General features: G+C 44.8%; 2 protein-coding genes across 3 annotated transcripts; both read left to right on the top strand.

Annotated features, from left to right (window-relative positions):
* Positions 1 to 16561: 16561 nt before the first annotated feature.
* On the top strand, positions 16562 to 19071 carry LOC140483262 (small integral membrane protein 26-like). Of its 2 annotated transcripts, none has more exons than XM_072581402.1 (3): positions 16562 to 16738; positions 17210 to 17361; positions 17812 to 19071. In XM_072581402.1, exons 2-3 carry the CDS (start codon positions 17211 to 17213, stop codon positions 17979 to 17981), a joined length of 321 nt encoding a protein of 106 aa, XP_072437503.1. In that variant the 5' UTR covers positions 16562 to 16738; position 17210; the 3' UTR covers positions 17982 to 19071. The 2 variants fall into 2 exon arrangements, with proteins under 2 accessions (XP_072437503.1, XP_072437504.1); XM_072581403.1 differs by having other exon boundaries at positions 17815 to 19071.
* Positions 19072 to 31636: 12565 nt separating this feature from the next.
* On the top strand, positions 31637 to 220939 carry dtd1 (D-aminoacyl-tRNA deacylase 1). The gene is made up of 6 exons (XM_072581404.1): positions 31637 to 31814; positions 46893 to 46983; positions 49530 to 49765; positions 53914 to 54011; positions 203159 to 203334; positions 220729 to 220939. The coding sequence occupies exons 1-5, from the start codon at positions 31772 to 31774 to the stop codon at positions 203312 to 203314; spliced, it is 624 nt and encodes a 207-aa protein (XP_072437505.1). The 5' UTR covers positions 31637 to 31771; the 3' UTR covers positions 203315 to 203334; positions 220729 to 220939.
* The last annotated feature ends 67419 nt before the right edge of the window (positions 220940 to 288358 follow it).

A 288358-nucleotide genomic window follows, 5' to 3' on the forward strand; every position in this document is an offset into this window, starting at 1 on the left:
CTTGAGAGGTGATAATTTATCTGTGCGGTTTCGTGTGTCATTTCAGAAAGCAGCTAAGAATCAGCCAGTTTGTAATGGGACTAAAATGCATATCATGGGCCAGACAGATGTAGGGCTTCTAGTTCATTTCTCTACAAGATATTGGTAAACCGAGAAGATTTTCACAAAATGCCAACAGCTTGAAGTTCACATTTAGAATATACCAGTGTTTTAAGTTTTTTTTAAAAAAAATCATGGTCTACTATGATCCCCATAGTGAACCTGTAAACCTAAATAGCCAAAGGTACACAAATGGAAAAAATTACCATTAAGATTTCACCTTTTTTTAACACCAGCATAAATTAAGTAATATATGGGTGACATTTCAAACAAAACGGTAAATTTTACTTTGTCGTTGGCATCATAATGTGTCTTAAGTAACTTACAGTAACTGCTAGCGGAAAAGTAAATTGGTTTTTGTGCTTGGAGTGGCTTTTATTGTCGAAGAGCAGAGAGCTCCTGAGCTACTGGAGGCCTGAAGGCTTCTCTATCTTGGTCATAGCCCCAAGTTGTTCAGCTGCCTGAGAATCACTCGTAACTCTCAGCAGGCAGAGAAGGCCTTTGTCATTGCTAACTCGTATCCAGTCTACAGACCAATCAACTGCTTGTCAATCGCTGAATCTCCGTTTGTACACCGTCTCAGTTGGCTCCAGCTCAACTCAAACTACACTTCAACCGCTGCACTTATGCGCGCAGCGCTTGTAATGAGTGGCAGGTTACCTGCATTTTTAAAAATTGCAGTAATCCTTCCTTCTGGCAGCTCTTGGTTTTTGAAACAATTCTTCTCCCTCCAGCCACAATTAAAAATTGAGAAAAATATAAAGATGGGATCCTTACAACTGGTGGATATATTGCATCTGAGGTTTTCTAGACTTGGAGAATACCAATAAGGCACACATCTAGAAGCTGTCAGGTGACACAAGTCCTAATAGGAACTCCAATTTCTAACAGTCACAGTCTGGCCGTTTGTTCTATACTCTTGGCTCTCTTCCTTGCCTATGGTATTTGTGTGGTTTTTAGCATTCCATTCAGCTTGGCCACGCATCTCATCTCCAAAAGCTTATGGAATTCTTTTATCCTTACCAAACAGGAAGTTGAGAGTTCTGCGTGCTCCCAACACCTTGCTGCAATTTAGTAACTGTGTCCTGTTTTTTAGATTAGATTAGATTAGATTACTTACAGTGTGGAAACAGGCCCAACAAGTCCACACCGCCCCGCCGAAGCGCAACCCACCCATACCCCTACATTTACCCCTTACCTAACACTACGGACAATTTAGCATGGCCAATTCACCTGACCTGCACATCTTTGGACTGTGGGAGGAAACCGGAGCACCCGGAGGAAACCCACGCAGACACGGGGAGAATGTGCAAACTCCACACAGTCAGTCGCCTGAGGCGGGAATTGAACACAGGTCTCTGGCGCTGTGAGGCAGCAGTGCTAACCACTGCAACACTTCCTTTTTTTTTCTGGGTCTAATTGCCCTCTGCCTCCAATGTGCTTGGTGCCTCTTGTTCCCCTTTGTATCTAACCATACAACTTTCCTCTAAATTTCCTATTGGCCATACTTCCAAGTCATGGGTTGCTAGGTCATGTGCACCAATATTTCTTAATATCTAATTACAATTGATCTCTCAATGTAAATTCCTATGTTCTTTCTAAAATATCCTTAAACTTAGATTTCACAGAGGTTAAAAAAATGAATTTTCCTTATTGTATTGTTTCTGCATCAAGGGTTGTTACAATTCAAATTTGTTAAACACACAGTGGGATTTTTAACTCCATTATTTTCTTTTTAATCCAGGTTCCTGGTTATTAGTCCAGTAACAACCACTAATGCTTCTACCTAGACAATTATTCCTGTTTGTTCTTGTAAAAGGAAGTTTCCTGGATATTGTTAGCTTCTAGCCATATTTCTCTGCATTGACAGTCTGAATCTATAACAATATTTCAAATCGCTGATGGAAACATACACTCGTCTGTCCTCAGACCTGTGTACGCCCCTATCTGAAAGCAATGCTATTATTGTCAATTTCTCATTCCTTTTCAGAAATGTTAATGCTTATAGCAGGATATCCTGTTATTTCCAGGTTTTGCAATCATTCCCCATTGTTCTGATCTGCTCTGATCATGAAGAAGCAGGGAAGGATGGTGTTATCTTGGTAACATTGTAACAACTGCATCCTCTATCGCAACCCGACTGCTTTTCTGAGTTCGAAACCTCAATGTAGGGAAGTCTCTTGAAGTATCACTAACGTTTCAGTTACTCTTGTTAATGGTCTATGACTTTTCTGTGAGTTAGATTTTTCAGAAGTGACCACCTCCTCTTTCTTGGTTTTTTGTCAAAGCGTAGAAAACGTGAATGTAGAACAGGAACTTAGCCACGTACAGAAGCGTGTGACCTAATGTAGTAGACAAAAGCAAGTGGTATGATCTAAGGTTGACTGCTGTAAATGGTTGGAGTTCAGAAGGCAAAGAAATTAAAATGGGACAAAGTTCTGCCCCTGCTCATTGTCCAAGGGTGCCCTACCCTGGCCAGAATTATGTTTGGCTATTTGATGATGGTCTTCCATAACCAAAGTATCTGTTGAGTAATGGTTTCCGGTAAAGTCCTGGAGGCATAACAATAATAAATTGTAAAGTATGAGTTGAAGCTAAATAACATGGATAGGATAAATAGGTAAGGTATTTTCCCTGCAGTGGGCGAGTCCAGGACTACAGGGCATAGGTTGAAGGTGAGAGGGAAACATTTTGAAGGGGCCTAAGGGGCAACATTTTTACACAGAGGGTGGTACGTGTATGGAATGAACTGCCAGAGGAAGTGGTGGAGGCTGGTACAATTACAGCATTTAAAAGGCATCTGGATGGGTATATGAAAAAGAAGGGTTTGGAGGGATATGAGCCAAGTGCTGGCAAATGGAACTAGATTAGGTTAGGATATCTGGTCGGAATGGATGAGTTGGACGGAAGGGTCTGTTTCCAAGCTGTACATTTCTATGACTGAGGTGGAAGGATGGTTTACAAAGGTACGAATAGTGGTGGTAGGCCATTTGGCCATTCAAGCTTGTTCCATCACTCAGTATGATGATGGTACATCCTCTATTTCAATCCTGCAGTCCTGCATTCTCTCCATACTCTCGGTTGCTTTCAGTATCTAAATATTTATCAAGCCTTTTCCTGCCATAGCAACGTGGCTCCATAACCTTCTGTGGTAGAGAATTCTACAGGTTGACCATCTTGAGTGAAAAAATGCTTCCCCTTCCCAGTCCTCAATGGCCTAGCTTATTCTGAGACTCTCAACCAGCAGCAAACATTATCTCTGCATCTCGTCTGTCCAGCCCTGTTAGAAGTTTACATCTTTCAATCAGACCCTATCACATTCTTCTCAACTGTAATGAATACAGTCAACACAGCAAAAGAGTTGACGTTTCAAGCATTTGCTCTTCATCAGACATTCCTGATGAAGAACTGATACTCAAAACTCTCATTCCCCTGCTCCTCGGATGCTGCCTGACTGGCTGTGTTTTTCTAGCACCACACTTTTTGACTCTGATCTCTAGTAGCTGCAGTCCTCACTTTCTCTCTGTAATGAATACAGGCCCAGTAAAACTAATCTTTTCTGATATCACACAGTTCTGCCATCCCAGTATCAGTCTAGTGGTCCTCTGCTGCACTCCCTCTTATGGCCACTATACCCTTTTTTTTAAATGAAGGCAAATCAAGCTGCAAAATGACCTACCTTTTACTTGTCTCCTTCTACTGAGTCAATCCCTGCAGAAATCCTTCTTGTTTATAGTTGGATTTTGATTTGGTTGACTGTTTGAAAAGAAGCAAGTTGTTGAAATGTCACTGTGTTGCCTTATTACGACCTGAATATGATCTATTTGGTTAAAGCTCCAGAGTAGTCATGTAAAAATGCAATTCCTACAGTGCTCAACACTTGCTACTCTGGAAGGGAATCCGGATTTTCAAAGTGCGGGTCAAGAAGGCTCTGGGGTGAGGCCAGGATTATGACCACATTTCAAAGGGTGTCTTGAAGCTTAGCCTTAAAGGGGCTGGACAGCTCACAAAATGAGCTGAAAAATGTGTTACTGGAAAAGCGCAGCAGGTCAGGGCAGCATCCAAGGAACAGGAGAATCAACGTTTTGGGCATAAGCCCTTCTTCAGGAAGAAGATTCCTTAAGAAGAGCTCATGCCCGAAACGTCGATTCTCCTGCTCCTTGGATGCTGCCCTGACCTGCTGCGCTTTTCCAGCAACACATTTTTCAGCTCTGATCTCCAGCATCTGCAGTCCTCACTTTCTCCTTGAAGCTCACAAAATGAGCCAACATCCCTGGTGACACAAATTAACTTGAATAAAATGTGGTCTGATCATTTTAACGCCCTTGGCGCAAATCACTAAAGGCAAAAGTGAATACTGGAGATCAGAGTCAAGATTAGAGTGGTGCTGGAAGAGCACAGCAGGTCAGGCAGCATCCGAGGAGCAAGAAAATCGCTGTTTTGCCTGAAAAACTGCTCCTCTGATGCTGCCTGATCTGTGCTTTTCCAGCACCACTCTAATCTTGACGCACATCATTAAAGGGCTGCAGTGAGGAGGAAATACAGAACCTAGCTTCTGCTATGAACTAAGGCATTCTATCTGGGCAGAGACTAAAAGCATTGAATGACATTATTTTTCACTGCCTTCACTATTTATTTTAATAAATGTTCTCAGCTGGATTTTGTTCCATAGGTTTTTTTTATCCCATTCTTTTGTATTACTGTATTCAACGTTAATTATAGAAAATCTCCATTCAGTCACCATGAGCCAGCACACAGTGGAGATTTGCAACAAATTGCAGCTTCTTCAAATCATGTTCCTGTGTCGTGTTCTAGTGCTAAAGCGATCAGAGGATTATCATGATCCAGGTCTTAATTTAAAATCCAGCACTTTGAATATCACTCGCAATCATATATACTTTAATCTGCCTGTTCAGATGTGCTTTGACAACCCTCTGGAGCAGGAGGAACTTGTACCTAAATCTCCTGGCTAAGGAGTAGGGACACTACAACACGAGCACATGAAGAATTGTTACTAGGTGTTTTTAATCAATTTGTTCAGAAATGCTGTGGTGTATCTCCTGGAGGTGACACATGGGATTTGAACCCAGGCCTCCTGGTTCTAAGTTAGGGACACCACCACTGCACCAATAAAGTCCTGATACATCCAAATCATATCCTGTCTTGAACAGTTTTCAAATTCATTGAACTCATCTAATTATTCCAAATTCAATGTAGCAGAGGAACAGTGCTGTCTGACTTTATAGTGAGGATCTACACGCTAACTAATCCCAGTATCAATGAGGCTTGGATTCTCAAATCTCTCCTCACCAAATTGATTATTTCCTTCGTTAATTTCTTTTTCCAATTGCTGTTAACCAGAGTTTATCAATTTGATTGAAAAGCAACAAGCTTTTCACTTGGGCTGGGGAGTAATGTTATTGTGTTTGGAGGCAGGGAGTGTACTGAGGGTGGTATTCAAGTTCCCTACTGCCTTTCTGTCTCCTTCAGATGTGGATGATATCCCCCAGCCTCTGCACCAGTTGAGGCCCTGAAGAGGCTGCTGATGGTCAGGCAACTCTTGATGGTTGATTGTCCATCCCCAATCCAGAAAAGGCCCACCAAAGGCCATTTAATACCAGCAGGAGGCACTGTAGGTTCTCTCACCAGCTCTCCAGACAGCAGGTGCACCTTCATAAGGTAGCTCGCTTCTCACAAACAAATTGGCTACAGCTATTTCAGCTGCCAGTACATTGAAAGCTCAGCAAACGGTTGGCAGGGTCATAGCCTGCTCCTTCATCCTGATGAACCACCTGATGAAGGAGCAGCGTTCCGAAAGCAAGTGCTTCCAAATAAACCTGTTGGACTATAACCTGGTGTTGTGTGATTTTTAACTTTGCATTTATGTAGAACCCTTCAAGTCATTGTCAATCTCTTTATGGCACTGAGACACAGTCTGGGCACTGTTTAGGATTTTAAAAAAAATTCAGTGTCATATACTTTAATTGTAATAAAGTCACAACACAGTCTAATTTGGTTGTAGTTTGATGTAGGCAGATTATTTGAGCCTTTTTTTAATTAGACATACATTCCGGGTTGACCTGTGACATTACTTGCTCAACTCGCCTGATCCAGGTGTTATACAACCCATGCCTTTTTGCTTATGTCTTGCCTCAAGTCAAAGATTACCCTCCTCACCCAATAAGAGTCTTATTTTCCTGTATTCTCTGCAAATCAATGAGATATGATCAGTATAGGATTGACACCAATGGCAGATTGAGTACAATGACTAGAATTAGTTAGCACAAACTGAGCTCTTTTGGTCAATCATATTATTGTCAACTCATCAAATCTGTCTCTTTCCCTACAGATCTATGAAGTTTTCCTTGTAGTGTCTATACTGCTACATTCAATAATAACTTTGTATGTTACTATTACACTGCCCCCTCAGCCAGTACATTTATCGATAACTCACTGTCTTTAAAAATTTCCCTTCTGCTCATCAATCAGATTAAACCAGTTTCCTCTCACTATTGATCTGCCTGTCCCTATCTGCTGTCTTCATTACACACACCAGTATTAAATCACCCCTTAGATTTCTCTGCTCCAACAGTTATCCGCGTTTTATTTACTCCCCTGTCCTTACTAAAATCACTCTTCCCTGGTACCATTCTAATAAATCTCTGCATCTTCTCCCATGCTTTGATATTGTTCCTAAGCTGTGATGTCCTGAGCATTAATCTGTGTTTATAGATTCACAGGATTGTTTTGGTGCAGAAGGAGGCCATTCAGCCCATTGTGCCTGCACTGGTACTGTGTGAAACGTCTGAAACCGAACCTTCCAGCTCAACGAGCAAACCTACATTCAGAACTTCAACCTGAGCTACAAATCTTCTCAAGACTCACTAACTGGTACTATCTCCTGGTCGCAATCTCCTGCTCCCACCCCATATTCCTGCACACCATAAGTAACCTTCCAATGAATGCCTCAATTGAATCTGTCTCAGCAACATTTCCACGCAGTGCATACCATAGACTTGTAACTTAGTGCGATTTTTTTTTTCCTCACGTCACCCTTGCTTCTTTTGAATGTCACTTTAAATCTCTGCCTGTCATTCTCGTACTTTTAACAAATAGGAACAGCTTCGGCCTAACGACTTCTTTCGGCCTGCTCGTGATTTTGAAAACCTCGATCAAATCTCAAACTTGAATACAATCTGACCGGCTGCTGGTGTATCATTGCCATAGAAACGCTCCATCCAGTCAAGTCAATGTTTGCAACGTTTGTAGGCCCGAGTTCACTTTAATGATAGTGTGGAGGAGTGGCACGATGGCTCAGTGGTTAGCACTGCTGCCTCACAGCACCAGGGACCCAGGTTCAATTCCAGCCTACGGCAGACTGTCTGTGTGGAGTTTTCACATTCTCCCCGTGTCTGCGTGGGTTTGCTCCAGTTTCCTCCCACAGTCCAAAGATGTGCAGGTCAGGTGAATTGGCCATGCTAAATTGCCCCATGCTAAATTGCCCATAGTATTAGGTGTATTAATCAGAGGGAAATGGGGTCTGGGTGGGTTACTCTTCAGAAGGTCGATGTGGACTTGTTAGGGCCTGTTTCCACACTGTTTTAGATTAGATTAGATTCCCTACAATGTTCCAAGATGTGTATTTTGTATTTACTTTCTTCTGAGAAGAACTATAATGCTGAACTTTTACCTTATCTCTTTATTTTTCTACTTTTTAATCTCTGATTTTGAGTCTAGGTACCTTGTACCTAAGATGGTACTGTGAATGGTGACATTGTACACTTTTCCCTGTATCCATGTACTTAAGTATACATGACAATAAAACCAAATGCTAATTCCACAGAGAAGGAAGCCAGCATCATCTTCAATAGTTGATGAGATGACTCTCCTTCACTGCAATCCTGAAACTGTGTTCTTCAATGATATCAGAGAATTTTTTTTCTCTATATACTGTACCCATCAGGGATTGGCTGATATCTGTAAGGAACAGGGGCTTCTCCTAATTGGATTGGATGAAACCAATGATGTGCAGGCCAGGTGAATTGGCCATTCTAAAATTGCCCATAGTGTTAGGTAAGGGGTAAATGTAGATGTAGATGTAGGGGTATGGGTGGGTTACGCTTCGGCGTGGCGGTGTGGACTTGTTGGGCCGAAGGGCCTGTTTCCACACTGTAAGTAATCTAATCTAATCTAATCTAATCAATGGGTGGTGATTCTCGTGGAGTAAAACATGAATTTACATGGTTTGTGAAGGTGTGTAGCTTAGGTTGAGGTTTAGGGTGTAGGTTTGCTCGCTGAGCTGTAGGTTTGATATCCAGACATTTCATTACCTGGCTAGGTAACATCATCAGTGGCAACCTCCAAGTGAAGCGAAGCTGTTGTCTCCTGCTTTCTATTTATATCTTTCTCCTGGATGGGGTTCCTGGGGTTTGTGGTGATGTCATTTTCTGAGGGGTTGATAGATGGCATCTAGATCTATGTGCTTGTTTATGGCGTTGTGGTTGGAGTGCCAGGTCTCTAGGAATTCTCTGGCATGTCTTTGCTTAGCCTGTCCCAGGAAAGATGTGTTGCCCCAGTCGAAATGGTGTTTTTTTTCATCCGTGTGTAGGGCTACGAGGGAGAGGGGGTTGTGTCTTTTTGTGGCTAGCTGGTGTTCGTGTATCCTGGTGGCTAACTTTCTTCCTGTTTGTCCTACGCAGTATTTGTGGCAGTTAATGAAACGTCTGGATCTCAAACCTACAACTCAGCGAGCAAACCTACACCCCATGAATTTATATAGTGCCTTTCACAATCTCTGGATGTTCCAAAGCAAGCTATACCATTTTTTAAAGCAAGGACACTATAGATTTTTGTTTTTAATTTCAAAATATTCTTTATTCATGTAAAGGAACTTTATAGTCACAAAAATAGTTTGGTTCTGTACAGTAGCATATCAAAGAAACAAACAGAGCAATTTTTAATATGTTCAAAATCAACTCATCAAGCCACCTTTGAAGACTTGTGTGTACCCAGGTATCTCTGTTCCCGCACCCTCTTTTCAATTGTATTGTTTAATTTATGTTGCCTCTCTTAAGTCACCAATCCAAAATAATTCAGCAGTATTTTGAACTCTGTAGTGGTTACTGGATTAAACAATCTGTGACCAGACCTATTTGTAACAGCGACAGATTGCACCTTACCTCCTGCAATTTTAAAATTAAAAAATTTGTAGCCTGCACATGCAGCCAATGGAATTATTTTAATATGCTGGTATTATCCCAGTTTCAATTAAATATAGGGAGGCTGGATGGAAAGCTCTCTGTGGAGGGGGGAGAACAGGTATTAAAATACAGCTGCAGTTCTCAGGGATTAATTTAGAAAATTGACAGCTGTTGCAAATTCAGGAGAGAACCAAGAGCTGCAAAACTCCTTCAGTTATGTTAAGAGTCTAGGTGTTGCCAAACCTTGTGTTGCCTTGTTACCAGGACTTGTAGGTTTTTTGGATACATGTCAGATTCTACTAGGAGCAAACAACCCTGTGGTTTACCTGGTTCAAGCCTTTCAGTTATCCTCAGAAAGCCTGAGTGTTTTCTGATGGTCCAATCAACCATAGCTCAGTGGGGAAATGACTGGCCTGTGTATGTAAGAATCTGGCTGTTTACATTGGCCAATATATTCTCTGTGGTTCAATTGCACTTTCAAACCTTTCTATCCCTCTGTTCATCCACCTTTTAGTCCTCTATCCTTGATCCATCTAGCCGCCTTTAGTTCACTGATGAGCATTTAGCCGTTAAGCCTGGCAGATGGCCTGATTTAGCCATTAAGCCTAGCGAGTTTTGAGAAGATTTGTAGCTCAGGTTGAGGTTCTGGATGTAGGTTTGCTCACTGAGGTGGAAGGCTAGCAGATGACCTGCTTTCTCCCAATGCATAGAGTACACAGCCACCATCTTTGAGTCCCAGGGTTAAACCTCTAGCTAATCTTAGGAAACGCCAATATTTCACTCTGATCAATGATGTAATGGAGAAAACCAGGATTAGTTTGAGATTGTTGTAATTAGAATCATGGCTCTTATGGAGGCAATCTTATCTATGCTAGCTTTTTAGTATCAAGCTAGATTCTGCCCACTGCAGTTAAATATCTTTTAAATTGTTATTGAATCTGTGTCCACCCATTCATTTCAAGTAGCATATTACAGATCATCACAACAACGAAATTGAAAATTCTCTCTTCCTGCACCTTCCCACCAAATTGTTTCAGATTAGTTTATATTGCTGACCTTATTCTTTCTACCGTAGTGAATCCCTTAACATTTCTTTGCCTTAAATTTCACCTGCCAGGTGTCTGAAAGACAGCATAGATAAAGGCTCTTTGGCCCATTGTGTCTGCACAAGTCAAAAATAACCACCTAAATATTCTAATCTCATTTTCCATCAATTGGTCCATAGCCTTCTGTGCCTTGGCATCACAAATGCACAGCTATTTCTTCTGTGTCCTCCTGAATGAAGTCTGTTATTTTGTTCCGTTTACTACCTTTGATTTTTGTGTTATCTTAAGTTATGCCTGAGGCGATCAATATATTTCAGTAATAACTTTTCATGTTTATAGATAAAGATGTAAATGCATTTCCGTTTAGTAGATTTAATCTGGGCTTGATACAGGGCGAGAAGGGGAGAGTGGAGTAATGAGGTTAGTCAGGGATTGAGTCAGGTGATGAAGAGAAAATGAGGCAGTGGGATTAGTGTGGGAATGATGATAAAGAACAATGGGGAGGGAGGAGAGCAGTATGATTAGTTTGGGATATATACAAGTCTATATGGAGACAGTGTATCAATGGAATTAGTTTGGGGATTGATATAGGGTGTAGGAAAGGCAAGAGTCAACAGAATTACTTTGGGTATTGCTACAAAGTTGTAAGGAGAGCAAGGCACTTGGATTATTTTTGCATTGATATAAGGCAATGGGAATATTCAGGATTGATCTGCAAAGCAAAATATAGGATGGGCTGAATGGCCATCTCTTGAGCTCTAAATTTCTGTGACTCTCTCTTGTGGATTTACACTACATCTAATGTTTAAGATAGGGTTTCCTCCCACAATCCAAAGGTGTGCAGGTCAGGTGAATTGGCCATGCTAAATTGCCCATTGGTGCATTAGTCAGGGGGAATGGGTCTGGATGGGTTACTGTTCGGAGGGTCAGTGTGGACTTGTTGGGCCGAAGGGCCTGTTTCCATACTGTAAGAAATCTAATCTAATCTAATCTAATCATGCTGTCAACCTATTCTGAAATTGGCGAAGAATAAAGTACAGAAGGAACCAGTTTGGTACTATCTGTTTTTTGTTGCTTATCCAATTAGTCCCACTCCCCTCCAAGTCTACATCTAAATCTCTTTTGAAAGTTGTCATTGAATTGGCTTCACCACCTTTTCCAAAAGTATAAGCCAGATCTTAATTCACATAATGACAGACTGGACAGCAAAAGTTTGACTTGAAATCCCTATTAACAGGCTTCAGCAAACATCTTTAAGAACAGTAACAGAAGTACAGGAAATAGCAAGTGATTGCATTTTCAAAGTAGGTGTTTATAAAATGTATATCGTCTGCAGAAAGAGAAGTTGGATCAGGCTTTAAAATTTCCCGGAGTAAAGGCAAATATATGTACATCCATCAACGTGCGTAACACAGGAATAGTAATGAAGGTTATACTCAAGGATAATAGAGACAAAAGAAGGAGTTTTGAAATAACACTATAAGAAATAGGAGTAGGCAGTTCAGCTCTTTGATCCTGCTCTGTCATTCAATAGGATCATGGTTGGTCCAACATTTCTCATGTCCACTTTGCTGCCCTTTCCCTGTAGCCCTTGATTTCCTGACTGATCAAGATATGATCTATCTCAGCTTTAAACATACGCAAGGACTCTACTGCCATAGAGACTCGAAGGCAAGGAATTCCAGAGACTCTCAACCCTCTGGGAGTAGAAATTCCTCTGAACTCATCTGTCACATTTGAAAGCATGAATACACAATTATGTTCCTATGGAACATAAGTGCCCATAAATCATTGCCTTGTAATTTATTGTAATGTTACACATGGTATAGATTGTAGATTCTCAGAGAAATATGGCAGGAAACCTTGCAGCCCATTGAGTCTGCATTGACTCTTTTGAAGATGAACCTTGTTAATCCCATTCACTTTTGCTCCTTTCTATATTCTGGCAATTATTTCCTTTTCAAGTATTTCCCAAAGCCCTGTTAAAGGCTTTATTGAATCTGCATCTAGCTTCCCATCAGGTAATGCACTCTAAATTTTGTTCCTTGTTGCATAATAAAACTTTTCCTCATGTCTCCTTTGGTTCTTTTGTCAACAGTTTTAATCTGTGACCTCCAATGATTGACCTCTCAGTTATTAGAAACAGAAACTCTTTTATTGACCCAATCTACATCCTTCGTGATGTTGAACATATCTATCCCATCTCTTTGTTTGTCCACTCATGGGATGTGGGCATCCGGCCAGCATTGTTTTTGTTGCCTGACCCTGATTGCCCTTGAGAAGGTGCTGGTGAACTGCTTTCTTGACCTGTTACAGTCCACCTGGTGAAGGTTGACTCACAATACTCTTAGGGAGGGAATCTGGGATTTTGACCCGGTGACAGTGAAGGGACAGCGATATATTTCCAAGTCAGGATAGTGAGTGGCTTGGAGGGGAACTTATCCATGGTGGTGTTCCCATGTATCTGCTGCCCTTGTCCTTCTAGATGGAAGCAGTTATGGGTTTGTCGAAGGATCTTTGATGAATTTCTGCAGTGGATGGTACATATTGTTGCTGCTAAGCATTGGAGGTGGAGGGAGTAGATGCTTGTGGAAGTGGTACCATTCAAACGGGCTACTTTATCCTGAATGGTGTCAAGCTTGTTGAGTGTTATTGGAGCTGCCCCCCATCCAGCCATCTCTGCCTACCTTTCTCTGTTTATGGAGAATAATCCTGGGGTCTGTACACACAATTCATCCTGAAATCATTAGAAGAGATTTATTCGAGAGATATATTCTTTCCAGAGTTTAGACATCCTCCCAGTGGCAACCAGAGTTAGATATAAAATTCCAGCTTGGGCCTTAACCCGTGTTTTGTAAGGTTCAGCGCAACTTCCCAGTTTTTTTCCATGTAACTCTTCATAAAACCTAGAATTGCTCTGTTAATCTGTCCAGCCAACTGCAGAGATTAGGAGTACAAACATTCCCAAGGTCTCTCACTGTCCTTGCATCCTCTTTATAATGATGTACATCTAAGGTTTCCTACCAAAATATCATTATCTCATTTTTTTTCTTTTGCACTGAATCTCATCTGCCATGTGTCCATTTAATTTAATAATTTTAAAAAATGTTTTGAATCTTGTTTCAAAATTTGACTTTACATACTGCTGTGGTGATGAATTCAGGTGCAGAGGACTGTTAATTCAGGTCATTGAATAAGGGAGTAATGTGGGCAGGGTCAGGGGCACTTGTTGACCGAGGGAGGGATCTCAACACCAAGGAATGAGAATCCAGGGATTTTCTCTTCCAATGTCTGCTCCACTCATTTCTGCTTTGACTCAATTCAAGAGTGGCATGATTGGGTTGCTCTACACAGGAGTCGAATACAGATATAGGAGGCCATTCAGCACCTTGAGCTGTCAAATTGGAACAGGAGGAGGCCATACAGCATCTCCAGTTGTTGCATAGGAGTAGAGGGCCATTCAGCCCAATTAGCAAATAAATCGGAGGCCATTCAGCCTTTTACACAAAAAAGAGGTAAGTTGTTGCCAGCATTCAGCCCTGGAATACAAATACAGGTTGCACAAAGAAGATACGGAATCCCTACAGTTTGTAAGCAGGCCATTCAGCCCATTGTGTCCATACTGACCCTCCGAAGAGCATCCCACCCAGACTCACCCCTCTTCCATATCACTATAACCTTGCATTTCTCAGGCTAATCTGTACATCCCTGGACACTGGGCAAATTAGCATAGCCAATCCACCTAACCTGCACATCTTTGGAGTGTGGGAGGAAACTGGAGCATCTGGAGGAAACCTGTGCAGACATGGGGAGAATGTGCAAACTCCACACAGACAGTCACCCAAGGCTGGAATTGTACCCAGGTCCTTGGTGCTATGAGGCAGCAGTGCTAACCACTGAGGCACCATGCTGCCCAAAAATAAGAAAAAGGCATGGAAAATAAGGTTTTGGTTTGGAAAGGAAATAAATAATGAAGCAATTAATTCCACAAATGCAGCAAATCCTTATTGGGGAAAATGTAATAATGGACAACAGGTGATTTATAAATGAAATTTGTTGGCCGTTGTGGGAAATACAACCCTCAACAAAAACAGAAATTGTTGGAAGAACTCTGAGGTCTCATAGCGTCTGTGGGGAGAAAGCAGAGTTAATGTTTCAAATCCATTTTCTCTGCATTAGAATTGGAAATAACTAGGACAAACTGGTATTTGTGCTGAAGCCCAAGTGGTGGGCAGGGGCTGGGGAAGGGAGAGGTGAGCAGATGGATGGAGATGAAGACCAGAGAGAAAGATATGAAATGGATAGGTTAGCAAGGAGATAATGGATAGCACATGAGGACAGAAGAAAAGCAGAATAAGAAATAGTAAGAGCAACGAGTGAGAAAGTGGATATGCTATGCTGAAGGCAATCTACATAGTATGAAAAACAAAAACAGAAATTGCTGGGAAAATTCAGTAGGTCTGGCAGCATCTGTGGAGCAAAAGCAAAATTAACATTTCAAGTCTAGTGACCCTTCTTCAGAATTGATTGTAGTTAGGAAAAGATTTATATATTAAAGAAGGGGTGGGAGGAGGGGGTCAAAGAGTAAAGGATAGGTAGACATGGAGTCCAGAGAGAGAGAAACACAATTAGACAGACAAAGGAATGGGTAAAGGACAGTTTGATAAAATGAATTGCTGCTAACAAAGACCATCATAGACTGACAATGGGTTGTATGTGGAAGCAGTCCATGTGATGGCAAGGCCTAGTTGGTGGAAGTTGAGATAAGGACATGGGCGAAGGTGCTCAAGCCCTGAAATTGTTGAATTCGACTTTGAGTCCAGGAGGCTGTAGAGTTTCCAGGCAGAAAATGAGGTGTTTGTAGAATCGCTTCAGCGTGGAAACAGGCCTTTCAGCCCAACAAATCCACAATGATCCTCCAAAGAGTGATCTACCTAGACCTATTCCTCTACCCTATTATCCTATATTTACCCCTGACTAATGCACCTAACTTACACATCCCTGAAAACTACAGGCAATTTAACACGACTAATTCACCTGACTTGCACATCTTTTGGATGCTGGGTGGAAACCGGAGCACCTGGAGGAAACCCACGCAGACATGGGGAGAATGTGTAAATCCCACACAGACTGTCACCCAAGGCTGGGGAAGGGACTGTGAATGGAGTTGGGGGTGGGAAGGGAGGTTATGTGAAATTGGAGAGCCCAATGTTGAGTCTGCCAGTTGGGGGGTTGGGGGGTTGGGGGGTTGGGGGGGGGGGAGGGTGTGGGGCGGCGATGATGCTGAAGGCTGCCCAGACAGAAGATGAGGTGTTGTTCCTCCAATTTGGGGCTTGGTTCGCTTGGCAATGGAGGAGGCCAAGGATGGTCATGTTGGAGAGGGAATGGGAAGGGGAATTAAAATGGACGGTGACTGGGGGGGCACTGCAGGCCCATCTGAGACACTCAGGGAAACATGCCAAGTTTACATTTGGTCTCCCCCATGTAGGGAAGACCCCTGCAGCAAGCCTGTGATGGAGATGTCGGCCAGGGAACAGGATGGTGTGTTGAAATGGCAGGCGACAGCCTATGACCCTATAATAGGAAGCTCAGGGTCACTCTTACAGACAGAAGGTAGGTGTTTTGCAAAGCAGTCACCAAGCCTTCACCATATCAAAAAGACGGGGCTAAACAGGTTGTTCTGCAAGCATGGATTCGACAGATCGGATGACCTGTTGCATCACTGCAAAACTTTACAAATTCGTTTGGTTTGCTTTGCAAATTCCACCTTAAGTCGTGATTTGGAGATGCCGGTGTTGGACTGGTTAAAAATCACTCAACACCAGATTATTGTCCAACAGGTTTAATTGGAAGCTTTCGGAGCACTGCTCCTTCATGAGGTGGTTGTGGTACAATAGTACTTCCAATTAAACATGTTGGACTATTACCTGGTGTTGTGATTTTTAATGTTGTCCACCTTAAATGTTGAAAAATGTGTTGCTCCTGCTCCTTGGATGCTGCCTGACCTGCTGCGCTTTTTCAGCATCACATTTTTAGCTCTAATCTCCAGCATCTGCAGTCCTCACTTTCTCCTACCTTAAATGTTCACCAGGAGACAGGGAGGGGGCGCTGCTGCGGGAGGACCGGGCGGGAGGGGGCGCTGCTGCGGGAGGACCGGGCAGCAGAGGGCGCTGCTGCGGGAGGACCGGGCGGGAGGGGGCGCTGCTGCGGGAGGATCGGGCTGAAGACGAGGGAGGGCGCTGCTACTGCTGCACGGGCAGAATGTCGGCGTCATCCGCAAATTAAATGAGGCAGCGCTTCCTGAAATAATAATATTTCCAATTGGAATCTGATTATCCGTGAGAGGGAAACCGAGTCCGTTCATTCGAGGGTATTGCCTGAAAATAAATCGAGGTAGGAGATTGCCCCGAAGGGAAGAAGAGGCAGGACCTGGGAGAGTGTAGGCGGGGACCGTTCGGAAAAGGGGAGGGTCTGTGACCGAATCCCAGGGGTGGGAATCAACCGGTGTCCAAGGGGCGGGGCGGGGCGGAGCCGGTATCCAAGGGGCGGGGCCTGTGTCCAAGGGGCGGGGCGGAGCGGAGCCGGTATCCAAGGGGCGGGGCAGAGCCGGTGTCCAAGGGGCGGGGCGGAGTCGGTATCCAAGGGGCGGGGCGGAGTCTATGTCCACGGGGCGGGGCCTGTGCCCAAGGGGCGGGGCGGAGCCGATGTCCAAGGGGCGGGGCGGAGCCAACGTCCAAGGGGCGGGGCGGAGCGGAGCCGGTATCCAAGGGGCGGGACCTATTGCCTGGACGGATACCGGAAGGGGCGGGGCCGAGGCCGAGCTCGGGGTCACATGTGACCAGCCTGTGTTTGTGTGGGCCGCAGGATGCAGCTGAAGGAGATTGTCCGCTGGAATGTCCGCGTGTCCCTTCTTTATGCCATTGGCATCTGGACCATGCTCGGCACCTATGGCTTCTTCCACCTGAAGAAGAAGCGGGAGCTGGCGGCGATCGAGAACAGCACCCAGGACTCGGCAGGTAAGGGCAAAGGTCACAACCTCCCACCCCGTGAAGGGCAAAGGTCACACCCTCCCACATCGTACAGGGCAAAGGTCACAACCTCCCACCCCGTGAAGGGCAAAGGTCACATCCTCCCACCCTGTACAGGGCAAAGGTCACAACCTCCCACCCTATGAAGGGCAAAGGTCACATCCTCCCATCCTGTGAAAGCCAAAGGTCACATCCTCCCACCCTGTGCACAGCAAAGGTCACTTTGTGCAGGGCAAAGGTCATCCCCTCACTCTGTGCAGGGTAAGGTCACTCCATGGAGGGTAAAGGTTACCTCCTCACCCCATGCAGGGTAAAGGTCACCAGCTGCCCTCCCCCCCCCATTATAGGCAAAAGGTGACGGATGAAGGCCCTGATATGTTTTAGCATTGTTGGTCTTGCTTTTACATTAAATAAAGGTTAACTTTGTTTTTTTTTCAGCAGTCACTTACCAAGGGGAGATCAGTTTGGAACCTCAAAAACAAGTTACCAAAGAATTTGTGGAGACAAAAGTTGTTACAAAGGAAGGTTTTGTTCCTTTTTCATCCAGAATCTACAAATATGGGAAGTCTCTCTTCGGTGTTTCATCTGATACTTCAATAGAGAAGTAGAGTTCAGAACAATAACTAACGCAGGTGATACTGCTAGGGAGCTCATGCTTCAGTTTTCTTGTGGACACTGAGGATTTTTCTACGTGCCCCCAATTTGTACAGTTGCTTTGGACGGTGTAGACTGTGCTTAAGTGCCGAGTGTTTATGATCTATTGAGCCTCATTTGATCTATTACCTTGAAGGCTATGTATCAGTTTCTAATGGACAGTGTCTGTACATCTACATTCTTTGCACAGTGGGACATCAGTAGCATTTTGAGAGAATTCAGCTATTTTTAAATTATGGGGGAAATTTGTTTCCAAACAACTGAAGGCTTTACCATGCCACATTTTTGCACTCACATAATCAACTCCAGAATACTTTTTTGCATGTGCAAACTCATAGTTTCTTCTTCCTTTCTTCCACAACTGCTCTGGAATCAATCAACAGTTTGGAGTGGTTAACATGATTGATCCTCTTTATCCAGCCGGCTTTAGCTTTTCAAAAATGTAATATTCTGGAAAGTGAACTGGTGAGGGATTGTGCTGGATCAAACCTTTCCTCAGACGTACCTTTTAATTACAGAGTGAAAAATTTACAAGCATTCATCTCCGAACACAAGCACATACCGCTTCAATAAGTCTCTTTATATGTGTTCAAGTGAAACTCCATTTTAATACCACTGATTGGGTAAAATTGACAATGAAGACCCAATCTAGAAGTAAGTTTAATGCATTATTTTCATGACTTGAGTTATGTATTATACAAATTCATTGTCACTATTTACATGCATGTTTTGTGTTGGACATGTGAATGAGCAGGTGGGGAGCAGATTAAAACTAAACTGATGTATTTTACTGCCATTGTAGTGAACCTTCACTTTGAAAGAAGGATTGGTATGATTATTGTGGCTTTGTAAGATGCATGGGAATTTTAAATGATTGCTGTTCATTAATTTAGGACTGTATAAAACTAACCCAGTTCCAGGGGTTTGAAGATTCACAATTGGGTTTAGATTCCACCTGATTGGGAATGAGACTTGATCTGATTATGTATTAGTTGTGTTGATATATTGTTAACTAATAAAATTGGAGTGATACTAAATTTGAAATGACAAGACAATCACTTACAATCTGTTCATTTGTTAGTGATACAACAGGTAGGAATTGGATGTGAAATTATGCCTCTGAAGGCTCCTGAAATACCTGGATTGCAGCAATTAATTATGCAATAGTTTCTATTTTGTGTTTTGATTCATGCAATGGCTGAAGCTGTGGAGGGACCACAAGCTGTTTGCTCTCTGTGGCTCACCTTGTGTGGACAATAGGCACTAAAATTTCCCATTGTGCTGGCCAGGCCTTCAAATTATATTGAGAGTCTGCCCTTGCGGATGTAAAGCTGGAGAAATCCGAGGATCTTGGGGCACAGTGGAAGTGTCCCTACCTCTGAGCCAGGAGGTCTGCAATGAAGGCTCACCTCACATGGTTATGTGTCATAACAGGTTCAGACAGGTTTTTTGTTTTAAATTATGGAGGGCTTTGGCGAGGCCAGAGAGGAACACCCCAGTTACTGGGGCTGGATTTGATCTGTGAGATTTTCTGCTTTGAAAAGTTATGTGCATTAGAATTAGAAGCTTATGTAGACCACTCAGCTCCTTAATCCTGCTGTGCAGTGCATTAATATTGTAGCTAATCTGATTACTCCATATTCCTGCCTACCCCTGTTAATCCTCCTTCGCCAACTCATCAAGGATGACCTGCTTCTGCCTTAAAAATATTCAAAAATTCTGCCCACGCCATCTTTTGAGGAAGAGGCTTTGGAATACTGTGTGCAGTTCTGGTCACCGTGCTATAGGGAGGACATTAATAAATTGGAGAGGCTGCAGGAAAGATTTACAAGGATGTTACCGGGACTGGAGGGTTTGAGTTATAAGGAGAGGCTGGATAGGCTGGGACTCTTTTCACTGGAACGTAGAAGGCTGAGGGGTGACCTTACAGAGGTTTATAAAATCATGAGGGGCATTGATAATGTGAATAGCATTGGTCTTTTCCCCAGGGTGGGGGGGGGGGAGTTCAGAACAAAGGCATTTTTTAAGTTGAGAGGAGAAGGGTTTGAGGAGCATTTTTTTTCCACGCAGAGGATGGTTCATATATGTAACGAACTGCCAGAGGAAGTGGTGGATGCAGGTACCATTGCAACATTTAAAAGACATTTGGACAGGTATATGAACAGGAAAGGTTTCGAGGGACATGGGCCAAATGCTGGTAAGAAGGACTGATTTGGTTTGGGAAATTTGGTCAGTGCAGATGTATTGGACCAAAGGGTCTGTTTCCATGCTTTATGACTGTATGCCCATATAAGAGAGTCCCAAAAACTCAACCATTTGTGAGAAAAAAAATCTTAACATAAGTTTTCAGATACAAACTATTATAAAAAGCCAAAAGCAAGATCTAGGAGTTATTTTGTACATTGAATGTTTTAGGAAACATTTTTGATGCGGGGTGCAAAAATTCAGCAGCTGTGTTACCCTGAAAATATGGTGAGACCAACCATGATGAAATATAGAGCTTTTCAGATCTAAAACCATTTACTTTCCAGTTGTGTATGATTGACTACACTGTTCACAATCCACCTTAGTGTGGCCCCTGTCTCTTCTGGATTGTGTTGCTGTTGTGCACCCAGCTGGATACAGATACCCACTCGATATGGGACTATCAAATGTTAACCAGGCAGGTACAAATGGCCCTTGAAGGAAAATACTGAATATCTGAGATGGAGACACATACCGAACATTATGGGTGTTAGAAATCAGAAAAACAAGAAATATGCAAAAGATGAAGTATCTGACAGCACCTGTGGAGAGACAATAGTGCTTTTTATAGTTTTGACAAGATTCACCTATTTTTACACTTCATTCCATTTGCTATAGAGGCCAACATAGTGTCTTACAGCATGGAAGCAGACCCATTGGTCCAAGCTGACAATGTTCCCAAACTAAACTAGTCCCACCTTCCTGTGCTTGGTCCACATCCCTCCAAACGTTTCCTCTTCATGAGGAAAATGTCCACTTGCCTTCCCCATTGCCTGCTGAAACATTGTTAGTCTTTTGTGACATCTGATACTCAGATGTTTCGGTTGGATGATCTTTCATTGGGACTGGGAAAAGTTAAAGTGCAAATTATTGTTAAAGCAAGTGGATGGATGTATTGAGATAAAGAAAGAAACAAAATATCTGTGACGGTGTGCAAGACTGAGGGATTCAAGGATGGAAGACTGGCTGATGCAGGGCTAAAGGGAGAGTTGATGGGAATGGTGTAGAGACAGAAGATGTGTCAGTCTGAACAGCTAAACATTGGGCAGCTGAGAGCAACAGTGAAGTAAAGCCAAAACTTGCAAAGGAAAAGTCAGGAGAATAGAGATTAAGGTGTCAGGTTGATGAACTCTCATTTCAGTTCCCAAACTGTTAACAGCCAAATCAAGAGAAAAACTGCTGTTCCCTGAGCTTGTGTTGATCAGTCTGAGAGCAAGATGGAGGATCACAATGACAGGCAGCTGGAAGCTTGGGACTATGTTTGCTGACTGAGTGAAGGTCCTTTACAAAGTAGTCTCTTAATCGGTGTTTGGTCTCCAGTGTAAAGGGAAAAGCAATGAGAATGCAGCTGTAAGGATCGTATCCTTTTTAGTTTTCTTTATTTTGGATTGTGACAATGGGTGTGGGGCGGGGCGGGGCGGGATGGGACGAGAAAAGAGACCGCTGTAAACCAAGCATTGAGAGAGGAGCTTCTGCACTTTTTAAAACCAGTTACTGGAACTAATTGTGAGTGGTGTTGACACTGTTGCTCTGTTCAGGCACTGAGGGAAGATGTCGTAAAATCCCCCAGCAATGGGAGCATGCGTGCAGAGTGAGCTTTGCCCAGAGACAGATTGGTTTGAGTAATTACAGCAAGCAGGGTGAGATGAGATTTAGTGAAAGTAGTTATGCAAGTCAGTGGGCCTGTTGTGAATGTTCATAAAAGCCGAGCCCCAGAAACAGAAACAAGAAAATTGAGGAAGAGTTACAGCAAGACCATTTGAAGCTGAGAACATTGTGAATATTGGAAGCAACATTGATTAAACTACTTGGTATGAGTGCAGAAAGTGACACAATAAACTCATCAATTTACTGGGGGAGAAAAAGAGGAGGGGACTGTTTGAATGTTTGAGTAATTGGGATTTGTCATTGAAGCCAGGAATCACAGCATTGCAACAACTGTCTAGTGGTCTCCTGGGTAAGTACACAGCTTGTGTGTGAGCAATATGGAGGCCGAAGGTCTCCAAACTGCAAGAGACAGCATCGCTCCTTTTCCCGCAGTGAAGTTACCTAAATCTGAAAGGAAGCTAGCTCTTCTCTCCCACCATTTACTGTAGGCTGTTTCCAGGCTGTACAACTCTATGGCTGTATGAGCTATCGCCTCTCAGCTGTGAGGCTGAGTATGTCAACCTCCTCATCCCCTGTCTTCAGCAAAGAACACAGGAACTAGGAGCGGGAGTAGGCCACCTGGCCCCTCGAGCCTGCTCCGCCATTCAATAAAATCATGGCTGATCTTTTTTTTGTGGACTCAGTTCCACTTATCCACGCTTTCACCATATCGTTTATTTCCTTTACTGTTCAAAAATCTATCTATCTTTGCCTTAAAAACATACACTTCCCTGGGCAGGGAATTCCACAGATTCACAACCCTTTGGGTGAAGAACTGCCTCCTCAGCTCAGTCCTAAACCTGCTCCCCACCCCCATTTTGAGGCTATGCCTCTTAGTTCTAGTTTGACCCGTCAGTGGAAGACAACCTCCCTTCATAATTGTATATATTTTTGTCGTCATAACTCACCCCCTCCTCATTCGTTTATATTCCAATGAGTGTAGTCCCAGTCTCCTCGATCTCTCATCAGAACTGAAAGCACTTGGATACGAAGATTGGAAATCAGAGGATTTGGAAGAAACAAGAGGGGCACCTATGGATTAAGGTGTTTTCTTTAATATTTCTTTTCCCCACCCATAATATCCATGCATGTTTGTTGTCTGTGAAGGAGTTTAAGAAGTGGGTAGAGTTTTGGTTGATCGCGTTTTATGTTGAGAATTCATATATTTGATTGCACATGGTGAGAATTGATTTATTTGGAATACGTGGAAGTTCACGTTAAGTTTAGAAAACCAGACCAGTGTTTTCTGTTAACCTGAATCCAAATGACAGATAAATTAGAGTATTTTGATTAAATGTTTCATTTTTGTGGTAACTCCAGAGTGAAACTTGATGATAGCACACCTTCCCAAGTTGCTCTTGGTACAGTATTATTATGTAGAAAGAAGCACAAATAAATTGTAGTGTATTTGGGGTCTGAGGCATTGAGAGTGAGGTGGTAAGGGATATTGCTTACACCTCCTAGGCTTGCATGTAAAGTTGCCATTAGGAGTGAATGGGACAATTGAAGAGTGAGCCAGGGTATCCCAGAGGGAATGATGAAAGGGGAAGGGAGGATGTGTTTGGTGGTGGCAGATTGCTGTAGCTTTAAACGAATTAGGTTATGAATATGGAGGCTGGAGGGTTAGGTGAAGTGAAGATGTGAGTAACAAGATTATGGTTTTGGTAGGGAGAGGAAAGGGGTTGGGGGATGTGGTGGTGGGCAGGTAGAGGAATGTAGACCGTGGAAGATCTTGTCAACAGGAACAGAAATGGAATAAGAAACTGGGAGAGTGAAATCACAGCAAGCAGGGTGTGAAGAGATTTAGTGAAAATAGTTGCAGAAGTCAGTGGGCCTGTTGTGAATATTCATGAAAGCTGACCCCCAAAAATGGAGACAAGAAAATTGAGGAAGAGTTACAGCAAGACCATTTGAAGCTGAGAACCGTGTGAATATTGGAAGCAACATTGATTAAACTACTCAGTATGAGTGCAGAAAGTGACACAATAAACTCAGCAGTTTATGGGGGGAAGGGGGATTAAAGAGGAGGGGGCTGGAAAAGAAAAGGAATGCTTCCCACATCCCACAGAAAGGCAAGCATAGTTAGTATTGATGTGGGTTCGCACAGTACAGCTTTTGAGCTGTTCCTTGTTTAGCACTCCAAATGCTTTCCTAAAAGCTGATGTGTTGAATGAACACATTCTAAGGAAAATAACTTTGCTATAATGAAAGTGTGTGTTAAATGGGGCTAATTCCTGACTTCTAATTTTTATCTTATGTACCTGTGTAAAAGTGAAATTTTTGAGTCACGCTTTTAAGGCCAAAAGTTACTTTTACACAGGTGATGTTTTTGAGACATTGATCTTGGGCTGGCCCATAGAAATCTGACACAATGGAATAAAGTAAGACAACAGAAAATTCTCTGACATTTATTTATTTTACAACAATATCAGACAATTTAAACTTTTCTTTGGTGCAAACATTGTGCTGAGCAGACAGGGGATCAGAATGGGTATAATCCAGTGCATGCAATCTCAATGTCAGGCTCTCATGAGGGTTCTCTTGACTGCATGTGTCTTGCTGTAGTCCTAAATCCTCTTTTGGTAACCATGTCACTGCTCAATGAGTCCCAAGGATCCTCTGGCAATGAATTAAGTTCCATCGTCACATTTTCAGCCAAACCTTCCGCTCTCCGGATCGTGGGAAAATGGACAAACGACCTGAGATGCATGCTGGGAGCCCATGGAAGTTCTTTGGTGGAATTTCGAGTGAAGGCCAACACTGAAACAAGTGCTTACTCAAACCTCACAGAAATTAGTGAAGGGTCTTGTTGCATCATACAAAATTAGTACAGTACAACCTCGATTATCCAAACATCAGTTATCCAAATTTCGGATTATCCAAACAAGATCTCAAGATCCAGTAAAAACGGCATTAGGCAATTCAGCGTTCAGTTATCAATTAATGATACTATGGTGTGCATTGCCAGATAACCGAGAAATGTTCGATGACCAGCGCTCATAAATTACATTTGAGAGTGTGGTGCTGGAAAAGCACAGCAGGTCAGGCTGCAGCGAGGAGTAGGAGAATCGCCATTTCGGGCAAAAGCCCTTCATCAGGAACTTATGCCTGAAATGTTGATTCTCCTGCTCCTCCTGCCTGACCTGCTGCACCACACTTCTCGACTCTGATCTCTAGCATCTGCAGTCCTCCATTTCCACTCATAGATTACCACTTGTTTATGATCAGATCAGTCATCCGAGCAATCAGTTATCCAAACAAAATACTCCCCGTCCATCTTGTTCGGATAATCAAGGTGGTTCTGTAAACTCATTGCTAAACCTGGAAATGCTCACAATATCGGTGAGTCACTGATCCTGCCTCCATTGTCCATGATAACACCTGATGTCATGAATTTGCCAAAGAAGCAGTTCAGGCAACTCCTTTGAGTAATCCTACTGTTGCCAGAAGAATCAATGAGATGGCACAGGACAAGTGGCAACAATATTCCAATGAAGAATATAATTGCTCATGAAACTGATGGTGCCGCTCCAGTGGCTGATCGTTAAAGACGATTCATTGCCCACTGAAAAAGAATGATACCTTCTGTCTTTGCTATTCATTGCATCATTCGGAAAGATGTTGTGAAACTTGAAAGTGTTCAGAAACGATTTACAAGGATGTTGCCAGGGTTGGAGGATCTGAGCTACAGGGAGAAGCTGAACAGGCTGGGGCTGTTTTCCCTGGAGCGTCGGAGCCTGAGGGGAGACCTTAAAGAGGTTTAAAAAATTATGAGGGGCATGGATAGGATAAATAGACAAAGTCTTTTCCCTGGGGTCGGGGAGTCCAGAACTAGAGGGCATAGGTTTAGGGTGAGAGGGGAAAGGTATAAAAGAGACCTAAGGGGCAACTTTTTCACGCAGAGGGTGGTACATGTATGGAATGAGCAGCCAGAGGGTGTGGTGGAGGCTGGTACAATTGCAACATTTAAGAGGCATTTGGATGGGTATATGAATAGGAAGGGTTCGGAGGGACATGGGCCGGGTGCTGGCAGGTGGGACTAGATTGGGTTGGGATATCTGGTCGGCATGGGCAGGTTGGACCGAAGGGTCTGTTTCCATGCTGTACATTTCTATGACTCTATGAGTGCATCTAGTAGCTAAAAACATAGGAGGATGTCTCAATCTTTCGCTTTCAGTTGTCATTAAAAACTGTAAACTTCATCAATTTCTATGCCCTTCAGGATCGTCTTTTCCAGAAAATGGAAAAGTGAAGAAAATGATGAAGAATTCCAGACGCTGTTGTCGCTGTATACCAAGGAGAGGTGGCTTTCCAAGGGAAACTGTCTTAAATATTTTGTTACACTCTGGGACACCATAGTGTCTGATAAAGAGCATGGAGAAAGACCTGTTGATGCTAAGGTTATCTGGCAGCTATCTTCAGAAACTTTACTTGTTAAACAAGATCTTACAGGGCAAAAGCAGTAACCTCATAGATTGTAAGGAAGCCATTGTTTCTTTCCTTAAGAAACTCGAAATCTATTGGCACAACATGGAATATTGAAAATTTTTACCATTTCCAAACCTGAAGACACCGGCAGAGACACTGAAGGCCGATGACCTTACTGCTTATGTGAAACATCTAAAGTATATGCAAAAGGATATACAAGAAAGCTTTAATGACCTCTTAAACCTTGGTATCCTGGGTTGGATTTTGAATCCCTTTGAAGTACACCCCACCCAGGTTGAGGCAGGAATTCCTGAGAGGTTGATTGATCTTCAGAGCGATATAACTGCATGTCGTCAGTTCAGCTTCAAAAAGATTTTTCAATCAAGAGTGATCTGCCGAATAAGTTTACAATACTGTGGGGAAAAGCCCAAATATTTTTTATTGCTTTTCCCTCAACATATTTGGTTGCAAGGTAGTTTCCTTGACAAAATCCAGGAACAGAATTGATATTGCAACAAGAGGTGTGACCTCTGACTGTCATTGTCTAATTTGGAGCCCGATATCATGCAATGTGCAGAAAAGCACCAGGCTCAAGGACTGCATTAGGCCTGATAGATGTTTAACTTCATACAGTCTTTTTTTAAGTTTTGTCCAGTATGTTGGAACGTTCAAGTTTTCTTGGTGTTCAGTAATAAATGATTTTTTGTCTATCCGTGTTGTTTCCCTGTTTGAAAGGGGGGGCCCTGGAACCTGAGAAGAGCTCCTGGGGGGACCATGGCCAAAATATGGTTGAGGATCACCGCATCAAGACATTCAAAGTGGCAAAAACAAATGATTGTCAAGAGAACTGGGTTTTTTAAGAATGAATAATTTTTTAAAAAATGACTAAAAAGCTAAGTAAAAAGCTAACTAAGGTGGAAGCCTGTGCTATTGAGGGCAAGTTATTGACATGGCTGGGAAATTGGTTGAGTGGCAGATAACAGAAAGTAGGGGTAATGGGTAGGTACTCAAATTCACAGGATGTGACCAACGGTGTCTCACAAGGATCTATGTTAGGGCCTCAATTATTCACATTATTTATTAACTTTCCGGATAATGGCATAGAAAGTCATATTTTCAAATTTGCTGATGAAACAATGTTAGATAGTTTTGAAGACAGTGTAGATAATAACGTAAAGATACAAAGGGACATTGATAGACCAGGTGAATGGGCAAAACTGCGGCAGATGGAGTTCAATGTAAGCAAGTGGGAGGTTATTCATTTTGGACCAAAAAAGGATGGATCAGGATACTTTCTATGTATCCTGTATGAAGTATGAAGTTAAATACAGTGAATGTCCAAAGAGACTTGGGGGTTCAAGAGTATGGGCCTTTAAAATGCTACAAACAGATGCAGAAAGTAATCAAAAAGGCTAATGGAATGTTGCCTCTTATGTCTAGAAAATTGAAGTATAAGGATGCAGAAGTTATGTTGCAGTTGGAATCAACTTGGAGTATTTTAAGCAGATCTGGGCACTATACCTTAGGAAGGATACACTGGTCTTAGAGAGAGAGTACAATGCAGATTTACAAGACTGATACCTGGGCCTCAGGGGTTAAGTTAAATGGGGAAATTAGATCTGTTTTCTGTTGAAATTAGATGTTAAAGGATGATCTGATTGAAGTTTTCAAGATATTAACAGGAGAAGATGGGCTGGATAAAGAAAAACTATTTCCACTGGTTGTGGATTCTAGAACTAGGGAGCATAGTCTGAGAATTAGGGTCAAACCATTCCTGAGAGGTGTTAGGAAGTAATTCTACACACAAAGGGTGCTAGGACTTTGGAACTCTCACAAATGGCAGCTGATGCTAGATCAATTGTTAATTTTAAATCTGAGCTTTTTTTTGTTAAACTGAAGTATTAAGGATTTGGAGTTAGACCACAAATCCATTATGATCTCATGGAATAGTGTAACAGGCTGGAGGGGCAGAATGGCCTACTCCTGTTCCTTCAGGAGGAAATCGATCATGAAAGTAAATTGGTAAGAAATGTGAAAACAGCAAAACCTTCTGGGGGAATATAAAAAGAAAGGGTGTGGCTAAAGTGAGTGTGATGGAGCATGCAGTAAGGGGAAATTGATAAAGGGGAGCGGGGAAATGGCAGATAATTTAAATCAATACATCATATTTTATGATGGTGGTGGATACTATAAAACATCCCAAAGATAAGCAAGGTGCTAATGGGAGGAAAGATCTCATAACAGTCTCTATCACAAGGGACAAAGTATTTGACAAACTAATAATCTAAAGATGTGCAGGCTAGGTAGATTGGCCATGCCAAATTGTCAGGTGCATTAGTCAGGGGAAATGTAGTGAAATAAGGGAATGGATCAGTGTGGGTTACTCTTTGGAGGGTTGGTGTGGACCTGCTAGGCCGAAGGCCCCACTGCAGGAATTCTAATAGGAGTATAGGCAGGCAACTCACCAAGACCTGCATTCAAACTCACCAGGACCTGCATTCAAACTCACCAGGACCCAAACTCACCATTCTGCCCCTCCAGCCTGTTACACTATTCCATGAGATCATAATGGATTTGTGGTCTAACTCCAAATCCTTAATACTTCAGTTTAACAAAAAAAAGCTCAAATTATTTTAAAATTAAGTGGCTGCAGAAATAGTGTTGGCATTGGCTGAAATATTCCAGAACTCACTGGATTCCGGGAGGGTTCCAGCAGTTTTGAAAACAATGTGATGTCCCCTTGTTCAAGATGGGAGGGAAACAGGAAAAATGTCAGAATCTATTATTAAGGAAGAAATTGCAGGGCATTTAGAAAATAAGTCAAGATGATTTTGTGAAAGGGAAATCATGTTCGACAAACTTTGCTTGAGTTCTCTAAGTTCTACATAACAAGGAGAACTGATAAAATGGAACTGGTAGGGTATAGGTAATTTGGATTTCCAAACAGCATTTGAAAAGATGCACATAAAAGTCTTGCATGAGGCAGGAACTCACAGTGTTGGGGGTAATGTATTAGCACAGAGTGAGGTTTGGTTAACACACAGAAGACAGAGAGTTGGCATTAATGATCTATTTTCAAGTTGGAAACATGTAATGACGGAGTGCCAAATGGATCAGTCCGAGCATTTTGATTAATCACCCTCTGTGTTAATAACTTGGAGAAGTGGCAGAGTATAAAGTATCCAAATTCAGTAACAATACATGGGCATACTGTCATGAGGATATAGAAATCTGTAAGGTGGCGAAGACAGGTTGAATGAGTGGGCAAAGGTTGGCTGGTGGAGTTTGGTGTAGTAAAGTGTGAGGTTGGAAGAATCAAAATGGCAACACTCCAAAAAAATTGTTGCAAGAGGGATTTGGGTTCCTGTTCATGAAACACAAATTGTTAGGATGCAGGAACCACATATAATTAAGAAGGCAAATGGAATTTTGGCTTTTATTGCTAAGGGGTTTGTGTTTAAAAATAGGGTAGTCTTGCTACAACTGTACAGGGTGTTGGGGAATCCCCCTCTGGAGTAGTGTGTATAGTTTTTGTCTCTGTATTTGAGAAAGGATATACTGGCACTGAAGGCTGTTCAAAAGAGATTCCCTTGGCTTCTTCCTGTGACGAAGCCATTGACTTATCAGGAAAAATTAAAGACAAAAAAACTGCAGATGCTGGAATCCGAGGTAGACAAGCAGGAGGCTGGGAGAACACAGCAAAACAGGCAGCATCAGGAGGTGGAGAAGTCGACGTTTCGGGTGTAACCCTTCTTCAGGACCTGAAACATTAACTTCTTCATCTCCTGATGCTGCCTGGTTTGCTGTGTTCTCCCAGCCTCTGACTTATCAAGAACGGCTAAACAGGTTAAGCCTTTATTGATTAGGTTTTAGAAGAATGAGGGATAATCATATTGAAGCATACAAAATTCTGAGGGAGTTTTACGGGTATATGTTGAGATGATGTTTCTTCTACTCTGGTAATCTCAAACTATGGAAGGTTAAATCTGAAATAGAGTCAAACAGCACAGAAACAGACCCTCTGGTGCAACCAGTCCATGCCGACCATGATCCCAAACTAAACTCGTCCCACTTGCCGGTGCTTGTCCCATATCACTCCAAACCTTTCCTATTCATGAAGTTATCCAAATGTCTTTTAACATTGTAACTGTACCTGCATCCACCACTTCCTCCAGCAGTTCATTCCAATTCCAACAAAACCAAACAAGTTATTTCACTGGTTTATGGATTCTTGCAACTGAACTATCAAACAAGAGTTACTGCTCTTGATATGAACATCTGTCATCGTAATGATTTTATAATACAGTTGAAGGTGTGCAAGGTGAATGCAAATTTCTTTCATTTAGAGATAAGGTTGGAGGCACTGAGGGAGGAACTTACAGGTAAGGGGTTCAGGTGATAGAGATAGATCTATGAGAATTTTGGAATATATGTGGAAAGACAGCAGTTGTTTCAAGGGTCTCAGATGTAAAGGCGAGATGTTCTTTGCATTTCGTTAAAAATCACACAAAACTGGTTATAGTCCAACAGGTTTAATTGGAAGCACTAGCTTTCCAAGTGCTGCATCAGGTTGTTGTAGAGCCGGACCATAAGACACAGAATTTACAACAAAAGGCATTAGTGAACCAGGTGGGGCCTCCCCCAAAGCAATCACTTTATGGCTACTATTAGACTTTAATTCCAGATGTTTATTGAAATCAAAGTGCACCATCCACCATAATGGGATTTGAACCCAGGTCCCCAGCACATTACCTACATCAATAGCCCAGCAACAATACCACTGGGCCATCACCTCCCCTTTCTGTTAAGGGGAAAAAAAACTGGGAATGTCTTTTACTTTTTTTCAGTTTGTTTTGGGGGTAACAGTAATATGTGGATTAGGGATGTGCCTGATGTGAAGAAATTTCTTCTCTGGGAAGGTAGTGACTATCTGGATTTCTGTACGCGTTGTGGAGGTTAGATCACCAAAAGTTATTTAAAGAGGAGGGAGACAGATTGCTTTGAAATATCAAGGATACCGTTCGAAAATTCTGAAGTCTGGGAGGAACTGGCACAGATGGGGAGTTGTGGCCTGGGACAGATGAGCCATGATCTTATAGAATGGGTTGAGGGGTACTCCTTGCTCCAATTTCTTTTGCTCTGTAAACATCCTTGCTCTTGTAGGTACATGTAGAAGGTGAGAGAGAGACAGAGAGAGGTGAGCCCTTGCTCCAGTATATCCCTGGGTTAATATTTTGTTAAATTGCACTCTTAAGTGTGCAGCTCTGCTTCTGTCCTGTAGGGGAATCACTGCGTTGCCTTTGAACAGTCTATTCCCCTCTCTGTCTGCCTGTGACTGCACCAAGACAGATATATTTATATATATATATAAATATAAAAACCTCCGGCTTCTAGTTACCGCCTGGAAACACTCTTGTTGAACACCATGAAGGCCATTATTCAGAGAGTGGCTAAGGCTAGTGTCACAGGTCAGTCTGCATTCGTGTGACTTTTATTTGGGGAGTAGAGGGAGGTGGCGGCGAGTGGGGTTTTTGTGTGTGTGTGTGTGTGTGTTAGCATTATTAATTCATCGGGTGCTGTCACAAAGCAGAGGCCGGGTCCGGATGCTGGGAGCTGGGAGGTGGATTCGGAATGGTCCGCTGTGGGTTACACTGAAGCGTTACATAGTAGCAACTGCACAAAGCAGACAGCTCCGCTACATGTCAAGCGCAGCGATGTCCCTTCCGCGTTCGAGAGGGGAGAGCCTCTGTCTCTTCCGGCTGAGCCTGTATTTACAAACTGCAGCCTACAAACACACACACACAGACAGAGGGAGAGAAACAGACACCTTGTGTCTGGCACCTATTGTTCATCAGCATCAGCTCCCACAACACACTCTCACAGACAGCACCGTCCCTCTCTCGCTGTGTGATCAGAAACGTGCTCCTTTAGCAATCATGGATGCATTTATATTCATTTCCCCACTCTGCCTGTTTCAGGAATGTTACTGCACACCACCTCCAGGATTTGGACCCAGGTCTTTTCCAGCACCACTCTAATCTAGACTCTCCTCGGTCAGAGACAGGGGACATTACCACTGCACCTACTTCTATGGTTGAATGGGGATGTCTGCTTTCTAGTAGCACCTTTCCCTCCCCCACCCCCCCAAAAAAAAACAAATTGGGGTGTGCAACAAGCTTTTCCAGACATTTTTTCTTAATATCTTGACCAATCCCACTCTGCTCTCTTCAGACATTATCAGATGAACCACAGCCAACACCTCACCCACATTTTAGTTTCCAGTTGCTGGAATTTATTTGGAAAAGATTAGCCACGTTGAGTCAGAAGAAAATGATCAGTGACAAAATTTCCAGGATACAATACTCAAGGCCTTTGGGTGGGGGTGTAGGGGCGGAAAACAAAGAGACTTGCATTTGTATAGCCACCTCTCATGCTCACAAGGTGTCCCAATGCTCCCTGCGGACAGTCAGGCACTTTTGCGACGGAGTCACTGTTGTAATGTAGCAAACGTGGCAGTCAGTTTGGGCACTGCAAGCTCCCACAGACAGCAGAATGGTACACTGTCCTGGCTGGCAACCACTTTGGCTGTCCGAGTTGGTTCTGTTTTCATCTCATGGCATTTAGAAAACAGAGGTTGATAGTTAACACTGTCTAGACTGCCAGTGTGTGCACAAGACAATTTGTGGGATCAAACCTTCCTCTGTTGGTGTGTGTGTGTGTGTGTATATAACAATAAGAATGACATGATTTTAAATCAAGATGCAATATGGGCCGGGTGCTGGCAGGTGGGACTAGATTGGGTTGGGATATCTGATTGGCATGGATGGGTCGGACTGAAGAGTCTGTTTCCCTGCTGGACATCTCTATGACTCTATCTGAATGATGGACCAACTGAGATAGGCCTTCCACAGAATTTATTAAGTACAAAGCATGATGTTGACCTTTATGGTGAATGAGAAATCTTGTCCTTAATAAGATTCCGCCCTTGAGGTTATTTGGTCTACAATGTAGATTTTACTGGACTGTTGGGATTTCGTGACAATCAAAGTATTCTGGATGCTGGAAATTTGAAATAAAATGTGACAGCTCTGGAGAGATGAACTGAGTTGAATTTTCGAATTGACCATGATACATTCAGAACTGAGATGTCACCACCTCACCAGTCTTTGCAGTGTCTGGTGTCAATCAGTTATTGGTCTTGCTGGGGATGAAAGTGTCCTGGTGAAAGAGAGATCCTGTGAGCGAGGTGGTAATGAGGGTGAGGTTTGTGGTCATGGGATTGCTGGTGATGTTTGGGTCTAGTGCATTTACCAGAGGAAGAGTTACAAAACATGACGATGAGGAATCTGGATGTTTTCCCAATTGGTTGCACTGGAGATGCTGTTAACCATAGAACTACTAGAGTGCAGAAGCAGACAGTTTTACCCATTGAGTCCACACCAACCCTCCGAAGACCACCCCAACTAGACCCACCTCCTCTTCCCTATAACCTTGCATTTCGAATTCACCCAGACTGCACATCCCTGGAACTGTAGGCAGTTTAGCATGGCCCATCTACCTAACCTGCACATCCTTCGATTGTGGGAGGAAACTGGAGCACCCGGAGGAAACCCACGCAGTCGTGGGGAGTGCTTTTTCCCTCCCATATTTTCTAATTGAGATGAAACTTGAACCCTAGCCTCCTACTTCAGAGGTAGGGACACTGCTACTGCACCACATGCACCCCTTTGATGGGGATAAGAAGTTAGAACAATGCAAGTTGGGATAAGTGCATATTTCAAAGGGAAAGAGGAGCAAGAGTATGAAAGATTTGTTGCTACACAAGAGGTCATCAAAGATGGGAGTCTTGCAAATATGAAAACGGTGCCAACGTTGTAACTTACTGAAGTTCCAGGATTCCTTTTTCTCATGCCTTATCTATGATGACAAATGTGAATTGAGAACAGAGATGAAATTGATCAGTGACAACTTGAATGCAAACAGTAAATCTAATTTTGCTAATGGTGTAGTCAACTTGGCCACAACATATTGTTATGCTGTTATAAGATAATGCGATGATAATACAATCTACTTAATTGACATTTATGCCGTAATGATTTACACTGTAGCATTCATCTGAATTTTTAATACACCACTCAATTTTTAGTCTTATGATATGAACCATGCTGAGGTGTTAATACAATTCTGAATTGTGGACCTTGATATATAAACTCATAGCTTTGTCCTTCACATCAACTATGGCCTGAGTTGATTTTGAAGCAACATCATTTGTCCTTCCCATCAATTCATAGTTGGGGCTCCCTCTGCACGGCATCATTCAGTCAACTGTGCTTGTGTTGGTGATTTGAAAGATCTGTCCAGTTAAAGCATTAGTGGCATTGTGGTAATGTTGTCAGTAATCCAGAGACCAGGATTAATGTTCTGGAGATGAGTTGAAAATCCCAATCCAGTAACTGGGTGTGGGGTTCAATTTGGTCAGCTAATAATTCTGACATAAATTGATAAGTGACCTTATTTACAGTGATCACACAACAACCAGATTATCATTAGCAATGGACCTGGTTCACTCATTTCCTCCCTTCAGGGAAGGAAATGTGCCTTTCTTACCTGGTCTCTCCTATACGTGACTCCATACTGACAGCAGTATGCTGACCCTTCAGTTGCCCTTTGAAATGGTCTACCAAGTCACTCGGTCCTAGGCAACCCACCATCCCCTACTCAAGGACAGTCAGGGAGGGACAGTAAATGCCAGCAACACTTGCGCTCTGACTGAGACAAATTTTTAAAATGTTCCATTCGTCGGTTCTTTTCCCTGTTTCCCCAAACCACCAACAACACTTCCTCTTCAAGAACTTACACCTCTTGGAAGTTATTATTAAATCAGCTCCCTCCCATTCTTTTATACTGGGCACCCCCTGGTCATTAGAAATCTGCATATTCCACCCATTCCTCCGAAAATAATCTGTGTGTCACTGTGGGCTCTTTTGCCAAGCTCTTTCAGTCTGTGTCAGCTTCCATACCTACTCTATCAAAATCCTTCATGACTCTGAACATCTTTCTCAACACTCTCTTTAATGTTCAGTGCTGTATGGACAGACAATGCCAGCTATTTCAGTCTCTCCACATAATTGAAAGCCTCCCCATACTGTCACAGGGTGATACAGCACAGAAACAGAACTTTTGATCCAACTGATCCAACTGGTCCATGCTGACCTAAATTAATCTAGTCCCATTTGCCAGCATTTGGCCCATATCCTTCCTATTCATACCACCCAGGCCTGGGTACCAATCCGGTAAACCTTGCCCATCCTCTCCAAGACCTTTGGAGTGTAGTTCTTATCCACCCTTTTACAGGACGTGGGTGTCGCTGGTAAGGCAAGGCCGGCCTTTGTTACAATCCATAGTCGCCCTGAAATTGGACTGACTTACCAGACCATTTTGGAGGGCTGTTAAGAACCAGCACATTGTTGAGGACCTACAGTCACATTGAGGCCAGACCTGGGGTAAAGGCAGCAGGTCTTTCTCCTTAAAGGAGAGGAGAGTCTTACAGCATGGAAACAGACCCTTCGATCCAACCAGCTCATGCCGACCATGTTCCTAAACTAAACTAGTCTCACCTGCCTGCGCTTTGGCCACATCCCTTCAAACCTTTCCTATCCATGTACTTATTCAAATGTCTTTTAAATATTGTAACTGTATCTGGATCCATTACTTCTCCTGGAGGCTTATTCCACATACGAAACACTTTGTGTAAAAATGTTGCCCTTCAAATCTTTCTCCTCTCACCTTAAAAATAGGTCCCCTAGTTTTTAACTCCCCATCCTATGGAAAAGACACCTGCCGTTCACCTTCTTTATATCCCTCATGATTTTCTAAACCTCTACAATGTCACCCCTCAGCCTCCGACGTTCCAGGAAAACAGCCCCAGCCTATTCATCCTCTCCCTGTAGCTTGTTTTACTAAATACAATATCCAAATTAAACTCCATCTGTCCAGAAATCATCCCCAATATACCAGCTACAGCCTAACCAGTATTTCTAATATATATTTATAATAATTTCATTGTTTTTGTGCTCTCTGCTCCTTTTGTATAAACCCAAGAGTCCCAAATACATGTTTAGCAGTCTCGATCAACAGTTTCTCTTATTTCTGCACTTTAAAATTGTGCTACACAAATTCAAGAATCACACAAAAAAACCTAGTCTAATTGCTGATTGTTGTTAAAATCTCATCTTGCTCACTAATGTTCTGTGGGGAAGGAAGTTTGCAATTCCCAGCTGGTCTGGCCTTCCTGTGACTTCAGACCTGCAGCGATGTGGTTGATTTTTTAACAATCAGGGATGGGTAATAAATGCTGGCCTAGTCAGTGAAGTCCACACCCCATCAATGAATAAAAAGGTTGCTTGTTTAGCAGTCCTCTCAAGGAACACTGACCCTACCTAAATCTATATCCACAGTCTCTCTTGTTCCTGCACCTCACTTAAAATGGTACTGTGCATGAAATAGATTGTTATTTTGATAACCAGAAATGTCAGGAAGAGAGACTTGTGAAGGAACAGAACACACTTAAAACAACCAGAAGGATTCCATTAGGATTTGCGGTCTGAATAATAGAGAAGCCAGGATTGTGGTGTGCAACGAAGGGGACAGGTATGTAAATGGTAGTCGGGGTGGGAGGTTCTCTGTTTAAGAGTGTAGCTAACTACCCCAATAAAATAGATTGAGTGATGGATTCCTAAAACACAACCATATGATAGTTGGGGCAGCATGACATGCTCGTCAGAAACTGGAGGTGGGGACAGTGGGTGTTCAGAATGGAAAATAAATGGGAATGTTGTTAACTTATTAATATTTATAGAGATGGATCTGAATTTAAATGAACTGTTTAATATGCGCAATCCACCAGCCAGCTGTTACTTTCTCTCTAACCAAACCTCACCACATCCCACCTAGCTTGTCAACACTATGGAAATATCTACACTACATTCTGCCCTGAGTCTGCGCTTTTTGTAAGATGTAACCAGCTATCCTGCTCAGTGTGTTAAAGTTTGATGAGAAAGATCTAGGCTTGGTTGCTGGTGATATGATGTTTGTGTCTAGCAGGCCTGATGCTGCAATGCTAATGATATCTGCCAGTTGCATAAACTGAGCATGGATTTTGTGGTACTGAAGAATCTGACAGACATTTATTACAGCTAACTATTATGGGTAAACGTTATTCTGCTTGGACACCTAAGTGTATGGCCTAATATTAAGCTATTATGTTACACAGAACAACATGCTTCCTGTATCCTGATAAGCTTCAAGTGATCCTGACGTATGATGGAGTCTGAGACCTTGATACACTCAAGTCAAGTACAATGATATAGTGATGAAATTGTCATGACTGTGACTGTGGTGAAGAGAGCAGTGTTAATTAACACCAGTATACCATGAGGCATCACAAATGTATAAAGGGCCAATTGAATTATTGGGAAGGTTAATTTATCTGACTTTGACCACTATCGAAGTTTAAAATAACTCACACCAGGTTTCATTAATAAGCAAGAAAATAAGAAATGTATTTATTGTAAACAAACTTATCCTTTAAAAGTGGCAAAGTAGATTATTAATTAGTAAGATGCAAACTTAAACTATATTCCCTATAACCCTAACACACACACATTCATTCAGAAATAGTATAAACAAGACAAAAAGGGGTTCAGATATTTAGTGGGTGGAAAACATGGGCAAAATTCTGTGAACCATGAGACCAAAACCACAAGGTTGGAATGAAGTATTTTCTCTCCTTTCTTTGGTGATGATTTTGATGGTGTTGACGATGATGCAGTTGTCAACAGCAGGAGATCATCGTTTTGGTAACTGATCAGTTAGACCCAGGTCTTTGCTTTAGTCAGAGATTCGTTGTCTCAGAATCCTTGCGTGCTGGTTTCATCCGACTCAGAGACAGAGACGCAGAGAGAGAGAGGTATATATTTGTTGGCAGGTATTCTGGAGGTTTGGATGCAACTACCTTCTCTCAGCCTTATGACAACCTGACATTTAACCATCCAAAAATTATTGCTAGGCGACAGTTTGATCTAAAGGTGCCTGGCAACTGCTTGTCTCACAAAAATATCAAGTCCACCTTCTACAAAAGTTGCTCGACCTTGGAACTATTCCGTGAACATCACCCAGTTCCACAGAGTCATAGTCATACCTGGCTCTTAAACATTGCAAAATGGAGACTAGAAGTTGGAGCCTTTCATCTTGCACTCAACAGAACTAGGATGCAAGAAGCAGAGTTGAAAAAAGAGCACCATTTTATGCAGAGTGAGAAGAGTGTGATGATTGGTTGGGCTATAATTGGCATGGAGATGCTGTAAGAGCAGTTAACTGTCAATTTTCATTGCTAGGTGAAAGTGAGGACTGCAGATGCTGGAGATTAGAGTCAAGAGTGTGGTGCTGGAAAAGCACAGCTGGTCAAACAGCATCTGAGGAGCAGGAAAATCGACATTTCAGGCAAAAGCCCTTCATCAGGATGTTTTCCTGCTCCTTGGATGCTGCCTGAACTGTGCTTTTCCAGCACCACAATCTTCATTGTCAGATCAGGCAGGTAGATTCTGATTGGTCAGGACATTGCCAAGGAGTTTGACTGTCTCCGTGACTCCTCTACTTGATTAAAAAAATGCAATCTATGCACAAATTGCTTTTGTCTTTATAAAACAGGATCCAGTGTGTAGCTTCCAGCACTTGCAAATGCATCAGAATGTGAGTGCAGCTGATGATCTTCAATTGGTCTTTGGTGTAGCTCTAAATAGAGTCTGGATTATTCAGTAAGTGATTCCCTTTGGCAGAATCACATCTAATGGTAGATATACTTTTCTGAGGCTTGAAAACATAGGCTGTTTGAGCACATGTGGCATGATGCCAGCTACGAATGGTCAACAGGATGAATTGTTTGTTATGGTCTGCCAGTCTTTGGGATGTACAGCCTACATACCTGGCATCACTCTGGCATTGAAACTCATATAACACATCACTCATTTGTGTGGAGGTCAAAATGTCTTTTTGGCTTACAACAGGATCCTGTTCTTAGAGGAAACCACTTGTGGATTTATTGCATAGTTGCAGTACGAACCAGCCAGCTTCAATGATTCAAAGTTTTGAGATACCTTGCCCTTTCAGGGAAAGCTGAGGTAGACTGGCTACAGCTCAGAGCCAACAGTGATGGACTTGGTCCCTTTCGTGAGTTTGCACAATGATATGAAGAGTAATGATTTGCTTAAGATCTCCATTATCATGTGGGATAGTTTCCGTGTGCCTTATCTCAGCATCAAGCTTGCACAGTGAGTGGATTGAGTCATAGAGTGATACAGCATGTAAACAGACCCTTCAGTCCAACCAGTCCAGGCCGACCAATAATCCCAAACTAAACTAGTCTCACCAGCCTGCGCTTGACCTATATCCCTCCAAACATTTCTTAATCATGTACCTATCTAAGTTTCTTTTAAATACTGTAACTGCACCCACTTCCACCATGCCCTCTGGAAGTTAATTGAATCACTCCCTATGTAAAAAAATGCATCTCCCGTCTTCTTTAAACCTTTCTCCTCTCACCTTAAAGATATGTCCCCAGTTGTGAAATTCGCCAGCCTAGGGAAAAGACAGTTACCATTCTCTTTATCTGTACCCCTCATGATTTTGCAAATCTCTATAAGGTCACCCCTCAACCTCCTATACACCATTGAAAAAAGTCCCAGCTCATCCCAGTCTCTGACCTGCTGTTGCTTGTATGCCCTGTCCATTTCAGTTTCTTATCAGTGGTAATAACTCCTGGGATGTTGATAGTCTGGGATTCACCAATGGACATGCCATTGAATGTGAAGAAGAGAGAGTTAGATTTTCTCTTGCTAGTTATGGTAATTGCCTGGCATCTGTGTGGTGTTACTTATCATTTATTACCTCAAGCTTAAAAGTCAAGCAGGATATGGATTCTAATTGCTTCAGTATTTGAGGAGTTGCAAATGGTGCTGATTACCAGTGAACATTCCCAGTTCTGACCTTATGATGGAGGGAATGTCATTGACCATGCAGCTGAAGATGGTTGGGTTTAGGACACTACCCTGAGGAACTAAGTTAAAAATCACACAACACCAGCTTATAGTCCAACAGGTTTAATTGGAAGCACTAGCTTTTGGAGCACTGCTCCTTCATCTGGTGGTTGTGGAGTACACGAATATAGGACACAGAATTTACAGCAAAAGTTTACAGTGTGATGTAACTGAAATTATACATTGAAAAATACCTTGATTGTTTGTTAAGTCTCTCATCTGTTAGATTGACCATGTTAGTTTCACTTCTTTCATATGTAAATCGCAAAATTTTTTTAAAAAGTACATTCTCAAGTGAACTTTAACAATTGGTGTCAGCCCAGATAATGTATTTGAAGGTGTTAGCCCCCTGTGTGCTACTGTCTGTGCACCTAACACCTTCAATACATTATCTGGGCTGACACCAATTGTTAAAGTTCACTTGAGAATGTAACTTTTTAAAAAGGTTTTGCGATTTACATATGAAAGAAGTGAAACTAGCATGGTCACTCTAACAGATGAGAGACTTAACAAACAATCAAGGTATTTTTCAATGTATAATTTCAGTTACATCACACTGTAAACTTTTGCTGTAAACTTTGTGTCCCCCAGTCATGTACTCCACAACCACCTGATGAAGGAGCAGTGCTTTGAAAGCTAGTGCTTCCAAATAAACCTGTTGGACTGTAACCTGGTGTTGTGTGGTTTTTAACTTTGTCCACCCCAGTCCAACACCAGCATCTCCAAGTCTTGTGGAACTAATGCAGTGAATGAGATGTTCTGGCGGGCTTATGCCTGAAATGTCAATTCTCCTGCTCCTTGGATGCTGCCTGACCTGCTGCGCTTTTCCATCAACACATTTTCAGCTTTTTTCTCATCCAAAAACCCCAGCCATCTTCCTATGAACTGGGAATGATCCCAAACAGCGAAGTGCTCTCCCTCACTTCGCTTTCGTTCGAGCTGTTGATACCATACTCAGTTAAATGCTTCAAATTGGAAATCGGGCCTGCTTTTCCTGTACTCATCCCAAAAGTGAAGTATTTTATAAACATAAGCAAAGTTCACCAATTTACATAGGTTTTAGACCCAGGATTGAAAAATGTGTTGCTGGAAAAGCACAGCAGGTCAGGCAGCATCCAAGGAGCAGGAGAATCGATGTTTCGGGCATAAGCCCTTCTTCAGGAATTAGACCCAGGATGACATATAGCAAAGACCAGGTTTCTGTACTTAATAACAATGACGATTTATTGTAAATCATAAGATCCTGGTTAAAAATCACACAACACCAGGTTATAGTCCAACAGGTTTAATTGGAAGCACTAACTTTCGGAGCGACCCTCCTTCATCAGGTGGTTGTCTTCATCAAACATACTCCACGACCACCTGATGAAGGAGCAGCACTCTGAAAGCTAGTGCTTCCAATTAAACCTGTTGAAGTATTGTGTGATTTTTAGCTTTGTATACCCCAGTCCAACACTGGCTCCTCCAAATCATAAGATTCTAGGTAGTGGTAAACATTTATGAGACATCAACACCTAACTGTACTAGTTATCATAGAGTCATAGTATTGTGCAGCATGGAAGCAAACATGCCGACCAGATACCCTAAGCTAATCCAGCCCCATTTGCCAGCATTTGGCCCATATCCCTTTAAACCCTTCCTATTCATATACCCATCCAGATGCCTTTTAAGTTTGGATGGGTATATGAATAGGAAGGGTTTGGAGGGATATGGTGGGACTAGATTGGGTTGGGATATCTGGTCGGCATGGACGGGTTGGACCGAAGGGTCTGTTTCCATGCTGTACATCTCTATGACTCTATGATTCTAAGTGTTATGATTGTACCAGCATCCACCACTTCCTCTGGCAGCTCATTCCATATGTGCACTATCCTTAGGTCCCTTTTGTATCTTTCCCCTCTCACCTTAAACCTATGCCCTCTAGTTTTGGACTCTGCTACCCTGGGAAAAACACTTGGCATTCACCCTATCCGTGCTCTTCATGGTTTTATAAACCTCAATAGCATCATCTAACCCTACCTCTTCCACACATCACACACAGATAGGCTCAGACAGGCGCAAAAATAAAATGGATGCTGTGAGCAGATGGAAAGACTGGGAGGGTGGTTCAATGGTCCCTGTCCACAGGGTTTTCTGAGATGATCCTTTTGACTTGTTAGAATGTTCTGTCCCTTGATTTTTCTTCTCTCGGTACTTTTGCTTGCAGGAGGCACGAGGTGACTGCTTCACACTTGTACAGTCTCTAACTTCTTAGTTAAAAGCCACAATTTATAGCAATGAATGAGGAAAGGTATGCTGGCTTTCTTCAGGCTTGAGGTGATTTTTAATGCAGAGAAAAGAGACTACTTCTTCCTTTTTCAGAGATCAGATAGCTTCTTACTAAACGGTCACCTCCAGAAACTACTTGGGAGCCAGTCACGTTGATATTAGCAGTCAGAGGCCATTGGCAATAAGTCACCATTCCACAGACCAATCAGCTACCTGTTGCAAAGCGAACCTCCATTTGTACACACATCCTGTAACTAGACTCATCTGTAACTAGACTCTTTCTGCCCCCCCACCTACACCTCCCTGTTTGAATAAACAGCACTTAAACTGAGTGTCACGTCACTTGTTTTTAAAAGTGGAGTAATCCTTTCCACACTAGTTACTTTTGAAAACAGTTCATTTTCCCTTTCAGTGCACAATCAGAAACAACATAAAAATAAAAAGACAAGGTCTTTACAATTCCCTGATATTTAAGGACCATACCTATCAAGTTTTAATAGAATCCCTACAGTGTGGAAACAGGCCATTTGTCCCAACAAGTCCACACCGACCCTCTGAAGAGTATCCCCAGACCCATTCCTCTACATTTCCCCTGACTAATGCAACTAACCTACACACCCCTGAAGACTATGGGCCATTTAGCATTGCCAATCCACCTCATCTTTTGGGTTGGGGGAGGAAACTGGAGCACTCAGAGGAAACCCACGCGGACGTGGGGAGAATGTGCAAACTCCCACACACAGTTGCCCAAGGCTGGAATCGAACCTGGGTCCCTGGCGCTGTGAGGCAGCAATGCTGACCACTGAGCCACTGTGCCTCTGGAAGGTCATGAGCCTGAATGACTGAGTAAATGTGGTCAGGATGAAGAGGTGATTAAATAATAGGTGACTCTCGCTCAAATTGTTGCCTTATATAGATCTGAAATAGTCAGGATGAGGAGCAACAGTTGGGTTAGTTGTCAATTTGAGAATTCTCCAGCATCAACTACAAGATATGCCATGTGACTGAATCCCTGATGATCACATCAGTACTAGTTACCCTGATTCTAGCCCCTTGTGTAAGCTCGTTTGTTGCAAGTTCTGCCATTCACCCTCATGCTGTCAGCATCCTCCTTCCTAATTGCTTTCGGGGAGAGTGGCTAACAAAGTGCAAAACAAACCGATCTGCTGTTACTGAAAGTCTGACGTTTGCCGTGCTAAAACTCTGCCAAGGACCAAGTGGAGACAGTGTGGTGTTACAGCGAGCTCAGTTACAGGGAGTTATATCAATTTGCACTTTTATTTATTAACAGATGGCAGTATGAAGTGGTAGTACAACTGAATAAGCAGTAAGCAAAAACTATTGTTGAATTATAAACAAACAAAGCAGATGAAATCGGAGGTTTGTCAAATTTAATATGGCAAAATAATCCCTGATCAGAAATTTGAAAATAAAACAGCAAATTCAACCACCACTAACATATTTGCTCAATGTTCAGAGATAATGATCTTCAAGCAATGAACTTCAAGCAACTTCTACTTCTTTAACAATGCTCTTTCAGATCTGTCTGTCTCACCAAGGTTTTGACCAGCTGCCCCAGCAGCTCTTTATGTGGCTTGTTAATAATAAGATAATGAGAGGATTAGATGGGGTGTTTCAGTGAGAGCCTTTTTCCTCAGATGGTGATGGCTAGCACGAGGGGGTATAGCTATAAATTGAAGGGTGTTAGGTATAGGACAGATGTCAGAGGTAGTTTCTTTACTCAGAGAGTAATAGGGGCATGGAACGCACTGCCTGCAACAGTTGTAGACTCGCCAACTTTAAGGGCATTTAAATGGTCATTGCGTACACATATGGATGAAAGGTGGCTCCGTGGTTGGCACTGCTGCCTCACAGCATCAGGATCCCAGGTTCGGTTCCAGCCTCGGGCAACTGTCTGTGTGGAGTTTGCATGTTCTCCCTGTGTCTGCGTGGGTTTCCTCCGGGTGCTCCGGTTTCCTCCCACAGACCAAAGATGTGCAGGTCAGGTGAATTGGCCATGCTAAATTGCCCATGGTGTTAGGTGCTTTAGTCAGATGGAATGGGTCTGGGTGGATTACTCGTCGGTGTGGACTGGTTGGGCCGAAGGGCCTGTTTCTGCACTGTAGGGAATCTAATCTAAAATGGAATAGTGTAGGTTAAATTGGCTTCAGATTGATTTCACAGGTTGATGCAACATCGAGGGCCAAAGGGTCTGTACTGCGCTGTTATGTTCTATGTAATCACACTGTGAGGGGCTTTGGGATATTTCACTAGCTTAGGGGTGTTATAGAAATGCAAATTGTTGTTCTCATAAATGGTGGGCCACAAATCGAATGCATGATTGAAAAGCCTGTTCCAAAGTCAGCCATAATTATTATATGACATTGAGATCCAAATGGGATCAGAATGTGCGGCTCCCTTTAATTTAAAGTCATCCATTAAATGGCAGGGCAGGCTCGATGGACCGAATGGCCAACTCCTGTTCCTATTTTCCTGTGTCAGCTGTCGCTTAGTTGCCTCGCAGTCCAAGGTCTTGGGTACAAGTCCCATTCTAGGGATAGGACACAGACCCTCCAATGCAGTACCAAGGGAGTTCTGCACTGCCTTTTTCCTGGCCAACACTTATCCCACAATGAACTTCATTGTCACATTTCATTTTTTAAATTCTCTTATGGGATGTGGGCATTGCCGGCTGGGTGATGTCATTGCCCTTGAGAAGGTGGTGGTGGTGGTGGTGGTGAGCTGCCTTCCCGAACCACTGCGGTCCACCAGGTGTGGGTTGACTCACAATGCCCTTTGGGAGGGAATTTCTAGGATTTTGACCCTTTGGCAATGAAGGAAGGGCGATATATTTCAAAGTCAGGATGATGAGTGGTGTGGAATGGAGCTTGCAGATGGTAGTGTTCCCATGTATCTGCTGCCCTTGTCCTTCAAGGTGGGTGCTTTTTAGGATTATGGGTGAAATTGTGCAGTGCATCTTGTAGATCATACACCATAGATCAGTGCTACGGAATGTCAGTGGTGGAGGGAGTGATGTTTGTAGGAGTACTGTTTCCTATTGTACAGGAGTAAATACAATTCAAAACATATTTCATTGCTTGGAAGGTGCTATGAAATGTCTGGTGGTCATGATAAGTGTGAAATAAATACAGGTTAAAAACAGGAAAGAACTGCGAATGCTGGAAATCAACGGGAAGTGACTGTCAATCCAGAGACCCATTTAATGTTCTAGGGACATGGGTTCAAATCATGCCATGGCAGATGGTGGAATTTGGATTCAATAAAAATGTGGACTTCAGGATCTAATGATGGCCATCAAACCATTGTTGGCTGTTGGGAAAAGCCCATCTGGTTCACTAACTTCCTTTGGGGAAGAAAATAGTCATTCTTACCTGGTCAGATTGACATGTGTCCAGCCCACAGCAATTTGATTGACTCTTAATTGCTCTCTGGGCAATTAGGGATGGACAATAAACACTGGCCCAGCCAGAGGTGCCCACATCCTCATGGGAGAATAAAGGAAATCAGAAACAAAAACAGAAATTGCTGGAAAATCTCAACAGGTCTGTCAACATAGAGTCATAGAGATGTAGAGCACGGCAGCAGACCCTTTGGTCCAACCCGTCCATGCCGACCAGATATCCCAACCCAATCTAGTTCCACCTGCCAGCACCCGGCCCATATCCCTCTAAACCCTTCCTATTCATATACCCATCCAAATGCCTCTTAAATGTTGCAATTGTACCATTTCCTCTGGCAGCTCATTCCATACCCGTACCAACCTCTGCGTGAAAACGTTGCCCCTTAGTTCTCATTTAGCAGCATCCAGTCATACAACACGGAAACAGACCTTTCAATCCAACCAGTCCATGCTGAATATAATCCCAAACTAAACTACTCCCACCTGCCTGCACTTGGCCCATATCCCTCCAAAAGTTAAAATTTCAGATCCTGTGACCCTTCTTCAGAACTGGAATAGGGTGGTTTTTATGCAAATAAATACCGGTCTTTTGTTTTAACAAAATGCTCTGAGATTATAGAAGTGGTAGAAACAACGGAATGTGGCATTCAGTACCAAGGAAATTCCAAAACGATATGACAGTGTGAACCGCATGTCCAGTTATAGTCAGGATTTTAAGGATGTAGTTTGCTCCATTTTACAAAAGTTTCCTTTTTATTTTCCAGTGGGTGAGGAACAAATCAGCTCAATAGGACGAGGTATCTGTGTGCTCCTCGGCATCTCGGTGGAAGACACCCAGAAAGACATGGAGTATATGTGAGTGCCCTTTTAAAAAGAAAATGCTCTTGTTCAAGATAGAGATGTGTTAATGGAGATCAGGGCTGACAATGTAATTATTGTTCATCGCGTTAATAGCTCATGATAGAAAGTCACCCTGTTACCGGAAAACCTCTTGATTGAAAATGTATTTGATAATAATTTATGCAACATATTGTAATTGCTGGACAAAGAGTAAGAAACTATATCCTTATACAGCTTTTGAATCACATTTTCTTCTGCACAGTGGGCATTATACATAGCTGATCTCCAGCCTGCAAAAAATCATTTCCTCCAGACAGCAAGGCTGTGGGGAATCTATCATTGACTCAATATTTTTTTCCTGCTGTCCCTTTCAGTGATAAAGCTAGAAAGAGGCACTTACAGCTACATCCTAACAATCCTCAGCAGAAGGGAGCAACTAATGGTGAATTTAACCATGAAACAAAGGACAAATGCATCGCGACTTGATACGGCAACTCGTTCTGCCCAGGACCGTACGAAACTACAGCGAGTTCTAAACAAAGCCCAGTCCAGCACACAAACCAACCTTCCATCCATTGGCTCAATGTACGCCTCTCGCTGCCTTGGGAAGGCAGCTGACATCATCAAAGTCCCCTCCCACTCCCGCTTCCAACCTCTTCCTTCAGGCAGAAGATACAAAAGCTTAAACACATGTACCGACAGATTCAAAAAACAGCTTCAGCCCTGCTGTTCTGAATGAACTTCTCAAATTTAATATTGATCTCACTCTTTCTGCACCATCTCTACAGCCGTAACATTGTATTCCTTGCTCCATTCTGTTACCCTAATGCACTTTGTATGGTGTGATCTGCCTGTACTGCATGCTGATGTGCCTCATCTTAATCATAGAATTCCTACAGTGTGGAAGCAGGCCATTTGGCCCATCGAGTCCACACTGATCCTCCAAAGAACATCCCACCAGACCCACCCTATCCTTGTAACCCTGTGCTTCCCATGGCTAATCCCCCGAGCCTGCCCATCCCTGGACATTATGGTCAATTTAGCATGACCAATCCACCTGACCCACACATCTTTGGATTGTGGGAGGAAACCTACAGAGATATGGGGAGAATGTGCAAACTCCACACAGACAGTCACCCGAGACTGGAATTGAATCCAGGTCCTCAGCGCTGTGAGGCAGCAGTGCTAACCACTGAGCCACTGTGCCATTATGTTACTTATACTACCAGCAATAAAGATACAGAGGGAAAGGCATTGATTGATTATTTTGAACAAATATAAAAAAAATTTGCTTTAATTTGGTGAGGTCCAGTTGGCGTTTTATTGGTTCCATTGCAACAATGCAAAGTACACCCAAAAATGCTGTTTATGTGTTTAATTATTTTCCATTCATTGGTTCCCTCCAAAAGAATATAAAGAAGGCATTGTGAGGATATTTTATGCTAATAGAAAGGAGGCAGACATAGGCAATATAGCATGCTATAAATTAACCAACTATCAAGAAGAAGATTTGCTATGATCTCGGACTAGATCACCAAGTTTACACTATAATCTGATGAGGGACTGATACCTTTATCTTTAAAGTAGACTAAAGGTGAGATGCTGGGGACCTACTTAGACATTAAAACTCCAAGATTTGAACAAACAACATTCTTGATGAAGGGCTTATGCCCGAAACGTCGATTCTCCTGCTCCTTGGATGCTGCCTGACCAGCTGTGCTTTTCCAGCAACACACTCTCGACTTTGATCTCCAGCATCTGCAGTCCTCACTTTCTCCTAATATCCTTCACTATACTAGTTAGAACAATACTGCAATCTACAATACATGTAGATTTATTTTTTTCGTCCAGACTTAACATGTGGCAAATATCGGTAATGTGTTGTGATCAAACGCCCCAAGAGGACATAAAAGTAGCAATTGTGCTCAGGGCAGATCCAATTAATCTTCCGGCAACTCCCCAAATCCCAGATTATATCAATATGATGGGGCATCAAGTCTCATTAACAATTCTTCATGTTTGCTGATCTGGCCTTGAAAGTCCTTATTCGAGTTGCTTAGTCATAGACCCCCTTAACTAGTCAATCCCTTTTCTAGTCAATCACTCTCCTGCTGTGGGTTCACACTCCCCTCCATTTTGAAACTGTACTCCGGCACTTTTTCACTGGCATAATGCCAGCTCTTCACAGACTGTTAACTTTACCAAGCTAAAATCTGCACTGGGTTTTCCCTGAGCTCTAACCTTGCTCAGGACAATTTCACTCTCAAACATTTGTCAATGCATCGGTAAAAACAACAGTGTTTCATTTACCAGTTGCCATAAGTTGCTGACAGTCAGCTAACCTTAAAGAGAGAGGCTGATTAATTAATAAAGTCAAGAGTTGATCATACTATCGTCTGAAAGAACACTGACTGCAGCCTTCATTCTCTCTTGAGATTGAATTGGTGTGTGTGTGTGTGAGAGAGAGAAAGTGACGTGTAAGACATTTATATGACAATGACATCAGTGTCAAGGTATGTAAACTGATGGATTGTTTTCTTAAATACTTGTTTTTACATTAGGGTTCGCAAGATCCTGAACTTAAGGTTATTTGAGGATGAAAATGGGAAGCACTGGTGTAAGAGCGTGATGGATAAGCAGTATGAAGTTCTTGTGGTCAGTCAGTTCACGCTGCAGTGCATCCTGAAGGGTAACAAGCCGGATTTCCACTTGGCAATGGGAGCCGAACAGTCGGAGACCTTCTACAACGGCTTGTTACAACACATCAGGAAGGCCTACAAACCTGAGTTGGTGAAAGGTATGAGGAAATTCTGCCTTTTGCCCCGAGGTGTGGGGAGGAGATGTTCAGCAGCACTAAGATTTAACTTCGTTGGTGGTGGGAGGTTACTGGATTAACTACCCTCCTTTATGACCAGTTTTCTTTCTCCTGAATGGCTGGACTGTAGGGAAATGGCTCATCTCCTCAATGTGAGATCATCATGGACATTGTGGGATAGTGCCACATAGGTCTTCCCTGGGTTCTCTCATTGACTCTGAATTATCCCCCTGTACCATGGTTGAAATATTCCACTGACTCCCTCCCCCCAATAGTACGACACAAGTATTTTTTTTCACAAGGCTTCAACAATTAAACATTCAGAAGTGTCATAAAAACAGAAGCTACTGGAAAAGCTCTGCAGGTGTGGAGAGAAATCAAAGTTAACAATTTGGGTTCAGTGAGCCTTTTTCAGAACTGATAGGGTGGAGAAAGAGGGGAACAATAGGTAGAAGGAGAGCCTAAAGAGAGAGAAGATCAGTTGGACAGACAAAGGAGTGGACAACAATCAGCCTGGGGAAATTAATAGCTACTCATGGGGACAGTTAGTGACAATAGGTTGTGTGTAGTAGCAGACCATGTGATAACAAGGCCCGGTATGGAGGGGTTGGGGTAAGGACTTGGGAGAAGGTGCTTCAAGTCCTAAAGTTGTTGAACTCTATTTTGAGTCCAGAAGGCTGTTGAGTTCCCCAGCGGAAAATGAGGTGCTGTTTTTCTAGCTTGTGTCTGAACTTCGCTGGAACAGTGCAGCCAGCCTGCGACGGACATGTTGGACAGGGGACGGACATGTTGGACAGGGGACGGACATGTTGGACAGGGGACGGGGTGGGGTGGGGGGGGAGATTTGCTGAAGTATTGCATAATGACTTTAAAAAGCTGAGGTTGACAGATATTTAATCGGTAAGGAAGTGGTGAAAGGACAAGAAAATGGATTTGAGGATTAGCAGATCAGCTATGATATCATTGAATGGATGAGCAGACTTGATGGGCTGAATGGCCTACTTCCGCTCCGACAGCTTAAGGTAAAGAGTTTACAGTAGTACAGACAGTGAGAGAGAGAGCCTAAATCTAGGATTAGGACAGAACTGTAATGGTCTCGTCAGACAGCACAGCCTTGAAGAGTACAAGTGCAGACATCCAACACTACAGAGAAACTGAATGAGTATAGAATCCATGAAAGGATGGCCAGCAGATGAGGTTCTGTGAGACTTGGGTTCGATTCCAGCCTCGGGCAACTGTCTGTGTGGAGTTTTCACATTCTCCCCGTGTCTGCGTGGGTTTCCTCTGGGTGCTCTGGTTTCCTCCCACAGTCCAAAGATGTGCAGGTTAGGTAAATTGGCCAAGCTAAATTGTCCGTAGTGTTAGGTGCATTGTTAGGGATCAATGTAGGGGAATGGATCTGAGAGGGTTGCTCTTCGGAGGGTCAGTGTGGACATGTTGGGCTGAAGGGCCTGCTTCCATACTGTAGGGAATCTAACCTAATTGTTTTTAATTTCCCGTGTAATAACTGCAATGATTGTTGAAACTTTCTCTCCAGGCAGCCCCATAGTGCCCTATATATTGGGGTGACCATTTCTCAAAGTTCAAAGCGGGGGCATGCTAGACTGGAGCACAGTAAAAGTAATGTGAACAGTTAAATGTATTGCTCGACCTGGCAAGGCAGAGGTTTTAGCAAGTTATTTTTCACCACATTTGGACAACCGTTGCGAAACAGATGAGTTGATAATTGAAGGTGGATCTGGCATGATGGTATTGAAATTCATTCAGATTTATCTCATTCATTAACATTCAGACCATTCAGGAATGTCAAGCTTTTGTACCCATTGTCTACATTGCTTAGTCTGTGAGAAAGGGAGGACTGCAGATGCTGGAGATTAGAGTCGAAGAGTGTGGTGCTGGAAAAGCACAGCGGATCAGGAAGCATCCGAGGAACAGGAGAGTCAACGTTTCTGGCATAAGCCCTTCATTAAGAATGAGGCTTGTGGGCCAAGGGGGCTGAGAGATAAATGGGAGGGGTGTGGGGGGAAGGTAGCTGGGAATGTGATAGGTGGATGAAGGTGGGGTAGAAGGTGATAGGTTGGAGAGGAGGGTGGAGTGAATAGGTGATGGACAGGTTAAGAGGGCAGTGCCAAGTTGGAAGGTTGGATTTGGGGTGAGGGGAGGGGAAATGAGGAAACTGGTCAAATCCACATTGATCCCGTATGGTTGGAGGGTCCCACGGTGGGCGATGAATGTTCCTTGATATTGCTTAGTCTGTGCCCACTGAACTCAGTGAAAGGAATTCGCCTCAGAGATACATTGCAGGTGCTGTAAGAGCATCAGTCTGTTTAGTCATATCTCTGTTCTCTTCTATCGATGTCCTACCTCCACTGGAATTGGAAAATAACGACTGACATTTTAACACTTTGCTTCATCAATGATTGGTCACAAATACGGAAAAAAACACCTTTGAAACTCATTGTTGATGTAGCACTTATGCTTTTTTGACAAACAACGATGTCACTTTAAAACCCAACTTGAGTTATAATACATTCAGTCAACTTGACAGCTGCAACAGCGTTGTATTATTAATGTGACTGTTAACAGGAATATCACAAATAATAAATGTGGGATGCAAATTGATTTGATCAGGCAATGACCTGATCAATCAGAATCAACGTGCCTGGTTTAAAACTTAGGTCATGGAAGTTAACTGTCAATCATCATCAATTGGTGCACTCTTCATGGCAACTCCTCGACAAATCACCCAGCAACAAATCAACACTCTCCTCTCATACTTTATAAATGTTGATTTACCCCTTGAACCTGTATTCTTGTGAATTGTCTAAACAAGTGTGAGATATTGGACAGAGATAATTTGTGTCCTTTTTCCAGCTTACCCAAGTTCTGTACTAGCATGTCACTGTTTGATTTATTATTATTATTAGTGTTTCGACAGTTAGATGGAAAGTGATACCGGTTAGTGTGTCCGAGACTTTATTTGACCGGGGCTACAGTCACCCATTCAGAAACAGTCCCTGGAAGCCAAAGGGAGTTTAATCATCCCGCTGCATCTATCAATCTTCCTCGCTCTTGAGAAAAGGAGAACAAGGCAAAGACTTCTGAGGCACGGTGGTTCAGTGGTTAGCACTGCTGCCTCACAGCGCCAGGGACCCAGGTTCAATTCCAGCCTCGAGTGACTGTCTGTCTGTGTGGAGTTTGCACGTTCTCCCCGTGTCTGCATGGGTTTCCTCCGGGTGCTCCGGTTTCCTCCCACAGTCCAAAGATGTGCAGGCCGGGTGAATTGGCCAAGCTAAATTGCCCATAGTGTTAAGTGCATTAGTCAGAGGGTCTGGGTGGATTACTCTTCGCAGGGTCAGACTTGTTGGGCTGAAGGGCCTGTTTCCACACAAGTGAATTTAATCTAAAGTGTCTAATTGAGTAAGGAGGTACTGTTCCTCATTATTGTTGAGATTCATCAAAGCAGTGTCGGAGGTGGAGGACACAGGGAGTGAGATGGAGGATAAAAATGACAAAGGGCTGTAAACACAGGTATACCTACAGACAGTATAGAAAGCCCAGGGCTGGTTACTTGAAGCTTGGCTGGTATGTTCCTCACTGAAAGACATGAGGGGAGCCATTGTCATCCTTATTAGCCAGGTAAAGGTGTGTTATGGTAAAGGGAGATGAGACCCTTCAGTGATGGAAAGGGGAGAGGGCACCCCACAGTTGCTCTCCACGTTTCCAGATGAGTGAGGATGGGAAATCGCCCATAATCCCAGTGAAAGTGCCCAGGGTGATGGCTGTTCTGTCAGAACCCGAACCCATGCGGAAACAAGTCCATCCTAGCATTGCAGAGAGAACAGACTCTCTGGAGTTCAGATTCTGGAGTTGTCACCTCATTCCTGAGGAAGGGCTTAAGCTCGAAACAGCGATTCTCCTGCTCCTCTGTTGCTGCCTGACCGGCTGTGTTTTTCCAGCACCACACTCTTGGACACTGTTCACATCCTGCTTTGCTTAAAAATAACATTACAAAAACGCCCAGTCAGTGGAAGCTGAAAGCTGTAAAGGTGGCGAGACTAAAAGTGATCATCTAAGAAGGGAGATGACTACAGTGAGCTGATTAACTTAAACAATCTATTCTATTCTAGATGGCAAATTTGGAGCCTACATGCAAGTTCATATACAGAATGATGGCCCAGTCACTATTGAATTAGAATCGCCCACCGGTCCCTCTGACCCTAAACAGGTAAGAGAATACTGGTCTGTTCCTGTGTTTAAGTGGTTAAGGTTTTGTTATGCTTGATTACACAAACTCATCTTGATCTACAAAATAAGGCTGCATGATTTCAGACTTCAAGTTAAAAATCACACAACACCAGGTTATAGTCCAACAGGTTTATTTGGAAGCACTTTTTTTTATTTTAAAAATATACTTTATTCATAAAAATATTTTGATGGTCTGTACAATTGGTCATGCCATACATACGTAAACATTCTATTTCTTTGCATACAGAGATCGAGTAAGCAAACATATATTTGGGTCTGTACGTTTACTATGCATATATTTAGCTGAGGCGTCAGAGGAGCCCACTTACTGCGTGGGCCCCCTGTTCTTAGGCAGGCAGACTTTACACGGTGGTCTTTCCCCACCGCGCCTTGGCGGCAGCTGCCCCAAGCTTCAGCGTGTTCCTCAACACGTAGTCCTGGACCTTGGAATGTGCCAGACTGCAACACTCAGTCAGGGTCAACTCCTTTAGCTGGAAGATCAACAGGTTTCGGACAGACCAAAGAGCGTCTTTCACCGAGTTGATGATCCTCCAGGCACATTTGATGTTTGTCTCGGTGTGCGTCCCGGGGAACACACCATAAAGCACGGAGTCCCGTGTCACAGAGCTGCTTGGGACAAACCTCGACATACACCACTGCATTCGTCTCCAGACTTCCTTTGCGTAGGCACATTCCAGAAGGAGGTGTGTGATAGTCTCGTCCCCTCCGCAGCCGCTTCGAGGGCAGCGTGTGGTGCGGCAGAGAGTGCGGGCATTCATAAAGGATCTCACCGGCAGAGCCCTTCTCACCAGTAGCCAAGCCATGTCTTGGTGCTTGTTGGCAAGTTCTGGCGATGAGGCATTCTGCCAAATGACTTTGACAGTCTGCCCAGGGAACCGCTCGACAGGATCCGCCCTCTCCTTTTCCCGAAGGGTCTCAAGGAAGCACTAGCTTCCGGAGCACTGCTCCTTCATCAGGCGGTTGTGGAGTATAAGATTGTAGGACACAGAACTTATAGCAAAATCTCACAGTGTGATGTAACTGAAATTATATATTGAAAAAGACCTAGATTGTTTGTTAAGTCTCTCATCTTTTTGAATGACCATGTTGGTTTTCGTTCTTTCATATGTAAATTCAAGAACTTTCTTAAAGTTACATTCTCAAGTGAACTTTAACAATAGGTACCATGTTGGCCTAGATAGTGCATTGAAGGTGTGAGGTGCCTGATTGTTCTGTATGTACACACTTGCCCTTAGAATGATTACAGCACAATGTTGTAATGATCCCAGGTCGTACTGACAGCACATTAAGTTAGACACTATTACTTTTAGATTAGATTAGTTTAGATTCCCTACAGTGTGGAAACAGGCCCTTCAGCCCAACAAGTCCACACTGACCCTCCGAAGAGTAACCCACCCAGACCCATTTCCCTTTGATTAATGCATCTAACACTATGGGCAATTCTCGACAATGCGTTTATTTACAGAATGCAGCACTATACTGTATATCGCCCACCAACCATCTCGTACCTCAGCGGTCACTCTTAACATAGTATTATTTTGATGAATCAATTAAAACAATGAACTCAAATTAAAATAATTGTACTTGATTAAACACTAGGCAGCTCCTGGAAGGGGCCAATACATGGGATGGTACAGCATAGAAACAGGCCCTTTGGCCCACCATATCTATGCTGACCAACAAATGCCAAACCACTAATCCCATTTACCAGTACTTGATCCATAGCCTATATTCTCTGGTGTTTGATGTATTCATCCAGATGCTTCCTAATTGTTGTGAGGGTATCTGCCACCACCACCCTCTCAGACAGCCACTCTCTGAGTGAAAAGAGTTTTCTTCAGATCTCTACTGAACCACTTGCTCCTCTCCTTAAACCTACACCTTCTGGTCTTAGACACATCTCAAATGGAGAAAACATTCTAACAATTGTCTCTGTCTTTGCCTGTCATTATTCTGTATACTTCCATCAGATTCCACCCCCAGCCTCCTCTGATCCAGTGAAACAAACCCAGCCAATCCATGACTTTACTCATAACTGAGACTTGCCATCCCAGGCAAACATCCTGGTGAATCTCCTCTGCACCCTCTCCAGTGCAATCATGTTCTGTGTGGCAACTGGAACTTGCACACAGTATTCCATTCCATCTGTGACCTCACCAATGTTTTATGAAGTCACACAAGACTTCCTTGCTCCTGTATTCTACCCCATATGCCGCCTTCACCACCCTGTCTATCTCTACAGACACGTTCAGGGATCTATGAGCTTGCACACCAATGTTTCTTAGTACGTCCGAGGGATTTATCATGCAGTGTGTAAATTGTTCTCTCATTCCACATGAAAACCTGTGAAGGGCGTGGCAAAGTGGCTCAGTGGTTAGCACAGCTGCCTCACAGCACCAGGGGCTGATTCCAGCCATAGGCGACTGTCTGAGTGGAGTTTGCACACATTCCCTGTGTCTCCATTTCCTCCGGGTGCTCCGGTTTCCTCCCACAATCCAAAGCTGTGCAGGTTAGGTGGATTGGCCGTGCTAAATTGCCCATAGTGTCCAGGGATGTGCAGGCTAGATGGGTTAACCACGGGAAACACAAAGATAGGGCGGATTCTGGGTGGGATGCTGTTTGGAGGGGCTATGTGGCATCGATGGGCTGAATGGCCTGCTTCCACATGGTAGGTTCCATGAAATTAAACCAATTTAACAATTGACTGCCCCTTAAAAGTGCATTGTTAGTAAAGGATAGGGGATAAAGAATCCAACAGGAATTGATGAATTCAAATTAAAAGTTGATTATATGGGGAGATAATACACTCCAGCCCCAGTGGTGTGGATTGGTCACAGAAAGTCTCAAGCAGACACTTGATCTCTACTGCACCATCTGAACATGAACTTTCACCTGTCTCTCTTTAATTGACTTCCATTTGGAGAGTATAATCAAAAATAACACAAATTAACAGTCCCTTAAAGAATCACGGCAGCTAAAGTTAAAGCTTGCTGTTGAAAATTAATTTGTAATTTGGCATTGCGGAGTAATGCCCTGTAATGCCCACCAGTGACAGAGGGCATTGACCAGATCAGTGAGCACCCAATATGGAGATCTTCAGGTCCTTCTGCAAGGCCACCCAGGGGACTGACATTACCATAAACAGTGTCTTGCCCAATTAACACAGGGCATTCAGAATGTTTTTTAGCTCCCTAAATTCTTAATTTCTTAAACCATTTCCCCTTCAAAGCAAGGGAATATTTTAATATGCAACTATAAATTTCTCTCTGAGTATAAGTTTCTTTTGTGTTGGGTTTTCTTTGGAATCCCTTATGCTTATCAAGGTAAGGGAAGTAATGTGTTGTGGAATTGAATAATCTGGCTGGACAACATGCTCCAACCTCCCCACAGCCTCAGTGCGGCCATTTTCTTCAATTTGACCAGTCATCTGGTGGTCTCTCCTAAGACTCCTAATGAGTATCCAAATCAGGGCAGCTTTGTCTAGTGGGCCCATGGATAGACACTGTTCAAATGCAGTGCATTTGACACCTTGTCAGGCAGTGGACAGAGCAGAATTATTTGAGCTTAATTTTAAATTTAGGTCCTAGGCCAGTCTCCAATTCAGTATGTTGAATAACCCACATAAAACACGTTCCCCTTATTGCTGAGGAAAGCTTACTGACAATGCACTGCCATATCAGAATCACCAACTTTCCAGTCAGGTGTTTGACTCGCGACCCTGTCTGCTTGAGTTAATGTCTAAGAGAATTTCTAGAAGCATGGCTTTCCAACCAGAACTCTATCAACAAACACGTCGTGTTAGACCCCATCTACCATCCCCTGAGAAAAGGAACAGGAAGTTACTTCACCACAGGAAATAACATCACTGAAGGAAATGACACCAACAACCCAAGCAGGAATTTTCAGCATTGCTTCGCCTGAGGCCCACTGAAGATGTTACCTAGAAGGGTAACGAAATGTCTGGAAATGAACCTTGCAGCTCAGCGAGCAAACCTACATCCAAAACCCCAACCTGAGCTACGAATCTTCTCAAACCTTGATGTCTGTGGCACTATTTTGAAGGAGAACAGAGGAGTTATCCCTGATTTACCCTTAATCGGGACCACCCTAAACAGGTTACCTACTCACATGGCTGTTTGCCTGCTGTACTGTAATGATTACACAAGTATTTCGTTGGTTGTAAAGCTCTTTGAAACGTCCATAGGTTGCTACATAAATGCAAGCTTTTGTTTTTTGTCTCTGCAGTTATTATTTGAATAAAACTATAGGCAAGTGTCCGTTACAATTCTGAGCATCAGCCCCTTTTCAGTGTTTCAGGGTTTTTGAATTGCACTGGTTATTAAATTTGTTTGCTGACTGTGAAGAATTATTTTGATAAAAGTGTTGAAGAAGTACTTATATCCTGATTATTAATATTCTCAATTAAAATAAATGCAGTTTAATAAGGGGGAGAATGTTCTAGAAATGTGACCACCATCCGTGGGCAGTTGGATTATGTTTTGGCTTTTTTTACTCAATGAGAATTAATTGTTTTGACAGAGATTGAAGGGATCTTATCTTCCAACTTTTCAAAATAACTCATAGAGTTCCCCAGTGTGGAAGCAGGCCATTTGGCCCATCAAGTAGGCACTAACTCTCCGAAGAACATCCCACCCTATTCCTGTCACCCTGCATTTCCTGTGGCTAACCTGCCTATCCCTGGACACAATGGGCAATCTATCATGGCCAATCCACCCTAACCTGCACATCTTTGGACTGTGGGAGGAAACCGGAGCACCCGGAGGAAACCCACGCAGACACTGGGAGAATGTGCAACCTCCACAAAGATGGTTGTCCGAGGCTGGAATCGAACCTGGGTCCCTGGCGCTGTGAGGTAGCAGTGCTAATCACAGCCATTTTGCTGCCGTAACGCACGTGACAGTTTCCTATTGAATGAGCCGTTGAGGCAAGATGAGTGTTGCCCTGCTCTTTGACGCCTCCTGCATTTACCCACTTTATCTCCCTGGCTCGACTTGGCCTCTCTTACTCCCTTCCCCTATGTGCACGACCTGGGTTGGCATCTGTTTTACCATCTAGTAGGGATAGGCACGGGGACCTGAGGCCAAATGGAACCGGGCACATGTCGATCTGATAATTAAGGGATAATTGGATGTGAATTATGGCTGGGTGTGTAAGTGGGGGATAGGGCTGTTGTGATGAAGGGGTAGTGTCCTTTCTTCTGGGCCTGGAGGTCCTGGTTCAGGTATCAGAGATGTGTCTTAACACGACTGAACATGCTAATTAAAAATATTGGACCCCACCCCCTTTGTGGCTCATGGATAGTGTCCCTGCCTGTAAAGCAGGAGGCCTCGAGTTCATGTCCCAACTACTCCAGAGATACATCATAACATCTCTGAACAGGTTGACTAGAAACTGTCGACCCACCGGTGATAAATAACCCATGATGCTGGAGTTTTGCGCTGCATGAATTGGAATAAAAGTCTGGACTTTTGTCTTTAATATCTGGGGTGTTTAACGTCTGCAGTGCTGGAAGAATGGAGTGGCTTTGCAAGTGAGAGTCATGTTTCTAAACTAATTGCAATAGAACTTCAGTGGTCTGCCTCTGTGCTGTTGAAAGGCTTGTTCAGTGGGAGTTGGTACAAGATTTAGTGCCTGGTACAGGTCAAGGGTGACCTTCTAAACACTGTCACGAGTGAAAACATATTTACTGGGCTGTAACCATGGAGAGTGAGCAAGCCAACATTTCGAGTCTAAGTCTCTGATGAAGAGTTATGTCAACTCACAACATTAGCTTGCTCTGTCTCCATGGATGCTCCCCAATCCGCTGTGATCTCTGGCATTTGTTGTTTTCAGTACGGATTCCAGCATCTGCAGTAATTTGCTTTTCCTTTAACAAGCTCTAACCTTGGGCCTCCATGGTGATTGACATGTTGGGTGTCCAATGGCAGTAGTCTGGAGGTGGGGTGGCTGAAGGCAGGAGATCATGTGGTGACATCTCCCAGACCCAATTGGTCACTATGGTTCAAAGTTTGGTAGAAGATTTGTAGCTCGGGTGCTCGTTGTTGTGGTTCTGTTCGCCGAGCTGGTAATTTGTGTTGCAGGTGGTTTTTGAAATTAACGATTTTTGGCGCGCAATTTCTTGTCTGTATTTGTGTAGTCTGTTGTGAGTGTCTGTAATCATTACCTGGATCATCCTGAATCCGTTCTGTCTGGCTGTGTCCCTGGCTTGTGGATTGTTGACTGGTGACCTGTATCTGACTATGGTCACTATGGTGTTCCAGAGATTATTTGCAATGTACAGTGTATATACCTCCCAGACTGAGCAAATTCATCGTGTCCTTCTCCTGCTCCATTCATAATGAAAGGTTACATGAAACAGAGGTTGTGGCAGGTTGAATTAATAAGCCTGGGGACGTACACCTTTATGACTACTGGGAGGGACGGAAGAGTGCTTCAAGATGTATTCCAAGCTAAATCTCTCCAAAGAACAGAAATAAAAGACTACAAACGTTCTGATAGGCTTGAAGGTATGCTTTAAACCCCAAGGAGAAAGTGAGGACTGCAGATACTGGAGATCAGAGTCAAGAGGGTGGTGCTGGAAAAGCACAGCAGATCAGGCAGCATCCGAGGAGCAGGAGAATCGACGTTTCGGGCATAAGCCCTTCATCAGGAATGATGAAGGGCTTATGCCCGAAACGTTGATTCTCCTGCTGCTCAGATAGTGCCTGACAAACTGTGCTTTTCCAGCACCACCCTCCCAACTTTTAACCCCAAGCGGAGATAACTCAATACATCTCACAGAACCATATGAATTCGAGCAGCTGAAATTGAAGATAGGTGTGAGAGGTGTGAGAGATCTCTTAGGTGTGAGAGATCTCCAAACAACAGTGCAACCACTGAAGGAAGTTAACCTGACTCTTGACGAAGTTCTAAACATTTGCAGAAGCTCTGATCTTGGAATGCATAAGCCATGGCCTGTAAATTGGTGAGCAGTTTGGACCTGGCCGCCATATTGAATTGTGGCCCTGATTGTTCAAATATAACGATGCGGAGAAACTTTGCGGAAGCGATGGTGTTGGATTGGGATAGAGATGGACAGAATTCACTTGTCAGGTGAAGTCAACCAGATGAAGGGGCAGCGCTTCGAGAGCTTGTGATTTCAAATAAACCTCTTGGACTGTAACCTGGTGTGACTTCTCTGACAGTGCAGAGAAAAAGCACCAATCGATCCACAGAAAGATCAAGGACGATAGACAAGGTGCAAGTATTCGTGGCGCTACACAAAAGAAAGAGTGTCCCGTATGGAGGAAATGTTTTAATTGCAAGAAAGTAAACCACTTTTCAGGTTGTGGATAGGGCTGTAAAAGCTAGAGTGGTGATTGCTCCTGAGAAAGTGGTGGATGTGCATACAGTTACAACATTGAAAAAACAATTGGGTAAGTACAGTGAATAGAAAAGGTTTCGAGGGATGTGGGGCTAGTATAGTTTGGGATTATGGTCAGCATAGACTGGTTGGACAGAAGGGTCTGCTTCTGTGTTGTATGACTCTCTGACTGTAGGTTGGATGATAATTTGGACAAGTCAAGTATGAGTACAGAGATGGCAGATGATTCAATCCAGACATTCCAACAGGTTGGCAATGTGTAGTCTAAAGGAGAAACATGACCATTGTAAGACAGTGGAATAGGAGCATCAAATTAGTCAATAAAAGGTAAAGCAGCCCATAGTCCCATTCTCTCAGTGTAAGAAATGATTGGCGGTGGGTTTAACCTGAGGGTCAGCACGCCTCAGGTGAAAGGAGAGGTAGAGAAGGAGAGTCCTTCATGGTAACCTTAGCCGCTTCAGGAATTGAAGCCATGCTGTTGGCATCACTCTGGATCACAAACCAGCCATCCGGACAACTGAGCTAACCGATTCCCATCAAGTGAATATACGTGACAAATAGGCACAGGTCCTCCTCTTGCTTTGCAAGCCTTTGTAAAGCACGACGTCATTGGCAAGGGTGACATCTTGGAATTCCACATTATTCAACACAGAGCTAAAGCTGCACACCTCAGCAGAAACAAGTTGGAAGCTCAGTCTGATGACCTGGATGTTCCAGGAGAGATTTCCAGTGTTTCAAGGGTCGCATCGAGTGGACAAACAGTGGGACACAGGGCACATCTGATTGCAGGGCCACAAACAAAGCTTGGTGCCAAAGGCAAGCAACTGAAAGCCTGCCTTACCAGATGGCTAGTGCAATGAAGACAAAACGTGTGGAAAGTGAACAGTGTGAGTCAATTGAGAAGATTTTGAAACAGGCCCAGAGAGCAGATTGTTCCAACCAGCAGATGTTGGAGGAGAAGCCAGTGACCTGAAGCCTTACTGAAGGCCTCGGCCCTTGGGAAGCCAAGCTCCAGCCAGCTGTGGCCTAGCCATTGGCTCATAGGTGAAAATTCCAGTTGACCTCTGATGACAGGCCCCTGGGTTGGCTTATTATAGGTGTCATTGGTTACCCAGAGGAGTATCCCTTCAGTTGCCCATCTATTCTCTGGGAAAATAGACCAGACTGAATGGTACTGTCTGGTAGCATGAATCTTTGTACGCACCCTCCTGCCAGCCTCTGTACTCAGAGTGAAAAATGGCAGTGGAAATTCTTCATCTGGTGTCCATGAGGGGGTTACATCTGACTGTGCAAGACTCACTAATGAAACATGGTACACACCTTCAGAGGAAGTGATGAAATATCACATGATCTTGCTCAAACATGCGGCCTCGTGGCAAAATGAAGTCACAGGAAGGTGTTTCTCAAATAAAGTTAATCTTTTCCTCACCTCAGCAGAGTATATCCAGCAGCACAACAAGACCAAGAATATAATAACACGGTCAGTGTGACCTTCCCCTGCTGAATTGGAACTTGTTTAATTCCAGATTGTTTCAATACATGGTGTATCTGACAAGAGGTTTTGTGAGAGCTGTGTTTCAGCATAGAATTAGCTAAAACTGACAATGTGGATGGATGTGATGATCAAGTCCGCATTACACCATCAGGGCACTATATATATCTCTCAAATCTAATGAACTGCTCCCAGACTTTGTTAAGCCCATGTCACTATATCAATCAAATTTCAATTGCAGCAATTACTAAGATGCACTCTGCTATTCTCCTGTCTTTGGAAAATTGCTTGAGAATGTTGTTATGTAGTTTGGGAGTACTTTGCCATTTTATTTCTTCTTCCTCTTTGAAATTTCTTTTGTTTTGTCCTCTTTGGGCGATGTCCTCAGCTTTGACCAGATGTTATGATCCCAGCTGAAGTGGGCACGTTAGATCTCAGGCTGAAGTCTGGTTTGACAGAGTCATAGAGTCACACAGCATGGAAGCAGACCATTCGGTCCAACTCATCCATGCCAACCACGTTTCCCAAACTGAATTAATCCCATTTGCCTGCACTTGGACCGTATCCCTTTTAAACTTCTCCAATTCATGTACCTGTCCAAATGTCTTTTAAATGTTGTGACTGCACCTACACCCACCACTTTCTCTGGCAGTCCATTCCACATATGAACCACCCTCTGTGTGAGAAAGGGCGGCACGGTGGCTCAGTGGGGTTAGCGCTGTTGCTTCACAGCACGAGGGTCCCAGGTTCGATTCCAGCCTCGGGCGTCTGTCTGTGTGGAGTTTGCACGTTCTCCCCATGTCTGCGTGGGTTTCCTCCAGGTGCTCCGGTTTCCTCCTACAGTCCAAAGATGTATAGGTCAGGTGAATTGGCCATGCTAAATTGCCCATAGTGTTAGGTACATTAGTCAGAGGGAAATGGGTCTGGGTGGGTTACTCTTCAGTGGGTCGGTGTGGACTTGTTGGGCCGAAGGGCCTGTTTCCACACTGTAGGGAATCTAATCTAAAAAAAGCTGCCCCTCAGGTTCCTTTTAAATCTTTCTCCTCGATAGATCATATTCTGTTACTTTTAAAAATATATACAATGACACGGATCTTCTCTGACAAATGGCCAAAGCTGCAGATTTGATGTTCACAATAAAGCAGAAGATCATAATTCAGAAGAAGCTGTGATAAAGTAGAAAAAGCCAAATAATTGTATATAACACGGGATTAAAGATCGTAAAATGCACGGTACTCCTTTACAGGCCTTACACCAGAGAGAGGCAAAACCTAGATCTCTATCACATCTACAGGTTTAATGTTTGTGGCTTTCTGTCAAAACTGGGAAAAGTTAGAGACATAAAAGTTTTAAGATGGGGTTGTGAGGGTGGGGAGGGTGGCGGGGTCGATGGAAATGGTGGTGGGAATAGGGACAAATGGAAGGTCTATGATAGGATGGAAAACAGGAGCGATGGAATGACAGAAGAGTTAGCCCACCAGGGTCAAAGGGAACAATGATGGGACAAGAGAAGAAACTAAGATGCCAAGAGTGAAAGCAAAAGATAAGATGAAAATCAAACCATGAAGAGAAATGGTAGAAAAGCAGGGCCAAAATTTACAGTCAGAAATTGTTGAATCCACTGCTGAGATAAGGAGGGCGTAAAGTGTCCAATTAAAATTCAAGATGCTTTTCCTGTACATTATGTTGAGCATTATTGGAACACTCCAAACATCGACAAAGTGCTGCTACTGCCAAAGGGTGAGAGGAGAGTGACTGCCCTTTATTTTATTCCTTTGTGGGACTCGGGCGATGCTGGCTGGTCAGCATTGATAGCCCATCCCTAATTGCCCTTGAGAAGGTGAGGTTGAGCTGCCTTCTTGAACCGCTGCAGTCCACCTGCTGTGGGTTGACCCACAATGCTGGTAGGGAGGGAATTCCAGGATTTTGATCCAATGGCTATGAAGGAACGGTGGTATATTTCCAAGTCAGGGTGGTGAGTGGCTTGGAGGGGAACTTGCAGGTGGTGGTGTTTCCAAGTACCTGCTGCCCTTGTCCTTCTAGGTGGAAGTGATCGTGGGTTTGGAAGGTGCTGTCTCAGGATCTTTGCTGAATTTCTGCAGTGCATCGTGTGGAAAGTACATATTGCTGCTACTGAGTGCTGGTGGTGGAGGGATTGAATGTAGATGTGGTGCCAATTAAGTGGATTGCTTTGGCCTGGATGGTGTCAAGCTTCTTGAGTATTGACATCAAGGCAGCATTTGGCAAAGTGTGGCATCAAGGAACCCAAGCAACACGGGAACTGGGGAGAACTCTCCACTGTTTGGACTCAAACGTAGCACAAAGGGAAGAGTTTGTGGTTGTTAGAAATTATTCATATCTGACAAGAGTAGGCCTCTGATTCTCCAACACCTTTCAATAAGATTATAACTGACTCTACATTTCCACCTACCCTGATAACCTTTCACTCCATTACTTATAGAATCATAGAATCCCTACAGTGTGGAAACAGGCCATTCAGCCCAACAAGTCCACACCGACCCTCAAGAGCGTCCCACCCAGCCTCACCCTCTCTTCTATCCCTGTAACCCTGCATGTCTTGGGCTAATTCACCAAACCGACATATCCCTGGACACCATGCGCAATTTAGCATGGCCACTTATGAAGACGTTATCTACATCTGCCTTGCAAGTGCTCAAAGACTCAGTTTCCACTGACTCAGTACCAGCATCCCAAGCAAGTACTGATAGGCAAATAAATGTTGGCCTGCCCGCAACACCCATATCCATGAATGAATCAATAAAACAATGTCAGGTTGTTGTGCATCTATGTGCGAGACAGCTCTCCCAAGCTTGGTGTAAATCCTCAGAGGAGGACTTTGTAGAATTGATTGGGTGCACTGGGTCTTCATTGTTTCTGTTGATAGGTCCAAACTATGGAGTCATCTTGTGCTTATCTTCCTGAGTTGTCTGGAGGGGTTTGCTATAACAGAGTGGCTTCCTCAGCCTGTTGGGAGGACAGCAGAGAGACAGTCTCATTACTTTGGGTCTGGAGTCAGACTGGTTCAGGACAACTTACGGGAAATGTCAGATGCTGACTACAGGAGAGAGCCAACGTGAATTCAGAAAGCATAGAGAAGAATCGAGAAGTGAACAACGAGGGTCAAAGAGTGTGCTCAAGAATGGATGAGCAGGTGACATAAAAGGGACATGACATAAAAGTTCACGTGCAATCAGACACACGGTAAAACAAATTAAAGAAATATTCCGGGCCAATTCGGGAGAAAAAGCAAATCTTCTTCTGGACATGAAGGGTGTGGCTGAGATACTAAATGAATACCAAAGAGGACACTGTCAATGTCACAGTAACAGAAATGGTTAAGGAGGAAGCACATTGTGAGCAGTGAATGCAGCAGACTTAATTTGAAAAAGCGCATGTGAATTGCAGCTTAACCTGGAAATGCATGGGGCCTGGGATTGCCTGGAGTGAGAAGGAAAACGTGTAGTCATTCAGGGCTTTTGAGGGAAGTGTCGGTGGAAAGGACATGGGTGTTGAGGGTATTTGACGAGTGGACTGTGTCTCTCAGAGGAATGTTTCCTTTGGGATGCTGAAAAGGGAATTGAGGGGAATGATATAGGTTTTGCCTCTAGGGTATGTTTACCTGATACGGCAATGCTTATGTTACCCATTGTTGTATAAGAAACTAGGGTAGAGATAACATGGTATTGAAAGATCTGACTGACGTTTACTACAGCATGCTGATATTTAGAAATACTGCATTTGCAGGCTGTGTCTGGACTAGCCTTAAACAAATTGGTTACAAAGAGTAATAGGTTCATTTAAGAGGCATTTGGAAGGGTATATGAATAGGAAGGGTTTGGAGGGATATGGGCCAGGTGCTGGCAGGTGGGACTAGTATGGGTTGGGATATCTGGTTGGCATGGACGGGTTGGACCGAAGAGTCTGTTCCCATGCTGTACATCTCTATGACTATGACTTATCTCATGATCCGAATTATGATGGAGTCTGAGACCTTCAGTTCAAGTGCTATAATGAGTTACTTGTCCAATTTCCTATTGTTTGTGACTTGACTGAATGATTACAACCGTTGCTGATATGACGACCACTACTTTTCAGTTTATTTGTGAAATGAATGGTGTCTGATTACAGACTGTAGTTCATTGGCAAACCATTCATAGACGTGTATCAAGTGGAGAGTGAACCATAGCAGTTCGTTACCTCAGCATCAAAGTTCAAATGGTCTAGCAGAACAGATGCAACATAACATCAGTTCAATGGTCATCACGTGTCAAGCAACAAAGGAAGAATTTTGTATTGCCTTGCAACATTTTCGTGCTACATCAATGGAGAAGGGATTATCATCCAGGCACAACATATGCTCGGAAGACTTTTGTTAAAAACCTCGCCCGGCAACTAATTGCCTGATACCCCAGGACACTGAGCAGTCAAAGACAGGGGAGAATGGAAGCAATGGTGAACGAATAGGTAGAGAACTACCAAAACTGAGTGCTGGACAAATCTAGAAATATAAATGCAAAAACTTGAATGCAAACAGAAGTTTTGAGAATATGAAACCAGTGCAGATTATGTGATGTCAAGCAGAGAGACCTAAGGGTTCAGGTACATAGTTCCTTGAACAGGTAGACAGGATGGTTAAGAAGGTGATTAGCACACTTGCCTTAATTGCTCAGAACATTGAGTATAGTGGTTGGGGCGTCATTGTTGAGATTGTATAGGACGTTGGTGAGGTCTCTTCAGGAGTACTGTGTGCACTTCTGGCATCCCTGTTCTAGGAAGGATATTATTAAATTGGAGAGGATTCAGAAAAAAAATTACCAGAGTGTTGCCGGGACTGGAGAGGCTAGGGCCTTTTTTTATTTGAGGGCGGGAGGTTGAGAAGTGACCTTCTAGAATTATGACGGGTGTAGATAAGGTGAATAGCAAAGATCTTTTTCCTAGGGTGGGTGAGTTCAAAACTAGGGGGTATATTTTTAAGATGAGAGGAGAAAGATTTAAAAGGGATCTGAGGGGAACCCTTTCACACACATGATGGGTTATGTATGGAATGAACTGCCAGTGGAAGTGGAAGTTGCAGGTACAGTTCCAATGTTTAAAAGACATTTGGACAGGTACATGAATAGGAAAAGTTTGGATGGATATTGGGCCAAATGCAGGCAAGTGGGACTAGATTATTTTGGGAACGTGGTCAGCATGGACTATTTGGGCCGAAGGGTCTGTTAACTTGCTGTATGACTCTATGAGTCTCAGTCATTCCTAATCATGGTGAAGGAACAAAAGCCCGCTCAGGTCAATATACAACACACCAATCTCGCACGAAGAGAGGGAAGAAGAACACTCTGGTGATGGTATTATGTGATGATGTTAAGTGACTGCACCCAGTGATAAGACAACTTAGGTTGTCAAACAAGTGTAACATAGAACAGAATGTCCCACTCCAGTCTGGAATATGCTAAACGGATCAGAGCAAGTTGTCAAAACTCCAAAGCATTACATTAACATTTGAAATGTTAATCTTGTAAACTCTGTTTTACCCATTTGTACAATTATCAAACTTGACAGCATGTGTCTCTGTTACAACCATGTATATCTGTCTTGGGATAATGTTTTATTTCTGGGAAAGGGGTGTGGGAATGTTGTCTTATGCCTCATGGTCTGTATATCAATATGTATTCAAGAGCCATGTTGATGGTAACATCACAGTATTGTAGCATATAACTGGAGGTGTCAGACTCTATTTAAACTCAGGCCATTTGCAGTATGACAGGGGCTGGTGATGACCTAGTGGTATTATCACTAGACACCCAGGTAATGTTCTGAGGACCCAGGTTCAAGTCCTGCCGTGGCAGATGGTGGAATTCGAATGCAATAAAAATCTGGAATTACGAATTTAATGATCATGGTTACCCATGGTTAGGGGTAGACAAACCCATCTGATTCAGTAATGTCCTTTTGGAAGGAAATCTTCCATCCTTACTCAGCCTGGCTTACATGCGACTCACAGGAATGTAGTTTGCTCTGAACTGTCCTTTTGACAATGAGAGGTGGACAGTAAATGCTGGCCTAACCAGTAATATCCCCATCACCTGAATTAATAAAAGAAAATAATGTTGAAAGCATGTTACTCTTTGCAGCCGAATAGATCGATGTTGGCTTAGACATAGATGTGCTGGTGAATGCAGTATTGGTGTATATTAGTTCACAGTTTATCATAGCTCACTGTGTTGGACCTTGCAATAGTTTCTTTTGTCATGAGGGACAATATAAAAGTTGCTGCATTCGGAAAAGATACAGTACTGAAGAGAAAATGTACTGTGCTTGAGTAGTTCCAGCATTTGTTGATTTTATTTTCAGATTTCAAGCATCCACAATATTTACTTTCTAAAAAATCTGTGTATACTCAGATTATCACAACATCAGTCTTGCTATTTTAAATAGATTTCTCTAATTTAAAACTACAATAAATTGCCTGTAGTGTTAGGTAAGGGGTAAATGTAGGGGTATGGGTGGGTTGCGCTTCGGCGGGGCGGTGTGGACTTGTTGGGCCGAAGGGCCTGTTTCCACACTGTAGGTAATTGTGAATTGAGAGAAATATTTGCATTGCTGTTATGACAGGTCATTTTCACTAGGGGGTAGCATGACTGCATCAAATTTCCTCTAAACCTGAGCTTTCCACTAAAACCTCTGTGAAGTATGATGTATAAAAATTCAACCATGCATAGCCCCAACCATTGCTCTCCTAGCAGAATCTTCGATTAAAATGTATTCTCACATCTTAGGACTTCATGATTTGTTAAAAAGATTTGTCTTAATAGGTCCCTTTTCTGATGCTGCGTTTGATAAATCCTCATCTAGCCAACCATTAATGTAACAAATAAGCTGCTTGTCTGAGTTATACTTCCACTATATTTTGAAAGCTTAAATAATCAAAGTTTGAAAATAATCCTTTTTGTCCTTGTCATTGCCTGTTACATGACGTTTCTCACTGTTTGTCTGTCTCCAGTCTAGATGTCACACCTAAATTGGAAAGAAATCTTTGCAGTTGTACAAAGTTAAACACTGTGGTGGGGGGAACTATTGATCTGCTTGAGTCTCATAGAGTAGGAAGTTTGCTGATGTGCCTAATGATCTGAGAATTGTGTCTTTTTTGGAGACCGGTGTCCATTCCTGACAAAGAAATGCAGAGTCCTACAGCACAAAGACAGACCCTTTGGTCCAACTAGTCCACGCCAACCATGTTGCCAAACTAAACTAGTCTCACCTGCCTGCGCTTGGCCTATATCCCTCCAAACCTTTCCTCTTCATGTACTTATCCAAATGTCTTTTAATTATTGTGACTGTACCACTAAATCCTTCAGTAGTTTATTCCATCCATGAACCACTCTCTGTGTAAGTATGTTGCCCCTCATGTCCTTCAAATCTTTCTCCTTTCACCTTAAAACTATGCACTCCCCCACCCTAGGGAAAAGACTCTTGCCATTCACCTTATCCATGCCCCTCATGATTTTAGAAAGCTCCGTAAGGTCACCCCTCAACCTGACATATTGTTAACGTAGTGGAGAGAGTGTGGTGCTGGAAAAAGCACAGCAGGTCAGGCAGCATCCGAGGAGCAGGAGAATCATTGTTTCAGACAAGAGCCCTTCAACGGGAATGAGGATGAAGGGCTCTTGCCTGAAACGTTGATTCTCCTGCTCCTCAGATACTGCCTGACCTGCTGTGCTTTTCCAGCACCACACACTTGACTCTGATCTCCAGCATCTGCAATCCTCACTTCTTTCATACAGTTATTGTAGACTGTACAGATATTCATACTAAGCTGCTGATATAGGCATTCTTGGTATATTGCCAAATGTTGGCATAAAATATTCCTGCTTTATATTTCAGTACAGTCATATACCAATTCCAATGCAATGTCAATGCATCTATCCTGTTGTAGTCTCAATACATGTAATCCTGGTCCATTACCAATGCAGGAAGTACACCAGTAGATTGACAATGAAGCCTGGTAGATCTTGCCTGAGGGAGACTGGTCAAGGCACCTGATTGACAACTCCTTGAGATTTTGACACCGAAGCTGACTATAATTAATACTTGGCACACTAGCTGAAATTTGTAGCAATGATTTTTATTTTAAATGAATTAAGTGTCGTCTACGTTTCAGTGAGCAGCAAATACATTCTGAAGGAACAGCAAATACCGAATAATTTGTACTTCTTTTGGCTTAAGTCAAATCAGTATTTGGAGAAAGCGAGGACCGCAGATGCTGGGATCACAGTCAAAATGTGTGGTGCTGGAAAAGCCCAGCTGGTCATCTGAGGAGCAGGAGAGTCTGTGTTTTGAGCATAAGCCCTTCATCAAGAATCCCCCCCATTCCTGATGAAGAGCTTATGCCCGAAACGTTGATTCTCCTGCTCCTTTGATGTTGCCTGACAGGCTGTGCTTTTCCAGTACCACACTTTTTAACACAAATCAGTATTTGTTTGACGTATCAGTTTACCTCCTAACAAAGCAATCACCGTCTATGTTTGCCACCTGATTCATTGTCACATCAACAGTCTGTGTTCTGTACTGTCAAAAGATGCCTCTGAATCCATACATCCCAGGCATTGAGAGCTGGTCCGAAACACACAAAAACAACAAATTGCCTCTACCCCAGCACAATGTCCCAAAGCACTTTAATTGTGTACTAATTGTTCAATTGGACGTAGGTTGTAGCTGTAAGGGGGTATCAGTTGCATTCCTATTCTCTGAAAGTGGAGCGCCAACCCTTTATGGGGTGCACTTCAAGTCTGGATTCCTGGTCTTTGACCTCCTGATGTGGACAGCTGGGGAGTGGGCAGACCTGAAGGCCTCATTATGGGTCCTGATGATGAACATCTGAGGTGGCCATATAGCCAGACTGCCTGCCTCCCTTCTGTCATTACTCCTGCGCCCAGGTGTCCCCAGAGACAAAGCTTGCTGGGCCCACTTTTTTGAGTCTAGTGGGCACTGACGGAGGGGGTGCAGGTGGCTGCAGGGCACCATCAACAGAGGGATATTTTAATGGACAATTACGATTGGTTCTGCAGAAACAATGTCCTGAAGTAAAGAGGTTAATTGCAGGACAGGCTTTTTCAAACAGTTAGCTAACCCGAATGTATCAATGAACAGGGGAGTACTTTTGATAAGAAGGCATATTTTAACTTGATGAATTTTATTTCAAAGTTCTTGTTTTGGTTACTGTGAGTTAATTCACCTGGGGAATTTAACTGATTCTCTGATATTAAAAGTGGTACAAATAGAATCATAGCATCCCTAAAGTACAGCTACAGGCCATTCAGCCCATTGAGTCTGCACCGATCCTCTCAAGAGCATCCTACCCAGAAGTAGAGTTGGAACTGTAATCCTCATGTGTAGCTTTGTAAACAAAAGCTCATAAAAGTGTGTAAAGATTGGCTCAGCTCTATCTTTCACTTCCTAGCTTCCTGGAATATAACACTTCTCAGCATGTCAGCAGATAAACATTGCCACCGAATCTTAAAAAGAGATGTTGGCGTGGGTAAACGATACTTCAGTCAGAGTGCCCTTGAAGGAGGAGGGACAGAAAGCTTCAGGCAAGACAGATGCTTTAAACATCTTCTGACTTTGGCCACCTTGTTTTAGGTTCAGCCTGGGAGAAGGACTGACTCACTTGTGATTGTCTGACGTTGTTGAAGTCTAGCTTCTGTTCACCTGTGAGGAAGCAGCCAATAAATGGCATGGATGTATTGGTTCTCATTTGGCTGTGTGTAAGTCCTAGTACACTGTATTCTCTTCCCAGGCCTGGTCCAGCTGCAGTGCCGATTCCAATCCAGATCCCTGAAATGTGGAGTTAGATAACTCCGGTATTTAAGGACAGGATACCCCCTCCCCCACCTCTGCTCAGCTTCCCCGCTTCCACCTCCCCCCAGGCCTTCTCCCAAAGAGTTTGGTATTATTGTTCCCGTTATGGGTAAGTCACCACAAGTTACCTTTAATTCGGCTACTTATTAAGAAATCTCACAATCAAGTACTGAAACAGGGATTTAAACTTTACTGCATGTAGCAACCAAAACAAGGCAACAAGTTAAGCCTCACAACCCAACTTGGCTATTATCTGATTTAGCTATGATTCCAACCAACAGTGTCTGTCCAGGGTTCGATCCTTACACAGCATTGCCCTTCGAACTTCTGCTGGTGAATTGTTCTGGTGTTGGATTCTTATACAATTTTCTCTCTATCAAGTTTGTTGTGTGACATTACTGATGATCCTATAGATTCTTTCACCTCCAACACTGATTATACATCTGGGGACTTCAAGTCTGTAGCTTGCCCTTTCTTCCTCGCTACATTCAATGTTAGCTGTCTCTTTAAAACACTGTCTGTCCTGCAATTTATCCCTTTACATCAGGGCATCCCTTCTGCACATGCTGTTAATTGCTCATTTGTCACAAAGCAGCAAGTTATCAAACAATGTTACCTCCTACATCCCAGGAAACAGCTTGTCTCTGTTGGTTTGACTCCTTCTTTCCAGAATGGTTAATTAGCATCTTGCCTTTCATTCCTTTATAACTGTTTATCCTTGTCCTTTTCATCCTTTAACTGATTCCAGAAAAAAGTTATTGCTGATTATTTAATTCCCAAAGTTATTAAAGTTTACTTTGTCATAGTTCCTTCTAGTTATAGAATCCCTACAGTGTAGAGACAGGTCATTTGGCCCAACAAGTCCACACCAACCCTCTGAAAAATATCTCACCCAGAACCATGCCTCTACATTTCCCATGACTAATGCACCTAACCTACACATCCCTGAATGCTATGGGGCAATTTCCCATGGCCAACTCACTTAACCTGCACATCCTTGGACTGTGGGTGGAAACCAGAGCACCCGGAGGAAACCCACGCAGCCACAGGGAAGAATGTGCAAACTCCATATGGTCACCTGAGGCTGGAATTGAACCCAGGTCCCTGGTGCTGTGAGGCAGCAGTGCTAACCACGGAGCCACTATACGGCTATTGTGATCCATGCAAACACTGACTGGACAGGAAAAGATCGTCTGGTTAATCCATTCAGTTCCATGTGCTCCAGGGAGAAAATCCAGTTAAAAACCAAATTCAGTGATAGCTGCAAATGAACGTAATGCTACACTGTTCTGAGATGCACTCGCCAAGTTGGAATCAGCATGCATCATTTGCACATTTTATTGATCTAACCTTCTGACGTAAACAATTAGGATCTTTGAGTGTTGCACTAAAATCAATCGCCCCATTGAGTTCTGCTGGGAGAGGTAACAAACCGCTTAAAACTCAGACTGATATAATATGTCTTTGAAATTCCTCTCTGACACCACTGCCTGATCAGAACTAGTCCGGCTGATCACTAAGTGCTTGTGTCTCAAGTGCCGCTGTATTTAATCAGCAGCAGGTATCAGCTGTTGAGAGTGTGATGCTGGAAAAGCACAGCTGGTCCTGCAGCGTCCGGAGAGCAGGAGAGTCAACGTTTTGGGCGTAAGCCCCTCATCTGCAGTCCTCACTTTCTCCTAGAGGATATCAGCTGTCGACCTGACCCTGCCTGTCATGGGATAGGCCACTTCTTAACGTGTTTCAACTGGGCTCCTGCAGGCCATTTCAATGGAAATAAATTTCCATTGGGGTGCTGACCTCGTCCAAACTCTACTCAGCTGGAAAATATGCTTCCTTTCTCATATTTTCGTGAGTCCTCTCGCCAAAGTTTGCAAGTGTTCTCCAGGGAAGGTAATCTGACATCCTCAACTGGTTTGGCCTACGTCTGACTCTCTGCCCACGCCAATGTGGATGCCTCTCAATTGCCCTTTGGCAACTAGGGCTTAGGCCGGTCTAGCCAGCGGCACACACAGCCATTGAGTGAATAAAGTCAAAAGAGCCCATGCTGATGTTGCGCTCCACATGAGCTGACCCTATAACAGTTCATCTCGCCCTCCTCTATGTATCCTCCCACCTTCCCCAATGCATTTATCTGATCTATCCTGAAAGAGTGGGATTGCATGGGTGTTGAAAGCTCTGTAGAGCCAGAGGGGTGTTTGCATCAGTCTCAAAACCCTCACATTTGATCTATTTTGCAGCCACTTCTCACCAAATGCTGTAAAACACCGTGACCATTTTGATGGGCAAACCACAGCCTGCCCTTCCCCACAAATAACAGTAACCGTGGGTAGGTTTAACAAGACCTCACAGGATAGACCTCGTAGAAGTTTATAAAAATAATGAGAGGTTTAGATAGAATTAATGTAGGTGTCTTTTCCCTCGGGTGGGGGATTTCAAGGTTGAGAGTGTGTTGCTGGAAAAGCACAGCAGGTCAGGCAGCATCCGAGGAGCAGGAGAATCGACGGTTCGGGCTGGACCCCTTCATCAGGAATTGGGGGATATCAAAACTAGAGGGCACATTTTTTAAGGTGAGAGGAGAGAGTGTTAAAACAGACATGAGGGCTTTTTTTTTTACACAGAGGGTGGTTTTTGGGTGGAACGAAATTCCAGAGAAAGTGATGGATGCAGGTACAGTTACAACATTTAAAAGACTTTTGGATAAGTACATGAATAGGAAAGATTTGGAGGGATATGGGCCAGGAGCAGGCAGGTGGGATTAGTTTAGTTTGGGATTACGTTCAGCACGGACTGGTTGGATTGAAGGGTCTGTTTCTGCGCTGTATGACTCTATAACTAACAGTCCAGATAGACATACTGGACAATGTGTTCTCAGTAGACAGGCAGGAGACTGGAAGAACACAGTAAGCCAGGCAGCATCAGGAGGTGGGGAAGTCCCATAGGGTGGCACAGTGGCTCAGTGGTTAGCACTGCTGCCTCACTGCACCAGCATCCCAGGTTCAATTCCAGTCTCGGGGGACTGTCTGTGTGGAGTTTGCATGTTCTCCCCGTGTCTGCGTGGGTTTCCTCCAGGTGCTCCGGTTTCCTCCCACAGTCCAAAGATGTGCAGGTCAGGTGAATTGGCCAGGCTAAATTGCCCATAGTGTTAGGTGCATTAATCAGAGGGAAATGGGTCTGGGTGGGTTGCTCTTCAGAGGGTCGGTGTGGACTGGTTGGGCCGAAGGGCCTGTTTCCATACTGTAGGGAATCTAATCTAAAACAAAAGTCAACGTTTTGGGTGGAATCCTTCTTTAGGACTGGGGGTGGGTGTGGGGGGAGCTGCAGATAAAGTGGGTGGTGGGGACAGGGTGATGAAGTGGGGATAGGTGAAGACAGGCAAAGGGAACGACCTGGTTGGTCAATGGGAGGAATGAATCCAGTGGTGGCTGGGAGGAATGGAAGGGAGGGGTATTGCTGTGAAGGGAGTCGGGGGAAGGGAAGGGAGGTTATTTGAAATTGGAGAACTCACTGCTGAGTCCTCAAGCTTGCTTGACACAGCAGTTCACACTTGCTCATTCTGAATCTCGCCCGGTCCTTGACTTTACCTGCAGTTTTAATTCTGACATGAATTGGGAAGTCTGGAACTAAGGTGAGTGAACCCTGGAACGTTTCACCACCCACCATCCCGGCCCTCAAAGGCTTGACTTTTTGGATTGATAAAAGGATTCAGTATGTAGCACACAGAGTCAATGTGGTAACTTACAATTGGTGTTAACAGTGAATAACACTACACTTGAACAGGTCACAGCAGGAGAGAATCAATTCTGTAAGTACGAGGGGGCTGACAGGGTAATGGAATACAATATTGTCCTGACATACTGTGACTGTCAAGATAAGGCAATCTTTCAAAACTCAAGTGCTGGATAAAGCAATTGTTTCCTGACAAGGAGCTGGATATGAGTAAAATGTGTCCTCCCTGGGATTTGTACTGTAGATCCCTTAGACTATCTGAGCTATTTTAAAAGCTGGCCTGTCGATGTGATTTTAGGTTTGATTATAACTAGGGAAGTAGAGAGGGCTTTAAACTAAATGGGGGGGTTTGGGGTGTGTCAACTTTGGATATCTGTGACAAATCAAGGGATTGAGTCAAAGCAGAAGAGAAATATACCAAGCTCAGGGAGTGGCAGCCAGTTTGTATTTAGTTGATATCAAGACCAATTGGACAATATGCTACTTTTCTTATTGTAACTCGTATTTACGTTATCCCTTTAATGAGGTAAATGATCTTCAGGCACTTTTACAAGATTAAACAAAATTAGACACCAAATTACAGAAGGATGAGATAAAAAATTTGATCAAAGAGATAAGTTTTGCAGGATCACCTCAAGGAGGTAGATAGACTGTAACTTGCTCTTTTCCAACATCTTGTAACTCCATGCTTACCATGGCTGGTAGATGTACTGCATCTTGCCTTCTGCATTGACACTGTCTTGCACTTGTCATGTTAATGGTAGTGATTTAATAATCAGTCACTCACCAGGATTGATTAACTCAGTGGATTAGTTCATTTAAAACAGTAAAACACATTACAAGTTCTGAAGCAGAAGTTTAACAACAGACTGATTTCTATGTGTCTAGCCTGCAGACAACAAGCAGACTAACTGGCAGCAAGGTATCAACATTGTACATATACATATGGAGTCATTAAAGGTGAACACTCTTAAAGGCAAGGCACACAGACAAATGTAGTACCCCAAACATTTACCTTAATGGGCGGCACAGTGGCACAGTGGTTAGCTCTGCTGCCTCACAGCGCCAGAGACCTGGGTTCAATTCCCACCTCAGGCAACTGCCTGTGTGGAGTTTGCACATTCTCCCACTGTCTGCGTGGGTTTGCTCCGGTTTCCTCCCACATTCCAAAAATGTGCAGGTTAGGTGAATTGGCCAGGCTAAATTGCCCATAGTGTTAGGTGAAGGGGTAAATGTAGGGGAATGAGTCTGAGTGGGTTACGCTTCGGAGGGTCGGTGTGGACTTGTTGGGCCGAAGGGCCTGTTTCCACACTGTAAGTAATCTAATCTAAATATTACCTTTTGGAAGAAACAATCTTCCAGGTCTAAGCCTGATCAATTTGTAAAAGGAAAGGCTTTTTTCATAGAGGCATTGAGATCTACAGCATAGACAAACAGCCTTTGGCCCATTGTGGAGTCAAGTCCCACTTGCTTTGGAAGTGAGATCACAACTCTCTCCTTTAAGGACATTGGATGTGGTTCACAGGAGGATTATGAGATTGGTACCTCGGATGAGTGGGTTGACTTATGAAATGTAGAAAAATATAGAAGAGTGAGGATCGATTTGATTGAAGTTAATGGGTGGAATTTGATGGGAGCCTGAGTGGTGTGAGGTGAGATGAGATCTGTGGCAGAGTCAGATGAAAAGGAGTGTGGTCAGGTGTACCGCAACATCAGGAGAATCTCACTCCATCTTCTGTGCTTTTGCTGAGCGATGAGGTGAGTTTGTCACGAGACAGAATTGGTTTGCCTTTGAACGAGGCATTTAAAGGAACTCGAATCCCCTTAACTCCTCAGACCCCTCTTTAACGTTCAGCTCCCTGTCTTAACGAGCAAGTCGAGCAAACAAGACATAGAGCTTTGGGAGTGAGAGTGGAGGTCCCTGGCAATTCTAGCTCGCCACTTGCTTCAAAGGCTCTCCATAGGACCCAGCAACAGCACAGGGCACCATCCTTGGGCATATTGCCCACGGACATTGGCATCTGACCCCCTATTGACCATCATAGTACCTACAGTGTGGGAGCAGGCCATTTGGCCCATCGAGTCCACACCGACCCTCTGAAGAGCATCCCACCCAGACCCACCCCTCTACCATATCCCTGTAACTTTGCATTTCCCAGGCTAAACCACTAACCTGCACATCTCCGGACAAGTTAGCACGGCCAATTCACCTGACCTGCACATCTTTGGACTGTGGGAGGAAACCGGAGCATCGGGAGGAAACTCACACAGACACGGGGAGAATGTGCAAACTCCATGCAGACAGTCGCCCGAGGCTGGAATTGAACCCAGGTGCTATGAGGCAACAGTGCTAACCACTGAGCCACCGTGCTGCCCTTTAATATTCTAGAAGGATGCTTAGGAAGCACAGCCTTGAATTATGGGGTGTACCAGCAGCTAACATTGAAAGGCTGCTACAAGGATGGACATGTGCCGAGTTCATTTATTGGGACCAGGTTACATTACAGGGTTTCGCACTTGCTCTCTTAGCACTCGTTTACTTAGTGTCTTCTGGCCTTGACCAATCAGGGTAGCTTTGGAATGCCAATGTTCATCTGGTTACACAATGGCCTTTTAGATCTGGCTGCAAGGAATGTTCATCTGGTTACACAATGGCCTTTTAGATCTGGCTGCAAGGAATGTTCATCTGGTTACACAATGGCCTTTTAGATCTGGCTGCAAGGAATGTTCATCTGGTTACACAATGGCCTTTTAGATCTGGCTGCAAGGAATGTTCATCTGGTTACACAATGGCCTTTTAGATCTGGCTGCAAGGAATGTTCATCTGGTTACACAATGGCCTTTTAGATCTGGCTGCAAGGAATGTTCATCTGGTTACACAAGGGCCTTTTAGATCTGGCTGCAAGGAATGTTCATCTGGTTACACAATGGCCTTTTAGATCTGGCTGCAAGGAATGTTCATCTGGTTACACAAGGGCCTTTTAGATCTGGCTGCAAGGAATGTTCATCTGGTTACACAATGGCCTTTTAGATCTGGCTGCAAGGAATGTTCATCTGGTTACACAATGGCCTTTTAGATCTGGCTGCAAGGAATGTTCATCTGGTTACACAATGGCCTTTTAGATCTGGCTGCAAGGAATGTTCATCTGGTTACACAATGGCCTTTTAGATCTGGCTGCAAGGAATGTTCATCTGGTTACACAATGGCCTTTTAGATCTGGCTGCAAGGAATGTTCATCTGGTTACACAAGGGCCTTTTAGATCTGGCTGCAAGGAATGTTCATCTGGTTACACAAGGGCCTTTTAGATCTGGCTGCAAGGAATGTTCATCTGGTTACACAAGGGCCTTTTAGATCTGGCTGCAAGGAATGTTCATCTGGTTACACAAGGGCCTTTTAGATCTGGCTGCAAGGAATGTTCATCTGGTTACACAAGGGCCTTTTAGATCTGGCTGCAAGGAATGTTCATCTGGTTACACAAGGGCCTTTTAGATCTGGCTGCAAGGAATGTTCATCTGGTTACACAATGGCCTTTTAGATCTGGCTGCAAGGAATGTTCATCTGGTTACACAATGGCCTTTTAGATCTGGCTGCAAGGAATGTTCATCTGGTTACACAATGGCCTTTTAGATCTGGCTGCAAGGAATGTTCATCTGGTTACACAATGGCCTTTTAGATCTGGCTGCAAGGAATGTTGGTCATTTAGCAGATATCTGGTGAGTGGTGAGTTGTTCTGGAAACAACAGTAAGTTGGACGCAGACATGAGGGTACGATAGGTAGTTAATGACTACATATTTTGGTAAGGGAAAGCCCAACCAAGCTTTGCAGAGAGAATCGCTCCAGAAAAACTTGCACACCCTACGATTGAGCCCTGTAAGATTACAATTGATCTTGACAAGGTGTACGTGAAAAGAATTTTTCCCCTTGTGGGCACTGTGAGACACTGTTTTACAATAAAGACAAGAGTTGAGGGGAAATGATCTCTCTCAGAGAGTTGTGTGACTTTGGAACTCCGTGCCTCAGGGGGGCAGTGGCGGTGGAGTCATTTAATGTTTTGAAAGCAGAGATATTTAGATCCCTGTTAGAGTAGGGAATCAAAGGTTAGCGGCGATGGGTGGGAATGTGGTATTTGGAACACAATTGTTCGAAGGGCCAAATGGCCTCCTTCTATTTTGTATCATGTCCAATTTGTTTTCATTCTGAAATAGTGGGCTTCCTGCTAGATTAGCCAGGTTACACTGCCAGAGATGTCCTCTTCCTTTGTGTAAAGATGTTTCACTATTGAAATCGTGATATTTTGCCTAAGGGCAGCTATTCTGCTCATTTCTGCATGGAACTGGCCTGTCTACCTCCATTCCTTTGTAGGAACCTCCCATTTCTCATTGCAGTGAGCAATGGGCCTGGATACACGTAGTGGTTTCCTGTTAACTTTCTTTCTGTGCACCACTAAGAAATGCAAGTGCTCCTTCCACAAGACTGGCCTCCTGTCAGCCATTTCTGCTCAGTATTCTAGGCTCTCTACCATCACTATTGCCAATTCGCTGGTTCTTAAGTTGGCCGTGACTCATAATCCTGAGTTTCTGATCCTACACCGGGCAAATTTCTCCAGTGCATTCATGTGGCCCTGCTATATTTGTGCAATGCTTTAATAATCCTGGCACTAATGAGTGCTTCATAAGGTATATGGCAATGTCAAAATCAACTGTTACCACCCAGGAATCCAAAATCTTTATCAGGTTTTAATTGACTGCTGTGCTTCCCTAATGGTGTCTTGGAAAATCCATGCTATTGTCATATATTCTTCCTGCCACCAGGGGGTGCCAATGGGTTGTGGGTGTTAAGTCACTTTAAAAGACAGAGTGAAACTTTCCGCTGAACTTTTGAGGTGAAGCATTTATGACTTTCTCCAAACCTGACAGTAATGTAAGGTAACACCCTCTTTTCATCCCATGATTCCTGAACATCAACTAGATTTCTGGACCAAAAATAATTTGCTGGTGTTTAGCTAAGCCTCAGTCTAAAATATTTTCTGCACTAATTGGACAAAGCCAATAGCTGGATGCACTGGAGTTATAGACAGGATGTCACCTCAATAATAGCTGAAAGTGAACTTGTTTCCCAGCCACCCTCCATAGGACAATGCTGTCAAACTCTCAGTCGGGGCACTAGGAGGTACTGTTGGGTATAATACAATTTGAGAAGGCACATCTGTTGACTTCAGATGCTACTGAGCAGTTGACCTGATTCATGTTGTGATATGCATCTGAGGATCAGGAGAGTTGATGATTCTGGCATAGGTCTTTTCCCTAGGGTGGGGGAGCCCAGAACTAGAGGGCATAGGTTTAGGGTGAGAGGGGAAAGATATAAAGGGGACCTAACAGGCAACTTTTTCATGCAGAGGGTGGTGCTGAGCTGCCAGAGGAAGTGGTGGAGGCTGGTACAAATACAGCATTTAAAAGGCATCTGGATGGGTATAAGAATAGGAAGGGTTTGGAGGGATATGGGCCAAATGCTGGCAAATGGGACTAGATTTATATAGGATATCTGGTCAGCATGGATGAGTTGGACCAAAGGGTCTGTTTCCGTGCTGTAGAGCTCTCTGACTCTAACCCTTCCTGATGAAGGGCTTCTGCCCGAAACATTGACTCTCCTGCTCCTCGGATGCTGCCTGACCTGCTATGTTTGCCCGCACTACACTCTTCGACTCTGACCTCCAGCATCTGCAGTCCTCACTTTCTCCTCATGTCGTGATATCTACAATAAAGACCGACAGGTTTAATTGGAAGCACTAGCTTTTGAAGCGCCACTCCTCCATCAGGTGGCATTCCGAAGCTAGTGCTTCCAATCAAACCTGTTGGACTCTGACCTGGTATTGTGTCATTTTTAACTTTGTACACCCCAGTCCAACACCGGCATCTCCAAATCATGACTACAATAAAGACTGGGGTTTACGTTATGTCACTACTGATTGGAAGTTCCAGTAGCATTGCTAATGTGGCTGCGTGTTTTGCTGTGCTGAATTTGTTTGTGACTCCCCTTTGATGAATGTGACCCACCACCCAGATTGCTCTGTGCTTAATTAAGACACTCCCTACAGTAAAGTGCCCACTGACGAAGGTGCAGTTGAGCTGTGAGGTTGCAGGGTGCAGCAGTGCTCCATCACGAGAATCTGAATCTCCTGAAGCATTGGTGCCCATGTGTATGGGGTTGCTGAGTCACCTGATAGTCAATCCAGTGTCAGAGTGTGGCATCCTCTCATTGACATCTGAGTGCCCATCTTCTATGGAAGGGCATTGGTGCAGCCACAACTGGGGGATGGTTTCCAATGTCCCACACCCCAAGCTGAGATGGGTGGCGAGCTTATTCTGAATGCTGGAAACATTCACATACAGCTGAAGGGCTGGTCAGGTGAAGGGGCCTCCAAATTGGCAAATTGGTATTCAACCTACCAACCGCTTTCTGAGGGAAGGAGCACTTTGTAGTCGGCCTGCCCTTCAGTGTAACTATTCAAAGCTTTTAAAATTCTAATGTACCACACTCTTATTTGTTCAGAGACACAGTGTGTGGGACAGTTCCCTTATGAGGATTGAGGAATTTCCTTGAGAAAAATCCTCTTCACTACCTCCCCAATGATTGTCTTTCTATCTCAGTCACAGGGTTCCTGCATCAAGTGTTTGCTTGAGAAATTCAGAAGTCGTTTGGGATTTGGGCTCCACGGTGTTGATCCAAATTTCCACCTTCCTCAGCCTCAAAAGCCTTCCTTCGCCAACCAGGTCAAACCCCACCCACCCTGGCTGTCATTTTATGTCACGTGGCTTGAAGGAACTCTAGTTACTACCCATGGAGAAATGAAAAAAGGGAAATAATGAAAAGAAATATTCAGACCAACTGTAAACATAATACATTGCATCCCTGCAGACTGTAGTTTCTCTTTGATTCCCAGCCTTTGGATTTGATGTTCATTTCAGATATAACACTTAACAATTATATAGGCTCCAGTCATCAGTAATTTTAATTATGAGCTTATCTGTTCTTCGCCTGTTCTTCATTTGCTGAAATGAGGAGCATTTTGGATTTGTAGAAATAGTTGAAAAGATTGAAACAACACATAGGATGTAGTATTTTGGCGAGTTATTGTGGAGGAAAACCATGGGCTGTAGAGTCAATTTTCTCATTTTACTGATGTTACCATCAAATTCTGACGTGCTTAATTTTGTCAACAGCACTCGATGATTTTATTTTGGAAAAGATGTAACAAAAAAAAGAGTTGAAATGAAAGGATAAAATTGACTCGATGTGAAGGTGAATTGGAAAATATCATGGAATCCTTTTTATTTCCAAGTGCTCTTGACGATGAGATGTTCCATTTTAGTTCGACACAGGCGAAGAGTTCAGTACATCTATTAATACCACGTTAATTTGAGTCATTCTGGATCAGTGTATTGGAGTTTAGGCTGTATATTAAACTCTGCTTTGTCTCCGCAGCAGTGTACTTGACCTTAATCCCACACCGCAAAATTAAAATTCTTAGATACGGTCTGTATTTTCACTTTCTCATCAGGGCTAACATCCTTCAGCCACTGAACTGCTAAAGCAGAACCCAAAAAGCAGCACTTTTATATCAGCGTTTTCAATGAGGTAGATCATACATATATAGTTGCTTCAAGGGTGAAGGTCATTGGAGTCTAGAGTTCACTGCCTGAAAGGGAGGTTGAGTCAGAAAATCTCATGACGTATAAGCAGTGTTTACATTTGGGGCGGCATGGTGGCTCTGTGGTTAGCACTGCTGCCTCACAGTGCCAGGGATCCAGGTTTGATTCAGCCTTGGGCAATTGTCCGTGTGGAGTATGCACATTCTCCTTGTGTCTGAGTGGGTTTCTTCCCACAATCCAAAGATTTGCAGGTTAGGTGCAATGGCCAAGCTAAATTGCCCATAGTGTTCAGGGATGTGTAGGTTAGGTACATTAGTCAGAGGTAAATGTAGGGCAGGCGGCATCCGAGGAGCAGGAACATCAACATTTCAGGCAAAAGTCATTCCTGAAGAAAGGCTTTTGCCCGAAACGTTGATTTTCCTGCTCCTCGGATACTGCCAGACCCGCTGTGCTTTTCCAGCACCACTCTAATCTAAACTCTGGTTTCTAGCATCTGCAGTCCTCACTTTTGCCTAGGGGTAAATGGGTTTGGGTGGGATACTCTTCGGAGGGTCAGTGTGGACTTGTTGGGCCGAAGGGCCTGTTTCCACACTGTAGGGATTCTATGGAAATGTGCACTTGTGCTTTCATACCCTCTGGCACAAGGACTAAAAAACTGGACAGATCTTTGTTGATCAGCAAGGATGTGATGGGCCAAATGGCCCTCTGCTGCTCTCTAAGCATCAACAAGTTGAACAATTTTAAGCAGAAGCAATGCCAGCAATTTCTTCACAGTCAATTTACAGAATTGAGGATGGAGCAGAAATTCAAGTGTAAGATACAAACTGGTAGATAAAGGGTACAGGAGGGTGTGCCAGGAGCAGCACCGAAGCTACCCCACAGGACTACGTGCATGTCAATAAGCATAAGCAACAAGTGGTTGACATGGTTTAATATGGACAATCCAACAGATCAGATCGACGGTTTGCAGTTGTGCCTTGCTTCAGTTAAGACATGGATGGGTGTTGACGATTAAACAACTGACCAGGAGATACTGGTTTCTGAAATAGCCCCATCCTCAATGATGGAAGAACATGGCACATCTCTACAAACGATAAGGCTGAAGCTTTCGCTGCAATCTTCAGCCGGAAGTGCTGAGTGGATGATCCATCTTGGCTCCCTCCAACGGTCCCCCGTTATCACAGATACCAGTCTTCAGCCAATTTGATTCACTCCACGTGCTATCAGGAATTAGTTGGGGCCACTGGATATTCCAAAAACCTTGACAAAATTTCAGCAATAATACTGAAAGCTTGTCACAATAATACATGAAAACTTGTTACTCCCTTAGCTCCAGCAAAGAGCTTGATGCCATCCAGGACAAAGCAGCCCGCTTGATTGGCACCATATCCACAAACACCCACTCCCTCCACTGCCAACGCTCAGTTGCAGCCGTGTGTGCTAGCTACAAGATGCACTGCAAAAGTATACCAAGTCTCCTTAGACCACACCTTCCAAACTCACGATCATCATGATCTAGGAGGACAAGGGCAGTAGATACATGGGAACACTCCCACTTGGAAGTCACCATCCTGGTTTTGAAATATATCGCTGTTTCTTCACTGTCACTGGGTTAAAATCCTGTTGTGCCAATATACCCTGCGCTACACTAGCAGACAGCCTTGCACACTGGCAGGCAGGCTGGTACACTGGCAGGCTGGTACACTGCATGCAGGCTGGTACACTGGCAGCTTAGTAGACTGGTAGGCAGGCTGGTACACTGGCAGGCTCCCACACTGGCAGGCAGACTGGTATACTGGCAGGCTGGTACACTGGCACCCTGGTACACTGCATGCAGGCTGGTACACTGGCAGCTTAGTAGACTGGTAGGCAGGCTGGTACACTGGCAGGCTCCCACACTGGCAGGCAGACTGGTATACTGGCAGGCTGGTACACTGGCACCCTGGTACACTGCATGCAGGCTGGTACACTGGCAGGCAGGCTGGTAAACTAATGGGCAACCTGCTTGCCAACGTATGGGCAGGTACGCCAGCCTTGATAGGACACCCCTAGCACTGCAGATTCATTCCCAAGCTGCGGGTATTGACACCACTGGATGCCATGGCACTGATTCCCCAACGTGGACCCACATGCCACAGACTGCAGGCCTTGCACCACACTCCTGTTGCATTTCTGTGGAGGTTTGTCATTGCGCTGTGCAGTCGGGAGGATTTCATACCAAAGCTGCTCCCACTCAAAGGGAGCAGTTCCATCTGTTTGTGTGAGACAGAGAACTTTGGAGCAAAATCTGACACTTGTAATTCAGTTGCTGTCTGATGCACTTGGATGACAACCAGTTTCACTGTGATCCTGATGTGCCTTCCTTAACCTGCCAAAAGGAACTTGTCACATTCTTCAAAGTAACTGCATCAAGATATCGTGCCATCGGGCAGGTCTCAGCTGTCATCAAGGATGTTAAAATAACTAGGACCTAACACTCTGTTTCTGTACAGTTCCCTTGCAAGGTGACAAAACAGGACAGGGAGTAATATTTCAGAAGTCCAGCTCTCTCTGAGTTTTGGATCGTCATCGATGGTTCTTTAGGTATCAGAGAGGCCAGTGTTTGAACTTGAGTTCCCGATATAAGTGAGTAGAGCTGGATGGTTTGAGCAGAATGTGGAAGTCGCGCACGGTTCAGTAAACACACTGACACTGCTTTGTGCAGGAGCTCCTGTGAGGACTGAAGATTATATAAAGGAAGGTTTTCAGTTTTAATGGAGTGTTCAGTGTAATTCAATGTCTTTCTTTCGTTATTGATGTGTAAATCCACTGGGAGTCTCACGGAGAAATGAGAAAGATATTCTGGATCATTCTTCTTTTAACAATCTCCCTGCCTTGCTCCAGTTAATCGTTCCCACTCTGTCTACTGTGTATACCTGTCTATTTCCTTTTCATGGTTTGGACATAATGCACACACTGCTGTCGTGTCTGTTATATTGTATTTCTTTCTCATCTTCTTATATTAGGTCTCTTGTTCCTCACCCTCTCATTAATGTCAGTTAAGTAGAAGGACTGGGAAAGCTGGAACTGTTCTCCATGGAGCAGGGAAGACTGAGGGGAGATTTGATAGGATTAGAATCAGGTTTTATTGTCATGTGCACAGTGAAAAATATACCATGTCACTTTTCCCGGCGCCATCTACGGTACAAGGTACAAACCCGTGGGTACAAAGTAGAAAAATAAATGAATAAGCCAGAAGTTCAACAGTACAGTTCTTCTCTGTAAAAAGTGGTAAATATAGTTTCAAAACGACGGTTCTTCTTTAGCCACGGGCCTGCAATCACTCCACCCTGGCCTTTCCTCATGAGGGCTTTCACAGCCCGTGATGGATCGATCTCTCTCCCGCTGGATCTCTCAATCCTCGTGCCTCAGTGCTGCCGCCTCACTGCAGACCGTTAGAAGAGAACGCACCAGGAGTGGTGTCTCACTGCGAGGTGTAGACTTCTAATGGGGAAGGAGGTCTGCTGTCATGGAGAGGGAGCCAAGGCCCTTCTCCACAGCAAGGGCTGGACATTTCCGCACTGGACGATATCCGTGATGTTGAGACAATACCAGGCCCCTCTCCTGATGCCTTTGGACACCATTTTCCTGGGGTCTTCTGTCTGCCAGTCTCTCCCTCTCTCGAGATCATCATCATAAAATCCCTCCAGTGTGGAAACGCCCTTCGGCCCAATATATCCACACCAACCCTCTGAAGAGTAACCCACCCAGACCCTTTCCCCTAACCTATTACTTTACATTTTACTCCTGACCAATTCATCTGACCTGCACATCCTTGGACCGTGGGAAGAAACCGGAGCACTCGGAGGAAACCCACGCAGACACGGGGAGAATGTGCAAACTCCACACAGCCAGTCGCCCGAGGGTGGAATCGAACCCGGGTCCCTGGTGCTGTGAGGCAGCAATGCTAACCACCGAGCCACCGTGCAACCTTTACAAGAGCTCTTGTAAAATTCAGAAAAACTGGGATGCGTCCTGAGGTGAGGATCGTGTTGTCCTGGGCAGAAGGCAAGGATGGGTCTGAAGGGAAAAAGGGCCTTGGTTGACAATGAACCCAGTGAGGTTCATTCCTGATGAAGGGCTTTTGCCTGAAACGTCGATTTTCCTGGACCTTGGATGCTGCCTGACCTGCTGTGCTTTTCCAGCACCACTCTAATCGAGATAATGAACCCAATGATTGACAGCATGGATGTCCAATCTTGGGGACGTGGCACCAATGCTTCAAATAAATATACTGCTGTGTTTTATCTAGTCACTAATCATGGGCTTGGTTGTCTAGATATAGACAAATATGTTTATGATGCAGGATTTGCTTTTGCTTTAATTTATCTCACGTGTAGAATCGTCCAGCACAAATCTAGACCACTCAGTCCACTATGCCACTCAGGTGGATAGAGTTTGTAAGAAGGCCTATGGAGTATTATCGTTCATTAGCAGAGGGATTGAATTCAAGAGTCGTGAAGTGATGTTGCAGCTGTACAGGACTTTGGTTAGGCCACAGTTGGAGTACTGTGTGCAGTTCTGGTCGCTTCACTTTAGGAAAGATGTGGAAGCTTTGGAGAGGGTGCAGAGAAGATTTACCAGGATGTTGCCTGGAATGGAGAGTAGGTCGTACGAGGATAGGTTGAGAGTTCTCGGCCTTTTCTCGTTGGAACGGCGAAGGATGAGGGGTGACTTGATAGAGGTTTATAAGATGATCAGAGGAATAGATAGAGTAGACAGTCAGAAACTTTTTCCCCGGGTACAACAGAGTGTTACAAGGGGACATAAATTTAAGGTGAAGGGTGGAAGGTATAGGGGAGATGTCAGGGGTGGGTTCTTTACCCAGAGAGTGGTGGGGGCATGGAATGCGCTGCCCGTGGGAGTGGTAGAGTCAGAATCATTGGCGACCTTTAAGCGGCATTTGGATAGGTACATGGATGGGTGCTTAATCTAGGTTAGAAGTTCGGCACAACATCGTGGGCCGAAGGGCCTGTTCTGTGCTGTATTGTTCTATGTTCTATGTTCTATGTTCTATGCTGCTGCTGGCTGTTTTTGAAAGGGCTCTCCAATTGGTCACCCACCCCTTGCCCCTCTTCCATGACATTGCAAGTTGTAGGTGACATGAAAGATGGCAAACTCTGGAATGTCCTTGGTGTGTTGGAAGTCGCTATGATCTAAAAGCAGTAAGGTCATGTTGCAGAAAGACTGTTGCAGAAATAACACCCCAAATGAAGTACAAGTTCATAGGTCCTTGAAAGTGGAGTCGCAGGTAAACAGGATAGTGAAGAAGGCGTTTGGTATGCTTGCCTTTATTGGTCAAAATATTGAGTACAGGAATTGGGAGGTCATGATGCGGCTATACAGAACGTTGGTTAGGCCACTATTGGAAAATTGTGTTCGATTCTGGTCTCACTGCTATCGGAAGGATGTTGTGAAGTTTGAAAGGGGTTTTAAAAGATTTACAAGCGTGGTGCCAAGGTTGGAGGGTTTGAGCTGTAGGGAGAGGCTGAATAGGCTGGGGCTGTTTTCCCTGGAACATCAGAGTGACCTGATAGAGGTTTACAAAATCATGAGGGGCATGGATAGGGTGAATAGCTAAGGGCTTTTCCTCAGGGTTGGGGAGTCCAAAACTAGAGAGCATATTTTTAAGGTGAGAGGGGAAAGATATAAAGGGGACCTAAGGGGCAGCTTTTTCACACATAAGGTGGTGTGTGTATGGAATGAGCTGCCAGAGGAAGTGGTGGAGGCTGGTACAATTACAACATATAAAAGGCAACTGGATGGGTATATGAATAGGAAGGGTTTAGAGGGATATGGGCCAAGTGCTGTAACGTGGGGCAAGATTACTTTAGAATATCTGGTCAGCATGAACGAGTTAGACCAAAAGCTTTGTTCCTGTGCTATATATCTCTATGGCTCTAGCCAGAAACTCCTAAGAGACCTTGGGCAGGAATTTAACCCATTCCTCCTCCTTTGATGAAATGAGGCAGGTGGCCGTGAATGTATGTGTGACCGAGCTGGCACTACCGGTCCCTGATGTGGAATCAGTAGCTGAAGGGGTACTCGGTCACAAGCAGGGGATAGCCAATCAGAATGGGGCTGTTGACTGGTCCATTGAATCCTATTGTTAGAGGCTGCCTGGGATCTTCCACTTGGCTTGCAGTGTTCCTGGGCATTTGGAAACAGACCAGGGGTGGGGATATTGATGGGGAGCGGGAGGTGGGGGGAAGCAGCTACTGCTCCAGACTGGCTTATCTGCCTTGTGTGTGTGACAGTCAGAAGGACAGACTCATGTTAGATGCGCTGTTGTAATGAGTTATTAACACATTCAAGTGGGCCGAATGAAAAACCTGGCAGGGATTACGAAGAGCATTGCTTAATGCCTTGACCAGATGATTTCAAATAAATCAAGGGACGGGGAATGAAATTTTAGCAAGCATAATGAGTTTTCCCGTCATCAGTTTGATTGCATGGGGATTATCATCGGATTACTTACAGGATGGTGGAGTGCAAAATTGGAACATTGTTTCAGCAAAGGTCTGTTTGGGTTTTGCAGAAGTTATAGGAGAAGTGTGGTAATACGGATCAGGAGAGTCCTGTGTGTGAGGGGTACGGAATATAATGTAGAACTTGGAGGCTGAGGGGTGACCTTATAGAGGTTTACAAAATCATGAGGGGCATGAATAGGGTAAATAGGCAAAGTCTTTTCCCTGGGGTCGGGGAGTCCAGAACTAGAGGGCATAGGTTTAGGGTGAGAGGGGAAAGATATAAAAGAGACCTACGGGGCAACTTTTTCACACAGAGGGTGGTACGCGTATGGAATGAGCTGCCAGAGGATGTGGTGGAGGCTAGTACAACTGCAACACTTAAGAGGCATTTGGACGGGTATATGAATAGGAAGGGTTTGGAGGGATATGAGCCGGGTGCTGGCAGGTGGGACTAGGTTGGGTTGAGATATCTGGTCGGCATGGACAGGTTGGACCGAAGGGTCTGTTTCCATGCTGTACATCTCTATGACTCTATGTCTTTGTCTGATTGAACTAATTCAAAGCAAAGGAGATAGTAAATAATATTAGTGGGTACTAGTGTGAACTTGCCTCCAAAAGGGTATTTTACCTAATGTAGTGATGCTTATTTTATTCCCTATAACATAAGGCATTGAGTGTAGATCTTGTGGTATTGAAGAATCCAACAGACATTTCTTACAATTAAACATTATATAGAAACATTGCATTGCTCAGGCACATAAGTGTCTGGGCTAGTATTAAGCTACTCATTTACAATAGATGAGATCTTCATAACCCCTGGTCACATGAAATGATGATATCCTGATTATGTCTCTTATATGCACACTGACGTGCTGACTGTGAGACATAACACACCAGGGATGGGTGAGATTGATGTAATAACGTAAAGAACTGCTGGAGAAATTCACCAGGTCTGGCAGCATCTGTGGAGAGAAAACAGAGTGAACATTTTGAGCAGGATTGATGCCTGATAAAACTTAGTGTGCCAGATAAACTGTGAATGTACCAGGTAAACCATAAGGATACCTGATAAACCAGTAGGCTACCAGATAAACTGTAAGAGTACCAGGTAAACTATAAGTTTACCAGGTAAACTGTAAGGATACCGGACAGAGAATAACAATGGAGAAAATGACAGCGAGGGAAAGTAGTGAGGAGGTCTTACTGATGATACAAAGAGAACACAATTAGCTTTGGACTCTCACCATGACAAACGAATGTGCAAAGAGGTTGCAATGTTAAAGTACTGTTAGATGGATAGATGGATAGAAGGGGATAGAAGAGGATGCTTCACAGTTACCTGAAGAATGGATGGTCATATGAAGAACTGAGGAGAGAAACAGATGACCGAACTCATTTAGAGATGGGGATTGACCCTGCCACATCTTAGCCTGATTGAAGGCTGGTTATTGAAGTGTTTGTTTTTTTTTGTCCTGTTTTGTTTGTTCATCAGTTTCTAGCAAGAAAAAACGAAAGGCTAATATGAATTTGTACTGAACACACTGCCAAAGAGGTGTGAAAATGCACCTTTTCTTCAGAGATGGCATCAGATTCCATTACATAGCCATTCCATGAGTTGAATCTTTCTCCATCCCAAAAGTCAGTTATATTCAATAAGCGCGAGTCAACTCTCAGTCAGATATAAGCCGAAAGCTAATGGCATTGATTTCATGCTGCCCTGAGATCATGTCTCAATACTGAAACTCAATGTTATTTTCAGATCCCTCCTTTGCCCTCCATCCTTACTCTTAATCTTCAATAATTCTGGTGACTTGTGCATCCTTGATTTTAACCATTCCACTATTTGAGCTAATGAGGCTGTGAAACCTGCTTGCCCCCCCGCGACCCCCCCCCCCCCCCCCCCCACCAAACCTCTCCAGCTCTCTTTTTGTCCATTCCCCATGAGCCAAGGTGTTATCTCATACATAAACGTTAGGAAATGATTTTTTGGGCTATTATGTGTTTTGGTGTACAATTCACACCAATTTGGTGTGAAAGTTTAAGACGCATCAGGTCACTGTCAGGTGACAACCTCCCTTTGTGTGCAGCTCTGCTGAGCTCAGTTCCTCTGTAGCACTTGTGGGAATTATTACTGTAACTTGTTGTGGTTTTTTTCTTTATTTGTTTAGACGCCAATTAGGCTACTGCTAATGACACGGTACTTTGGACTGTAGCATGAATTTCAGCCCATCAAAAGTAGTATCCATATAATAGTCAACCACATAAATTTAAGTTAAAAATCACACAACACCAGGTTATAGTCCAACAGGTTTAATTGGAACCACTAGCTTTCCTTCATCAGGTGATAGTGAAGGAGCGACGCTCCGAAAGCTAGTGCTTCCAATTAAACCTGTCGGACTATAACCTGGTGTTGTGTGATTTTTAACTTTGTCCCCCCAGTCCAACACCGGCATCTCCAAATCATGACATAAATTTAAAGTCTAAAACCTCGGACTTTTGCAGGAGTACATGTGGTATGTTGACCTTTTCCTTTTCTCTATTGCTTATCCTCCAGTCAGTTTGGTCACCTGATCACTTAGACTCTCTCAGAAATCCTAGAGAAGCCGAATTCTTAAAGGAACCATCACCCCACCTTAAAATATGGGTTTTTTCCATATCGCCAACCCCTCCCCTCCAAAGTCACACGGGCTAGTAGAGACTGCATTGAAATGTTTACCACTCTGTTCTCATATTCTAATGGATACATTTATGAGCTCCCATGTACTTACAGGACGTTGTCTTCATTTATCATGAAATTCTAAATCCTCTTCGGAAGGCAAATCCTCATGGAGAAATGATATTGGATGCATGGGTTGTTTTCCTGATGTTTCGAGGATAGAGTGCCTGATGGTTGCTGCAGACATTTACCTTCGTTGCTCAGATCTTTGAGTGAGTTGGGGCGTCATGTTGAGGTTGTACAGGGCACTGTTGAGGCCTCTTCTGGAGCACTGTGTCCAGTTCTGGTTGCCCTGTTATAGGAAGGATATTATTAAACTGGAGAGGGTTCAGAAAAGATTTACCAGGATGCTGCTGGGAATGGAGGGTTTGAGTTATAAGGATAGGCTGGGACATTTAAGGGTTACACCCAAAACATGGTCTCCTCCACCTCCTGATGCCGCCTGGCCTGCTGTGTTCTGTCGGCCTCCTGCCTGTCTATTTTTGTCTCTAGCATTTTTCACTGGACCATAGGAGGTTTCAGGAGGTTTCATAGGAGGGTAACCTTTCAGAGGTTTATAAAACCATGAGGAGTATAGATAAGGTGAATGGCAGGTGTCTTTTCCCTCGGGTTGGGGGCATATTTTTAAGATGAAAGGAGAAAGATTTAAAATTGACATGAAGGGCAGTGTTTTTATGTGATTTGTATGTGCAATGAACTTTCAGAGGAAGTGTGGATGTGGATTTAAAAAGACATTTGGACAAGTCTGCGAATAAGAAATGTTTGGAGGGATATGGCCAGTAGCAAGCAGATGGGACTAGTTTAATTTGGGATAATGGTCGGCATGGACTGGTTGGACTGAAGGGTCTGTTTCCTTGCTTTATGACTCTATAACTGGTGCGGCATGAACGAAATAGAGAGAAAAGGAATTATTATCTCACTCAGCAAGGCACAGAGCTTACACCCTGATCTTGTTTCCAATCTCGAGCTGGAAACTGAGTGGAACTGAAGATTTCCTGCGATGGGGGAAGGCAACAAATGAATAGTGATGCTGTCCTCCATTCCCCCCAGAGTGGGGCAAGACAGATACCTTTCACCTCTGACCTTTCCCAGCTCCGAGAGCAAACTGTGAACTGTCCTAGCCACACAGGCTGTGTACCAGGGCCAACTCAGAGCAAAACTGCTCATGAAGTCACTCAATAATGATGGGAGTGGAACGGTAGATTTGCACAGCACAGGAACTGTGCTGTCCCAGTTTCATTCAACGGCTTTAACAGCTGCTGGAGGTGATTTAAGGTTACAGATTTAAAATGAAGTTGTCATAAGCTCCAGCTGCCGTTATTCTCTTGTATTTTAAGCATTAATTCTTCAGTTTATTTCCTGAATTCATAGGATCTCCACTGTGTGGAAAGAGGCTATTCAGCCCATTGAGTCTGAAGCAGCCCTGTGAACAGCATCCCACCTTATCCCTATAATTCTGCATTTCCCTTGCTGACCCACTTAAACTGCACATCCTTGGACACTATGAGGCAACTTCTCATGGCTAATCCACCTAACGTGCACATCTTTGGACTGTGGGAGGAAGCCCACACAGACACGGGGAGAACGTGCAATCTCCGGGCAAACAGTTGCCCGAGGTTGGGATTGAACCCGGGTCCCTGGCACTGTGAGGCAGTAGTGCTAACCACTGATGTACCATGCCATCCAATTCCTTCAGTGCACTGTCAGAGTGAATGGTGCTTGGAACCATAAGTTCCTCTTTACCAATTCACTCCAGCAGGGAGCAGGAATTCAATGGCTGAGCCTGGGTCAGGTTGCACTGACGGCTTCCCGTTTTCCCCCCTGCTCAGTGCTTTTATCCTGCACCACTCCCACCTCCGACCCCCCCCCAAGCCCTCCTGTGGCCGACTCCCTCTACCCTTAGCCATGGGGCTGCGGAGGGGAAAGTCACTTTGGGAGTTGGTCAAGGCTTCCCCGAATCATCAGCCAGAGAATAGAGGGGGCAGAGGGGAGGCTGGTCTCTGGGTCAGGGGGCAGCTGCCTGTCATGTTGCTGAGGTGGCAGGGAGAGTGGGTGCTTCTCTGAATGAGGTCGTTAATCTGTGGGAAGTGGAGGCCAAGTCATTGAGTGTCTTTAAAAGAGGTTATTGACTGATAAGCAGAAAAAGAGTTACAGAGAGAATGCAGGAGAATGGAGTTGAGAAACATCAGCCATGATGGAATGGTGGCAGACTCAATGGGCTGAATGGCCTAATCCTGCTCCAGTATCTTATGGTTGGCATCGCTGTGGCGTCTCGGGGCAGAAATGGAGTGGGTGCTGTTGCTGAGGTGATGTGTGTGGCCTCATACCCTGAAGCAAGACAAAGGAAGGGTGGAGGGTTGGTGGAAGGGTTGCGGGGGATACGTCTGTTGGGTCCCACTGGCGATAAGGGCTGCGGGAAGGGCAGGAAGCGGGGTTTCAGGAGGACATGGAAGAGGAAGGAGTGGCAGGAAGACACAGAGGCCAACCCCTAAACACAAGATCCAATTCAAGGACAGAGGTGCATCATGGGAGACTGGGACTGTTCAGGCATTTGGTTTGATGGTCCGTATTCCCATCATCGAAGGCAGCACTGGGTCCCACATCCTGTCAGACCCTAGTCTTGAATTCCTTCACTTCTGGCTGCTTCTGTGGGTCAGCTGCAGACCCCAATGATGTCTTGCGAAGGGCAGCTGCAACATTGTAGCTGATTGGTCACAGAAACCTTCTTTGTAGGACTGGACAGCCTATTCCCTGAGAGTAGACTCGGATGGACCAGATGGTTCGCTCCAAGTTCAGCGGCTAATTGGGGAAACAAATGGAATCTTGACTTCCTCTGGCAGCTCATTCCATATTTGCCACACACTCTTGGTCAAAAAGTTGTCCCTTAGGTCCCTTTTGACCTTGCCCCCCCTCACCCTAAACCTATGCCCTTTAGTTCTGGACTCCTCCACCCCTGCGAAAGGACCTTGCCTATTTACCCTATCCATGCCCCTCATGATTTTATAAATCTCTATCAGGTCACCCCTCAGCCTCCAGTGCTCAAAGGGAAAATAGCTGCTGGAGGAAGTGGTGGATTGCAGGTGCAGTTACAACATTTAAAAGGCATTTGGACAGGTACATGAATGGAAAAGGTTTAGAGGAATGTGGGCCAAACACAGGTAAATGGGAATAGTTTAGTTTGGGAAACTTGATCGGTATGGGTGAGTTGGACTGAAGGGTTTGTTTCCATGCTGTGTGACACTAACACTCTGAATAAAACCATTTCTCTTCACCTTCAGTCTACATGGTGTCTCCCTTATTTTTAAATTGTGCCCCTTGATTCAAGACTTTACGATCAGGGGCTACATGTTTCCTTCATCTAATCGGTATGTAGGGATGGATCCTAGGAAACAAAGGAGTATCTCTTTGAAGAGATGGTGACTGATCTCCTTCAGCAGTCCCAGACAGAGGCCTGGGGTGGGACATGCTTTGGGACCTCCTCAGTAGCACAAGCATTGAGTACACCATCCAGATTTGATCCACAGTCTACCCTCCAGTATCCTTCTGTAAGGGGTTCTAGCTCCAGATGGTGGTCCTCTCTGATCTCCATATCATACTCCTCCAGAGAATTGCAGATGTCGAGGATGGTGGGAATCGTGGAAGGAGACAGCCAATAGGGGAGGAGCAGGAGGTGAGGGAAGAGGAGGCGGAGGGAGAAGGTGCCCCCCCCCCCCCCCCCCTCCTGCCACCCTCTGGGAGGGGCTCCTCTGTTCCCCCACCCCTGTCCCCGGTGTCAGTCCTCAGGCCCCTCTCTCACATGCAAGTCCTTGGCGTGATCTGCTGGATTTCCCTCAGGACCAACAGCAGCCTCAGTGATATTTAAACGATCCTGCGACTGACCCTGGCCCTCCACTGGCTCAAAGTGGACAAGGAATCTGTCTCCATAGCAAATGAGGGGAGTCCCCATTTCAAAAAAAAACGTGCTTGAATTCCACACAAGGGGTGGATCCTGTCCCCGGTTCTGCTTCCTGCTTCTCTCTTAGGTGAAAATCCAGCCTTATATGTGTGAGGACAGGATAGGCCTGGTGTACAACTCACTGACAGAACAGCCTACGTGCACTTACCTAGCACCTTTAATACAGCAAAGAGGTGCTTCACGGGAGTGTTGTTAAACTAAACATGGCTCCTCGCCACTTCCAGAGACACGAGTACAGAATCGGGTCAGAGATAAGTCATCTTAAAGGCAGAGAGAAAGGTGGAGACATTTAGATAGAGAATTTCAGAGACTTGGCAGTTCTCAGCTACGGTGGAGTATGTAGAATGTGCAAAAGGTTTTGAATTGGAGGAGCGCCAAATTTTTGTGGGGCTGGAGGTGGTTCCAGAGATAGGGAGGAATTTGAAGACAATGATGAGGATTTTAAACAAAGGAGAACAGGAACTCCGCATCTATGGAGAGGAAGCAGAGTTAACCCCTTTCGAGGATCACAGGACTGCAAATGTTAAGTTTGCTTCTTTCTCTGGCAATGCTGCCAGACCTGTTGAGTTTCTCCAGCTCTTTCTGTGTTGTTGTGTTTAAGATCTCCAATGCCCACAGTTCTTTGTTCCATGCTTTGTGAGGATTTTAAGTTGTAAATGTTGCTGCACAGGGAGCCATGTGGGATATAGAGCAGGGAGGGGTGCTGGGTGAACGGAACTCAATGTAAGTTGAGCAATGCACTAAGGTTCACCCATGGACAGTGTGTCACCTGGGCAAAGTTTACAACCCAAGCAGAAATAAAGAGGAGCGTAGAAAAGGGAAGTGTGAAATAACTCCAAAGAGGCTGGTATCCTGTCACCAAGTCACCCTTTATGTATGAATGAACAGTCCTTCACGTTAGTACTGCCTCATACTGAGTGTTAGTATCCCTGACACACAACCTTTCTGCGTCAGCCAGAGCTCCCTGATTGGAGCTGTTGGTCTGGTCCAATCAGGGAACTCGTATTTTGTGCAGTAAAACTGGCTGACCTCGTTGCAATCACTACAGAGATAAAGAAACCAATCTCAGCCCAAAACCTTCATTTCAAATGTTGGAGATGGGGGGGTGGAGGGGGGTGCGTGTCATAAGAAGTACCTGGGGAAGGTATCAGCAGAAGTGAATCTCATCGATAAAGTGTCTCTTTTGTCAGGTCTTTCCCTTTCAGACTCTGCCCCAAAGTGAGCACTTCTCTTTCAGCCCAATGTTACAGCCAACATGCTCCTCGGGTACCATATCGTTTATTTATTTATTTTCAACTCCCAGCGTTCTAATTACATGGCAGTCTTTCGTGTTAATGCCACACATTTGTGTGGCAAGTATTTGAGAGACACAGTATTGGGTTGCCAATGAGCTGTGCAGTGTGGGTTTGTGCCAGGATATAGCAGCTCATGACATTATGTACCCATTAGCAGGCTTTAACTAAAATGAATGTTCTGTTAGACCAGGGAAATGTAATACACACAGAGAACTACCAACCTGCTGGGTTATTCAACCGGTAGGTTTCCCTTCCCCACCTCACTACATCGCTCCTTGAATTAATATAATTTATCCTGAATTGAATATTTGAATGATACTTCATCTGCAACTACAGGTGAGCAATGATTGCCCAATGTTATGAGATTTTTGTCATGTCGATGAACAATTATTTGCGTGATTTCCCTCTCCTGCTTCCCCAAGAAGGCACTGCTTCATTACTGGCAGTTCCACAGGCTCTAGTCACCCTCTAGTACTTCCCCTGCAATGATGAGCGTGATAGAGGTGGTCAGATAAGCTTTTAGTTTTTTTAACTTCACTCGTGGGGTGTGGGGATTGATGACTGGACCAACACTTATGTCTGACCCTAGCTGCCCATGAGAAGGTGGTGGTGAACTGCTATCTTGAATAGCTGCAATCCATGTGCTGTAAGTGCACCCAAAATGCCCTCAGGCAAGGAATCCCAGGATTTTGACCCAGACATAGTAAAGGAACAGCGATATATTTCCAAGTCAGGATGATGTGTGGCTTGGAGGGGAACTTGCAGGTCATGGTGTTCCCATGTATCTGCTGCTCTTGTCCTTCTGGTGAATGTGTGTTTGTTTAAGGATCTTTGTGTATTATGGAAGTGCATCTTTTAAGTAGTACACACTTCTCTTATTGAGCGTTGGTGGTGGAATGACTGAGTGTTCATGGCTACACTGCAGTTTCTTCTCAGGAGTGCATAGTTTTGCCTCACACAACATCCACATGAGCACACTTGCCGATTTTCAACAGAAAGCGATTGCGGGACGGGATCCCTGGCTAATTGTCCTCTTTCTCACCCCGTGCCTTTTGTAGCCATTTGTCCAATTCCCAATGAGACCAACCAACTCAACATAGACTGAAGCTTGAGCGTGGCTGTTGGTGACATTGGTAGGTCTGGTCGCTCAACAGCTGAATCCCTTGTGAGGACAGAGGGATAGCGAAGGGGGACAAACACTATTCAATTTTCTTGAACAACATGCTTGCTTTCATTTGTTGTAACATTGAGTATAGGTGTTGGGACTTAATGTTGCAGCTGTAGAGAACATTGGTGAGGCCACTTTGGAATATTACGTACAATTCTGATTCCCCTTCTACAGGAAAGCTGTTGTGAAACTTGAAAGGGTTCAGAAAAGATTTTTAAGGATGTTGCTAAGGTTGGACGGTTTGAGCTCCAGGGAGAGGCTGAAAGGGCTAGGGCTGTTTTCCCCGGAGCATCGGAGGCTGAGGGGTGACCTTAGAGAGAGGTTTATAAAACCATGAGGGACATGGATAGGGTGAACAGACAAGGCCTTTTTCCATGTTGGGGGAGTCCAAAATGAGAAGGCATAGGTTTAGAGTGAGAGGGGAAAGAGTTTGCACGTTCTCCCCGTGTCTGCGTGGGTTTCCTCCGGGTGTTCCGGTTTCCTCCCACGGTCCAAAGATGTGCAGGTCAGGTGAATTGGCCATGCTAAATTGCCCATAGTGTTAGGTAAGGGGTAAATGTAGGGGTATGGGTGGGTTGCGCTTCGGCGGGGCGGTGTGGACTTGTTGGGCCAAAGGGCCTGTTTCCACACTGTAAGTAATCTAATCTAATCTAATTTAAAAATGACCTTGGGGCCAACTCTTTCACACAGAGAGTGATGAGTGTATAGAATGAGCTGCCAGAGGAATTGGTGGAGGCTGGTACAATCACAACATCTAAAAGGCATCTGGATGGGTATACAAGTAGGAAGGGTTTAGAGGGATATGGGCCAAATGCTGGCAAATGGGACTAGATTAGGTCAGCATGGACGAGTTAGACCGAAGTGTCTGTTTCTGTGCTGTACATCTTTATGACTCTATAAAAATTCCCCAATGGATGGTGCTTGTTTGGAAACTTTTGTCCTGTCCTCTAGTAAGCTACAGTATTCCTAATTTATTGCCCAATTAGAATTATGGCTGCTGTGGCGCAGCACCTTATGAGGTAAATAAAAATGATCACTATTCTCGAATCATAAATTCTGAATAATGGCAGTGGGTACATTTCCAGCTGCATGCTCTGAAGGAATTGGTCTAATTTAATCAGGTTTCTCTACTTTGACAGAAGGAGGTCATGTTTTCTGCTGAAGAGGTATAGTTTGGTCCATTGTGATTCAATATTTTCCTTCCCAACTTCATGACAAATTGCAATGTCTGAAAAATAGTTTATGCTCCACACTCTTGAGCAATAAACAGTCTGGAGATGTGCTTCTATTACATAAAACAGCATGTCTTTCTATATTGAACTCCTATGTTGATCTCTGTGGCTCGAGAATCGCGCCAGGTATTGTTGACTCTCATTTCCCTCTGTTTAACCCTTCCAATGCTGACTCTTATGTGAAATTGAGGTGAACTTGCTTTGGGAAAAGGCATTCAGTCAGTTCTTCCAATTATAAAGACTCCCCTCTAAAAAGCGCCAAGAAATATGAGGAAGTGACCTCGGTATTGTGTTCTAGCTCAGCTTCTCTGGTCCACTTAGTCTGAATCGGACGCTGCTTTTCTGAACTGCATGAGTGAAAAGTTCCTCCCGACTGAATCTTGGGAAGGCTGGAGCTGTGGACCTTGTTCTGTCCACTGAGGCCACTCCACTCCTCGGCCACTGTCTCAATCTGTACACACTGTTTGCCAGCCCGGAGTTCTGATTGGCACCAGGACTAGCTTCTGACGCCATATCTTTTCCACCCAAGACTGGCAGGTCATCTCCAACCCTTGCCTGAGCTCCCCTGGTGCCGAGACCCTGCTGAAATGCTGTTTGCTCCCTCAGGATTCGTCTAATCCAGTGCTTGTCTTGTCTGGCCTCCCATTATCCACCAGGTATAAACTCAATCTCATCCCAAACATTTTGCTGCCTGGATGCGACCTCTCACCATGTCCTGCCAACTGTGTATTCACTGACCTACATTAGCTCCTCATGCCTTTAATAAATGTCTTAGTTTACAGAAAGGCCTTAGCTCCCTCAATCTTTCTTCATAAAGCCTGCCTGGACTGGAGGGCATGTCTTATGAAGAAAGGCTGAGGGAGCTAGGGCTTTTCTCATTGGAGTGAAGAAAGATGAGAGGTGACTTGGTAGAGGTGTACACAATTTTGAGAGGCATAGGTAGAGTGGATAGCCAGAGACTTTGCCCCAGGATAGAAATAAGGGGCATAATTTTAAGGTGATTGGAGGAAGGTTTAGGGGAGATGTCAGAGGTAGGTTCTTTACACAGAGAGTGGTGAGTGCATGGAATTCACTGCTAGTGGTGGTTGTAGAGTCAGAGACATTAGGGACATTTAAGTGATTCTTCGATAGGCACATGGAAGATAGTAAATATGTAGGTTAGTCTGATCTTAGAGTAGGATAAAAGGCTGGTACAACATTGAGGGCCGAAGGGCCTGTACTGTGCTGTACTGTTCAATGTTCTATATATTAACACTGCTTCCTCATCTCAAACCCCTGCATGACTTTGCTGCTTTGTGCCAAACCCCCCCCCCCCCATTCCACGACCTCTACCGTGCCCACCCTCCTTCAGCACCCCTGCCTGTCAGATTCCAGCAGGATGTGTGTTGCCTCCTTGAATTGAAGTAGCGTTTGTGCCCATGCCCTTTCGCCTTCTAGGCTGTACATTGAAATCCCCTTTCTAAAACACTCCACTCCTCTTTGCTGCCTTTTTCTGTGTGATGCCTTTAAAATCGGCCTCTCTGACTGTGCTTTTGCTTCATGATCTTAAAGCCCCCTTCTATGGCGGAGCGTCAGGTAATGCTCCTGTGAAGAGGGCTCGCATGTTTTATCATGTTGCGGATGTGAGATGTCGGGTGTGAGTGAAAGAGACAATGGCATCTGCCCACGTGTGCTGACAAGAGTTGCCATCGCAACACCAGTGACCCAGTGACAAATCGACCAGATAGAAACCAGATGGGACTTACTGTGAGCCATCTCATCCCATTCCAGTGGATGAGTGATTGGGATTAGTCACCTCTTCACATTTGTATGATCTCCACAGCTCAGCTAGTTCCAGCAGTGTAAACGGGACATGGGATGGAGCTGACACTCTTCAGCATAATGTGCTTTTAGATTGCCTCATAGCTCCCTAATGCTGTTTGAGTTGGAGTGGTTGATCTGGGAGACTCAGTATGTGTGGCTGAGGATTGCTAGCTTCCTCTGAAACGGTTTGGTTTCCTTGCAATGCAGCCTTAGGCTTTATTGCAAAAGGCACATATTTACCATAAGCTACCCTGCCTTTCTGAAGATACTTGAAAAACCCTCAATGTGTGCAGCTAAGAATCCCGCCTGGCACAGATGGAGTGGTGGTATTTAAGGCCAGGGTTCTTGCGGCAGAGTGGTAATCTGCCTATCTGTGAACCAGGAGGCTTGAATTTGCAGCTGCACCAGAAATGTGTAATAACATTACTGAACAGATTGATTGAAAAACATCTAAGGCCAGTTGGGAACATGGAGAAGATGTGTGAGAGCACTTATAATAGCCAGCCTGGCTTTACAAGGTCAGTCTTCGTTGGTTCGATAGGTTCTTGTGATAAGAACAACAAAGAGTTTTTGCAGTGATTTGGGATGGGGAGTTGGACTTTATCACAACAAACTCATCAGGAAGCTATAGGAGTTACGTTGGCTGCTGTTTTACACCCTGCCAGATTTTAATTTGCATTGGCTTCTGGAGACCGAATATAAATGGCACACCAGCCGTCATTTGGTCTAAACGTAAAACATATCCTCTTTTTGTGTGCCTTGAGTTAGTTGGTGCCTGTACATATAAGTAGCTCGGAGGAGTACAAAGTTCCTCTCCTGGAAATAGAGCATCCTGTGGGTGGCTCAGTGGGTTAACACTGCTGCTTCACAGCACCAGGGACCTGAGTTCGATTCTGGTTTGGGTGACTTTAAGTGTCATGTTTGCATGTTCTTTGCATGGGTTTCCTCTGGGCACTGTAGATTCCTCCCCCAGTCCAAAGACGTGCAGGTTAGGTGGATTGGCCATGCTAAATTGCCCCGTAGCGTCCAGGGATGTGCATGCTAAGTGAGTTAGCCAGGGGAAATCAACCAGGCGAAAGTGAGGACTGCAGATGCTGGCGATTAGAGTGGTGCTGGAAAAGCACAGCTGGTCAGACAGCATCCGAGGAGCAGGAAAATCGGCATCTCAGGCAGGAGCTCTTCCTGATGAAGGGCTCCTGCCCGAAAAGTCGATTGTTTTCCTGCCCCTCGGATGCTGCCTGACCGGCTGTGCTTTTCCAGCACCACTCTAATCTTGACACTATCCAGGGGGAATGCAAGGAAATGAGGATGGGGTGGGTCTGGGTGGGATAGAACATAGAACATTACAGCGCAGTACAGGCCCTTTGGCCCGCGATGGTTTCACAGGTCAGCGCAACAATCTAAAGCCAACCTAATCTACACTATTCCATTATAATCCGTATGTTCATCCAATGACCATTTAATGTTGGCGAGCCCACGATTGATGCTGTTTTGGAGAGGTATTACAGACTCGATGGTCTACATGGTAATCAATGTAGTGACTCTATTTGCTGGAATTGCCCTGTAATGCACCCCCTTTTGGCTTGTTGAAGCTGTTTGGTGGCTTCTAGTCTATCCTCTTGTACCTCTCCCCACCTCAGGATAACCCCTGTGTTTGAGAAACCCATGTTATGGATGCCCAATGAAGCAGAAGATGTGGCACACGATAAAAGGACAATATACCTGGTGATTTTCTCAGAAACCAAACTTTAAATAATTTCATGACTGGCTTTTGATGGCAGTGAGGTTTCTCCGCAAGCAGTGAAACATTGTCAGCACATGCACAATCCTATCAGTAGGCCACAGTGACGCCTACCTTTTATTGGCATCTTCATTTGGTGTTGTGTTCATCTGGGTTAAGGATGTTGGCATTGGGAAATGTAAGTCGAGAGTGTGGTGCTGGAAAAGCACAGCAGGCCAGGCAGCGTCCGGGGAGTAGGAGAGTCAACGTTTCCGGCATGAGTCCTTCATCAGGAATGAGGCTTGTGGGCCAAGGGGGCTGAGAGATAAATGGGAGGGGGGTGGGGCTGGGGTGGAGGTAGCTGAGATTGCGATAGGGAGATGGAGGTGGGGGAGAAAGTGATAGGTCAGAGAGGAGGGTGGACCAGATGGATGGGAAAGATGACGGACAGATCAAGAGGGCGGTGCTGAGTTGGAGGCTTGGGACTGGGACAAGGTGGGGTGAGTCCTCTCCCCCTCCTCTCTGACCTATCACTTTCTCCTCCACCTCCATCCACCTATCACAATTTCAGCTACCTATCCCCCAGCCCCACCCCCCTCCCATTCACGTCTCAGCCCCCTTGGCCCACAAGCCTCATTCCTGATGAAGGGCTTATGCCGGAAACGTTGACTCTTCTGCTCCTCGGACGCTGCCTGACCTGCTGTGCTTTTCCAGCATCACACTCTTCGACTCTGACCTCCAGCATCTGCAGTCCTCACTTTCTCCTAGTGAGAAATGTAATTCCTTTTCCAAGAATCACTGGAGGAAGCAGAGGTAAACCTTGAACTGCCCTCTCTGCCCCAATGGCAGGCTGTATTATGTGCACATTGTCAAAATCCATGATGGGACTCTCACTCACAAGGGGGCCTAAGCATGTCAAACCATGCTGTAGACCGAATCTGGATTAGTCATTGAACAGTGGTTTGGGTGGGATGCTCTTCGGAGGGTCGGTGTGGACTTGATGGGATGATTGGCCTGTTTTCGCACAGTAAGGGTTCTATGATCTTTGAGCTGGATCATGGCGTATGTTGTCATACTCAGTGCCAGAGCAAAGGTTGATCTGCACCAGCACCAGATCCCATTAGAAAGCAATAGTTAGGAAGAATCCCCTTGTGTCTTCCAATCCATATCTTCAAGGTCTCAACTGAGACACGCAGAGTCTGAAGGCAACACTTGGAGACACACATCACCATGGTCTGAGGCTGAACGACAGGGGCAAACCGAATTTCACTGGTGAATATGCCAACAGTAATTCAGCAAAAATGGGAATTTCATCTTCTTTCAGTTATCCCTTGAATGCGCATGCACTCAGAAATTTGACTCTTACAATCCCACCCACATTGTCAGCACCATTGAAGGGTGCTGATAGTACTTTTTCTCATATACAGGTTTATTCCAATGTTATTGTTGCATCAACACACACAACATTTTTGAAGTTTGCTATGAAGCAAGAGAGGTCAATGTGTTCAGGCCAGATGCATATACAAAAGGAAGATTCTGTTATGGACCAGACCAGATCCCCTCAAAATATTTTAAGAAGGTATCCCAGACCCTAACTTTTTCTTATTTCAAAGGTAAATGTGAAGTGTCTGTTCCAGATGCAATGTGACTGGTCAAACAACTCGACATTAAACAAAGCACAATTTATTTAAACTCTGTAGTTAAAATACAACCAAAGAAAGAGGAATTTAGAATAACTTGACTCTATTGGAAAACTTAACCAAATAATACATAAAGTAACTATTACTAATTAACTGTTCCAATACGGTAACATCCCATAAACACGTCCCTTGACAATAAAGGAGAATTCAGACACAGATTCTGACATGAAGTTCTTCAATTCAGGAGGAAAATAGCATCCAGAGAAAATTCAGAGAGAATAGCAGCTCCAACATCCTCCCACGGTCCAAACAGATGCGGGTCAGGTGGATTGGCCATGCTCAAATGCCTGCTGCTAGGGTCAGGGGGATGGGTCTGGGTGGGATCCTCTTCAGAAGGTCCGTGGTGGACCCGATGGCCTACTTCCACACTGTTGGGATTCTATGATTCCGAGAGGGAAAGGTCTGGGTCTGGATGTGCACACTTGGTGCATTAGTCCTGGGAAGTGCAGGGTTTCGGGGATAGAGTAGCGGGGCAGAGTCTGGGTGGGATGCTTTTTGGAGGGGCAGTGTGGACCCAATGGGCTGAATGGCCTGCTTCCACAATGTAGGGATTGTATTGGTGTGTACGGCAAACCCTCACCCTGCCCATCCTACACCTGTTTAACAATTGGCATGAGATCCAATTTGCACGCTTTGATCTGTCTGCTGATCAACCACCGCAAGGGTGGCACGGTGGCTCAGTGGTTAGCACTGCTGCCTCACAGCGCCAGGGACCCGGGTTCAATTCCAGCCTTGGGCGAATGTCTGTGGAGTTTGCACATTCTCCCTGTGTCTGCGTGGGTTTCCTCTGTGCTCTGGTTTCCTCCCACAATCCAAAGATGTGTAGATCAGGTGAATTGGCCGTGCTAAATTGCCCGTAGTGTTAGGGGTGGATATAGGGTAGGGGAATGGGTCTGCGTGGATTACTCTTCGGAGGATCGGTGTGGACTTGTTGGGCTGAAGGGCCTGTTTCCATACTGTAGGGAATCTGATCTAGTCTGTTTGCCTTCAGTTCTCCCAGTTTAAAATTAAGAAGTAAAATATGCTTTACAGAAGAGAGATGCATAATGGCCAGATATAAACAGGAGAGTGAGGGGTTCTGCTCAGTCAGGGAGCCGGCTCTGAGCTAGCTGGATCAGTGTCACATCATGTGTAAATAAATAGTGATGAATCATAGAATCCCTACAGTGTGGAAATCAGCCCTTTGGCCCAAAACATCCACACTGATCCATTCCCCTACCATTACCCCTAACTAGGTAAAATATGCACCTAAAACCTATACATCCCTGAACACTATGTATAATTTAGCATGACCAATTCATTTAACCTGCACATCTTTGGACTGTGGGAGGAAACCAATGCACCCTGAGGAAACCCACACAGACACGGGGACAACGTGCAAACTCCACACAGACTGTTGTCCAAGGCTGGGATTGAACCCGGGTCCCTGGCGCTGTGAGGCAGCAGTGCTAACCACTGAGCCACCGTGCTGCCCCAAGGGGTTATTTCAAAGCCTCTTTTATGAGATGCAGTCCTGGTGCGACATTATTGGTGCAAACTCAAATGCAGCACTTAGAGGCTTTTCTCTTTTAGAAAAAAAACCTTCATTTAAAAATAGGCCGGAGTGAAGGAAGATTTTGGCAGGTCCTTTATTTTGACTGAGGCCTTTGGCAGCTCCAGCTGTGCCCTGTTGGCCGCTTTCGGCCTGACAAATACAGAAACGTGGCCGAGCGTTTATTCATTTCAGTCCCTGCGAAGAAGGCTTAGGATTCAGCAAAACTAGGCTGTGCAACTGCACTGTGGCATGGTTAACACCGAACATCATTTATCGGGAGAAGCAGTTAAAGAATCCGGAGCCGAAGCTGTGAAATGGTGTTAAGATACAAATCAGCCGTGATGTATTTCAGTGATAGAGCAGTCCGGAGGGGCCGAATGGTCTCCCTCTGTTCCTACGAACTGATATAGCGAGAAAGAATGAAAGATAAGTGGTATCGGGAGCAGGTGAAAATGTCTTTTTATCTTTACACCATATTTACAAAGTGATTCAGTTCTGCAGGTGGCCTTCCAAACCACATGTTTCCTTCCAGGTTCTCCACTTCTATGTTCATTCCCAAAAACAAAATGATCACTGGAATTGCCTGCTCTTGTTTCCTCCCCTTGGGAACGCTGCAAACTCTCAACTTCTTCAGTGGATTGAAGTGAGTCTCAGATAAAGAACTCCAGGATGGGGATCTATGTGTTGTAAAAAAGTAATCGTGACTGTGTTTGGGTCAGGTACAGCGCAAGACAGGTGTATTGTCCCATTCCTGGCTTTAAGACAATCTCCTGTGAGGAGGTGCCCAAGTGAAACATGAAACCTTGCCTTGGAGTCATAGCGATTTTACCACATAGAAAGAGGCCCTTCAGCCCAACTTGTCCATGCCAGTCATCTGACCGAATCCCATAATCCAGCTCTTGGCCCATAGCTCTGTATGCTGTGTTCATCTAAATAGGTCTCAAATATTGCTAGACGTCCTACCTCTACCACCGTTTCTTCAGTGTGTTCTAGATACCCACAAGCTCTGTGTGAAAAAACATTTCCTCAAAATCCCTTATAAATCCTTGCCCCTTACCTTAAATCCATACACCTTGGTTATTGGACCCTCTACCAAGAGTAAAAGCATCTCCGATCTATCCTGTACACGCCTTTTGTAATTTTCTGCACGTTAACCCGATTCACCCCCCAGCCGTTTCTTGCTGAATCACTCCAGCCCAAGACAACATCCTGGTGAGTCTCCTCTGTAGCCTCCAACTGTGGCCTGTTGAATGTTATATACTGAAATCATCATAGAATCCCTACAGTGCGGAAGCAGGCCATTTGGCCCATCGAATCCACACTGATCCTCCGAAAAGCCATCCCACCCTGACTCACCCCCTATGCGTATTTCCCATGGCTAATCCACATAGTCTGCACAGCCCTGAATGCTACGGGCAATTTCCCAATGTCAATCCATCTGACCTGCACATCTTTGGACTGTGGGAGGAAACCGGAGCACCCGGAGGAAACCCATGCAGACACGGGGAGAATGTGCAAACTCCACACAGTCAATCGCCTGAGGGTGGAATCGAACCTGGGTCCCTAGCGCTGTGAGGCAACAATCAAAACCACTAAACAATTAACTTTTCAAGTCCAATGATTCTCCTTCAGAATTGAATCTGAAGAAGAGCCATTAGACATGAAATGCTGACTCTGTTTTCTCTTCACAGATGCTACCAGACCTGCTGAGTTTCTCCAGCATTCTCTGTTTTTTGTTTGCTAACATTATATACAGTCAAGATTAGAGTGGTGCTGGAAAAGCACAGCAGGTCAGGCAGCATCTGAGGAGCAGGGAAATCGACTTTTCGGGCAAAAGCCCTTCATCAGGAATGTGACCGAACGTCGATTTTCCTGCTCCTCAGATGCTGCCTGTCATGCTGTGCTTTTCCTGCACCACACTCTCATCTTGACTCTAATCTCCAGCATCCGCAGTACCCACCTCCGCCCAACATTATATACAGCTCTATCATAATCTCCTGGTTCATGTATTTAGTTGCTCGACTATTGTGAAGAAATAAAGGGACTTAAGGGCACTCTTAGTTACATCCTTCTGGTCAAGATAGGCAAAGCTCAGGTAGCAAGCCAGAAATAGTGCATGGTGGAAGATTAAAGAGAGATAACTTGAGGATTAACTGGTACATAATGTTGATGCAAGGCAGAACACTGCACTGCACACAATGAGAGATCCTTCATAGAAATAGGACGATACAAAATAAAACACACATTAATCTGGGCATGACATAGAGATTATTTAGCATTTCTTGAAGGTGCTCATTAATGAACCACTATATTCTCTAATAATCTCAGTGATGCTGCCTGCCCCATCCTGTTACGACATATTTTGCAACAAAGGTGACAATAACGCCATCAAGATAGATGAATGCGTTCAAGTCATTGTGATTGTGGAGTCAGTGGTTGAAAAGGCTCCAGTTGGCTCGCCAGGGACAGATCCCCTGGAAAAGGAATGGAGCCTTGAGGTGGCCCTCGCTGAAGACTAAACATTGGAAATGCTGAGAAAAGCCTCAGAAAAATGGCGGGGTAGGGGGGCGTTTGGGTGGCTACCAAATTGCCGGAGATCATTGTTAAAACTAGTGAAGACGTAGATGCCAATTAGAACTGAAGGTCATGAAATTGCCTATTCTGGATGTCCAATTGGACTTGACGGGATTGAAGTGATCTGTTTTAATTGCTCCTGACTATTTTTGGACAAATGTCAATAATTAATGAATAGTAATTGGGGAAAATGCAATGTACTGAATTTGTAGAACTACCAGGCAAAATCCAGGGTCAACTTAGCAGTACATTAATGCTCTTAATGTGAGTGAAGGAATTATAAACAGTGCAACAGACAGGCGGTTGCAAAGTGCATTTTACCAAAGGTTACGTGGCATTGTGACAAAATTACTAACTCTCTACTCAAGGGGCATCCATTTTCTTGAACTCTTGTGAGTGCGTGTGAGAACACCTCCAAGGTGAAAGGCAGTGCAACGACAAACCTCACACACAGGTGACATTGCTGCAGCCCTTGCTACATTCTGCAGGGATTTCCAGCGAAATGTGTGAGAACTCCATATTAATTTTCAGAGCCTAGAAAATCAAAGTTAAAACGGGAGTGGGGAAATGTATTTGTGGATGAGGAACTGACAATGTCACAGGAGGACACAGACCCAGGGTATAGGACTGAGAGTGCTCCTTCAAAGAGCCAGTAAATGCCCAAAAATGAACGTGGTCTCTTCCTGTGCTGTAAGATTCTATAAATTCTTTACATTCCTTTCATTTATTCTGTCCTACTTTTATTCTCTTTTCTCCATGTCGGATTTATCCTTTTCTGTTTTCCTTGTGTTTTAATTTGCTGTCTTGTTTCTCTCTTTGGACTTCCTTTTTTTAATTAATGATATTTTCTTCAGGTAAAGGAAAAACATTTTCTATTTTGGCAGATAGTTTCCCCTGGTTGCTGTGTATAATAAAAATGGGCTGATTCCTTACATTTTACTTTTCCGTGGAGATGTGAAGTATTCCGGCATAACAGGTTTATGATGTTTTTAGAAATAATAATCAAAGGAAGTCTTTCTGCCCTGGCTACCGGGTCACCAATACTTCCCCTTCATCAGATTTTATGCTTTACTTTCTCACACGACCATGTGCATCTAATTATTGGCAACGCATAAAATAAAGCAGAGTCTCTCAGCGGTTGATGAATTAGCTGGGCATCAGCAATTCTTCGAAACTTTAAGTACCTCAGCTTGTGAATTAGGGGCAGCGGGGTGGGTCAGTGGTTAGCACTGCTGCCTCACAGCGCCAGGGGCCCGGGTTTGATTCCAGCTCTGAGAGACTGTCTGTGTGAGGTTTACGCGTGTCTGCATGGGTTTGCTCAGGTTTTCTCCCAGAGTCCAAAGGTGCACAGGTTAGATGGATTAGTAATGTTAAGTTGCTTGTAGTGTCCAGTGAGGTGCATTGATAGGGATGTTACAGCGACTGGGTGGGATGCTCTTTGGAGGTCGGTGTGGACTCAGTGGGCTGAATGGCCTGCTTCCAAGCTGTAGGGCTTCTACAATGTGAGACTGCAAGTGGAAAATGTTGTACAAGGTGATGGATATGAAGGTAAAAACAATGACTGCAGATGCTGAAAACCAAATACTGGATTAGTGGTGCTGGAAGAGCACAGCAGTTCAGGCAGCATCCAACGAGCAGCGAAATCAACGTTTCGGGCAAAAGCCCTTCATCAGCCCTTTATTCCTGATGAAGGGCTTTTGCCCGAAACGTTGATTTCGCTGCTCGTTGGATGGATATGAAGGGTCAATCCATGAGTGTGCTAGGGGCCCTGAGTGAAGCAGTTGGTAGTTTAAAGACACATAAGTCTGGTACAGTCTGCTGATGGAGAGCAAATGAAAGCAAAATACTGCAGATACTGGAAATCTGAAACAAGCACAGAGAGTGCTGGAGGAGAGAGGAAAAACAGAGTTAATGTTTCACGTCAGTATGACTCTTCTTCATGATGTGCCTTTACTATGTCTTGTTAGTAATAGTTAATTAACCCCAAGAGTTGCCCACTGGAGGTGGTGATGGCCGAGTGGTATTATCGCTGGACTGTTAATCCAGAGACCCAGAGAATGTTCTGAGGGCCCAGTTTGAAATCCTGCCACAGCAGATGGAGGAATTTGAATTCAATAAATACCTGGAATTAAGAGTCTAATGATGACCATGAATCGATTGTTGGAAAAACCCAACTGGTTCACTAATGTCCTTTAGGGAAGGAAACTGCTGTCCTTACCTGGTCTGGCCTACACGTGACTCCAGACCCACAGCAATGTGGTTGACTCTTAACTGCCCTCTGGGCAATAAATGCTGGCCTAACCAGCAACACCTTCATCCCGTGCTTGAATAAAAACAAAGTTGATGAATCCTACAAATCGTGTTAAAATGTAATAAACTGCATCCTGTTATCTCAGACAACAGCCTTCTCTACTGAGTTTTTATGCTTTACTTTCTCACACGACCATGTGCTTCTAACTATTGGCAACGCATAAAATAAAGCAGAGTCTCTCAGCGGTCGATGAACCAGCTGGACATCGGCAATCCTTGGAATCTTTAGGTATCTTAGCTTGTGAGTAGATGAATTAGGAGCAGTGCGATGGCTCAGTGGTTAGCACTGCTGCCTCATAGCACCAGGGTCCCAGGTTCGATTCCAGCCTCAGGTGACTGTCTGTGTGGAGTTTACACATCCTTCCCGTGTCTGTGTGGGTTTGCTCAGGTTCTCTCCCAGAGTCCAAAGATGCACAGGTTAGATGGATTAGCAATGTTAAGTTGCTCGGAGCATCCAGCAATGTGCAGGCTAGGTGGAAAAGCAGGATTGAAGTGTGTGGTGCTGGAAATGCACAGGATGTCAGGCAGTACGCGAGCAGCGGGGGAGTTGATGTTTCAGGCATAAGCCCTTTTCCAGCATCACACTCTCTCGACTCTGATCTCCAGCATCTGCAGTCCTCACCTTCTCCTATGGAATAACAGGGAAACTACAGTGATGGAGTGGGCCTGGGTGGGATACTCTTCAGAGGGTCAATGTGGACTCAATGGGCCGAATGGCCTGCTTTCACACTGTAGGGATTCTATAATGTGAGACCGTTGTACGAGGTGATGGATATGACGAGTTAATCCATTTATTTTGGTCCATCCTTCACCACAGTCGACTGAAGTCCCTTGAGCTAACAGAGGAAGGAGGATTAGTGACAGTACTATGAAAGGCTAGAGTGGTGCTGGAAAAGCACAGCAGGTCAGGCAGCATGAGTGAGTCCCTCATTCCTGATGAAGGGCTTTTGCCCGAAACATCGATTTTCTAGGATGCTGCCTGACCTGCTGTGCTTTTCCAGCTCCACTCTAATCTTATCTCTAATCTCCAGCATCTGCAGTCTTCACTTTCTCCTCCGCATACTGTGAAAGATGAGGGAGGTGCCATGTAAGTCCAAGTTCTGAGTGAACTTTCCATTGTCAAGGTATGGCCTGTGCTCATTGGAATATAGAAGTACGAGAGGGAACCCTATTGAAACTTAAACAATTCTGGGGAGACTTGATATGGTCAATGCTGAGAGATTGCTTTTCCTGTGGGACCGTCTAGGACCAGATGGTATCATCTCAGAATAACGGGTCACAAAAAGACAGAGGTGAGGAAGAATTTCTTTTCACACAGGGCATTGAATCTGTGGAATTCTTTACTGCAGAGGCTTGGTCAGTAAGTGTATTCAAGGTTGATTACAGAGTAAGGAAATCAAGGGCTATGGGGAAAAGTGGAGTTGAGGATTATCAGATCAGCCATGATCTTATTGAGTGGTGGAGCAGACTTGATGGGCGGAATGGCTTTACCTCTGCTCCCACACCTTTATGGCCTTAATCTGAAGGTCAAGATTGAGTAGAGTGGGCCTTTTGTTTTACTGGAAAGAATTTGAAGTGATCTTATTGAAAGGCGTAATATTCTTGAAAGGTTTGACTGGGCCAATGCTTGAAAGGCTGCTTCTCTGACTACAGGGCCTAAAGCTCAGGATCACAGCGTTTGGATATGGCGTTCAACCACTTAGAAGGCTGTTAATCTTTGAAGTTCTCTATTCCCGAGAGCTGTGAATGCTCAATCATTGAAGTATTTAGAATTGGGATGAATAGATTTTTTGACACTAGGGATAGGCAAGAAAGAGGAGTTGATTTGACATTGTTATTCGAATGGTAGAGCAGGCTTGAGGCCTTGTGCGGCCTACTCCTGTTTCTGTTCCTTATTCTCTAACCGTGGTATAATTTTGAATTGTGCGCTGTGGACAGATAGTAGGCCTTAGATGAGGAGAGCAAAAGTGTGGTAGCTAATTTAGTGGATGACACATAGATAGGTAGGAAATTATATAGTGAAGAGGACATAAAGAGGTTGCAGACAAATATAGATAGTTTGAGTGAATGGGCAGAAATGCACTAACCTATAAAGGCATGCATACCAAATGCTTCTTCACTATCCTCTCTGCCTGCAACTCCACTTTCCTGGTAAATTTCTGCACCCTCTTAAGTTTATCAACAACTTTCCTACAGAAGAGTGACAAGAATTCTATGCAGGATTCTAAAAGTGGCCTCACCAATGTCCTGTACAGCCGCAACATGACGTCCCAATTCCCAAGGTCTGCAGCACCTCTTTTGAGGAGCCAACCAGTTGTGTTCTCATGCCCCCACTCTTTTCCTCCCCCATTCTTTCTTTCTTTTTATGTCCTCACACATCTGTCCAAAGGCAGTTTTCTCCTATTGGCCATCACGTTCCAAATCCAAACTGCTCGCTCCTTTTGTGGAAAATATGTATAATTTTTACATTGCCTGTGGTTCTTTTGCAAATGTTGACATTAAAACTGTGTTGTTCACAACAGGCTTCTGAATGGTCAGTGCTTTTAAACAAGATTACAAATTGCTTTTGAACAAGCCAATTAATGAGCTTGATTCCATGTATTTTCATTTTTTTTTCTGAGCTTTAATAACTTACTTCCTGTTTGGTAAGAAATTATTTTTGTAATGGGCTTATCTTGAGGAATAATGTCTTGAATCAATTTCTCTGTGGATCTGAGCACCAGTCTGGGAATTTGATCTTCTTAACACAGAAGATTACTTGATATAAACTAATAGAACAATAAAGCATGTGAGACACAGTAATTGCTGTTTGGACTTGGTGCAGAGGCTATTTATTTGGTTCGCTGTGTTGACTGGATGGCTGGTGTGGCAATGCCAATAGTGTGGGTTTAGTTTGCACTCTGGTTGAAGTCAGCATGAAGGCCATACCTACCTGAGACGGGGTGACCCTCAGGTTAAACTCACCACAGGTCGTCTGTGTCTCCGTAATGAGAGAGCAGGCATATCATCCACTGGGACTGTGGTAACTTTCCCTTAAAGCACTGAAGGAAACCATTCAGCCAACTGTGTCTCTGCTGGTTCTCCAAATGAGCCATCCCCACCCATTTTCAGATAATAATCCAATTTTGAATTCCTCAATTGCACCTGCTTCCTTCACACTTTGTTACTTGTGTATGTCATCCAGGTTTTACGACATCGGGATGCCTGTGAGTTGCCATAGTCTTACCATGACCATAGGGGCTACTCTCTGATTAGACAAAGAGACGACTGGTGGTGGTTTAACCTGAGGTCCACCGTACCTCAGGTGAGGGGAGAGATTGAGAAGGAGAGTCCTTCATGGTAACCTCAACCAGTGATGGGAATTAAACCCACGCTGTCTGCTTCACACTGCTTCACAAACCAACTGTCCAGCCAACTGAGCTAGTCTGACCCCACACAGGGATACAGGCTGCTCCAGCATCTGAGGAGCAGTGAGTGGTGCTGAACGTTGTGCAGTCAACAGTGAACATCCTCAGTCTGACCTTATGATAGAGGTAAGGTCATTGATGAAGCAGCTGAAGATGGCAGGGCCTAGGGTGTGTCATTATTCTCCTGATATCGCCACAATTAACCAATATTGAATCCATTTTGAGGTTTAGATCCTTTTTCTTAATGCAAACATGGGGCGGTTCTGTCAGAGAGTCAGCTGTATTTATCATGAGGGTTTGTATGGCACAGTCATAGTGTCCCTAGCTCTGGGGCAAAACTCCCAGGGTCAAGCCCCACCTGCTCCAGACTTGTGTTATCATATGTCTGAACAGATTGTTTACAAAAGAGAGATTTTTTTTCCTTTAACAAAAGACTCTAATTGGGGTAACTGTGTTAGTTAATCCTTCTGACCTGTGCAGCTACTTAGTGAGGTTGCTGCTAGTCTCCTTCCCTTTGTGTACAGATTGGTCCTTACCTGAGGAGGAATGTAGTTGGATTGGAGGCTGTTCAGGGGAGCTTCACAAAATTGATTTCAAAGCTGAGCATTTTGTTTTATGAAGTGAGACAAACAGTTTAGGTCTATACTCTCTGGAGTTGAGAAGAATGACAAGAACATAGAACATAGAACATTCCAGCGCAGTACAGGCCCTTCAGCCCTCGATGTTGTGCTGACCTGTGAAACCAATCTGAAGTCCTTCTAACCTACACTATTCCATTATTGTCCATATGGTTATCCAATGACCATTTAAATGCCCGGAATGTTGGCGAGTCTACTACTGTTACAGGCAGGGTGTTCCATGCCCTTACTACTCTCTGAGTAAAGAGAGTACCTTTGGCATCAGTCGATGTGAATGAGTTGCATAAGATGCGAAAGGGGATTGACAAAATAGACATAGAGACGATGTGCCCCTTGTGGGGAAATCCAGAATGAGAGGTCATAGTTTCAGGATAAGGAATGACGGATTTAAATCAGATTTGAGGAGAAATTACATCTCTCATGGGTCGTGAATCTGTGGAATTCAGTACCCCAGAGTGTAGTAGATGCTTAGACACTGATTAAATTTAAGGAGGAAATAAACATATTTTTAATTAGTAGCCAGTTGAAAGGTTATGAAGAGTGAGCAGGAAAGTGGAGTTGAGACCGAGATGAGATCAGCTAAGATTGTATTAAATAGCAGAACAGGCTGAAGGGGCTGACTTGACTCCTCCCACTCCTGATTGTAATGTGAAAGAAATAAACTTTGTGAAGTGATTGCCACTTCTGAAGGGACGGATATTTGGTGGGTACTCAAAGCCATAAAACTTTACAATTAATGCCTGTCATAAGCTGGATCTGACAGTTAGTTGATGTGTATTGTCCCTCGCTCGTCAGCCTGCTGGGTATTCAGACATTGTCGTTGAAAGTCTTGATGCTTAAATAAGCAACTGAGTAACAACGGCCAAAACCTGGCTTCCTGTGCCGTGCTGGTCATTAAAGTGTGAAACATTAGTCTCAAAGCCAGTCAGTGGACAATTTAAAATAAAGAGAAATATTAGGAATCTCTTGGTGTTTGTGCGTGTGTGTGTGCGCGAGAGAGTGTGTGTGTGTGAGGGTGAGGGAGTGTGTGTGAGGTTGAGAAGAGAGAATGTGGTTGTGTGCGTGGGGGTGAGGGAGTGTGTGTGTGTGAGGGTGAGAAGGGAGAATGTGTTTGTGTGTGTGGGTGAGAGAGTGTGTGTGAGTGAGAGAGAATGTGTGTGTGACAGAGAAAGTGCGTGAGTGTGTGAGAGAGAGAGTGAGAGAGTGTATGTGAGACAGAGAGCGAGTGTGTGTGTGTGTGTGTCTGTCTGTCTGTCTGTGCATGTATTTTTGTGTGTGACTGTGCCTCTGTGTTCGTGTCTGTGTGTTCGTGTCTGTGTCTGTGTGTTTGTGTATGTGTGTGAGCGAGAGTGTGTTCGTGTGTGTGTGAGAGAGAGTGTGTAAGTGTGGAGAGGGTGTGTTAGAGAGACAGTATGAGAGAGAGAGAGTATGAGTGTTTGTGTAAGAAAAAGTGTGAGAGAGAGAGAATGTGTGAGAGTATGTTGAGAACAAGTGAGTGTGAGAGAGCAAGAGATTGTGTGTGTGTCTGTGTGTGTTTTCGCGAGTGTGTGCATATGTCTGTGTCTCTGTGTGTGTCTCTATGTGTGTGTGTATGTCTGTGTTTCTGTGTGTGTATGTCTGTGTCTCTGTGTGTGTGTGCGAGTTAGTGTGTATATGTCTGTCTCTGTGTGTGCGAGTGTGTGTGTATATGTCTGTGTCTATGTGTGTGTGCGTGTGCGAATGTGTGTATATGTCTGTGTCTCTGGGTGTGTGTATGTGTCTGTGTGTGTGTGTGTGTGTGTGTGTGTCTCTCTCTCTGTGTGTCTGTGTCTATGTGTCCATGTCCGTGTGTGTGTGTGTGTGTGTGTGTGTATGTATATGTGTGTGTGCGTGTGTCTTTGTGTGTATGTATGTCCAGGTGTGGAGTGTACAATTTGCCTGCCCTGGTCGCTACATCATAAGTGCTTTGTGAAGAATATAAAACACTTTTGGAGATTAGATTCTCTACAGTGTGGAAACAGGCCCTTCAGCCCAACAAGTCCACACTGCCCCTCCGAAGAGAAACCCACCCAATCCCATTCCCCTACCCTATATTTACACCTGACTAATGCACCTAACACTGTGGGCAATTTGGCATGGCCAGTTCACCTGACCTGCACATCTTTGGATTGTGGGAGGAAACCGGAGCACCTGGAGGAAACCCACGCAGACACAGGGAGAATGTGCATAGTCCACACAGAGAGGCGGGAATCAAACCCCCAGGACCCTGGTGCTGTGAGGCAGCAGTGCTAACCACTGAGCCATTGTGCCATCCAATCTGGATGCTGTAGAGGGCACGGTGGTGTAAATGCGAAGCTGCTTTATCATTCGCCTGTTTATGAGAGCCGTGTGTTAAACCTGGAATGGCAATCAGCTTTGGGTCCAGTTAACGAGACCAAATCGTGAGGCAGTGGGTGCATCACTTCCTCTGAGCCAGAAGCTTCAGCTTCAAGTCCCATTTACAGGACTAGAAGAGATAGGAATACACAGGGAGGCCATTGTGCCCATCGAGTCTGCTCCACCATTCAATATGATCATGGTTGATCTGATAATGCTCAACTCCACTTTCCTCCCTTTTCCCATAATCCTTGATTTACAGATTTGTCAACCTTAGCCTAGAGTGTGCTTACCAACCCAGCCATGATAGCCCTTTGAGGTAAAGGATTCCACACGTTCAGTACTGTCTGGATTGAGGAATGAGGCTAAGGAAACTGGTGTGTTATGGCTCACAGTCAGTATCTCAGTGTGAGACAAGCTCATAACATTATAACTGTATCATACTGTGGGGTATAAAATTCTCATTCTCCGTCTTACCTTGGATCACCTGAGCATGAGACTCCACAGGAAACGCATGCTTGTTTTGTAACTTAATCGCTTAATAGACTGTGGTACCTGAGGGAATGTACTGTCCATACACAATAGTTAGCTCTAATAAACATCTGCGGGGTTTTTCAATACGATATCCTTGCACAATTTTGTATGTTACAGGAGATAACATAAACAAGCATCAGATAAAACACCCCTGTTGGAGGCAGGATCACACCCTGGGACAACTGCAATGTAATAGCCTCCTACACTAAAAGACTCCCCAGGACAGGTTGTTACTGTTGGCTGTACTCAGTGAGAAACATCCTCCTCACTTTGAGAGGTTGGCAGAAGAAGAAAAATTGGTCAAACTTTGAATTCCATCTCCATTCCTCCTTTCCTCCTGCTAGGATAGGATGAATAGACAAGGTCTTTTCCCTGGAATAGGGGGGTCCAAAACTAGATGAGAGGGGAAAGATATAAAAGGGACCTAAGGGTCACCTTTTTCACGCAGAGAGTGGTAGGTGTATGAAATGAGCTGCCAGAGGAAATGGTGGAGGCCGGTACAATTATAGCATTTAAAAGGCATCTGGATGGGTATATGAATAGGAAGGGTACAGAGGGATATGGGCCGGGTGCTGGCAAATGGGACTAGATTCATTTAGGATATCTGGTCAGCAGCTGGACTGAAGAGTCTGTTTTCCATGCTGTACATCTCTGTGATTCTAGTGAAAATAACGGTATCCTTGAGGTTACAGGTCGGTGTGACGTTTTTGCAGTGAGTCTGAGTTATGTGAGTGACCCTCTTTTTGTGAAAGTCATTGTTTTGTGGAAAGGAGTGTTGCAGGGGAAAGGAGAGAGAATTGCTAGCCTTTGCTTCCACTCATAAGGGCGGAACTCCCCATCTTCACTGCATCTACGCACTTTGAAGGTGATTTCTCTTGCACTTTGACTAGTTTATAACAACAATCCCATAACAGAACAGTGACGTCCCACATCTGCCTGAAAGACAGAGCTTCCCTGATAATTTGATTGGACCGTTGCCGTAAGAATTGAATTTCCCCACTTTGCAAATTGAGGAGCAGAAATATTGCATGGAAGTGGGAATGCGGTGCTAATGTTGGTTTGAATAAGCAGATGCCTTTAATTATGCAACTGGGAATGAAGGGTAGACTATTATTCAATGTGACAGGAAGATGCAGTGTCCTGTGGTGGTGTTTTCAGTAACTCAAATGATACGTTGCTTTGCGCCAGTGAAATGTAAGGCAAGCAGCATGAAACTAGTCCCTGCTATTAGCTTTTGACACATTAGGGAACATTCTAAGAGCTCTTGTTGACGCAATGGATTGAATGTGGAGGGGTCAGGTACTTGAGGGGACGACCACTTTGTGGAGTGGGGGAGGCACTGGCAAGGACTTGAGCTGGGTCCAGGGTCCCAGAATCAGACAATGATAAGTTTTCAGAGAATCCCCCATAGTGTGGAAGCAGGCTATTGGGTCCAACAAGTCCACACCGACCCTCTGAAGAGTATCCCACCTAGACCCATTCCCCTACTCTATTCCTCTACATTTACCCCTGATTAATGCACCTAACCTACCCATCCCTGAAGACTATGGGCAATTTAACATGACCAATTCACCTAGTCTGTACAGCTTTGGACTGTGGAGAAAAAAAAAACCCAGAGGAAACTCACACAGACTCGAGGAGAATGTGCAAACTCCACACAGACAGTTGCCTGAGGCTGGAATCGAACCCAGGCCCCTGGCGCAGTGAGGCAGCAGTGCTAACCACTGAGCCACCGTGCTGCCTCTTGAAGGCTGGGTCAGTGCAAAAATAGAAAACAGCATCCCCTCGCCTGGTGGATCAGGAGGAAGTCTTCAACGCATGTCAGCTGCAATGCGGCTACTGGAGATCAAAATCTGGGGGGGATGCGACGTCTATAATACAAAACCTATCATGCCCAAAGAACCTTTTGGGAAGTTTACACCTATTTAAACAAATCTGTTTTTGGATCTCCAGCATCTGCAGTGTTTTACGTCAGTGTTCCCAACACGTACACTTCCCACAAACTCTGCTGCATAAGTTTTTGTTCTTTAATTGTGTGAATTGAGCAGCAATTCTTGCTGCTCAAAATAAACCCTGGCTTACAGGCTGAATAACAAGCTCCATCATTTTGTGTTGTGCTCAGTCTCTAATTGGGAGTTAATTATATGAAGTGCGATTATGCGCTGGAAGTGGAACAGCTCCTCGGGGACAGTACCGCAGTCACGATAACCTGCCGGGGACTTCATTACACATTAGTAAGGATGACAGATGACTTTTGTTTTCAGTAAGTTCTGAGGAGGATGGAGGAAATCCCTTTCACAGTTTATCAGGGCGTTTTATCAGGAGCAATACTTGTCAAAATACAGATACTGAACCATGCGAGACTCGTGCCCAAGAATTGAGTGGCAGCCTGTTTTGAGGAGTGTCTTAAGAACCCACGAACTAGGAGAGGAGTAGGCCGTGAAGCCTGATCCAATATTCAACAAGACCATTTCGTGGACTCAGCTCCACTTTCCCGCCCGTTCACTGTAACCCTTATTTCCTTTACTGTTCAAAGATCTATTTGCCTTAAAAACATTCAACGAGGGAGCCTCAACTGCTTCTCTGGGCAGGGAATTCCACAGATTCACAACCCTCAGGGTGAAGAAGTTCCTCCTCAACTCAGTCCGAAATCTGCTCCCTCTTGTAAGAAAAGAAGGCGGACAATGATAGGAGAGGCATAGAGTGTGTGTGTGGGTGTGGGTGTGTCTGTGTGTGTGTTTGTGTGTGTGGGTGTGTCTGTGTATGTGTGTGTGTGTGTCTGTGTGTGTGGGTGTGGGTGTGTCTGTGTGTGTGTTTGTGTGTGTGTGGGTGTGTCTGTGTGTGTGTGGGTGTGTCTGTGTATGTGTGTGTGTATGGGTGTGGGTGTGTCTGTGTGTGTGTGTCTGTGGTTGCGTCTGTGTGTGTGTGGGTGTGTCTGTGTGTATGTGGGTGTGTCAGTGTGTGGGTGTGTCTGTGTGTGTGTGGGTGTGTCTGCGTATGTGTGTCTGTGTGTATGTGTGTGTGTTTGTGTGTATGTGTGTGTGTATATGTGTCTGTGTGTGTGGGTGTTGGTGTGTCTGTGTGTGTGTGGGTGTGTCTGCGTGTATGTGGGTGTGTCTGTGTGTGTGGGTGTCTGTCTGTGTATCTGTATGTGTCTTGTCTGTGGGTGTGTGTGTGTGTGGGTGTGTCTGTGCGTGTGAGAGAGAGAGAGGGATGAATGGGGGGGAAGCTGAGAGGGTTGTGGCTAGATATCGCGGAGTTAGGGGCCTAGGCAACTGGAGGCCAGTGGTAAAATGTTGAAAATCACAGTTGCTCATGAGACCAGAGTGGGAGAAATGTGGTCAAGATTTTTGGGGGCTAATGTATGTTTGCAGCTTTGATAATAAGATTTCCAGGGAATTTGAAGTTGAGTAGTTCTGTCTCAAGCCTGCTGCCTCTTACGCCAGTGGAGCAGGTAGAAGTCACCACCTGAAAGCAGGACCACTCACCCCTGTGAAAAAAAAACACTGGGATGTGCACTTGAGATGCTATAGCCAACAGGACTATGAACCAAGAGCTAGATAGTGGAGTTATATTGAATGGCCTCTTTTGTTTTGAGCCTTACTGAACATGATGGACCAAATGGCCTCCATCTCAGCTGCAAATTTTGTTTCATTGACTCTTGGGACTGGGCCACGCTGGCTGGATCAGCATTGATTTCCTGTCCCTTGACGCCCGTTCTTGAACTGCTACAGTCCTTGAGATCTTAGTAGATCCACAATAGAAAGGGAAATCTTTCTACATTTCGATATTTCAGATAACTCATGTTTTTAAGGAAGTTTCGGCATTGCCTCAAAGTGCTTCACGTGAGCGATACAAATCAGAGTTCAACACTGAGCCACATGAGAGCAGGCAGCTTAAAGCTTTCGCAAAGCAGTAGGTTTTTAGAAGGAATTAATAGAGAGGGATAGGGAGGGTATCCTGGAGTTTAAGACTGAGACTGCTGAGGCACAGCTGCCACTGGTGGAGCAGTTATAATCAGAGAAGCTCCAAGAGGACAGAGTTCAAGGGAATGCATGCAGGGATCTCAGAGGGGACTGGGAAACATGTTAGACAACAGACAATAGGTGCAGGAGTAGGCCATTCTGCCCTTCGAGCCTGCACCACCATTCAATATGATCATGGCTGATCATCCTCAATCAGTATCCTGTTCCTGCCTTATCTCCATAATCCTTGATTCCACTATCCTTGAGAGCTCTATCCAACTCTTTCTTAAATGAATCCAGAGATTGGGCCTCCACTGCCCTCTGGTGCAGAGCATTCCACACACCCACCAGTCTCTGGGTGAAGAAGTTTCTCCTCATCTCTGTCCTAAATGGTCTACCCCGTATTTTTAAGCTGTGTCCTCTGGTTCGGCACTCACCCATCAGCGGAAACATGTTTCCTGCCTCCAGAGTGTCCAATCCTTTAATAATCTTATATGTCTCAATCAGATCCCCTCTCAGTCTTCTAAACTCAAGGGTATACAAGCCCAGTCGCTCCAGTCTTTCAGCGTAATTCCATTCTAGGAATTGACCTCGTGAACCTACGCTGCACTCCCTCAATAGCCAGAATGTCTTTCCTCAAATTTGGAGACCAGAACTGCACACAGTACTCCAGGTGTGGTCTCACCAGGGCCCTGTACAGCTTCAGAAGAATGTTGAATGTTTTTATCCTCAATCATTGTATGAGACCTTGCCCCTGGATTGGGATTCTGTTCCTCTGGTGTTAGCCTGTTGCCTGCCTGTCCCCCTCCCTCTCGTTCAGCCTTTAAAGTTGCCACACCATGGAATTGTCTTCCTGAATGTTTCCAACCCAAGGCACTTCTCCCTGTTTGCAAATCCCTTGAATTGGACCTTCAGTCGCGACCCTAACTCTTGTAAGAGAGCTGCCAGCTGCCAATCCATGATTGCTGATGCAAGGCTTGCTTTGATGCAGCTTGCTGCATGCGGACTCTTCTCCAAACCCCATCCTAGCCTTACCGAGAAGACGGACAGGTCTCCGTGACTCAGGGGAGCACGTGTGCAGAGTTTCCTGGAACTGGGCTCAATGGTTAGCACTGCTACCTCACAGTGTGGAAAGTGAGGACTGCAGATGCTGGAGATCAGAGTCGCGAATGTGGTGCTGGAAAAGCACAGCAGATCAAGCAGCATCTGAGGAGCAGGAGAATCGACGTTTCGGACATGAGCCCTTCATCAGCATTCCTCAGATGCTGCCTGACCTGCTGTGATTTTCCAGCACCACACTCTCGACTGCTACATCACAGCGTCAGGGACCCAGGTTCGATTCCAGACTCGGACAACTGTCTGTGTGGAATTTACACATTCTCCCCACGTCTGTGTGGGTTTCCTCTGGGTGCTCTGGTTTCCTCCCACAGTCCAAAGATGTGCAGGTTAGGTGGATTGGCCATGCTAAATTGTCCATTGTGTCCAAGGATGTGCAGGCTAGTTGGGTTAGCCATGGGAAATGCAAACTTACAGGGACAGGGTAGGGATGGATGTGGGTCTGGGTGGGATGCTGTTCAGAGGGTCAGTGTGGACCCATTGGGCCAAATGGCCTGCTTTTTGGGATTCTATGATTCTATGAAAGCAAATAGGGGATTTGAACCTTATTATCGATGTATCCTCGGGGACGATGAGTTATTTGCAATTGATTATGCAAAAGTGAGGGCTGCAGATGCTGGAAATCAGAGTCTTGATTAGAGTGGTGCTGGAAAAGCACAGCAGGTCAGACAGCATCTGAGGAGCAGGAAAATCAACATTTCGGACAAAAGCCCTTCATCAAGAATGAAGGCAGGGAGCCTCTGGGATGGGGAGATAAATGGGAGGGCAGGGGTGGGGCTGGGGAGAAGGTAGCAAAGAGTACAATAGGTGGATGGGGTGGGGTTGGAGGTGCAGGGCAGAGGAGATGACCTGGGATTGCAGTGAGAGACAGACTCACTGAAATCCTTGTAGAGAGAGGAGGAGAACTTCTTCAAGGAAGGTTTAGGTGGGGTCTCTTGTTGACACTCCATTGCCTGCCTCACAACCATGAGTGCATTCGTTGGCTGCAGTATACTTTGAAATATCTAAGGTCGGAAAAGGTGCCACAGAAATGCCGGTCTTTGAGTAAAGCTTGGAAGAAAACTGCATAAAGCTGCGATCATTGTAATTTCACTGAATGCCGGTTTAGCTACTTAATCGAAGCAAGCATGATTGGACACTGTACTGGGGTGGCTAGGAGTCCCAGCCTTGAGGCCTGCTCACTTTGAATTAGAGGTTGAGTTTTATTTTTACAGATGAGTGGAAGCCTATTGCACAAATTGATATTATAAGACTTTTCTAACTGATTAACCTTGTGCTTCAATCAGCCTTGTGCACATTATACCTCCACATTTATTCATTTATTCCAGAGAAACGGGAAGCTCAGAAGAAATGTCAAGGAATAATGGTTATTTTTGACGAACTGCAGAAACTGCAGTGACATTTTCTTTCGGGTTTGTTTGTGTGACTGGGGAAGCCGCAGGTGGAATCAGTTGCCAAGGGAAAGGGCAATAATATATATAAACGAAAGCCGCGAGAGTTTTAACTTGAATCAGTCTGTTCGATGGCTGTTTTGTCACAGAGTTCTTTTTTGATAATCGAAGAAAGAGTAACTGAGGAACCATTTGCTAAAACTCGTGTTCCCACACTATACAACTATTATACAATGAAAAGTCTTTCCTGTTCCAAAACATCCATCTGGACTGAATGTTCAGTTAGAGTCATAAAGACGTACAGTATGGAAACAGACCCTTCGGTCCAATTCGTTCATGCCGACCAGATATCCTAACCTAACCTAGTCCCATTGCCAGCATTTGGCCCATATCCTTCTAAACTCTTCCTATTCATGTACCCATCCAGATGCTTTTTAAATGTTGTAATTTTACCACCCTCCACCACTTCCTCTGGCACCTCATTCCATACACACACCACCCTCTGCGTGAAAGAGTTGCCCTTTAGGTCCCTTTTAAATCTTTCCTCACTCACGTTAACCCTATGCCCTATAGTTTTGGACTCCCTTACCCTGGGGAAAAGACCTTGGCTCTTCACCCTATCCATGATTTTATAGACCTCTGTGAGGTTACCCTTCAACCTCCAAAGTTCCACGGAAAATAGCCCCAGCCTATTCAGTCTCTCCCTGTAGCTCGAATGCTCCAATTCAGGCGACATCCTTGTCAATCTTTTTTGAACCCTTTCAAATTTCACAACATCCTTCTTATAGCAGGGAGACCAGAATTGAATGCAATATTCCAAAAGTGGCCCAACCAATGTTGTGTATAGCTTCGACATGACCTCCCAATTCCTATACTCCATGCAATGACCAATAAACTCGAGAGTGTGAGTGCTGGAAAGACAGCAGATCAGGCAGCATCCGAGGGGCAGGAGAATCGATGCTTTGAGCATAAGCCCTTTATCAGGATCCCGATAAACCCTTCATCATGATGATGGGCTTATGCCCAAAATGTCGATTCCCCTGCTCCTCGGATGCTGCCTGACCTGCTGTGCTTTTCCAGCGCCACTTTAATCTCCAGACTCTAATCTCCAGAATCTACAGTCCTCACTTTCTCCGTTTTCTTCACTATCCAGTCGGCTTGCGATTCCACTTTCAAGGAATTGTGAACCTCCACCCTTAGGTCTCCTTGCTTGGCAATGCTCCCCAGGACCTTACCATTAAGTGTCTAAATCCTGCCCTGATTTACCTTACCAAAATGCAACATCTCACATTTATCTAAATTAATCTCCATCTGCCACTCCTCAGCCCGTCGGCCCATCTGATCAAGGTCCCGTTGTACTCTTGAGTTGTGTAAAAACTATTGGATGCAAATCCATTGATGGTGCCATGGTCATGTCAATGGACCAGCACTCTAGGGGACATGGGTTCACATGCCCAGCTGGCAAAGTTTAAATTCAATTAATTAATCATTCTGGAATTGCAAATTAGTTGTAGTAATGGTGACCATAAGACTGTTATCGACAGCTGAACAACACATCTGGTTTCCTAATGCCCTAAAGAAAGGAAACTGACATCCTGACTTGGTCTGGTCTCCATGTGACTCCAGATCCACAGCGATGGGTAGAACATTACAGCGCAGTACAGGCCCTTCAGGTGGTTAACTCTTCACTATCCAGAAGGCTACTTAATTCAAGGGCAATTAGTGAAGGGCAACAAATGCTGGCCTTTCCATTGACACCCACATCCCAGGAAAGAATATTTTACAGCATATAGTTGTAACAGTTTGTGGACACTATTGCTGTGGATATATTTCAACTTCAAAGTTGCAAACAGAGAAACAGGCACTTCTATTGTCAAATATAGAGACAGGAAGCAGGGGAAACACTATTCTGCATCCTGCCCAGGGAGCTTAGTGCTCTAATTGAATTGGAGTAGACAACCCTTTGTTCTCTCAATCCACTTAATCTAGTGCTATGGGAATGTTATGAAACATTAATTAAGAATAGCATTGGCTGTAGATATCTATGATATCGTGTGCTTTTCAGAAAGGACACTTTAAATAAGAAACAATGCTGGCTACAGCAGCAAAAGTTTTAATTTGTAAAGAACACAAGAAACAAAGTTTTGGGAAAAGTAGGCCACGGGCGTAATATTTTCTTCACAAAGTTCCCTTAAAATATTCCAGAGGAAACTATGTTTTCCAGTGTAGAGATCAAGAATGGTGTGGCAATGGAATCGTTAATATCCGCTTAGTTTGATCTTATCTGCAATCAGGGTATGTTTGACTGGTTTCATTAGTCTTAGGTTATGTTGACATACAGTTGCTGACATATTGAATGCTTTTATTTGGACTCAATATTCTGACTGTGAGCTAAATGGGTGCTCATTCTTTGCACTTTTGCAAATTACTGCGTATGACAGAATGAATCTGGCAGGTTTACTTTTATCTTGTTGCTGTGCTGTTATAATGACAGTCAATTGGGAAGCAGTGATACTCCTGCTGTACTAGGCCCAGATCCCTACTCAAGTATGGATTCCTGCCAGCCTCAGAATGTCCTGCATAGCCAGACAAGATATCTCAGGAAACGGAGTGGAGGGAATGTCCCTGTCTGCATCAATGGTGCTGAGGTGGAAATGGTGGAGAGCGTCAAGTTCCTGGGCATGATGGTCACCAACAATCTGTCCTGGTCCACCTGTGTTGATGTGATGGCCAAGAAAGTCGAACATCATCCCTACTTCCTCAGGAGGCTAAGGAAAGCAACCTATGTGGATGCATCGCAGCTTGGAATGGCAACCACTCTTCGTAAGAATGCAAGAAATTGCAGAGAATATAGTGAACACAGTCCAGTCCATCACACAAACCAGCCTTCCATCCATTGACTCCATCTATATTCTCACTGTCTCAGGAAAGCAGCCAAATAATCAAAACCCCTCCCACCCAATTTATAATCTCTTCCACCCTCTTCCAAGATATAAAAGTTTGAATACGCCTACAAATAGATTCAAGAGCAGCTTCTCCCCTGCTGTTGTCAGACTTTGGAATGGACCTCTCAAATGTTGATTCTGATCTCTCTCTCTCTCTTTCACACACACACTCTCTTCTCTCTCTCTCACTCTCTCTTCTCTCTCTCTCTCTCTCTCTCTCTCTCTCTGTGGCTGTAACACTGTATCTTGCACTCTATCCTCATTCCAGATGAAGAGCTTATATTTGAAAGTTAGGAGTGTTAATCCTCCTGCTCCTCGGATGCTGCCTGACCTGCTGTGCTTTTCCAGCACCACACTTCTCGACTCTGTTCTGTGTCCTCACTTTCTCCCTCTATTCTGTTACCCTGATGGACTTTGTATGGTGTATGGCATGCAAAACAGCGCTCTTCACTGTGTCTCAGTGCATGTGGCAACAATAAATCAATCAAGCTATCAATCAATCTATCTCTCTTGGCTTTTGGTCTCACCGTTCAAGCGCGTCTTGCAAAATGTTTCTGATCACTTAAACCCTGGATTCCTTGAAGCTGTCGAGAGGTTCCATTTGCGAAGTGGTGGAACAGGCGTGAGAGTCTAACGTTTGCTTCAAATAACCTGCCATGTCCCTGCCCCTTGACACTGAAATGGCCCATCTTCTTTGATGAAGAAAACTTAATAATATTAGATGTCTCCAAACACAGAAAGTGTGCTCTCGATAATCTTGGAAAAGGAGAAGGACCTGACGTTTGTAAGAGAACTCCCCGGCATCCTCTGGGTATAACAGTTTCATCTAAAGCCTCGACATGATCTTCCCAATTGGCACCTTGTGGAGTCATTTCATTAACTTCCTTTGAGGCTGGCAGCTTAACTTTTACATTAATTCCTGACAAACAAAGCAGCGATTACTGGGAATCTCATTGCAGTGTGGAATTCATTACTTTCAGTGACAGTGACCTTGTGAAAACAGAATGCCAGTCAATCTCCTCAATTTACTACATGGCAATCCATTAACATTAAAGTTATTTTGTGTATCACTGAAAGTAATTAAGCATGTTCATTGCAGTGCATCCAACGAACAGCGAATCCTTAAAACAACTCAGGAAATCAGGGTAGACCACTCGGCCCCTCGACCCTTTTCCGCCATTCAGTAAGATCATGGAAGATGTGATTGTGTCTTCAATCCCCTTTCCCACGTATTTCCCAAAACCCTTGACTCTCCTGTCAATCTGACGAACTTGGCTTTGAAGATATTCAGTGACTCAGACCCCCCCCCGTTGCTTGTTTGGGGAGAGAATATCAAAGAATAATGATCCTCAGAGAGAAGACATTCTTCAGCCTGTTCTCCCAGGTGGCATGGTGGCTCAGTGGTAGGCACTGCTGCCTCTCAGCACCAACGACGCGGGTTCAATTCCACACTCAGCTGAGTGTTTGTTTCGAGTTTCCCCCTGTTCTCCCTGTGTCTGTGTGGGTTTCCTCCTACAGTCCAAAGATGTGCAGGTCAGGTGAATTGGCCAAGTTAAGTTTTCGATAGTGTCCAGGGATGTGTAGTTAGGTGGGTTTACCATGGGAAATGTAGGGTTGGGGATAGGGTGGGGGGACTGGGTCTGTGTGGGATGATCTTCAGAGGGTCAGTGCAAACTCAGTGGGCTGAATGGTCATATTATGCACTGTAGGTGGTTCTATGATTCTAGTTTGACTTTCATCCATGAGGGATGGGAGGCATCCTCTCAACTTCCAACTTGTCAAGTCTCCTTGGAATCCTGAAATATTTCAAAAAGATAATTCTTTTCAACTTGAATGAATGTGTGGTCAACCAGCTGTTCCTTCCCTCATAAGACAACCCCTTCAGCCCAGGAATCAACCTGGTGAAACTTCTCTGAGTCATGTCTCAAGCATGTATGTCCCTCCTTAAATAAGGACACCAAAACTGTACTGAGTGCTCCAGTACTTAAGGGAGCTTAGTGGTATTGTCACCAGACTGTTAATCCAGACACCTCGGTAAATGTTCTCTCGAAACACAAACGGGAATTGTTGGAGAAACTCAGCAGGTCTGGGGAGAGAAATCAGTCAATGTTTTGAGTCCAGTGACCCTTCAGAACGCAGTGTTTGATGTTCTGGGGACCTAGGTTGAATCCTGTCACGGCAGGTGGTGGAATTTGAATTCAATGAAAATCTGGAATTAAGAGTCTAATGATGATCATGAATCCATTGTCAGTGGTAAAAACCATCTGGTTCACTCATCCTTTATGGAAGAAAATCTGCCAGTCCTTACCCAGTCTGATCTCCCTATGACTCCAGACCCATAGCAATATGGTTGACTCTTAACTGTCCTCTGTCCTCCAGCCAGCATTGCCCACATCCCATGAGTGAATAAAGAAAAAGGTGTTGTTTCACCATTGCGCTGTATCATTATAGTAAGACTTCCCTATATTTATACACCATTCTAATGGCCATAGAATCATTCCATTGGGTCTAGATTGCATTATAGAGTGAAACATATTGGGGCTAATATAGAATAATCAAGCACATTTAGAATTTTCTGAATAGTTGCCCGGTCCGAAGTGTTGACAAGGGATAAACAGTAAATCCTGTCCTGCCAGAGAATTAAACAAGGTAAAATAACCAACTTGGAATAGAAATCCAAACCTGGGTGTGAGAAATCTGAAATCACTGGGGAGTGGATGCTACTCGTTGTAGAGTGCTGGGGAATGCATTAGATAGTGTTCTAGTATATAAATTATGTCAGATTAGTATGAAGTCTCAGCAAATAAATAGAAAAGCAAATAAAATGTTGCTGTGTATTATGAGGAGAATTGAATATAAAAATAGTGAAGTTATGCTTCAGTTATACTGAGGGTTGGTGTGACGATGTAGCGAGTGCGGTGCTGGAAAAGCACAGCAGTTCAGGTACCATACAAGGAGCAGGAGAATCGATATTTCGGGCATAAGCCTTTCATTAGGAAAAGTCCTGCTCCTCGGATGCTGCCTGACCTGCTGTGCTTTTCCAGCAACACACCCTCGACTTTGATCTCCAGCATCTGCAGTCCTCACCTTCTCCGACTGGTGTGACTATGCACAGTTTCGGTCTGCTTATTTAACAGAAGGATGTATGTGTGTTGGAAGCAGTTCAAACAAGCTTTACCAGACTAATACCTGGAATGAGTGGGTTGTCTTAAGAGGACACGATAGCTCAGCTGGGCTTGTATCCACTGATTGTGTATCTGTTCAGACAAAGGGTCACTGGATTTGAAACGTCTGTTTTTAAGAGTCTAATGATGACTATGAATCCATTGTCAGTGCTAAACACCATCTGATTCACCCATGTCCTTATTGAAAGGAACTCTGCAATCCACTGGAGTTTAGAATCATGAGGTGATTTGACTGAAGAATACAAGGTCCAGAGGAAGCTTGACAGGGTAACTGTGGAAAGGATGTTTGCTTTCCTGGGAGAAATCAAAAGATAATGTCAATTTTTTAAAAAATAAAGGATCACCCATTTTGGAATGAAATGACAAGGTTTTTTCTCACAGGGTCATGAGCATTTGGAACTTAGCGGTGGGAGCAGAATCCTTGATTAATTTTAAGTTAAGTGGTAGCTAGATTGTTGGTAAGAAAAGTGGTAAAGGTTAGCATGGATAGGTTGGCACCAGTCTCAATGGGCTGAAGGGCCTGACGTGATATATGACTATGACTCATCTGGAATAGGCAGGAAAATGGAGTACAGAGGAACCTCGATTATCCGAATGATCCGGGCACGAAGTATTTTGTTCGGCTAATCGAATGTTAGGCTAACCGAATGCTGGACAACACAGTTTGGCCAAACATTGGGACCTTGGGATCTTGTTCAGATAATCCGAAATTCGGACAATCGAATGCTGGATAATCGAGGCTCCGCTGTAGTCAGATTGGTCGTAGTCTTATTGAATTGGATTGGATTTAACGCTGTCTTCTGTCGGGATAAATTTGAAGCAGGTTGGGCCTATAGTCTGGAGTTTAGGAAACAAGAGGCGATCTTATGGAAATGTATAAGATTCTGGGGGTGGGGAGGTTGTTGGGTGAGGGGATGTAGCAAGGCAGAGTGGATGTATCCTCAGAATTCACAACTCGGAGGATAGCTTCAAAATAAGAATTTCACCCAGTGCTAAGAAAGATGAGGAGCAGTTCTTATTCTCAGAGGGGAAATAACCTTTGGAATTATCTTACAAACAGCACTGCAGTTTGAGCTGTTGAGTACAGAACTAAGAGATTGTTTTTCTACTTTTGAATCTCATAGTGTAAAAAGAAAAGTTTTTCATAACATTTTCAGAATAGTTTTGCCTTTTAGTTATACTGGAAACAATTCTGGTTGATGGGCGGCACGGTGGCACAGTGGTTAGCATTGCTGCCTCACAGCGCCAGAGACCCGGGTTCAATTCCCGCCTCAGGCGACTGCCTGTGTGGAGTTTGCAAGTTCTCGCCGTGTCTGCGTGGGTTTCCTCCACAGTCCAAAGATGTGCAGGTCAGGTGAATTGGCCATGCTAAATTGCCTGTAGTGTTAGGTAAGGGGTAAATGTATGGGTGGGTTGCGCTTTGGCGGGGCGGTGTGGATTTGTTGGGCCGAAGGGCCTGTTTCCACACTGTAAGTAATCTAAACTGTGAAAACTTTGAACCACAGGCATTATCGATAACCATTTGATTATCAGAGGTGACTCTAACAAATGAATGGGTTTATGTGGAGCATGATGACGATTTTCATTAAAATCCTCATTTGAAACAGTAAAGTGCAACACAATGACTCACCTTCAATCTCACAATATAAACATGGCCCTCTTTTCTCTTGACTTTTTAAAAGCTATTTTCATGTAAATGTGATCTGACTGGAAAAGGGTAGGAGTTGCAAATGTGATGCTGACGAGTAACAAGTGGCTCCTGAGCTGCAGGTTTGAGACCCTGAAGAGATCTATTCAAGGCTTCAAAAAGGCATTTGACAAAATGCCATCACGAAAGGTCCTCAGTCAAACTTAAAGCAATGGAGATTCATGATGAGCACTGGGAACAGGTTGGTTGGAAGGTATAACGTAATGAAAATTCGATGAGTAGGAGATGAGGAAGTGACAGCACCGATTTGGTAGCTTCAGAGCAACAGGAGGAATTGAGGACTGCAGATGCTGGAGATCAGAGTTGAGATTGTGCTGCTGGATTAAAATCAACTAGGAGAAAGTGATTCCTGATGAAGGGTTTATACCCAAAACATCGATTCTCCTGCTGCTTAGATATTGCCTGACCTGCAGTGCTTTTCCAGCACCACACTCTCCACAGCCTTAGAGCGATACCCAGGTTATAATGCAACGAGGGTCCAGGTTTATAATGCAGCACGGGTCCAGGTTTATAATGCAGTGAGGGTCCACATTTATAATGAAGCGATTGTCCAAGTTTATAATGCAGTGTGGGTCCAGGTTTATAATGCAGTGAAGGTCCAGGTTTATAATGCAGCGACGGTCCCGGTTTATAATGCAGCGAGGGTCCTGGTTTATAATGCAGTGTGGGTCCAGGTTTATAATGCAGTGAATGTCCAGGTTTATTATGCAGTAAGGAACCAGGTTTCTGATGCAGCGAGGGTCCAGGTTTATAATGCAGCGAGGGTCCAGGTTTATAATGCAGCGAGGGTCCAGGTTTATAATGCAGCGAGGGTCCAGGTTTATAATGCAGCGAGGGTCCAGGTTTATAATGCAGCGAGGGTCCAGGTTTATAATGCAGTGTGGGTCCAGGTTAATAATGCAGCGAGGGTCCAGGTTTATAATGCAGCGAGGGTCCAGGTTTCTAATGCAGTGAGGGTCCAGGTTTCTAATGCAGTGAGGGTCCAGGTTTATAATGCAGCGAGGGTCCAGGTTTATAATGCAGTGTGGGTCCAGGTTTATAATGCAGTGAATGTCCAGGTTTATTATGCAGTAAGGATCCAGGTTTCTGATGCAGCGAGGGTCCAGGTTAATAATGCAGCGAGGGTCCAGGTTTATAATGCAGTGAGGGTCCAGGTTTCTAATGCAGTGCGGGTCCAGGTTTATAATGCAGCGAGGGTCCAGGTTTATAATGCAGCGAGGGTCCAGGTTTATAATGCAGCGAGGGTCCAGGTTTCTAATGCAGTGCGGGTCCAGGTTTATAATGCAGCGAGGGTCCAGGTTTATAATGCAGCGAGGGTCCGGGTTTATAATGCAGTGAGGGTCCAGGTTTATAATGCAGTGTGGGTCCAGGTTTATAATGCAGTGCGGGTCCAGGTTTATAATGCAGCGAGGGTCCAGGTTTATAATGCAGTGAGGGTCCAGGTTTATAATGCAGTAAGGATCCAGGTTTCTGATGCAGCGAGGATCCAGGTTTAATGCAGTGAGGGACCAGGTTTATAATGCAGTAAGGATCCAGGTTTCTGATGCAGCGAGGATCCAGGTTTATAATGCAGTGAGGGACCAGGTTTATAATGCAGTGAAGGTCCAGGTGTATAATGCAGTGCGGGTCCAGGTTTATAATGCAGTGTGGGTCCAGGTTTATAATGCAGTGAAGGTCCAGGTGTATAATGCAGCGAGGGACCAGGTTTATAATGCAGTGAGGGTCCAGGTTTATAATGCAGTGAGGGTCCAGGTTTATAATGCAGTGTGGGTCCAGGTTTATAATGCAGTGAAGGTCCAGGTGTATAATGCAGCGAGGGACCAGGTTTATAATGCAGTGTGGGTCCAGGTTTATAATGCAGCGCGGGTCCAGGTTTATAATGCAGTGAAGGTCCAGGTGTATAATGCAGCGAGGGACCAGGTTTATAATGCAGCGAGGGTCCAGGTTTATAATGCAGTGAGGGTCCAGGTTTATAATGCAGTGTGGGTCCAGGTTTATAATGCAGTGAGGGTCCAGGTTTATAATGCAGCATGGATCCAGGTTTATAATGCAGCGATGGACCAGGTTTATAATGCAGTGTGGGTCCAGGTTTATAATGCAGTGAGGGTCCAGGTTTATAATGCAGCATGGGTCCAGGTTTATAATGCAGCGATGGACCAGGTTTATAATGCAGCGAGGGACCAGGTTTATAATGCAGTGTGGGTCCAGGTTTATAATGCAGTGAGGGTCCAGGTTTATAATGCAGCGCGGGTCCAGGTTTATAATGCAGCGCGGGTCCAGGTTTATAATGCAGTGAGGGTCCAGGTTTATAATGCAGTGAGGGTCCACATTTATAATGAAGCGATTGTTCAAGTTTATAATGCAGCGCGGGTCCAGGTTTATAATGCAGTGAAGGTCCAGGTTTATAATGAAGCGATTGTCCTGGTTTATAATGCAGTGAGGGTCCAGGTTTATAATGAAGCGATTGTCCACGTTTATAATGCAGTGAGTGTCCAGGTTTATAATGCAGCGCGGGTCCAGGTTTATAATGCAGTGTGGGTCCAGGTTTATAATGAAGCGAGGGTCCAGGTTTATAATGCAGTGAGGGTCCAGGTTTATAATGAAGCGATTGTCCAGGTTTATAATGCAGTGAGGGTCCAGGTTTATAATGAAGCGATTGTCCACGTTTATAATGCAGTGAGTGTCCAGGTTTATAATGCAGCGCGGGTCCAGGTTTATAATGCAGTGTGGGTCCAGGTTTATAATGAAGCGATTGTCCACGTTTATAATGCAGTGAGGGTCCAGGTTTATAATGAAGCGATTGTCCAGGTTTATAATGCAGCGAGGGTCCAGGTTTATAATGAAGCGATTGTCCTGGTTTATAATGCAGTGAGGGTCCAGGTTTATAATGAAGCGAGGGACCAGGTTTATAATGCAGCGAGGGACCAGGTTTATAATGCAGCGAGGGACCAGGTTTATAATGCAGTGTGGGTCCAGGTTTATAATGCAGGGAAGGTCCAGGTTTATAATGCAGCGCGGGTCCAGGTTTATAATGCAGTGTGGGTCCAGGTTTATAATGCAGTGAGGGTCCAGGTTTATAATGCAGCACGGGTCCAGGTTTATAATGCAGTGAGGGTCCAGGTTTATAATGAAGCGAGGGACCAGGTTTATAATGCAGCGAGGGACCAGGTTTATAATGCAGCGAGGGACCAGGTTTATAATGCAGCATGGATCCAGGTTTATAATGCAGCGATGGACCAGGTTTATAATGCAGTGTGGGTCCAGGTTTATAATGCAGTGAGGGTCCAGGTTTATAATGCAGCACGGGTCCAGGTTTATAATGCAGTGAGGGTCCAGATTTATAATGCAGTGAGGGTCCACATTTATAATGAAGCGATTGTCCAAGTTTATAATGCAGCGCGGGTCCAGGTTTATAATGCAGCACGGGTCCAGGTTTATAATGCAGCGAGGGACCAGGTTTATAATGCAGCGAGGGGTCAAGTTTATAATGCAGCGAGAGACCAGGTTTATAATGCAGCAAGGGTCCAGGTATATAATGCAGTGTGAGGCCAGGTGTATAATGCAGTGAAGGTCCAGGTTTGTAATGCAGCAAGAGACCAGGTTTATAATGCAGCAAGGGTCCAGGTTTATAATGCAGTGTGAGGCCAGGTGTATAATGCAGTGAAAGTCCAGGTTTATAATGCATCGAGGGTCCAGGTGTGTAATGCAGTGAGGGGCCAGGTTTATAAGGCAGCAAGGGTCTGGGTTTATAAGGCAGCGAGGGACCAGGTTTATAATGCAGTGTGGGTCCAGGAGTATAATGCAGTGAAGGTCCAGGTTTATAATGCAGTGTGGGTCCAGGAGTATAATGCAGTGAAGGTCCAGGTTTATAATGCTGTGAACTGCTCCCGTGTGTGTTGCTTCTGGAAAGTCTAAATGAGTCACTTTGTGAGCTCAAGGGATTATCTTAAATTGGTTGTTAGTCTAGCTAATAGCACACCCAGGATTGTTCAGTCAGTGCTGCTAAAGCATGGAAAATATACTGAATGACCTTTCTTTTGGGGGGGTTTTCTAATTGCAGGCTGGTTGAAACCAGTTTGTACTCTGCCTGTGACAAACAACCAAAAGAGCGTGCTGTTTGATCTGATCAATGACATGCTTGTGCAAAAAGCCCATGTACCAGACAATGCACTGGCACTGAGATTCATACACAGTGTTGCTCAGGTTTGTGTGAAAGGCAGGTTATGGCTTTGGACTGAAGGTAGCCTCCTGTCAGTGGGAATTTGGATTGGAGTTTTGCCAAATGCTGAGCTGACTGCTGCCAAGCACATGCGCAGATGGTGCCGGTGATGTCACACGGCTGCTACACAGCCTTCCTTACTACATTGTGTTTGCACATGTACCAATGAGAACCACGCCACCATCACATACATTTTAACATGAGGAATGTTTGAGGACTCTGGATCTATACTCGATGGGGGTGTGGAATCTAATTGAAGCATGCAGAATACTGAATGGCCTGGACAGAGTAGATGATGGGAAGATGTTTCCATTAGTAAGAGAGACTAGGACCTGAGGGTCGAGAATGTGGTGCTAAAAAAGCGCAGCCGGTCAGGCAGCAACTGAGGAGCAGGTGAGTCGACGTTTCGAGCATAAGCTCTTGACTCTGATCTCCTCACTTTCTCCCAGTTGATTAGGACCCAAGGGCACAGCTTTAGTGTAAAGGGAAGACCTTTTAGAGTAGAGATAAAGAGAAACTTCTTCAGCCAGAGTGTGGTGAATCTATGGAATTCATTGCCACAGAGGGCTATGGAGGCCAGGTCATTGAGTATATTTAAGACTGAGAGAGATAGGTTCTTGAGTATCAAGGAGATCAAGGGTTACAGGGAGAAAGCAGAAGAATGGGGTTGAGAAACTTATCAGCCATGATTGAATGGGGGAGCAGGCTCAATGGGCTGAATGGCCTAATTTCTGCTCCTGTGTCTTATGGTCTTACACACACAGGGAGTTCCTGTGGGTTTGGTTGACCCCTTTCACTAGGGTGTTGCCTATTGACCCGGTCAGACTGTATTTTTCACTCACCTAAAGAGGCATGAAGATTTTCGTGGCGATAACAAATCGATTCATCCCATCATCTCAGAAAAAAAGAAGCCTTGGTTGTAACCAATCAGACGGTCGAAAGTAAACTCTGAGTAAGTAGCACCCATCCCATAGGTCTGCACTCTGTCTCTGGTGAGGTCCGGGAATACAGCCCAGAGATTTTGGAGCCTTGAGATCTTCAAGCTCTTAACATTTTCTTTTGCAGCTGGGCGCCATGGGACCAGATTTCCCTGATTTGTTTTAACCCACGCATGACAGTTTTCTCCCGATGTCATTAAGACATTGGCAACGTTTGCCCTCTCCACCAAAAATATTAATAAATCTAAGCTGACAAACGGCCACCTGCCCTCCTAATCATCATTGATTGAGCCATCAAAGTACTCCTGGTGCTCAGTAACCTGAGCCATATCTTTTTCTCACTTTAGTACAAAGCTGATCCACCAAAACCAGTCTTTGTGATATAATGCGATAGTTCCACCCTCATGCGATCATGCGATGTAAGAAAATCATGTAATAGCAGCACCATTTAAACCAATGGGACCAGAATTGCATTATAGCCAATACAGGTAAAGAAAGTTTTATTGGTCAGAGTATTGAGTACAGGAGTTGGGAGGTCATGTTGCATCAGTACAGGACATTGGTTAGGCCGCTGTTGGAATATTGCATGCAATTCTGGTTTCCTTCCTATCGGAAAGACGCTGTGAAACTTGAAAGGGTTTAGAAAAGATTTACAGGGATGTTGCCAGGGTTGGAGGATTTGGGCTATAGGGAGAGGCTGAACAGGCTGGGGCTGTTTTCCCTGGAGTGTCAGAGGCTGAGGGGTGACCTTATAGAGGTTTACAAAATTGTGAGGGGCATGGATAGGATAAATAGACAATTGTTTTCCCTGGGGTCGGGGAGTCCAGAACTAGAGGGCATAGGTTTATGGTGAGAGGGGAAAGATATAAAAGAGACCTAAGGGGCAACTATTTCATGCAGAGGGTGGTGCGTGTATGGAATGAGCTGCCAGAGGATGTGGTGGAGGCTGGTACAATTGCAACAATTAAGAGGCATTTGGATGGGTATATGAATAGGAAGGGTTTGGAGAGATGTGGGCCGGGTGCTGGCAGGTGGGACTAGATTGGGTTGGGATATCTGGTCGGCATGGACGGGTTGGACCAAAGGGTCTGTTTCCATGCCGTACATCTCTATGACTCTAAAGTTTGTGTTCTATAAATAATGGTCTACATTCTTCAATCATGTTATAGCCCATTCACATTGAAGAAACAGCAGAACCAACTGTACTTACAATTTACTGCCAGCCCTGGTCATTTTAGCTCCTTAACTCATGACAAAATTAATGTCTTAGCATATGTGATGTAAGTTCTGTCAACCAGCCCTTTATTGTTAACTCCTGCCTCTTAGTGCTCAGACACAATTGTCTTTGTACCTGGAGTTTTTACTGTGACGAATTCTTGTTTTCAGGGTTGATTGATGGCCTTCATTTTCAGGACATATTTATTAATAGGTACCGTTAGCTGTCTCTATTCACCTCCCCAGCCCGAGGAAGAATGTTTGTGAGTTTTCTAATTATCGACTATATTTCTGTAAAGTGGTGTAACTGCTTCCATCTGTCTCTTGTTAGATCAGGTGCAGATAGGAATTGAAACCTCGGTTTTGTTATGGGTGGGTTTGCTGAAGCAGAGTTATGATTGCATGCACCTCTTTATTTGTGGTTGCAGGGGGTTCAGGACTTGTAGTTAAACATCCAAGGCTTATCAAAAAGACAGGGAGGTAGGCAGAGGGGGCGGGGTGCCTTGTGAGTTAAGAACAAAATTAAATCTATGGCACTGAATGACATAGGGTCAGAAGATGTGGAGTCTGTGTGGGTGGAGTTGAGGAACCACAAAGGCAAAAAAAAACATAATGGGAATTATGTGCAGACCCCCTAGCAGTGGTCAGGACCAGGGGTGCAGGATGTACCAGGAAATAGATAGGGCATGTCAGAAAGGCAAGGTCACGGTGATCATGGGGGACTTCAATGTGCAGGTGGACCAGGTGAATAATGTTGCGGGTGGATCCAAAGAAAGGGAATTCATGGAATGCTTACAGGATGGTTTTTTGGAACAGCTTGTGATGGAGCCCACAAGGGAGCAGGCTATTCTGGATTTAGTGCTTTGTAATGAGCCAGACTTTATAAAAGATCTGAAAGTAAGGAACTGACGAATATCGACTGTAAGCAGAGCCTAGTGGGGAAGACAGTACAGCAACAATGGCAGGAGTTTCTTGGTATAATTGAGGGCACAGTACAGTGGTTCATGCCTTTGATAAGGTGCCTCATGGGAGGCTGCTGAGTAAGGTGAGAGCCCATGGTGTTCGAGGTGAGCTACTGGCATGGATTAATGATTAGTTGTCTGACAGAAGGCAGAGAGTTGGGATAAAAGGTTCTTTTTCGGAATGGCAGCCGGTGACAAGTGGTGCTCCGCAAGGTTCAATGTTGGAGCCGCAGCTGTTCACTTTATATATTAATGATCTGGATCAAGTGACTGGGGGAATTCTGGTGAAGTTTGCCGATGATGTGAAGTTAGGTGGACAGGCAGGTAGTTCTGCGGAGGTGGGGAGGCTGCAGAAAGATTTAGACAGTTTAGGAGAGTAGTCCAGGAAATGGCTGATGAAATTCAACGTGAGCAAAGTGAGGTCTTGCACTTTGGAAAATAAAGTACAGGCATGGATTATTTTCTAAATGGTGAGAAAATTCAAAAAGCCAAAGTATAAAGGGATCTGGGAGTGCTAGTTCAGGATTGCCTAAAGGTCCATTTACAGGTTGAATCCGTGATTATGAAAGCGAATGTAATGTTGTCATTTATTTCAAGAGGGTTGGAACTTACAAACAGTGATGAGCTTCCAAGGCTTTATAAAGCTCTAGTTAGGCCCCATTTAGAATACTGTGTCCAGTTTGGGGCTCCATACCTCAGGAAGGACATACTGGCACTGGAGTGTGACCAGCAGAGATTCACGCGGTTGATTCCTGGAATGGTAGGCCTAACATACAATGAAGGCTAAATCACAACAGTGACTGCATTTCAAAAGTAATTGATTGACATTCAGTGAGAGACATCCAATGGTCATGAAAAGTGCTATATAAATTGAAGCTTTATTTGATGCTTCAGTGCAGTATTGGGAGAGGTCTCATCTGCTATGTCAGGTGGACATTAAAGGTCCCGCAGCAAAATGGAGGAGAAGGCGAGTGACCTGGCCAATATTTCTCATTTAACCTCCACCACTTAAAAAAAAGGTCTGGTTATGATTACATTGCTAGTTGTGAGAGTTTGTTGTGTGCAAGTTGGTTAATAATTTTCTTACATTGCTATAGTGACAGCAAGTGGAAAGATTTACAAGGATGTTGCCATTGTTGGAGGGTTTGAGCAATAGGCAAGGGCTGTTTTCCCTGGAGCATCAGAGGCTTAGGGGTGACCTTATAGAAGTTTATAAAATCCTGAGGGGCATGGATTGGGTAAATAGACAAGGTCTTTTTCCCAGGGTTGGGGAGTTCAAAATTAGAAGACACAGGTTTAAGGTGAAAGAGGAATGATATAAAAGAGACTTGAGGGGTAACCTTTTCACACAGGATGGTGCGTGTATGGAATGAGCTGCCAGAGGAAGTGGTGGAGGCTGGTACAGTTACAACATTTAAAAGGCATCTGGATGGTCACATGAATAGGAAGGGTTTAGAGGGATTATGGGCCAAATGCTGACAAATGGGGCGAGATTAATTTCGGATATCTGGTTGGCATGGACACGTTGGACTGAGTGGACTGTTTCTGTGCAATGTAATTCTATAACGCACTTTAAAAAGTCCCAAGGTCATGAAAACAGCTATATAAATGCAAGTTGTTAGTTGTTTGAAGCCTGCAATCAGATTTTCCTTGATGTGAGTTCTTTTCCAATTGAGAAGCCCTTGAACAAATTGACTTCAAGTTACGGTTTGTACCAAATCAATGGTACGTGAAAATCATTCTTAAAGATCAGAGATATAATAGTCTAGGATTAGAATCATCTTCTACCAAAGCACGCAAACCACAAGTACTAAAGAGTTACTCATTACTTTCTGAACAGATCAATGAAAATTCACACTGTGGCCAGAAACTGCAGCACAGTGTCACCTTGAAAGGAACTGGTTTCAGAGTATAAAAATCTTTCCATTAATATAAGTTCCTTAAGTGTGCACTACTGAGTCTCTTTGGAGTGGTGATGTGCCCCGTTGTCTGCAGTTAGGACATGAGTCAGGAAAAGCTAGTGGTTTCAATCTTTGCAATTATTGCTCCTTTATAAAAGTAAATGTTTATAAAAACAAGTCGCAGTTAGATCCAAGCTTCCAACTTCTTTGTTTTAATGAATATAATTGTGGCAAACAATATGGAGGAAAGAGGTAATTGGGATCCAGCAATGCAGTCTGATCTTTGCTTTGCCTTCTGTCATCAAGTCTGTTTGTTGCAATGTAAACTGGAGTGAAATTAAGTGCCAGTCTTTCTTTTCAAACTGGAAGGCAGAACATTTCCAAACCATTGAGGCTAATCTGACTGCCTGTAGTTTGTGGGTCAATCCTTGCATATTTTTCTGTATAAGGGTTGTAATCTTTTAAAATTCTCTAATTATTTGGCATTACGTCCTCAGTCTAAGGAGGATCGCATGATTCTGGCCAGTCCCTTTTCAATTTCTACCCTGGCTTCAGTGTTCTCAAGTTCACTCATTTGGTCCTGGTGACTTGTCAACTTTAAATCCAGCCAGCGTTTCTCTGACCTCCCCTTTATCAATTTCAGCTGGTCCAGCATCTCAATTGCATCTGTTTTCACTGCCACTTTGACAGCACTTGTTTTCCTCAGTAAATGACTCATTTAGTACCTCTGTATCCAGATCCCCTTTTTCAGTCTCTAATCAGTCTTACCCCCCTTTGTGGCCCCTTCACTGTTTATAACTTAAGTACATTTTGATAGTTTTTTTAAACTTTGGCTGCCATTGACTTTTCATATTTTCCCTTTGCCTCTATAATCTCCTTTTGCATTTGCTCTCTGAACTTTCTGATTCATTTTTGTTCTCACTTGTATTATCAACCTGACTTGTGTGTCATATGTCCCTTTTTCTGCTTCTTTTCACTCTCTCTCTCTCTCTTTCATTGATTCAGGGAACTCTGGTTTAGACTATGTACCTTTTCCTCCATGTGGGAACACAATATGAGTGCATCTGCACCACCCTTCTTTAATGTTCTGTTCCAGGCATTTGGCACGCTTGCCTTCATTGGTCAGAGCATTGGGTATAAGCGTTGAGAGGTCACGTTGCAGCTGTACAGGACATTGGTTAGGCCGTTCTCGGAATACTGCATACGGCTCTGGTCACTCTGTTATAGGCAGGATATTGTAAAATTGGAAAGGGTGCAGGAAAGATTTCCAAGGATGTTACCAGGACTGCAGGGTTTGAGTTATAAGGAGAGGCTAGATAGGCTGGGACATCTTTCCCCTGGAGCTTAGGAGGTCAAGGGATGACCTTATAGAGTTTTATAAAATAAATAGTTAAGGTGGATAACAAAGATCTTTTCCCCAGGGTCGGGGAGTTCAAAGCTAGAGGGCATAGGTTTAAGGTGAGGGGGAAAGATTTAAAAAGGACCTGAGGCGCAACTTTTTCACACAGAGGATGGTGCGTACATGGAATGAACTGCCAGAGGAAGTGATAGATGCAGGTACAGTTATAATGTTTGGACAGGTCCATGAATAGGAAAGGTTTAGAGGCACATGGGCCAAAAGCAGGCAAATGAGGTTAATTTGGCTTGGGAAACTTGGTTGGCATGGACAGGTTGGACCGAAGGATCTGTTTCCGTACTGTGACTGAAATTGACCATAGTCAGATCCATTCTCACCTCATTCAAATTATTCACCCTAGCCTCTCACTATTCTCTAATTTTATTATTTCTCATTGCCAATGTAAACCTGAAGATATTATGATCACTATTCCCTTGTTTTCCTTTACACTGTACTCTGTACTGCTATTATAGGGTATTAAGACCAAAGGGATCCTTACTTGAGACAAAACGCTGAAATGTACTTCCTGGGCTATTCCTTTCTGATAAGATAACCTTTGAACTCTAATATGTACTTCAACATGGATTCAATATCACTGATGCCCTTTCATTCTTTGTGTGAACAGCAATAGAGAACCAGTTTGATAATGGCTGTGATTTTATACTGTCATTTGGAAGAGGCTCCAAACAAATAATTAAGTTTCTCCACAGTTGTGTAAAGATGACATCATTTTGTCAAGTGAATGGCTGTCCTTTATTGGTGCCACCAGTTCATGTAAATAGGGTGAATCAGATTTATCAAAACATACCTAAACTGATAATAAATGCCAGGTCTGTGGAGGTAGAATTATAACGTGAGGCAGAATGGCATTCTAAATTTCATCATGAGAGAAAGAAATTTGTATTTTTTGACAATGTGGGAAGGTGATACGTCACATGACAGACTGGACCAGAAGAGAAGCCAGTTATTACAAAATCCCAGATCTTGTTTTAATGGGTCAGAAGGAGTAGAACTGAGGGGCAAAGGAAGGACAGGAGCAGGCAGAGGTGAGTCAAGCATTTGCTTTCACCAATGATAAATGACAACTCATGTGGTCTGCATTTATTGCTGCTAGTCATACTCAGACACTTCTCCTGATCAACAATAATCTAATAACCCGCTAATGGTCTAACTGGTAGTAACATCTTACCGGTAGCTAGTGCTCTTCCAATAACCTGTTGATATTCACCCTAAATCGTAGCTAGACATTGGAACAGTCTAGCTTCCTGTTGATGTCACACCCACCACTCTCCCCTTCCCCCACTGTAGGCTTGGATTCTGGTTCGGATTATGTGATGGTATTGACACTGAACTGGGAGCTTCAGTCAATGCTAATCTTTACCTCACTCTGCTAGGGCTCCAGGTGCTTGCTCTGTTTATGCATGACTTGGATGACAGATGTGAATGTGCCATCTCCAAGTTCATGGAGACATGGAAACAAATGGCAAAACAATTACTGGAGATGACTGACGCGGATGCCCAGTGGTTAGCACTGCTGCCTCACAGCGCCAGGGACCCGGGTTCAATTCCAGCCTCGGGCGACTGTCTGTGTGGAGTTTACACGTTCTCCCCCTGTCTGCGTGGGGTTTCCTCCGGGTGCTCCAGTTTCCTCCCACAATCCAAAGGTGTGCAGCTAAGGTGAATTGGCCAGGCTAAATTGCCCCATTATGTTCAGGGATGTGCAGGTTAGGCGGGTTAGCCATGGGAAATACCGGGGTGGGGTGGAGGTGAGATGCCCTTTGGAGGGTTGATACAGATTTGATGGGCTGATTGGCCACTTTCTGCACTGCAGGAGTTCTAAGACACAAGCAGCCTGCAGAGACTGGACAGAAACTTGACAGCTGGAATATAACATGGGAAAATGTGAGGTTATTCACTTTGGCAGGTAATTAATAAAGAGCTGAAGGTTATTTAAGTAAGGAAAGACGGCAAAAAGCTTTAGTTCAATGCAAATGGAGTGTTGGCCTTTATTTCAAAGGAAATGGAGTATAACGGTAGGGAGGTCTTTCTATATTTTTACAGGGCACTAGTCAGACCACAGCTGGAATACTGTGAACAGTCCTGTTATCTCAGGACAGATACATCGGCATCAGAGGCAGTCCAGAGAAGGTTCACTGGGTTGACCCCAGGTATGGAGGGATTTCCTAATGAGGAGAGGTTGACTAGGTTGGGTTTGTAGTCTATTGGAGTTTAGAAGAATTGAGAAGTGTATTTATTGGGAAGTAGAAGGTTCTGAGGGGCCCTTACAGGGTGAGATGCTGTTTCCTCTCACAGGGGAATCTACCACCAGAGGGCATCATCTCCGAGTAAAGCTTCACTCATTTCAGACAAAGATGGTGGAGCCTCCAATTTTCATTCCATCGGGATGGGGTTGCACATTTAAGACAGATCTACCTGACCTCCACACCCGGAGGAAACCCACCCTTTCCCCAGTCCTTTTCTCTAGTCTCTCCCTCTGCCTGCAACCCCATTCTCCAGTCTCCCTCTCTCCCCTCATTCTCCAGTCTCCCTCTCTCTCCATTTCCCACACTCCCTGATCTCCCTAATCCCCACTCACCCCGACCCCCCCTTATTCCCCAGACTCCCCCCTCCCTAAACCCCCATTCCCCAGTCTTCCCTCTCCTCAATCCCCATTCCTCAGTCTCCCTCAAATCCACCATTCCCCAGTCTCCCCTCACAATCCCCCTCTCCCAAGACTCTCACCTCTCACTAATCACCCATTCCCCAGTCTACCCTTCATCCCGATCCCCCATTCATCAATCCCCCTCCCCACCTCGGTTCCCCATTTTCAGTCACCTCCTGTCCTGGATGCCACATTCCCCAGTTGCCCTACACCCTAATGCCCCATTCCCTAATCTCCCCGATTGCCCCCATTCCCCACTTTCCCTGATCTCCCGATTTCCCACGCTCCCCAATACCCCGTTCCCCACTCTCCCCAATCTCCCCATTCCCCACTCTCCCCGATCTCCCCCATTCTCCACTCTCACCAATCTCCCCCACTCCCTTCTCTCCCCAATCTCCTGTTCCCCACTTTCCCCAATCTCCTGATTTCCCACTCTCCCCGATCCCCCATTCCCCACTCTCCCTGATCTCCCCCAATCCCCACTCTCCCCGATCCCTCAATCCCCCAATCCCCACTCTCCCCGATCTCCCGAATTCCTCCCCTTCCCCAATCCCCCATTCCCCACTCTCCCTAGTCTCCCTCATTCCCCACTCTCTCTAATCCCTGATCTCTCCCATTCTCCCCTCTCCCCACTCTCCCCATTCCCCACTCTCCCCAATCCCACACTCTCCCCAATCTCCCGTGCCCCACTCTCCCCGATCTCCAGATTCCCCACTCTCCCCGATCCCTCAATCCCCACTCTCCCCAATCCCCCATTCCACCCCTTCCCCAATCCCCCATTCCCCACTCTCCCCAATCCCCCATTCCTCCCCTTCCCCAATCCCCCATTCCCCATTCTTCCCAATTCCCCATTCCCCACTCTCCCTGATCTCCCTCATTCCCCACTCTCTCCAATCCCCGATCTCTCCCATTCTCCCCTCTCCCCACTCTCCCCATTCCCCACTCTCCCCATCCCCCATTCCCCACTCTCCCCATCCCCCATTCCCCACTCTCCCCAATCCCCCATTCCCCACTCTCACAAATCCCCCATTCCTCACTCTCCCCAATCCAACATTCCCCACTCTCCCCATTCCCTACTCTCCCCAATCCACCATTCCCCACTCTCCCCAATACACCATTCCCCCTCTCCCTAACCCTCAATTTCCCACTCTCCCCAATCCCCCATTCCCCACTCTCCCCAATACCCCATTCCCCATTCTTCCCAATCCCCCCATTCCCCACTCTCCCTGGTCTCCCTCATTCCCCACTCTCTCCAATCCCCCATTCCCCACTATCCACGATCTCCCCCATTCTCCCCTCTCTCCACTTTCCCCATTCACCACTCTCCCCATTCCCCACTCTCCCCAATTCCCCATTCCCTACTCTCCCCGATCTCCCCCATTCTCCCCTCTCCCCACTTTCCCCATTCCCCACTCTCCCCATTCCCCACTCTCCCCATTCCCCCACTCCCCATTCTTCCCATTCCCCACTTTCCCTGGTCTCCCTCATTCCCCACTCTCTCTAATCCCCCATTCTCCACTCTCCCCGATCTCCCCCATTCTCCCCTCTCCCCACTTGCCCCATTCCCCACTCTCTTCATTCCCCACACTCTCCAATTCCCCCATTCTCCACTCTCCCCATTCCGCACTCTCCCCAATCCCCCATTCCCCACTCTCTCCAATCCCTGATCTCTACTCTCCCCATTCGCCACTCTCCCCAATCTACCATTCCCCACTCTCTCCAATCCCCCATTCCCCACTCTCCCCAATCCCCCATTCCCCATTCTTCCAAATCCCCCATTTCCCACTCTCCACGATCTCCCCCATTCTCCCTTCTCCCCACTTTCCCCATTCCCCACTCTTCCCATTCCCCACTCTCCCCATTTCGCACTCTCCCCAATCCCCCATTCATCATTCTCCCCATTCCCTACTCTTCCCAATCCTCAATTCCCCACTCTCCCCAATCCTCCATTTCCCACTCCCCATTCCCCACTCTCCCCAATCCCCCATTCCCCACTCTCTCCAATCCCCCATTCTCCACTCTCCCCATTCCCCACTCTCCCTGGTCCCCCTCATTCCCCACTCTCCCCAATCCCCCATTCCCCACTCTCTCCAATCCCACGTTCCCCATTCTTCCCAATCCCCCATTCCGCACTCTCCCTAGTCTCCCTCATTCCCCACTCTCTCCAATCCCCCTTTCCCCACTCTCCCCGATCTCCCCCATTCTCCCCTCTCCCCACTTGCCCCATTCCCCACTCTCTCCAACCCCCAATTCTCTACTCTCCCCATTTGCCACTCTCCCCAATCTACCATTCCCCACTCTCTCCTATCCCCCATTCCCCACTCTCCCCAATCCCCCATTCCCCATTCTTCCAAATCCCATATTTCCCACTCTCCACGATCTCCCCCATTCTCCCTTCTCCCCACTTTCCCCATTCCCCACTCTTCCCATTCCCCACTCCCCATTTCGCACTCTCCCCAATCCCCCATTCCTCATTCTCCCCATTCCCTACTCTTCCCAATCCTCAATTCCCCACTCTCCCCAATCCTCCATTTCCCACTCCCCATTCCCCACTCTCCCCAATCCCCCATTCCCCACTCTCCCCAATCCCCCATTCCCCACTTTCCCTAGTCCCCCTCATTCCCCACTCTCCCCAATCCCCCATTCCCCACTCTCTCCAATTCCGCTTTCCCCATTCTTCCCAATCCCCCATTCCCCACTCTCCCTGGTCTCCCTCATTCCCCACTCTCTCCAATCCCCCTTTCCCCACTCTCCCCGATCTCCCCCATTCTCCCCTCTCCCCACTCTCCCCATTCCCCACTCTCCCCAATCCCACATTCCCCACTCTTCCCAATCCTCAATTCCCCACTCTCCCCAATCCCCCATTCCCCACTTTCCCTAGTCCCCCTCATTCCCCACTCTCCCCAATCCCCCATTCCCCACTCTCTCCAATTCCGCTTTCCCCATTCTTCCCAATCCCCCATTCCCCACTCTCCCTGGTCTCCCTCATTCCCCACTCTCTCCAATCCCCCTTTCCCCACTCTCCCCGATCTCCCCCATTCTCCCCTCTCCCCACTCTCCCCATTCCCCACTCTCCCCAAGCCCCCACTCTCCCCATTCCCCACTCTCCCCAATCCCACATTCCCCACTCTTCCCAATCCTCAATTCCCCACTCTCCCCAATCCCCCATTCCCTACTCTCCCCAATCCCCCATTCCCCACTCTCCCCAATCCCCCACTCTACATTCTTCCCAATCCCCCATTCCCCACTCTCCCTGGTCTCCCTCATTCCCCACTGTCTCCAATCCCCCATTCCCACTCTCCCCGATCTCCCCCATTCTCCCCTCTCCCCACTTTCCCCATTCCCCCCTCTCTCCAATCCTCAATTCCCCACTCTCCCCAATCCCCCATTCCCTACTCTCCCCGATCTCCCCCATTCTCCCCTCTCCCCTCTCCCCACTTTCCCCATTCCCCACTCTCCCCAATCCCCCATTCCCCACTCTCCCCATTCCCCCACTCCCCATTCTTCCCATTCCCCCATTCCCCACTCTCCCTGGTCTCCCTCATTCTCCACTCTCTCTAATCCCCCATTCTCCACTCTCCCCGATCTCCCCCATTCTCCCCTCTCCCCACTTTCCCCATTCCCCACTCTTTCCATTCCCACACTCTCCAATACCCCATTCTCCACCCTCCCCATTCCGCACCCTCCCCAACACCCATTCCCCACTCTCTCCAATCCCCCATTCCCCACTCTCCCCATTCCCCCACTCCCCATTCTTCCCATTCCGCCATTCCCCACTCTCCCTGGTCTCCCTCATTCTCCACTCTCTCTAATCCCCCATTCTCCACTCTCCCCGATCTCCCCCATTCTCCCCTCTCCCCACTTTCCCCATTCCCCACTCTTTCCATTCCCACACTCTCCAATACCCCATTCTCCACCCTCCCCATTCCGCACTCTCCCCAATCCCCCATTCCCCACTCTCTCCAATCCCCCATTCTCCACCCTCCTCATTCCCCACTCTCCCCAATCCACCATTCCCCACTCTCCCCTATCCCCCATTCCCATTCCCCACTCTCCCCAATCCCCCATTCCCCACTCTCCCCAATCCCCCATTCCCCATTCTTCCCAATCCCCCATTCTCCCCTCTCCCCACTCTCCCCATTCCCCACTGTCCCCATTTCCCACTCTCCCCAATTCCCCATTCCCCACTCTCCCCAATTCCCCATTCTCCCCTCTCCCCACTCTCCCCATTCCCCACTGTCCCCATTTCCCACTCTCCCCAATTCCCCATTACCCACTCTCCCCAATCCCCAATTCCTCACTCTCCCCATTCCCCACTCTCCACAATACCCCATTCCCCACTCTCCCCAATCCCCCATTTCCCACTCTCCCCCATCCACCATTCCCCACTCTCCCCTATCCCCCATTCCCATTCCCCACTCTCCCCAATCCCCCATTCCCCACTCTCCCCAATCCCCCATTCCCCATTCTTCCCAATCCCCCATTCTCCCCTCTCCCCACTCTCCCCATTCCCCACTGTCCCCATTTCCCACTCTCCCCAATTCCCCATTCCCCACTCTCCCCAATTCCCCATTCTCCCCTCTCCCCACTCTCCCCATTCCCCACTCTCCACAATACCCCATTCCCCACTCTCCCCAATCCCCCATTTCCCACTCTCCCCAATCCACCATTCCCCATTCTTCCCAATCCCCCATTCTCCCCTCTCCCCACTCTCCCCAATCCCCCACTGTCCCATTCCCCACTCTCCCCATTCACCCCTCCTCAATCCTCAATTCCCCACTCTCCCCAATCCCCCATTCCCCACTCTCCCCATTCCCCCCTCTCCCCAATCCTCAATTCCGCACTCTCCCCAATCCACCATTCCCCACTCTCTCCAATTCCCCATTCCCCATTCTTCCCAATCCCCCATGCCCCACTCTCCCTGGTCTCTTTCCAATCCCCCATTCCCTACTCTCCCTGATCTCCCCAATTCTCCCCTCTCCCCACTTTCCCCATTCCCCACTCTCCCCATTCCCCACTCCAATCCTCAATTCCCCACTCTCCCCAATCCCCCATTCCCCACTCTCCCCATTCTCCACTCTCCCCAATCCCCCATTCTCCACTCTCCCCATTCCGCACTCTCCCCAATCCCCCACTCCCCGTTCTTCCCATTCTCCCATTCTCCACTCTCATTCCCCACTCTCTCCAATCCCCCATTCTCCACTCTCCCCGGCCTCCCCCATTCTCTCCTCTCCCCACTTTCCCCATTCCCCACTCTCCCCATTCCCCACTCTCCCCAATCCCCCATTCCCCACTCTCTCCAATCCCTCATTCTCCACTCTCCCCATTCCCCACTCTCCCTGGTCTCCCTCATTCCCCACTCTCCCCAATCCCCCATTCCCTACTCTCTCCAATCCCCCATTCACCATTCTTCCCAATCCCCATTCCCCACTCTCCCTGGTCTCCCTCATTCCCCACTCTCTCCAATCCCCCATTCCCCACTCTTCCCAATCTGCCCCATTCCCCACTCTCCCCGATCTTCCCCATTCCCCACTCTCCCCGATCTCCTGATTTCCCACTCTCCCCGATTCCCCATTCCCCACTCTCCCTGATCCCCCTTTCCCCACTCTCCCCGATCCTCCCCATTACCCACTCTCCCCAATCTTCCCCATTCCCCACTCTCCCCAATCCCCCATTCCCCACTCTCCCCAATCCCCCATTCCCCACTCTCCCCGATCTCCCCCATTCCCCACCCTCCATCTCCATTCCCCAGTCTCCCCCCTCCCTGGTTCCCCCATTCCTCAGTCTCCCCCCCACTGATCCACCATTCCCTGATCCCCCCCATTCCCCCTTTCCCAGTTGGTCTCTCCCATTGTCGATCTTGAAATTTTACCCAATTCCCAACCTTCAATTGTTCCTGAGAGATCACTCTGTCTGGACTTGCTGCGACATCAGCTTATATTAAAAAAAAAGGACAAACCATGGTAAAAATAGTCCTGTTGGGGTCAATCTAAAACATTCTTAAAATAACCCAGATGCTGTTCTTCTTTGCTCCTCTATATCATCAATTGATGTGTCTTCTCATGAAATACACCTTAACTGACTCGAGGTCTCCTTATTCCTAATCTGTTAATAGGAGAAGATAATCTTTATCATTAGCCTGAATAAACAGGCAGATACACTGCCTGTCCAGAGTAATGTTAGCGAAGGGACAGCATCTAACAAAGATGCTCAATTCTTAATGATCCACCATGAGATTGTCACTGGAGTTGCTGATTCGAGTGCTTGATTGAGAAAATTATCATCATTTTCACAGGTTATTTTCCAAATTGATTGCATCAAGAATGTGCAGCATCCTGATTATTAATCCTCTGCAATCTGCTTCATTTCCTTTATTAAAAAAAAACCCCTTGAGTTGTCATTCTCCTCCTCGCACATTTAAAACATGGCCTCAATTATTTAGTGGGGAACTGAGCGGTTTCTGTTTTGTATCTGCTGAAATCAGTATTCTCTGCTATGCCCTATTCCATCAGAGCCTTTAGATCGCAGTTATACTGATATATTTTGGTGTGTGAAATGTCTGGGTCATCCTGTTGGGCTCAAAATGTTAACTCTGTTTCTCTCTCTCTCTCACACACAGAGGCTGCCAGGCCTAGTAGTCTTCTTCAGCAATTCCTGTTTACATTTGTGAAAGGTTTGCTCTGCTCTTTGCTCAGATCAGCCTACTCCCCTCTCCCCAATTCCCTATTCCTCATTTTACCCTATCTCCCCATTCCCCACTCTCCACAATCCCCCATTCCTCACTCTCTCCAATCCCCCATTCCCCACACTCCCCGATCTCCCCCATTCCCCACACTCCCCGATCTCCCCCATTCCCCACTCTCCCCGATCTCCCCCATTCCCCACCCCCATCCCCATGCCCCAGTCTCCCCAATCTCCCCCATTCCCCACTCTCCCCAATCCCCCATTCCCCAATCTCCCCGATCTCCCCCATTCCCCCAATCCCCCATTCCTCACACTCCCCAATCCCCCATTCCCACTCTCCCCGATCTCCCCCATTCCCCACTCTCCCATCTCCATTCCCCAGAGCCAGAGCACTCTGTGTTTTTGAAAGTTCACTGTCCTTCCAAAGGCACAATACAGTTGGTTGCACAATTCTTCCACAGATATTCAAAGTTAAAAATCACACAACACCAGGCTATAGTCCGGATTAGAGTGGTACTGGAAAAGCACAGCAGGTCAGGCAGCAAACCACCTGATGAAGGAGCGGCGCTCAAAAGCTAGTGCTTCCAATTAAACCTGTCGGACTATAACCTGGTGTTGTGTGATTTTTAACTTTGTCCACCCCAGTCCAACACCGGCATCTCCAAATCACGACAGGTATTCAACAAAGTCACAACCCTGTTCTATCTCTCATGGGATTCTTTCTCTTAAGTCAAATGTTGCTGGGCTGTGAATTCCTCTCTCCCCACAGTGACTGAGGAGCATTGGAAATAGGGATGGAAAGAGACCATTTGGCCCCTCAAGTCTACGACCCCATTAAACCAGATCATAATTGATTGTTTTTACTAGATGTCCGCATTCCACTGTGCCATACAGGTCGTTCTTCTGTAATGCAATGGTTGGGTTCTGGTGCAACCCCGCGTTATAGAAAAATCGCTCTTTAGAAACAGTGCTTAAAGTGTTGGCGATGTGATCACGTTACAGCCAACGCACATTTTAAAAGTTTGCGCTGTAGAAACAGTGTCCCCAATTCATCAATTGCGTTCCAGTGAATTTGTGGCAATGAAATACACATTTTGGCTGTATGTGCACAACTTAATTCTGGAGATTTTTGAATTTTTAAAAATTCATTTGTGGGCTGTGGGCGTTGCCGGCTGGGCCCAGCATCTATTGCCCGTCCCTAGTTGCCCCTTGAAAGGTGGTGGCGAGCTGCCTTCTTGAACCGCTGCAGTCCACCTGCTGTGGGTTGACCCACAATGCCCTTAGGGAGGCAATTCCAGGACTTTGACCCAGCGACAGTGAAGAAACGGTGACATATTTCCAAGTCAGGATGGTGGGTGGCTTGGAGGGGAGCTTGTAGGTGATTGTGCTCCTATGTATCTGCTGCCCTTGTCCTTCTAGATGGAAGTGGTTGTGGGTGTGGAAGGTGCTGTCTGAGGATCTGCTGGATCTCCAGGTGCTACTGTAGCTACAAAAGTGGATGAAAACCCATTGTGTCCCCATTGAGGACCATAACCTGTGCCTTCACTATGGGATTGATCTTATTCCTATTACAGTACTCACTTGTTTGTGCTTGCAGGCAGTAGTTATCCATCATCCTGCCATTCACACTTCCTCTAGTCACATTGTTTATTCCTTGACGTGTCTCCTTGATGCTGCATCACCAATACTTCTGTCATTTAATCTCTTCCTCCCTGTTACTGACAGTCCCTTTTTCTCTTCCACCGTCATCTATTTCTCCCGCTTAAAACCCTGTAAAAATATATAACTTTCCCCAGCTCTGATGGAAGATTTAAATTCAGTTTCTGTCTCCACACACATGCTGCCTGTCTTGCTGAGTATTTCCAGCATTTTCTATTTAAAAGTCATACAAAACCTTCTAAAAAATAACACTGTTGGCTGTCTCATCACTCAAACCTCTTGCGTTCTAATGAACTTTCTCACACAATAAATCTTACACACTTTCTTTGAGAAATTGAGGTCTAGCATTTATCCTTACTTGGACCATTTAGATTTTAATCCATTTTCATAGTTACAGTAGTGCAGGAATGATGGGCCAAATGGCCTCCTTCTATGCTGATTGTGCAATAACAAGACACTGGTTCATACTTTAGAACAAAGGAATCAGAAGCAAGTGGAGGAAAGGAGTTTTTCTCAATACAGAACAACCTTGGTTATCCAAACATCAGTTATCCAAATTTTGGATTATCCGACCAAGATCTCCAGGTCCCGTAAAAACATTATCAGTTATCCGAACAAAATGCCCCCTGCCCATCTCGTTTGGATAACTGAGGTTGTTCTGTAATTACCTGATAGCATTCTGCATCCCTTTATCCTTCAATATTTTTACACATTGAGAATTGTTTTTATTTGTTCATGGGATGAGGATGTCACAGGCCAGGCCAGGCCTGCATTTGCTGCATTCCTAATGGCCCAGAGGGTAGTTGCAAGTCAGCCACATTGCTGTGGGTCTGGAGTCACATGTAGGCCAGGCCAGGTAAGGGTGGCAGCTTCTTTCCTGAAAGGACATTAGTGAACCAGGTGGGCTTTTCCCTAAAAATTGGCCCTGGTCATCATTAGACTCCTCATTCCAGATTTTTATTGCATTCAAATTCCATCATCTGCCACGGCAGGATTTGAGCTCAGGTGTCCCGGATGTTTCCTGGACTAACAGTTCGGCGATAATGCCACTAGGCCATCGCTTCCCCTAAGGATGCTGTAATTTTCTATTTGCGCTTGATCGGAGATGTTGGGCCCTTATCTCCAGGTGCTCACCTGTTTTCTCTCTGCATCACCAACCTCCATTACACAAATGCACTTTATTTTTTAGCTCTTTCCTTGTTCTGTTTGGCAGGAGGGAGGTCAGTTAGCTCAACTGGCTGGATGGCTGATTTGTCATGCAGAGTGATACCAGCAAAAGTGGGTTCAATTCCTGCACTGGCTGAGGTTACCATGAAGGGGACTCTCTTCCCCTTCACCTGCGGTGCGGTGTCCCTCAGGTTAAACCATCACCGGTTGCCTTTCCAGGATGACAGCGCGGCCGTGCTGGTGACGTTATCTTTAGTACAGAGGCTCTGTGAACCTCTTTTGGCTCTGGGATGTTTCCCGCAGGACAGCAATTCCACAGACCCTGCACCACAAGATCTTTCAGTGCACAAAAGGTAATTATACTGTTTTACAAAGAGTGAGAGAAAGCGAGGACTGCAGATGCTGGAGAGTCAGAGTCGAAAAGTGTGGAGCTGGAAAAACACAGCAGGTCAGGCAGCATCCGAGGAGCAGGAGAATCGACATTTCGGCATTAGTCCTTCATCAGGAATGTGGGGGGCTGAGAGATAAATAGGACGGTGGGGTGGCGGGGCTGGGGGGAACGTAGTTGGGAAGGTAGATGGAGGTGGGGGTGACGGCGATAGATCAGAAGGGAAGGTGGGGCAGATAGGTGGGAAGGGCTATCATCCCTCACCTGTATCTCCCTGTCCCTCCCCAGCCACCTCACCCCCACCTTCCTATTGATCTCTCAGCCCATTCCCCGCCCCCACCCCTGCCGCCCACGCCTCCATCATTCCCCGCCCCCCAAATCCTCACATTCCTGATGAAGGGCTAATGCTGAAACGTTGATCCTCCTGCTCCTCGGATGCTACCTGACCCGCTGTGCTTTTCCAGCACCACACTTTTCGACTGTGTTTAACCAAGGATCCAACGCAGCTCGAAAATCGCTCTGCTACTGTCCCCCATATAGCAAAGTGGTCAGTTACTTCTGTACAGTCTGAATGGTGATGGTATGGGTGACTCTGGGTTGCTGTGGCAACGTGTGCTTTTCAACTGCATGTGGCAGCCCGATGTAACGGATAGTGATGGTGGAACCTCTGATTACCCTTCCGTTAGGGATCCCGCATTTAAGACAGAGACGAGGAGGAATTTCTATTCTCTCAGGGGGTGGTGCATCTGAGGAGTTCTTTACTGCAGAGGGCTGCTGAGGCTGGGTCCTTAAGCTTATTCAAGGCTAATAGACAGATTTTTAAACACAAAGGGAATCAAGGGTCATGGGGGAAAGGCAGGAAAGTGGAGTTGAGGATTGTCAGACCAGCCTCATTGAATGGCGGAACGGACCCGATGGGCTGAATGGCCTACATTTTCATTTTATCGTCTAATGTTAGGTTCTAGCCAATTCTGTCAGATTCAACTTTATCCTTTGAGTAACTCCCTGTTGATGGGGATTATTGTACACACACTCTTCATAGTGAGTTTCATGTATGAACTTTCTAATAAGCATTCTGCACATTGCTCAGAATTACTTAGACTAAAAAGACTTTGACCACCTGCCATTAGTGTAGTTTGGAAGGACTTATAAGGTGATTAGATTAGATTCCCTACAGTGTGGAAACAGGCCCTTTGGCCCAACAAGTCCACACTGACCCTTCAAAGAGTAACCCACCCAGACCCATTTCCCTCTGACTAACGCACCTAACACTACGGGCTATTTAGCATGGCCAATTCACCTGACTTGCACATCTTTGGATTGTGGGAGGAAACCGGAGCACCCGGAGGAAACCCAGGCAGACACGGAGAGAATGTGCAAACTCCACACAGACAGTTGCCTGAGGCTGGAATTGAACCTAGGACCCTGGTGCTGTGAAGCAGCAGTGCTCACCACTGAGCCACTGAGCCGCCCCCATCATTGCAATATGAAGTTAAAAATCAGACAACACCAGATTATAGTCCAATAAATTAATTTGGAAGTATAGCTTTTGAAGCACTGCTCCTTCATCAGGTGGAGTATATTCCATATATTCAAAACGCTGCACAAGGATGAAGGAACAGCCCTCTGAAACCTAGTGGTTCCAAATAAACCTGTTGGACAATAACCTCCCGTGTTATGTGATTTTTAACTTTGTTTACCCCAGTCCAACACTGGATCCTCCACATCATCACAACATGAATATACCTTCCTTGGTGATCACGTCTTGGAGTGGAGATCGAATGCTGAGCTTTGACCTACCACTAGCCCCTGCACTACAAGATCTCCTATAATCTACATTCAAATGGTATAATTCCTCAAAGACCTCCTCAATACACCATGAACCCATTTATGAAAGTTGGGTAAGTTATTTTGTTCAGATACAGAGAAACCTAATCCCCTACCTGCCAAATATCCCAATAGAATAGAGAACGTAAAACCATCAGAATATTGATTTTTATTTAACAACAGTATACCCATGCTAGACACTTAAATCACCAGCAACATTATATCTAAAGAACTGATTTAATTTTTCTAGTTGATTTTTAATTGCGAAGACCTGATGAATTCTGGAATGGTGGGCAGAAATAATTTCTCTGCAACAACACATATATAACTATATTTGTCCTATATTGTATCATATTTCTAAAATACACATTTTATTTACAAGGCCGGGGATATCATTCTTACGAGGTAACATTGGCAAGATTCTTACTGGCTGTCTTCATTTACTGGAAATAGAAGAAGTAATCAATCAACACTTTTAATATATCTATTATTGCTATTATTGCTAGCCAGTTAATCCAGTAATCTGGATAATGTTCTGGGGACTTGGGTTCAATTCCTGGTGTAATTTGAACTCAGTAAAGTCTGGAAGTAAGAGTCTAATGATGACTGTGAAACCATTGTCTGTTGTTGGGAAAAACCCATCTGGTTCACTAATCCCTTTTAGGGAAGGAATCTGACATTCTTACCTGGTCTGGCCTACATGTGACTCCAGACCCACAGCAATTCCTGATGAAGAGCTTATGCTCAAAACATCAATTCTCCTGCTTCTTGGATGCTGTCTGACCGGCTGTGCTTTTCCAGCACCACACTTTTCAACTCTGATCTCCAGCATCTGCAGTCCTCACTTTCTCCCACAGCAATATGATTCACTCAACTGCCCTCTAGGCAATAAATGCTGGCTTGGCCAGTGACACCTTCATCCTGCGAATGAATAAAAAAAGCCATTAATTTGCCTTGGTAAATATGACTGCCCCAATCATAACCCATAGTATAGTTACAGGACAGAAGGGGGCTATTTGGTCTGTCACAGCCATGCCAGCTCTCTTCAAGACCAACCTAGCTAGCTCCACCCTCTTGCTTTTTTCCTAAAGCCCAGAAAACCTTTCAATGTCAGCTGATTGTCCAATTCTCTTGACAAGACCTGAATTGAACATGCCTTCATCCCACCCTCATTTCAGCTGCTAGCCATGTGCTTCATAAACAAGGCTTTTGCAAATGTCAGCATTGCTCCTTTTGCCAAGCACCTCAAAATGATGGTATTTGGTTCTGAACACTTCCACCAATGTGAACAGTTTCTCTCTGTATACTCTGTCCAGACCACAGATGGTTTTATGATACCTCTATCAGATTTCCTGTTAATCTGGGGAGTGGCATGGTGGTTTAGTGGTTAGCAGTGCTGCCTCATAGCGCCAGGGACCTGGGTTCAATTCTAACCTTGGGTTGTATGGAGGTTGCATGTTCTCCCTTTGTCTGCAAGAGTTTCCTTCCACAATCCAAAGATGTGCAGGTTCAGGTGGATTGGTCATGTTGAATTGCCCCATAGTGTTCAGGTATGCGTAGGTTAGGGTGGATTGGCCATGCTAAATTGCCCCATGATATTCAGGGATGTGTAGGTTAGGGTGGATTGGCCATGCTGAATTGCTCCAAAGTGTTCAGGGATGTGTAGGGTAGGGTGGATTGGCCATGCTAAATTGCCCCATGATGTTCAGGGATGTGTAGGTTAGGGTGGATTGGCCATGCTAAATTGCCCCATGATGTTCAGGGATGTGTAGGGTAGGGTGGATTGGCCATGCTAAATTGCCCCATGAAGTTCAGGGATGTGTAGGTTAGGTGCATTAGTCAGGGGTAAATATAGGATATTAGGGTGGGTTACTCTTTGGATGCTCGGTGTGGATTTGTTGGGCCGAAGGACCCGTTTCCACACTGTAGGAATTCTACGATTCTTCGATACAAAGAAGTATGGATGCTAGAAATCTGAAACAACAATGGAAATTGCTGGAAAATCTCAGCAGGTCTGGCAGCATCTGTGGAGAGAAGTCAGAGTTAATGTGTTGGGTGCAGTTCTGAAGGAGGGACTCTATGAGTTCCAGTTATCCTATCTTGTGCCCTATTGATAAATTGCAGGATTGTGTCTTTGTTATTATCCACACTCCCCAAGCTCTCCAGTGATTTGTACATGTTTACCTGCATTTAATTCTGGTCTCTCTGCTGCAAGAAAGACGTTGTTAAACTTGAAAAGGTCAGAAAAGATTTCCAAGAATGTTGCCAGGATTGGAGGCTTTGAGCGACAGGGACAGGTTAAATAGGCGGGGGCTGTTTCCCCCTGATTGTTGGAGGCTGAGGGGTGACCTTAGAGAGGTTCATACCAGCATGAGAGCATGGATAGGGTGAATAGCCAAGGTCTTTTCCCCAGGTTGGCGGAGTCCAAAACTAAAGGGCATAGGTTTAAGGTGACATGGGAAGGATTTAAAAGGGACCTAAGGGGCAACTTGTACATGCAGAGGGTGGTGTGTGTATGGAATGAGCTGCCAGAGAAAGTGGTGGCGGCTGGTACAATTACAACATTTAAAATGCATTTGGATGGGTACGTGAATAGGGAAGGGTTTAGAGGGATATGTGCCAAATTTCGGGTGGCAGGGTCCTAGTAGTGTTATCACTACAAAGTTAATCCAGAGACCTAGGTAATAATCCACGGACCCAGGTTTGAATCCGGCCACGGCAGATGTGGAATTTGAACTTAAACCAAAATCTGGAGTTAAGAGTCTAATGGTGACCATGAATTGATTGTTGGGAAAAGCCTATCTGGTTCACTAATGCCCTTTACGGAAGGAAACTGCCAATCTTACCTGGTCGGCCTACATGTGATTCCAGACCCACAGCGATGTGGTTGACTCTTAACTACTCTCTGGGCAATTAGGGATGGGCAATAAATGCTGGTCTAGCCAGTGTTGCCCTCATCGTGTGAATGAATTAAAAAAAGGGACTAGATTTATTTAGGATATCTGGTTGGGATGGACGAGTTGGATCGAAGGGTCTGCTTCCATGCTGTACAGCTCTCTGACCTCCAAGTCTCTCTGCTCCTTCACACTGTTTGGAATTGTATTGGCTTTCCTCATTCTTTCTCTGAAAACGATTCACTTAACACTCCTTGTAACTGTAACTGTAAAGTTGTTGATATCTTCTATCTGATTATCTTCTTTGCCAATAAGATAAATATTTAAATTCTCAAAAGTAGTCTGACAATGATAAATTGGGAATCTCCTTCTCACTGAGAAACAAAATGTTCAGTGTTCCTATCTGAGAATGGAACAGTACAATGCAAATGTAGAATTGATCATTTGCAGAGGCAATTTGTAGAAAATTATAGTTTTTAAAATTCATTCATGGCTTGTGGATGCCTCTAGCTAGGTCAGCTTTTGTTGCCCAGAGGGCAGTTAAGAGTCAGCCACTTTGCTGTGGGTCTGGAGTCACATGGAGACCAGACTGGATAAGGATGGCAGTTTCCTTCCCTACAGGGACATCGATGAACCAGATGGGGTTTTCCCAACAATCAACTCACGGTCATCTTTAATTCCAGATTTCTATTGCATTCAAATTCCACTGTCTGCCATTTTGGGAGTTGAACCCAGGTCTCCGGAACATCACCTGAGTCTCTATATTAACAGTTTTTCTAGTACCATTAGGTCGTCACCTCCCCTTGTTTAATGTTGTTGTTCTGAAAATTACTTAACCAGGAATGTTCATAACATTAGTAAGCGCAGCCAGCATTTCAGGTGCAAACGATTTTTTCCATCTTCAGAGATGGATCGAACACGTAGCTCTCCAATCTCAATCAAGCTGTCCTCATAAAATCAATACCCTTAACTTTGCAATTCTATTTAAAACCAGGCTGTCTGTCATTGCGTTACATGGGCTGGCTGGTCAATCATGTCATGGGGCATTAGCCTAGGGTGTATAAACATGCACACTATGGTTCACAGTGAATTACTGCTACTGAGAGCTGGTATGTACAAGACAGGCTGAATTTCCTTGTTCTGTACTTCAGCCATTCTACAATTCTATTTCAGACAGTCAACCTTCAATCTTATGAGCTGTACCCTATCTGTTTACAGTATCTATCTAATTATCTAACTGCAGTGGATAACGAAAGTTTGTTTCCCAGAAAACTCTGGGGAAACTAAGTGCTTTCTGTCTGTGGGCCGAACCCTTTTTAAAAAAAACTTGCTTTCAAATTCTTTCAAAAGTGACGTGAGACCATTCTCCCTTTTCTAAATGCAGCATCCATTCCCATCCAAATCAACCTGTCACCTTGCATCCTGTAAACTGTCACATTTGGAGGTGTTACTTTTGATTTGCAAACCCTATGTGACATCCTGATTGGATCAATAATTACATTCGTAACCTGGTAACCTCTCATTGGCCCGTGAGGCTGAGAAACAGATGGCAGCTTTGCGTAAGTAAAAAAAATGAAAGAAAGCCTGTCGTTTGTGGTTGGTCTGTACTGACCTACCTCCCTTTGAATTTCCACGGGGATCGAAGATAGCATTTGCCAGCAGCAATCATTCAAGCAACAAGACCACCCTTTGCTGCAGCAATTAATTTATGATTAATCTTGGAATGTGTAGTCTCCTGACACATAGCATCTGAGCTTAAAAAGGGGTCTGGCTAAATTCAATACTTCATCATTTTAGCAGCTGACATAAGTCCTCAATGCAATTGGCAAAAGATTTATTGAGATATAAACCTTCCTCAGATTATTGTAATGCAGTGCCGTCTAATAAATATAGAACATAGAACATCACAGCACAGGAGCAGGCCATTCGGTCCTCGATGTTGTGCTGAACATGACACCAAATTAATCAAATCCCGTCTGCCTGACCCGGTCCATATCCCTCCATCTCTTACATATTCATGTCCTTATCTAAAAGTCCTTTAAATGCCCCTATTGTATCTTCCCGCACAACCACCACTCTGGCAGCATATTCCAGGCTCCTACCACTCTCTGTGTAAAACACTCGCCCCTCACATCTCCTTTGAACTTTCCCCCTTTAACCTTAAATCAGTGCCCCCTAGTATTAGATAGTTCAACTCTGGGAAATGGATTCTGACTTTGAACCTTATCTACGCATCTCATAATTTTATAGACTTCTCTCATTCTCCCCTCAGCCTCTGCTGTTCCGGAGAAAACAACTTGAGTTTTTCTAGCTTTCCCTTATTGCTCATAGCCTCTAATCCAGGCTGCATCCTGGTAAACCTCTTCTGCACCCTCTCCAAAGGCTCCACATCCTCCTTGTAATGTGGTGAATGCAATACTCTAAATGTGCCCTAAGCAAAGTCTTATAATACTGCAACATGACATCCAGACTCTTGTACTTAGTTCCCTGACCAATAAAGGCAAGCATGCCGTACTCCTTCTTCCCCACCCTATCCACTTGTGTGGCCACTTTCAGGGAGCTATGGACTTGAACCTCAAGATCCGTCTGTACGTCAATGCTGTTCAGGCTCCTGCCATTAACTGTATATTTTTCCTTAACATTTGATTTCTCAAAGTACAGCATAGAGTCATACAATTACAGCATTAAAAGATATCTGGATGGGTATATGAATAGGAAAGGTTGAGAGGGATATGGGCTAAGTGCTGGCAAATGGGACTAGATTACTTTAGGATATCTGGTTGGCATGGACAAGTTGCCTTTTAAATGCTTTAATTGTATCAGCCTCCACCACTTCTTCTTGCAGCTGATTGCAAAGAGGCACCACACTCTGCATGAAAAGTTGCACTTTGAACCTATGCAGTCTCGCACTGGACTCCCCCACCCCAGGAAAAAGATCTTGTCTCTTTAACCTATCCATGACCCTCATGGTTGTGTAAACCTCTGTCATCCCTCAGCCTCCAACTCTCCACTTCACACTTAGCCGGATCAAACTCCATCTGCCATTTCTCCTCCATATCTGCAACTGAGCTATATCCCACTGTATCCTTTGACAACCTTCTACCCAATTCACAACTCCACCGACCTCTGTATCGTCTGCAAACTTACTAACCCACCCTTCTACGTTTTCATCTAAGCCATTTAGGTAATTCACAAACAGCAGAAGTCCTAGTATGGATCCCTGAAGAATCCTTCCAGCCAGAGAAACACTCTTCTACCACTACCCTCTGTCTTCTATGGGCAAGCCAGTTCTGAATCCATGAGACTAAGTACCATGGACCCCATGCATCTTAAGCTTCTAGATGACCCTTTCTTGAGAGCGGTGAGGAGAAAGGTTTTTTACTCAGAGGGTTTGTGAATGTTTGCAGTTCTCCTTGCACAGTGGGCTGCGGAAGCACAGTCTTTGAGTATGTTTAAGGTAGGAATCATTAGATTTCTGATTCCCAATAGCATACAAGCTTGTGGGAATGATGTGGACAAACAGGATTGAAGCATTCAATCAGCCATGATCATATGGGGCAGACTTGATATGCTGAATTGCCTACTGTCCCTATATTCCTGCCCTTATAATACAGCACATCTTGCAACATCACTTTGAACAATTCTCAGCAGATCTGCCAATTTGTTTTAGTAAAATTAAAAGAAAAATCACCCTCGCAGAATCAGAGAATTGATAGAGCACAGGACGCCATTCCGCCCATCATCTTAGCACTAGCTTTCCAAGTGTGGCAATGGATGTAGTGCCACTCTCCTGCCTGTCCCTCATATACATGCACATGTTTCTGTTCCAATGGCCATTCCGCGTGCTTCAATTGAACCTGCCTCCATGGCCATCCCAGTCAGTGCATTCCATCCCCTAACTGTTCACAACTGCACATGGTGAGCAGCAATTAATGCAAACCCAATATGTTGTCCTGAAGTGAGACAGATTCTCTGAAGCTAACATCTGAGCAAGGTCACGAGTCATAGTTCACCAGCGTAGACAACAACATGTCCTTTTATAGGTTGAGGAATGCCACTCTGCATCAAACACAGGATAAGGTAAGGACTCAGTTTTCCATGAGCTACCACAGCCAGTTCAAGGGTTGAACCCACAGCCTGGCATCTTCACCAGACCGACATCTAACTGTCATTAAGACAAACAAGGAGATTTTTCAGCCATAAGCACATATCAGGCTATGTAAAAATCTCAACTAACTGGTAGGGACACAGTGAATGTGTCCATTGTCATGCCTCACGTATGATGACTAATCACTCATTATTTAGGGGAGTTGAAGTCTGTGTGATGATTGTTTTGGGCAAAATGCAACAGGAAAAGAAACTGTGCCACCACCCTATGCCTGCTTTTGTATGGATGACATGGTGGCTCAGTGGTTAGCACTGCTGCCTCACAGTGCCAGGGACCCAGGTTCGATCCCAGCCTCAAGCAGCTATACATGTGGGGTTTGCACATTCTCCCTGCATGGGATGTAGTCACAAAGATATGTGGGTTAGCTGGAGTAGCTGTGCTAAGTTGTCCTGTCGTGTCCAGCGATTCGCAGGCTAGGTGGATTAGCCATGATAAATGTGGCCTTATAGGGATAGGGTTGGTGTCTATTTCTGAATGTGATGCTCTTCAGAGGGTCAGGTATACACTTGATGAAGTGAATGGTCCCTTTGTTCATTGTGGGGGATTCTATGACAGGTCCATTTTATATTGTTTCGAATTCTATTAACCCCCCCCCACCCCGATTCCTGTTGTTGTATTTGGAGGTGCAAGTTCATAGAATCATCATAGAATCCCTACACTGTAAAAACAGACTATTTGGCCCAACGAGTCCACACTGACCCCCCCCGAAGAGTAACCCTCCCAGACCCATTCCCCTACTCTATTACTCTACATTTACTGCTGACTACTGTACCTAACTTACACATCCCTGAATACTGCGGGCAAATTTGCATGGCCGATTCACCTAAGCTGCACATCTTTGGATTGTGGGAGGAAATCCACGTAGGGATGGGGAAAACATGCAAACTCCACACAGACAGTTTCCCGAGGCTGGAATCGAATCCGGGTCTCTGGCACTGTGAGGCAGCAGTGCTGGCCAAGTTCTTGTTATTATCAGATATTTTTACGTCCAATGTGCTAAAAGGAAATTTTGAACTCATTTAATCATCTTGATTAATAGTCACTGAGTACTTACAGATCTATTGTTGTAAAAGGAGACATGTTTTCAGCCCTTTCATCTTGTGATCAACAGGACAGAATTGCAAGAATACCAAATCTCAAAGAGAACAGTAATTTATATTGCATGATAAGGAAGTGGACTCAGATTGGTAAAGGTATTGCTGTGGAGGATACAGCAAAGCTCCTATTTAAATTCAAACCAGGCCAGTCAATTCTTATTGGCCAAGACATTGGTGTGGTGAATGCAGTCCCCCAAGCCTTTGTTGGGTTGAAAAAATGGTGGCAGGATTCTTGTGATTCAGACCTGATGCATGCAAGTTGAAAATGTTTCAACAGTGTTCAATCTTTCCTGGAATTTGGGAAGTGATGTCAATGACAGCATTGGAGAGAGCGCAGAAACAATTTACAAGGATGTTGCCAGGATTGGAGGGTTTGAGTTATAGGAAGAGGCTGGACAGGCTGGGGATTTTTTTTCACTGGAGTGTAGGAGGTTGATGGGTGACCTTATAGAAGTGTTCAAAATCATGAGGGGCATGGATAAGATGAATAGCAAAGGTCTTTTTCCCTGGTATAGGGGGATTCAAAACGAAAGGGCATCTGTTTAAGGTGAGAGGGGAAAGATTTAAAAGGGACCTGAGGGGCAACGTTTTCACACAGAGAGTAGTGCATATATTGGTGAAGGTATATATGGAATGAGCTGCCAGAGGAAGTGGTACAATTACTACATTTAAAAGGCATCTGGATGGGTACATGAATAGGAAGCGTTTAGAGGGATATGGACTAAGTGTGGGCAATTGGGACTAGTTTAATTTTGGAAACCTGGTCAGAATGGATGAGTTGGAGTGAAGGGCCTGTTTCAGTGCCCTATGATTTTATGACCAAGCAAAGAAGGAGGCCATTCAGCAGGTCTTACCTGTGCTAGCCCTTTGTTGGTCTGTTCATTTTCAGTGTCAGACATTTCAGAGGGGCGTTGTGAAATTTGGATTGGGAAATGTTTCAGGAAAGAAGTTCTAAAGCCTCTTGGGAACGAGATCTTAATTCAATCGGTTCATGTGATACACTTTTATTACATAAAGATCGGTGGCATTAGGAAATGCAATCCTGTACTACATACCCCCAACCTGAGTTGAGGCTGCTGTATTTAATATTCTTCCAAGTGCCTACAACCCTTGAATGAGCCAGTATATATATTGGAAAAGTGGTACTGTATGTCTAGTCTGTAATATTTATTAATGTTGTCTCAGGACATAATGATCTTGGTGTATTTGTAAGCACTTAACTCAGAAAATTGTATTTAATATCTGAATTAATTGTGGAAAACCCACATCTGTACTGCTGTATGCAGTAGACTGTAGAATTAAATAATTGCAGCTTGGACTACCAGCAGGCGCTGAGTCTAGATGCCCAGTGTTCAGTGTTGTTCCATTTTCAAGGTTTTATGAAAATTGGGAAATTTGGGGAGCTGCGGGCAGTTCAGTGAGCTCACAGAGGAGCTACAATCTCTCTGAATTGCATAGCCTGCCCTGCTCAGTGGAGGTTTCACTTGTGCTTAATGCCATAAATAAAACATTTCCACATCAGCTTGGACTCCACGAACCTGTGAACGTACAATAATAGCCAGTGTTTGTTGACAAGGTGAGTCAGTCTGTGACTGCCGTACTGCTGGCCAGCTGTTGGTGTGTGAGTGGAGTTTCAGTTGTGTTGATGAACACACATCAGTTTCGATTCTTGAACCATCTACCTGCACATCAGAGTCATCTCCCCTAATGGTGCAGGATGTCACGGTGAAGTGGATCTCACGGACCAAGCATGTAACACTGTAGAAGGAAATAAAATGGTCATGTCTGCACAGACTTGATGGGCCAGAGGAGCTCTCCCTGAGCTGCAGATCTCTGTGTCCACAATAGCTGGGAAAATCCTCGCTGTTGTGTCATTGTTATCTCTAGAATTGTCTGCTCCATTACAAGGTAACCGAACCCTAGGACTGTCTTATGAGCAGAGATTGAGCTGATATTTTCGAGAGTTTGGAAGAATGAGAGATGATTTTTTTTTGCCGGTTACAAAATTCTGAACACTGACCTGACATGGTAGATGCAGGAAAGACCATAAGAAATAGGAACAGGAGTAGGCGATCCAGCCCTGAAGCCTGTTCTGCCATTCAATAGGACCATGGCTGATCCAACGTTCCTCATGTCAGCTCTCCTGCCCTTTCTCTGTAACCCTTGATTCAACAATCTATCTCTCTTGTGGGAAGGAGTTCTGAAGATTTTCCCTGTTAGGTTGTACTGAGCTGGTAGATTTGTTCTCAGACATTTCATCACCATGCTAGGTAACATCATCAGTGAGACTCTGACGAGTGTTGGTGTTCTGTCCCACTTGCTATTTATGTGGCTTGGTCTGTTGTGGTAGGTGATATCACTAGCATCCTTACACACAGATGAAGGGGGATACCAGTTCGACTGGGACAATATGTCCATCCTGGGACACGCTAAACAAAGACATGCACGGGAATTCACACAGGATCTCCATTAGCAAACATATCAATTTGGACCCCATTTACCAACCTCTCAGAAACAGAACCGGAAATTATAACACCAACCTCAACAGACCAAGACACATAAATAGAAAGTGGGATGGAACACCAGCGCTTCATCGGAGGCTCACTGATGATGTTACACAGCATGGTGCCGAAACGTCTGAAAACGAATCTACCAGCTCAGCGAGCAAACTTACAACCTGATCCACAACCTGAGCTATAAATCTTCTCCAAAATCGCAAATGTTTCCTGTTACTGGGATGGGTTGGGGATATATACTGGGAATAACGAATAGGTCACCTAGGACTGAGATAAGGAGGAATTTCTTCACTGGCAGGGGGTGGGGAGGATGAGGAATGAAAGGTAACTGTTTGGAATTCTCGATCCCAGAGGGCTATGGACGTTCAGTCATTGAGTATTTCAAGACTGAGATTGATACTAGATATTAAAGGCATCAAGGGACATGGGGAAATGTGTGGGAAAATAGCATTGAGATGGAAGATCAACCCTGATCTAGTGGACTGACAGAGCAGGTTGAATGGCCTACTACTCCTACTTCCATTGCTCCATTTCCCAGCTGCTCTTCCCCATTTTGCCTTCCCTAAACATGAGTCCTAAAGCACTTTCTTTCCACGTCTAACTTGCACTCAGTCCCATTCGCCCTTCACCCCTCTTGTCACTGGTTCCTGGTTAAACATTGTCCTATTTTAAAATAACAAATAATGAAGAAAGTCAGGCCATGAAAGAAGCTGAAAGCTGAAGCAATGCAACAAGTGAGAGCTTTTTCACAGGTTAGGAAGTACGTGTGTGCAACACAGGACAAAAAGAAAACCTTTCTGTTGTCATAGTGCCATATCTTCATGCTTTTCAGTGTCACTCGGGGTTCATCTGGTAGCATGCCCACCTGAGAACGAAGGTTCAGTGTTAAACTCCCCACCCTAGTGCCTCAAACATAAAACCATGTTGTTTGGGGCAGCATGATGCTCAGTGGTTAGCACTGCTTCCTCATAGCACCCGAGACCTGAGTTCGATTCCAGCCTTGGGCGACTGTCTGTGTGGAGTTTGCATGTTCTCCCCGTGTCTGCGTGAGTTTGCTCTGTAAACCTGCACTCCCTATAGTCCATGTCCTAACTCTGTGTCCCATGCACCGATCACCCCTCTGCCCACTAACCTACATTAGCTCCCGATTAAGCATCAGCCTGGTTTTATCATTCTTGCCCTTGTTTCCAAATCCTGTCATAGCATCACACCTCCCTATCTCCTCCAGCCCCACAACTGTTGGAATTTAAGAGAATAGGTGGGGTGGGGGGGGGGGCAGGGGTGGTTTATAGAAACAGATAAAATTATGAAGAGAGTAGATAAGATTGAAGCAGGGACATTGTTTCCCCTGGTGGGTGAAACTAGAACTGGGGGCATAGCCTCAAAATATGGGGAAGCAGATTTAGGACTGAGTTGAGGAAGAACTTCTTCACCCAAAGGGTTGTGAATCTATGGAACTCCCTGCCCAGTGAAACAGTTGAGGCTGCCTCGTTGAATGTTTTTAAGGCAAATTAGTTGGCACGGTGGCTCGGTTGATAGCACTGCTGCCTCACAGCACCTGGGACCTGGGTTCAATTCCTGCCTTGGGTGACTGTCTGTGTGGAGTTTGCACGTTCTCCCCGTATCTGCGTGGGTTTCCTCTGGGTGCTCTGGTTTCCTCCCACAGTCCAAAGATATGCAGGTCTGATGAATTGGCCATAGTATTCTGTGCATTAGTCAAGGGTTACTCTTTGGAGGGCCAGTGTGGATTTGTTGGGCCGATGGGCCTGTTTCCATACTGTAGGGAGTCTAATCTAATCAAAGATAGACAGATTTTTGAACCATTAAGGAATTAAAGGTTAAAGGTGAGAGGGTGGGTAAGTGGAACTGAGTCCATGAAGAGATTAGCCATGATCTTATTGAATGGCGGAGCAGGCTTGAGGGGCCAGATGGCCTACTCCTGCTCCTAGTTCTGATGTTCCTAACTCTCTCGAGCTCATCTAGTTCAGAGCTCTGGAACTCCCCACTTGTAATCACTGCACATTGTCCCCAAACTTTCAGTTGCCTAGGGCTCACGATCTGGAATTCCTTCCCACCAAGGGCATAGGTTTAGGGTGAGAGAGGAAAGGTATAAAACAGACCTAAGGAGCAACATTTTCACGCAGAGGGTGGTACGTGTATGGAATGAGCTGCCAGAGGAAGTGGTGGAGGCTGGTACAATTGCAACAATTAAGAGGCATTTGGACGGGTATCTGAATAGGAAGGGTTGGGAGGGATATGGGCCGGGTGCTGGCAGGTGGGACTAGATTGGGTTGGGATATCTGGTCGGCATGGACGGGTTGGACCGAAGGGTCTGTTTCCATGCTGTACATCTCTATGACTCTAATTAATATCTCCTTAAGTGGCTTGATTTTGTATTTGGTTTCATGCTGCCATTGGATGTACGGGATGTTTGACTACATTAAAGGTACTGTATAAATATAGGTTGTTGTTGTAAAACATTTTGGAATATCCTGAGGATGTGTAAGATGCTATATGAATACAACATTTTGTCTATGCCATGCCCCTCAGTTTCTAATCCATGCATAGATTTTTAAACAACTGAATCGTAAATCCCACAAACAGTTCTGAAACACTCCCATTATCACTGTTGCATTTCTCAACCTCATTAATAGAAGTATGTTTTACAAGTGGTAAATATTTACCGTAACTTCTGCTCCTGTCATTACTGAGGCTGAACCATGTCTCTAATGAATTGCAATTGGTAGCCGTCAGCTGTTATAATAAAGGAAAACTGAAGACATTTTATTATTAAATCTGTCCTTTGCAGTTGCAGAACTGACAAAAGAAAATACTGTTTAAATTTAGCCAGCTCGCATCTGTAATATAGGCAGCGATGCAGCTTTGTAGACGGAGACAAGTATTTCATTTATACTGGGAAATACAGTCTAGGCTCCAGAAAGTGAGGACTGCAGATGCTGGAGATTAGAGTCAAGATTAGAGTGGTGCTGGAAAAGCACAGCAGGTCAGGCAGCATCCGAGGGGCAGGAGCCCTTCATCAGGACACTGATCAGCAAATGCAGGCAACGCGCCTCCTTCCGAAATGGTGGGTCTGTAAACGCAAAATGGACAGTTCCAGAAAGCCACCACCTTCTCAAGAACAACTAGAAATAGACAATAAATGCTGGCCCAGCCAGTGATGCTTAGCTCACATGAATAAATTTTTAAAAAATTTGTGCTGACTTAAAGCTTCAGATTTCAGAACGCTGGAAGCAGTCATGGGGCAGCAGTAATTATAATGTAGGCTCTGTGATTTATGTGCATTTTTATTGTCATTTATTTTAATTCTGGATTTTTGAAATTTTAATTAGTGCCATATGGGTTTTTCTGTGTATTTAAAGTTAATAATTAACTTCCAAGTATTTCTATGATGTTAAGTGATACTTTTAAAATAGTTTGTGAGAGCTAGTTGTCAGAACTAATGGGATTTTGTGTACATTCCAGGTTTTTACAATTAACAAGGTAAGCATTTGTGCATCAAGGTATGTTAGTAAGTTTTGGATTTTTTTTTAAGGGGAAACTTTGAGAATTAGATCTTTCCTTTTTAGGCAGTTCTAAGAGGTTCTTGGATGAAGGTAGATAACTTAAGATATGTGCCTGAGAATGGGACAGGATAGTTAGATTTGTTAAGAATAGGTTACCTTAGGGTCAGGAATTACTAAAAGTTTGAGTCGAGATGTGTTTGGATAAAAGCCTGAAGAGATTATTTGAAGCTGAATGCATTTAAGCTCAGGTATGTGATAGCTCCAGGAAGAAGTAATCAGATTTTTAAGACTTGGAGATGCAGCCATAGTTAAATCTATTAAGATTAATGAAATATTTTTAAATCTGGTGTGAGGGATGTTTCTGAGAACTTAAGGGAATGATTTTCAGATCTGTAAGGGAATGTTTTCGGATTAATAGGATTCTATTTTACTGTGTGTTTAAAAACATTTAAGAAAAGGGTTCAGAAAAGATTTTCTCTATGACTCTATTGTGCTGTATATCCATAGATTGGTCTGTTCTATTTTATTTTCACATCTTTTGCTTGGCAGCTTTAGTTTTATTGTTAAAACCAAATCAGTAACATTGTTTAAATGAAACAAATAAAATATGATCTATCAAGCCAAGTTTCAGACAGGAAACTGACTTGACCTGTCATAGCATCAACTGGAATCATAGCAGTTTATAATGGGGATGGGGTTTTGTGTCGAAAGGGCTAGGCCCATTACCTTTTACTGTCGGAGTAGCTATTGCTGAAGAAGAGGTTTTAGCTCAACCTGATAGGAGGAGAAAGTGAGGACTGCGGATGCTGGAGATCAGAGCTGAAAATGTGTTGTGGCGATCATGGAGGCGGTTGTCTGGGCGGTGATCACGGAGGCTGCAAGGAGAACAGGAATAAAGATAAGGAACTTGAAATTACAAAGATGGTTCAGGAGATGGCGAAAAAGCTATATCAATTTGTCAGAGTTAAGGAACAGGAGAAGAGGTGTTACTCATTGGAAAAATATTAGAGTTGCTCAACTGTGGGAAGAGGACAGACATTGATGATTTAGAATGCAAGAACATAGAACGTTTTGTTCTATATAGCAATGTTCCATCTTCTGAATTAAAATGTACCTTCTTAATTATGAATTTGTCTTGTTGGGATTCTTCATTTTGGTTCAATGGGTCATAATTTCATCAAGTCCCAGTGTAATCTTAGCACTTCTACATTGCATCACCCTGACTGTATGAACAACTCTTCAGTTGCAAAGAAATTAGTGTCTTTGGTCAGAAAGCAATTCATCTTGGTCCTGGTATTGACTGAAGCTTTTAATTACGCTTTTGTAAAGCTATTGATTCAAAGAAGACTTTATTGCGATTTTGCCTCAGATTTTAAAATCAGCTTTGAGGGTCTTTGCACAAATTTTGCAAATAGTAAGTTTTTAAATGACTGTCCATTGCTTCCTTCTTATTTCTAAGAGGAGATGTCCCTTTGACTTTTTGCTTTGCTAATAACTCCCCAATTCCTCTTCTCTCAACCATTGAAAGGAGTCAGACTCGCATTAGAAATGTTTATTTAGCTTTGTATCAAAACCAAAACAGGTTTATCTGCAGATACAGACTGACCTGCAAATCTATATTGCTTTTTGGTTCTTTTGAGTGTTCAAATTTAAAAATAAACAGCAGGAAGCAAAGTCAGAGGGTTGCTAATTGCAAAACTACTGCTGTTAAGTCATAGAGTCACACAGCATGGAAACAGTCCCCTTGGTCCAACTAGTCCACACCAACCATATTCCCAAATGAAACTAGTTCCACTTGCCTGCATTGGGCCCACATTTCTCCAAATCTTTCCTATTGACCAACATGTCTTTTAGATGTTGTAACTGTACCCACATCCACCATTTCCTCTGGCAGTTGATTCAATACACGAACCACCCTGTGTGCCAAAAAAGTTGCCTCTTATGTGCTTTTTAAAACTTACTCTTCTCACCTTAAAAGTATGCCCCCTAGTTTTAGACTCCCCCACCCTAGGGAAAAGACACCTGCTATTCACCTTATCTATGCCCCTGATGATTTTATCAACCTCTCTAAGGTTATCCCTCAACCTCCCAGACTCCAGGGAAAAAACAACTCCCAGCCTATTTTTATAACTCAGACCCTCCATTGCCAGTAATGTCCCAGTAAATCTTTTCTGAACCTTCTCCAATTTAATAATATCCTTCCTATAGTTATTCAATTAAAAGTGATAATTGTTAGCTAAAATGTACATACACAAGGATTAAAAGTATTTATTGGTAAAAGAGGCTAATAAAGATGACACCAAGGATAGTCTGTCTCACTGCAGATGTGTGACCACCTTGAAGATATTCATTCCAAAGTAAACCTGAAATCAGAATTCAGCAGCTGTGATGGATTCTGTAGGGGAATAGCTTGTACAGATGGCCGGACAAGAGCCGGGTCTGGGAGGAAGTGACGGCTTCTTTATTTTAGTTCTACAGATTGAAGCCTAGCTCAGCAATCAACCCTTTAGGTGGTATCCCTGTTGAGAACCCTCTCTTCCTGATGGTGCCTCTCTGTTGGAATTCTGGCAAAATGGCATCTCAGAGTCTATTTTACCATACCTAAAGCAAAGTGGCTCCTAAGTTAACTTGGATATATCACTGTTGAACAAGTCAATGTCAATTAGGCTGAATTTCCTGTGGTTTCCTTCCAGCCTTCTCTGGCATTTAGAATTCTCACACCATTGGAAGGATCTGTAACACTGTCTCAGGATTGATTGACTTCTAAATTCTAAATTGACTTCTTGAGGTGGCACGGTGGCACAGTGGTTAGCACTGCTGCCTCACAGCGCCAGAGACCTGGGTTCAATTCCCGCCTCAGGCAACTGTCTGTGTGGAGTTTGCACATTCTCCCCGTGTCAGCGTGGGTTTCCTCCGGGTGCTCTGGTTTCCTCCCACAGTCCAAAGATGTGCAGGTTAGGTGAATTGGCCATGCTAAATTGCCTGTAGTGTTAGGTAAGGGGTAGATGTAGGGGTCTGGGTGGGTTGCGCTTCGGCGGGGCGGTGTGGACTTGTTGGGCCGAAAGGCCTGTTTCCACACTGTAAGTAATCTAATCTAAATGTCTTTCTTTGGGATTGTTGCAAAGAAAGCACATCAATCTGTCTGCTCTTTAGCTGTAGTCAGGCAGCAATCTGTCACATGACTTCTTGGAGCTGCCTTGCAAGATTCTGTGCCTATTTCAAAAAGTCAAATTACCGTTTCTGGGCAAAAGCTATTCTGTTATAATTACATCTTTGTCAATTTGCATGTCATGCATGTCAATACTAACCAGAAGCACTCCATCAATGGGTAAATGCATTCTGTAGTGTGGGATATAACTCGACAGATTGGGATATTTCAAACTCTGGTCTGTGCTGACTAGGCCTTTTCAGTTAGAGCAGTAGTACAGGGCTAACGGTCATAGCAAGGTGAGAGACAGAACATGAAAGCATCGGCATAGTCTATGGTCTCGATGTATCGAAGGCAGGATACAGGTACCCCCTGCTTTTTGAACGTTCGCTTTACAGCAATTTGCTTTTACGAAAGAATCTGTTTTCGTTAACCGAAAGAGGATTTTCGCTTTTACGAAAAAGTGCACACAGTGAGAATGGCGCCGCCAAGTGCCTTCCCGGGAACTACACTCGACGTCAAGCCGCCATAGTTTTGAACTGTGTCTGAACGACAGACCTTGACCTTTGACATCAAGGCAGGCAGACATAGAAGCAAGTGAAGACGTTAGTGACCTGCCTGCCCTGATGGGTTCAGACAACAATGAGATGTTAATAGGTGACCCTCTCCCTCTCTCTCCTACACTCCAGTCTCCTGTACCTCCCACCACCCCAACCTCTGATGGTCTTTACTATATGTTAGTGTTAGTTTAGGTTTTGTGTGGTATTTGGTTTGATTTGACAGGTTATTTTTGGGTCTGGGAACGCTCAAACATTTTTCCCCAAAAAATTAATGGTAATTGCTTCTTCACGCCATACGCCATACTCTACTTTTGGATAGTGGGAGACAGACTGTAACATGCCTTTAATGTTTAACAAGATCCAATTGAAATGATATATACGTGCTGGCTGCATGAACCTGATAGTGCAGGCCAGAGACAGGGAATTTTGCGACAAGTACTTCACTTCCTGTCTCCCCAAAGCCTCTCCGCAATACTCTCCAGCTGCCTGGATAGGTGCAGCTCCAACAACATGCAAGAAGCTTAACACTATCCAGGAACAAAGAAGTCCTCTTGATTGGCATCCCATTCAACATCCTTAGCACTCACTCCCTCCACCATTGGAGTAAAATGGCATCAGTGTGTACCATGTATAAGAGAGTAAGTTAACCGTCTGCAGCAATTCCCTGCGGAATTCCTCCGACAAAATTTTCGAAATCTGTGACCACTACCACCTAGAAGGACAAGGCTTGCAGACACTTGGGGTCATCACTCCCCAGGAAGCTGCCTTCTAAACTATATGTCATCCTGATGTGTATTTAGGTCATTGTTCCTTCAGCGTGGTTGGGTCCATATCCTGGAGCTCCCTCCCTGCCCGCATCTTGGGTGTCCCTGTCCAGATGGACTGCACCTTCTCCATCTTGTCCAGGGCATTTTTGTTTTCTTCACTCACAGGATGTCACATGTAGGCCAGACTAGGTAAGGATGGCATATTTTCTTAAGGACATTAATGAACTAGGTGGGTTTTTCCCGACAGCCAGCAATTGTTTTGTGGTGATGATGGGCAGTGCGGTCGCTCAGTGGTTAGCACTGCTGCCTCACAGCGCCAGGGACCCAGGTCGATTCCATCCTGAGGCACTCGTCCGTGTGGAGTTTGCGCATCCTCCCCGTGTCTGTCTGGGTTTCCTCCGGGTGCTCTGGTTTCCTCCCACAGTCCAAAGATGTGCAGGTTCGGTGGGTTGACCAGGCTTAATTGCCCCACAGTGTTCAGGGATATGCAGGCTGGTTGGATTAGCCATGGGAAAGATGTTGGGTGGGTCTGGTTGGGATGCACTTTGGAGGGTCGGTGTGGACGAATGGCATGCTTCCACACTGTAGGGATTCTGATCATTAGACTCACTTATTGAAATCAAACGCCACCATCTGCCATGGCAGGATTTAAACCTGGGTCCCCAGCAGCATTTCTGGATTAATATTCAAGTGATAATGCCACTAGGCCATCACATCCTCATGGCAACACCCATGAATATAAATAGTGGCTACAAGAAGAGGCTCTTGGTCCAATGTTCATTGCCCACTCAAGCAGCTCAATTAGCAGCAGAGTGGGTAGGTTATCCAGGGGCCTTCCTTGCCTGGACTTAATCGGAGCGGAGGCAGAGTCCATACTTGCCATTGTCCCACCTGATTAAATGCCCACCCTGCCTCCAAACCTGCCATAGGGAAGGAAATAAAACAAAACTGTCCGTCAAGGATGCATCTGTAGCCTGATCTAACCTTCCTGAGTGCATGTGGGTGAGTCTCCAGTTCCTGATGGAGGATTTGGGCCGAGCAGATCAAACCACTAAGAGTTCCCGGTACCTAAATCTCGACTGACTGATGACTCCAGTGTGCTCAGACACTGGTGGAGGTCACAAGGTCAGGCATAGCTCCTCTAGACTCGATCGGTTGTTAAAACGGCTGCTGCGAATATCTCTCTGCTGAGCACGAGAGAATGATCATTGTCTGGCTGATGTGTGGAATTGATTGAAATTTCACGAGAGTTGTGGTGCGACTGTAGGGGGCAACAGTTCCCAAATGCTTTGTAGCACACGGCTCCGAGGAATAAAATGGCAATGGGCTGCAATTGTACAGCCGATCTCTCCTCTGGCTCAGTCAGAATCCCATCATCAGTACAGTGACTGCAGACCTGACCTTAGACTCTGAAGAGCAGATTAAAATGTAGAGGCATAAATGACTGTGATTGGCACTATGGTGCAGCGACTACTCGATTGTTGAACATTTTATTTTTTTCAACACTAGACGTACCTACATGTAAACAAAAGCATCAGTTCTGGACACTGCTGTATTTGAGAATGTTGGTTTTCCTACCAAAGGTTTCCCACTCTCAAGGAAACTCATCTACCCTGCTCTCTAGAAATGCAATTTATCCATGGTTGGAATAAATCAAGTAAGATATTGCTATTTAGTTGCGATGGATGCCACTCATGCAGTGGGAAGTCATCAGCTATTGCTGTGATCACCACAGTAAGTCTGTAAAAAGGCGCATAACCTTTGGATAATATTATAATCTGGCTCTTGCGAGTAAAACTAACCTGCTTTTCTGCAGTAAGTAAATCAGCATGTTACTTTCAGACCTCAGAAGTGTGTCTTGAGAGTAAGTTACTGTGCAACATTTCATACATCTACTTCCCTGGTAACCAACACTGCAGTTCTGTGGCTGCTGTCCCTTTGCAGTCTGTGTCATGATTAAAACCTCACCAATTCCTTCTAAGCCAAGCCCAAAGATATAAAAGAGACAAAGGGGCAACTTTTCACGCAGAGGGTGGTATGTGTATGGAATGAGCTGCCAGAGGAAGTGGTGGAGGCTGGTACAATTGCAACATTTAAAAGGCATCTGTATCGGTCTATGAATAGGGAGAGTTTAGAGGGATATGGGCTGGGTGCTGGCAAGTGGATTTAGATTAGTTTAGGATATCTGGTCGGCATTGACTAGTTGGGCAGAAGGGTCTGTTTCCGTGCTGTACATCTCTATGACCTTGCAGTCCACTGCTGGATTCCTGACTGTTTTGCAAACGGTCCTTTTCAAATCAAGATCAGCCTTTCTGTACGGTACATCTCGATATGACAGTCACAGAATGTATTGTCATTGCATTGACTCCTATTACTGACATCACTCTGTCTCTTATAGAGATGTTAACACCACAGGGGGAGGCCGTTCAGCCTGACGAGTGCATTCCAGCACTCTGTTGAGTAATCCAGTTCCACTGCCCCCTCTCCATCCCATCTCCATGTGGGCCTGTTTGCATCAGGTGTCCCTCCAAGTTCCTTTTCTCATCATTGATTGCCCCCACTTGTGGGCGGCACGTTCCAAGTCATAGACTCCCTACGATGTGGAAAGAGGCCACTCAGCCCTTCAACTCTGCACTGACCCTCCAGAGAGGGAAGCATCCCACCAACACCCACCTTATCCCTGCATTTTCCATGGCCATTCCACCTGACCTGCAGATCTTTGGACTGTGGGTGAAAGATGAACAAAGCCCCTGCAGACTCAGGGAGAATCTGCATGCTTCACACAGACAGTCGCCCGAGGCTGGAATTGAACCCGGGGTCCTTTGGGCTGTGAGGCAAGAGTGCTCACCACTGAGCCACCATGCCACCCAGTTATTACTGGGTATGGTGTCTGAAGTTCACCTTCATATGTCTCCTGCATTTAGGGTGTAGGTTTGCTCACTGAGCTGTAGGTTTGATATTCAGACATTTCATTACCTGGCTAGGTAACATCATCAGTGGCGACCTCCAAGTGAAGCGAAGCTGTTGTCTCCTGCTTTCTATTTATATGTTTTTCCTCAGTGGGGTTCCTGGGGTTTGTAGTGATGTCATTTCCTGTTCGTTTTCTGAGGGGTTGATAGATGGTATCTAGATCTATGTGTTTGTTTATGGCGTTGTGGTTGGAGTGCCAGGCCTCTAGGAATTCTCTGGCATGTCTTTGCTTGGCCTGTCCCAGGATAGATGTGTTGTCCCAGTCGAAATAGTGTTTTGTTTTCATCCATGTGTAGGGCTACGAGGGAGAGAGGGTCGTGTCATTTTGTGGCTAGCTGGTGTTCGTGTATCCTGGTGGCTAATTTTCTTCCTGTTTGTGCTACGTAGTGTTTGTGGCAGTCCTTGCATGGAATTTTATAGATGGCATTGGTTTTATCCATGGGTTGTACTGGGTCTTTTAAGTTTGTTAGTTTTTGTTTGAGAGTGTTGGTGGGTTTGTGTGCTACTAGGATTCCGAGGGGTCTTAGTAGTCTGGCTGTCATTTCTGAAACTTCTTTGATATATGGTAAGGTGGTTAGGGTTTCTGGTTGTGTTCTCCTGCATTTCTTGCTCAAAATCTTAAATCTGTATCACCTAGTCTTTGTACAGTCAGCTAATTCTATCACTGAAGAGTAATATTAGACAATATTATATCACTGAGTGACCTATATATTGTTCAACAAAAGGATAATTTTAATTTAATTTTGCTCATAACATAATCAATTTATGTGCACCATTGTAATTTGCATTGACATATAATCCACTTCCTGTATAAATGAAACCTAAAGTCATCTCATGTCACACATTTTTGGAAACTTGCTGGTAATTCTGTTTTTCATTAAATGAGGCAAAAAATAAAACAACTTCCATAAACTTCACCTTTGACTACCACGCATCCTGGGCTTAACATTGAACAGAACCTAAACTGGACCAGCCACATAAAAATTGTATCTACAAGAGCAGGCAGGAGGCTGGGAATTCTGTGGCAAGTTAACTCCTGACTCCCTAAAGCCAGTTTACCATCTATAAGGCACATGTCAGGAGTGTGATGGAATACTGCTCACTTCCCTGGATGAATGCAACTCCAAGAATGATCAAGAAACTCAATACAATCCAGAACCACATCAATCCCCTTGACTGGCACCTCATCCCCCATCTCCAACATTCATTCCCTTCACCATAATGTAGATTGGCAGCAGTGTGTACCATCTACAAGATGCACTGCAGCAACTAACCAAGCCTCCTTGGACAGCACCTTCCAAACAGATGACTTGCATCAGCTTGAACAGGGTTGGCAGAGGGAAGGGAATACCACTAGTTGCAAATTCAGGCAAATGACGTAACCCAGAATTGTTGATGGTAGACCGTTGTAGAGTCATAGAGATGCACAGCCTGGAAACAGACCCTTTGGTTCAACTTGTCCATACCGACCAGATATCCTAACCTAATCCAGTCCCATTTGCCAGCACTTGACCCATATCCGTCTAAACCCTTCCTATTCATATACCCATCCAGATACCTTTTAAATGTTGCAATTGTACCAGCCTCCACCACTTCCTCTGGCAGCTCATTCCATACATGCACCACCCTCTGTGTCCCTTTTATATCTTTCCCCTCTGACCTTAAATCTTTGTCCTCTAGTTCTGGACTCACCCACCCCAAGGAAAAAAAACCTTGTCTATTTATCCTATCCATGCCCGTAATGATTTTATAAACCTCTACAAGGTCACCCCTCAGCCTCTGATGCTCCATTTGAATACAGAAGGTGGTAATGGAGGGTTGCTTTTCACACTGGAGGACTGTGACCAGTGGTGTGCCACAAGGATTGCTGCTGGATCTACAGCTTTTTGTCATTTATGTAAATGATTTGGATGTGGACATAGGAGTTACAGTTAGTAAGTTTGCAGATGACACCAAAATTGGAGGTGTAGCGGACAGCGAAGAAGGTTACAGAGTACAACGGGATCTTGATCAGATGGGCCAATGGGCCGAGGCGTGGCAGATGGAGTTTAATTTGGACAAACGTGAGGTTCTGCATTTGGGAAAGGCAAATCAGGGCAAGACTTATACACTTAATGGTAAGGTCCTGGGGAGGGTTGCTGACTGTTACACTCCTGAATTTCAACAGGAGAGGTTTCGATCAATTTTTCAAGGAGATGGTGATTGTCTGTCACTTCTGTATTATGGATGCTATTTGTCACTTATTTAAGCAAGCCTGAATGTTGATTGGCCTTGCTGCATTGGGCATGGATTGCTTCGTTCGCTAAGGTATTGTTAATGGATCTGAACAGACTGTGCTATGTAACCTTACCTCTGATATTATAATTGAGGAAAGTCATGAATGAAGGAGCTGAAGATAATTGGACAGAAGACAGTGACCTGAAGATCTCATGTGGTGGTGTCTTGTGATTGGGTTGAATGACCTCCAACGGTGGCACAGTGGTTAGCACTGCTGCCTCACAGCGCCAGAGACCTGGGTTCAATTCCCACCTCAGGCGACTGTCTGTGTGGAGTTTGCACATTCTCCCCGTGTCTGCGTGGGTTTCCTCCGGGTGCTCCGGTTTCCTCCCACACTCCAAAGATGTGCAGGTCAGGTGAATTGGCCAATCTAAATTGCCCGTAGTGTTAGGTAAGGGGTAAATGTAGGGGTATGGGTGGGTTGCGCTTCGGCGGGGCGGTGTGGACTTGTTGGGCCGAAGGGCCTGTTTCCACTCTGTAAGTAATCTAATCCATCTGCTTTTGTTTCAGGCATAATTCCATGCTGAGATTCCCTTGATCCCTTTGATCCCTTGACACCAGTTTATTTTTGTCTTCTTTTTGCCAAATTAAGATGAATACCACCTTGATACTAATGGCAGTAGCTGTCACCTCATCTATAGAATGAACCAATTGTGGTGGGAGCCAATGAGTATTGGTGAGCAGGTTGTTCATGCCAATTGTCAACACAATTGATTACCCTTTTCAATATGGTGCCAATGTTTGTGGGTAGGTGAATAGTGTGATGATTGGCCAGATTAGATTAAAGAAAGGGACATTTGTCAGCAATTTTCCATATTGTTGGTTAGATGGCAGTATTGTAGCTGGGCTGGAAGATCATAAATAGCTTTGGAGCACAAGAGTTGAGCATTACGGCTTCATTGCACACAATGTGCTCAGCTGTTTCTGGATGTCCCGTGAAGTGAATCAAATTTGCTGAAGACTGCCGTCACTGACGCTGGGGATCTCAGGGGCTAAACTGAGATGGATCATCCATTTCTGGCTCAAGGTGGTTGCAAATGTTGCAGCCCTGCCTTCTAGCGTGCTCGACTCCCACTCCACGCCCACCCCCTCATCGAGGACGGGGATTTTTGTGGAACCTCAATTTTCTGTTTAATTTTCCATTGCTATTCACAAAGCTATGGAGCGTGAAATTTATCTGTTGATTCTGGGATCGCTTTGATCTGTCTATAACATACAGCACCCGCTGTTTGGCTTCCAAGTCGTCCTGAGTTGCAAATGCATCTTATTTTTTGATAGTGCTGCTGTTGGCCTGCTATCGTGCTCGTCATCTTGAAATGGGGTTGATCAGCTGTGTTGGTGGTGACAGTAAAGGGGTTTACAGTTTGTGGTGGACTTTCTGGTTACTGATGGCCCACGGTGCCTCATGGCTGCTCAATCTATTTGAAATCTATCCCATTTAGCGTGCTGTTATATCCACACACTACATTGGATAGTGCCCTCACTGTAAAGACCAGTCTTCATTTCTACAATGACTGTGCGTACTGTAACTAACACTTTTTTTAATAGTTATTTATCCGCGATTGCAGATTTAAAGAAAGGGGAAAGGACTGTATGCAATTGCTAAAATTGTGATGTTGCCAGGGTTGGAGGGTTTGAGCTATTGGGAGAGGGTGAACAAGCTGGGGTTGTTTTCCCTGGAGCATCGGAGGCTGAGAGGAGCCTTTATAGAGGTTTATAAAATCATGAGGGGCATGGATAGGGTAAATAGACAAGGTCTTTTCCCTGGGGTGGGAGAGTCTAGAACCAGAGGGCATAGGTTCAGGGTGAGAGGGGAAAGATATAAAAGGGACCTAAGGGGCAACCTTTTCATGCAGAGGGTGGTGTGAGTATGGAATGAGCTGCCAGTGGAAGTGGCGGAGGCTGGTGCAATTACAACTTTTAAAAGGCATCTGGATGGGTACATGAATAGGAAGGGTCTAGAAGGATATGGACCAAGTGCTGGCAAATGGGACTTGATTAGGTTTGGATGTCTGTTCGGCATGGGCAAGTTGGACTGAAGGGTCTGTTTCTATGCTGTGCATCTCTATGACTGTATGACTCATTGTGAGTTGTGTTCACACTGTTGCTTTGCAAAATGTAGGGGGAAAAGTGAGATAAGATGGCATAGCCCTGTGCGTGTTGAGACAGCAGGCTTCATCCAGCAACAAAGTGGCTGACTGGTTTCTGCAGATGTGACTATTTGTGATTGCAAGACATCATCAGACTGATGATGACTCTGTTTGGCTTCTGGGCAGGCAAACAGATTTAAAACAGAGGGAGAGAAGCCTCTGGACTGATCAAGGAACAGGTTCTGTGCCTTTATCTCTGTAGTATAAATTATTGGTGCCTAAAGAAAGCCAGATGTTTTCTCCCACCAGTTGCTGTAAGTTATAACCTTAACCAGTAACTAAAAGACTTTATAATTAGAGTACTAGTCGCTGTGTGCCTCCTGTGAAGCAGCAAAAGAATCCAGAAAGGGGATTAGATAGCAGAAGATCCTGGGAAGTGAAAAGGACATCTCATCAATCATGTGGACTGGTGCTATTGAACTCTGCTTCCCCAGCACCGTTTTTCCTCCATCTATGATACCAATGTTTTTTTGATTGTTTGTATGCGTGCATAGAGGTTTAAAATAGTAGAGTTGTACTGTTGTTCATTCATAGTTTTATCTACTTGTGGATGGAACATATTCATGTGTAATAAACAGTAATTCTTGTTAAGTAGAGGAAAATGATCAGTTTATTCTATTAACCTAATTCCATCTGACAGACAAACTGGAGACTTTGCGAACTTTGATTAAATATTTGATGTTTGTGGCAACATCTGGAGTGATGGGGCTCAGGAAGCAGTGCACTTTCCCAAGTGGGTCATAACAGCTCTTAAAGGACAGATTAATCTGCAACAGGTAGATCAGTGAGGTTTTTCCCTTGTGCTGGTTCTCTCACTATCTTCTGTAGCTCTCTTCTGGCAGAAATGTCTTTAACATCATGGTGAAGTTGTACAGGACATTGGTGAGGCCTCTTCTGGGGTACTGTATCCAGTTCTGGTCGCCCTGTTATAAGAAGGATATTATGGAGTTGGAGAGGTTTCGGAAGAGATTTACCAGGATGTTACTGGGAATGGAGGGTTTGAGTTATAAGGAGAGGCTGGATAAGCTGGGACCTTTTTCACTGGAGCATAGGAGGTTGAGAGGTGACCTTAGAGAGGTTTATAAAATCATGAGGGGGACAGATAAGATGAATGGCAGGTGCCTTTTCCTTAGGGTGGGAATTTCAGGACATGTTTTTAAAGTGAGAGAGAAATATTTAAAAAAGACACAAGAGGCAATTCTTTTACACAGAGAGTGGTTCGTATGTGGAATGAACTTCCAGAGGAAGTGAATAATGTGGGTACAGTTATAACGTTTAGAAGTCATATGGATAAATACATGAAGAAGAAATGTTTGGGGGGGGGGGTACATGGGCCAAGCGCAGGCAAGTGGGACGAGTTTAGTTTGGGATTATGGTCAGCATGGACTGATTGGACTGAAGGGTCTTTTTCTGTGCTGTGTGACTCAATGACTTGATGAGCCTGTGACTCAACCAACTTGGTCAGCAGTGGTTGTCCAGAAGCAGATATTGACACCCCTAGCCCAGCGTGCATTCTGTTCCCTTGCCACCCTCAGTGCTTCCTCCAAATGAATGTATTTTTGTTTGACCAAGCGCAATGTGACATTTTGGGACGTGAATCAAAGTTGAGGCTTTGCAAGACCACTCAACCTTGAGTGTATACCACAGGGCTGCCATCTCTAGTAGGTCTACGCTCCTGGTGGAACAGGATCTGCCAGGACTGACAATGGTGGAGGAACCTGGCATGTTGGCTTGAAGATATATTTCCGATGGTGTCTGATGGCTCAGTAAGAGAGGTCTTTAAATTTCACACAAGTACTCTGTTGTTAGACTAAATCAAGTAGCAAGGTCAATGAAGGCTAAGCCATTCACTTTTCTTCTTGCAACTTTTCATAATGGTTTGACACAATTGAGCGGTTTGGCAGGTCAGTTCAGAGCGTAGTTCAGAGGCAGCCATATTGTTGAGAGCATGGAGTCACCATACCAGGTAACATGGGCAGATTTCTTCTCCTGAAGGGCACTAGTTAACCAGATGGGGTTTTTGACACATGAGTGTATGGATTACAAGGTGGATCATGCCACCAGGCCTCTCGAGCCTGCTCTGCCATTTCGTTAGATCATGGTTGATCTGGCTATTCTGCATTCCCACCTACTGTCAATAACCTTTCACCTCTTTGCTTATCAGGAATCTGTTTATCCACTGCCTTAGAAATAGTCAAAGATTTTGTTTCCACTGCCTTGTGGGAAGAGAGTTCCAAAGACACATGGCCTTCAGTGAGAAAAGATAGATTTCCTCCTCTCTGTCTTAACTCGTAATGTTTAAAAAAGCGTTTCCCTAGTTCCAGATTCTCCCACCATAGTCAACATCCTCTCCACGTCCACCCTTCTGAGACTCCTCGGGTTTTCACTTGTTTCAATCAAGTCACCTCCTACTCTTCAAAACTCCAGAGGGTATAAGCCTGAACTCTCTAATGTTTTCTCATAAGACAAACTGTCATTATCAGTTCAGTAAAACCTCTGTGAATTGCTTCAATTGTATTTATATCCTACATTATTTAATAAAACCAATACTATGCACAATACACCAGATGTGCGCTCACCAGTGCCCTGTCTAACTGAAACATAACCTCCCCACTCTTCTTTATTCCCCTTTGGATAAATGATCAAATTCTATTAACTTTCCTAATTAACTGCTACGACTGAATACTAATCTCTTGTGATTAACGTACTAGGATATTTCTGTGCACCTCAGAGCTCTGCAATCTCTCAGCATTTAGTTAGAATCATAGAATGCCTACAGTGTGGAAGCAGGCCATTCAGCCCATCGAGTCCACACCAGCCCTCCGAAGAGCATCCCACCCAGACAATATTCCTGTCCCTATCCCTGTAACTCTGTATTTCCTGATGCCAATCCACCTAAGCTGCACATCTTTGGATTGTGGAAGGAAACCGGAGCACCCGGAGGAAACCCGCACAGACACGGGATGAATGTGCAAACTCCACACAGACAGTCGCCCAAGGCTGGAATCGAGCCTGGGTCCCTGGTGCTGAGAGGCAGCAGTGCTAACCACTGAGCTATTGTGCTGCCCTGGCACAGGCATCTTTTAATGCTTTTTAATTGACCTCTCTATATGGCACAATTTCTAATTTTGTCACACTGGATTACAGCATCATAGTCCCAGAAGAACATAAGGCTGCTCTCTCATTAGACAGACAGCTGACTGAGGGTGGATTTAACTGAAGGATGACTACATCTCAGGAGAGACGGATGAGTTTCAGAAGAGGAGACCTTCATGGTGGCCCCAGCAGATGCTGTGACACTATTGAACAGTGGAGCCGTTCAATTGACCAAATGGTCTATTTTTGCTCCTGTTTCAAATGTTCTGATTATATGTGGTAGATAACACTTGTGCCACACATTTACCAAGCAGTGACCATCTCCAACAGGAGAACACATCTAAGCATATTGCATTGATGTTTAGCGGTATTACTATCACTGAATTCCGCCCTCCTCCCATCAACATCCTGGGGATTGCCATTGACCAGGAGCTGAACTGGACCAGCTGTATAGATCTCATGTCTCCAAGAGCAGGTCAAGAGATGGTGAATTCTGTGGTGAGTAACTCACCTCCCAACTCTCCAAACTTGCTCACAATCCAGAACTATAAGCCGTGGTGGAATACTGTCTGCGGGGCTGGATTAGTGCAGCTCCAGCAACACTCAGGAAGCTCAATACGATCAAAGTCACAGCAAGCTGGCGTGATTGACATCACATTAACCACCTTCAACATTCAGTCCCTCCATCACCAATGCACGATGGCAGCATTGGCAATACCATCTGTCGGATGCACTGCAGCAACTCATCTCAGCTCCTTCAACAGCATCTTCCAAACCTGCAATCGCTACCATCTAGCAGAACAAGGGCAGCAGATACATGGGAACTCCCATCACCCATGAGTTCCCCTCCAGGTCACACACCATCCTGACTTGGAAGTCTATCAGTGTTCCTTCACTGTCATTGGGTCAACATACTGGAACTCCCTTCATAATAACAATTTTGGTGTACCAACATTGCATGGACAGCAATGGTTCAATACAGCAGCTCATTACAAAATGCTGGCCTTACCAGCAACACCTTCATCCCCATGAACAAATTAACACAGTTCCTAACTACTTACAAAACGGTGATTTCTCAAAGGGGAGCTACACTCCGCTGGGGCCCAAGGCAGCCTTGTTAATGATGGGTCATCTGCTATCTAGGAGGGTAAAGGCTGTTTGAGTCTTGGGGAAACCACCCATTGCAAATTCTCCCCAAACCTCACGTCATTTGGACTTGGAACAATTGTTGGGGTTGAAACCCTGGAATTCCTTCCCTAATCAGCTGTACCTATAATAGTTTGAGAAGGTGGCGCAGCAGTGCCTTCTGAAGGGTAATTAGGAATGAGTAGTAAATGCTGCACTTGGCCAGTGATGCCCACATCCCACAAATGAGTTTAAAAGAAGTATTTAACCATGATTAACTTGGGCACTGCCTTCCTCTACACAGAATAGAAGTGGGAGAAAGTGAGGGCTGCAGATCAGAGTCAAGAGTGTGGTGCTGGAAAAGCACAGCCGGCCAGGCAGCATCTGAGGAACAGAAGGGTCAACGTTTCGAGCATACGTTCTTCATCAGGGTGAAGAGCAGTTTCCTGATGAAGGGCTTATGCTTGGAACGTTGACTCTCCTGCTCCTCGGTTGCTGCCTGACCGGCTGTGCTTTTCCAACACCACACTTTTTGACACAGAATGGGAGTAGTCAGGCAGGGGGCTATTGAATGCACTTTAGCAGGATATTGTTGCACAGATTTTGTTTTCATTTGCTCCTGTCAGCTTAAATGGAACTGAAGTAGGTTTGTTAGACTGTAGTTGCTTGTGTTCGTTTTGCCACTCACTTGAAATATCACTGTAACTGGCCTGCTCCTAACTTACTGCCACTTCCCTAGTGTTGATTTGACTCCCTCGGGGTGACTTATGCTAACAGGGCTTTGCAAATAAACTAGCTCAACCCTGGGGTAAGTGCCTTTGATCCTTGAGGATTTCTTCAAGAGGTTTAGGACTTCTAACTCATTTCTATTAAGGATTTTACTGATGTCTTGTTGCTGAAGTGAACATGTTCTTAATGTCTTCCACTGCAATGTGGGCCTCAATTTTTAAAATTGTTTCTCTTATGGTTATTGCTGTTGAGGAGGAGATGATGAGTTGGTTATACAGAGTCTTGGTTATGGCCCAACTAAAATACTTCCCACACTTTTTAAAGCTCCATTCTTCAGAGATGATATATTGGCTGTGGAAGGGGTACAATGTAGATTCTTCAGGACAATAGAATTAGAATTAACTTTTTTGTCACATTTGTCATAGAATCCCTACAGTGTGGAAACAGGCCATTTAGCCCAACAAGTCCACACTGACATGGGCAATGTTAGCCTGTCCAATTCACCCAACCTGCACATCTTTGGATTGTGGGGGGAAACTGGAGCACCCCGAGGAAACTCATGCAGACACAGGGGAATGTGTAAACTCCACACGGTCACCCGAAGCTGGAATTGAACCTGGGTCCCTGGTGCTGTGAGGCAGCAGTGCTAACCACTGAGTCCCTGCTACCTAAATGAGTACAGTAAAAAGTTTATAAGTCACCACTTATAGCACCATCTTAGGTGCAAAGGTCCCTAGCTACAGCTCCTTCAGTTACAAGATCTTAGAAAAATACAGAAATAATAAGTTCAGCATTGCAGAAATAGAAGTTCAGAACAATGGTCTTCCAACCCAGACCATACTGGCACCTCACCTCCAGTCCACACTGGGCCTTGGCTCCAGACTGTGCTGGGCTTCACCTGGAGGTTCCTGAGGCTGGGAGATCATTCTGGAATCACCTCGAGACTGGGAATCCAAGGTGAGACCATACCAGACTGAGAAATCACCATGTACAACCAGAAGACTGCCACGCCAGGCTGAGAGGCCGCCATGCCATGCCGTGAGCTCACGTGGGCGGAGGTAGGGCGTCACTATGCTAGGCCGGGAGGACCCCTTACCCTGTCTGTGCTGAGGCTGGGAGTCATCGGAGGCTGGCAGTCATTGGCATACTGTGCCCCGAAACGTAAACTTATGTGAAGAATGGAAGAGGTTAAAATTTCCCTGAATGTAGATGGTTAAAGGCCGATCCAATCAGGGTGTTTGAAGAATTGAAGGGATTCAGTCAGATCAACAGGGAGGAGACCATTTCCTCTGGTGGCAGAATTCAGAACAAGATGGGGGCACACCAGTTTTGTGAAAAATTAGGAGCAGTTTTTCACCCAAATGTCGTGGAAATCTGAATTCCTCTCCCCCAAAATAGCAGCAATGTTTTCATGCCAGAGATCAACAGATTTATAATACGTTTGGGCATTTTTTAGAATATGTGTCAAAGCAGAGCCAATGGGATTGAGATACAGATCAGTCAAGATCTAATTGAATGACGGGACAGGCTTGAAGGCCTGAATGGCCTATTCATGTTTACACAAGCATTTTGAAAGTCCTCAAAAACGTGCTGCTCTTGGAAAATGGACAAATTTCAATAGTGAGAGTTCTGCTCTCAGATCTAACAATATATGAAGCAGTTCCCTGTGTATGTTTTACAAGTAACCGTTAACCTTATTTGGAGAATTTGGGTACTCCGCAGTCTACCAAGTGAATAGCATTTTAATTTGCTCCCAAACGTGCAAAATGGAGATAAGAATGAATTGCAAAGTCAAGCCAACAATCTTATTATTTAAAGCTGAACTCTGGGTGTCCTGATTGTCCAGGCTGAAGTTATTTATGTTGCTATGGCAACTGATTCAGTGGAGGATTATTTTTGCGAAAGCAGGTCAGAAAAGTTCTGAAGGTCGTGTTTCATCTACAGCTGGGAATGTTCTTACTGTCAGAATAGCAAAATAGCAGAGTTAAAGCACAGAAGGAGGACATTGAACCTTAGGCTGGTTCCATGAAAAGAACGATCAAATTAGTCTCCCTCTTCTGTTTTTTTTCTCCCACATTGCTGTAATGTCTGTGTTCTCCTCAAGGATTGATAGGTGAATTGGCCACGCTAACGTTGCCCATAGTGTTCAGGGATGTGTAGGTTCGGTGCATTAGTCAGGGGTAAATGTAGAGTAATAAGAAAGGGGAATGGGTCTTGGTGGGTTACTCTTCTGAGGGTCGGTATGGACTTGTTGGTCCAAAGGGTTTGTTTCCACACTGTAGTGATTCTAATTCTAATTCTTCTAATTCTAATCTACAAATCTTGCTGCATTTAAACAAGAATAAGTTGTTTCATGTCACCCCCTTGTTCTTTCGCTAGTCACTTCAATCTGTGTGCCCTGGTAAGCACTTGAAACAGTTTGCCCCTTTGTTACTGAACCAAAACACTTCATTATTTGGATAGCTCTATTAAATTTCTCTGAGAACTTCCCTGCTCTAAAGGACAGCACTCCGAACTTCTCTAGTCTTTCCCCACTTTGACAGGTGCACAGATCGGGATGAACAGCCGAATGGTCAAGTGAATAAAGTAATATTTTCACCAAATCCGCAATGCAAGTCATGTCGTCTGGTTAATTCAGTGGTAATGCCCAAAGATTATGTGACATGATACAGTGACAGTGTCAACAAGTGACTCACAATTAGACTGGATCTCAAAATTCAGTTAAACCATTCTTCCTGACACAACAGATCAACTTCAATTCCTCTAACTCTGAGCAAACCCCAGGCTCTATAGACTGCTGACTTTATTAATTGCTCACCACATGCCTTGTGATTGTTCCCTGTATTATCCTTTACAAGATTGTATGTATTTGTTTTTGCACAATTGCTGAATACCTCTAAATTCGTTGTGTTAAAACTGACTGCAGCATAATTTTGCACAGAATGTGAACAGAAGGGAGACTATGGATCCTATAATGTCCATATAGAAGTATCCAACTTATACTGCCTTACCTCTAGTCTGGTAAATTGTTTACTCTCAAGTTTTTTATATTTAGAATCCCTACAGGTGTGGAAACAGGCCATTTGGCCCAACAAGTCCACACTGACCCTCCGAAGAGTAACCCACCCAGACCCATTCCCCTACCCTATATTTACCCCTGTCGGCACCTAACCTACACAACCCTGAAAATTATGGGCAATTTAGCATGGCCAATTCACCTGGCCTGCACATCTTTGGACTGTGGGAGGAAACCAGTGCACCTGGAGGAAACCCACGCAGACACAGGGAAGAATGTGCAAACTCCACACAGTCACCTGAGGCTGGAATTGAACCTGGGTCCCTGGTGCTGTGAGGCAGCAGTGCTAACCACTGAGCCACTCCTTTGAATGTTTGAGTGATGAATCTGATTCCAGATCCCAGCAGTGTGCTTTATGTGTTCATAAAAATCCTCTTCTGCTGACTGTTTTGTCTCTCCTCTTAATCTGTGTCCTTCTTGTCAGTAATTCTCCTCCCACTGGAAGCAATTTCACCTGCATTACGCTATCGAAACCGTCCATGATTTTAAAACTCCAGTCATATTTTCCCTATGTCTTCCCCGTTCTAAAGAGAACAACCTTAGTTTCTCTAGTCTCTGCACATACCTGGAGTCTCACAGCCCCAGTACCATTCGAATAAATTTCTTCTGTGCCCTCTCCAAGGTCCTGAAACCTTTTGCACAGTGCAGTGAGCATACTCAATGAACAAAGGTTTAAGCATTTGTAGGCATTTAGCGTAGCTTCCTTTCATTTGTGCTCTGTTGCTAAAGCCACGGATCTCAAATGCTTTTTACTAACAGCCTACTCGGGTCATATTTCCACCTTCAAAGCTTTGCGTATATACAGCCCCAAGTCTCTCTGATCATGTCTCCCCTTTCAAAAGATTTACAAGGAATGCTGCCAGGGTTGGAGGATTTGAGCTATCGGGAGAGACTGAACAGACTGGGGCTGTTTTCCCTGAAACGTCAGAGGCTGAGGGGTGACCTTATAGAGGTTTACAAAATTATGAGGTGCATGGATAGGATAAATAGACAAAGTCTTTTCCCTGGGGTTCCCTCAAGTCCAGAACTTGAGGGCATAGGTTTAGGGTGAGAGGGGAAAGATATAAAAAGGACCTAAGAGGCAACCTTTTCACACAGAGGGTGGTATGTGTATGGAATGAGCTGCCAGAGGATGTGGTGGAGGCTGGTACAATTGCAACATTTAAGAGGCATTTGGATGGGTATATGAATAGGAAGGGTTTGGAGGGATATGGGCCGGGTGCTGGCAGGTGGGAATAGATTGGGTTGGGATATCTGGTCGGCATGGACAGATTAGATTGAAGGGTCTGTTTCCATGCTGTACATCCCTGTGACTCTATGACATTGCTGATGTTGCGTCTCTTTGGTCTCCCTATCAAAGTGGATCGTATGATAACATACAGCATTACATTCAACATATAGCTGATAAACAGGCCAATCAGCCCAACCAGTCATTCTGTGAAAGAATTCCCTTCTGTCCTCCTAAATCCAGATTTATCAACATGGCCCTCTATTCCTTCCTATCTCTCTCTTTCTCTATTTCTCTCTCTCTTTCTCCTCTGTTAACCTAGCCTTCTTTTCAATGTTTGTGCCTTTTTCAGCTCAACCGTTTACCTTGGTCGCAATTTCTGCATTGAATGAAGAACTTTCTTTTGAATTCCCCACTGGATTTCTTGGTGACTGTCTTATATTGATGTCTTTAAGTTTTAATCCTCCCTCCCTGTGTTTACTTTATCAAAACATTTGATAATTTCATGACCCCATGTTATGCCACCATCTGCCTTTTCATCAAGTGAAAGAGACCCAGTCCTTTCCCCCTTTCTGGTCAGAGTAACCTTGCATTTCTGGAACATATTTGCGTGAATATTTCTTGCACTCTCTCCAGTTTCTCAATGCCTTTTTCATGATACCAGAGCAGTGTACAGCATTCCAAGGATGGTCTAAGCAAGGTTCAAATGCTGGTTCAACATAACTTCCCGACTTATTAATTCTATTCCTCTCAAAACAATGTCTCGTGTTGGTTTTATTTAAACATGGACAAATGCTCGCAGATCAGCTTTTGACGGAAAGCTTCAGAATGAATGTTGCATAAAAGGATGGCATTTGTTGTTGCAAACTTATTTTTCTATCTCTGTTTGCGCTTCCATCCTCAGCCTTCCTGAGGGATGGAGTAGGGTAAAGAATTAAAGACTATGGTTTGAATCTCCTGAGGAGTGGTAATCACAGTGGGATGGGTCAGAATGGATTGTCAGGCCATGGGAGTGGGGGGGGAACGAGTCACATCAGATCTGGGGGGAGGCTGGAGGTGGGATCCTCTTGGGGAGAGGGGTGTTGCTCAGGGTCAGAGGGGTGGTTGAGGCAGGCAGGTTTGTGTACTTACCCAGGTATTAGGCATTGTTTTAATATTACCTGATTTAGTAAGCCCATATTGGAACTGTCCCAAGTCTAAATTGGAGACTTGCTCCCAGGGAGCTGGGAATTGGCCTCGGAAGCTCAGATTTCCTGGACTTTTCCTGAGGAATCAATGTGCGTGGCCTTCTGTGAGTCCCCATGTGCTTAGGTCTGGTTTCTGATTATCAGGGACCAGGAATGTGATATAATGAGAATGACTATGTGTGGAGCCACAGAAAATGGGGGAGATACTAAATGAGTATTTTGCATCAATATTTACTGTGGAAAAGGATATGGAAGATAGAGACAGTAGGGAAATAGATGGTGACACCTTGCAAAATGTCCAGATTACAGAGGAGGAAGTGCTGGATGTCTTGAAATGCATAAAGGTGGATAAATCCCCAGGACCTGATCAGGTGTACCCTAAAACTCTGTGGGAAACTAGAGAAGTGATTGCTGGGCCTCTTACTGAGATATTTGTATCATCGATACTGACAGGTGAGGTGCCAGAAGACTGGAGGTTGGCTAACGTGGTGCCACTGTTTAAGAAGGGTAGTAAGGACAAGGGAACTATACAGCAGTAAGCCTGACATCGGTGGTGGGCAAATTGTTGGAGGGAATCCTGAGGGACAGGATGTACATGTATTTGGAAAGGCAAGGGCTGATTAGAGATAGTCAACATGGTTTTGTGTGTGGGAAATCATGTCTCACAAATTTGAGTTTTTTTGAAGAAGTAACAACATTGATGAGGGCAGAGTGGTAGATGTGATCTATATGGACTTCAGTAAGGCATTTGACAAGGTTCCCCATGGGAGATTAGATTAGATTACTTACAGTGTGGAAACAGGCCCTTCGGCCCAACAAGTCCACACCGACCCTCCGAAGCACAACCCACCCAGACCCATTCCCCTACACTGAACACTGCAGGCAATTTAGCATGGCCAATTCACCTAACCTGCACATTTTTGGACTGTGGGAGGAAACCGGAGCACCCGGAGGAAACCCACGCAGACACGGGGAGAATGTGCAAACTCCACACAGTCAGTTGCCTGAGGCAGGAATTGAACCCGGGTCTCTGGCGCTGTGAGGCAGCAGTGCTAAACACTGTGCCACCGTGCTGCCCACTGGTTAGCAAGATTAGATCTCATGGAATACAGGGAGAACTAGCCATTTGGATACAAAACTGGCACAAAGATAGAAGACAGAGGGTGGTGGTGGAGGGTTGTTCTTCAGACTAGAGGCCTGTGACCAGTGGAGTGCCTCAAGGATCGGTGGTGGGCCCTCTACTTTTTGTCATTTACATAAACGATTTGGATGCGACCAAAAGAGGTGAAGTTAGTAAGTTTGCAGATAACACCAAAATTGGTGGTGTAGTGGACAGTGAAGAAGGTTACCTCAGATTACAGCGGAATCTTGATCAGATGGGCCAATGGGGTGAGAAGTGGCAGATGGAGTTTAATTCAGATAAATGCGAGGTGCTGCATTAAGGGAAAGCAAATCTTAGCAGGACTTATACACTTAATGGTAAGGTCCTAGGGAGTGTTGCTGAGCAAAGAGACCTTGGAGTGCAGGTTCATAGCTCCTTGAAATTGGAGTCGCAGGTAGATAGGATAGTGAAGGTTTTTGGTATGCTTTCTTTTATTGGTCAGAGCATTGAGTACAGGAGTTGGGAGGTTATGTTGCAACTCTACAGAACATTGGTTAGGCTAAAGTTGGAATATTGCGTGCAATTCTGGTCTCCTTCCTATCAGAAAGATGTTGCGAAACTTGAAAGGGTTCAGAAAGGTTTTCCAGGATGTTGCCATTGTTGGAGGATTTGAGCTGCAGGGAGAGGCTGAACAGGCTGGGACTGTTTTCCCTGGAGTGGTGGAGGCTGAGGGGTGACCTCATGGGGGTTTACAAAATCATGAGGGGCATGGATAGGATAAATAGACAAAGTCTTTTCCCTGGGGTCAGGGAGTCCAGAACTAGAGGGCATAGATTTAGGGTCAGAGGGGAAGGATATAAAAGAGACCTAGGGAACAAATTTTTCACACAGAGGATGGTACGTATGTGGAATGAGCTGCCAGAGGAAGTGGTGGAGGCTGATAGAAGTGCAACATTTAAAAGGCATTTGGATGGGTATATGAATAGGAAGGGTTTGGAGGGATATGGGCCGAGTGCTAGGAGGTGGAACTAGATTGGGTTGGGATATCTGGTCGGAATGGACGGTTTGGACCGAAGGGTCTATTTCCATGCTGTACATCTCTATGACTCTATGAATATGGTATGTTGGAGACATATATCATAATGTAACCAAGAGCAGAGATATACTGCTGAGGCTGTATTTGGAATATTGTGAGCAGGTTTGGGCCCCGCATGTAAGAAAGGATGTGTTGGCATTCATGGATGTTTACAAGAATGATCCCAGGAATGAAGAGATATGAAGAGCAGTTGAGGACTCTGTGTATGTACTCGATGAAGTTTAAAAGGATTTGGAGTGGGGGTGGGGAGGTGATTGAATTGAAACTTGGAGAATACTAAGAGACTTGGAGAGAGTGAATATGGAAAGGAGAGACTGGGACCCAAGGGCACAAAATGAAGGGACTACCCCTTAGAACTGAGATGAGCAATTTCTTCAGCCAGAGGGTGGGGAATCTGTGGAACCCATTGCTGCAGAAGGCTGTGGAGACCAAGCCATTGAGTATATTTAAGATAGAGATAGATAGGTTCTCAGTTAGTAAGGGGATCAACGGTTACAGGGAGAAGGTAGGAGAATGGGCTTGAGAAACATGTTAGCCATGATCGAATGGTGGAGCAGAGCTGAATGGCCTAGTTGTGCTCCAATATCTTAGTGTGTTATAGCAACAGTGTTATCAGCTGTCATGTACAAGAGGCTGTGAAGGAAGGAAGGTCTAGTCTGTACTAGTGAGAGGTCCACTTACAAAGAACAGCATGACATACAATGGTGTCAATAAAAGAGTTTGCAAAAGCTGACTAGGTTTGAACAGCACTTTCTCACAGATAAAGGAAATCATTACAGACCACAGTCAAGCAGAAGAGAATGCTAGCCACAAGCTGTGTGGCAACACAAGATTTGGATCAATGTCTATTCTTCCAATTTCCTCCCCACGATGAAGGGATTAGGGTCTTCGCTGGCAACAATTCTGTTAGCATGAGGTTCAATGTTCCTCTGAGCCACAAACATTTCTTCAGAATTCCAGTCAATCTCAGAGTCAGAAATCCAGGAGTAAATTTGTGACAGCAGAAGAAGCTCATGATCCAGATACTCTGGAAACTAAACACTGGTGCACATAGTCAACAAACTGTCAACACTGCCCAGAAAGGTTTCCTTCCAGTTGCCCAGAAAAGTATACTTTTCCTAGCTAGGGCTGGTTCTCACCTTGATACCGAAACAGGCTATTTCCTAGGATGGCCAGTATCACTTATTTCTGTGTCTTGACTCGTACATCTAACTCTTTGTTTCCAGTCTTGGGCGACTGTCTGGGTGGAGTTTGCACATTCTCCCCCTGTCTGCTCTGGTTTCCTCCCATGATCCAAAGATGTGCAGCTTAGGTGAATTGGCCATGCTAAATTGCCCATAGTGTAGGTTAGGGGTAAATGTAGAGTAGTATGGTAGGGTGGGTTACTCTTCGGAGAGTCAGTGTGGACTTGTTGGGCCAAATGGCCTATTTCCACACTGTAGGAATTCTATGAACTTATGAATATGATCGTGTCAATGATCATGGTTGTACCACAGTGTAATTGAAGCGAGTTCACTTTTCTTTCTTTTTTTTAATGCAATGCTGCATGATAATGTTCATGTTATACCTCAGGAGTTATTGGTGATCATATCTGTGAACATGTGTACAAATAGTTTGTTAAGAATGTTAATCCTGTCATTGTCTGTGCTGTTTGTTTATCTCACTTGCACTGAGTGTTAAGGTACTGATAAAAAGCAACTGAAACAGTTATTGCATTCTTCCAAGAAGAACAAATTTGGTGGGGCAAATGACTCAGATTTCCCTCTTTGAAAATAGATGTCTCAATTTTGCAATTTGAGCTGGAAAAAGCAAGATGGTGGGTGTGCAGCCTGGCTCTATCTACCTGCACCTCACTAACTAACTTGGCAGGCAAATGTTTTGTAGCTAAAAATTACAGGGAGCTGCTCTAACTGACAGCAAAACATTCTGATAAGCAAACTCTGAATCATTGTATTTCATTTATAGAAGCCAAGCATTAGCCAGAGTGGAGAAATGTTTTCTAAGATACTGTTGCTCACCGAATGCGAGTGTCTTGTATTGATGAACTGCACTGAGGAATGTCTGTAATACCATAACTTGTTTCCCAGTTCTTAATCCTGTTACCTTTGGTGGGAAAGGTAGAAGCCAAGTTTCTTCTCAGAACGCAAATGATTGGAAGTTTGCAAAAGGAAACCAGTGATTAGATTTTGCAAAGTCTTTTGTGCAATGCCAAGACAGGAAAAGCATAGAATCCCTACAGTGTTGAAGTGGACCATTTGGCCCAATGAGTCCACACACACCTTCCGAAAGACATCCCGCCCAGGAACCCGCACCACCACCTCCAACCACTCCCCCAAATCCCTAAACTCGGCATTTCCCATGTGGGTTTGTTTGCTTCAAGTGCCCCTTCAATTTCCTTTTCCTGTCATCGGTTGTTTCCATTTGTGAAAGGCAAGTTCCAAATATAGAACCCCTACAGTGTGGAAAGAGGCCATTCTGCCCATTGAGTCAGTACTGACCCTCTGAAAAGCATTCCACCGAAACCCATCCACCACCCTATAGCTGTAACCCTGCATTTCACATGGCTAACCCACCTAGCCTGTACATCCCTGGACACTATGGGCAATTTAGCATGGCCCAATCTGCATGTCTTTAGACTGTGGGAGGAAACCGGAGCACCTGGAGAAAACCCATGCAGACACGGGGAGAATGTGCAAACTCCACACAGACAGTCGCCCAAGGCTGGAATTGAACCCATGTTCCTTGCGCTGTGAGGCAGCAGTGCTAACCACTGAGCTACATACCACCCAATCAAAGTTAAATGTAACTTGTGAATAATTGACATGGAATGGGTTGCAGTCCAGTGCGATAAATAGTATTTCTGTTGAACCAAAGGTAAAGGAATTGGGATATTTCTTGACTGAGAAGTGAGTACAGAGATTTTTTTGAAAACAAGATTGGGGTGGCACCATTTGTTCCAAGCATATGAATTGGGAGTAGGAGCTGGCCATTTGACCCCTCAATCTGCTTCTGCCATTTGACAAGATTACGATTGATCCAATTATGATCTCAATTCCACCTTCCCACTTGTCCCCAATAACTTTTGATGTCCACGTCCATCCAACATCTCACCTGGCCTTAAAGAATATTGGCCCAGATCTTCCTAGAGCAAGTGTGTCATCACAGCAGTGTAGACCGGAGTTGTGCATTGGGACAACGTGGAAGTCCCAAACCAGCCAATTCCACAGGAATGGTCCAGGAAATCTTCGATGAGCAATTTCCCTACATCTGGAATTCTGTCTAACATGGTCACTAACTCTGAATTAGATTCAGAGACCTTGACTTGTTTCAATATACTTAGCTCGATAGTTACCTAGGAGAAGTTAGGGGAGTTAAAATTTACTCTAATTTCTGGTTAACTGTTAAACTAACCACCCTTTCTTGATCTCGTGCAAATTGCTGATGGACCCCAGACCCAACAAAACATCCCAACCCCTCCCTCCTCTTCCCATACCCCCAATATCCTGACCTGACCTATCCAACTGCCAATGAAGTCACCTACCAACTCATCATGCTCCTGATCGACCATCTTGATACTCAAACCCCTTAGTCACAAACCTTACCCCTGAAACCGATCCCACTTAATTCTTTCATCAAATGCATTCTCTGGAAATCTTTAAACAACATTGAGTGTGAAAATGAATGAGAGAACTAAATTGCACTTAGAATTACTCAGTAATGATAACATTAAATCATTAAAAGAAATTTGAAACCATTTCTGTTTACAATTGATGAATAAAACTAGCATTAAATCTCTAAAAGGGACAGGAAATATAATAAGTTATGTAACACTGATAAATATAATTCATTACACCTTTCTCTAGGTTAATCTGTAGAGCGTTGATTGGTGCCCTTCAGGGATATTGTCTCTGGCATCATGGACAATGTGCCAAGCCCTGAACGGCATCTGGGCAAGACTGCCCACAAAACAAAATGTTCAAAATCTCCTGGAGACTTCTTGACATGATTAATGCTGGATGTATCTGTTCCAATGGGAATCAAAAGTCCTGGGTCATTCAATGACCCTGTCTCCCTTGCTCTCTGGGGAAGTGAATTTACAGGCCAAAACCCCTCTGATCGGAGCAGATTTCTCCTCACCTCCACCTTAAATGGAAATGTCTTCTTTTTAAAATGTGGCTGTAGCCTCTCCCACAACCTCCCCTTGGCATCCATCCTGTCACATCCCCTGGGGATTTTAATGTTAATTTTAATAAGATTGCCTCCTATTCTTCTAAACCCCGATGGATGTAGGTCCAGTTTTTCCAACTAAGCCCTTGCTCCCAGGAATCATTCGTGTGAACTTTTTCTGAACTTCTTCTGATGGTATTACTTTTTAAAATTTGTTTGTGGGACGTGGGCACTGTTGGCTGGCCAACAATCAGTGCCCGTTCCTATTGCATAGAATCATAGAGTTATATAGCACAGATAAACACTTTGGTCCAACTCATTCCCGTTGAACAGATATCCTTAATTAATCTAGACCAATTTTCCAGCATTTGGCCCACATCCCTCTGAACTCTTCCTATTCATACACCCATTCAGATACCTTTTAAATGTTGTAATTGTTCCAGCCTCCACCCACTCCCTCTGGCAAACATGCACCATCCTCTGCATGAAAAAAGTTGTCCCTTAGATCCCTTTTAAATCTTTCCCCTCTCACCTTAAACCTTTGCCCTCTAGTTTCCTACCCTGGGGAAAAGATCTTGCCTGGTCTTTTCTCAAGTCAGAAACCTGAAGTTGCGTTCTGGACACGGTCTCATTAATACCCAACACAATCCTTCTGCACGTTTATTTTCCATTCCCCTTGAAATAAATGACAATATTCCACTGACCTTCCTTATCACTTGATGTAGTTGTACATTGAACATCAAACCAGTCAGGACCTGATGCACCTGACAGCTTTGCAGTCTTTCTCCATTTAAATATTGTATTGCTTTTCTATTCTTCCTGCCAAGATGGAACAGTTCGTAGTGTCCAGCCCTCACCTGCCTTTGGGAAGGTGCTGGTGATATGTTGCTCCTGTGATAGAAACCCCCTGGATTTCCATCCAGCGACAATATGTGTGACATAGAGGGAGCCGTGGGAGGTAGTGGTGTTCCCATAAACCTGCCGCCCATGTCCTTTTTTGTGGTAGAGGTTGCTGGTTTGTGAGCTGCTCTTGATGATGGGGCATGGGAGAGAATGAGAGATGGCAGTTAGATGGCAGAGTGAGTGAGGTTGTTTGAATGGTGTCTTCACCCTCTGTGAGGACGGGGGGAGGGGGGGGGGCTGCTGTACAGCAATTACCATGGCAACTGCGGGCCTGAACTCTGCTGGGATCCCCAGCTCCTGCCCATCTCTTTAGGAAAGGTGAGGTGATACCTCCCGATGACCTCAAAGGTGTTGAAGCACGTGACAAAGTGTCACGCTGTTTATCGAATAAAGATTCTCTTTTGTGTACCTGCAGCTTACAAAGCTGGAAAAACAGCAGCAACGAAAGGAAAAGACAAGAACTAAAGTACCTTCGGAATACACCAAGGACAAAAGTGCCTCACGCAGCAAAGATGACCCCAGTGCTAGTAGTGGTGCCGATGGAGATGTTTCATCAGAAAGAGAACCGTAAATATACAGTGTAGAACACCGGTAAGCTTCTGTTCTTCTATTGTGTGTCTCCTGATTTCATTGCAGTCTGTATTTTACACCTTAGTAACCCACACCTCCTCCTGTGTGCTCTATGCCCAGTACAGAGCGTCAACTTGCCTGAGAGCTTAGATTAGATTAGATTACTTTACAGTGTGGAAACAGGCCCTTCAGCCCAACAAGTCCACACCGCCCCGCCGAAGCGCAAACCACCCATACCCCTACATTTACTCCTTACCTAACACTACGGACAATTTAGCATGGCCAATTCACCTGACCTGCATATCTTTGGACTGTGGGAGGAAACCGGAGCACCTGGAGGAAACCCACACAGACATGGGGCGAATGTGCAAACTCCACACAGTCAGTCGCCTAAGGCGGGAATTGAACCTGGGTCTCTGGCGCTGTGAGACAGCAGTGTTAACCACTGTGCCACCGTGCCGCAAGCTGTCCTCCTTGCCCAAGCGTTAACACCAGATATCTGCTGCGCAACCACAACCTGACCGGTTACTTTAACCATGACAACTGAGAAAGAGTGACTCAAAACAGCAGCTTTTCCCCAAAACCAGCAACCAGCCCTTAAAGCTGTCCCAGGAACTTTAACTCGGAGGGGGATTTGCAGGGCAAACGGAATTAGCTTGTGGGTTTTCTGAATTCATACAAAGAGAAAATACATTGTAAGAGGGAACACTGAAGTACCAAGCCATCAGCTGTGTTATTCTGGTTTAAAAGTGGAGCAGGTGAGGTAAGCTTAAGTTTCTATAGAATCCCTACAATGTGGAAACAGGCCATTTGGCCCAAAAAACCCATACCAACCCTCTGAAGGGTGCCCCACTCAGACCCATCCCCATAACCCTGCATTTCCCATGGCCAACACACCTAACCTGCACACTATGGGACAATTTAGCATGGCCAATCCACCTAACTTGCACATCTTTGGATTGTGGGAGGAAACTGCAGCTCCCAAAGGAAGCCCACGCAGACACAGGGAGAATGTGCAAACTCCACACAGACAGTCACCCAAGACGGGTATTGAACCTGGATCCCTGATGCTGTGAGTCAGCATTGCTGACCAGTGAGCTACTTTGCTACCCCAGTTAACCCTATTATAAGTCCAACTTGATATTGATGATGAGTAAAACAGGGTACAAAAAGGTTTGTCTCGAAGTTTCCTGTTACAGATAGATGAGAGTTCAGTTTAAGCCTGCACTTTAAGTGTGTGTGTGTCTGTGTGCGCGTGTATAGGAGTAAGTGTGTGTGGGTGTATAGGAGTGTGTGTGTGTGTCTGTATGTATGTGAGTGTGCATGTGTGTGCATGTGTGTGTGTGTGTCTGTCTGTCTGTCTGTTGGCGATATATTTTCCATCATATATTTCAGAGAGCTCAGTCTGTTTGAACAAACATTCTGTTTATAATTGAAGTCTCAGTGGTACAAAAGCAGGTGGCCTGGAAATGGCTTACCTCGAGAAGAATGCGTTGACACCAACAAAACCAAATTAGGTCAAAAAAAAGGGAAGGATAGAATTTCCTTCTCAGTACAAAAACACTTTGTGCTTGTTCCTGATCAGTCCCATTTTTTTGAGCAGTCCACTGAGGGAATATATGAACCTGATGTTAGATTTAGGAATCCAGAGGGATAAGCCAGTAATCGCTGGGAATGAATGCACTGGTCTTCATGCTTACTTCGTGTACTCCCCCCTCCTCTCACAATCCACCACCATTCAGATATTAATTTGCTTTCCTGTTTTTGATACCAAAGTGGAAAACCTCATACTTATCCACATTATACATCATCTGCCATGCATTTGCTCACTCAGTTTAAGAGCAGGGCGTTAATGCTGGAACTGTATAAAATGTTGGTAATGCTACAGCAAGAATATTGTGTGCAGTTCTGGAAATCATATGATAGGAGGGATGTGACTGCACGGAGAGGGTGCAGAGGAGACTTACCAGGATGTTGCCAGGGCTGGAGAGTTTCAGTTCTCACAAACTTGACTGAGTTTTTTGAAGATGTAACAAAGAGGATTGATGAGGGCAGAACGGTGGACGTGATCTATATGGACTTCACTAAGGCATCCGACAAGGTTCCCCGTGCGAGACTGATTAGCAAGGTCAAATCTCATGGAATACAGGGAGAACTAGCCATTTGGATACAGAACTGGCTCAAAGGTCGAAGACAGAGGGTTGTTTTTCAGATTGGAGGCCTGTGACCAGTGGAATGCCACAAGGATCGCTGCTGGGTCCACTACTTTTCATTATTTATATAAATGATATGGATGTGAACATAAGAGGTATAGTGACTAAGTTTGCTGATGACACCAAAATTGGAGGTGCAGTGGACAACGAAGAAGGTTGCCTCAGATTACAATGGGATCTTGATCAGGTGGGCCAATGGGCTGAGAAGTGGCAGATGGAGTTTAATTTCAATAAATGTGAGGTGCTGCATTTTGGGAAAGTAAATCCTAGCAGGACTTATACACCTAATGGTAAGGTCCTGGGAAGTTTTGCTGAACAAAGAGACCGTGGAGTGCAGGTTCATAGCTCCTTGAAAGTGGAGTTGCAGGTAGATAGGATAGTGAAGAAGGCATTTGGTATGCTTTCCTTTATTGGTCACAGTATTGAGTACAGGAGTTGGGAGGTCATGTTGCGGCTGTACAGGACATTGGTTAGGTCACTGTTGGAATATTGCATGCAATTCTGGTCTCCTTCTTATCAGAAAGACGCTGTGAAACTTGAAAGGGTTCAGAAAAGATTTACAAGGATGTTGCCAGGGTTGGAGGATTTGAGCTATAGGGAGAGGCTGAACAGGCTGGGGCTGTTTTCCCTGGAGTGGTGGAGGCTGAGGGGTGACCTTATAGAGGTTTACAAAATTATGGGGGGCATGGATAGGATAAATAGACAAAGTCTTTTCCCTGGGATCGGGGAGTCCAGAACTAGAGGGCATAGGTTTAAGGTGAGAGGGGAAAGATATAAAAGGGACCTAAGGGACAACTTTTTCACACAGAGGGTGGTACGTGTATGGAATGAGCTGACAAAGGAAGCGGTGGAGGCTGGTACAATTACAACATTTAAAAGGGATTTGAATGGGTATATGAATAGGAAGGGTTTGGAGGGATATGGGCCGGGTGCTGGCAGGTGGGACTAGATTGGATTGGGATATCTGGTCGGCATGGACGTGTTGGACCAAGGGGTCTGTTTCCGTGCTGTACATCTCTGTGACTCTATAGCTCTCTGAGATTGGACTGATAGGGATTATTTTCCTGAGATCAGAGAAGATTGAAAGGGGCATGGTAGAGAAGGGCTTCTGAAGGTTCAACTAATCCGTATCCACTGGCTTCTCCTTATCAACTCTTACCAGTTACATCCTCAGAAAATTTCAGTGGATTTGTCAAGCATGATTACCCTTTTGTAAAATCTATTTTCCAAGCGCTCTGCTCTTCTTTTATAACGGATTTGAGCATTTTCCCTGCTACCGATGTCAAACTGACTGGTGTACAATTCCCTGTTTTCCTTTTTAAATAGAAGGGTTCCATTAGCCAGTCTCCAAACCATAGGAACTATTCCAGAGTGTGTAGAATCGTAAAAGATGACCACCATTGCATCCATGATTTCTAGGACCATTTCCTTAAGTACTCTGGGAGGTAGAGGCTTGGGGATTGGTTAGGCTTTAATCCCATCAATTTTCCCAACACCACTTAATTGCTAGTACTGATTTCTTACAGTTCCTCTCTCTCACTAGACCATGTGATCCCTAATTTTTTTTACATATGTTATCTGCTCGCTCCTTTGGGAAGACAGACCCAAAATTTAATTGGTCTACAATCTCTTTGTTTCCCATTATAACCTTCTCTGTTTCTGACTGTAAGGGACCAACATCTGTCTCCATTAGCCTTTTTCTTTTCCCATATCTATAGAAGCTTATACAATCAGTGTATACGTTCCCTGCAAGCTAACTCTCGCACTTTATTTCCCTTTTCTAATCAACTTCTTTACCTTCCATTGCTGAAATTGGAACTGCTCCCCAGTGCTTAGATCCGTGCTGTTTTGTCCAATTTGAATGCCCCTTCTTTGAATCTAATGTTATCCCACATTCCCGTCTTTGCCACATTTAATTTCTGTGCCAGACAGGAGTGAACAATTGTTAAAGTTCTTCCATGCACTGTTTAAATGTCTGCAATTATCCCTTTCAGGAGTGTTCCCCAATTTGTCGTAGTCAGGAGCGTTCCCCAATTTATCGTGGTCAGATCACAGCTCATACCATTGTAGTAGATTCAGGGCTCAAGTCTCAGAAACAGCTGTGTCACGTTTCATCTTAATGAAGAATTCTATAATATTATGGTCACTTTTCCCCAAAGGCTAGATTGCCAATTACTCCATTCTCGTTGGACAAAACCCAGTCTAGGATGCCCTGTTCTCTGGTTGGTTGCTCAACATATTAATCCACACTCCATCTTGATGACGTTGTTTCTGATTTGGTTTGCCCATTTGAAGTTTTTGGTCTCTTCTGTCTCCTTGTAAATGTTTCCATTCCCCCTTGCCATTTTTGTGTAAGCCCTCCCCAACCGCACTAGCAAGTACTCCCCCAGGGCATCAGCGCTGGTCCTCCCCAAGTTACCCTTAGCCCTTTCTAACCTAGAGAAAAGAACCCCGGCCTGTTCAATCTTCCCTTTCGGGTATAGCCTCTCCGTCCTGTGTGTCATTAGGGTGGCATGGTGGCTCAGTGGCTAATACTGCCACCTTACAGCATCAGGGGCAGTATTCTCCCCGTGTCTGTGTGGGTTTGCTCTGGTTTCCTCTGAAAATCCAAAGATGTGCAGGTTAGGTGAATCAGCCATGTTACCATTGCCCATGGTGATCAGGGATGTGTAGGCTAGGTGCGTTAGTTAGGGGTAAATGTAGAGTAATAGGTTAGGGGAATGGGTCTGGGTGGGTTATTCTTTGGAGGGTTGGTTTGGGCTGAAGGGCCTGTTTTCACACAGTGGGGATTCTGTCATTTCTATAAATGTTGGCAGGGGAAAGAGGCAAAGCAGTATTTACAAAGCTTTGATAGCCAGGCCAGTGATCAGAGCTGGGCTTTTCCTGATCGAGTTGCTCGGCTCACCAAGTGCTCTTACAGCCCGAGCAACCGACGGAGCACTCGTTTCTTTCAGGCCACGGCCCTTACTGTGAAGCTCCCAAGCCGTCAGCACATTTAGCTGGTTCACCTTACAATGTATGAGTAATGCAAGCCACAAGGACCTTCCTGGCAGCTTCACTAGTTGGGCAAATGTAACACCCTGATACATCTGTGCCCTTGTGGTATCCGCTGTCAGTTTTACTTAACAGTTAAGAATCACACCAGCCACAGGCAAGTCACCAGATCAACAACAATTTAATCATCTTTGACTGGTAATTTTGCTTTGAGTCAAAGCCCTTTAGTTTGGAAATTATTAGTGTCCATAGATTTCTATTAGTTTTCTTTTTAATAAACAAGAGAAATAAGTTTTGATTTTGGTAAGCTGGAAGATTTTATTCAGCAGCATTGTTAGAATTTGCAGGAGCACGTTGAGCGAGTCGAATTAAGATACTTAATTGTATAGCAGAATGGGAGGCCGAATGGCCTGATTCCGCAGAGCTCCTGTGTTACAGCGTTGCTGTATACTCTAATACTCTGCGGCTGAAGAAAATTCATCTCATTTAAGGAGCATTCCCCAATTTATTATAGTCAGATCACACCTCATACTATCGTAGTTTGTTTTATTTAGATTCAAGGCCTGAGTCTCAGAATCACGCTGTCATGTTTCATCTTATTTAAGAATTCTATAATATTATGGTCCTACATAATTTCTTACTGCCTTTTGCCATTCAATCTCTCTCACGATTCCCTGCCCTTTTGTGACTGGATTATTTTGATTTGCAACTGAGGTGTTTTTGGTTGAATTTGAGAATAATTCAGTCACGGAACAGCTGGGTATGAAAACAATAAAATAAAAGCACTAGCAAGTCTTGGGAGACCTGATTTTATAAGAAATTCTCATCTGATTGCCTGTAAGATTTATTTTGTGAATTAATTTAGGCTAAGGTTTAGGCGTTTGATAGTTGGGAATTGCTTTACAGTCCTTTATTGCTTGTTTTGTGGAAGTAATTAGCAGTAAATCACTTTACTAAATGAAGTAAGTAATTACCGTGACTACAACAGCATTTATCTTGCAGCATTCCCTCTTCATGTGTCCTGCATCTACATTAGTCTGCTAACTGCAATTAAAACAGAGGTTAAAGGTCACATGCTTGGATCCTGCCATTTTAGAGTGGATTTTCTTCCGATCCTGCAAAGCCTCTTTGAATGGGGAGGGATGGGGGGGTGTACGTTTTAAGGTAAGGGCAGAAGGTTTAAAGGAGATATGAGGCAAAACCTTTTCGCCCAGAGGATGTTGGGTATCTGGAACTCATTACCCGTAAGGATGGTAGAGGCAGAAACCCTCAAACCTTTAAGAAGTATTTAAATATACACTTGCGAAGCCAAAGCATACAAGATCACGGGCCAAGTGGTGAGAAATGGAATAGTGAGGGGGTTGTTTTTGACCAGCACAGACTTGGGGGCCAAATGGCCTTTTCCTGTTCTGTTGATATCGATGGACCCTTCTTCTGGAACTTTTAGGTGGGTGTCATACCAGCAACATCCTTCGGCCTCCCAGTAGCGCTACTGTTCAGTCGGGCTGCCAGCCTCCGACAGGCTTGGCAGCTCTCGATGGGCGGAACCTCCACACCCTAGGATCCTGGGGGACATCCTGCCAGTGGTGCCTGAGGGGAACAAGATGGAGTGTGGCCTAAAACGACAAGAGGCGATTCCTGTCTCTGACTGGTTCTCTAATTGAAGGCCGAGACCCTTGTCACTTCTACATCATTGTAGCCGCTGTTGTTAAATATATCGTGGGAACGCCTTCTTGAAGAGAATCCATGCAGGAGAACCATCAGATCATAGAACGGTTACAGCATACACGGAGGCCATTTGGCCTGTCAAGATCACGCCAGCTCTCTGCAGGAACAAACCAGCTAGCCTCACTCCCCCATTTGCTGCTGCCTAGGCCTCTGCATTTCTTCAAGTACCAAGCTAACTCACTTTGGAAACCGCACTGGACAATTTTTTCCACCTCACTCCCACATAATACAGTCCAGGCCCTCACCACTTTCTGGTGTAAGAATGTCTTTCCTCATTCTTGCCTGTTCTTCAGCTCCTTGTAGGCTCAGGGGGGTAGTGGTAATCCCCAGACCTCACAAGGACTGGCTTCTCCAGCCCAGATTTTTCACCCTCCTCCTTTCCAAAGTGTGGAGCCTCTTAGCACCTGCCCCTCTCCCCCCAAACCCTGTCCTGACTCTCGGGGTTCCTTGTGGCAGGCTTGTGATCTCGTGCCGCTGTCCTGTGCTCCCAGCCTGGCTGGCTGTATGGTCAATCTTTGGTGATTTACCTATATAAGGGCCTGCCACTAAGATAATGCGTCTTGCTGCACCACAAACTCATTTCATCCTTAAACCGTACCATTGCCAACCACTTCTCTTCTTGAATTACCTCTCCTAATGAAGCAGGCTAAGCTGCTCCCTACCCTGTTAGCTCTGCTCCTCTGTGTTGTGGCCTCAGTTTAGACCATACCACTTGGGACTGCATTTCACCAGGCAAATCGCAGATCCCAACTACCCACTGCTGAAAGCATCATTTTCCTCAAGCTGCCTTCTGTTCATCTGCCATTTGTGCAACCTACTGAGCCCATGCTACGGTGGCTCAGTGGTTAGCCCTGCCACCTCACAGCGCTGGTGACCCGGGTCAGATTCCAGCCTCGGGTGACTGTCTGTTTGGAGTTTGCACATGTTCCCCTACACCTCTGTGCAGGTTTGCTCCGGTTTCCTCACAAACCTAAAAAATGTACAAGCAAGGTGGATTAGCCATGGGAAATGCGGGGTTATGGGGATAGGGTAGGGAGGTGGGATGCTCTTTGGAGGGTCGGTGTGGAGTTAAATGGCTTGCTTCCCCTCTTCTCCCCCTGTGCGACATTATTGATAATCCCACACATGAACCTCAGATCCCCAATGATTCAGCCTTTACCTGCCCAGTATGGAGGCACTGTCTTATGAGGTGAGGTATTCATTAGAGTTTAGAAGAATGAAAGCCGACTTATTGAAACATGCAAGAATCACCAGGGGCTTTGACAGGGGACGCGCTGAAAATTTGTTTCCCTTTGTGGGAGAGTTGAGGACCAGAGGGTGTCATCTCAGGGTCAGTGCTTGCCTATTTAAAACAGAGATGAGGAAAAATGTCTTTGTCTCAGAGGGGAGTGAGTCTGTGGAATTCTTTATCATGGAGGGCTGTTGAGGCTGGGTCATTGAATGGATGCAAGGCTGACAGAGACAGGCCTCTTTTGGGGACAGGGTTGTTAACTGGGATGGCTGGTTTGAGATACGGAGTGATACCAACAGCAAGGGTTCAATTCCTGCACTGACTGAGGTCATCATGAAGAAGTCCCCTTCTTAACCTCTCCCCTCACCTGAGGGGAGGTGACCCTCAGATTAAATCACCACCAACCATTTTTCTCTAATGATGAGAAGGTAGGAAAGTAGAGTTGAGGGTTATCAGATCAGCCAGGATCACACTGAATGGTGAAGCAGACCCAGGGGTCTAAATGGCCTTTTGGTGGTCTTTTGTCTTAAGTAATAGGTAAACAATTAGCAAGATCCCAAGATGCAGCAGAAAGCCCTGGCAATTTTAATTTGATTTGGTTTATTATTGTCACATGCACCGAGCTACAATGAAAAGTTGTTTTGTGTGCTAACCAGACAAATCAGCATATCAGGGTTAAGAGATCAGAATGCCGAATATAGTGTTACAGCTACAGAGAAGGTGCAGAGAAAGATCAATCCTGGCATATACAAGGTCTGTTCATAAGTCTGATAACCATACTCTGTGAGAGGACTTTGTTCTGAGGTTCCAGTGGTTTGATAAAGTGACAAGCAAATGGAAAAATAATCTCTTAAATCTCACTGTCAATGTTAAAAGGAGTCTGTGACTTATTTTATAGAAGCAGATATTGATTGCAGCAAATCAAGGCAAAAACGCTTCCATCTCAAAGACCAGCGATGTCTGCATCCCATAAATAATTATTTTTAAATCCTGCTGAGTGGCGAGAACTTGAAATTATCTCATTTCAAATCTTTATCTGTCCAGTTTGAATGATAGCAGCATGGGAAATAAATGAGAAAATGTCCGAGTGGGCAGTGCAATTGCATTCGGAAAAACCCGGGGAAGTCCTGTCAGTGCTAGAAAATATTACAGCTGGTCACCGAGTTTGATTAGATTAGATTCTCTTACAGTGTGGAAACAGGCTCTTCGGCCCAACAGATCCACACCGACCCTCCAAAGTGTAACCCACCAAGACCCATTTCCCTCTGACTCATGCACCTAACACTATGGGCAATTTAGCTTGGCCAATTCATCTGGCCTGCACATCTTTGGACTGTGGGAGGAAACCAGAGCACCCGGAGGAAACTCATGCAGAAACAGGGAGAATGTACAAACCCCACACAGACAGTTGCCCGAGGTTAGAATCGAACCTGGGCTCCTGGTGCTGTGAGGCAGCAGTGCTAACCACTGAGGCACCGTGCTGCCCTGTTTGTCCAGACAATGTAGAGGGCAGAGACCACAAAAATGGGGAAACTTTTCTAAGGAAGGGAAATACCACTGGGTGAAGGGGATGGGAAGTGCGTGTGGTAATGTCCGACTTGGGCAGTGTATTCCAGATCCGAACCACACGTTGTGTCAAAGGGGTTTCCTTCATCCAGGTTTTTGGTTTCTCTTGCAGATTGTTTTAAATTGGTATTGTCCAGTCCTTGACCCTTTCACCAAAAGGGAAGTCCCCAGTTTACTCCCCCAGAACCCCCCTCGTGATTTTAAATACCTCGGACAAATCTGTTGCTCTCTTCCCAAATTGAGGAAATTTTCCCACTCAAGGGACACAGTTCACAGGGTGCTGGAGTGAGAGCAAACGATAACTTGCGTGTATAAAGTGCCTGATTGTAGAAAGACGTTGAATCTTCACAGCGGTATTAAAACACCAACAAGTGACAGGCAAAAAGCAGGGGTGCTACGAGTCAAAAGAATTTTAAAGGGAGACTTTAAATGAGGAGGTCATAGAGATGTACAGCAAGGAAACAGAACCTAAGGTCTAGTTCGTCTAGATACTCTGAATGAATCTAGTCCCATTTGCCAGCACTTAGCCCATATCTTCTAAACACTTCCTATTCATGCATCTGTCCAGATGCCTCTTAAATGCTGTAATTGTACCAGCCTCCACCACTTCCTCTGGCAGTTCATTCCATACACACTCCACCCTCTGCATGAAAACGTTGTCCCTTAGGACCCTTTTAAATCTTTCCCTTCTCACAATAACCCTACACCCTCTATTTGTGGACTCCCCTACCCTGGAAAAAATAACTTGGCCTAATCCCTTTATCCATTGTGATTTTATAAACTTCCATCAGGTCACCCCTCAGCCTCTGACCCTCCAGGGAAAACAGCCCCAGCCCACTCAGCCTCTCCCCAAAGCTCAAATCCTCCAATCCTGGCAACACCCTTGTACATTTTTACTGAACCCTTTCAAGTTTCACAACATCTTTCCGATAGGAAGGAGACCAGAATTGCACACAATATTCCAAAAGTGTCCTAACCAAGGTCCTGTACAGCTGCAACATGACCTTCCAACTCCTGTACTCAATGCAGTGACCAATAAAACCAAGCATAGCGAACACCTTCCAAGCAGGAAGATGTCCCAAAGAAGTACACAAATAAGATGCAACTACCAAAGGTGGGCAAGGAGGTGTACGCTGGAGTGTCTGTTAGGTAAATCACGGAGATTGTGGGTCTGTCTGCAAAATGATCAAAATACATTCTTTAGATAGAAGACCCGAACAGCGAGCATTTATCTTCCAAATTCTCTTGGGAAATCCGTTTAATTGGATGGGGATGGTAGTACAGAACTTAATGGTTACTAAAAAGAGGCGCAAAGTCAGAGTGTTTTGTCTTGTACTCATCAGGGCTATGACATAAGCGAACAAAATTGATAAAGAGAACACCAATTTTTATAGTATGAGAAGAGGATGCTGATTAATTCTACTGTGATTGCAATGGAAATGCAGCAGAAATCGTTAACTGTTAGTCTTAGTTAGGTGATTAAGCTCAGCTCAGGCAGCAGATCAGATCAGTAGACTGATTGGTTTGGCCATTGCCATGGGGAATATAGCATTGTCCCCCTAAGCCTTTACTAAGAAAAAAGGGTGCAATGTGTGGACATATTCCATGAAGAACAGTGCCCTGTATGTGAATAAATATAGTTTCCAGCAATCACAAATATTTTCAAATGCAATCCCCAGCTGATCATCTTCAACTGATTTGTAGTGTAAGTAGCACAGTCAGGACTATTTAATAAATGTTATCCAAGCTCAGGATTACATTTAGTGTTGGCTATGGAGCCCTGAGATTTGCAAGCTTTTCATAATGTTGAAGTAAATCCATTTACTCTGGACTGGAAGGTTTCAGTTATAAAGAGAGGTTAGACAGGCTGGGGCTTTTTTCCCTAGAGCATAGGAGACTGAAGGGTGACCTTATAGAGGTCTATAAAATCCTGAGAGGCATAGATAAGGTAGCTAGCTGATAGCTTTTCCCCATTGGAGGGGAGTCTAAAACTAGAGGGCATAGGTTTAAGGTGAGAGGGGAGAGATACAAAAGAGTCCGGAGGGGTAATTGTTTCACACAGAGGATGGTGAGTGTCTGGAATGGTCTGCCAGAGGTAGTGGTGGAAGTGAGTACAATTTCATCATTTAAGAAAGATTTAGACAGGCACATGAATGGTTTAGATATGGAGGGATATGGACCAAATACAGGCAAACGGGACAGTTCTAATTGTGAAAACTGGGCACCATGGACAAGTTGGGCTGAAGGGCCTGTTTCCACGCTGTAGACCTCTATGACTCCTCTCCTTCAGAGATGGGGAGACGGAGGACTGAGATCTCCTTGCCTCCTCCTTGACATGGCCATCCTCACTGAGGTGGGATCACCTGAAGAATCCTCAAAAGTCTTATTTCTTGCATTTATTTTAAGACGGCAGATCGAGTCAAAGCTTTCCTTCACGAGGGTTAATTTTCCACATCTGAACCTTTCCGCACCCTGCTGCGATGTTGTCTGGTAAAGCCAGTGTGCATCTGTCCCGTAAATGTCATTTCATTTCTCCGAGTGGAATAAATTAAAATAAACATTTGATCTACCATCTGCCCTGCGTGTGACATAACCTCAGGATTCCTGATGTGAAGTGATTTTTCTTGTTGTCTGACTCATCAAGATAAAAGAGCTCAAAGTCTACTCGTGACCAGCATTTATTTTAAGGTGCTCTATTGATGGTTTTTATTGGGTAAAGGTTAAAATCTTTCCTCCAGACTGCATTAACCTGAAGGACTAAATATAAATTTCAATTACAGCTGCTACAGCCAGGAAAAAGCATCAAGTTTGACTTTAAATTTTGTTTCAGTGTGATTTTATGAACAGCAAAGATGAAGGGTTATTTTGGTTACTCTTCAAGGTAGACATTTTGGTGAATTTTGGGAATATTACATTCAGTTCTGGTCTCCCTGCTAAAGGAAAGTTGTTGTGAAACATGAAAGGGTTCAGAAAAGATTTATAAGGATTGGAGGATTTGAGCTATAGGGAGAGGTTGAATAGGTCAGGGCTGTTTTCCCTGGAACATTGGAGGCTGAGGTTATAGAGGTTTATAAAATCGTGAGGGGCATAGATAGGGTGAACAGTCAAAGTCTTTTCCTAATTGTAGGGGAGTCCAGAACTCAAGGCTATAGGTTTAGGGTGAGCGGAGGAAGATTTAAAAAGGACCTGTGGGGCAATTTTTCACACAGAGGGTGGTGCGTGTATGGAATGAGCTGCCAGAGGGAGTGATGGAGGTTGTTACAATTACAACATTTAAGGGACATCTGGTTGGGTACATAAATAAGAAGAGTTTACAGGGATATGGGCCAAATGCTGGCAAATAGGACTAGATTAATTTCAAATATCTGGTCAGCATGGATAAGTTGGACTGAAGGTTCTGTTTCCATGCTGTACACCTATGATTCTCAGTAGACTTGACACTGTTCCCACATCCTTCAGACTGGGTGGGTTGGGGTGTAGTCTACTCATTCAATGATAAACATTCCCTTCATGGTTCAAAGTGGAATTATTTCAGATGGCCTGACTCATTTCCACTCTCCTGGGAATTGCCGCCTTCTTGATGATCCCAGTGCAGAGGGCTGAATTATGAAGTGAGAGTTCAGGGAAATACTGGTGAGAGTTTAATTTGGGTCAGCTCTGGTCAGTTATTTTCGAGTTTCGGGGGGAGCGGGATGCGGGTGTGAGTGGTGGGGAGGTGGGGTTGAGGAGAATGGGGAGAGTGAGGGGGGAATGGGGGAGGATTTGGTGGTGTCAGGTTTCGCTATGTCAAAAGAGCTCATCAGAGTGGGTTTTAATAAAAATTCATTCACAGGATGAGGGTGTCGCTGGCTAGGAAAACCAGATGTAGGAAAACAGGATGAGCCAGTGAATTTTGTTAGAGTGGTAATGGAAAGCACAGTGGAGGCTAGAAAGCTATACCAGAATGTACAAGCTGGTCGGAGGTTGGTTAAGGAGCAAGTGCCAGGTCTTCTTAAACCATATACCTGTGATGGTAGAGTTTACTCACATAGGCCAGGAGCAGCTGGTAAAGAGGTTACAATGTTAAGAGATACAGGATCCTTTCAATCTATGATGTTGAAAGATGAGTAGGTATGTACCTCTGAAGGACTATTACCAGAAAAGGTGCTAGTAACAGGAATTCCCAATGAGACAAGAAGAGCTCAATTATGTAGAGTGAGGTTAGAGTGTCCAGTGAGGAGTGGAGAAGCCATAGTAGAGGTACTGGACAAACTCTCAGCTCAAGGAATACAATTTGTCCTTGCTAATGACATCACTGGTTCACAGATGGGAGTGCTGCCTACTGTGGTTGAAAAGCCAGTGGGAACTCAGGCAACTGAACTATTACAGGACAGATGTCAGATTTTTCTGGACTGTGTGGTAATGAGGTCACCAGTTAAAACAAAAGAGATCAGAATATAGAATAACAACCTATCCAAAATCCCAACAGATTATCCCAATTTGGTGATGCTGTTCTGAATTCCTACAACAATCCCCATAAACACCCCTTGGCAAAAAATGATAAAATCAAACACAAGGTCTTGTGGGATGGAGAGAGAGAGAGAGAGAGACAGAGAGAGACCGAGAGAGAGAGATGGCAGAGAGATTCAACATGGAACACCTTATTCCCTGTAACTGTTTCTTTGATGAGCAGCCTCATAAAGCTGACTGACTGCTTTCTTTGAACAGCCAGACTGCTCACACCAAACCAAACCAGAGAAAAGCTGAACTGGGAAAGCTGGCCACTCCCCTTTCATTGTACAAGTGTTTAAACCTTGCAATATCTGTTAGCTAAAATAAAACTGGCCTTAAAACCCACCCAAGCCAGACCTCCCGGAGTCTCTGTGTTTACGACCCCTCCAAAAAAAGCCAAAGGCATCATAACCTTATTATTGGAGCAGCATCATCAGAGGGTGGGGAGAAGGTTCATAGAAATGCTTTCATGCTTGAGACACTCTGGCTGTGTAAAAATATCATTGAAGTTGGGACTGGGCTCTCTGGAGAAGAGATGGTTGTGAGATTTGATTAAGGTATTCAAAAGCTTGAAGAGATTGTACACTGTAGAACTACTCCCGTTGGTGGAAGGATTGTGAGCCAGAGGGCAAAGATTTAAAGTATTCGGCAAAGAAAAGCAATGGTGACATGAAGAAAATCTTTTTTTATACAGTGTGTGGTTAGGAACTGGAATACTGTGCCTGGTGGGGGCAGTGTCTATTCTCAGGGAATTGGATTGTTTGCAGAGCGAGGAGGAATTGACCGTGGAGTTGCATGAGGTAAATTATTCCTTCAGAGGCCCAGCACAGATATGATGGGTTGAATATCCTCTTCCCTTGCTGTAGCCATTTAATATATTTAAAAAGAAGTCAGATAAACACACAGAGATGGGATGGGATGAGTGGACAGAGGCTTATTACCTTTCCTTAATCTTATTCCTCAGAAAAGCAATAAAGTAACTGGTTCCAATTGACCCCTCACCTCCTTGAATTGGAATACAACAGCCTAGGAAGCAATGAAGTGAAATAGAAACACATGTAAACTGTAGAGCCTCTCCAACCTGCACCTCCATATTGTAAGATTCCAGCAGATCTTTTACCTCAACCCCACTTTCCCCCCATCTCCTTTTTTTAAGATTAGATTCCCCTACAGCGTGGAAACAGGCCATAAGTCCACATTGATCCTCCGAAGAGTAACTTACCCAGACCCATTCCCGTCTGACTAGTAAACCTAACACGATGGGCAACTTAGCATAGCCAATTCACCTGACCTGCACATCTTTGGACTGTGGGAGGAAACCAGAGCGCCCAGAGGAACCCCACGCAGATGCGGGGAGAACGGGGAAATTCCACACAGACATTCGCCCAAGGTGGGAGTCAACCCCAGGGTCCCTGGTGCTGTGAGGCTGTAGTACTAACTACTTGAGCCACTGTGCCGCCCCATTTCCTTTGGATTTCCCTATGATCTTAGCCTTGAAAAAACGTAAGGAGTGAACATCCATAGATCTCTGTAGTGAGGTAATTAGCCATAGTCCAAAAAGACATCCCGAGCCCTTAGAGAGAGACAATGGGCTCTAGGAAGCTTGAGAGAAATCATTCCATTGGGAAGGGAAGGAATCAAGGTCTCCATGAACTGCCACCACCAACATTAGGGACTGAGATGGCAGTTTTGGCTTTACTCTGCATTGCATTCTGGTGTTGATCTAAGTGAGCATGCTGACATCCCCACATACCCTGTGGTAGAAACAAATTATTAACACAGCACCAGTTGCTTTCTCTCTCATTCCCGCCACCCCCCCCACCCCAAACGCATACACAAAGCAGAAGGTGACGGCATAGTGGTATTATCACTGAGCTGTTAATCTGGAGTCTCAGGTAATGTTCTGGGGGACCTTGGTTCCAGTCCTGCCTCAGCAAATGGTGGGGATTGAATCCAATAAAAATCAGGGATTAAGGATCTTAATGATGACTATGAATACCCATGTGGTTCACTAATGACCTTTAGGGAAGGAAACTGCTGGCCTACTTGTGACTCCAGACCCACAGCAATGTGGTTCTCTCTTAACTGACCTCTAGGCAATTGGGGATGGGCAATAAATGCTGGCCCAGTCAGTGATGTGGTCATCCTGTGAATAAATTTTAAAAAGTACACAGTTATACGCAAGCATCATTTGAAAATGTGTTATTTATTTAAATTGTGATTTGGTTAAATCATCAGTGTTATGCCTTGTGACTTCATGGCAAATTAGAATCATGATGCAGTTGCTGAAATTCCAAAAGAGAAAATGTTCCAAGGAGCTTATTGCTGCATGCTGGAGATGATGCAGTTGGCATTTTGCAGCAATAGAGTGAAAGGTTGTGTTGCAGGGCTGTGCCCATTTTGAATCCTGTTACATTTGAGTAAGCCCCCAAATGGAGCAAACTCTGGGATATTCAGCAAAGTCTCCTTCTAGATTTCGAAGCAGCATTAAGAGGTGGAGAAGTTGATGCTTGGAGAAGGCCCACACCCGAAATGTCGTCTTCTCCACCTTCTGATGCTGCCTGGCCTCCTCCTGTCTGCTTTGGATCCCAGCACCTGCAGTGTGTTTGTCTCTAGTTTTGGGAAAGCAGGGACATATGCGACAACTTAACATGAGTTGGGAAAATCCCGTTTGCCCATTTGTTTTTGAGCAGAATTGCAGAAAGAAAGACCCAATGAAATGGGATGATATGGTGGCTCGATGGTTAACATTGCTGCCTCACAGCACTAGGGACCCAGGTTCGATTCCAGCCTCGAGCTACTGTCTGTGTGGTGTTTGCACATTCTCCCTGTGTCTGCATGGATTTTCTCCAGGGGCTCTGGTTTCCTCCCGTAGTCCAAAGATGTGTGGGTTGGGTGGATTGGCCATGGGAATCGTGGGTTTACAGGGATGGGATAGGTTTTCGTCGGGATGCTCTTCAGGGGGTTGGTGTGGACTTGATGGGCCAAATGGCCTGCTTCCACACTGCACTATGAAAGCTGTAATTTCTGATCTGAACTTGTTGATCTTTTTGTAAATGTTTATAATGCGCATCTAAACTAAGGTGAATAAGCCACTGCTCAATTTGTGTAGACTCACATCAGACTACATTCTTTTAAACACAGGGTACGGGACCAGTCACTGATTCCTTTCTTTGTTTTGTTTTCCTAAAGTAAGCTGCAGGTTTTTAGAGACTTTCTTTTGGGAACACTGCACTGGATTATGGATCCCTCTTGAGTTCGTGGAATATGCAGACTGCATTGATCTTCACTTATTATATCAGACGTCAATAATCCAAGAGAGGAAGAAGGAAATTGGAACCAAAGTGTGACCAACCTCTTGAATTCTGAAATGTAGCTAACGAATAAAGTTGTTGAGAAATGAGTCCCCGTGATCTTTAACTCCAATCGCCTTTGTGATTTTTTTTTTTCAAAATGCCTGTCGTCATATTTTCAAGTGTTCATGTTCCACAAAGCTTTGGATGTGGTGGTCCCTGTGATATTCCTAAGTATGGCACAACATTCAGTTCTATGCGGTTATCATTCAGAACCTGTACGGCTAACCATAGGGCACTATGAAGGGCAGCCGTCAGGAAACAAAACAATAACTTACCTCATATCCCTCTGAATTTTCACATTGGTTATAAAAATTGGTTACTGTGGTTACTGTGTTAATCCACCGAGAGAAAACAAGACAGTGGGAGCGATTGGAAACTGCAGATTTGATAATCAGCCAATTACCAAATAGAAACTCTTTATCAAATGTCAAGGACTGGCAATCCAACTGGTTCGTGGAATGTCACAATAAATAGATTTAGTTGTATGACGCAGTGTTATAGAACATAGAAAACTACAGCACAGAACAGGCCCTTCAGTCCACAATTATCTATTCAAAACCCGGGTTCTTCCCTGCGTGAGAAAGTAAAAGAGAAAAGGTCACTGAAAGAAATTTCCCGCTCCCTTTCTATATAGTTTCATGACTGCCTCTTATCAACTTTTGAGAAGATTTGTAGCTCAGGTTGATGATAAGTATGTAAGTTTGCTCGCTGAGCTGGAAGGTTTGTTTTCAGATGTTTCATCACCATATCAAGTAACATCATCAGTGAGTCACCGGTGAAATGCTGGTGGTATATCCCGCCTCTCTATTTATAAGTCTTAGTTACTTAAGGTGGATGATGTCATTTCTGGTTCAACTTTTCTTAAAGGGAAGATAGATAGGATCCAAATTTATGTGTTTATTGATGGAGTTCTGGTTAGAATGCCAGGTCTCTAAGAATTCTCGCATGTGTCTTTGTTTCGCCTGTCCAACGATGTGTGTGTTGTCCCAGTCAAAGTGGTGGCCTTCTTCCTCTGTATGTATGAACACTATTTTGACTGGGACAACACACACATCGTTGGACAGGCAAAGCAAAGACACACACGAGAATTCTTCGAGGCATGGCATTCTAACCAGAACTCCATTAATAAACATATCGACTTATATCCCATCTGCCTTCTCTTGAAAAAATGAACCAAAAATGACATCACCCACCTTGAGCAACCAAGACCTATAAATAGGGAGGTGGGACATACCACCAGCGCTTCACCAGAGACTCCCTCTGATGATGTTACCTAGTCATGGTGACGAAGCGTCTGAAAACAAACCTTCCAGCTCAGCAAGCTAACTTACATACTTATTGTTTATTATGCTAAGGATTTTCTTGTTAAGATTTGATCATTTTAGAGGGCCAACAGCTGAGAGGTTGATAAAACCCTATTGATCACTTCAACATTACCCAACAGCTCCTTGTCAATTACCCGTCCCCATCAATCCTCCCACATTTGATGTCCTCTGGTTCCAGTGTAACATAGTTGCTTAGAATTATAGGAAGGCAGGCTCAATTGAAAACATATAAAGAAACTTGTAAAGTACTGAATAAACAGAAAACACAAAAGGGACAATCAGTTTCAGAGATTACTGACAAGAAAAAGTGAAACCGCAGAAGTGAAACAAGAATAATATGATTTGTTCTCGTAATATCAATGTGATGTCTTCCATTTTTTAAAAAATTACTTATTGTTAAAGGGAGACTTTTCCCTTGAGAGCCCCTTTTACTTGGAAGCAAAACAAAACTTTATGTGGCGTCCTTCTGAATTTTCACATTTGTTATAAGTAACTGTATTGTGTTAAACCACCAGATAGACTGAATAAAGAGCCTTCTGAGAAAAACAAAGAGTGCAAAGGATCGGAAAGTGCAGACTGTCATTGCGCAGCTCTGAGGAGTTACAGAGTATTGTCATTACACTGAAAGGAGGTGGGGTGTGGGATATTCTCACTTCATTGGAGGGGGTTGTGGGACATTTGCATTATATTGTGGGGGGGATGGAATATTGTCATTACATTGAGGGGGGAGTGTGGGACAGTGTCATTATACTGAGGGTGTGGGATATTTTCATTACACTGAGGGGATATGTGGGATATTGTCGTTATACTGAGGGGTGGATGTGGATATTGTCATTACATTGAGGAGGGTGCGCAGGATATTGTCATTACACTGAGGGGGGTGCAGTATATTGTCATTACACTGAGGGGGTGTTGGATATTGTCATTACATTGAGGAGGGTGCGCAGGATATTGTCATTACACTGAGGGGGGTGCAGTATATTGTCATTACACTGAGGGGGGAGTGGGATATTGTCATTACACTGAGGGGTGGATGTGGATATTGTCATTACATTGAGGAGGGTGCGAAGGATATTGTCATTACACTGAGGGGCGGGGGGTGCAGTATATTGTCATTACATTGAGGAGGGTGTGAGATATTGTCATTACACTGAGTGGGGTGTATGGGATATTGTCATTACACTGAGAGGGGTGTGGGATATTGTCATTACACTGAGAGGGGGTATGGGATATTGTCATTACACTGAGGGTGGTGTGGGATATTGTCATTAAATTGAGGGGTGGATGTGGATATTGTCATTACACAGAGGGGGTGTTGGATATTGTCATTACATTGAGGAGGGTGCGCAGGATATTGTCATTGCACTGAGGGGGGTGCAGTATATTGTCATTACACTGAGGGGGGAGTGGGATATTGTCATTACACTGAGGGGTGGATGTGGATATTGTCATTACATTGAGGAGGGTGCGAAGGATATTGTCATTACACTGAGGGGCGGGGGGTGCAGTATATTGTCATTACATTGAGGAGGGTGTGAGATATTGTCATTACACTGAGTGGGGTGTATGGGATATTGTCATTACACTGAGAGGGGTGTGGGATATTGTCATTACACTGAGAGGGGGTATGGGATATTGTCATTACACTGAGGGTGGTGTGGGATATTGTCATTAAATTGAGGGGTGGATGTGGATATTGTCATTACACAGAGGGGGTGTTGGATATTGTCATTACATTGAGGAGGGTGCGCAGGATATTGTCATTGCACTGAGGGGGGTGCAGTATATTGTCATTACACTGAGGGGGGAGTGGGATATTGTCATTACACTGAGAGGGGTGTGGGATATTGTCATTACACAGAGAGGGGGTATGGGATATTGTCATTAAACTTAGGGTGGTGTGGGATATTGTCATCACACTGAGAGGGATGTGGGATATTGTCATTACACTGAGAGGGGATATGGGATATTGTCATTACACTGAGTGGGGTGTGTGTGCTATTGTCATTACACTGAGTGGGGTGTCGGATATTGTCATTACATTGGGGAGGTGTGGGATATTGTCATTACACTGAGTGGGGTGTGTGGGTTATTGTCATTAACTGAGTAGGGTGTGGGTTATTGGCATTACACTGAGGGTGGTGTGGGATATTGTGATTACACTGGGGGGGAGTGTGGGATATTGTCGTTACACTGAGTGGGGTGTGTGGGTTATTGTCATTACACTGAGGGTGCTGTGGGATATTGTCATTACACTGAGGGTGGTGTGGGATATTGTCATTACACTGAGTGGGGTGTGGGATATTGTCATTACACTGGGGGGTGTGTGGGATATTGTCAATACACTGAGGGTGGTGTGGGATATTGTCATTACACTGAGTGGGGTGTGGGATATTGTCATTACACTGAGTGGGGTGTGGGATATTGTCATTACTCTGGGGGGGGTGTGGGATATTGTCAATACACTGAGGGTGGTGTGGGATATTGTCATTACACTGAGTGGGTGTGTGGGATATTGTCATTACACTGAGAGGGGTGTGCGATATTGTCATTACACTGAGTGGGGTGTGGGATATTGTCATTACACTGAGGGTGGTGTGGGATATTGTCATTACACTGAGTGGGGCTGTGTGGGATATTGTCATTACACTGAGGGGGGTATGGGATATTGTCATTACACTGAGGGTGGTGTGGGATATTGTCATTACACTGAGTCGGGTGTGGGATATTGTCATTACACTGAGGGTGGTGTGGGATATTGTCATTATACTGAGGGGGTTGTGGGATATTGTCATTACACAGAGAGGGGGTATGGGATATTGTCATTACACTGGGGGTGTGTGGGATATTGTCATCACACTGAGAGGGGTGTGGGATATTGTCATTACACTGAGAGGGGATATGGGATATTGTCATTACACTGAGTGGGGTGTGTGGGCTATTGTCATTACACTGAGTGGGGTGTGTGGGCTATTGTCATTACACTGAGTGGTGTGTGGGATATTGTCGTTACACTGGGGGGGGTGTGGGATATTGTCATTACTCTGAGTGGGGTGTGGGATATTGTCATTACACTGAGTGGGGTGTGGGATATTGTCATTACACTGAGAGGGGATATGGGATATTGTCATTACACTGAGAGAGAATATGGGATATTGTCATTACACTGAGTGGGGTGTGTGGGCTATTGTCATTACACTGAGTGGGGTGTGGGATATTGTCGTTACACTGGGGGGGGTGTGGGATATTGTCATTACACTGAGGGTGGTGTGGGATATTGTCATTACACTGAGTGGGACAGTGTGGGATATTGTCATTACACTGAGGGGGGAATGGGATATTGTCATTACACTGAGGGTGGTGTGGGATATTGTCATTACACTGAGGGGTGGATGTGGATATTGTAATTACACAGAGGTGGCGTTGGATATTGTCATTACATTGAGGTGGGTGCGCACGATATTGTCATTACACTGAGGGTGGTGTGGGATATTGTCATTACACTGAGGGGGGTGCAGTATATTGTCATTACACTGGGGGGGTGTGGGATATTGTCATTACACTTAGTGGGGTGTGGGATATTGTCATTACACTGAGGGGTGGATGTGGATATTGTCATTACACAGAGGTGGCGTTGGATATTGTCATTACATTGAGGTGGGTGCGCACGATATTGTCATTACACTGAGGGGGGTGCAGTATATTGTCATTACACTGAGGGGGGTGCAGTATATTGTCATTACACTGAGGGGGCGTTGGATATTGTCATTACATTGTGGAGGGTGCGCAGGATATTGTCATTACACTGAGGGGGGTACAGTATATTGTCATTACACTGAGGGGGGAGTGGGATATTGTCATTACACTGAGTGTGGTGTGTGGGATATTGTCATTACACTGAGAGGGGTGTGGGATATTGTCATTACACAGAGAGGGGGTATGGGATATTGTCATTATACTGAGGGTGGTGTGGGATGTTGTCATCACACTGAGAGGGGTGTGGGATATTGTCATTATACTGAGAGGGGATATGGGATATTGTCATTACACTGAGGGTGGTGTGGGATATTGTCTTTACACTGAGGGGGGTATGGGATATTGTCATTACACTGAGTGGGGCTGTGTGGGATATTGTCATTACACTGAAGGGGGTATGGGATATTGTCATTAGACTGAGGGTGGTGTGGGATAATGTCATTACACTGAGTGAGGTGTGGGATATTGTCATTACACTGAGGGCGGGTGTGGGATATTGTCATTACACTGAGTGAGGTGTGGGATATTGTCATTACACTGAGGGGGGATGTGGGATATTGTCATTACACTGAGAGGGGTGTGGGATATTGTCATTACACTGAGGGGGGTGTGGGATATTGTCATTACACTGAGTGGGGTGTGGGATATTGTTTTTATACTGAGTGGTGTGTTGGATATTGTCATTACACTGAGTGGGTGTGTGGGATATTGCCATTACACTGGGGGTGTGTGGGACATTGTCATTACACTGAGTGGGGTGTGGGATATTGTCATTACACTGAGGGGGTGTGTGGGATATTGTCATTACACTGAGTGGGGTCTGGGATATTGTTTTTATACTGAGTGGTGTGGTGGATATTGTCATTACACTGAGTGGGTGTGTGGGATATTGCCATTACACTGGGGGTGTGTGGGACATTGTCATTACACTGAGTTGGGTGTGTGAGCTATTGTCATTATACTGAGTGGGGTGTGGGATATTGTCATTACACTGAGGGTGGTGTGGGATATTGTCATTACACTGAGTGGGGCTGTGTGGGATATTGTCATGACACTGAGGGGGGTATGGGATATTGTCATTACACTGAGGGTGGTGTGGGATATTGTCATTACACTGAGTGGGATGTGGGATATTGTTATTACACTGAGGGTGGTGTGGGATCTCATTACACTGAGGGGGGGGTGTGTGTGGGATATTGTCATTACACTGAGTGGGGCTGTGTGGGATATTGTCATTACACTGAAGGGGGTATGGGATATTGTCATTACACTGAGGGTGGTGTGGGATAATGTCATTACACTGAGTGAGGTGTGGGATATTGTCATTACACTGAGGGTGGTGTGGGATATTGTCATTACACTGAGGGTGGTGTGGGATATTGTCATTACACTGACTGGGGCTGTGTGGGATATTGTCATTACACTGAGGGGGGTATGGGATATTGTCATTACACTGAGGGTGGTGTGGGATATTGTCATTACACTGTGTGGGGTGTGGGATATTGTCATTACACTGAGGGTGGTGTGGGATATTGTCATTACACTGAGTGGGGCTGTGTGGGATATTGTCATTACACTGAGGGGGGTATGGGATATTGCCATTACACTGAGGGTGGTGTGGGATATTGTCATTACACTGAGTGGGGTGTGGGATATTGTCATTACACTGAGTGTGGTGTGGGATCTCATTACACTGAGGGGGGGGGTGTGTGTGGGATATTGTCATTACACTGAGTGGGGCTGTGTGGGATATTGTCATTACACTGAAGGGGGTATGGGATATTGTCATTACACTGAAGAATGGATGTGGATATTGTCATTACACAGAGTTGGCATTGGATATTGTCATTACACTGAAGAATGGATGTGGATATTGTCATTACACTGAGGGGGCGTTGGATATTGTCATTACATTGAGGGGTGGATGTGGATATTGTCATTACAGAGAGGGGGTTTTGGATATTGTCATTACATTGAGGAGGGTGCGCAGGATATTGTCATTACACTGAGGGGGGTACAGTATATTGTCATTACACTGAGAGGGGAGTGGGATATTGTCATTACACTGAGGGGGTGTTGGATATTGTCATTACATTGAGGAGGGTGCGCAGGATATTGTCATTACACTGAGGGGGGTGCAGTATATTGTCATTACACTGAGGGGGGAGTGGGATATTGTCATTACACTGAGGGGTGGATGTGGATATTGTCATTACATTGAGGAGGGTGCGAAGGATATTGTCATTACACTGAGGGGCGGGGGGTGCAGTATATTGTCATTACATTGAGGAGGGTGTGAGATATTGTCATTACACTGAGTGGGGTGTATGGGATATTGTCATTACACTGAGAGGGGTGTGGGATATTGTCATTACACTGAGAGGGGGTATGGGATATTGTCATTACACTGAGGGTGGTGTGGGATATTGTCATTAAATTGAGGGGTGGATGTGGATATTGTCATTACACAGAGGGGGTGTTGGATATTGTCATTACATTGAGGAGGGTGCGCAGGATATTGTCATTGCACTGAGGGGGGTGCAGTATATTGTCATTACACTGAGGGGGGAGTGGGATATTGTCATTACACTGAGGGGTGGATGTGGATATTGTCATTACATTGAGGAGGGTGCGAAGGATATTGTCATTACACTGAGGGGCGGGGGGTGCAGTATATTGTCATTACATTGAGGAGGGTGTGAGATATTGTCATTACACTGAGTGGGGTGTATGGGATATTGTCATTACACTGAGAGGGGTGTGGGATATTGTCATTACACTGAGAGGGGGTATGGGATATTGTCATTACACTGAGGGTGGTGTGGGATATTGTCATTAAATTGAGGGGTGGATGTGGATATTGTCATTACACAGAGGGGGTGTTGGATATTGTCATTACATTGAGGAGGGTGCGCAGGATATTGTCATTGCACTGAGGGGGGTGCAGTATATTGTCATTACACTGAGGGGGGAGTGGGATATTGTCATTACACTGAGAGGGGTGTGGGATATTGTCATTACACAGAGAGGGGGTATGGGATATTGTCATTAAACTTAGGGTGGTGTGGGATATTGTCATCACACTGAGAGGGATGTGGGATATTGTCATTACACTGAGAGGGGATATGGGATATTGTCATTACACTGAGTGGGGTGTGTGTGCTATTGTCATTACACTGAGTGGGGTGTCGGATATTGTCATTACATTGGGGAGGTGTGGGATATTGTCATTACACTGAGTGGGGTGTGTGGGTTATTGTCATTAACTGAGTAGGGTGTGGGTTATTGGCATTACACTGAGGGTGGTGTGGGATATTGTGATTACACTGGGGGGGAGTGTGGGATATTGTCGTTACACTGAGTGGGGTGTGTGGGTTATTGTCATTACACTGAGGGTGGTGTGGGATATTGTCATTACACTGAGGGTGGTGTGGGATATTGTCATTACACTGAGTGGGGTGTGGGATATTGTCATTACACTGGGGGGTGTGTGGGATATTGTCAATACACTGAGGGTGGTGTGGGATATTGTCATTACACTGAGTGGGGTGTGGGATATTGTCATTACACTGAGTGGGGTGTGGGATATTGTCATTACTCTGGGGGGGGTGTGGGATATTGTCAATACACTGAGGGTGGTGTGGGATATTGTCATTACACTGAGTGGGTGTGTGGGATATTGTCATTACACTGAGAGGGGTGTGCGATATTGTCATTACACTGAGTGGGGTGTGGGATATTGTCATTACACTGAGGGTGGTGTGGGATATTGTCATTACACTGAGTGGGGCTGTGTGGGATATTGTCATTACACTGAGGGGGGTATGGGATATTGTCATTACACTGAGGGTGGTGTGGGATATTGTCATTACACTGAGTCGGGTGTGGGATATTGTCATTACACTGAGGGTGGTGTGGGATATTGTCATTATACTGAGGGGGTTGTGGGATATTGTCATTACACAGAGAGGGGGTATGGGATATTGTCATTACACTGGGGGTGTGTGGGATATTGTCATCACACTGAGAGGGGTGTGGGATATTGTCATTACACTGAGAGGGGATATGGGATATTGTCATTACACTGAGTGGGGTGTGTGGGCTATTGTCATTACACTGAGTGGGGTGTGTGGGCTATTGTCATTACACTGAGTGGTGTGTGGGATATTGTCGTTACACTGGGGGGGGTGTGGGATATTGTCATTACTCTGAGTGGGGTGTGGGATATTGTCATTACACTGAGTGGGGTGTGGGATATTGTCATTACACTGAGAGGGGATATGGGATATTGTCATTACACTGAGAGAGAATATGGGATATTGTCATTACACTGAGTGGGGTGTGTGGGCTATTGTCATTACACTGAGTGGGGTGTGGGATATTGTCGTTACACTGGGGGGGGTGTGGGATATTGTCATTACACTGAGGGTGGTGTGGGATATTGTCATTACACTGAGTGGGACAGTGTGGGATATTGTCATTACACTGAGGGGGGAATGGGATATTGTCATTACACTGAGGGTGGTGTGGGATATTGTCATTACACTGAGGGGTGGATGTGGATATTGTAATTACACAGAGGTGGCGTTGGATATTGTCATTACATTGAGGTGGGTGCGCACGATATTGTCATTACACTGAGGGTGGTGTGGGATATTGTCATTACACTGAGGGGGGTGCAGTATATTGTCATTACACTGGGGGGGTGTGGGATATTGTCATTACACTTAGTGGGGTGTGGGATATTGTCATTACACTGAGGGGTGGATGTGGATATTGTCATTACACAGAGGTGGCGTTGGATATTGTCATTACATTGAGGTGGGTGCGCACGATATTGTCATTACACTGAGGGGGGTGCAGTATATTGTCATTACACTGAGGGGGGTGCAGTATATTGTCATTACACTGAGGGGGCGTTGGATATTGTCATTACATTGTGGAGGGTGCGCAGGATATTGTCATTACACTGAGGGGGGTACAGTATATTGTCATTACACTGAGGGGGGAGTGGGATATTGTCATTACACTGAGTGTGGTGTGTGGGATATTGTCATTACACTGAGAGGGGTGTGGGATATTGTCATTACACAGAGAGGGGGTATGGGATATTGTCATTATACTGAGGGTGGTGTGGGATGTTGTCATCACACTGAGAGGGGTGTGGGATATTGTCATTATACTGAGAGGGGATATGGGATATTGTCATTACACTGAGGGTGGTGTGGGATATTGTCTTTACACTGAGGGGGGTATGGGATATTGTCATTACACTGAGTGGGGCTGTGTGGGATATTGTCATTACACTGAAGGGGGTATGGGATATTGTCATTAGACTGAGGGTGGTGTGGGATAATGTCATTACACTGAGTGAGGTGTGGGATATTGTCATTACACTGAGGGCGGGTGTGGGATATTGTCATTACACTGAGTGAGGTGTGGGATATTGTCATTACACTGAGGGGGGATGTGGGATATTGTCATTACACTGAGAGGGGTGTGGGATATTGTCATTACACTGAGGGGGGTGTGGGATATTGTCATTACACTGAGTGGGGTGTGGGATATTGTTTTTATACTGAGTGGTGTGTTGGATATTGTCATTACACTGAGTGGGTGTGTGGGATATTGCCATTACACTGGGGGTGTGTGGGACATTGTCATTACACTGAGTGGGGTGTGGGATATTGTCATTACACTGAGGGGGTGTGTGGGATATTGTCATTACACTGAGTGGGGTCTGGGATATTGTTTTTATACTGAGTGGTGTGGTGGATATTGTCATTACACTGAGTGGGTGTGTGGGATATTGCCATTACACTGGGGGTGTGTGGGACATTGTCATTACACTGAGTTGGGTGTGTGAGCTATTGTCATTACACTGAGTGGGGTGTGGGATATTGTCATTACACTGAGGGTGGTGTGGGATATTGTCATTACACTGAGTGGGGCTGTGTGGGATATTGTCATGACACTGAGGGGGGTATGGGATATTGTCATTACACTGAGGGTGGTGTGGGATATTGTCATTACACTGAGTGGGATGTGGGATATTGTTATTACACTGAGGGTGGTGTGGGATCTCATTACACTGAGGGGGGGGGTGTGTGTGGGATATTGTCATTACACTGAGTGGGGCTGTGTGGGATATTGTCATTACACTGAAGGGGGTATGGGATATTGTCATTACACTGAGGGTGGTGTGGGATAATGTCATTACACTGAGTGAGGTGTGGGATATTGTCATTACACTGAGGGTGGTGTGGGATATTGTCATTACACTGAGGGTGGTGTGGGATATTGTCATTACACTGACTGGGGCTGTGTGGGATATTGTCATTACACTGAGGGGGGTATGGGATATTGTCATTACACTGAGGGTGGTGTGGGATATTGTCATTACACTGTGTGGGGTGTGGGATATTGTCATTACACTGAGGGTGGTGTGGGATATTGTCATTACACTGAGTGGGGCTGTGTGGGATATTGTCATTACACTGAGGGGGGTATGGGATATTGCCATTACACTGAGGGTGGTGTGGGATATTGTCATTACACTGAGTGGGGTGTGGGATATTGTCATTACACTGAGTGTGGTGTGGGATCTCATTACACTGAGGGGGGGGGTGTGTGTGGGATATTGTCATTACACTGAGTGGGGCTGTGTGGGATATTGTCATTACACTGAAGGGGGTATGGGATATTGTCATTACACTGAAGAATGGATGTGGATATTGTCATTACACAGAGTTGGCATTGGATATTGTCATTACACTGAAGAATGGATGTGGATATTGTCATTACACTGAGGGGGCGTTGGATATTGTCATTACATTGAGGGGTGGATGTGGATATTGTCATTACAGAGAGGGGGTTTTGGATATTGTCATTACATTGAGGAGGGTGCGCAGGATATTGTCATTACACTGAGGGGGGTACAGTATATTGTCATTACACTGAGAGGGGAGTGGGATATTGTCATTACACTGAGTGTGGTGTGTGGGATATTGTCATTACACTGAGAGGGTTGTGGGATATTGTCATTACACAGAGAGGGGGTATGGGATATTGTCATTATACTGAGGGTGGTGTGGGATATTGTCATCACACTGAGAGGGGTGTGGGATATTGTCATTATACTTAGTGGGGCTGTGTGGGATATTGTCATTACACTGAAGGGGGTATGGGATATTGTCATTACACTGAGGGTGGTGTGGGATAATGTCATTACACTGAGTGAGGTGTGGGATATTGTCATTACACTGAGGGCGGGTGTGGGATATTGTCATTACACTGAGTGAGGTGTGGGATATTGTCATTACACTGAGGGGGGATGTGGGATATTGTCATTACACTGAGGGGGGTGTGTGATATTGTCATTACACTGAGTGGGGTGTGGGATATTGTTTTTATACTGAGTGGTGTGTTGGATATTGTCATTACACTGAGTGGGGCTGTGTGGGATATTGTCATTACACTGAAGGGGGTATGGGATATTGTCATTACACTGAGGGTGGTGTGGGATAATGTTATTACACTGAGTGAGGTGTGGGATATTGTCATTACACTGAGGGCGGGTGTCGGATATTGTCATTACACTGAGTGAGGTGTGGGATATTGTCATTACACTGAGGGGGGATGTGGGATATTGTCATTACACTGAGAGGGGTGTGGGATATTGTCATTACACTGAGGGGGGTGTGGGATATTGTCATTACACTGAGTGGGGTGTGGGATATTGTTTTTATACTGAGTGGTGTGTTGGATATTGTCATTACACTGAGTGGGTGTGTGGGATATTGCCATTACACTGGGGGTGTGTGGGACATTGTCATTACACTGAGTGGGGTGTGGGATATTGTCATTACACTGGGGGGGGTGTGGGATATTGTCATTACACTGAGTGGGGTGTGGGATATTGTTTTTATACTGAGTGGTGTGTTGGATATTGTCATTACACTGAGTGGGGTGTGGGATATTGTCATTACACTGAGGGTGGTGTGGGATGTCATTACACTGAGGGTGGGGTGTGGGATATTGTCATTACACTGAGTGGGGCTGTGTGGGATATTGTCATTACACTGAAGGGGGTATGGGATATTGTCATTACACTGAGGAATGGATGCGGATATTGTCATTACACAGAGTTGGCGTTGGATATTGTCATTACATTGAGGGGTGGATGTGGATATTGTCATTAGACAGAGGGGGTGTTGGATATTGTCATTACATTGAGGAGGGTGCACAGGATATTGTCATTACACTGAGGAGGGTACAGTATATTGTCATTACACTGAGGTGGGTGCAGTACATTGTCATTACACTGGGGGGGTGTGGGATATTGTCATTACACTGAGGGTGGTGTGGGATATTGTCTTTACACTGAGGGGGGTATGGGATATTGTCATTACACTGAGTGGGGCTGTGTGGGATATTGTCATTACAATGAAGGGGGTATGGGAATCGTCATTACACTGAGGGTGGTGTGGGATAATGTCATTACACTGAGTGAGGTGTGGGATATTGTCATTACACTGAGGGCGGGTGTGGGATATTGTCATTACACTGAGTGAGGTGTGGGATATTGTCATTACACTGAGGGGGGTGTGGGATATTGTCATTACACTGACTGGGGCTGTGTGGGATATTGTCATTACACTGAGGGGGGTGTGGGATATTGTCATTACACTGAGGGGGGTGTGGGATATTGTCATTACACTGAGTGGGGTGTGGGATATTGTTTTTATACTGAGTGGTGTGTTGGATATTGTCATTACACTGAGTGGGTGTGTGGGATATTGCCATTACACTGGGGGTGTGTGGGACATTGTCATTACACTGAGTGGGGTGTGTGAGCTATTGTCATTACACTGAGTGGGGTGTGGGATATTGTCATTACACTGAGGGTGGTGTGGGATATTGTCATTACACTGACTGGGGCTGTGTGGGATATTGTCATTACACTGAGGGGGGTGTGGGATAATGTCATTACACTGAGTGGGGTGTGGGATATTGTTTTTATACTGAGTGGTGTGTTGGATATTGTCATTACACTGAGTGGGTGTGTGGGATATTGCCATTACACTGGGGGTGTGTGGGACATTGTCATTACACTGAGTGGGGTGTGTGAGCTATTGTCATTACACTGAGTGGGGTGTGGGATATTGTCATTACACTGAGGGTGGTGTGGGATATTGTCATTACACTGAGTGGGGCTGTGTGGGATATTGTCATTACACTGAGGGGGGTATGGGATATTGTCATTACACTGAGGGTGGTGTGGGATATTGTCATTACACTGAGTGGGGTGTGGGATATTGTCATTACACTGAGGGTGGTGTGGGATATTGTCATTACACTGAGTGGGGCTGTGTGGGATATTGTCATTACACTGAAGGGGGTATGGGATATTGTCATTACACTGAGGGTGGTGTGGGATAATGTCATTACACTGAGTGAGGTGTGGGATATTGTCATTACACTGAGGGCGGGTGTGGGATATTGTCATTACACTGTGTGAGGTGTGGGATATTGTCATTACACTGAGGGGGGATGTGGGATATTGTCATTACACTGAGTGGGGTGTGGGATATTGTCATTACACTGAGGGGGGTGTGGGATATTGTCATTACACTGAGTGGGGTGTGGGATATTGTTTTTATACTGAGTGGTGTGTTGGATATTGTCATTACACTGAGTGGGTGTGTGGGATATTGTTTTTATACTGAGTGGTGTGTTGGATATTGTCATTACACTGAGTGGGTGTGTGGGATATTGCCATTACACTGGGGGTGTGTGGGACATTGTCATTACACTGAGTGGGGTGTGTGAGCTATTGTCATTACACTGAGTGGGGTGTGGGATATTGTCATTACACTGAGGGTGGTGTGGGATATTGTCATTACACTGACTGGGGCTGTGTGGGATATTGTCATTACACTGAGGGGGGTATGGGATATTGTCATTACACTGAGGGTGGTGTGGGATATTGTCATTACACTGAGTGGGATGTGGGATATTGTCATTACACTGAGGGTGGTGTGGGATATTGTCATTACACTGAGTGGGGCTGTGTGGGATATTGTCATTACACTGAGGGGGGTATGGGATATTGCCATTACACTGAAGGTGGTGAGGGATATTGTCATTAAATTGAGGGGTGGATGTGGATATTGTCATTACACAGAGGGGGTGTTGGATATTGTCATTACATTGAGGAGGGTGCGCAGGATATTGTCATTACACTGAGGGGGGTGCAGTATATTGTCATTACACTGAGGGGGGAGTGGGATATTGTCATTACACTGAGGGGTGGATGTGGATATTGTCATTACATTGAGGGGCGGGGTTGCAGTATATTGTCATTACATTGAGGAGGGTGTGAGATATTGTCATTACACTGAGAGGGGTGTGGGATATTGTCATTACACTGAGAGGGGGTATGGGATATTGTCATTACACTGAGGGTGGTGTGGGATATTGTCATTAAATTGAGGGGTGGATGTGGATATTGTCATTACACAGAGGGGGTGTTGGATATTGTCATTACATTGAGGAGGGTGCGCAGGATATTGTCATTGCACTGAGGGGGGTGCAGTATATTGTCATTACACTGAGGGGGGAGTTGGATATTGTCATTACACTGAGAGGGGTGTGGGATATTGTCATTACACAGAGAGGGGGTATGGGATATTGTCATTAAACTTAGGGTGGTGTGGGATATTGTCATCACACTGAGAGGGATGTGGGATATTGTCATTACACTGAGAGGGGATATGGGATATTGTCATTACACTGAGTGGGGTGTGTGTGCTATTGTCATTACACTGAGTGGGGTGTCGGATATTGTCATTACATTGGGGAGGTGTGGGATATTGTCATTACACTGAGGGTGGTGTGGGATATTGTCATTACACTGAGTGGGGGTGTGAGATATTGTCATTACACTGGAGGGGTGTGGGATATTGTCAATACACTGAGTGGGGAGTGGGATATTGTCATTACACTGAGAGGGGGTATGGGATATTGTCATTACACTGAGTGGGGTGTGTGGGTTATTGTCATTAACTGAGTAGGGTGTGGGTTATTGGCATTACACTGAGGGTGGTGTGGGATATTGTGATTACACTGGGGGGGAGTGTGGGATATTGTCGTTACACTGAGTGGGGTGTGTGGGTTATTGTCATTACACTGAGGGTGGTGTGGGATATTGTCATTACACTGAGGGTGGTGTGGGATATTGTCATTACACTGAGTGGGGTGTGGGATATTGTCATTACACTGGGGGGTGTGTGGGATATTGTCAATACACTGAGGGTGGTGTGGGATATTGTCATTACACTGAGTGGGGTGTGGGATATTGTCATTACACTGAGTGGGGTGTGGGATATTGTCATTACTCTGGGGGGGGGTGTGGGATATTGTCAATACACTGAGGGTGGTGTGGGATATTGTCATTACACTGAGTGGGTGTGTGGGATATTGTCATTACACTGAGAGGGGTGTGCGATATTGTCATTACACTGAGTGGGGTGTGGGATATTGTCATTACACTGAGGGTGGTGTGGGATATTGTCATTACACTGAGTGGGGCTGTGTGGGATATTGTCTTTACACTGAGGGGGGTATGGGATATTGTCATTACACTGAGGGTGGTGTGGGATATCGTCATTACACTGAGTCGGGTGTGGGATATTGTCATTACACTGAGGGTGGTGTGGGATATTGTCATTATACTGAGGGGGGTGTGGGATATTGTCATTACACAGAGAGGGGGTATGGGATATTGTCATTACACTGGGGGTGTGTGGGATATTGTCATCACACTGAGAGGGGTGTGGGATATTGTCATTACACTGAGAGGGGATATGGGATATTGTCATTACACTGAGTGGGGTGTGTGGGCTATTGTCATTACACTGAGTGGGTTTTGTGGGCTATTGTCATTACACTGAGTGGGGTGTGGGATATTGTCGTTACACTGGGGGGGGTGTGGGATATTGTCATTACTCTGAGTGGGGTGTGGGATATTGTCATTACACTGAGTGGGGTGTGGGATATTGTCATTACACTGAGAGGGGATATGGGATATTGTCATTACACTGAGAGAGAATATGGGATATTGTCATTACACTGAGTGGGGTGTGTGGGCTATTGTCATTACACTGAGTGGGGTGTGGGATATTGTCGTTACACTGGGGGGGGCGTGGGATATTGTCATTACACTGAGGGTGGTGTGGGATATTGTCATTACACTGAGTGGGACAGTGTGGGATATTGTCATTACACTGAGGGGGGAATGGGATATTGTCATTACACTGAGGGTGGTGTGGGATATTGTCATTACACTGAGGGGTGGATGTGGATATTGTAATTACACAGAGGTGGCGTTGGATATTGTCATTACATTGAGGTGGGTGCGCACGATATTGTCATTACACTGAGGGTGGTGTGGGATATTGTCATTACACTGAGGGGGGTGCAGTATATTGTCATTACACTGGGGGGGTGTGGGATATTGTCATTACACTTAGTGGGGTGTGGGATATTGTCATTACACTGAGGGGTGGATGTGGATATTGTCATTACACAGAGGTGGCGTTGGATATTGTCATTACATTGAGGTGGGTGCGCACGATATTGTCATTACACTGAGGGGGGTGCAGTATATTGTCATTACACTGAGGGGGCGTTGGATATTGTCATTACATTGTGGAGGGTGCGCAGGATATTGTCATTACACTGAGGGGGGTACAGTATATTGTCATTACACTGAGGGGGGAGTGGGATATTGTCATTACACTGAGTGTGGTGTGTGGGATATTGTCATTACCCTGAGAGGGGTGTGGGATATTGTCATTACACAGAGAGGGGGTATGGGATATTGTCATTATACTGAGGGTGGTGTGGGATGTTGTCATCACACTGAGAGGGGTGTGGGATATTGTCATTATACTGAGAGGGGATATGGGATATTGTCATTACACTGAGGGGGGTATGGGATATTGTCATTACACTGAGTGGGGCTGTGTGGGATATTGTCATTACACTGAAGGGGGTATGGGATATTGTCATTACACTGAGGGTGGTGTGGGATAATGTCATTACACTGAGTGAGGTGTGGGATATTGTCATTACACTGAGGGCGGGTGTGGGATATTGTCATTACACTGAGTGAGGTGTGGGATATTGTCATTACACTGAGGGGGGATGTGGGATATTGTCATTACACTGAGAGGGGTGTGGGATATTGTCATTACACTGAGGGGGGTGTGGGATATTGTCATTACACTGAGTGGGGTGTGGGATATTGTTTTTATACTGAGTGGTGTGTTGGATATTGTCATTACACTGAGTGGGTGTGTGGGATATTGCCATTACACTGGGGGTGTGTGGGACATTGTCATTACACTGAGTGGGGTGTGGGATATTGTCATTACATTGAGGGGGTGTGTGGGATATTGTCATTACACTGAGTGGGGTGTGGGATATTGTTTTTATACTGAGTGGTGTGTTGGATATTGTCATTACACTGAGTGGGTGTGTGGGATATTGCCATTACACTGGGGGTGTGTGGGACATTGTCATTACACTGAGTTGGGTGTGTGAGCTATTGTCATTACACTGAGTGGGGTGTGGGATATTGTCATTACACTGAGGGTGGTGTGGGATATTGTCATTACACTGAGTGGGGCTGTGTGGGATATTGTCATGACACTGAGGGGGGTATGGGATATTGTCATTACACTGAGGGTGGTGTGGGATATTGTCATTACACTGAGTGGGATGTGGGATATTGTTATTACACTGAGGGTGGTGTGGGATCTCATTACACTGAGGGGGGGGGTGTGTGTGGGATATTGTCATTACACTGAGTGGGGCTGTGTGGGATATTGTCATTACACTGAAGGGGGTATGGGATATTGTCATTACACTGAGGGTGGTGTGGGATAATGTCATTACACTGAGTGAGGTGTGGGATATTGTCATTACACTGAGGGCGGGTGTGGGATATTGTCATTACACTGAGTGAGGTGTGGGATATTGTCATTACACTGAGGGGGGATGTGGGATATTGTCATTACACTGAGTGGGGTGTGGGATATTGTCATTACACTGAGGGGGGTGTGGGATATTGTCATTACACTGAGTGGGGTGTGGGACATTGTTTTTATACTGAGTGGTGTGTTGGATATTTTCATTACACTGAGTGGGTGTGTGGGATATTGTTTTTATACTGAGTGGTGTGTTGGATATTGTCATTACACTGAGTGGGTGTGTGGGATATTGCCATTACACTGGGGGTGTGTGGGACATTGTCATTACACTGAGTGGGGTGTGTGAGCTATTGTCATTACACTGAGGGTGGTGTGGGATATTGTCATTACACTGACTGGGGCTGTGTGGGATATTGTCATTACACTGAGGGGGGTATGGGATATTGTCATTACACTGAGGGTGGTGTGGGATATTGTCATTACACTGAGTGGGATGTGGGATATTGTCATTACACTGAGGGTGGTGTGGGATATTGTCATTACACTGAGTGGGGCTGTGTGGGATATTGTCATTACACTGAGGGGGGTATGGGATATTGCCATTACACTGAGGGTGGTGTGGGATATTGTCATTACACTGAGTGGGGTGTGGGATATTGTCATTACACTGAGTGTGGTGTGGGATCTCTTTACACTGAGGGGGGGGTGTGTGGGATATTGTCATTACACTGAGTGGGGCTGTGTGGGATATTGTCATTACACTGAAGGGGGTATGGGATATTGTCATTACACTGAAGAATGGATGTGTATAGTGTCATTACACAGAGTTGGCATTGGATATTGTCATTACATTGAGGGGTGGATGTGGATACTGTCATTACACAGAGGGGGTGTTGGATATTGTCATTACATTAAGGAGGGTGCACAGGATATTGTCATTACACTGAGGAGGGTGCAGTATATTGTCATTACAGTGAGGGGGGTGCAGTATATTGTCATTACACTGGAGGGGTGTGGGATATTGTCATTACACTTAGTGGGGTGTGGGATATTGTCATTACACTGAGGGGTGGATGTGGATATTGTCATTACACAGAGGTGGCGTTGGATATTGTCATTACATTGAGGTGGGTGCACACGATATTGTCATTACACTGAGGGGGGTGCAGTATATTGTCATTACACTGAGGGGGGTGCAGTATATTGTCATTACACTGAGGGGGTGTTGGATATTGTCATTACATTGAGGGGTGGATGTGGATATTGTCATTACACAGAGGGGGTGTTGGATATTGTCATTACATTGAGGAGGGTGCGCAGGATATTGTCATTACACTGAGGGGGGTACAGTATATTGTCATTACACTGAGGGGGGAGTGGGATATTGTCATTACACTGAGTGTGGTGTGTGGGATATTGTCATTACACTGAGAGGGGTGTGGGATATTGTCATTACACAGAGAGGGGGTATGGGATATTGTCATTATACTGAGGGTGGTGTGGGATATTGTCATCACACTGAGAGGGGTGTGGGATATTGTCATTATACTGAGAGGGGATATGGGATATTGTCATTACACTGAGGGGGGATGTGGGATATTGTCATTACACTGAGAGGGGTGTGGGATATTGTCATTACACTGAGGGGGGTGTGTGATATTGTCATTACACTGAGTGGGGTGTGGGATATTGTTTTTATACTGAGTGGTGTGTTGGATATTGTCATTACACTGAGTGGGTGTGTGGGATATTGCCATTACACTGGGGGTGTGTGGGACATTGTCATTACACTGAGTGGGGTGTGGGATATTGTCATTACACTGGGGGGGCGTGTGGGATATTGTCATTACACTGAGTGGGGTGTGGGATATTGTTTTTATACTGAGTGGTGTGTTGGATATTGTCATTACACTGAGTGGGTGTGTGGGATATTGCCATTACACTGGGGGTGTGTGGGACATTGTCATTACACTGAGTGGGACTGTGTGGGATATTGTCATTTCACTGAGGGGGGTATGGGATATTGTCATTACACTGAGGGTGGTGTGGGATATTGTCATTACACTGAGTGGGGTGTGGGATATTGTCATTACACTGAGGGTGGTGTGGGATGTCATTACACTGAGGGGGGGTGTGTGGGATATTGTCATTACACTGAGTGGGGCTGTGTGGGATATTGTCATTACACTGAAGGGGGTATGGGATATTGTCATTACACTGAGGAATGGATGCGGATATTGTCATTACACAGAGTTGGCGTTGGATATTGTCATTACATTGAGGGGTGGATGTGGATATTGTCATTAGACAGAGGGGGTGTTGGACATTGTCATTACATTGAGGGGTGGATGTGGATATTGTCATTAGACAGAGGGGGTGTTGGACATTGTCATTACATTGAGGAGGGTGCACAGGATATTGTCATTACACTGAGGGGGGTGTGGGATATTGTCATTACACTGAGTGGGGTGTGGGATATTGTTTTTATACTGAGTGGTGTGTTGGATATTGTCATTACACTGAGTGGGTGTGTGGGATATTGCCATTACACTGGGGGTGTGTGGGACATTGTCATTACACTGAGTGGGGTGTGGGATATTGTCATTACACTGGGGGGGGTGTGGGATATTGTCATTACACTGAGTGGGGTGTGGGATATTGTTTTTATACTGAGTGGTGTGTTGGATATTGTCATTACACTGAGTGGGTGTGTGGGATATTGCCATTACACTGGGGGTGTGTGGGACATTGCCATTACACTGAGTGGGGTGTGTGAGCTATTGTCATTACACTGAGTGGGGTGTGGGATATTGTCATTACACTGAGGGTGGTGTGGGATATTGTCATTACACTGAGTGGGGCTGTGTGGGATATTGTCATTACACTGAGGGGAGTATGGGATATTGTCATTCCACTGAGGGTGGTGTGGGCTATTGTCATTACACTGAGTGGGGTGTGGGATATTGTCATTACACTGAGGGTGGTGTGGGATGTGATTACACTGAGGGGGGGGTGTGGGATATTGTCATTACACTGAGTGGGGCTGTGTGGGATATTGTCATTACACTGAAGGGGGTATGGGATATTGTCATTACACTGAGGGTGGTGTGGGATATTGTCATTACACTGAGTGGGGCTGTGTGGGATATTGTCATTACACTGAGTGAGGTGTGGGATATTGTCATTCCATTGAGGGGTGGATGTGGATATTGTCATTACACAGAGGGGGTGTTGGATATTGTCATTACATTGAGGAGGGTGCACAGCATATTGTCATTACACTGAGGAGGGTGCAGTATATTGTCATTACACTGAGGGGGGTGCAGTATATTGTCATTACACTGGGGGTGTGTGGGATATTGTCATTACACTTAGTGGGGTGTGGGATATTGTCATTACACTGAGGGGAGGATGTGGATATTGTCATTACACAGAGGTGGCATTGGATATTGTCATTACATTGAGGTGGGTGCGCACGATATTGTCATTACACTTAGAGGGGTGCAGTATATTGTCATTACACTGAGGGGGGTGCAGTATATTGTCATTACACTGAGGGGTCGTTGGATATTGTCATTACATTGAGGGGTGGATGTGGATATTGTCATTACACTAAGGGGGTGTTGGATATTGTCATTACATTGAGGAGGGTGCGCAGGATATTGTCATTACACTGAGGGGGGTACATTATATTGTCATTACACTGAGGGGGGAGTGGGATATTGTCATTACACTGAGTGTGGTGTGTGGGATATTGTCATTACACTGAGAGGGGTGTGGGATATTGTCATTACACAGAGAGGGGGTATGGGATATTGTCATTATACTGAGGGTGGTGTGGGATATTGTCATCACACTGAGAGGGGTGTGGGATATTGTCATTATACTGAGAGGGGATATGGGATATTGTCATTACACTGAGGGTGGTGTGGGATATTGTCATTACACTGAGGGGGGTATGGGATATTGTCATTACACTGAGTGGGGTGTGGGATATTGTCATTACACTGAGGGGAGGATGTGGATATTGTCATTACACAGAGGTGGCGTTGGATATTGTCATTACATTGAGGTGGGTGCGCACGATATTGTCATTACACTGAGAGGGGTGCAGTATATTGTCATGACACTGAGGGGGGTGCAGTATATTGTCATTATACTGAGGGGGCATTGGATATTGTCATTACATTGAGGGGTGGATGTGGATATTGTCATTACACAAAGGGGGTGTTGGATATTGTCATTACATTGAGGAGGGTGCGCAGGATATTGTCATTACACTGAGGGGGGTACAGTATATTGTCATTACACTGAGGGTGGAGTGGGATATTGTCATTACACTGAGAGGGGTGTGGGATATTGTCATTATACTGAGAGGGGATATGGGATATTGTCATTACACTGAGGGTGGTGTGGGATATTGTCATTACACTGAGGGGGGTATGGGATATTGTCATTACACTGAGTGGGGTGTGGGATATTGTCATTACACTGAGGGGAGGATGTGGATATTGTCATTACACAGAGGTGGCGTTGGATATTGTCATTACATTGAGGTGGGTGCGCACGATATTGTCATTACACTGAGAGGGGTGCAGTATATTGTCATTACACTGAGGGGGGTGCAGTATATTGTCATTATACTGAGGGGGCGTTGGATATTGTCATTACATTGAGGGGTGGATGTGGATATTGTCATTACACAAAGGGGGTGTTGGATATTGTCATTACATTGAGGAGGGTGCGCAGGATATTGTCATTACACTGAGGGGGGTACAGTATATTGTCATTACACTGAGGGGGGAGTGGGATATTGTCATTACACTGAGAGGGGTGTGGGATATTGTCATTATACTGAGAGGGGATATGGGATATTGTCATTACACTGAGGGTGGTGTGGGATATTGTCATTACACTGAGGGGGGTATGGGATATTGTCATTACACTGAGTGGGGTGTGGGATATTGTCATTACACTGAGGGGAGGATGTGGATATTGTCATTACACAGAGGTGGCGTTGGATATTGTCATTACATTGAGGTGGGTGCGCACGATATTGTCATTACACTGAGAGGGGTGCAGTATATTGTCATTACACTGAGGGGGGTGCAGTATATTGTCATTATACTGAGGGGGCGTTGGATATTGTCATTACATTGAGGGGTGGATGTGGATATTGTCATTACACAAAGAGGGTGTTGGATATTGTCATTACATTGAGGAGGGTGCGCAGGATATTGTCATTACACTGAGGGGGGTACAGTATATTGTCATTACACTGAGGGGGGAGTGGGATATTGTCATTACACTGAGTGTGGTGTGTGGGATATTGTCATTACACTGAGAGGGGTGTGGGATATTGTCATTACACTGAGGGTGGTGTGGGATATTGTCATTACACTGAGGGGGGTATGGGATATTGTCATTACACTGAGTGGGGTGTGGGATATTGTCATTACACTGAGGGGAGGATGTGGATATTGTCATTACACAGAGGTGGCGTTGGATATTGTCATTACATTGAGGTGGGTGCGCACGATATTGTCATTACACTGAGAGGGGTGCAGTATATTGTCATTACACTGAGGGGGGTGCAGTATATTTTCATTATACTGAGGGGGCGTTGGATATTGTCATTACATTGAGGGGTGGATGTGGATATTGTCATTACACAAAGGGGGTGTTGGATATTGTCATTACATTGAGGAGGGTGCGCAGGATATTGTCATTACACTGAGGGGGGTACAGTATATTGTCATTACACTGAGGGGGGAGTGGGATATTGTCATTACACTGAGAGGGGTGTGGGATATTGTCATTATACTGAGAGGGGATATGGGATATTGTCATTACACTGAGGGTGGTGTGGGATATTGTCATTACACTGAGGGGGGTATGGGATATTGTCATTACACTGAGTGGGGTGTGGGATATTGTCATTACACTGAGGGGAGGATGTGGATATTGTCATTACACAGAGGTGGCGTTGGATATTGTCATTACATTGAGGTGGGTGCGCACGATATTGTCATTACACTGAGAGGGGTGCAGTATATTGTCATTACACTGAGGGGGGTGCAGTATATTGTCATTATACTGAGGGGTCGTTGGATATTGTCATTACATTGAGGGGTGGATGTGGATATTGTCATTACACAGAGGGGGTGTTGGATATTGTCATTACATTGAGGAGGGTGCGCAGGATATTGTCATTACACTGAGGGGGGTACAGTATATTGTCATTACACTGAGGGGGGAGTGGGATATTGTCATTACACTGAGTGTGGTGTGTGGGATATTGTCATTACACTGAGAGGGGTGTGGGATATTGTCATTACACAGAGAGGGGGTATGGGATATTGTCATTATACTGAGGGTGGTGTGGGATATTGTCATCACACTGAGAGGGGTGTGGGATATTGTCATTATACTGAGAGGGGATATGGGATATTGTCATTACACTGAGGGTGGTGTGGGATATTGTCTTTACACTGAGAGGGGTGTGGGATATTGTCATTACACAGAGAGGGGGTATGGGATATTGTCATTATACTGAGGGTGGTGTGGGATATTGTCATCACACTGAGAGGGGTGTGGGATATTGTCATTATACTGAGAGGGGATATGGGATATTGTCATTACACTGAGGGTGGTGTGGGATATTGTCTTTACACTGAGGAGGGTATGGGATATTGTCATTACACTGAGTGGGGCTGTGTGGGATATTGTCATTACACTGAAGGAGGTATGGGATATTGTCATTACACTGAGTGAGGTGTGGGATATTGTCATTACATTGAGGAGGGTGCGCAGGATATTGTCATTACACTGAGTGGGGTGTGGGATATTGTCATTACACTGAGGGGGGATGTGGGATATTGTCATTACACTGAGAGGTGTGTGGGATATTGTCATTACACTGAGGGGATGTGGGATATTGTCATTACACTGAGGGCGGGTGTGGGATATTGTCATTACACTGAGTGGTGTGTTGGATATTGTCATTACACTGAGTGGGTGTGTGGGATATTGCCATTACACTGGGGGTGTGTGGGACATTGTCATTACACTGAGTGGGGTGTGGGATATTGTCATTACACTGGGGGGGGTGTGGGATATTGTTATTACACTGAAGATGGTTTGGGATATTGTCATTACACTGAAGATGGTTTGGGATATTGTCATTACACTGAGGGTGGTGTGCGTTATTGTCAATACACTGGGGGAAGGTGTGGGCTATTGTCATTACACTGAGGGTGGTGTGCGTTATTGTCAATACACTGGGGGAAGGTGTGGGCTATTGTCATTACACTGAGGGTGGTGTGGGATGTTGTCATTACACTGGGCGCTGTGTGCGTTTTTTTATTTGTTCGAAAGTTGCATGGGCATAGTCCTTTCACCTAGGGGTGTTGCAAAATCTACCTTCTTCATTTTACTTTATCTTTGATTGTGGACTGAATCGGGTAAAGGAATGTCTGACAACAAACGGCCAAAGTAGGGGTTGCTGTACTTTTAAAACACAAATTACTGGAACTCATTATGTGTGGTGTTTACACTGTTTTGTTCAAGCAGTGGGGGGGGGGGGGGGGGGGTGATGTTTGTGGACTACCCTGCTCTGGGGTTCTGTGCACAAAGTTAGATTTTGTCAGCAACAGGTTGCTGATTGGTTTGTAAAGTCGTGACCAGTTGTGAATGCCAAAAGCCTGATGCCAGTAATCTGATTGCTTCCTGAGTACCTAAGCTTGTGGGTGTAAAACAATACTGCCAGAAGTGTTTGGACTTCTAAAAGGGCAGGTGGTGTATCTCTCCAGTACAATGACTTAAGCTTGAAGAAAGCCAATTTATTTTCTCCCACTGGTTGCCGGAAGGTGTTGCTTTTAACTATTAAGTCAGAGAATTTATTAGTTTTGGACTAGTTGTTTTGTGCCTCCTTTGAAGAAGTGAAAAAAAAACCTGAGGGTAAAAAAAAGTCAGAGAAATGAAGGACTTGCACATCCAAAGGAGTACCTGATTAATCTGAAGGACTAGTGCCATTGAACAGTATTCCCAGTTTTTTATTCCTTACCTACAATACATTTTTATGTCTGTATATGTGGGTAGGAGGGATTTAGAATGGGGCAAGAGATTTAACAATTGGAGTTATATCTTGGATAATCATAGTAGTTTATCTGCAGATTGAATATTTCATTTTTAGTAAATAGTATTTCTTGTTAAGTACAGCAACCTAGACTGTGTTATCTGTCAACCTGTGCCAATCAGAGAAGTAAATTTGCGCGCATCAATTGTAGTTTTGTACATTTGTAGGGCTTAATTTCCCATGTTTTTAGATCAGAGTGGTGCTGGAAAAGCACAGCAGGTCAGGCAGCATCCGAGGAGCAGGAAAATCGACGTTTCAGGCAAAAGCCCTCCATCAGGAAGACCGATGAAGGGCTTTTGCCCGAAACGTCGATTTTCCTGCTCCTCGGATGCTGCCTGACCTGCTGTGCTTTTCCAGCACCACTCTGATCAAAACTCTGGTTTCCAGCACCTGCAGTCCTCACTTTTTTGCTGACTTAATTTCCCACGTGCTGTCCTAGTGAGGTGTGACAGTATGAGAAATTTTCTTTACAGGGAGAAACTATGTGGTATTATTGTTACACTGAGGGGTTATGGAATAACATCGTATCAGTGAGAGAGTATGGGATATAGTCATTACAATGAGGGAGTGTGGGATACTGTAAACAATTTTATCTCATGATCGCAAATGTTCTTGCACTTAAATGGGAATTAAATGAGTGGAAGTTTTGACCGTGTTATTGGTCATCTGCAGCCGACATCTCAGTTTTACTCTTGTTTCAGAAGGGAAAGGCTTGTTATTTTAATGTTATCATTGAGGCTGTAAGATTTGGATTTCACCTCCAGTAGCTGCAGCGCTGACGGGTGGGTCAGCATTGGGTAGAAGGCAATGTTAGTTGACCTGAGGGAAGTGTGTACTCCTTTCTCCCCCTTCAGACCTTGCAACCCTCTCCTCAATCCAAAACACCATTGAGGGTATGCCAATGTTCCACTCTGTATATAGATCCCACCTCCCAAATCCAAGCCCTGCTCCCAGTGCATTGGCAAGCATAGCTACCCATAAGAGGGCTTTTTGACAGTGGTCATTGAAAATATTCTTAAAACCTATTTGAATATGGTAAAACCAGTTGTGTCAGGGAACTAGGAAATGATTGCTTAAATCTAATATATGTTAAAATATAGTTCTCTGCTATATTGTTAATGTGGACAGATATTGTGTGTAAAATCTACTGAAGAAATCTCATCCGGAGAACATTCTGGACAAACCATGAAATCAACTTGAGATATTTTTGGACCAAGTGGAAACGTTCCACATGGATCTTGAACTGATTTGGAAGCATATTTATTCCTTATCCCAGCTGTCTGTTGTGTTCTGCCATAAGCTGAAGCCTGTAACAAACCATAGCAGTATTCAGTATTCTTCTGATACTGAACGCCTGACTGTATATGGCCTATTTTATAGGAGGGTGAATTAAACTGCAAACCATATCTTCTTTCAACCTTATTCCTTTTTACATGCACCTCCCTATGTTAAACAATCGCTATTATTTCCCAAGTAAACTTTGTTGTAGCACTACATCAAATGCCTCCTTGAAATCCAAGTACAGTACATTCGCCAGTTCCTCTTTATCTACAGCTCACCTTACTTCTTCAGAGTACAGGAAGTTCCTGACTTCCAACTGTCCAACTTTTTAATGCATGTACTTCTGATGGGATCTCATGCAAGCGTGTCTGCAAACTATAGGGCCTCAGACTCAATCTGGACCAGTCTGACCTAGTGGATGTATTCCTCTATTGGCTGTAAGGACGATATTGGGAATGGTTTCGGCCGTAGAGTCAAAGAGTCATAGAGATGTACAGCACAGAAGCAGACCCTTCGGTCCAACCCGTCCATGCCGACCAGATATCCCAACCCAATCTCGTCCCATCTGCCAGCACCCGGCCCATATCCCTCCAAACCCTTCTTATTCATGTACCCATACAGATGCCTTTTAAATATTATAATTGTACCAGCCTCCACCACTTACTCTGGCAGCTCATTCCACACACGTACCCACCCTCTGCGTAAAAACGTTGCTCCTTAGGTCTCTTTTATATCTTTCCCCTCTCACCCTAAACCTATGCCCTCTAGTTCTGGACTCCCCGAGCCTAGGGAAAAGACTTTGCCTATTTACCCTATCCATGCCTCTCATAATTTTGTAAACCTCTATAAAGTTACCCCTCAGCCTCCGACGCTTCAGGGAAAACAGCCCCAGCCTGTTCAGCCTCTCCCTATAGCTCAAATCCTCCAACCCTGATAACATCCTTGTGAATCTTTTCTGAACCCTTTCAAGTTTCACACCATCCCTCCGATAGGAAGGAGACCAGAATTGCACGTAATATTCCAACAGTGGCCTAACCAATGTCCTGTACAGCTGCAACATGACCTTCCAACTCCTGTACTCCATACTCTGACCAATAAAGGAAAGCATACCAAACGCCTTCTTCACTATCCTATCTACCTGTGACTCCACTTTCAAGGAGCTATGTACCTGCACTCCAAGGTCTCATTGTTCAGCAACACTCCCTAGGACCTTACCATTAAGTTAACTGAGTTCCTTCTGGGCATAAAGCCATAATGAATGATCGTAAATTGGTCTTCTGACTGAGCAACCAGTCAAGGAAAGGCCAGGCTAGTGGTTGTGAGAATGTTAGATCAGCCATGATCCTACTGAATGAGGGAGCAGGCTCAAGGGGATGAACATCCTATGCCTCTTCCTATTCTTTATGGTTTATTTCCAAGGCAGCCATTGTGATCAACTGGTCATTCATGTGTCTAGTTTAACCCCACGCTCTCCATCATCCGCTATTCCCCCCTGTTAACCCTGGGACCTGTCATTCTGCAACTGCTTCAAGATTGGGAGGTACTCTGGCTTTAACTCTTTGACATGAGTGTGGACACCATCTGAAGCAGGTTTCCCAGCAATATTCTGGTACTAGGTAATGCCAGCAAATTCAAGAGGTTGGGTAGCGTTTTGGCAAATTGCCCGTAGTGTTCAGGGGTGTGCGGGTTAGGTGCATTAATGATGTAAGTGTAGGGTAGGGGAATGGGTCTGGGTGGGTTAGTATTCAGTTGGTGTGGACTTGTTGGGCCAAATGGCCTGTTTCCACACACTGTAGAGATTCTCTGAAAGTAAGCCATTGAGAAACAGAAAGTTTTTTGTGAGTTATTGGACTAATCAGATAGCTTCTCAACAGTCTTTTTTAGTTCCCTATGTTCTTATATTCCCTAAAGCCTAATGCAGTTTGTCACTCTTCCAACTGTTTTCACCAATTGGTTCGGCTACTTTATATGATGTGAGAACTGTATGAAGTCACCAGATCCTATGTCAGAAGACTGCTGCTGCTCTGCGGCTGGAAAATTAATTCAAAGACAGAAACTCACAGTGCAACACACCACAAATATGGGATTAAATGGGAGCAAATATAAGACACAAATACCAGAATAGAAAAATTTGCATTGCTGATTCCACATTCTGTACTCACCCACTTAAGCAGTAGGTTTTCCAACCTCTGTGCCTCACGAGTAGAAAATGCCCTTCAAAATGAAAAGATTAAGTTGATGCAAGTAGCTTGTAAAAGTATGAACATTAGAGAAGTAAAGCATAATTCAGATTGGAGGCCTGTGACCAGCGACGTTCCACAGGATCAGTACTAATTCCACTTCCGTTTGACTTTTACATCAACGATTTGGATGAAATTTTAGGGGGCATGGTTAGTAAGTCTGTGGTTGACATCAGAATTGGTGGTATAGTGGAGGGTGAGGAAGTTTATTTAAGATTACAAAGAGATCTTGATCATTTTGGTCAGTGGGCTGAGGAGAGGCAGATGGAGCTCAATTTGGATAAATGTGAGGTATTGCATTTCGGTAAAACAAACAAGGGCAGGACTTATACATTTAGTGGGTAGTGTTGTCAAATAGATATCTTAGGGGTTCAGGTAGATAATTCTTTGAAGTTTGTGTCACATGTAGACAAGGTGGTGAAGACGATGTTTAACATGCTTGCCTTCATTGCTCAGAACTGAGTAAAGGAGTTGGGCATCATGTTGAGGTTGTGCAGGATGTTGTTGAGGCCTGTTTTGGAGTACTGTGTCCAGTTCTGGTCACCATAGGAAGGATATTATTAAATTGGAGGTGATTCAGAAAAGATTTACCAGCCTAAGACCATAAGAGCATTAAATATAGGAGTGGAAGTAAGGCCATTTGGCCCATTGAGTCAACTCTGCCATTCAATCATGGCTGATGGGCATTTCAATGCCACTTATCTGCACTCTCCCTGTATCCCTTAATTCCTTGTGAGATCAAGAATTTATCAATCTCTGCCTTGAAGACATTTAACGTCCCGGCCTCCACTGTGCTCCATGGCAATGAATTCCACACCCTCTCTGGCTGAAGAAATGTCTCCTTGTTTCCGTTCTAAGTTGACCCTGTCTAATTCTAAGGCTGTGCCCACGAGACCTAGTCTCCCTGGCTGAGGAAACAAATTCCCAGCGTCCACCCTTTCTTAGCCATGCATTATCTTGTAAGTTTCTCTTAGATCACCCCTCAACCTTCCAAACAATCCCAGGATCCTCAGCCGTTCATCGTATGTTAGGCCTACCATTCCAGGGATCATCCGCGCGAATCTCCACTGGACATGCTCCAGTGCCAGTATGTCCTTCCTGAGGGGTGGGGCCCAGAACTGGACACAGTATTCTAAATGAGGCCTAACTAGAGCTTTATAAAGTCTCAGTAGCATATTGCTGCATTTATATTCCAACTGTCTTGAGATAAATGATGACATTACCTTTGCTTTTTAACCACGGTCTCCACATGCAAGTCAATCTTTAGAGAATCCTGGACTAGCACTCCCAGATCCCTTTGTACTTTAGCTTTATGAATTTTCTCACTGTTAAGAAAATAGTCCATGCCTGTATTCTTCGTTCCGAAGTGCATTACCTTACATTTGCTCACGTTGAATTTCATCAGCCATTTCTTGGACCACTCTCCTAAAACTGTCTAAATCTTTCTGCAGCCTCTCACTCCTCAGAACTACCTGCCTGTCCACCTAACTTCGTATCATCGGCCAACTTCGCTAGAATGCCCCCAGACCCTTCATTCAGATCATTGATATATAAAGCGAACAGCTGCAGCCCCAACACTGAACCCTGTGGGACACCACTTGTCACTAGCTGCCATTCCAAAAAAGAACCCTTTATCCCAACTCTCTGCCTTCTGTCAGACAGTCAATCCTCAATCCATGCCAGTAGCTCACCTCGAACACCTTGGGCTCTCACCTTACTCAGCAGCCTCCCATGAGGCAGCTTATCAAATGCCATTTGGAAGTCTAGGTAGATAACATCCACTGGGTTTCCCTGGTCTAACCTACTTGTTACCTCTTCAAAGAATTCTAACAGGTTTGTCAGGCACGATGTCCCCTTACTAAACCCATTCTGATTTGTTCTAATCCGACCCTGCTCTTCCAAGAATTTAGTGTCTAAAATTTTCCATCTTTTGTCTTGATCCTTTCTTCAACAAAGGGGGCACAACAGCGATTTTCCAAACATCTGGGACTTTCCCTGACTCCAGTGATTTTTGAAAGATTACAACCAATGCCTCTGCTATTTCTTCAGCCACCTCCCTCAGAACTCTAGGATGTAGCCCATCCGGGCCAGGAGATTTATCAATTTTAGACCTTTTAGCTTTTCGAGCACTTTCTCTTTTGTAATGGCTACCATACTCAACTCTGCCCCCTAACTGTCCTTAATTGTTGGGATATTACTCCTGTCTTCCACTGTGAAGACTGACGCAAAGTACTTATTAAGTTCTTCAGTCTTTTCCTTATCTCCCAGCACTAGCCTTCCTGCTTCAATTTGGAGTGGCCCAATTTCTACTTTTTGCCTCTCGTTTGTTTCTTATATATTGAAAGAAACTTTTACTATCATTTCTAATATTGCTGGCTAGCTTACTTTCACATTTGATCCTCTTCTCCCTTATTTCTCTCTTTGTTATCCTCTGCTTGTTTCTGTAGTCTTCCCAATCTTCTGATTTCCCAGTGCTCTTAGCCACTTTATAGGCTCTTTCTTTTTATTTGATACATTTCCTGATTTCCTTTGTTAGCCATGGCAGTCTAATCCCCCCTGAATAATCTTTCTTTTCTTTGAGATGAACCTCTGTACAGACCTCCCAGCAGTGGTCAGGACCAGGGGTGCAAAATGTACCAGGAAATAGATAGGGCATGTCAGAAAGGCAAGGTCACGGTGATCATGGGGAACTTCAATGTGCAAATGAACTGGGTGAATAATGTTGCGGGTGGATCCAAAGAAAGGGAATTCATGGAATGCTTACAGAATGGGTTTTCGTTTGGAACAGCTTGTGATGGAGCCCACAAAGGAGGAGGCTATTCTGGACTTAGTGCTTTGTAATGAGCCAGACTTTATAAAAGATCTTAAAGTAAGGGAACACTTAGGAGGCAGCGATCATAATATGGTAGAGTTCAGTTTGCAGTTTGAAAGAGAGAAGGCAAAATCAGATATAATGGTGTGACAGTTAAATAAAGGTAATTACTGGGGGATAAGAGAGGAACTGACGAAAATCAACTGGAAGCAGAGCATAGTGGGGAAGACATAATTACATCTCCATATCAGACACATTCATTAATTTTCATAAATCTAATACATTCTCCAATGGACCATTGTAAAGTGAACTTGTTATGATAGATGGAGATGTGAAGCAGGAAGCTAATGGATATCATGTTTTAATGTGACATGCAGACTGTCATGATTGCTAAGAGTACAGAAACTGCACAGGCTAAATGCTGTACAGAGTTTATAGAATCATAGAATCCCCACAGTCTGGAAACAGGCCCTTCAGCCCAACAAGTCCACACCGATCCTCCGAAGAGTATCCCACCTAGACCCATCCCCTATGTTATTACTCTACATTTCCCCTGACTAATGCACCTTACCTGCACACCCCTGAACCCTACGGGCAATTTGGCATGACCATTTCACCTAACCTGCACATCTTTGGATTGTGGGCGGAAACTGGAACACACGGAGGAAACCCACACAGCATGGGGTGAATATGCAACTCCACACAGACAGATGGGTGGCACTGTGGCACAGTGGTTAGCATTGCTGCTTCACAGTGCCAGAAGACCTGGGTTCAATTCCCGCCTCAGGCAACTGTCTGTGAGGAGTTCGCACATTCTCCCCGTGTCTGCATGGGTTTCCTTCGGGTGCTCCGGTTTCCTCCCACAGTCCAAAAAATGTGCAGGTTAGGTGAATTGGCCATGCTAAATTGCCCATAATATTAGGTGAGGGGGTAAATGTAGAGGAATGGGTCTGGGTGGGCTGCTCTTCAGAGGGTCGGTGTGGACTTGTTGGGCTGAAGGGCCTGTTTCCACACTGTAGGGAATCTAATCTATGGGTGGAGTCAAACTCAGGTCCCTAGCGCTGTGAGACAGCAGTGTGAACCACTGAGCCACTCAAATTTGGACTTACAGGAACAGGTGAGGAAGGGCTTGTTTAAAAACTGTGCAATGGTCAATGCCTTCCAAAGCACAAATCTTTCCACATTGATGCCCTCCCTAACCCCGTCCCCCTCCCAATCAACTCAACATCCATATTTACCTGAAATGCACTTGTCTATGGGTCCGAAAGCTCCTCAGGGAAGGTGCGCCTAACAATTTTGAAATGTTGGTTGCTTAATCGCCGCTATATTAACACGTTTGTCAGAAATGCAACTGCGGCTCCACAGGTTTCAAAGAAAGAGGAACAGGTGTAGACTGCATGGGTGGTGGGCCCTGCTCCTCGATTCAACATGAGCATCACCTTCCATCACGTAGTCAGCATCTCACAGCCCTTCTGGGCCACAGGACACAGAGGATCAGTAAAGACATGCAGCTCCGAGGAGGCCATATGCACATATGCTGATGATAAACTTTGTTGTTCATGTCTGAACAGAGGTATCTCAGGGTCGTCCATCATCCATCAAGCAGGCGTCTGGAATCTAACCAGAACAAGACCCACTGCCCAGCGAAGCTAGTTGGCATATCGTTTTGCGCCAAAGCCAGCATTGACCTCACCTTTGTTGCCTCAAGCTCCTAGCAGGGCTTTGCTGAGGCTGTTTGTCAAACTACTTGCTTGCTAGCCCCCACCTCTTATAAAAGAGTGGGCACAAAGCTTCTGTGCCAGGGCGGGCAATTATGTCAACGTTACCACCAGTCAGAGTGGGCATTCTCTTGCCTTTGCAGATCTGGTTGGCTTTCCACAGGTACAGGCCACTGTCAATAGCGTGCATGTGGCCGTTGAAAGGCAGCCCCGCCATCCAGGATTGCCCCTTGATGCGCTAAGGCTCTGTATCCATTCATATCCATAACACCACAAGAAGACTTTCGTGCAGATGTTGCATGATCCTTGGGCAGCTCCGTTGCTTTGCTCCTGTGGTATTCCAACATCTTGCATCATCTCTTGACAACTCAAGAAGACTGGCTGCTTGGAGACATGGGACACTACCAAAGACTTGGTTGATGATCCCAGAGAGCAACCAATTTTAATAAGGACCGTAAGCAATGCAATGAAAGCTTGATGCACCAATGGGCTAGCCATTGGCTGGCAGAAGGAATGCTGGAGCATGAGGGGAGATGAACTGGCTCTTCTTTGTTCACCCACTCCCTCAGTTGGTTGCCGTTGATTCCCCGATTGATCAAGAATCTACCTCAGCCTTACATGTACACAAGAGCTTTGTTCCCACAGCTCTATGTGGTAAGGAATTCCAAACACTCACAACCTTCTGGAGAACCCTCCTTATCCCAGTATTAAATTGGTGCTGCTTTACTCTGAAACTATGTCCTCTGAACTAGACTCTCCCATGAGAGAGGCACCATCCTCTTAGCATTTATTCTACCAAGTGTCTTAAGGATCCTGCATGTTACAATGAGATCACCTCTCAATCTTCTAAACTCCAGTGAGTAGAGTTCCAACCTGTTTAGCCTTTGCTCATTATGCAATCCCTTCATACCAGGGGCCACCCGAGAGATTTCTTTCTGAACTATTGCCAACGAAATGATATCATCATTAAATAAAAGTCAAAAACTATTCACAGTACTCCAGATATGGTCTCACCAGTGCCTTGTACAGTTACAGTAAGTGTCTCAATGCTACTCCTTTTATAAGGTTATGTTGTCCTTGGTCTTTTTCAAATGGGGTCGTAAAAGGCAGAGGTGCTGACATGGCTACCAGAGATTGTCTAAGTCAACAATCAGGGGAAGCCTTCAGACATCTTTTAAAACAGTTGTACAATGAAAGGGGAGTGGCCAGTTCTCCCAGCTCAGGGGTTTTTCTAGTTTGGTTTAATCTTAGCAGTTAGGAACTGCTGGGTATAGAGAAGCAACTACACCAAAAAGCAGTTCCATGCTTCAGCAATGATCCCTTCACTGATCCTTTCTCTCTAACTTCTCTCCTGTAAGAACGTGGGTTTGAATTTACCTTTTTTGCCAAGGGGTGTGTTTATGGGGATGTTGCAAGAGATCGGAACAGCGTCATTAAGTTGTGACAGAGTCAGGTGGGTTTTCAGATTGGCTGCGTTATTTTATATTCTGTTCTCTTTTGTTCGTGCTTCATTCAGTAGTCTGCAAATAAATCCTGATTAGAGTGGTGCTGGAAAAGCACAGCCGGTCAGGCAGCATCCAAGGAGCAGGAAAATCGCCGTTTCAGGCAAAAGCTCTTCATCAGGAATGAAGGCAGGGAGCCTCCAGGGTGGAGAGATAAATGGGAGGGCGGGAATGGGGCTGGGGCGGAAGTAGCAAAGAGTACAATAGGTGGATGGGGGTGGGGATGGAGGTGATGGGTCAGAGAGGAGGGTGGAGGGATAGGTGGGAAGGAAGATTGGCAGGTAGGACCAGTCATGAGGATGGTGCTGAGCTGAAAGGTTGGAACTGGGGTAAGGTGGAGGGAGGGGAAATGAGGAAACTGGTGAAGTCCACGCTGAGCCGGAAGGTTGGAACTGGGGAAGGTTGCAAATAAATCCTGTTTTGTTTAAAACTGAGTGGTTTGATCTGCCTCAAACAATTAAATAAGTTAGGTTCTGGGCCACCTTCTTAAAGGGGTTCTGGCCTGGTCCATAACATTCGCCTTCTACCTTTGAACTCCAATCTCTTAAAATAAGGGCCAACATTCCATTAGCCTTCCTGATTACCCATTGCATCTGTGTGCTGGCCTTTAGTGTTTCATGCATAGTACCCCAAGTCTCTTTGTGTTGCAGCTTTCTGTATTTTCTCTCCATTTAAATAATACCGTGTAATTGTTCTCCCTTCCAAAATGAACAATTTCATATTTTCTCACATTATGGGGCAGAAATTAAACTGCTACAAAGTGCAGAGTTCTCTGAAGTTGGGACAATAGTGGAGATGCTCCCATTGTCAATGTCTGTCACTGACACAAATATTCCGTTCGCAACATTGCGTCTTTTATCTTGTTAAGTAGCTATGATTCTCCAAACCTGCACCCCTCTTTAATGCACAAATAAGTTGAAAGAATAGATCTGGTGACCACTTTTTTGAGTGTTCACCTTCCCTTCCCCAGAGGTTTACCCAAGTCTGCTTAGTGATCCTATTGGACAGCAGTAGTGAGAACATCTTTCACTTAGATCATTGTCTGAGTTACCTATTGCTGAAAACAGAGGCACATTTCTAAAACTCTTCATCTTGCAATCATCAGGATGAATACAAGAATGCCAAATGTTAAACAAGCACAACAATTGATACTACAGGAGAAACTGGCTTTAATTCGCCAAGGCATTGCTGTGGAGGAAGCAATGGGGAACTATACGCTCCCCAGAAGCCTGATTCTTTGAGAATACAGGCAAGAGGCAAATATGACAAAATAAAAAAAAATTAAATGCTATATGAAACATAACTAAAGAAAGCTATCCCTTGTAAATATACTTAGTAAATTATTATTATTGAAATATGTTGCATGTATCCTTCTTCACATTCACAATGACTTGTTTCTAATTACTAATGAGCATAACTTTTAGACAGCTTCTATAAGGGAAACATTGTTTTTCAATGCAAGTACCACATATAATTTTTACTAACAAATAGATGTGTGATGTGATATGTTAAGCCATAGGACCAGTGTTAATGAACTATGGAAATGTTCTTCTCAGTTGAATAGTGCCTTTGAATGTGACTCAATAACAGGGGAACATTGAAGGGAAATAATTGATTTAAGTAACAGATGGAATATAAAAATGAAACATGACTTTGCTACTACTGAAATTCTTCACCAGCTGGTGAAAGGTCTGCCTCATGGATTCCACCCAGTTACTATAGATGTCAATACCGAAGGCAATATTTACAGCCACAAAAATTCCCTCCAAAAATGAGGGCAAACTTATATAATGAGTGTAAATAGGGGCTGTCTGAGTGGGTGCGAGTGCTTGCCATCTTTGTTGGTCACTACGTGGCATCTCCTATGAGTGGACATGCCTTAACTATTACCTGATTAACCATTTGTGGACAGTTATAAGATACTGGTAAGCAAAGCATGCTTTTGTGGTGTGAAGAATTGAGGCAAGCTACTAATACGAGTATAGCATGTTGTGGTGGAAAGGTGGGGTATTGACTTATATACCAGGTATATGCATGAACAAGGCTTTTGTGATGTGGGTGTACATTTACACCCAATCTACATTAATCCAGTTCAAACCCCCACAAACCAGGGATGATCCACATTTAATCCTATTCTTTTCCTCAGTCAACTTATCGAGGATAGAATATCAAGTGAGGCACTCTCCATCATAAGAACTGCAAAATCTACCGGGGTTCCCATTCCTGAGCAGTGATTCTCAGAACTACTGGGAGACTATAAGCCCACATGTGCATGAATATTAGGTGAGCACTTCAATGAATCTTGCTAAAATATATTGATGTTCCCACATAAGTAACAATGACGAGTGTGATGCTTCAACCCAGGGCCACTGGCAAATAGTAGTTCTGCAAATATGGTACTAACACAGATCCAGAAATTTGGTCTAAGGTTTTATTATGACATTAGAAAAGCCAATATCTTATCTCTTCATGCTTCCTAGGTATATCCCAATGGAACACCACTCTACTGTTTCCAGCACATGTCAAATTGGGGATATTAGCGAGAGGTGTCCTTCTAATACACTTTGCCAATGTTGCAGAGTAACTAATCATTATAACGCTATAGGATGGAAAGGAGAATGGTTAAATTCTCTCTTATTGGAGATGGACATTGACTGGCACTTGTATGACTTGGCTCTTATCAACACAAGCCTGGTTATTGTTCAGGCCTTGCAATATATGGACACGGACAGCTTCAGTATCTGAAAAGCATCCCCGCCTTTGATCTCATGGTAGAGGGAAAATCATTGATGAAACAGTTGAAGATGGATGGGACACAATCCTGAGGAACTCCTGCAGCAATGTCCCTGAGACAGCAATGAGTGACCCCCAACAACTATAACCATCTTCCTTTCTCCTAGCTATGACTCCAACCAGCAGAGAGTTTTTCTCCTTGATTCCCATGGACTCCGGTGGTCTTAATGCTCGTTGAAGCCTTATTGAGTTAATTACTGCCTTGGTATCACCCCAGGTCTTGCACCCAGCTTTTGTCCATGTTTGGACCAAAGTTATAATGGAGTCAGGAGCTGGGTGGTGCTAGTGAAACCCATAACTGAGCATCAGTGAGCAGGAAATTTATTTGCACTTATTAGAACTAATAAGGATCCTTCCCGTCAGTTGCTGAATATCGAGAGGAGGCTAATGGGATGGTAACTGAATTTATTCTGCTTTGTGTTTGTGGGACACACATATGTAATTTTCCTCTTTGCTGGGTAGATGCCAATTTTGACCCTCTGCTTTTTCCAAAAATGCTTACCGTAGTTTTATTTTTTAAAAAATTGCATGCAATGGTAGACCCTTGAGGTTTGTTCCCAAAGTTCTTAATTTTTCATAAGTATTGTTCTATTGTTTCATGGAGGGTTTTGGCCACATCAGTCTACTGACACTTTTGTTCCTTTCTCAATGAAACCGGGTGAAATAGATAACCTGAGGTAGCCAATCTCAGCTGGATTCAGAACCATGGCCAGCAGCTACTGAGACGGTACCATTCCTGGCAGTGTGTAAGCACTGGTATGGATTTCAGCTCCGCTGAAAGCATTACTCACACGGAAGTCAACTCTCTATATTCGTCCCTAAAACTTTGGCCTCAAAACTCGACTTGATGTGAGCACACAGAGTAACTCCACTTTATGTGGAATCTACAACACAGGAGGAGCCCCTTCTGATCAGAAATGATCTACACTGGTCCCAGTGCTCTACCCAAGCTTTCTGCCACCTTCCAGCATCTCAACCCATGACATTAACCTTCCGATGCCTCCTCCTCCATGTACCTGTCTAGCTTCCCATGAAATGTATCTGTGATTTTGACCTCAATGAGGTCACATGGTATAAAATTCCAAATTCTAATCAATCTCTGAATATATACGTTTAAAAAAAAAACAATTTTTCTAGTCAATCTGTTCAGAGATATTATTACACCCCTCTGGAGCAGGTGGGTCTTGACTGAGACCTCCCAGTTCAGGGGTAGGGATGCTACCACTGCACCACAGGAGGTCTACTTTTCCTCCTAAATTCTTTGTTCCATTTATGTTGATTGTCGTATGTTTATGGTCCTGAGTTTTGGGCTATTCCACGTGTTTCCAGTGACCATTTTAAACTGCACCGAAACCGGATGGTTTTGATGGTTCCCCTTGATATCTTCATCTGCTCTCTTCCCAGTCTTTCTACATGGAACCCAACTGAGGTCATGCCACTTCATGATGCAGTGACTTCATTAAAACCCGCTTACATCCATCATCCTTCCTTTGATGGCAACATCAATGAATTTCTAAGCTCTCCTGGGAAAGGGATCGGTTGCCTGACCATTCCATATCCGTCTTGTAGGGATATTGTAGAGAGCTCCTGAATCTGCCTAAGAGGACCCAATGTTATATTAAAAAAAAACGTGCATCCATTGGTTTCAGAGGCACAGAGGTGCAAGCAGTTGGCTATGGATGCAGGTTCTTGTATGGAAGATGGCACAGCTTCCATTTTACCTCTTAGGTGTATGAAATCCAACACGTGGATCCTCCCTGTGGTGGGAGGGGGGGGGCACTTCTCAAATGTGCCTCATTTTCATTTTCTTCTCTGTCCACCTAAATAGTAATGGCATTTGCATGCACCCATTGAGAGAGCCTCACTGTGAGGGTGGGGAATGTTAACACGCCCCAGGGGTCACACCTGCCAATAGGCAGATGGAACTAAACTGCCTCTATCGTAATCAAAGCAAACGTCAACAGAGTGTCCTTTTGAGTTGGGAGAATCACTTGTTCAAGCCTTTTGGCAGTTTTCAAACCATCAAGCTCTCCAGTCCAGCTGGCATTTCTGATTCCCACCAGCTTTCCTGGAGCACACACAGTATAGGCTGGGATAAAGTGATGGTGTAGGGGCCATATCATGGTGCTGGAGTTACAGAAGTACAAGCTAACAAGCTGGGCTATGGGTTCAAATCCTACCGCACCCACACGTGAAACGTATCATTAATAAATCTGGGATTTGGAACCTGACTCTTTAATAGTGACCATCATTGCTATACGATTATTTTACAATGGCTCACCTTTGGGAAAGAAATCTGCTTTCCTTACTCAGTCCTGCCCACATGTGATTCCAAATCCACAGCAATATGGGTGACTCTTTTTTTATGCATATATTTATTGAAAACATTTTTCACTCTTTTACAAAAAGACAAACCAAAAAAGTTATAAAAGTACAAAAGTATAGAAAAGGAGAAATAATATCATACTATTATATTATGTTCCAGTAATGTTGACAATATACTGCCTACAGTTCTCCAAGATACAGTCATCTCATATTTACTTAACTTAACCCAAATTAGCATAGGCTCAAACTAAATAAAATAACATTTAACTAAATTACAATTCACTAAAATTAAATTACACTACATTGTACGATATTACCTTACTCAACTCGCTGCACCCCCATCAAGGCTCCCATCAATGGGAGCAACAGTTATTATACCCATATTTACTGGGCCTCCCTTGGGTCTATATACAGCCTCATGGCTATATAAGGGCCCTAATCAGTACTGTCGACAGATTCATGTCTATGTAATTTAGAAAGGGCCACCATGTCTTATAAAATTGCTCTGTTCCATGGTGCACCATACTTGTAACCCTGAGGGATGTGCTCCATCACAAGTCTATGCTACCCTGCACGACCTGGAGGTTTTTCTGAAATCCAATGCATTAGGATGTTCTTCCTCGGACAGTGTGTAAGAATGTTGAATAACCTCTTCCCGTGCTCACCCAAAGACGGAAGATTCGGTAGTCCCGAAAAGAGGGACACTGGATCCTCCTTAACTTCCACTCCCAAGATCCTCTCCAGCTCATTCACTATGGCCCCCCCAGTATCCACGATCTTGTAACAGGACCAAAAGCAATGTGTAAGGGTTTCAATAGTGTTTTTACATTTGGGACATTTCGGAGAAGATTCTTTCTTAAACTTTGCTAACTTCTCTGGCGCCATATGGGCCCTGTGGAGGGTCTTCAATCGCATTGCTTGTGCCTTATTGCAATTTTCTTTACGTTCCCCCATATATCCTCTCATGTTTCCAATGAGATATCTTTCCCTAACTCCTGACTTCAAATCTCACAGAGTCTCTCCATATCCCTCACTGCATTCCCTCTCTGCAGATGATATATGGTACTAACTGAGAGAGCGTCCCTATATTGGAGCACTCTTCATTCGAGATCCAACTTGCAGGGCTGAGCCATGAGCTTGGTCTTCTTTTGTATGTAATCCCTAACCTGGAAATGTTGGAAAAGGTCTCTATTAGGGAATCTGTATTTCTGACCTAATTGGCTGAAAGACATCAAGATCTCTCCCTCAAATAAATCTCCAGACAGGAGATTCCTTTACCCTCCCATGCTCTGAAGGTGGAGTCCACTGACCCTGCTCTAAATCCTGGGGCTCCCACCAACGGGGTGAATGGCGAAGTCTTAAGCAAATTGCCCTCACCCTGCTGCATTATTCTCCATGTGTTCACCGTATTTTTGATAATCGGACTCTCACAGTGCTCAACTACAGATCTCATCTTATCCATGAGCAACAAGTTTATGAGGGGACATTTCGCCTACGAGGCCTCTACATGAAGCCATATCGACTTCCAGTCATTGTGCACCCATTCACCTACATATGACAGCAGTGCGCCTATTTGGTATCTCTTCAGATCTGGGAGGTCCACTCCCCACCATATCCTATGGAAGCTGCAACTTGGTAAATTTAATTAAGGGGCGCCTATGGCACCAAATAAATGATCCAAGCCATCTCACAAACCTCCACAGCACCTGTTTGGGGAATAACAATGGGAGCATCCTTGTAGGATATAACAACCGAGGAAGAACATTCATCTTAATCAACGCTATACGGCCTAGTAATGATATGGGTAGTCCCTCCCATCGCTGCAGGTCCTGCTTTATTTTCTCAAACAGCTGCACAAAGTTCGCTCTGTTACAGCTGCCGGAAGTAAGGGGTTATAAAAATTCCCAGATGGAGAAAACCTTTCTGTGACCACCTAAAAGGAAATTCCATTCTGTCCTCCAGCTTCGGTACTTCCACCAACTCCCCCACAGGTTTGACTTCCGATGTTGAGAAATTTATCCTGCATCCTGAAAAACTGCCAAATAATTTAATATTTTGTATTAGCCGGGGTATGGACTTTTAGGGATTAGCCAAAAACAGAAGGATATCGTCCGCACAGAGAGTGATTTTGTGCTCCCCAACTCCCACCTTCAGTGTCATTATTTCGGTGTCCTTTCGGATGGCCTCCGCCCGTAGTTCAAGTACCAAGGTAAACAGTAGCTGCGACAGGGGACATCCATGTCAGCTGCCCCTCCCCACACCAAAATTACTCGATTTAACCCTGTTTGTAATAACTGCTACCTTGGGGTCTTTATATAATACTGCCACCCACCTGGCGAAGGCCCCTCCCAGACCAAAGCGATCAAGAACAGCAAAAAGATATAACCATTCCACCCGATCAAAAGCCTTTTCTGCATCCAGGGAAACCACCAAACCCAGAATCAGTCTCTGCTGACATACTTGCACCGTATTTAATATCTCCCTGATGTTGTTGGAGGAGCTCTGGCTCTTGATAAAATCCGTCTGGTCCACTTTTGTAATAACCGGCAGCACCTTCTCCAACCTCAGAGCCAACACCTTTGATAGGATTTTAAAATCCACATTCAACAACGGGATGGGTCTATATGATGCGCAATCCTTGGGGTTTAGATTAGATTGCTTTAGATTAGATTGCTTACAGTGTGGAAACAGGCCCTTCGGCCCAACAAGTCCACACTGCCCCGCCGAAGCGCAACCCACCCATACCCCTACATCTACCCCTTACCTAACACTACGGGCAATTTAGCATGGCCAATTCACCTGACCTGCACATCTTTGGACTGTGGGAGGAAACCGGAGCACCTGGAGGAAACCCACGCAGACACGGGGAGAACGTGCAAACTCCACACAGTCAGTCACCTGAGGTGGGAATTGAACCCAGGTCTCTGGCGCTGTGAGGCAGCAGTGCTAACCACTGAGCCACCGTGCCACCCAAAGGGGTCTTTCCCTTTCTTTAAAATAAGGGAGAAATTAGCTTCCCTAAGAGAGGGCTGTCTTCATACGAATGTCTATCCATCTCCAGCAGTGGTTCAGCTAACATGTGTAAGAACTTCTTGTAAAATTCACTCGGGAATCCATCTAGACTGGGTGCCTTACCACCTTGGAGCTGCCTTACCCCCATCTGCACCTCCTGTATAGTCAGAGGTGCCTTTAAAAGGGAGGCCTGATCGGGGAGGTACCGGGGAGGTCCAAGTTTTCAAAACAGCATTCCATTCTCGCATCTCCATCCCCATAGCCCTCCGACTGGCATAACTCTGCATAGAACTCCTGGAATCTGGCATTGATCTTCCTCAGCTCACGAGTGACATTGCCAGTTCTCTCCCTGAGAGACACAATGGACTGTGGAGCACTTTCCTTCCTAGCCAGGTAGATACCCAGCTTATCCCCATATTTAAACAGCCTTTGCTTTGCAAAAGGAAACCCCTTTCTTTGCCACTTGTGTGAGCACTGAGTCCAGAGCAGCCCAGACAGCCATGATCCGTTGCATTTTGACTGTGGATAGTCTGGTGTAATATGCCAATTCGACTACCTTCAGCCAGGCCTCAAGCATCCGCTGCTGCTCTCCTCTCTGCCTCCTTCTTGTTTAGATTAGATCACTTACAGTGTAGAAACAGGCCCTTCGGCCCGACTAGTCCACACCGATCCTCTGAAGAGCAACCCACCCACATCCATTCCCCTACATTAACCCCTTCACCTAACACTATGGGCAATTTAACGTGGCCAATTCACCTGACCTGCACTTCTTTGGACTGTGGGAGGAAACCAGAGCACCTGGAGGAAACCCACGCAGACGCGGGGAAAATGTGCAAACTCCACACAGACAATTGCCCGAGGCAGGAATTGAACCCGGTTCCCTGGTGCTGTGAGGCAGCAGTGCTAACCACTGTGCCATTTCTTGTTGTTGAGTATGAAATAATCATACCCCTTAAGAATGTTTCAGTGGTCTCCCAGAGCACTGATGGATTACTGGTTGTACCCCGATTGATGTCCCAAAAAGTCCTGAACTCCCTTGTGATATACTGTACAAAGTTGTCATCCTTCAACAGAAACAGATCTATGTGCCAGTGCCACATGTCTACTCCACTAACTTTAGTTTTAACATCTAAATATACTGCCACATGGTCCGAGATAGTTATGCTCCCAATCCTGCAGACCAATACCAAGTCCAAATGGAACAAAGAACATATCAAATCTTGTGTGGCACTTGTGCGGGTTGTAGTAAAAGGTAAAGTCCCCCCCTTTTGGGTAGAGGCACCTTCACACATCCACTAGCTCCAACTCCTCATACAAGTCCACTAACTGTCTGAAAAAAACAAATTACTGCAGATGCTGGATTCTGAAGCCAAAAGAGAAAATGCTGGAAAATCTCAGCAGGTCTGGCAGCATCTGTGAGGAGAGAAAAGAGCTGACGTTTCGAGTCTAACTGACCCTTTGTCAAAGCTGTCTGGACTGCCAAGGTATACCCGACAGCTCTCTTGGCTTCGTGTCTACCCCAGGGTCCATGAGACAGTTAGAGTCTCCTCCTATAATCATATGGTGCACCCCAAGAGCCATTAATTTTGAGATCGCACCAACTATACATTTGAGAGGGTGTGCCGGGGGACAGCAAATGTTCAGGATGCTATACTCTTGTCCATGTATCAGTGCCTCGAGAATGACGAACTGTCCATATTCATCCTTGATTTGGTCTGTCATCTGAAATGGGAGGTTCTTTCGTACCAGTATGGTCACTCCTCTGCTTTTGGAGATAAAGGAGGAAAAGAACACCCTATCGTACCCCCTGCTGTAACTTCAGATATTCCCGATCAGACAAGTGTGTCTCTTGCAACCGTGCGATGTCAACCCTTTCCATCCTAAGATTTGAGAGCACCCTTTTCCTTTTAATGGGAGAATCACTCCCCTTTATATTCCAGGTGCACCACCTGAACAGATCGCTAGCTATGACCACACACTACAGCCCACAGTCCCCTGAGAGAAAGAAGCCCATTCAATGTGCGACGAGTGGAGGAAAAACAGACTTTATCAAATCTAAAGACTATTCCTACAAACACTACCAAAACTACTAAAACTGAAAAACTAACCTCTACTCCTAACACAAACACAAAAAACTCAAATTCCCAGAGATCTCCCCCTTGCCCATAGGGGGCATCTACTCCCAACCCCACAACCATCCGAGCACCTTCCAGTTCAGGCTGCATCCCAAACCCAAGCAATTTACACCCCTACAAGTTAACAATGGACGCCCACCCCTTCCCCTCCACATCTTAACCCCACACATCGTTACACCAAAGGAGTAACCACACTTCACCCATCAAAACAGAAGCTGTGGAAGAGTGGGCTGTGGCGACAGAGAGCTCTCAGGGGCAGGTCCCAACCTTGGAAGGCTGGGTTCAGGCCCTGCAGAAACAAGTAGACAACCTCGAAAACCAAAAATAATAACCACTAAACAGATATAATAGAAAACGTACCAGATTTTATATCAAACATTACCAAGCCTATAAGGCCCAAGACCCCAAAACAGAAAAGAGAGCGAAGATAAAAATAAATTATATTATGCCATTGTCCACATGCATCTTTTCCTCCTTCCCTCCTTGGCCAACGTCTATCATTTCAGCAAATTCAAAAATTCTTTTACTCTTTCCACCAAGTCAAAGTTGTAGACAGATCTCCCATCATTGAAATGTAGCACTGCCGGGTAACGCAGCGAGTACTGAATGTTTAAATCTCTTAATTTTTTTCTTTACATCTTCAAAGGTCTTCCTTTTCTTAATTATGACCTCAGAAAAGTCATGAAAAAACGTTATCTTCGAACCTTTATAAGCCAAAGCCTGTGGATCTACCCCCAGTCTTCTGGCTGTTCCTATTATTAAATGCTTTTCCTTATAATGCTGGAGTCGCTCTAGGACGAGGCAGGGATGCTGGACTGGCTTGGATCTGTGCATCGCAATCCGGTGGGCCTGCTCCACACTCACCCGACCCGACTCAATCTCCTGTCCCAGCAAGCCCGGAAGCCACCTCTCGAGAAAATCAGCAAGGTTTTCACCTTCTTCATGCTTCAGTAAGTCCAAGATCCGTAGACTATTTTTCCGACCTTGGTTTACGAGGTAGTCTACTTGTTCCTGCAGGGCCTGAACTTGGCTTTCTAAGGTTTGGGCTCACCCCTCGGAGCTCTCCGTCGTGGCCTCTGAGGCCGCGGTGCACTGTTCCACTGCTTCTACGCGCTGATCCGAAGACCTGGATCACCAGCTCATGTTTTGTCAGTATGGCAGTAATTGGTTCCGGTGCTCCCTTGATTTTTTTTCATGGAGGTTTGTGAACTCTGTTAGTAAATGCGGAACTGAAGGGGGCCACCACAGGAGTTGAGGTAATGGCTGCAGTTGTGCCCGACATAGTTGGGGAGTGCCCTCCCTGCTGAACTCCCCTTTGCTCCCTGGATGTCTTCATTTCAGCTCCAGATCTGTCAAATCTTAAATTAGAAATGCTCTAGGTATTCTACCTGTTTTACATTACAAACTTTCTTCAGGGCTGGCTCATGGTTGGGGGATGGGGGTGGGTGGGGTAGGTTCCCACCTTGCCTGGGATATGGCACACAGCCCAACACAGCAGACTGTTCAGACTGCCGCCATCTTGAATCTCCAAATGGGTGACTCTTAACTGCTCTCAGGGCAATGAGGAACAGGCCATAATCAGTGGCCTTTCCAGCAATAACCACATTCCATCAAAGAATAAAGAGAATTAAAGAATACAGGGCATCAAAGCAATGGACTTCATTTGAATCCATTTTTGTCAGAGGATGCTGAGCAGTCAGATTGGGATAACGTGGGAAATGGGGGAGGTCACTCTCCCACTCCAGAGTCTTCTGCCAATCAATTAGATTATCGTCCATCTGTACCTTAATTCAATCTAGCCAGCTCAGTTTTGTGAATCTCAAAAACCATGCTCAATAACATTTGGAATTTGCAGTCATGCCAGGAAATTCAGGAGAGGGCTTGAGTTTGATCTTGAGAAAGGAACAGATTTCGCCTCAAGTTTTTGGATGAGAAATGCCTTAGCTCAAACACTGAAGAACGGCCAAGAATATTTTGGCCAGTTTGTGGTTTTCGATGAACTCAGCATCTAGTAAGGACAGCCAAGTGGCAGGCATGACTGAAACCTCACTCAAGTAGCTCAGGAAGTTCAAAATGGCTTCTCAGGAAGAAAAGGAATGTAAACATTGATCCCGTCCACCAGATGCTGTTTCTTTCATTCAGCACTTAATTAAGGTTAAAGGTTATTTGCTCTTGGCTCACATTACTAAAGGTACAAACAGAGGGTGCACTAAAGCCCACTGACCAACTCACCATGCCAGCTCTTAACTACCTTTCAGGATAAGGAGGAAGGGCTGAAAGTGGCGGAAAACTGAAATAAAAGCACAACATGCTGGCAATGCAATGCAGTTCATTGAATCATACTTCATGAATGAGGGGTCCACCATTCAAAACAGAGACCATGAAGTGACCAGGGAGGCATTGGCCTAGCGGTATTAATGCTGGGTTGCTAACCTAGAGACCCAGGTAATGTTCAGGAAGTGTGGCTTCAAATTTCACCGTAGCAGAGAGTGGAATTGGAATTCAATAAATATCAGGACTAAAGAGTCTGGCGATGATCATGAATTGATGGTTGGAAAAACTCAGTGTGTTCATTATCCTGACCTGGTTTGGCTTACATGTGACTCCAGACCCACAGAAATGTGGGTGACTCCAACACCTGTTGTGAAACTTGAAAGGGTTCAGAAAAGATTTACAAGGATGTTGCCAGGGTTGGAGGATTAGACAGAGATTTAATAGGCTAGGTCTGTTTTCCCTGGAGCACTGGAGGCTGAGGGGATGACTTCATAGAGGTTTGTAATATCATAAGGGGCATGGATAGGATAAGTAGACAAAGTCTCTTCTCTTGGGTGTGGAAGTCCAGAACTAGAGGGTGTAGGTTTAGGGTGAGAGGGGAAAGATATAAAAGTGACCTGAGGGGCAACTTTTTCACGCAGAGGGTGGTACGGGTATGGAATGGGCTGCCAGAGGAAGTGATGGAGGCTGGTACAATTGCAACATTTAAAAGGCATAGGAAAAGTTTGGAGGGATATGGGCCAGGTGCTGGCAGGTGAGACTAGATTGTGTTGGGATATCTGGTTGGCATTGACTGTTGGACTGAAGGGTCTGTTTCCTTGCTGTACATCTCTATGACTCTTAACTGCCGGGTGGGAAATAAATGTTGGCCCAGCCAACGATGCCTTCATCCTGTGAATGAATAAAAACAAGATTTTTTTTCTGTCAGAGGGTTATGAATCTTTAACCACGCAGGACTGTAGAGGCTGGATCATTATGTATATTAAAGGCTGAAATTGATAGAGTTTTGATCAATAAATGAATCATGGAATATGGGTAAAAGGCAGAAAGTGGGAGTTGAGGATTATCAATCAGGTCAAGCATGATCTCACTGAACAGCAGAGAAGGCTCGATGGGCTGAATGGCCTACATCAGCTCTGACATCTTAAGGTGTTATGAAGGAGGTCATCATATCCTTGCCAGTTGTTTTGAAGATTGTTCCCATATTCCGGTCTTTTTCCACAGCCTGGAAAGTATTGCATTGTTCAATGAGTTGTTGTTGTGATGGAATCTGCTCGGGCTTTCAAGCAGCAGAGTCCAGATCTGAGCAATTCTGTTCTTTCAGTATCTACTGAGGGTAATAGGAGGCTGGTGCAATAGATCCATTTGCACAATGTCTGAATGCAACATCTCTTACCAAAAACTTGCAAGGCTGACAAAGTATCGGCACCCCAAATGCGAACTCTTCTCTAAGATCAATGGATTTACTCTGGATTTTCAATATTTTCTCTTCTGACCCAATCGCTTTTGAGATATTTAGTGTCAACGTCTAATAGTTATGTCATTCACCGATGTGAAGAAAATTGTACGAAATATTTCAATGGTTTGTTATGGACCAGGCCAGACCCCTCAAAACATTTCAAGAAGGTAGCCCAGACCCTGACTTTGCAAGTTATTTTAAGTAGGTGTACAGTGGATATTTAAGGAGAGATACAGCTGGTCAAACCACTTAGTTTTAAACAAAACAGAATTTATTTCCAAGATTACTGAATGAAACACAAACAGAAAACTTAATACCGAATAACTTAACTTTTCCGAAAACCCAACAGCTTATCCTAACTTAATGATGCTGTTCCAAATACTTGCAATAATCCCCACAAACACCCCTTGGCACCAAAAGATAAAATTAAAGACAAGGTCTTACAGGAGAGATGAGCTGAAAATGTGTTGCTGGAAAAGCGCAGCAGGTCAGGCAGCATCCAAGGAACAGGAGAATCGACGTTTCGGGCATCAGCCCTTCTTCAGGCTCAGCGTCCTCTGAAGGTCAGCTTGTAGGTTCATTTGACAATTCGGAAGGCAAATGCAACGTTAGCATTCATTTCAAGAGGGCTAGAATACTAGAGCAGAGATGGACTGCTAAGCTCAGGTCGGTTTTCATTCAGAGTATTGTAAGCAGTTTACATCCTGTATCTAAGGAAACATGTGCTGGCCTTGGAGATGACCCAGAGGAAGTTTACAAGAATAATCCTGGGATGAAGGGCTGGTCATATGAGGAGTGCTTGAGGATTGAGACAGAGACAGATCAATTATTTTATGAGTAAAGGCGTCAAGGATTATAGGAGGAAGACAGGAGAATGGGATTGAGAAACATATTCGCTGTGATTGAATGGTGGAGCTGATTCAGTAGGTCAAATGGCCTAAATCTGTTTCTGTACTTTATGGTCTTATGACCAGACGCAAGAGATCAAACAATGATGGGTCAGGCTTTGTGATGAGTTAATAACATTTTGAAATGGCGATCACACACACACACACACACACACACACACAAAGGTGGTCTACTTTTATACTCAGCATGCAAATTGACTCCTGCTTTTGGATGGAATTTTCAAGGCTTCAGAAGTTGAATTGTAAGCTGACGTCTAGGGTAAATAGAGACTGAAGTAAACACTGACTGCTTTTCCCTTGGCATTGCTGATTTATATTGTGGAGTTTACAATTTTGTCTTCCTCTGTTTTATTAGACTGTAGTGGGCACTGGTAATTAGTGTTCTACAGTTCACAACCAGATAATGACCCCTCCACAGAAGGATTAATGGTTATGATGAACTATTAATGTTTACTGAATGTCAATAACTCAACAGTGGAAAATTAAGCTGTTAGCACATATTACAGCGTTCTGTTTTCCCTGTGGTGATTTTTCTTTAGTTTTATTTTTCAGTAGTATGAGAGCTTTTTCAGTGTAACAATGTGGTAAGCTAAGACAGGCAACAAAGACCAGCCGCATCTGACACTTTTGTTCTGATTTTCCCTTCCATAATCTTGAAATTTACACTCAAGCCTAAGTTCAGAATTTACCACCCCCATTCTGTCTAGCCCAAGGTCAAAACTCTACAGGTCCTCAGCCATCTCTTCTGCAGCTCAAGGAAGCTCTAGGAATCTTGATGCTCCTCCAGGAACCATGGTGGTTCCCTGGTGCTAAGTTCCTGCTAGTCCAGATGACCTAAAGGATTGTCATGGACACTCGTGATGATAAGCACTGTAAAGAATCTCAATAATTGATCCATGCCAAAACTCCTTCTAGGGGACCTGTATTGTATATGGTTCCAAAATTATTCCCTGTCTGTTCTTGCAAAGTTCTTTGCGAGAATTTCCTGTGCAAGTGCAGTACAGTTTATCGGGATGAAAAATATGAGTGATGGACAGGTAGCTACACAAAAAGAAATTACAAATACCCACCATTTTATTATAGACAGGTAGGAGTTGAGCATTCACCTGCTTCCCCATTGCTTGAGATGATATTGGCTTCACCCAATGACTTAAAACAAAAGATAGTCAGCAATAAATCCTATAAAGAGCTCAGGAGAAGTTAGAATATGTTGAAAATGTGGTGCGATGAAGGTGACATTAGATATGCACAAGATGGAGAAAAGAATAGAAGAACTTGGGTGGCATGGTGGCTCAGTGGTTAGCATGACTGCCTCACAGCACTAGGGGCCTGGGTTCAATTCCAGCCTTGGGTGACTGTCTGTGTGGAGTTTGCACGTTCTCCCTGTGACTGTGCAGGTTAGGGTGAATTGCCCACGCTAAATTGCCCATAGTGTTCAGGGATGTATGGGCTAGGTGCATTAGTCAGGGGTAAATGTAGACTAATAGGGTAGGGGAATGGGTCTGGGTGGGATACTCTTCAGAGGGTCGGCATGGACTTGTTAGGCCAAAACTGGTCCGTTTCTGCACTGTAGGCATTCTATGATTGTGCTCATCCAGACAGTAGTCACAAACATTGGGCTCAACGGCTTGCCTCTATGCTGCAAATTCGATTTAATTCAAATCCCTCCAAAGTTCATCTTTCCCTACTTCTGAGTTCTCCTTCAGTATTCCCAAATGTTGTTGTGGTTCTGTTCACCGAGCTGGGAATTTGTCTTGCAAACGTTTCGTCCCCTGTCTAGGTGACATCCTCAGTGCTTGGGAGCCTCCTGTGAAGTGCTTCTGTGCTGTTTCCTCCGGCATTTATAGTGGCCTGTCTCTGCCGCTTCCGGTTGTCAGTTCGAGCTGTCCGCTGCAGTGGCCGGTATATTGGGTCCAGGTCGATGTGTTTGTTGATAGAGTCTGTGGATGAGTGCCATGCCTCTAGGAATTCCCTGGCTGTTCTCTGTTTGGCTTGCCCTATAATGGTAGTGTTGTCCCAGTCGAATTCATGTTGCTTGTCGTCTGTGTGTGTGGCTACTAAGGATAGCTGGTCGTGTCGTTTCGTGGCTAGTTGGTGTTCATGGTTACGGATCGTTAGCTGTCTTCCTGTTTGTCCGATGTAGTGTTTTGTGCAGTCCTTGCATATGGGATTTTGTACACTACATTGGTTTTGCTCATGCTGGGTATTGGGTCCTTCGTCCTGGTGAGTTGTTGTCCGAGAGTGGCTGTTGGTTTGTGTGCTGTTATGAGTCCTAGTGGTCACAGTAGTCTGGCTGTCAGTTCAGAAATGCTCCTGATGTAGGGTAGTGTGGCTAGTCCTTTGGGTTGCGGCATGTCCTCGTTCCCAAATATGTGAAGCCCAATGATTAAGAAGAGAGAACTGTTAGGAACTGAAGTCTAACTTAGCAGAAAGAGACTGTTTGTACACAGTAAATTGAGAGATCTTGCAGAAAGTCCCAAGGTCTCCAATGGTAGTACTTTGGGAGACAAAAGAGATTTGGAACCAAAAACGCAGCAGACTGTGGCATCAGCAGAAAGAGCGAAAAGAAACATTGAAGCGAGCAACAAAAGTGAAGTTCACTGTCAAGAAGAAGAGAGAATTCTATTTCGAAGATGTACCTTGATGTCAGGGACATTGCGGGTGGAGCAAAAATTTGGAGACTTCGATTCCTGCCTGGCACAACTGTCTGTGTGGAGTTTGCACATTCTCCCAGTGTCTGCATGAGCTTCCTGTGGGTGCTCTGGTTTCCTCCCACAATCCAAAGATGTGCAGGTTAGGTAAATTGGCCACACCAGATTGCCCATAGTGTTCAGGGATGTGTAGGCTAGGTGCATTAGTCAGGGATAAATGTAGAGTAATAGGGTGGGGGAGTGGGGCTGGGTGGGTTAGTCCTCAGAGGGTTGGTGTGGACTTGTTGGGCCAGACTGTTTCTGCACTGTAGAGCTTCTATGATGGCGATACAGCACTGTATGAAGAGGTGTGATGGGCATTTAACACTTACGTCAGTGTTTATCGAAATTAAACTACTGAATGGCCAAAGTTTAAAGGAAGAATATAAAGGCCAGGGGTCAACATGAATTCCTTTATTCTCTAAAGCAGAGAATTGCATTTAATGAAGAGTTGATGAATGGAGCGTCATTAATGAAAAAGCCAAAGATATTTGATCCTTGGACCAGAACCTGAGGGCTCAGTCAGGAGGATTTAAGATGTTTCCTTTTGTGTAAAGGTCATTTTCATTCAGAGTTTTATTGAAAAGATCCATGTGAGTTTCATAGAACCCCTACAGTGTGGAAGCAAGCCATTCGGTCCATCGAGTCCACACTGACCCTCTGAACAGCTTCCCACCTAGACCCACCCCCTACCCTATCCCTGTGACCCTGCATTTCCACTGGCTAATCCCCTAGCCTGTACATCCCTGGACACGATGGGGCAATTTAGCATGGCCAATCCAACTAACCTGTGCATCTTTGGACTGTGGGAGGAAACTGGAGCACCCGGAGGAAACCCACGCAGACATGGGGGGAATGTACATCTGTCACGCTGTCACCTGAGGCTGGGATCGGACCCAGGTCTTTGGTGCTGTGAAGCAGCAGTGCTAACCACTGTGCTGCCCTAAAATTGAAATCTTAAAAGCAAGGATACTTATAGTTCATCCCCGCACCCATCTTCTTGTTTACAAATCGAACAGTCACTCTTTTTCCAAACTCACTAACATTAAAAAAAAACTTCTCTTGGCAAGATGGAGGCGATTCTGTAGAACTGCTGTGGACTGTTCTGCCTAACAGCCAAGGCATACCAGTGTTTTTTGCTATCCCTGGCCAATGTATGTGGTGGAATTATTAGTTTAAAACCTTACAGAACACATATTTGTTAATATTTGGGAGTGGGGAGGATGCCAAAAGAAAAAGGAGCATGCAAATAGCAGCAGGGAGGACACTCCCCTACAACACCAGAGACTGCAACAACAGCAGCCTCTCCTGAACCCCCCAGGGACCTGACAGACTCGCAGGAATTGGCTGCGGCAATGGAGAAACTTATTTTGAAAGTTGCGGCTGCGATTAAGGAAATTCGTGGGAAGATTTGTGCCCAGGTCCAACCTATCGCATCCATGCTGCAGAAGCATGAGCAGGAGATCCAGGGCCTCGGGGAGAGGGTGGAGGAGGTGAGGGTCGAACTAAGGTCTCGGAAGCTGCGATGGAGTCCTCATCCAGTCAGATCCAGGTGCTGGAGCGAGAGGTGTGGGCCTTGAGAAACCATATTGACGACCTGGAGGGTAAACCTCCGAATTGTCGGGCTCCCTGAAGGTGAGGAAGGTGAGCAGCTAGTCAGCTTCTGTGAAGTTTTTGGGCCTTCACATGGAGTCCAGCAGGATTCAGATTGAAAGGGCATATCGGGTTACAGTGCACAGGTCAGGGCCGATGCAGCGTGCCTGCCCGGTCCTAGTGCACTTCCACTCATATCAGGACAAGCAAAAAGTCATAGAAGCTTCCAGATGCCTGGGAAAAGATCCGCAGGCACTGCTGTACAAGGGGCCAAAAATCATGTTTTTCCAGGATTTTTCAGCAGATGTAATCCGAAAGAGGAAGTCCTTCGATGAAGTTAGAAAGAGGCTGAGGAACCTGGGCATCCAGTACTCCATGAGATACCCTGCAGTACTTCGTTTCAGCCACAAGGACTCAGTTTATACATTTGACTCGGCGAATAAGGCTAAAAACTTTGTGGACACTTTAAAATAGACCAATTGGCCCGAAGAATATGCTTAATGTTTGAGCTCTTTTCTATCTTTCCCCATGTTTTCCCTTCTTTTTTTTATTCCTTTCTTTCCCCCTAATAATTTCCTTTTTGGAAAGGGGGGGACAAATCTTTGGAATAAGTTGTTCCTTTTTTTAATAACGGGATTTTCTGATGGGAAATTTTGTGGATGTTCTTTGTTGTCTCTCTCCCTTTGTTTTTTGTTTGTTCTGCATCTCTTTTAGTCACAAGTTGGGTTGTCATGAAGCTAGGGATGGGTGGAGGGCTCATCCTGACTTTGTCTTTTTTTCTGTTGATTTAAGGATCATCTCCTTGGTTTTTTTTCTGGCCTAAGGCTGGGGCACAATCCGGGTTTGAAGGAGCTGTGAAGGAGAGGATGGGTAGAGTGAGTGCCCCCTATGGGCAGGGGGAAGAGTCTTCCATTCAAGGTTCTATAGCTGGTTTCCTTTGTAGTTTTTTGGTCGTAATAGTTGTTTATAGTTATGATAGAGTAGTTTTTGTATACATAGTTTTTCGATGCTATGAATCTTTATTTACTTATGCTCGGTGCTTTGTAAGCAAGGTTCTCCCTCCAAGGGGTTCAAGGGTGTCTGAAAGGGGATATGGCTAAGTGTCTTATTAAATAGTGCACCTGGAACATTAAGGGAAGTCATTCGCCTATTAAAAGGAAAAAAGTGTTTTCTAGCCTGAAGAGGGAAAGGGTTGATATTGCTTTGTTGCAGGAAACCCATCTTGATGATGGGGAACACCTGAACTTACAACAGGGGGGTTACGACTGGGTATTCTTTTCATCCTTTACTACTAAAAGTAGGGGAGTGGCGGTATTTATCCAGAAAAACCTACGGTTCACATTATTACAGCAGGTGAAAGATGAGCAGGGATGGTTTGTGATACTTAAAGCCCTGACACATGGGAAGGAATATGACATTTTAAATGTCTATAGTCCTCCAACGCATCCCCTCAAATTTTTGATTTGTGCTTTCTCTAAGTTGAGTGCTTTTGGAACATGGCACATTATTATGGGGTGGGGGGGGATTTTAATTGTCTTTTGGATCTGACAGTGGGCAGGATGCCTTGTGGGCCCCCAACTATTGCTTCACAGGCCAAACAGATGGTTGACTTATGCGAGGAGTTAGGAGTTGGTGGATATTTGGAGAGGCCTTCACCCCACCGGCAGGGACTTTACCTTATTTTTCAAGCCCACATAAATGTCACACGAGGATTGACCTCTTTCTGGCTCCCTCGCCCTTCTGGATTCAATTATGAGTTGTTAAATTGGGAATATAGCTATCTCTGATCACGTGGCAGTATATTTGGATGTTAAGGCCAAGAGTGAAGGGCTAGGTTTGCGGCACTGGCGTTTGGACCCTTTTCTCCTTAAGGATTGCAAATTTGTGAAATGCATTTTGAAGGAGTTTCAGGAATTCTTGACTATCACCTCAGACACGGCTGGTAGTCCGTCCATGCTATGGGAGACTGCCAAGGCCTTTGCTAGGGGATTAGCTATTTCCTATTCGGCTAGCTGGAAACAACAGAAGGAGGAACGGCAGTGTCTATTTGAGACGTGGTTGAAAGCTGCCGAGGCAGCACATTTTGTGCGGCCTTCGGTGACTAAGCTACATCAGATCATGCCCCTTCAGGCTGCCTTCAATCAACTTCCTGGTGAGTTTTATAAAGTGTTTATAGGGATTCTGTCAGGGCTGATGTTGGAGACGTACAATCACTCCTATATGCATGAACGCCTACCACCATCTTGGAGACAAGCTAATATTTCATTAATTCTTAAGAAGGGGAAGGTTCCTGAGGATTGTGCCTCATACAGGCCCATCTCTCTATTAAATTCAGATTTCAAGATTCTGTCCAAGATCCTGGTGCTGAGATTGGAAAGGGTGTTGCCCCATATTATTAAAGAGGACCAGACAGGCTTTATAAGGGGCCGTAGGTCCTCTAATAACATTAGAAGGTTTCTGAATGTGGTTCAAGTTTGTCAGCAACGACTGATCCAGGGTTTTGCGATTTCCTTAGATGCAGAGAAAGCATTTGACCCAGTGGAATGGCCGTATCGTTTTTATGTCTTAGAATAGTTCGGGTTGGGTGGAGTCATTGCTAGGTGGGTGGAGGTTTTATAGCATCACCCTCTGGCAACGGTCATCGCCAACGAGGTGAAGTTTGTGAATTTTACGATTGGTAGGGGTAGTCGGCAAGGCTGCCCCCTCTCACCGTTGTTGTTTACGTTGGTGATAGAGCTGCTGGCAGAGGCCATTCGTCAGAACGTCCACATAACCACTCCAGAAGTGGGATCAAGGGCACACAAGATTACACTGTAAGCGGATGATGTCCTTCTGTTTATGTCGAACCCAATGACCTCTGTACTCCACCTGATAGAATGTATCAATTCATTTGGGGCTATTTCAGGATATAAGATCAACTTTTCAAAATCGGAGGCTGTGCCTTTGGGGAACCTTAAGGATGTGCCAGAAGTTGAAGGTGGCTCTAAGTTCCCTTTAAAGTGGTCACGGGCAGGGCAGGGTTTCGGTACCTAGGCATTTTTATTACCCCCAAGTTTGATCTGTTATTTCGGAGTAACTTTGCTCACTTGCTCGACAATATTAGGCGGGATCTCCAGAGATGGGAGGCTCTTCCAATTTCATGGCTGGGCCGAATATCTCTCATTAAGTTGAATGCTCTTCCTCATTTGCTTTATCCCATACATATGCTCCCTATAATGTTTCCCAAGTCAATGCTGCGGAAGCTTATGGGGTGGTTTGGTTCCTTTGTCTGGCATCGTGGGCGGCCCCTCATCAAACTTACTAAATTGCAGTTGCCTCAAGGAGGGGGAGGAGTTGATTTCCCAGATATCAGAAGGTATTAATTGAGTTCCCTGCTGTCCTTTGTCTGCAATTGGGTAGGTAACGATCCAAACTCAATGTGGCTGGATATTGAGGCCTCCCAAGCAAAGTGCCCTCTTATTAACCTATTGTTCATGGATAAGATGAGACCAGTTATGGACCACTGCCGGAATCCCATTGTCATTAGTACAGTCAAGGCATGGAGGGCGATGCGTCAGAGTGTGGGTTGTTTGTCCAAGACTCCACCACTTACACCTATAGTTGGCATACCAGGGTTCCAACCAGGGATGATTGACTCGGGGTTCAAACTATGGGCAGCGAGAGGAGTTTCTAGTTTGGGAGAATTGTTTGAGGGGGAGGTTACGATGTCTTTTGAGCAACTGAGCCGCAAATACGGGTTGTCCAGCAGAGACCTTTTCCATTTTTTTATCAGGTTAGGGGTTTCATCCAGAAGAAGACTACTCACTAAGCCCTATAAGCCTGATACAGAGAGGTTGTTGCTACGCTCCACAAGCACCCTTTCGGTTAGTGCCCTCTATCGTCTGCTGGGTGGCAGGGTCTGGCAGGATATTAACCGGTTATGAGGGGTCTGGGAGCAAGAGGTAGGAGTAGAGATCTCTTCTGAAACATGGGAGAACATATGGGAGGATACTCGAAAGATCTCAATCTGTAATAGGACATGCACTACGCAGTTAAAAATTCTGCACAAGGCTCATCTGGCACCAGACTGCCTGGCAAAGTTAAAAAAAGGGGAATCTTCAGTGTGCCCCAAATGTAAAATAAGTGTAGGTACTCTTCCCCATTGCTTCTGGACATGCCACTGGCTCCATGTTTATTGGAGCACTGTGGCAGGAGAGATAGGGAGGGTATTGAGGATTGAAGTCAAAGTAGATCCGAAATCTCTCCTCTTAAGTCTACCGAATTTACCATCTTTAGACGGGCATGGTAAAGAACCATTTAATATTCTTGCATACTGTGCATGGAAGAATATTCTGATGAATTGGGTGTCTGAGAACCTGCCAGACTTGCTGGGATGGCAGAAATTCATTATGGAGCACATTTCCTTGGACCTTTTTACAAACATGGTGCACAACACAACAGACCATTTTTATAAGACATGGCAGCCCTACTTGAGTTATTTGGAAACAGATTTGTCAGTTATCTTAACTAGGGTGCTTGTTTAACCAGGATGGTTAGATTTGTCAAGAACTGGGCCTAGGAGGGGGTCTCCTGAGTTAATGTGGGTATAGACACAACGCTCCCGTTCCTCTGTTTGGGAGCTTTGCGCTGATTGTAGCTGGTCTCCATTCTGTGTTTTTTTTTTGTTTTTTTTTATTTTCTTTCTTTTTTTTGGAGTTGCTTTGCACAGTGTTAGGGTTTGTTAATAGAGGGTAGGTTAATAGTTAGGAGACAATAGTTGTATTGTTTTTGTGTTTGTTTTCTTTTTATTATACTGATATTTGTTATTGATTTATTTTTCAATAATTTTGTATGTTTGTAAAGTTAAAAAAAATTGCTAATAACTATATTTACAAATAAAAAGCTTCATTAAAATATAAAAACCTAAAATCAAAATTTGGCAAGTTGCAGTTCTGATGTCAATTTTTAGCTAAAATAAGACATAGAAGAAGTATTGGAAAAAAATAGGATGGGAATCAGATGATTATGTGGGTAGATAGGACAGGTTGGACCACAGGTTTTCAACTGGTAGAATAGCCAGGTTCTGTATTACTGAATGATAGGGCTGCATTGAAACAGGTACCTTCATTAACAAGACATAATAGTATACAAGTTTCTAACTGCTAGACTATATTGGAAATATTGGTGAGGGAGCACCATTTCATAATTGCAAAGCAAACACAAGAAACAATAATTAGCAAAATTCTAAAAGTGTATACCATCTGTTTGAGGGATTATTTTAATATAAACTTTAATCAGAACTGATTAATGTCTTCAGTGGGTTGGAAAATTGAATCTAGATTTCAGTTGGTGTTCAGAAATGCATTGCAATGTTTAAAAAAGACGCTGACACAACTTTGATCATCAGTATGTTTGAAGGGAAGATTTAATTATTTGCTCATCTCAGCGATATCAAGGACTGAAGAACTTTCAACTCGTTGAAATGCCACAGATTATATTAGCACATTGTACCTATTTGCACAATCTCAAAGTAATAGTCATAAAAAGCCCTCCATTTTATGTTAGCAACATTGCAGTGATAGTTTGTTCAAAATTATAATGGTTAATTCTCAATTGCCAAGAGCACAGTACATAATTGACAAAGTCAATGGTTGAAGCTTATACGGCAAAAATTAGCAACCCCTCACTTCCAGTGGTAAATATATAACTTTGATGATGTTCTTAGAAAGATCTGACTCTGTTGATCAACTGGTAGAGAAACAAAATTCTGCAAATAGTTTATTATTCTTTTCTGCAATTGCTTATTTCAGTTTCAAAACACATTATCCACTTTACGTCTGATTAAAAAAAGAGAACCGAATATTTTCTAAACAGTGAAAAAGCCAGAAACAGGAGACCAGAATTCCAAAATGGTTTAGGAGTCCAGGTACATAAACTATTTAAGTGTCATAACTAGGTATTGGAAGTATTCAAACAGATCAATACAATGCAAGTCTGGAGACCGAGAGGCTTCGAAGACAAGGAGTAGAAATCATCTTAACGTGTACAATGCCATGATTAGAGCATGAGTTGGAGATGGCGGTGTTGGACTGGAGTGGACAAAGTTAAAAATCACACAGCACCAGGTTATAGTCCAACAGGTTTATTTGGAAGCACCAGCTTTCAAAACACTGCTCCTTCATCAAATGGTTCAACCAACTGTTGAAGAAACAGCACTTCAAAAGCTAGTGCTTCGAAATTAAACCATTTGGACGATAACTTAGTGTTGTGTGATTTTTAACAATGGTTAGAGCAGACCTAGAGTCCTGGGAGCAGTTTCTGGAGTCAAAAACTGGGTGGCATGGTGGCTCAGTGGTTAGCACTGCTGCCTCACAGGGCCCCAGGTTCAATTACAGCCTCAGATGACTTCCTGCATGGAGTTTGTACAGTCTCCCTGTGTCCAGCTTTCAATACAGAGGCAGCAACTTCCTCTCTCAGTACAATCATCTGGCTTCTACTGTGACTTCATTTTAACTGGCCACAAGAGGACAGTCCCCAGGAGATGTCACATGAGTAAAACAGCCACTGCATTTCTATCTGAAACACTGGGACCAGAGGGTCATATGTAAATGAAAAGCCAGTGTAAGTAAATAAGGTAATGCCTTTCCTTATAAAGACTGGTCGAAGTTTGGAACTCTCTTCACTAAAAGCGGTCAATGTTTCTGAGCCAGATTTGACTGTAATTCATGTGACCTCTTACCCAGTCATTCCTCTGGTCTTTCCTCAAGTTCCAATCATGGATATAGTCTGTTTCCCCATTGACACTGAGGGCTCATTGCCTTTGCTGTACTGCCATCAGCAAAATGAAGATGCATATCACAAAATGCCCACTCCAGAAAATCCTAGGCTAATATATTTTTTGTTAGTGATTTTGTTCCCCTAACAAATCCGGCAAGTTTCCTTTGATGCTGACTGTATAGGTACTGAGTGATGTGGCCCAGTAGGTTTTTAAGGAGCACACCAGACTGAGAGGGGATCTGATGGAGGTGTATAAGCTTAGGACGGGTGTGAACAGCTTGGGTAGAAAGCAGCAGCTCCCCTGAGTCAAAGGGTCGGTAACGAATTGGCATAATTTTAAGGTTAAATGCAGGAGAATTAGAGGGGATTTGAGGAACCATTTTTTGACCTAGTGGGTTGTAAGAATCTGGAATGTGCTGCCTGGGAGGGTAGTTGAGGTGGGAAACCTTTCAACCTTTGAAGAGTGCTTGGATGAGTTCTGGTCATAATATTCAAGGGTCTGGGGCAAGTGCTGGAAAGTGGGACTAGTGTAAATTTAGAGTAGTGTTGTCAGTGTTGACTTGATGGGCTAAAAGACCTCTTCTGGACTGTATGATTTTCTACGAAAGGTATCTTCTTGATTAAGTAATGTTTTCTCAGCTTGTGTAGCATGACCATCTGTAGCTTATTCAATAACACTTACTGACTACTTCATCTTGTAAGTTAATGCAAATGCTTTGAAGAAATGAGCCAAAATTACAGGGTGCATTGTGCAATGAACAACTGTCGTTCTGTCTTCTTTTAATGTTAATTTCAGGTCCTAGAAGGTTCAATAGTGTTAGTTGTCATGCGATTACATTAATACCTTCAAACTGCAGTTAGAGCCATGTACTGGAGTTCTGCGACCCTGTTTACAATTTTCCAAGTCAAAGCTAGCAACAAGGAATTTGAGAATGTTTCAGTAAAGAGGTACTCCTCGTTTCCTGATACAAACAAGGTACAAACTGCAAGGTGACCATTCAGCTAAGTGAAGTGGTGTGGGAGATTACGTTAAACGTTCTAAATGTGGAGGGTTGGGTAATCTTATAGAAACATTGAAAAGCTCTATCCGTGACTTTATCATCAAGAATTATACAACTCGCTCTTGTAAAAGGAACAAAATCACTGAGAGCACTGAACATTTGAGATAAAAGTAACAAATACTCAGCAGGTCAGGCAGCACCAGGGGAGAGAGGAAAGTGAGTTACTGTTTCAGGCCAATCTAGTATCGGCACTGTGGAAAGGATAGCTATCATTTGGACAGGGTTAAAAATCACGTGGTGTTAACAATAGTTAGCCTCTAAACCTTCATTCCTGTAGCTGCAACTAAAGTGACATCCACTCGCACAGCTGGTGATGAAAAGTGAACATTAATTTACAAACGTGGGAATGTATTGACAATGGAACATAAATATCAGCACCAATCTGTTCCCATGATGTTTGCCTTACTTCTGACCCTTCCACCAGGAATAGGGGCTGCCTCAGGGTCCGCGGCTGGGCCAGGGGGCAGTCTGCCCCCTCATGGAGATGGATGGATTTATAGTTTGGGGCATATAACCTCAGGGCCATTTGTAACTAGAGGGCACAGACCTGTTGAGTGTACCCCTACCTTGGTTCAACCGCAGTGGGTTGAACTCCCAAGGGGCTGTGGGTGGGATTGGAGGATCTAGAATCATAGAATCCCTACAGTGTGGAAACAGGCCCTTCAGCTCAACAAGTCCACACTGACCCTCCAAAGAGTAACCCACCCAGACCAATTCCTCCTACCCTTTTTTATCCCTGGCTCATGCACCTAACCTACACACCTCTGAATACTATGGGCAATTTAGCATGGCCAACCCACCTAACATACACATCTTTGGACTGTAGCACTCAGAGGAAACGCACGCAGACATGGGGAGAGTGTAAAAAGTCCACACAGACAATTGCCTGAGGCTGGAACTGAACCTGGGCCCCTGGCGCTGTGAGAGACCTAGGAGATACCTAGGTGAAGCAGGGTGGGGGGAAGGGTGGGGGCAAGGTGTGGTAGCTAAGGGGTTTCTCCTCTGGCCTGACCCTTTCTGTCTGAGAAAATAGGCAGTGGAGGGAGGGAGGGCAGATGGGATAACCTCATCGTTGGCACTCAGCATGATGGCTCCAGTGATGGAGCACAGGAGCACGGGTCGGCATGGAAACCCAGCAGATCCTGAGAGTGCGAGACCCTGGCTGTTCATGCCAGTTGCCAAGCTGCCCATTTGGCAGCCAGAGGCTTGCATTCCAGAAACAGCGTGGCACCATCAGCTATTGGTGGTTGGTCCAGAGCCTTTGATAAACCTGCCTGCTCCTCCTGGGTCCACCTGTGCATTTATATGAAGTCATTAATGGCTGGCACCACACAGTGCCTGGGCCTGAGTAGGGTGCCAGCTCTGTGGCAGTCTTCCGAGCTCAGGGGGCACTTCTTACCCCACCAGCTGTGAAGACGTAGCAGTGACGCACTCACCAGAAGGTGAACCCCAACCATTCACACCCCCCCTAGATTCTACTGTAGAGAGAATACCCACCGTGGTTTTGGTATCTGAGCTGGTGGATGGTGCAGGAGGCTCGCCATCCATTGAAGGCCCTCAGAGGTAGAGGAATAGACAGGGTCGATATGGCTGCTTTCTCCAAAGTGGAGATGGTGCAGACGCCAATGGTCCCCGCTGGAGACAAGAAAGATGGTGAGCTATGAATTAGAGGCAGACACTTGGGCATGTGATGGTTACACTCACTGTGCCAGGAATGGGAGTGCAGGGCAGGACCTGACAACAAATTTTATTTGGTTGCCATGATATGAGGGTCTCAGCATCATCACGTGAGCAATCAGAGCTCTCCTCCCTCCTGCTTAGCCAATGATTCTCTTCACACAGGGGATGGATATTGGGCACCCAAGACTATAAGACATAGGAGCAGAAATTAGGCCATTCAGCCCATCGAGTCTGGTCCACCATTCAATCAAGGCTAATAAGTTTCTGAACTCCGTTCTCCTGCTTACTCCCGGTAACCCTTGATCCCCTTGACAATCAAGAAGCTATCTATCTCCATCTTAAATATACCCAACCTCCCGGCGCAGCTGTCCCTGCCCTGCTGTGGAGATTATCTCCTGGGATGAGGGATTGAATGAGATGAAAAAGACTGGTTCAACTGCTAGAGGGAGGGGAAAGGGGGTGAGGTGTCCTAAGCGAGTGAATAGGCAATGCAAAGGGCCATGCAGGGTTAGTAGTATGTGGGAAGTGATGGTGGGTAAGATTGAGTGAGGTAAGACGCAACAGCGAGAGGTGTAGAGTTGGAAATTTGATGGGTAGTGTATGTCGTGGTGGATATTTCTGACTTCAGGCTCCTCAATTCGTGGGATGGCTCATTACTGAAAGATGTTTAATCCAGTTGGACTTCCATTGGTTCTCCAACCTGCAGTGTTATGTATCACTGTCAGAATATGAATATACCATATATACTCAGGATTTGGAGGTGCCAGTGTTGGGCTGGGGTGGACAAAGTTAAAATTAACACAACACCAGGTTATAGTACAACAGGTTTATTTGGAGGCACTAGCTTTTGGAGCGCTGCTCCTTCATGATGACCACCTGATAATGTATTGTTCCAAAATCTCCAAAAGAAAGAATGATTAGATAATTTTTACAATACTCTGGCTAGGCCTCAGCTGGGGTGTTAACCCCAAATTCACTGACACTTTTGGCTGAGAGAGGAGATTTGTGAGAATGGTATCAGGCACATAATGCTTTGACGTTTGTGCCACATATAGACAGGGTGTTTGAAAAGGCGCTGAGAACACTTGCCTTCACTGCTCAGTCCTTTGAGTATAGGAGTTGGTAAGTCATATTGAGGTTGTACAGGACGTTGGTGAGGCCTCTTCTGGAATACTGTGTCCAGTTCTGATCGCCCTGTTATAGGAAGGATATTATTAAGATTAGATTCCCTACAGTGTGGATTCCCTTCAGCCCAACAAGTCCACACCGACCCTCCGAAGAGCAATCCACCCAGACCCATTCCCCTCTGACTAATGCACCTAACACTACAGGCAATTTAGCATGGCCAATTCACCACCCCCAGTGATGTCACTCACCTGCACAACGACCACGCCACATGCATCTCCGCCCTCATTCCTATCTCCGCCCCCGTGCTGATCTCCGCCCCCACGCCGATCTCTGCCCCCACTCCCAACCCCGTCCCCACGCCCAACTCCGCCCCCACGCCCAACTCCGCCCTCACACCTAACTCCACCCCCACTCCCAGTTCCAACCCCAAACCAGGTCCTAGCTCCCAGCCATGTCTTATTTTCACCATCCCTCCAGACCTCCCCCTCTCTGAGGATGAAAGATCAGTCCTCAGCAGAGGCCTCAGCTTCATCCCCCTACGCTCTTGGATTAACGAGTTCAACACGCGGCGAGACAACGAACAATTCTTCCGCCGCCTTCGTCTCCGCGCCTACTTCTTCAACCAGGATTCTCGCCCACCCTCTGACGACCCCTTTTCCCGCCTCCAACACACCCCATCCACCTGGACACCCCGTGCTGGCCTCTTATCCGCCCTCGATCTCTTCATAGCCAACTGCCGCCGCGACATTAACCATCTCAACCTGTCCACCCCTCTCGCCCACTCCAACCTCTCACCCTCGGAACGTGCATCCCTCCACTTCCTCTGCTCCAAAACCAACCTCACTATCAAACCGGCAGACCAGGGAGGCGCGGTGGTGGTTTGA

Source organism: Chiloscyllium punctatum, chromosome 11, assembly GCF_047496795.1.
Source record: "Chiloscyllium punctatum isolate Juve2018m chromosome 11, sChiPun1.3, whole genome shotgun sequence".
In the NCBI taxonomy this organism is placed as follows: Eukaryota; Metazoa; Chordata; class Chondrichthyes; order Orectolobiformes; family Hemiscylliidae; genus Chiloscyllium; species Chiloscyllium punctatum.

Excerpts from the sequence above, each read along its gene's own strand:
- dtd1 (XM_072581404.1), top strand. The coding sequence starts at position 31,772 with ATGAAGGCCATTATTCAGAGAGTGGCTAAGGCTAGTGTCACAG. Across the intron at positions 31,815-46,892 it reads GGCTAAGGCTAGTGTCACAG|TGGGTGAGGAACAAATCAGC; the intron begins GTCAGTCTGCAT and ends TTTATTTTCCAG. Across the intron at positions 46,984-49,529 it reads CAGAAAGACATGGAGTATAT|GGTTCGCAAGATCCTGAACT; the intron begins GTGAGTGCCCTT and ends TTTTTACATTAG.
- LOC140483262 (XM_072581402.1), top strand. The coding sequence starts at position 17,211 with ATGCAGCTGAAGGAGATTGTCCGCTGGAATGTCCGCGTGTCCCTTCTT. Across the intron at positions 17,362-17,811 it reads CAGCACCCAGGACTCGGCAG|CAGTCACTTACCAAGGGGAG; the intron begins GTAAGGGCAAAG and ends TTTTTTTTTCAG.